Source organism: Nuphar pumila, chromosome 1, assembly GCF_984573655.1.
Source record: "Nuphar pumila chromosome 1, dmNupPumi1.hap1.1, whole genome shotgun sequence".
In the NCBI taxonomy this organism is placed as follows: domain Eukaryota; kingdom Viridiplantae; phylum Streptophyta; class Magnoliopsida; order Nymphaeales; family Nymphaeaceae; genus Nuphar; species Nuphar pumila.
This window is the reverse complement of record NC_143249.1, coordinates 38,997,521-39,285,878: the sequence shown is the minus strand read 5'-3', so window position 1 is coordinate 39,285,878 and position 288,358 is coordinate 38,997,521. Positions and strand designations below refer to the sequence as shown.

The window sequence follows — 288,358 nt, the reverse complement described above, 5'->3', positions numbered from 1 at the left end:
CTCCATATCTTCTTGATATGTCCTATGCTTATTTTGTTTCTGATCTTTTGTTACCTATTTTTCAGTTTTTATCGTATTCCTTTGTGAAAGATGCTTGCTTTAGATGATCATTGGTTCATCTGTTGTTTGTTTTCTTCCCTAGGACATTGGGATTGGGATGCGGGAGGGGGTTGGGTGAATGAATCCACTTACGCTAGAAAGTGGGATTATCTTGGATATTGTGATAATATGAATAGCAATTTTTGCCTTATCCAAATTAGTTTTGGCTAGGTAGTGGTCTGTATCAGTGTTGTGAGAGGCGTATGCCTCAGTACCTGAAGTGTACGCCTCAGAGGCGAAGCGCACGCTCAAGGTACTGAGGCGTTTGAGTCTTGAAGCGTACGCTTCACATGGGTGAAGCGCACACCTCTCATCGAGGCGCGCTTCGCCTCTAAGGCGTACACATGCAAAAAAAAACTGATTCACGCCCAGCCCGCCGATCCCGGCTACTTTCAGTGCGCCGGTTAGTGCCCCCCGAAGATCGCCTTCCTCTTCCTCGTCTGGCGACACCTTCCTCTCGATTTTCTCTGGCAGCATTTCTTCAAGGTATCCCATTGTTCTCCCCTTATGGATGGTTCTTTTGTTCGGGGCTCCGGTATGAAGGGTCTAGGGCACAGAGTGCGGCTGAGGAGAGGTTCTCCATTTACGTGCACTCGAGGCCCGGATTCGTCTTCGACCACACGACGACCATGTGCTCCTATTGCTACGGGCGCCATTTGAATCATAGCATTAAGGTTTGGGCTTCTTTTTTTTTCTCCCTTCCTTGATTGATCGGCGATAGATGAATTGGTTCTATTGTTGCTTTCGATGGTTTGAGTTTGTGATTATTTGGGTGGGGATGTAGGTAGCTTGGGGAGAGGCGAGCATGATCGATATGGAGCGTATGTTGCTCGCTGAAGCTCTTCAGGATCAAACGAATCAACGATTTGTTCTTGTTTCTGACAGGTTCTATCATGTCTTCCATGAGTTTCTTACCAATTGCATCCGTAATTTTATCATCTTAGCCAAAATTTCCCATGTTTTCCTTATTTATGTTGAATTATTGTATACAATATTTGGGCTTGTTGTCATTCGTTGTTTTTTGTTGATTGGTTTAATAGTTGGAAGTGTTCTATTGTGACGATTCAGGAAATGAGTGTTCATTTTCTTTGATAGCAAAAAAAAATCATGGAGTTTTTCTATTCGCACGATTTATAAATTGCCTTTTCTTGTTGGCGTCATTGCAGTTGTGTCTTTCTAGCTTCTGCATTGCAAATTTCGTACTAAACTTTCTAGGATCGACTGATTTTGTGCTGTGTGGTGATATCAATTATCGGGTTTAGAACTAATGATGGCAATCTTTAGTGCAGTTGTGTTCCTTTGTACAACTTCAGCTATGTGTATGACTATCTGATGTCTTCTCCAAGAAGTTTTGTGGACAGGTGGGTGGAGGGACTTAGTTCCAGATCTGATCTTATATGTGTGTGTGTGTGTGTGTGTGTGTGTTTCTTTTTCTCTTTTTGGTTCTTAGTTGCCTCTATTTGTATAAGGAATATAACAATATAACTTCTACATTAGGTGCTTCATACATCTTTTCATTTTGCAATTGGTCTTATGCTTCTTCTTTCGGAAGGAACTCGACCAGACGGAGGATTCCCGGGAATGTGCGGAAAAGGAGGAGGATCGCGTCCCATTTGATCTCAACAACACCGTCCTGCTTGTTGGGTTCACCTTCAGAATGTAAATGAGGCCGCCTGTGAGTTTTGTAGCATTCCCCCCTTCTTTCTTTTGTTCCGTGTAAACTGTAAAGCCCCTTTTTATTACTGGCCGTATTTCCACCAGTGATCAAAATATTTTATTTTATTATTTTGATCATGAAGCTTACGCTTCAACGCCTCGAGGCGTATGCCTCGCTTCATAATAGGCTCAATGCCTCGCTTTGCCTTATCGCATTTAACAACCTTGGTCTGTATGCTCGATAACTGCTCATGTACTTTTGAGTGTTTTGTTTGATGTTTTGTTTTTGCTATGTTTCCTGGATCAAAGCCAGAGTTACCGAAAGCTTCTTAGGTAGGTGGGAATTGTGCTTAGCGAAAACTAGTTTTCCAAGCGCGATACTAAAATTTCATGGAAATCTTGATTCTCCCACGCTTCTTCTATACTTCCCACACACATGGTATATGTTTCCTGTATGCTTTTCTCACATTTTTTTCATGTTTTTCATGTATTTTCTCACTCACTTTTCATGTACTTTATCTAATTTGGTAACCATCATTGTTAGATTTTAACAAAAAATTAACTCTTTTACTAAAAGATCATGAAATATAAGAATAATCAAGTTTATTTTAGGTTTTATTTGCTTCTTGTTTGATTCCTATTCAATTACCATATTGCTTTATTTTTTATTTATATTTTGCTTTCAAATTGATGGTTCTCTTTCCGCTTCTTATAAATTCAAAATGTCTCGCTTCTTGCTTCCACTGTATCATTTTCGGCTTCTTCTTCTTAGTTTGGCAACCTTGTTCAAACCTGTACATAAAGTTCAATAGTTGATTTTATGTTGTCAATGGTAGCAAAGTTGATCATCATGGCCAACAACTGCCAGCCCCTCAGGAAGTCTGAAATTGAGTATTATGCCATGCTTGCGAAGTCGGGGTTCACCATTTCAATGGGAGTAAGTTTATTATCATGCTTCACTAGTACATTGGTTAGTTTGGTGCTTCCATCCATCAATATTCACTTCAGTTTTTAGGTTACCCACTATATTTACCTTTGGTCATCTATTTATCTTGTTTGCATGGTGTCCGTTGTTGTCTAGATGTATCCATTTTTCTGGGTGCTCATTTATGTTTCAAACCTCTGCTTTAGCTTCGGTTGCACATGTATGATTATGTATGGCCGGTTTCTTTTTATCATGGAGGTTTAGAAATTAACATTATCATGTATGATTATGTATGGCTAGTTTTGAAGGAGTTTGTGGAAGCTATTTTTTGCTCATGGACTTCCATCTTTCTCTCTTTATGCATGAGTGTATACCAAGGTTGCCAAACTAGGAAGCGAAAGTGGAAAACGATACGGGAAGTGGAAGCGAGAAGCACTGCATTTTAAAATGTATAGGAAGCGGGAAGTGAGGGATAATTAAAAAAATAAATATAAGAATTGAATGTGAATCAAAATGAAACACAAATAAAAGTTATTAATATTAAATTTCATGATTTTTTTAGGTAAGAATTAAATTTTTAACAAAATCTAAAAGTTATGATTACCAATTTAGAGAAAGCACATGAAAGTGAGTGAGAAGAGTGAGAGAAAATACATAAAAAAACATGAATAGTTGAGTAAGAGAACATACAAGAAGAATATATGAAGCGTATGGAAAGTATAGAAGAAGTGTGGGAGAATCGAGGTTCTCATCAAGTTTTGAAAGCGAGGAGTATCCTGCTTCCGAAGCGAGTTTCCAGGAAGTGAGCTTTCCACCTATCTAAGAAGCTTCTGGTAACTCTGGTGTATAGCTCTTCATTTCTCTATTTTTCAGTTTCTAATTTATTATGGCAGGAGGTAGCAACTGGATTACTTGGTACCATTGTTAATTGGCAATTGCTAATAGAATCATTCCCAAAATGTTATGCATCATCTGGAGGTACTCCTCTTATGATTCTTAGATAGCATTACCTTAAGTTGATTTTTTGCATTTCATCCTTTAAAGAGAATAGTCTGGTTTAATGATATAATGTTCTTTTAAGTGACGACTCTAACTACTGAAGTCAGTGCATTATGTCAGCAGATGGAGAGATTCTTGAAAAAAATAATACAAAAAAGCAAAGATAAAAGTACCTTGCTTGATGATACTGATAATTTCATGTTTCAGGGTACTTTTTTTTAATAAGTGTGAACACATACTTCATGTATCATTTCACACCTACCCATTTCTCTCTTTCTCTCTCTCACTATATATATATATATATATATATATATATATATATATATATATATATATATATATATATATATAGTTTGCCCCAATAGCATATTGAACCTGACATATTTAGGTTATGATAAAGTAGTACTTAATTAGCTTTCTTAAGGATGACAGAACTTGACATTTCAATAAACAAATAAGAAGAAGAAATGAACAATTGAATAAATAAACTATGCAACCAATAACTTGCTCAAAAAAATTAAGAATAAATGAACAATTGGATAATCAAGCCATAAAACTAACAATGTGTGAATAAACAATATACAAAAAACAAAATCATATATACAAAATAATTAACAACAATAGACTTATAAGAAGAGAAAATAAACAATTAAATAAACAAACCATGCAACACAATGTAAATAAAAGGCAATTACATAATTTAAACACAAATAAAGCTTTAACAATATTAAATTTACATCAAAGGCATACTAAAATGTCATAAGTCATAACTAAACTACTAAGAATTTTTTTTTTATAATCAAGCTAGGGTTAGGCATAAGCCACAGACCCCTACCAATTCATTGAATTAAAAGTATACAAAATCACCCATTCATTACTGGGTGCCAATAAGAGGAATGGTTCTTCCAAGAATGGTTAATATCACGACTAGCTAATCTAGCAAGATCTCTAACCAAAAAATCAGATTTACATTGAGCAAAAATAACTATCACTCTATCAAGGGTATACATGTCCATAAGATGGGTGGTGATGCCCAAGTTGGACCCCCTCCCTCCTAGATCTTGACGTAGGCCGCCAGACAGGTAAGCCTACCCCATCTCTAACATCATGTTTCCAATTAAGTTGGAGATTTCTAAAATCTTTTCCCAAGGCCCCCATCCCCTGTCTTGCAAGTTCCCATGCTAGGTAAGGCATTCTGCTCTTACGAGGGCACCGAGTGGGTTGAGTATTCAAGGATTTGCAAAACCGACTCCCTCACTCCATATATAATGTCATTGACCATTTCTGGAAGGGATTTTGCCTTGGCCTCAGAGATTGATTCATTTCTCTCTTTCCATATCTTCTATACCACCACATGGAGTCATGGTATATCATCCATGCTTTTGTAGTATCATCATTCAAGATCATCTCTATGACATGAACGTGGAGACGACAATGAAAGATCTAAAATAAAATATAACAAATTAACTACCAAATAAAAATATAGGCATATAAATATTCGACAATAAGTTTATATACACATAACAAACTTAAGTCCTAGCAGTATGAACGCCGACAACCGTGACATTCGCTTACTGGACTAAATGTTGAGGAGTCATAGCAGTACAAATGTTGGGTTGCGCCCTAGGGGTAGTCATTGGCAGAAAAAAAAACTCCTAATAGAGCATTTAGCTTTGCCTTTTTCGAAGAACTCCCTCCTCCTCATCTTTTTTTTGTGCTCACGACGACACTACTACTAGCACCAACTATACCTTTTCCAGAAAAGAACTCAATAAGAAGCAAAGAATAGAGATTTGTTTACATTAACCCACTTTTTTGAGTGGTAAAAGGGTAGAAATGCACTCTTGAGAAAATCGCAAAAGCCCTCTCTCTTGCGCATGGATCGGCCCTCAAATTGCTCTCACAACTTCTAAGGTGTGTTCCCTCTAATGGCAAATAAGGGAGACATCCCTCAAGAGTACATCAGGCATGCATGTCTGATGTATGAAATATCAGTTATTTAATAAATTTTAAGTTTTATATGATATTCTATACTTTGTAATAGTATGTTTCGATAGCTATGGTCAAGGGATATTGTGACAGTAAACAAATGATTTAGAGGTAGCTCAAGGTTGATTAATAGATATAAGTAAACCATTTTTTTATCGCATATGTGTATTTTTTGGTAGAGACATTTGTACCTACAATCTAGTAGAAAATACTATTTCTTTCATATTTTTTATGCTTTTATTGCATATATGACTTTATATTTGTGATTTATATAGTTTCTTTATTAGAAAATGGGCTTTAATTCATGTTTTTGCAACATGTAAGTTTTTTTCAAGGGCTTTAAAATAAATTGCCCATGATGACCAAAATTTCATGACTGAAAAAAAATTATATTTTCACATCGAAAAAGATGATGTAAAGTGCAATTTTTAACAAACATATCATGCTGAAGACATTTATGAGGTTAGATTGAGGATACAACTTGCACCTATGATTTTCCAACTAGAAAGGACATACATTAAAGACCATATATATATATATATATATATATATATATATATGGTACTAATGAAGGTAAGGAACTAATGACCTAGAAATCATATGAGCAAGTAGTATCAACTCAATCTAACCACATAGATTGTTTGAGAAATTTCAAGCCTTGGAACTTGCATTTTTTATGTAAAAACATGATTTTTTAAGTTATGAAATTTTGGCACATTGTGGGATCATTGATTTTTTTAACTCCTTTAAAAACCTAATTATGTTGAGGAGTCATAGCAGTACGAATGTTGGGTTTCCTACTAAACAAACCATGTAGATCACATCTTTAACATTTGACTGATCTAGAAAAAATTTAAAAAATTTGAAGAAAAAAGTATTTTCTACTCATTACTTTTTTACCTTTATTAGTAGCCAATATATATATATATATGTGTGTGTGTGTGTGTGTGTGTGTGTGTGTGTGTGTGTGTGCCTTTAGATCTCCCATACATGGGTTGTTTTGGTCTAAGCCGACCTCATGGATGGATTTAGCATGTTGAAAATAGTGAGAACTGGTTGTTGAATCATGTTTTTTCGATAAAAAACACAATTTTATGACCTAGAAAAGTATCACACATTGTAAGTGATCAAATTGTGATGACTTGTAAAATCTTGCATATGGGTAGTAATCGGATGATTCAAGAACTGATTCCCACTTAGTGAAACATGTATATCACATTTGTAAGGTTAGTTTCATGAAAAACAACAAAAAAAAGGATGCATTTGTAGGTAATAGCTACAATAGCATCTAAAGGCCCCATATATATATTCAATTGATTAGAAAGATAAGTTCCCTACAGACAATAATCTATGCTACTTAAAATTAAAGGAGCAATGAGGGGCATTATGGAGCCCTAAATTACTTGTATCATAATATTTTAAAAATGACAAAGGGGAGTATTTTTAGGTGGAATGTTTACTAAATCATTTACTACTTTCTTTGTTTTTATAGGAAATACCTGCATCACACAACATATTGCAAAATGACAAAGCCAGTGTTGTGGTTTTTATTGTCATTTGCTAAAATAATTGTGGCTTGAATGTGATTTAGTAGCAAAAAATTAAGAAAGCAACTTACATGAATTCTATGAGAGAGTGAGATTGGGTTAACATGTGACTTGAAAGATACATTAAAAAAAAATCACATCAAACATCTTGTTGGTGCATATGAATGGATGTGCAAGAGTGAACGCACACGTACTCACATAGGGATTTAATGTTCATGACCATCCATGGAAGCTAACATGTTTATCACAAATTTATACTTTTAGATTTAAAGTAGCCTAGTTAAGATTATATACATGTATTGTTAGCAACTATTTGTATTTTAGTGCTCCAAAGGGGTTTGGCGTAGTGGGATGGGACCCATGCCGCTAGGCATGTAGTCTAGGTTCAAATCCCATAGGCATCACTTCTTGCGCAAGCCAAAGCGTGGTGACTTCCTTGGCACAAGGGGTAAGCCCACAGAGTTTTAAGTTGTCAAGCCAGTGAAAAAAAATTAGGTCTTGTCATAATTGTTTTTTAATTAGATTTATAAAATAGACTTAGACCCAACTCAATTTGATTCAATACTAGGTTTGGGTTTAAGTATGGCTAAAATTGAAAACCCATAGGGATAACAGGTTTGGATGAAATTTGGGTTGGGTCCAAATGATTTGGGTTGTTCAAGAAAAAAAGTGTACCTAAAAGACTTATCGTGTACATTTATTGTGTATGATAATCAAGGAAATGAATCGATAATCTGATCTTGTTACTTTCATCAAGGAAATGATATTGATAATATATTTGGTTACTATCATCAAGGAAATGATATCAATAATCAAGGAGATGATATTGATAATCAAGGAATGAGGTCAATTATCAAGGGCACAAGATCGGTCGGGCATATGGTTACTGGAATCAAGAACTAACATATTCATTTTATGTTAAGATACCCTTTGTAATATATATGTATTGTCTTCTTTTACTTTTTTTCTTATTAAGAGAAAATAAAGTTAATTTCTCATATTCTCGATCTAAGTCCTCTTTCATGGTATTAGAGCACTCAGGTGACATCTCAACATGATGGATAGAGGAATTGAAAGCGCATCAAACCAGAATTCTAAAGAAATAGAGCACTCATTTTTCCTTCATCACTCTAACAACCCTGGCATGGTGCTGGTATCGCAGCCATTAACCAACGACAACTATACCAAATGGTGTTGTGCTATGACTATGGCACTCTCTATAAAAAATAAGTTTGGATTCATAGATAGATCTATCAAGAAACTGACTTCTCCCATTAAAACTGTTGCTGCCTGGGAACGATGCAACAACATGATCCTGTCATGGCTCCTCAACTCATTGTATCCAGATTTATCCTCAAGTGCCATCTATGTTAAAATTGTTGTTAAAGTATGGGTCGAACTCTATGACCAATTCTCTCAATCGAATACCTCGTGCATATATCAGATCCAACAAGAGATCATAAATCTTAAGCAGATGCAAACCGCTGTGACAACTTATTATAAAAAAATAAAGGGCCTATGGGACGAATTGTCCATGTATATGACTAGTTCATCGTGTACATGCGAAGTAATGGGAAGACTAATGCAATTCCTTATAAGATTGAATGAAAGCTTTAGACTCATAAGGAGCCAACTACTCTTGATGACACCATTATCGAACATATCCAAAGCTTTTGCACTGCTAGTGTAGGAAGAAAGGAAGTGTGATCTTAGGGTCACGGCTAACCAAGAACTAGTGGCAGCAATCACAAATGGATCGAATACTCAAATCAACATGGACCCAAGCAAAAATTGACATAATCACATTTGTCCAAAATGTGATTTCTACGAAAAACTTGGTCATGTGAAGGCCAAATGTTTTTATCTTCACGGGTTTCTAAATCGATCTGATACACTCCTCCAATGGAATCAAGCTAGCGCTAACTCTATGTCTTTTGAAGGCAATAAGTCTTGTCCCATCCAAAAGCTCTCAACAACTTACCCAAAAATAACTTGACCAAGTAGTAGCTGCGATAAATTTAGGTAATTATAAACCAGCACCTGCGGTCAACCTAATAGGTAATCTTGATACTCATTTCCTTTGTTTCATATCATCCAAAAATTGGATCATAGACACGAGTGCGACATACCATATTATTAATTCTTTGTCAAACCTGATGCTTCTAATGCCCACCATTTTTCCTCCTATTGGATTACCAAATGGATCTTCTACATATGTGACTCACATGAATAGTGTCTGATTGGCGCCAAAATTTCTTCTTTCGAGTGTTCCTTTTGTTCCAAAATTAAGATTCAATCTTATTTCTGTGAGTAAATTAATTCAAGACATGAAATGTGATATTTTCTTTTATAATGATCATTATGCTTTTTATGACCATCTCTTGAAGAAGATTAGAGTGGGTAAGTGATATGGTGGACTCTATGTGTTTGAAATCAGTGATAACTTTTCTTTGAATAATTCATCCTTTGATTCTAATATCTGGCACTTGAGGCTTGGAGATCTTTCGAATTCTAGATTGCAAACTCTTATAAATGGTAATAAATTACGTGGTTATGTTTCACATAATCATTGTGAAATTTGTCATATGGCTAAAGCAAACTCGTCTTTCTTTTTCTAACAGGTTGATTTCTTTGTCAAAACTTTTTCAATTAATCCATTATAACATATGGGGCGGATATCAAACCACCCTGTTATCCAGAGCACAATATTCTTGACCATAGTGGACGACTATTCCAGAACTACATGGGTTCATCTTATGTGGCATAAATCAGAAACCATAGTTCAGATCAAAAAAAAAATTTTGCCGGTTGAAAATCAATTCAATAGCAAAATTATAAGTCTCAGATCTGAAATTAGAACTAGATTTTTTTCAAATGACATGCAAATTTTTTTAAAGGAAAAAGGGGTTGAACACAAACATAGCTACATTGCAACCCCCCAACAAAACAAAATGGTCGAATGCAAGCATAGAGATTTTTTCAATGTTGTGAGAGCCTTGAGATTTCAAACCTCTTTACCCATTAAGTTTTGGGGAGCATGCATTTTAACAGCTACATATATCATTAATTGTATTCCTTCAAAACCTTTAATGGGCAAGACACCCTACAAGTTACTTCATGAGAAGAACCTTGTTTATGATCATTTTCATGTTTTTGGATGTTTATGCTATGCTCATAACATACATCACTCTCATAAATTTAATAATCGAGCATGCAAAAAAGTGTTCAAAGGATATCCATATGGTCAAGTCGGTTATCGTGTGTATGATCTTTAAACAAAAAATATATCTTTGTTAGTTAGGATATAAAGTTTTATGAAAATGTGTTTTCTTTTCAAGATCATAACATTCCAGACAAAGGGGAAGGGTGCATCCTACCCATATCCATATTCGAGCCTCAACCTTATGAGATGCAAGAACCCAGTGATGTTCAAGACTATGAGATCTCTAATCCTGATCACCATGATCCAAATCCTAAATCTCTCAATCATGGAACCCTTGAACCCACTCAAGTTCATATCCGAAGATCCGAAAGAATCCATCAACTACTACCGCATCTCAAAGACTATAGTTGTTACACGGTTTATCATATACTTCAATTGACTGACACGAAAGAGAAGGCTCACGACACGGATCATGAGTTATCCTGAGTCATAGGTTATGGTCAATTTTCAAAAGGACATCATTTTTTTCTTAAGTGTCATTTTTCAACACTCAGAATCCAAAACCTTTTCCCATAACATGAAGTTTCAATATTGGCGTGATGCTATAACTTCAAAGATTAGGGTATTGGAAGCAAACCATACTTGGTTGAATGTGGATCTACCTATAGACAAACACCATGTTGGTTGCAAATGAGTGTACAAAATTAAGCATCACTCTGGTAGATCAATTGAGAGATATAAAGCTCGTCTTGTAGCCAAGGGTTATACTCAAATTGAAAGATTGGATTATAATGAGAAATTTTCTCTTTTTGCTAAGTTTGTAACAATGTGATGCTTGATAGCCGTTGCAGCAATAAAGAATTGACATCTATATTAAATAGATGTCAACAATGCCTTTCTTCACGGGGACCTTGATGAAGAGGTGTATATGGACTTACCACCAGGTTTTTTTGTTCAAGGGGAGTATAAAGTTTGCAAGTTGCACAAGTCATTATATGAACTCAAACAATCCTCTAGAAACTGGTTTGTCAAGCTATCACACTATCTACTTCAAGAAGGATTCTTACAATCTAAAGTTGATTATTTATTTTTTTCAAAAGCTACTAATGCAGCACATATTTTTGTTCTAGTTTATGTGGATGACATTATCATTGTAGAAGATGATGTTGCATACATCGAGCAACTTAAGTCTCACATCAATCAACAATTTTGATTGAAGGACCATGGATGATTCAATATTTCCTCGGCATTAAAGTTGCAAGATCCAAAAATTGTATTTTCTTATCCCAATGAAAATATATTCTCAATATTCTACTGGACATGGGTTTATCTTGGGGTAAAGCTAAGCCAATTTTCTATGAAACCGCATATCAAACTCAATAATAAAGATGTAGATTTATTGGAGGATCCAGGGTTGTATAGGTGCCTAGTGTGTCGATTGTTATATCTAACTATTACCCGACTAGATATTGTATTCGTGATCAATATTCTAAGTCAGTTCAGTAGCAATTTGTGATAGCCTCATATGGATGATGACATATGTGTCCTTCAATATATTAAGAGTTCCCTAGGACAAAGAATTTTGATGTCATCCACCAGCAAGATTCAAGTCGTTGGTTATTGTGATTCAGATTAAGCCTCTTGCTCAATGACTCAAATATCCACATCCGGCTATTGCATCATGATCAGTGAAAACTCTATTTTTTGAAAGACTAAAAAATAGTCTACGGTGTCACGATCATCAGCCAAAGTCGAATATTGATTCATAGCTCTAGCATGTTGTAAACTCACATGGATCAAATACATGCTATTGGACTTCAGAATTGATCATTCTCAACCCATGACACTATATTTTGACAACCAAGTAGCAATTCACATTGCCGCCAATCTAGTCTATCACAAGCACACCAAACATATCGAGATTGATTGTCACATCGTGCAAAAAAAAATAATTCAAAGCGGCCTAATTTAAATGTGATTCATTCTCACGCATTCCCAATATGCAGATCTTTTCACAAAGGCGCTTGGCACTGATCATTTCTCTTGTCTCAAAACCAAGTTGAGCGTACTCAATCCTCACGCTCCAACTTGAGGGGGAGTAAAAGACTTATCGTGTATATTTACCGTATACGATAATCAAGAAAATGAATCGATAATCTGATCTTGTTACTATCATCAAGGAAACGATACCGATAATATATTTGGTTATTATCATCAAGGAAACGATATCGATAATCAAAGAGATGATATTGATAATCAAGGAATGAGGTCGATAATCAAGGAGAAGATATCGATAATCAAGGAATGAGGTCGATTATCAAGGGCACAAGATCGGCTGGGCATACGGTTACTGTAATCAAGAACTAACATATTCATTTTATGTTAAGATAACCTTTGTAATCTATATATATTGTCTTCTTCTACTTCTTTTTTGGATTAAGAGAAAATAAAGCTAATTTCTCACATTCTCGATCCAAGTCCTCTTTCAGTACCAGTTCTAAATGGCTCAGGTCTTTATTTGATTCATATTTAGGTTCTAGATATTACAAAGATTATTGGCTTGTATTCTTTAAGTGATTTGGGTATTAGGTCCAGTATAAATGGCTTAGTTTGTTTTAATGCGAGTGATCAATAGGACTTTTAGCTTTTTTTATAGTTAGAAAACTTGTCCTAAAGTAGACATATTGGATTGATGATAAGTATCTTTAAATTTTTCAAAATTGATTGTATATATTAGGTTCGGGTAAGGATGAGTTTTGGATGTCAGGTTCAAGAAGGGTTTGGGTCCATATTTTATATAACCATTTTGGTCTTGTATGAAAATGTGTCGGGTGTGAATATTAATGCTTTTGTGCGTATATCAGTTTCCATGTATAAATTACACAGAACCATTAGGGTCAAGAATAAAAATCTGGGTCGGGTTTAATCAGCTTCAAGTCTATATTTTTCATATCCAAAGCCTACCCGTTTGTGAAATAGATCTAGATTTTAGAGTTGACCCAAGCCAATTCATTTTCTGCTTGGGTATAACCGACCTAGTTATTACCCCTTCTTTCTTTCTCTCTTTATACCTAAGAATGTATTTAATTATTTAAAAAATGTTAGCTAAACTATAGATACTTTTCAAGTTTTCCAAAATAAATGTTAGAAATTAGCATTGTTATTTGATACCAATCTTTATTGTGTATTTTTTTTTTATATTTGCACGGAATAACCACCCTCAGGATTAGAGACCTAACCGATTATGTCTACTTATGGTCGTTGTTCAGAAAACACCCCAGATCATAGGCCTAGCCACACTGGCTCTGTCTGCCTTTCTTACAGTCATTGCAGCCTAAAACACACTAGGCTTACGCTTTGCCCCCAAGGAGTTGTCACGCTTCAACTTGCACAAGGAGTGTTGCCTATGGGATTTGAACCTAGACCACCCCGCTAGCAGCCTATGCCTCATCCCACTATACCAAACCCCTTGCCACTTACTTCTTCACGAAGAACATAAATTTATTCAGTTGAGGTGGTGAGCAGTTACTTTTTGGAAAAAAAAAACTTCAAGCTTTTTTTAGGAAATTTTTTAAATACCCCACAAACGTTTCAGCCTCATTCATTCCCACACCAAATGTTTCAAACTTTACAAATGTTGGGTTAATCAAATGAACCCAAACATAAACTAACATTGTGTTGTTCTTGGGTTAACCTCAATTGAATGTATTTAGCAAAAAATTATTGCCTACAATGACAGTTGAGCCATAAACCTCCCTAAAATACACCATGAAGTTTGATATTAATAATTTTAGGAAAAAATTATATACTTAGATTCTGATAAGCCAATCAACTCAACAATTATTTGATGCACTAAAATTTCATCATTAAAATGTGATCTACATGCTTAATTTTATAGGAATAGACTCTTGAATCTTCTGATTATGATTGGTAGTTAGGTTTTAATAAGATTTAAAAATCAACCGTCTGCAACTTTCAAAAACAGTCAATGCATAAAAAATCAAATCTTTTTATCAAAAAGCATGATCCAAGTATCATTTTGTAGCAAATCAACTATATCGAACACATCTTCAAGTTCAGATTTGCAAAAAATAACCTAAAACCCCTATTTACTGGTGATAGGCTAGCGATAGACTCAAAAAATGTTAGGCACCTACCACTTTCCCCAAATCTTTATAGGCTCAAAATTATGTGGATTAAGTTGTCAGATCTAAATGAAAACCTCAAAACTCACATAGTTACTATCATAGCAATAGCTAATTGATCTTGATTCATGAATTAGTAAAACTTTTGTCAACTAAGATCGGTTTTTTGGTCAAATGAAAATGCATTTAGTTTGTGTTTAGATATTTATCAGATCAACTATTGAGGAACCAAACAGACCCAATTGCATTATAGTGGATCGAGTAATTGTTAGGTCAATTGGCTTATCACAATCTAAATATATAATTGTTTTTTAAAAAAATAATCAACAAGAAGCTTCATGGTATAGTGATTAGAGTTGTGGCTTACGTTAGAGAGGTCAATGATTGAAGTATTATTGTAGGTGACATTTTTTTTACTAAATACATTCAGTTGACAGCCCTACACAGTTTATTTTTCTATTTACAATGGTAAAATAGTAACTTCACAGCATGAGTTAGGTTAACCCAAAAATAACCCAACATTAGTTTATGATTGAAGTCATTTGATTAACCTAAGTAAAAACTTTTGTAAGCATTTGCAAAGTTTGAAACGCTTGTGTGTGAATGAGCTAGGCCTAAACGTTTAGGGGGTATTTGAGATTTTTCTTTTTTAAAAATAAAACAGCATATCCCTCTGCCCCTACAAGTAATTAACAAATTTAGAATTCCTACCTAACCATATTGGAACATTGATTTGTTTGATTTTTCACTTTCAAATAATTTGTTGTGTGACATTAACGGGATGGGACTTACCTCATTTCAGACTCAACAAGCCGTGTGTTTCTATGTGTCAATAACTTTCTCATGAAAATAAGGCAACTTCTATTTTTATATAAACAAATCTTATATGTAATGATAGTGTATAAGACAAAATAAATGGGCCCAAAATAATATATTGCAGGGCCCTTCCATATGGCCAGGCCTAAATAAATCATGTTTATATTATGTTTGATGAAAAATAAATAAAAAAAGTCATACAAATATGTAAATAATTAAAACATATTATAACTTTTTTTAAATTATATAAATAAATAACTAAAAATAAATATATTTTTATATTGCTTAATATATATTTAAATTAAAATATAACAGTCCATCTGTATGGGCAGGCCTAAACTACAAGTTTTTATGACAAATAAGACGAATAAATACATAGGAATGTGTTGAGGACGTTATGCATGAGGTTGGCCAACCGAGAGCAGATCAGGTGATTTGCCAAATCACTTAGGAAAGTGATTTGACATCCTCACCGTCCGCAATTTGAATAAAGACAGTGGAGTCCTCTGAGATGATGCAATAAACGGTTTAGATATCAAATCATCTTCTTAAAGTGATTAGACAGATCACCTGATCTGCTCTCTTGGCCTACCCATGCATGATTTTCTTTCTTTAATGACTCATAAGAAAGGAGAAATCAGTGATTTGTGGAAATATTTTATGAGAGATATATGAAGGATTTGGGAAGATACTTTAGGGAGAGAGGGAGAGGAATGATTTATGGAAATATTTTAGAGAAGGAGAGAGAGGAATTATGGAGATATTTTAGAGAGAGAGAAAAACATTTTTATAACGAGTGAATGATTTTATTATAGCAATTAAGAGAGAGAGAGAGAGAGTTTTATAAAAAATTACAAAATTGTCATGTAAGATTTTTTTTAACTATGTAAAGATTGAGCAAACAAATTTTTAATGATATTGTCAGAAAACATAACAAGGATGTCGATTTAGAAAAAAAGTTATGAAGCATTTGGAAACTGCTACCCTTTTCCGTTTATAATATTTATGATTTAGATTGGGGTTAGGATTAGGATTAAATATCTAGTTATAACTTTACCAATGGGAGATTTTAACTCTGCCTGTGTATAACTGCTTAGTTATACACTGCCGGTCCCAAGCCCGGATAAAGGAGGAGGGTTGCGGTAGGCTTGTGACAGCCAGCATAAAAACTTAGTCATACCCTATGAATATGAACCAATATGAGAATTTCGTTGGGGCGTTCTCTACTGAGCGACGCACTGTACTCTATAGGCTCAGAGGCAATGATAAATGGGCAAGGGTTGCTAGGTCGTCGCCCGGAAGCGACGCGTCACACCGGCGCCCGGGTGTGGTGTCAAATAGGCAAGGGTTCCCTCACTTTGTTGGACGAGTGGGGGTAAAGAAGTTAGTCCAAGACCATAAACTTAGGTTAGCCTCTTGGAACATAGGGTCTTTAACTGGTAAGTTGGTAGAGTTAGTAGATGTTATGTGTAGAAGAAAGATTGACATTTTATGTCTACAAGAGACCAAATGGGTAGGTGAGAAAGAAAAAGTGATAGAACCTTGGGGATATAAGATTTGGTATACAGAAATAAATAGAAATAAGAATGGAGTAGGGATTGTTATGAGTCATGAGTTTATAGATAATGTAGTTGAGGTCTGTAGGAAGGGTGATAGGATTTTACTTATTAAATTAGTATTAGGTACATATATTATTAATCTTATTAGTGTTTATGCTCCTCAAGTAGGTTTAGATGATTCCACTAAGCGTCAATTTTGGGAAGATTTAGGTGGAGTAGTACAAGGGATATCTTATGGAGAAAGGTTTTTTATCGGCGATGACCTTAATGGGCATGTAGGCATTAGTAAGGATGGTTTTGAGAGTATCCATGGAGGCTATGGTATAGGAGAAAGAAACGAAAGTGGAGAAAAGATTTTAGATTTTGGTTTGTCCTATGATATGATCTTAGCAAACACTTGGTTTAGGAAGAGGGAGTCTCACTTAGTAACATTTAAAAGTGGGGTTAATATGAGTCAGATAGATTTTTTCCTACTTAGAAAGAGAGATAGGGGTTGTTGCATCGATTGTAAGGTTATACCGAGAGAAAGTGTAGCTACACAACATAGAGTCTTAATTTTAGATCTTAGAATTAGACAATGCTGCAAAAGGGATAGACATAGGATAGATCCTAGAATTAAGTGGTGGGCACTGAAAGGAGCTAAACAAGGAATGTTTGTAGAGCAGGTAGTTAAGGAAGTTGATTGGTGTCTCGAGGAGGATTCAGAATCAATGTGGAATAAGATAGCGGGTGGCATGAGAAAGGTGGCTAAGGAGGTATTGGGTGAGTCTAAAGGCGGTGCACCGCTAGGTAAGGATACATCGTGGTGGAACGAGGATGTCAAATTAGCTATTAAGGTTAAAAGAGAGTGTTATAGAAATCTAAGTAAGAGTCGTGATAAGGAGAATTTGGAGAAGTATATGATAGCAAAGAAGGAAGCTAAAAAAGTAGTTCGGAACGCGAGGGATAAGGTATATAAGGAGGTTTATGACAAGTTGGATACCAAAGAAGTCGAGAAGGATATTTATAGGCTTGCAAAGATGAGAGATAGGAAATCGAGGGATCTGGGTATGGTTAGATATATCAAAGATGAAACACAAAGGGTTTTAGTCAAAGATGAGGAGATTAAGGAGAGATGGAAAAATTATTTTGATAAGCTATTTAATGAAAGTCATGCTCAGGATCTTGGAGACTTCTCTATTCCTTTTCATGAGATGAATCGTGACTTCATGTGCAAGATTCAAAAGAAAGAAATTGCAGAGGCTTTGAAGAAAATGAAATCAAGAAGGGCAGTTGGCCCAGATGGTATTCCTATCGAGGCTTGGAAATGCTTGGGAGAGAAAGGTTTAGAATGATTGACAAATCTTTTTAACAAGATTTGGCAGACAAATAAGATGCCTAATGAGTGGAGGAAGAGTACTTTAGTGCCTCTTTATAAAAATAAAGATGATATACAAGATTGCACAAACTATCGTGGTATAAAACTCATGAGTCATACTATGAAACTTTGGGAGAGGGTGATTGAGTCTAGGTTGAAGAAGGTTGTCATGATATCGGAGAATCAATTCGGTTTCATGCCTGGAAGATCAACTATGGAAGCTATACATCTTCTAAGACAACTTATCGAGAGAAATAGAGAGAGGAATAAAGATTTGCATATGGTTTTTTATGATTTAGAGAAGGCATACGATAGAGTACCTAGGGACGTTCTCTGGTGGACAATGATGAAGAAAGGTGTTTCTCTCAAGTACATTAAAATAATTAAAGATATGTATGAAGGAGTAGTAACCAATGTCCGCACTTGTGGAGGGGTGACAACCAATTTTCCTATAACGGTTGGGTTACATCAAGGATCTGCTTTAAGCCCTTTCCTATTTGCTATAGTGATGGATGAGCTTACGAGATCAATTCAAGAAAATGTGCCGTGGTGTATGTTGTTTGTTGATGATATTGTTTTGATTGATGAGTCTAGAGCTGGGGTTAATGCTAAGTTAGAATTATGGAGACACACATTGGAAGCAAGAGGTTTTAAGTTGAGTAAGAGTAAGACAGAATACATGGAATGTCGGTTTAGTAAGCAACAAAGTAATGATGAGAGTGTAGTGAAGCTTGGTGAGCAAGAAATATCGGTGGATGATTGTTTCAAATATTTGGGATCTATCATTTAAAAGTATGGAGAAATTGATGGAGATGTAAATCATAGGATAAAGGTTGGGTGGATGAAATGGAAAAGTGCAACTGGAGTGTTGTGCGATCGTAGAATGCCATTGCGGTTGAAAGGAAAGTTTTATAGGACGACTATTAGGCTTGCTTTACTATATGGTACGGAATGTTGGGCTGCCAAGAGACATCATATTCAAAAAATGAGTGTAGCTGAGATGGATGTGTGGAAATACAATAAAAGATAAGATTCAGAACGAGGAGATACGTAACAAGGTAGGCGTTACACCCATTGAAAATAAGATGAGAGAGAATCGTTACGGTGGTTTGGACATATTCGGCGAAGGCCTAATGATGCTCCAGTTAGAAGGATGGAGGAATGGGAAAATATATTAGTTAAAAGAGGTCGGGGTAGGCCTAGGAAGACATGGATGTCGGTGATAGGAAAGGATATGAATGCTTTGAACCTCACCAAGGACATGGCATTGGATAGAAATGATTGGAGGAGAAGGATTCATGTGGAAGACCCATAATGATTTTCTTTTTTGGTTCATATCGCCGACCCCAATTATTTTGGGATGAAGGCGTAGTAGTTGTTGTTGTTGTTGTTGTTTTGTGTTGGGATGTTGCAAGTTCAAAACCCAATGGTACCTTGTATAACTGGTGGGGGTCCGCCCAACCCCAGCTTGAAGGGTTCCGCCTATCTTCAACTTGCTTACCAAAAAAAAACTTTAGTAGTGAGGCACACATGCGCTTGCACGAAGACTCTTACACACACCAATTTCTTGTCACACCCATATGTTTGCATACAACATGAATTATCACTACAAGAAAAACTCTAATAAGCGACGGATATTTGTGACAGATTTTTTTTATCGCCCATTTGCGATGAATTAACGAGAGAAAAATATTTGTTGCTAACATTCAAATTATTTATGGAAGTAGCGACGAAAAATATGTCGTTGTGAATCCGTTGCGAGTTAGCGACGGCCAAATTCTGTCTCAAACTCTGTCGCAAATGCATGACGGCTCAACAGAAATTTTATGTCGCTACTCCGTCGCAAAGTTGCGACGAAGTATGCAACAGAATTTTGCCGTCACTAATCCGTCGCTAAATTTCCCATAAATTCCTAATGCGAGCCCCTTTTCCCTTTTTTTTTTGTTGTCACCCGCCCACCGTCGTCACCCAACACTCACCCGCCGCCTCGTGCCCTCCCGTCGACCTCTCGTCTGATAAGCGTAACAACCGTAGGTGACCCCCCACCCCTCTATCTTCTTCTTCTTCTTCTTTTTCTTTTTCTTCTTCTTCTTCTTCTTTTCATTTCTTTTCTTTTTCCTTCTGTCGACCCCTGCCGCATCTCTCGTCCCCCCTCTCTCTCTTTGTGTTTGCCGGAGGGCCAGCAACCCATGTCGTGTCCTCCCCTCTCTCTCTCTCTGTGGTTTTCGGGAGGCCGGTGCCCCCCTGCCGCATCTCCTGCCCCCCCCCCCCCCTCTCTCTCTTTGGTTGCCAGAGGGCCCATGAGCCTACCTCTCTCTCTGTGGTTGTCGGAGGACCCCATCTCAGAAGGGACTGAGCATTTCAACTAAAAGAACTAGGTTGGGCTTGGTTTAAACCAAGCTCGGCTCGGTAGGGTGACTCATGGAATAGGCACGACCCACGGCAAGTGGGTTGCGGCTTCAGTTGCCACACCAGGTCGGCAGGAGAAAAAGAGCAGAGTGGGTGGGGGGGGGGTGCTCGACACCCTCCCTCCTAGCAAATCCAGGCTGGTGGCCCCTTGCCCCCTCTCTCTTTGTGGTTGCCAGGAGGCCGACAGTAGAATGGCGAACAGGGGTCATACCCGTGTCACTTTTTGTTCTTTGGTATGGCTACAACCTTCTAAGTCTTCACATTTTTGCAGTTTTACGTAGCATTCGCCTTTTGACTCCATGGCCTGAGCCCCGTATCATTTACACTCGTAGACACTCGAGCACGTCGCAACCTAACAAGGTAGGGGAAACTGCACGAGGACTTTGAAAACTGCAAATCGGGTAATTACCCGTGGTGAGTAAGTGATGCAAGCGCATCACATGTTATTTAATTTATTGAATGCAACACTTTTCTGTTCACACACTCACTTAGTTGTGGATATCTAGGACTGCTTTGATGGAGTTCGGAGATCATGTTGAGCATGATTTTAATGTATAAGAATAGAAGTGTTCTTATTTTTGGAGTTCGAATTTCATGCTAGTCATGGTAGTAGTTAGCGGGATATTGGAGTGTGTTTGTTGCAGGTACATGTTTGACATTGTTTTGATATGAATGATTTGAATGTATTGTAATGTTTGATGTGATTGTATTCATGCTTGCATGAAGTTACTTTCAATTTGTTTATGACTTTCATGTAAAATTGTATCATAAAATCATGTTTCAAATAAATATATCGTGCTATGAATAGTTTGCACATGAAAATAATAAGTTATCAATGCATACATCATAGTTCTTGTGATTGTATGACATTATATATATATATATATATATATATATATATATATATATATATATATATATATATGTGTGTGTGTGTGTGTGTGTGTGTGTGATATATCAAATCATTACATCTACCACGAATGCATGATAAATTTGATATTTTCTTCATCATAGCATTCTGATGATTCTCTTTTAACTGGTTAGGATAATATTCGTAGCATCATACGATAAAATGACTGCAAACCATGAATGGATGTACCGTATGATAGTTGACAATAAGGTCTCGCTTGAATATATGGATGGTGTTGAAAGTTTTATTGAATTTGCAACGGCAAGTATAAGTACTGTGGATCCCACAGATTGGATTAGGTGTCCCTGCAAGATTTGTAAGAATAATCAATTTGTAGAACCTCATGACGTTAGACATCACCTATACAGGAAGGGTTTTGTGAGTGATTATCAGAATTGAATGTTTCATGGTGAAGAATTTATGAACAATTTTGATGCACGGGTGGATGTAGTGCACAATAATCCTTATATGAATTTGATATTTGATGTCGAAGGACCAAAACTGGTTCTGCTATGAGTCCTAGTGATGTAACAACTGGGGTAGAGGAAGAAGCACCAAACAATGCAGCTAGCAGATTTTATGATTTACTTAGAGATGCTGATGAGCCACTTTGGAATGGTTGTGAGAGTCACACTATCTTGTCTATAGTTCTTCAACTACTGAATTTGAAGTCTGAGTTTAATTTGAGTCAATCATGTTTTGATCGTTTGTGCTCTATTGTGAAGAGTATATTGCCCAAAGATGAGAAATTGTCATAAAATTTCTATCGTGCGAAGGTTATGGTCAACGCTCTAGGTATGGGGTATCAAAAGATTGATGCTTGTCCAAATCACTACATATTGTATTTTAAAGATCAGAAAAATAGCAGATCATGCCTGTCATGTGGGCATCCTCGGTTCAAGCCAAAGACAAGAGACAATGGTAGCACGAGGTAAAAAAAAGTGTCATACAAGTCGCTTTGCTACTTCCCTCTCACCCCTAGATTGCAACGATTGTATATGTCATTGAGGGCAGCTAAACACATGAGATGACATGCAAATAAAGTTCGACATGATGAAGACAAGATCACCCATTCTGTTGACGCAGAAGCTTCGAAGCACTTTGATCATACTCATCAGAACTTCGTAATGGAAGTGAGAAATGTTAGGCTCGGGTTATGTACAGATGGATTTAATCCATTTGCGGGTAGATCAACTCTATACTCGTGTTGGCCAGTATTTGTAACTCCATACAACCTTCCTCCAACCTTGTGTATGAAGCGTCAAAATCTTTTCTTGTCTTTATTGATTCCTGGTTCGACCTCTCCGAGCCAAAATCTTGATATATATTTAAGGTCATTGATTGATAAACTGAAAGTTTTGTGGGATGATGGTGTTCTCACGTACGATGCCGACAAAAAATAAAATTTCAATATGAAGGTTGTTGTTCTATGGACAATCAGTGACTTTCCTGCATATGGTATGTTATCTGTTTGGAGCACACATAGGAGGTTGCATGTTCGTACTGCATGGAGGATACAAAATCATTTAAATTGATGCATGAAAGAAAGTCGTGCTGGTTTGAGTGTCACTGTTGATTTCTACCCAGTGATTATCCATTCTGACGATAAAAGAATATGTTTCGAGCAGGCACAACTGAAATGAAAGATCCACCCACAAGATTGTCTAGCATAGAAATTTTAAGAAGATTGTAATACTTTTCATATGGACTGACAGATGCCCGTAGCTCGACGCTCTTCCTTGGATTTGGAAAGGATCACAATTGGACAAAGAAATCTATATTTTGGGAACTACTATATTGGTAGACCTTATTGATACGACATAATTTGGATGTGATGCATATAAAGAAAAATATGTTTGATAATGTGTTCAATAAAGTAATGAATGTTAAATAAAAAATGAAGGATAATCCGAAGGCTCGTATGAATTTAAAAGTAATATGTAAAAGATTAGAATTGGAACTCAAAGAGTACAATGGCAAAGTACTGAAACTAAAGGCAAGGTACGTGCTTAGACTAGATCAAATAAAAGAGGTATGTCAATGGTTGAGACAGTTGAGATTTTCAGATGGATACGTCTCTAACATTGCTCGGACTGTGAAGATAGATGAGGGATAATTATATGGGTTGAAAAGCCATGATTGTCATGTCTTTATACAATGATTGATACCCTTAGCATTCCATGATATGTTAGACAAACCTATATGGGGGGTATTATCTGAGTTGAGTAGATTTTTTAGAACATTGTGTGCATCGGAAGTCGTAGTATATGAGGTAGAGAATCTCAAGGATTCTATCGTCACTACTATTTGTCAGCTAGAGAAGATATTTTCTTCAGCATTTTTCGATGTTATGGAATATTTGATCATACATTTGCCATATGAACTAAGGGTTGGTGGTCCTGTGCAATATCGATGGATGTACCCATTTGAAAGGTATATGTTTTCTTATATTTGTCTTTTCAATGCTATTGAAAAAATTATTGTAATCTGAGATGTATATTTTTGACATATGCATGTTTGACCTCAAAAAAAATGTTTGGAATAAAGCAAGAGTAGAGGACTTTAATTGTGAGGTGTACACTTTAGAAGAGATTTTAAATTTCTCATCTATGTACTTTAAACCTCACATTCCAACACGTTACACATGCCCACCTCATAACGATGATAGATAACAATTTATTGTAGCTGACAAACTATCGATATTTCAACTACTTGGGCATGCCTTTGACAGTTGTCAGTCAAGACTCTTGAAAAATCGAGAGCAAGACGCAGCTTAAATCTATATCCTTTTTAATTGCTCAGTGATCGACCCATACATCGAGTAAGTATATGTAGACGCAACACAAATTTATATCCTTTTATATTCTATACGTGCATACATGGTTCGATAATATAAGTATTTGATAAGTGCAGACGATTTGATCTGGAGTTGCAAAGAGAACTTTCACATCTCACAGATACAGAAATACAAAAAGAACGTGACACTAAGTTTGTGGCATGGTTGAAAGAGTTGGTAAGGACGATGACATAAATTGTCTCTGTGTAAACAACAATAAATTACGTAATTGGTCATGATCACAATCATTGTTTATGTTTATAGGTCTGCTATGGTAATGTTAAAGATCAAAGAATATGTGATTTACAAAATGATTCGACCAAAGTTGTGCAATGTTATAACGGGTACATCATAAATGGTTATTGATTCCATACAAAAGACTACGGTGTAAACAAATTAATGATGAATAGTGGCGTGTGTGTCAAGGGTAGCAACTACGGTGAAAATGAATATGATTACTACGGTGTTATAAAAGAAATAACGGAGTTGACTTACTTAGGCATAAACAATAGAGTAACTTTATTCAAGTGTCATTGGTTTGATCTCACTACAACAAGAGTTGACCAAGCCTCAGGCATTGTAAAGGTGAATCATAAATCAAGGTTTGAAACATATGAACCATTCATATTAGCCTCGTAAGCTCAACAAGTTTACTATACTTGATATCCGAGTACAAAGAAGTCAGATAGAAATGAATGGTGGGCAATTTGCAAGGTGAAGTCCAAACTATACCCCAAGTATGATCAGTTACAGGAAGACAAGTTAACTGAAGAGAGTGACTACTATCAATCAGATGATATGCATGACTCCTCTTATGGTCACGATGTCACATATGGTATGCATGTCATATCTCCATTGGTCGATGGAACATTCATGCAAGAATGTGATTCAAATGATATACCAAGTGGATGGGCAGACAAAGAAGAAGAAGAAGAGGAGGAGGAAGAAGAAGAATATGAAAGTCAAACAAGTGATGAGGAAGAATTCTCGAGCTAGTGAAATAAATCTTGTAATACAAACCTCTATTTGATGTGAATGATTTGAATTATTTGAATATATTGAAATGTATTGCAATGATTTGAAGGTATTGCAATGTTTTAATGTATTGCATGATGTTTTTTATTTGTTAGAATGTATCTTTGATACGTATAGAGTTATTATTTAAATGTATTATAACGTGTTTAAATGATTTGAATATATTGTAATATTTGATGTGAATGATTTGAATTATTTGAATTATTTGAATGTATTGAAATGTATTGCAATGATTTGAAGGTATTGCAATGTTTGAATGTATTGCATGACATTTTTTATTTGTTAGAATATAGTTCATGGAGGTTACAGTGGTCGATCACTCAGTGGTAGTCAGTCTTAGCCTTCATCTTCACGGGTTGCTTCAATAGGTACATCATTTAACTAATTGTATACTTGATTAATTTAAATATGCGTTCTGTGAATTTTTAACTCATTTTTCTACATATAATGTTTCGCCTGCATATGACCCACCTACACCAGTTGTTCATACAAGTCACGAGACAACGCTGGATGCAGGGTCTTCTTAGTCTAACACAAGAAGACTCATTCAAATAGTGTATATTGATAATCGACTGTAAGTATTTTATTTTCACTTATCCTATACTTATCTTATAAATAATGTATATTGATAGTTAATGTGTACCAATTCATGTGTAGTGCGAGGTTCGAGCCACAAGAAGTAATACGAGCGATTAAAAATTCACTAGTTCAACATCTTCCAGGACCGGTCGTTCAATGAAAAAAGTACTCGAAGGAGGTGTTGGACAGATTGTGGTCTTCATTTATGGTATACAATCGTTTCTCATAGTTAATGTGTTTCATATTTAATTTTTTGTTATAGTCATGTCTACTACCTTTCTGAAAATATTTATAGGCTTCGAATCGCTTCACGACTACGATGGAGGAGCAGGATGCGAGGAAGGTGTGTCAGAAGGTGGTTGTCAATCGATTTGCAGACATGCTGCACAATATGAAGACTGCAACAAGAAAAACATCTGGCGGGATAGATGATCCACTGCAGTGGAAGGGCCATGGACCTCCTACTATCAGGTCAAATGTTTAGGATGTAATGTGCAACAAGTGGGCGGGGCATGAATTTCGAACCCGCTCAACGAAGGCTGCACAAAACCGAGCAAAAATGTCCGATGCTCATCTACACACAGGTGGTTCTAGGACTTTTGGGAGCCACCTGAAGAAAATGGTAACTCATGAATCTATATATTGTCAATTTTATAAGTGTTATTACAAACCTGTTAAATAAGTTTTTTATCATTAACTTCGCAAGAAGCAGAAAAAAGAGGCATTGTGTCATACAAAGATGTGTTTGTTGAAACACATAAACGTAAGACCACGGGAGAGTTCATATCAGAGAAGGCGAGAATGACAACTGTATTTATTTATTGTATTAATAAATATTGTAATATACAAGTTATCATAAACACTGTAATTCTTAATTATTAATTCGCACTATAATCATTACTTTGTAGGAGTCATATAAGCAACAGATGGTAGAATGATACGACGATGACTCCACTCAGCATCCACCTTTTGATCCTGCAGCATGGGTGACTGCAACAGGTGAACCCAAAAAGGGTTGTGTGTTCGGGTTTGGGAGTAATATGAACACTTCACTAGTCATTGCTTCCTTCAGTCACAGCTCACAGAGTTCTCCTGTCAGCATCAGCTCCAAGCATCCGACTGACCCGCCTTATTCTTGGGATGGTGTACGCCAGCTCCTTAAGGACATAATGCATGACCATTTACATGAAGCAATTTTTGACGTTGTCCGTAATGAGTTGTGCAATTTTTTTTTTTTAGACAGAGGATCTTCGTCTACAGGTGCCTCTTAGGTATGAAAGTTTTATGTGATGTATTTCATGTCATTAGATTTCATGTTACTTTGATTGCCTTAACTTAGGTGCATTGCATATAATTTATTTTATTATATTTTATTTATCAATACTAACATTTCTTTTCTCTTGTAGGTTGATGGAGATAATCAGCGTAGAGGAGCTGAAGGGGCAGATCAAGACAATGAAGAAGATGACGCACAGAATCTTGGCGATGATTAGACTCATATGTTGAATTTGTTGTACCTTCTTGTTGTTTCAAAAATATAAATGTTTACTTGTAAATAATTAGAACTTGGCAAAAATTATAGTGGATTGATAAATTGTTTCAGTTGCTTTTTATATGTACTTTATTTTTTATACACAGGAAATATAAATTGTATCACGAGAATTTTTTCTCGATATTTATGTTTTAAACAAAATTTTTTAATTTTTTTCTTGTTTGCGATGGATATTTGTCATCGCTATTTACTATCGGCATCCAATTTAGCGTCGAATTAGGGATGAATATTAATGCGTCGTAAATGTGAATCGGCCAATGTCTTTGTGATGAATTTTAATTTGTCGCTAAGTCTGTCGCTACAATAGCGACGAAATTAGTGACGGATTTTAATCCATAACAAAACCAAAATCTATGTATATTAACGACGACCTTGCAACGAATCATGGCATTCGCTAATTCATCACAAATTAGCAATGAAATTTACGACAGATAGTTTTCGTCGCTAATTAGCGAATATAATTTTGCGATGAAAGCTATCTGTCGCTAAACTATTTAGCGACGGATTGATGATGGATTAGCGATGGATTGAGGTCGTCGCTAATCCACAGATTTCTTGTAGTATATTGTAAGTCTTAAAAAGTAGCCAACTTGAAAGAATATTCAAAGGTTAAGATCAGAATGAGGAGGAGAATATACCTATAATAAATTTTATGATTATTGTCTAAGTCTTGGGACATCATATCAAACGACAAGGCTAAAAGATATAACCAAACTCTATTCAACATGGTGTGATCCATGTTGATTGGTGGTTCCTTTCCAAGGTTTTTTTGAGGAGAAGTTATATATACTGTTGTGTATATTTTAAACATGATTTCGTGTAAAGCAATTACATCAACTCCCTATGAAATATAAACTGGAAGACAACTTGATTTGCGCCTCCATAACTCATGTAAAGATAGTGGATCCATCAAAGGATAAATTGAATAACAGATATATTCAATATACATTTATCGGATATCCAAAATATTCAAAGTATATAGATTTTATCATCCTGGGATGAGCTTAATTGGAAGTAAGGATGTTGAATTTCTTAAGTAACAAAACATTGATGCAAATGTACCTAATGATAATGAAGCTGACCCTTATATCTGATTTATGATTCAGATAAACAAAATGAGCAGCTTGGCAAGGAACCATCTGCTGGCAAGAAAAACATTAGCATTCATCCTTAGCTATTTTTACACATCTAAGAACTTTTCATTTCAACTTTTAATTTATATTATTTGAATTTCTCAAGTGCCTTAGACTTGTGAGCTATTAAATATAAGTAAACATATCTTGAATAATCATCAATAATGTGATAAAATAGAGCATGCCTTTATATCAGTATGAATTATTTCAAGTCATTTAGTGGCTCTAGTCACTTCTTTTGAAAAGGATTTTTTGGTCATTTTGCCTATTATGCATGGTTCACATATTTTAAAAGATTTTTCATTAATTTTGGGCAATAGCCCTTAACTAGCCAGTTTTTTCATTTTGTTAGGACTAACAAATTATAGTCTTTAATGCCAAACATTCACATCCACAAAAAATACTCTATCAATATTAGTAGAAACAAAAAACTTATTCTTATTTAGGACATCCAGTTTGTATATCACAAGCTTTGAGTTAAAAGTTCCTTCAACAATGACAATTGTTCTTGCCGAGGACAAACCTTAAACCCTTTCCTAGTCACAGCAAGTATATTGACACCAAATTTTGTCTCATGGACATTACAATTAATACATTAGTAAGAAGTACATTGGTGGTATCCATCTCGAGTCGAAATAATCCTACCCCTATCACATCAAAGTATGTGTTATTGTCTTTGAAAACTTTATGCTCCTTGGGTTGAAACTCCTTCAATTCTACAACTCCAACTTTTCTCGTCTATGTGTTCGTAGCTCCCGAATCTCGTTGGACATTACAATTAATACATTAGTAAGAAGTAGATCTCGTTGGTTCAAGGAACTTGGCTTTGACAAAACTGTTGGAGATTTAGAGCTGGTGAGCCCTTCAGACTCCTATTATTGTAGGGTTGTGTAGGGTGCCCTAGATGAGATGGTATAGGATGATGTTGAGCTGAGAATCCCCTTGGGGACTTAGGAGGAACAATTTGCACCTCTGTAACTGAATATTGAACGTAGAAGCATGTTCAGGAGTTAGTAATTTATAGACCTACTCATGTATCCCTTATACAATGGTGAAACGACTCATTAGGATCACCCTCAACCACAAGTGGCTAGAGCTAATGATATTCTTAATCTGAATTTTGAAATATAGTTTTTGTTTTGATCCAGACGAGAGTTTTTTAGATTTTAGCAGAGTGAAATTTTGACAGAAAACATTTTTACCAAAAATAACTAGTAAACTTACAACTCCCAAAACAGTCAAAGAAGTGGTGCCTACTTCACTAACTCATTTGGATATGGTGAGACCAGCATGGCCAACCAATCCTAAAGGATTAGGATTAACAGAAACTAGGCTCTTGATCCTTTTTTTCTCAGTCGTGTGAGTGGTGACCAAAAATGGTTAGATGGTTCGGCAAATGTGTTTGGGATGAAAATTTATTAAACATGCAGGAAAAAGATTTATTATAATATTATTGTTGTTGCTGTTGATGTTATTGTTGTCAAGCAATACAGCAGCTGCCTTGATATATATATAAATATATATATAGAGAGAGAGAAATGGGTCTATGCTAAATGAAATGTGCTAAATGGTTTTTTTTTATTCTTGTGGTATTTTTTGCACTTTCGACCCCATAAATGTGTTGGGCATGGTCGATTTACGAGGAATCCACACCTGGACATCAAAAATTTACAAAGATTTTAGACTATAAAAATCCACCCGTGTTGGAATCGCACACTTCAAGATCTGATACCCATAAAATCAATTTCATAGATGACATCTGTATGGTCAGAATTTGAAAATGAAATGAAAAAACCTAAAAAACTCATTTAGCATGGACTCATATATATATATATATATATATATATATATATATATATATATATATATATATATATATATATATATATACACACACAAAGAGAGAGAAAGAGAGAGTAATGGGTAGGTGTATGACCACTTTTTGAGCCTGATCGAATGAACACACATTGGGCATCCATCGCATGCACTTTTAGCATCAAAAATGACCTTTAGCGGTGCCTTTGAAGAGCTGCTAAAGGTTTGGGCAAAAAAAAAACAACCTTCAGCGGCGCTTCAAAAGTGCGCTAAAACTCCTTTTAAACCCAAAAGTGTGTTGAGCATCTATCACGTACACATGTGCGATGAACGCTTAGCGTGCATCTGTTTTGGTCAGGCTCAATAGTGGTCAGGCACCTATATATATATATATATATATATATATATATATATATATATATATATATATATATATATATATATATATATATATATATATATATATATATATATATATATAGAGAGAGAGAGAGAGAGAGAGAGAGAGAGAGGTGGGGCAGGTGTAATGTCGTGTATTTTTACACTTATTTTCAATTTTTTTGAAAATTTGGCTAAGTCTGAGAGAAAATTTGTTTGGACTTCAATTTTTAACTGATGCTTTTGAGTCTGGGCTTGGCCCAGGTCTCATTAGCTAAGTCGAGACTAGCCAATCAAAATGTGAGAAAAAGTTTAACTTTAAACTTTCAAATTTAAGCAAAATTCATGTAATATGTTATTGGATGCATCTCGAAATGTCAAGTGCAACAGTATGTCACTTTTTTGAATTCGAGTTTCGGTTAGCCTGAAATCACATTTTTTTTAAAAATGAGCAGTTTGTTGGTTTGGATCGTATTGGATCCGATGGATTTGATCAAAATTAATATGGATCTGGACTCTATCCAAGACCCATATTAATCTGGATTTGGTCAAGTCCAAAATTAATTTGGATTTTTAAAAATAGATTTGGATCTTAGATTCGGATCCAGATCCAAATCCAAATACATGACCAACATTTTTCTAGCTTTAAATTCAATAACAAGCTTTAATTTGGGGTTAAATAAGGTTGAGAAGTCTTCCAACTTAATTTGGCTATTTTTGAAAGCTTTTAGTTAATTATTAATTATTTAATTTTTATTAATTCTAAAATTTTTATTATTAGGGTTGTTTAGGACATCATAATGAAGCCCTTATACATACCTAAAGAGTCTTAAGAGAGTCTAAGAATGGACTTCAAAAAAAATAAAAAACTTTGATAAATCAAAATATAGAGTTTTGGCAATTTTAAAAAAAGTGAGAGAGAGAATCCTCCAAGGAGGAAACTCTCCTTCTCCACCTCATTTAGAAAGGACTGGAGAAGGGGGAGGGCATCACCCCTCTTGGCCTATTTAAACATCAAAAAAAGGAAGGAAAGAGAAAGAGAAAGGAAGAAAGAGAGAAGGAAAGAAAAATAGAAGAATGAGAGGAGGAGGAGAGTTGCACCAGCCCTCCACCCATGTTTTTCAACCTTCACCCTTATTTTTCTTCACTTTTTTCATTCAAGGTATGGGTTTTCTCTCTTAAATCAAGTACAAAATTGATATAGGTTAGATTTCTATGCAATAATTTAATGAAAATCCACGAAAAAAGTGTTTATATCTGTGTTTTTACAAAAACACGTGGAGGATGATGCATGAATCTTCCTCCATAGTTGTACTCTTAATTATTTTCATTCTTTCATGCAATAAAAATTTTGTATACGCTAAAATAGAATTTTTATTGATAGTAAATGTGTTTATTTAGAGGTTTTTATTGATAGATATTGATCTCCATGAATGATATACATTATGGACTGTTATATGCATGTATTCATGTGATAGAATGATTTGTATGCATGCGTTCATATATAAAGAAAAAATATATATACAAACATGTCATGCGTCAATGTATGTTGATTTGTGGTCATGATACGAATGTGTATTTCATAATGGACTATTGTTCATGAAGGGTGTCATAAGCATAGTTATTTTTGTTGATTTCACATGAACATATCTATGCTTGTGCGTGCATATCTAAATCCTAAACCGTTGGTGCCATACATACTCTTCTACTCTGCAGTTTGCACTGAACATATCTATGCTTGATGATCTTGGATGGGTCCAGCCAAGCTTGAACCAATTACCAGACAATAGGAGCCAGGTTTCATGCAACCCTGAGATGATTTTTTTTCCAAAGTATAGACAATGACAATGACATAACTAGTTGTTGATTCAGTTACCTAAATAATGTATAGAGCAAGGACCAGGACCCACAATTCCTTCTTAAAACATTTCTAGGATCTTAAAGGCTAGCACATCATCATCAAATCGACAACCATGAACCAATGAGATTCCATACAAAAATGGTTCAGCTGCATAAATAAAACCTCAAATTATCAACCCCCATGCTGCATTGTTCAACGGTTACCCTATAATTAGCAATAGAGTGAAAGGTCTTCAAACTTTTTAGCGTTCATCAATCAGAAGCATTACAACAATAGTAATGATTTTCTAAATGCTTCCCCATGTTCTCTCGATAAAATTATATACAGCAAAACAATAACTATTGATATTAAAACTTATTTGTCTTGTTTTATTTACAAGTTTAGGTTATCTTAAGTGATGACAATGCTTACACGAGGGTGGATAAATCCAAATCATTAGTTGTCCCATACTTCCAATTTTAAGTATTCCTAAGGCTTGTCAGGCATCATTAGTGCCATGAATTAAGAATTGTGTTACAGTTGTATGATATTCATCATTGTATGGCCTGGAAAATTTATTTTGCTGAGAGTAATACGTTTTGTTTTGTAGCCTAAGTAAAATCTTTACTTGTAATAAAAGTCTGTTTACTGTGATATTAAACATGCATAATATCTCAAACCAACCAATGTACTAATGAATTATGAACTTTTTAGCCTAGCCAACTTGCCTAGTTGTATTTAGTGTTGGTACCTTCTAAATCTATTATTATATTACTTCATGTATCATGTATTTCTGTGAAACTTAATGTTTCAATGAATACCTGAACGATGGAACCTTATTAGGAATTTGTGAGGGAGGATCCGTTGCAAATTAAGTGGACTGGTATTGACAGTTTTAACTTAGGACTTGCATAGCATGGATAATATGATCTTGGCCTGTCATGAAATGGGAGACCAGCACAGGTGCAGCTTGTGTAGGGTAGCAGCTGGGTTTTTTGTTTCAAAAAAATATTTGAAAATAAAAGTTTTAAAAACAGAGCTTGTATGGCAGGTGGGTGGCCTGCTACCCCCAGTTGATTGGGTTTAGATGGGTGGGGTTTGAACCCCTAATCGACGGGGTCGGCAAGGCTATAGGCCTACTTCAAAAAAAAATTGATGAATGAATTATATTTTTTAAAACAAAGTTTTTATAAATAAAAAGAGACTTTGTTCTGGACAAGCAAGTGGCTTGTTTGGGATCAACCGGGTCGGGACTGAACCCTAGTCAACGGTGTCAGCTAGGCTTGATAAGCCAACTTTTATATTTATATATATATATATATATATATATATATATATATATATATATATATAAACACTTATGTTATTTAAGTCTGGAATCAGATATTTAATATGCATGTTAAAATTCCTGAATTTTGTTATATACATGTGGGTTGGTTTGAATACATGTTGTGAATGAAAACTTTCACATACTTAAGTATTATGCTATACGAAGTTCGTTTCAAGTGCATGTGTATATATGAATTAATGTGTGTTTTGCATGTACATAAATGCATTGATTATTCATTTGTCCAAATTGAGATGATTCATGAATGAAAGCATGTTTGTGGAATGGTTAAATAAAAGCACGTGCATATGAATAGTGAACACATGCATACGAATGTTGTAGCTCATGAACATTATTAAATTCACATGTATGAATGTATATTAGAAAGCATAATGATATCATTGCATATATGGCATGTTATTATGATTTTTGCATATGATGCGTCGATGACCAATGAATCATCGCGGGCCTGGTGAGCCCTAAGTCTGGTTTGCTCCTTTACTTGTTTTTATGCGTCACAAAAAATACATTTTTTGGCTTTTTTTTCTCTATATTTCACTATTCTGCATTTTTTTATGGGTTAGAGCCCCGTTGTGAGCCTCACATTTAGAAATGCAAATTTGTGATATTAATTTGGCATACTGAATTGCAAATTAAAAATAACTATTAATAATATGACAAAAAATAGTGTAATATATTTTTTGAGATGTTTCGTCGAGAGTATGAGACTCTTGGAGTCGTAGTTTTGGAGAAACCGAAAGGATACAAAAACTTTATGTGCATTGTTGTTGCTCCTGAACTCGATATTGAAGTTCTTTCTCCTAACCACGGTTTTAATGAGTTTCTGTCACTTTGCCTGGGGATAGTGTGTAGACACAACTGTTGTTTTAGTATACCAAGAAAAGTGACACTTGTGGATGGGTGGTCCTTGGTGTCCCGACATTAGATGGTTTGTCTAATGTTCCAAAGGTTGTTTTGGTCTAGGGCTAAGTTTGAAACCCAGTAATAAAATACTACTTGTGTGCTAAGTTATCCTGGGAACCTTACTTGACTCGAGAATTCTTACCCGTTTTGAGTATCTGTAGGCAATGGTAATAATAACAAGTGGAACTTAAATATGTGTGTACATCCTAATAGGGACATGCATATGAAAGATGACCTGATTAAAGATAATAAATTATTCATGTGTATTGAATTCATGCATTTTTCTGTTATGCATTAGATCATGCATATTTACTTACTTCTTTACTTGTCATGTATGATTAACTGCATGATATTATATATTGTTGCATGCTGAATATCTTTAATATTTATCTAAATTATGTTCTTATTGCAGTAGTATCTCTTTAAATTATTGCATGAATTTTCTTTTGTAATCTCTATGTTTATTTATTTAATTAGAGAGACTTGTACTCAGAATCTTGTTTGGTTTTGACACCCATATTTTTCTTATATTTTGCAGTCTCAGGTACCCAGTGAAAGGACATGATTCTGGAAGAGCTACGAGTGCATCACGACTACTGGACAGATCACTTAGAGACAACGTGGCTCTACTCTTTTACTAACCTTTTTTTGCTTACTCTGATTTTTTATTATTTTGCACTTGTCTCCGACTATTTAATTTGAATTAATAAAGTTGTTTCAGCTTGAGTATGGTTTGAAGATGGGGTATAAGATCCTTTGTGGTTGGTTGAGTTATCTATTTGAGAATGAAACTTTAAAGGCCCCAGGCTTCTAAGAAGACTTTCACAATTGATTACAAAAATTTCCATACTTTTTCATATGTACGAGTTGGGATCGTTACAGCAAGTCATCTAGTCTATTCAACACCTCAATATTTGTAGCCAAGACCAAGATGACATATTAACTGGTGTTGCACAAACTCACCATTACGAATGTAAAGAAAGATCTATAGTGGCATAAAGAACATGTTACTGGAGGACTAACTCACCCAGGTAATTGGCAAGCATAATACACATGCAATTACTGCAAGCTTCCAAGGAATTGATATTACCGTCACTAATGAGTCACATTCATGTTGCCATCTCTATGTGGTTTTCAAGAAAATTACAAAATCTTTTTGTGCCATCCTGCCTACAATGGGGACAAGGATTATCCAAAGAACTATGTGATCCAAATAAATAGGTGGGTCAAGATTGGGTCATGGAGATCAGGTCAAGTTCTGAACAGTCTCTAGTAGATGTTGATGTTCAGGCTGGAGCCAAACGGGTTCATCACAGATCCAGGTAAACCAAGGTTGGATTCAAAGTGAGGTTTTAATATATATACATCAGGGACAAAAGGCCTCACGAAGGCAAAGGCATTTTGGGCTAGACTGTGTATCTCCACTTGGGCCTAGAAACACATGCAGACCTTGACTGGACCTAGATGGGTATGGTTTCAATTATTGTTCAGCCTTTGCAAGCCAGGGATGGACCCAAGTAAAATCCATATTATAATAGGTTTGTACCCGAACAGATCATGCTGGATCTAGGTTGATCTATGTATGTTAGATCTTGACCAGATCCAGAATTCTGGGTTAATCCAGGTCTAGGTTGCCCTAGGATGCCAAAGGCAGTTTGGTAGATTCAAGCAAGAACAGGTGAGGGCCGGGAGTAGGTTGGACCAGGCGTATCATGCACTTGCATTGTTTGGGCCTGGTGGATCTAGTCTTGGATTCATGTCATGCAATGTATCGTCTCACACATTCCCAGCGCAGTTAAAAAATCAACAGGGGTAAATTTTGTCATGTAGAAAAAGTCAATAGTCACTCACCATTGGCATATATATATATATATATATATATATATATATATATATATATATATATATATATATATATATATATATATATATATATATATATATATATAGAAAGAGAGAGAGAGAGATGCTTAATGATACGTTGGTTTTTGTATTTTTTTTGTTTTTTTTTTAATTCTGACGGTACAGATGTGATCTATGTACTTGATTTTATAGAGATCAGCTCAAGTGTTTGATTCCAACACATGGGTGGATTTTTATAAGGTTCCAAAAAACACGGGTCCAAAATCTTTATAATTGTTTAGGCTCCAAATATCACTTGCTTCATGGAAAACACATGATCTAGGTATGAATTCCTCATAAATTGACCATGCCCAACACATTTATGCCCCCCCCCCTGCCGTGTCCGACCGGGGGTCGACCCCCTGCCGTGTCCGGCCGGGGGTCAACCCCTTGTCATGTCCGGCAGGGGGTCGACCCCGGCAGGCGCTCGACCCCGTCAGGGGGTCGACCCCGGCAAAGAAAAGCCCTTTCCCATTGCACCCTCTCCTTCGTTGCGCTCGAGTTCAACCCTCACACCTCTCCATCCGCAGCCTTCTGAGCCTCTCCCATGTCCGTCGGAGCCTCATCGGAGTCACCTACATGTGCCTCCAATCGCCAGAGCCACCTCAACTCATCTTCCACAAGAGCTGAGCCCCGTTGAATGCTCAGCGGGAACCCTCCACACCTCATTTTCCAAACGGCGTTGCCCATTAGGTCTGACAATAAAAATATAATTAAAAAAAGTAAAGTTCTAATGTTAAGTGCATTTTCAGCATCAAGAAAGTTTGATTTCACATTTAGAAAAACAAATTTTTCATTTTTGAGAAGTGTCATTATAAGGTTTTATAAGCATAAAAAAAGTTGTTTGAAACAAGCTTCTTACCTTCCTCGTGGCAATTTCTGCCATCCCTAGTATTCATCGGTTCTTTGTAAAGGTTTTTTTCTCCATTACAATGGGGAGGTCATCCGAATGACTTCTAACTGGTTCAAGTCATGAGCAGTGATGTGTTGTTAATGGATAAAACCTAGAAGTAACCAGCGTGGTGAAACTCGAGCAGTACTATAGTTAGGTGTGAGCACCAGAGGTGGATGAGATAGGAGATTTGGTTCCTATGCTAGGCTAAGTTGGCTTAGCTAGGCTAGAGGTATTAGGTCTAGTGCAGATAATTCAATAGTGTAGCTATGTCTAGATCTCATACTTCATATACTAGAATACTGGTGGGGTAGACCCCAATTTATAACTTTTCTAGCAAATTTAGTCACAATTCCTACAAATATGATATTCGTGGATCCATATCCGCCCAAGGATGAGTTGGCAGGATCCTATTGTCCTAAGTTTGAAAGAGTTTTTTTCATGGTAACTTCATTTTAAAACATCATTTTTTTTGTGCAGATTTCTCAACGAAACTCGCTTGTGCCCCGCCACCCGTGGTAAGTAAGTGACAAAAACAATGCAAATTGGGTAAATACCCGTGGTGAGTAAGTGATGCAAGTGCATCACATGTTATTTAATTTATTGAATGTAACACTTTATTGTTCACACACTCACTTAGTTGTTGATATCTAGGACTGCTTTGTTGGAGTTCGGAGATCATGCTGAACATGATTTTAATGTATGAATATGGAAGTGTTCTTATTTTTGGAGTACGGAGTCCATGCTAGGCATGGTAGTAATTAGTGGGATATTGAAGTGTGTTTGCTGCAGGTACATGTTTGAGATTTGTTTGATATGAATTATTTCGATGTATTGCAATGTTTGATGTAATTGTATTCATGCTTACATGTAGTTACTTTCAATTTGATTATGTCTTCCATGTGAAATTGTATACTGAAAGCATGCTTCAAATGAATGTATCGTGTCATGAATAGTTTGCACATGAAAATATTAAGTTATCAATGCATGCATCATAATTCTTGTGATTGCATGACATCATATATTGCATGATAAATTTGATATTTTCTTCATCATAGCATTCTGATGGTTCTCTTTTAACTGGTTAGGATACTATTCGTAACATCATACGACAAAATGACTGCAAACCGTGAATGAATGTACCGTAGGATAGTGGACAATGAGTTATCGCATGAATATATGGATGGTGTTGACAGTTTTATTGAATTTGCAACGACAAGTGTCAGTACAGTAGATCCCACAGGTCGGATTAGGTGTCCCTGCAAGATTTGTAAGAATAATCGATTGTAGAACCTCATGGCGTTAAACATCACCTATACAGGAAGAGTTTTGTGAGTGATTATCAGAACTGGACGTTTCATGGAGAAGAATTTAGAAACGATTTTGATGCAGGGGTGAATGTGGTGCACGATAATCCATATACGAATTTGATATTTGATGCCGCAAGAACAGAACTGGGTTCTGCTATGAGTTCTAGTGATATAAGAACTGCCGTAGATGAAGAATCACCAAATGATGCAGCTAGTAGATTTTATGATTTACTTAGAGATGCTGATGAGCCACTTTGGAACGGTTGTGAGAGTCACACTATCTTGTCTGCAGTTCTTCAACTAATGAATTTGAAGTCTGAGTATAATTTGAGTCAATCATGTTTTGACCGTTTGTGCATGATTGTGAAGAGTATGTTGCCCAAAGATGAGAAATTGCCACAAAATTTCTATCGTGCGAAAGTTATGGTCAACGCTCTAGGTATGGGTTACAAAAAGATTGATGTTTGTCCAAATCACTGCATGTTGTATTTCAAGGAGCAGGAAAACAACATATCATGCCCGTCATGTAGGCATCCTCAGTTCAAGCCAAAGACAAGAGGCAATGGTAGCACGAGATCAAAGGAAGTTTCATACAAGTCGCTCCGCTACTTTCCTATCACTCCTAGATTGCAGCGATTGTATATGTCTTCAAGGACAACTAAACACATGAGATGGCATGCAAATAAAGTTTGACACGATGAAAACAAGATCACTCCTCATATTCCAACACGTTATACATGCCCGCCCCGTAACGATGATGGAGAACAAGTAACTGTAGCTGACAAGCTGTCGATATTTCAACCACTTGGGCATGCATTTGGTAGTTGCTGATCAAGGCTATTGACAGATCGAGAGCAAGATGCAACACACATCTATATTCTTTTTAATTGCTCAGCGATCGACCCATACATCGAGTAAGTATATGTATATGCAACTCAATTATAAATCCTTTTATGTTCTATATGTGGATACATGACTCGGTAATATAAGTATTTTTGGTTTGCAGACGATTTGATCTGGAGTTGCAAAGCGAAGTTTCACATCTCACTGGTGCAGAAGTACAAAAAGAACGTGAAACTAAGTTTGTGGAGTGGTTGAAACAGTTGGTAAAGAAGCTAACATAAATTTTGTACTTATAAACAATACTAAGTTACTTAATTGATCGTGATCACAATCATTGTTTATGTCTGTGCGTAGGTTCGCCATAGTGATGTTAAAGATCAAGGAATATGTGATTTAGAAAATGGTCTGACCAAAGTTGTGCAATGCTACAACGGGTATATCGTAAATGATTATCGATTCTATACAAAAGACTACGATATAAACAAATCAATGATAAATAGTGGTGTGTGTGTCAAGGGTAGCAGCTACGGTGAAAATGAACATGATTACTACGATGTTATAGAGAAAATAATGGAGTTGACTTACTTAGGCATGAATAACAGAGTTACGATATTCAAGTGTCATTGGTTTGATCCAACTGCAACAAGACTCGACAAAGTTTCAGGCATTGTAGAGGTGAATCATAAATCTAGGTTTGGAATATATGAACCATTCATATTAGCCTCGCAAGCTCAACAAGTTTATTATACTTCATATCCGAGTATAAAAAAGTCAGATAGAAATGAATGGTGGGCAGTTTGCAAGGTGAATTCCAAACTATACCCCGAGTATGATCAGTTACAGGAAGATGAGTTAGCTGAAGACAGCGATTACTATCAATCAGATGATGTCTATGACTTCGCTTATGGTCACGATGTTGCGCATGATATGCATGTCATATCTCCATTGGCCGATAAAACATTCATAGAGGAATGTGATCCAAATGATGTACCAAGTGGATGGGCAAACAATGAAGAAGAAGAAGAAGAAAAAGAAAAAGAAAAAGAAGAAGAAGAAGAAGAAGAAGAAGAAAGTCAAACTAGTGACGAGGAAGAATTCTCAAGCTAGTGAGCAAAATCTTATACTACAAACCTCTATTTAAATGCATTGCAGTACTTGATGTGAGTTGTATTGCAATACTTGGTGTGAATGATTAAAATTTTTATTTGAATGTATTGTAATAATTGATACGAATGATTCGAATGCATTGTAATACTTGATGTGAATGATTTCAATTATTTGAATGTATTATAATTTATGCAACGAATGATTTGAATTATTGCAATACTTGATGTGAATGATTTGAATTATTTGAATGCATTGTAATACTTGATGCGAATGATTTGAATGCATTGCAATGCTTGATGTGAATGACTTGAATGCATTGTAATACTTGATGTGAATTATTTGAATGTATTGTATGACATATGTTATTTGTTAGAATATGGTTCGTGGAGGTTATAGTGGTCGCTCATCTAGTAGTAGCCATGCTCAACCTTCATCTTCACGGGCTCCTGTGATAGGTATATCATATAACTAATTGGATGCTTGATTATTTCAAATGCGTATTCTGAGAATTTCTAATGTATTTTTTTACAGATGATGTTGCGCATGTACACGACCCACTTACACCAGTTGATCACACAAGTCAACAGCCAACACAGGAAACAGGGTCTTCTCAGGCTGGCACAAGAAGACTCATTCAAATAGTGCATATCGATAATCGACCGTAAGTATTTTGTTTTCAATTATTGCATATCTTTTAAATATTTTATATTGATATTTACTGTGTAACAATTCATGTGCAACACGAGGTTTGAGCCACAAGAAGTAGTACGAAAGATTAGGAATTCACTCCTTCAACATCTACCAGGACCAGTTGCTCAATGGAAAGAGTACCCAAAGGAGGTGTTAGACAGATTGTGGTCCTCATTCATGGTATACAGTTGTTCCTCATAGTTAATGTGTTTCATATTTAATTTATTTAAGCAATGTCTACTAACTTTCTGAAAATATTTGTAGGCTTCGAATCGCTTCGCAACTACGGTAAAAGAAAATGATACAAGGAAGGTGTGACGGAAGGTGGCTGCCAATCGATTTGCAGACATGCTGCACACTATGAAGACTGCAGCAAAAAAAGGCATCTGACGTAGTAGATGATCCATTACTGTGGAAGGGCCATGGTCCTATTACTATCAGGAGAGATTACTGGGATGAAATGTGCGATAAGTGGGCGGAAGATGCATTTAGAAATCGCTCTGCGAAGGCTGCACAAAATCGATCGAAGATGCCCGAAGCCCATCTACACACAGGTGGATCTAGGACATTTGGGAGCCACCTGAAGAAAATGGCAACTCATTAATATATAATATTAATTTTATAAGTATCGTTGCAAACTTGTGTACTAAATCTTTTGTTATTTAACTTCGCAGGAAGCAGAAAAAGGAGGCAGTGTACCATATAAGGATGTGTTTGTTGAAACACATAAACGGAAGACCACGGGAGTCTTCGTATCAGAGAAGGCGAGAACGACAACGGTATGTATTAATTCTATTAATAATCATTGCAATATATATGCAAGTTATCATAATGTTATCATTAATTATTAATGAATACTTTAAATATTATTTTGTAGGAGGCATATGAGCAACAAATAGTAGAACGATATGGCGATGACGCTACTCAGCATCCATCATTTTATCCTACAGCATGGGTGACTGCAGCAGGTGAACCCCAAAAAGGTCGCGTGTTCGGGTTTGGGAGTAATATGAACCTTCACCAGTTATTGGTTCTTCCAGTTACGACTCACCGACTTCTTGCGCCGACATAAGCTCCAAGCAGCCGACTATTCTTTCTGGTGATGATGTACGCCAGATCGTTAATGAATCACTGAATAACTACTTCCAATACACCGTCGCCCCCTTTCTCCGAAATGAGATCAAGGCCGCTGTTCTGGAAAGGGGATCTTCGATTCCAGGTCCCTCTCAGGTATAATCACATATTCAGTTTTTTGTCTGCCTTAGAACACATATGAGCATAATCGAATCACATATATAACTTTTTGCCTGCCTAAGAACACATATGAGCATGTTATAATCATATATTCAGTTTTTTGATTGCCTTAGAGCACATATGAGCATGCTATAATAACATATAGAGTTTTTTTATTGCCTTAGAGCACATATGAGCATGCTATAATCACATATAAAGTTTTTTTGCCAACCTAACAACACATATGAGCATGATAGAATCACATATAGAGTTTTTTTGACTGCCTTAGAACACATATGAGCATAATCGAATCACATATATAACTTTTTGCCTGCCTAAGAACACATATGAGCATGTTATAATCACATATTCAGTTTTTTGATTGCCTTAGAGCACATATGAGCATGCTGTAATAACATATAGAGTTTTTTTATTGCCTTAGAGCACATATGAGCATGCTATAATCACATATAAAGTTTTTTTGCCTGCCTAAGAACACATATGAGCATGATAGAATCACATATAAAGTTTTTTTGAATGCATTAAAACACATATGAGCATGCTATAATCACATATTCAGTTTTTTGACTGCCTAAGAACACATATGAGCATATTATAATCACATATTCAGTTTTTTGATTGCCTTAGCACACATATGAGCATGCTATAATAACATATAGAGTTTTTTTATTGCCTTAGAGCACATATTAGCATGCTATAATAACATATAGAGTTTTTTTATTGCCTTAGAGCACATATGAGCATGCTATAATCACATATAAAGTTTTTTTGCCTGCCTTAGAACACATATGAGCATAATCGAATCACATATATAACATTTTGCCTGCCTTAGAGCACATATGAGCATGATAGAATCACATATAGAGTTTTTTGCCTGCCTTAGAGCACATATGAGCATGCTATAATAACATATAGAGTTTTTTTATTGCCTTAGACCACATATGAGCATGCTATAATCACATATAAATTTTTTTGCCGGCCTTAGAGCACATATGAGCATGTTATAATCACATATTCAGTTTTTTGACTGCCTAAGAACACATATGAGCATGATAGAATCACATATAAAGTTTTTTTTACTGCATTAGAACACATATGATCATGCTATAATCACATATTCAGTTTTTTGACTGCCTAAGAACACATATGAGCATGTTATAATCACATATTCAGTTTTTTGACTGCCTTAGCACATATATGAGCATGATAGAATCACATATAGAGTTTTTTGCCTGCCTTAGAGCGCATATGAGCATGCTATAATAACATATAAAGTTTTTTTATTGCCTTAGACCACATATGAGCATGCTATAATCATATATAAATTTTTTTGCCTGCCTTAGAGCACATATGAGCATGTTATAATCACATATTCAGTTTTTTGACTGCCTAAGAACACATATGAGCATGATAGAATCACATATAAAGTTTTTTTTACTGCATTAGAACACATATGAGCATGCTATAATCACATATTCAGTTTTTTGACTGCCTAAGAACACATATGAGCATGTTATAATCACATATTAAGTTTTTTTACTGCCTTAGCACACATATGAGCATGATAGAATCACATATAGAGTTTTTTTATTGCCTTAGAGCACATATGAGCATGCTATAATAACATATAGAGTTTTTTTATTGCCTTAGAGCACATATGAGCATGCTATAATCACATAAAAAGTTTTTTTGCCTGCCTTAGAGCACATATGAGCATGCTATAATCACATATTCAGTTTTTTGACTGCCTAAGAACACATATGAGCATGTTATAATCACATATTCAGTTTTTTGACTACCTTAAAACACATATGAGCATGCACAAATCACATATAGAGTTTTTTTACTGCCTTAGAACATATATCATTTATGCAAGAATCACATATAAATTTTTTTGCTTTGCCTGCCTTAGAGCACATATGAGCATGCTATAATCACATATTCAATTTTTTGACTGCCTTAGCACACATACGAGCATGATCGAATCACATATATAGTTTTTTGCCTGCCTTAAAGCACATCTGAGCATGGTAGAATCACATATAGAATTTTTCTAGCTGCCTTAGAACACATATGAACATGCTATAATCACATATTCAATTTTTTGACTGCCTTAGCACATATATGAGCATGATAGAATCACATATATATATATAACTTTTTGTCTGCCTTAGAGCACATATGAGCATGATAGAATCACATATAGAGTTTTTTTATTGCCTTAGATCACACATGAGCACATGATAGAATCACATATAGTGTATAATTTATTTCATTATATTTTGTTTATCAATACTGACTGTTCTTTTCTTGTGTAGGCTGCTAGCGATAATCAGCGTAGTGGAGCTGAAGGGACAGATAAAGACAATGAACAAGAAGACACACAAAATCTTGGCGATGATTAGAGAACTGTGTTGAAGAAGTTCTATTTTTTTATGTTTCCTAATTGTAATTGTTGAATTGTAAATAATTAAACTTGTTAATTTTAAGGTAGAACGATTAATTGTTGTAGATTCTTGTTATATGAAATTTTTTGTGTGGTTTGTTTTTTATTTACAGGAAATATAAATTGTACAGTTCTCGATATTTAATTTTCAAATATTTTTTTTAAATTTTTTTTCGTGTTTGCGACGGATTAGCGACGGAACCATCCGTCGCTATTCATATAAATCTAGCGACGGCATAGCGACGGAAGTAAATCCGTCGCCAAGCCGTGGTCGCCGTTTAGTACCGGCGGATTGGCGACGGAATATAGCGCTCGTTAGTCCATCGCAATTAGCGACGGACCTGGCGACGGAATAATTCCGTCGCTAGTTAGCATCGAAATATTCGCGACGTAAGCATACCGTCACCTCGTTGTCGCTAATTCGTCGCTAACATGTGTAGCGACGGAATGTGGTCGTCGCTAATCTACGACTTTGTTGTAGTGAAAGCACATGATATAATAAGTAACAACACTTTGTTTTATAATACATAATCATGAAAATACCCAACTTGGTGATTTGAATTGGAAAATGGTATATAGATTTTGTAATAAAATAAATTATAAAGCATTTCAATTAAAAGTTTGTGAACTACTACATGAGGAAGTGCATGTTTTGTTAGCTGCAATTGAGCCTTCAATAGGCAGGCATTCTTATGTTGATCAACAATTTGATTATGTGAAGAGTTATTGAGAGTGGTTGAAAAATTATGTTGAATAACCGTTATGTGTAAGAGAGAAATTGCCCGTGAAAGGTCCATGTGCATGGTACCAATTACTTTCAAATTTAGGTAAGAAACTATGAAAAGACCCACACTTGTATGAGTTTATATGGTAATATACAAGTGCATGTGCTAGCTACACCAACTAGTGTGAATTTGAGCCCACTAGCTTTAAGTGCTCTTCAGGCCGATACAGGGCAAATATCATATTTGATGCCCATAACAAAGAGTATTCCTAAGAGTAGGAAAGAGACCCTACTTGAGCAAATATACTCTCATAGAGGTCATTACGTGTGATATCAGAGGACCTTGAGGCAAAGAAGAGGAGGAGAGACAACAACAGGAGCGTATGTATGTTCCCCAATAGTCAGCATGGAGAGGCAGACATAGAAAGAACAATAAATTTTGGGGGTAGAGGTCCATCCACAAGAGAAGGATGCATCTATGACAGTATAATCAAGAAAGGAGAGGCATCCATAAGTCGAGGAGCAATATGTGGCTATTCATTTAAAGGTAGAAACCCAACCACAAGGGGGAGAAGGTGTTTGTGGCAGTGCATTCGGGAGGAGAGACAACCACAAGAGGAGGAGCAATGTGCGGTATTGCACTGAGGAGAGGGGTGGCAGCCGGAGGAGGAGGCACTAGTGGCATTGCATTCAAGGAAGGAGATGCAATCACATGAGATGGAGGAGTGCGTGACTTAACACAAAGAGAATGTTGTTCATAGCAGAACGACACCCTTCCATAGACCACCTAGGCTACACTACGTACATGGAGAGAAAAGAACTATAAGTTTATCACAATCTATTACTCATCATTGATTAGATACTTTTATAATTATCCAAATAAACAATTCAACCATTATTATCAACTAATATACTTTCTACAAGTGTGTTGGAGTTGACAACATGTTCATGAATAGTATAATGCCTTCAGTCAGTTTCAGAAAGAAAACTCGAAAGGATGCATTTCAGGGACTTTTTAAAGGTGAGGTCATAGACTTTGAGCTATACCAAAATATATGCATTGGCCAAGAAATAGAATGCAGACACCAACACCTTTGGTTTCTAAATATGATGATGACCATGATGTTGGAAGATGTAGTGCACATAACAGGTTTGAAGTGCTATAGTACTCTTTAATTTTGGTAATATGCTGTTGGACATTAGGAAGATGGCTAGGGAGTATTTGAGAGAAATAGCCAAGCAAATGAAAGGGAAAATAATCTCGCTGAAATGGTTGTGGGGGTACGTACTACCTTGGATGCACATCAGCTCAAGAACCAAGAGTCTATGCAAGCAGAAAGCTTTGAGCATTCTTGACGTATTTGTTCAACTCTTGCTTATTTGGAGATGTGACTGGGGTCTTTGTCAATGGAGCATATCAATGATGGCTTCATCAATAATTTCTTGTAGACTTGGAGGAGGTTGGCTAAATAGAAGTCTAAAGGATTTTTACATCATGATCGTGCATTTAGAGGTATGTTCATCAAATATTTGTTTGTTGGTTTGCTTAAAAAATGATATTTTTGAATGTTACTATATTGGTAGGTTTGGAGACGGGAGTACATTGACATCAATGTCAGTTGAAGGTGTTGCATTCTAGTAGTTTCCTTGTATAAGAATATGAAGTACCATATATCGAGGAAGAGAAATCTACGATGAAGTGCCACAAGAAAAGTTAGGAGGAACAACAGACATTAAAAGATGAGTGGTATGAAGCTGCTCGCCCACTAGATTGACTACGTGAGGATGATATAAATTGCACTTGTTATGTACTTGTATTTACTTTGTTTGTTAAAGTTGTATAGTGTACAATATATAATGTGTATAATAAGCCATCTAGAGACCCTACATTAACGATGAAGACACATATCATGAGGTGATTGTTGTGGCCATGGCATTGGCAAGGAGGGATGCATGGACACACAACTTGACAGAGGTCGGGTTCCAATATGCAAGTCAAGAGTGTGGCAACTTGGAATGTGTCAACCTATTCCATTAGCACCTGCATTATGGACAACTAGAAATCGTGTTTTTTAGCAATACAAAAGATGAACACAATTTTGACACCATATACACGACTAAACTTCTGAGTTGGGATGAAGAAGGTGATCTCATTGAGATCTTAGATTGAGAAGGATTTGAACTAGGGTACATAGTGTATAGGCCACTGTCTTTTGGAGTTAGATTCTCTAATGACCACCATGGTGTGAGGAATGTGATAACCTTCACTTTAAAGAAGCCAGCAAAGGGACCTAGCATTGTAAAGTTTTGATGTAATACTATAAAGTTTTTTAAGAATTATGTTTAAGTTTTAGAAAGAAACTAAACTACTGTGATCAAGCATTAAGGAGTTTGAAGCTCAATTGAGTGAGGGTGAAGTTACAAAGACCCCATGCAATCCTATTATGTCTCGGATGACAACTCGACAGGCAACACTCTCTCGTTCTTACAGAAAAACAATTGAGATTATGGTTCCATATGCACATCCTTACTATAGATAATATTTATATACCATCATATGTTTTTTACATCCATTCTTTAATATTCTATCCATATGTATACGGAAAAAGATATCCTTTGACATATGATATAGAGGGTCCATGTTGATCTAGTCACCCAATTGATGATTCTTGATGTCTAGCCCATAAGATAGTTTTTTCTAAGCTTAAAAATGCATTTGGTTGCGTCTCATGTGATTTGGAATCACGTGATACGGGCCTTAATAGAAATTATAATAGTCAATATTCTGGACCAAGCCATCAGATAGAATAGCGCAACATGGGTTCGGTTGAGGGAATGCATTAGTTTGAATCAGGCCAGCCGAGTTCAGTAGTGGAAGACCAGTCAACAATAAATAGCGTAGTGAGAGAAGCAGCTTAGTGTTCAGTCAGGTCAGGCAAAGGTATGCAGTTGGACAGCAGTAGCAAGGGAGGGCATTCGGTTTTAGCAGGCATAATAGAATTGACAGTCTTGGGATTTGATCCATGGGCCACCCGTTTGAGTTGGCGTCAACTGGTGGTCAATACTATAAGTAATTGTAAATCTGATTTTTTGAGCATTCTGTAATTTGAGATTTGTGAAATGAGATTCAGATTCATTTGGCTCCCGTCTGGAGAGATCGGCCTCTACTAGAGGAACGACTTTCTCAGTTCATTCTTGAACTAGAAAGAACATCTTCTCGTCTCATCTATTCTATTCCATCTTCATCCTCACCGACTGAAAGTCGATACTCTGATCAAGTATCTGAAACTGCAAGTGGCAGGTTAATTCATCGGATTGAAGCATACACTTGCCGATCAAATAAATAACCTACAGTTCGCATACAACATAGGTGTTCCTGTGCAGAGCTCCAGACGATTACCATTTATGAGTCGAACACACATATTCGTCTAATCCAGCCGCAAGCTAAGTGCAATAACAATTCTATCATATGAACTGTTGATTACATGCTCCTTAACAACTTCTGATTTACAAGATTGAGAATGATACAGATCTACCTTCCCTAAGATCAGAAACAAGAAGATCGTTGGCTGAATGAGAGGAAGACTTTATAAGCTTCAGTGAAAATGGGCAATTGCCCTTCCACTGCTCAAAAAGTCACAACTAAGTGCATATTCAACTGAAGATTAGTTTTATATTGTTTGATCCTCAGATTTGAAGTGTACGCAGGTTGATCAAGTGACGATTGACCATGGACGGTTCGAGAACAAGACCGCTGCTATGTCAGAATAAAGTGTCGCATCCATCAAGGGCGTTGGAGTGCATGTAATCAGGCTTGAGTGCGTGAACTCTTGGCACCGGTGTGCGTCGAGATTTCAATTAGTGCCTGTGTGCACCATTGGCAAACAACATCTAGAGAGTTACACAACTCTGCTTTTGTGAACGCAACACGCGTTAGCACCTGTTTGTGCATCAGCTTGTGCCACTGTTTAGCAGTCAGGCGGTGAAGATCCTTAGTGAAGGCCTTATCACATGAGATTTAGAAAGTGAATCTCATTTGAATAGTACCTTAAAATATATATATATATATATATATATATATATATATATATATATATATATATATATATATATATATATATATATATATATATATATATATATATATATATATATATATAACTTCTTTGGTATAGAACCTAAAAAACAAGTTTCATAAAAATTGAGTTGACACAAACCCTCAAAGTAAGTTTTTAAGAAGTGAATCCCATTTGTGTTAGATTGACTTTTCCACAAGGTCTTATGAGATTTGGAATCTTGTGAGATTTTGAAAGTGAATCGCTTTTGAAATAATATTTTTACTTTTCAAAAACACAACTAAAAACACCATAAAAGTAAGTTTTGGTTGCATCTCATGTGATTTGAAATCACATGAAATTTAAAAAATGAATCTCATTTGAATAGTACCTCAAAAGTAACAAAAAAATAAATTTTAGAAAGCAAACTTCATAAAAGTGAGTGGGCACAAAACCCCAAAAGTGATATTTATAAATTGAATTTCATTTGTGCGAGTTTCACTTTATCATAAAATCTCACAAGACCTTGAAAGTAAATTTCTTTTGAAGAATATTTTCATGTTTTAAAAACACAACCAAACTTACCCTAGGTGTTATGTTAAAAGGTTCCTATTTTTCAAAAAAAGAAAAGAAAAAAAAATAGCTAATTTAAAATTGGTTTCCTTTGAGATAACTATATACTTGTGGTAATGTGGTAGTCACCGTTTACTTGATTAGGTCATCACCCTATGGTCCACCAAGCCATACAGCATGGAGGTTGTGAGAATGCTGAGATGAAGGCACTAGATCAAACCATATTGGTGTTCCGTAGCTTTCAGAGATGGACCACGTAAGGCAGGGTGGTTGTGAGCCCCCCGCCCGGGATTTAAAGAAAAAGGTGGTAGCCAAATGGCCTCAGGCTACCCTTGAGTTTGAGTTTGTGGGTACCCCCCCCCTTCTGTAAGGTGAATCAGGACACTTTCTTGGGGTCAATGGGGGACCCCGATTTTACTCCACTGGAAAAACAACCCTAGTTATGACATATAAATTCCCAATGCCACTAAGTTTCTAATTCCATCGAAAAACCAAAACCTACAGATTCGGATTCACTTTCTCAATCTAACCGTATTCACCTCAGAATGAGAAAAACCATCTTAATGTCATTTGACCTTGTAGGAGCCAAAGAAAAAAGGGAACAATTAAAAGCCAATAAAAGTTTAGAATGAAAACAAAATTGATGTAAAATTTCTCATGTTCAATTCAATTCCTTATGGCAAGATGTTGGGAGCAATAGAAAAAAAAAAATATGACTTTAAAATATTGGTAAAAAGTACTAAAAATGCACATAGACAATGTTTCTCCAATTGTCTACTAACACAACGGCTTTTTATTTAAACAACAAATAGTTATTACATTTTAAAATATCGTGGTATTTGAATATTTTAAAAGTCAGACAAAACAAGGACATTTTATGATAATTTCGAAAACAGAGGTGATATTTTTTCTTTCAAGAAAAGAAAATACGGTGATATTTTTTCACTGTCCATCCGGATTCCGGACATAAGATTGATCAAATGACTTGGTCCAGGTTGGCCAGGTCAACTAGTAGTTATCCTCTGGCATTTTATAATATGATTGTCATGTCAAATAAATTCCTACATGTCGGGGTGTCAACGGGTCAGTAGGACCCAGGTAGAACCAGACTTGGGCAGGATTTTCGGATATGGTAGCGGGTTTGGACTCAGGTCTAATCAGGTCCACTATAAAAGAAACCATACCCAGACCCAATAAGAACTACATGAATCCGACTCAGACCATACCCAGCAAAATAATATTTTTTTTATCATTTTTACATTGAAAAATTGTGAATCTTAGTCGGAACTCGGGTTGGGCCCGGGTCTGGTATAAAATTTCACAATCTATACCCGGATCCATGTATTAATTGAACCCGGGTCTGAACCCCGGTCTTATTACAATACCCGGACCCTGTATGGTTTGGTCCGGGTCGGGTCTGGGTAAACCAGACCCATTGACATCTCTAATGACATGGCAGCACCGCGTGGACCTCCCTTGGAAGTGGGTTGCAGGTCCTTCGCTGGTCAGTCATCTCGTGGACTTGTTCAAAACTTGCACTTTACCTGCATGCATATAAGGCACCATAAGCAGGAGGCTAAACCAGGAAAGAAAGACACGAGATCGATCGATCAATCCCTTCCAACGCTCTTTCTTCCCTCCTCAACGCCATTGCAGCCACAACATAAAGGTAAGGGCCGCACTGTGCAATGAAATCACACTTGATCTTTTTACATTCCACGCCTGAAAAAACCCCCATCCCTTGTGACAAAGAACCACAACTTTTTTCTTTCCTCTTCGTTTTGTATGCTTCAACTTTTGTACAACTGATCTGGCAGGCATAAACTGCGATCTAAGGTTTTGCTTACGTTCTTAAAGAAATTACATGAGTACTGATCATACAAGAGCTAATCCGGTTTTACTAAGAATTTTACTAGTCCCCTTTTGCAGTTTTTTCAGGCCTACGTGATCAGAGAATGGGGTCAAGCATTTCATCTTCCTCTAAAGGCTCGGACGGCGAAGAATTTAATCTTGCAGGGCCGACGTATTTGGCTAACATCGATTGGTAAGCTCTCTCTCTCTCTCTCTCTCTCTCTCTCTCTCTCTCTCTCTCTCTCTCTCTCTCTCAGCTCCTCTGACGGTGGTTGTGGAGAAGCGGCCCCCAGACCGACTCCTTTCTTAGACTTTGAAGGCGAAGAAGAAGATTTGCCGATGCTGCTGCCCTTCCTCTGCTTGTAGTAACTCTTCATACCTCCCCCTCGAGACGCCATCTCTCTCTCTCTCTCTCTCTCTCTCTCTCTCTCTCTCTCTCTCTCTCTCTCTCTCTCTCTCTGGTTCCAACTCCCTGCTTCCAAACCTAAAATTACCAGAGGAATTTTCCGGCGATGGCAACATTGGAGACTCTAGGAAAGCCAGCAGTGAAGCGGAGGTTCTCTCTCTCTCTCTCAGCTCCTCTCTCCCTGAGGCAGTGTTCTCTATCTCCCTCTCTGAAACCCTCGCTCTCGCCCAAATGTTCGAACCTCCCTCATCCTCCGCCGTAACCATCACCTTCCGCCACTGAAACTCCCGCTACCCACCAACATCCTCTGCCACTCAAACCCTCGCTACCCACCGATAACCCCCACCCCTCCGCCACTGCAACCCTAGCCACCTTACCAATCCATTCCCTGTTTGTCCCTGAACCCCTAAACACCCCTCCTCCATTTGGTCTGTTGCTCATCGAATAGTCCTCTGCTGCGGCCTCCATCCTCTCTCTCTGCTGCTCCCCTAATAGTCCTCTGCCAGTTTTGTTCGTATCCTGCTCCCCTTTGCTGATTTTGATTCTGTCCAACGGGGGCTGATTTTGATTCTGTCCAACGGGCCCTGGAGGCTTCATCTCCCTCCCAGACGTAAGGACCGATTGCTTGATCTTCCTTCAGACAGACCTCCCCCTCGCCTCTCGTACCATCGGTCGAGGTTTTGGTCTTCCGAAGCCGTCGCCCACCAGGCCGCAGCCACTCGTGCAGTGCCATCGATCTGTGTCTCGCTGAGGTATCCCACCAGCCACAACCACAGAGACCCTCTATGTAAGATTTTTTTTACCTCTCGACCTCTCTCTTTCAATCTTTGCTACATTTCTATCTTTGTCCGCTCTCTCTCTCATCTCTTCTGGGATGAAGTTCGCGTGAACTTTCTGTGCCTGGCTCAATGCCATCCCCTTCCCCCTTCGTCTGGGGCTTATGCCCCTCACTCTCTCTGCGGTTCAACCAGCTAGCCCTGTCTTCAATCCTAGAGGCCTTGAACGAATGGGGGCTCGCTTTTGCCTTGCGTCGTCGAGGCGTCCTTGTTGCCCTCCCATTCCGCCTATCGTTCCGTTTGTTTATTTCGCTTTCGGAGGTGTTGGCGTCTTGTCTGGCCTCCGGGTCGTTGTTTCCTCGAGACGTTCGTCGCTTCATGCGGGCCGTCAGGGTTGAAGCACTAAGGGCTTGCTCCATTGGTGCTCGTCTTCGAGCTCCTTTTTTCTACCGTTGCTCTCCGTGTTCAGGCAGCTCCCACGGTTGGCAGGAGGTTTCGCCTTCTTGGCAACGGTCCTTCTCAAGAAGCATTTCTGGTTCACGTCTCCTTCAGGCTAAGCCGGGTGACTGGTGGTGTGCCGCTTGTTTGGCGCTAAATTTTCGTAAGCGTCACACATGCCTTCATTGTGCCTCGCCCTTTCGCTCCAGGCGTCACCCGGTATGCAGGCGCTCTAGTGCTATCAGCCAGCCTCCTCCTTGCGATCGGGTTCCGTCCAAGGTTAAGAGCTCACGGTGCAAGGCCTCTTTCTCGCTTTGGGTGAGAGTTGCCGAACTGCAGAACCCCTCATCTTTCGTCCTGGCCATCAAGATCGGGTCTTTTTGGGTGCCAACGCGTATGCCGCTGTCATGCCCGATGTCGTTCACGGGTAAGCGATTTATGCTTGGTTCGAGTCGGGTCCGGCAAGGTGATCATCTAGCACAATTCGCTCCCCCTGGATCATGCGATACTTTGCATGTCTTTGCGCCATCGTGTGACGCCGCCGGATGTTCGGGATCTCCTTTCTGTGTTTCTTGCAAGTTTGGGAGGTCGCCTAGGTGCTCAGTGGGATTTGAGGGTGTTATGAGCTCTCCTAGCAGGCGTCTTTTTTCCTTTGCTAACCCTTTCTCTGTTACCCGAGGCATCTTTGAGGCCAGGAGAATGGTGGGTTGCCCCTTCGCTTTCCCTCGCCCTCGTGCTAGGTGTTCTTGCAATGGGAGGGTGCGTGGGTTTAGCGTCGCTCGAGGGTCGTTGCTATCTTTGGCCTTGGTGGCGCCGTCTTCGGTCGTTGCTAGGCTCTCGTGCCAAGCTGAGATCTCTGAGGGGTCGCGGAACGCTATCCGCTCGTCATTCAAGGCTATATCGCCCGTGGGTCTTTTCCATGATGGTCCTCTGTTTCGTGTGCCGGCTTATATGTTGCAGCGTACTATCCAGCCTTTCTTGGGGCCTGCATGCAGTTTTTATCTGCCCCGTTCAGTTCCCATGCTGTTGTCAGATTTCGTCGCCTATCTTTTGAGGGACTCGAGAGCCGGTATGGATTGGTGCCTTTGGGGGCCGCCCCGAGGTGCTTGGGCAGCTGGGGCATGTCTGGGGGGGTGTTTGCGACTATCATCCTTTTGTTTCACTCCCTATTGATGAGTTGTCTCGAGGCAGTGGGCTCGTTTGCGGGGGGTATGGCGATGTTATCAGGTCTGTTAGGCTTTGATTGCCCCCCAACTGGTTTTTGAGGGATCCGAGACTGGTTGATTGGTGCGATGCATCCTTGCTTTTAGTGGCAACGAGAGCTCTGGGCCTTGGCGTCTCGGTGGCTTCTAGGGCTAGGGGATTTGGCGTCTCTCCTTCTATCGAGGTTTGCTCTGGTCGGGTGTGCTTGCCTCGGTCATCGACTCAGGTATCGACATGTGTAGTATCTGTGGGGATTTCCTATCGGCGTCTGCATGGTGATCTGGCCCCGCCTAGTATACGTTGCTTGCTCGTACAGGGGTCCTCGTTCGTGGTGTCGGCTATCGGTGATCGTTGCTGCCCCTATCCGTTATGTCGAATTCCATGCAGTTTCATCCCTACACCCCCTTCCTTCGCAGCAGTTGGACCACACTCATCTCCTATCGTGCTACATCCACTCAGGGAGTCAGGTTTCGGTGGGCAAGATGTTCCTTCCGTTCAGCAAGCGTCTTCAGTGGTCGATCAGTATTCTCAATGCAACCACCTATATTCTTTTTTGGGTTGTTCAGTGGACGTAGCAGCTCAGCGTTTTCATCTATCGCTCTCTCAGTTGCAATTACACAACATCTCTGTCATGATGGAGGAGTCGTTCGCTGCTATCTTCGAGGATTTGCCGTTGGTGGACATTGGTGCTTCTGATCCTCCTCCAGTCTCCGCGCTGTCCTCGTCGACGATTGGAGAGAGCTCTCGGTCGGGGCGAGAGGGCGCCTCACTTAGGGGTAGGCGACGGTCTTCGAAGGTCTCTGCATCTCAGGTTGGGGTATCTCCAAGGCGTTCGGCGCGGATCCGCTCTCCGCGGGGATTTCCTGATTTCTTGACATGAAGATTCTATGCTGGAATATCAGGGGCTTGAATTGCCCCCAAAAACGCATGTTCCTTGCTAGTTGGATCCGACAGGAAAACCCTGATATTGTCGCTATTTGTGAAACCAAGATGGCAGAGGTTTGTCGCTCAGTAGTATCTGAGATCTGGCGTGACGCAGTTTCTTTCTTCAAGCCATCGTTGCTATTTGCAGGTGGTATCCTTGTCCTTGGGAGGCCGTCCCTTGGAGTCTACCAGCTGGATGAAGGCACGTTTTCTCTATCCGTCGCCATTCCCCTTCTAGCTAAGCCGATGCCAGCAGTGGTCACCATGGTGTACGGTCCGCACCGCCCGAGCCGTCGAGAGGAGTTTTGGGAGGACCTGAATAGGATCCTTCTGTCTTTCGGGGACCAGCACCTCATCATGGGTGATTTCAACTGTCTGTTGTCCTCCTCCGACTCGAGTAATCCCATCTCCTGCTCAGCTTCTATGCTTGGGTTCCAAAGTTTCATTCAATCGAACCAACTGTATTCTGTTCCGCATCATGGTGAAGCTTTCTCTTGTTCCAATCGTCACGCTCGCCCATGCTACCGCTTGCTTGACCGTGTTCTCGTCTCTCCTGTTCTGCTGGCCTCGCTACATGACCTCTCTTGTTGTCTTCTCCCTCCATCTGTCTCTGACCATAGTCAGTTGGTCATCCGATGGGGGCATGGTTTTTCCCGCCACATCAAATTCAGATTTGAGCAATGGTGGATCACGGAGCCAGATTTTGAGTCTGTAGTCCGTCTATCTTGGTGTGGCTCGTGCACCGCAGCTAGGGCGGCTACTCGTTGTGTAGTTAAGTGTCGCCGCTTGGCTCGAGCAATTAAATCATGGCTTATCTCGAGGCATATCAGTAAATTTCAGCATATAGAGGATTGGGAGCGTGAGCTGTCGTCGATCCACCAGTCTCTCTCAGACTCAGCCTCCATGTCGAACTCAGGTATTGCCTGCCTGAATGCTAGATCTGCAGAGCTGACTCTGCTTTTACGGTTGTGGCGCATGAAAGAGGAGATCCGGTGGAGGCAGCGGTCTCGTGCTATTTGGCTTAAAGCGGGTGACAAAAATACTCGCTTTTTTCACTCTGTTGCCTCTCATAGGCATCGTAGGCATGCCATCCCTTCCATATGCATTGAAGGTGTTTACCACTATGGGGATCAGGTTCTACCAGCGGTGACTGATTTCTTCATCAAGCTTTATGCCAGAAACCCCTCGGCTGGTGGGTCGATGGGTACGGACTTCATTCGTTGCTTCGACCATGCGTTATCCAAGTCTTTGCAAGTGCCCTTTTCAGAAGAGGAAATATTTGCGGCAGTTACAGCTTTGTCCGGGTGGAAAGCCTCTGGTTTTGATGGTTATCCTGTGGACTTCTATCGCACCTTTTGGACGTGTGTTAAGGGTGATATTCTGAGTATGTTCGCTGAGTTCCACCGCAACAGTCGGTTACCATCTATCTATCATCTGGCCATTGTATCTCTTATTCCGAAAGATGCTACGTCGGTGGACATAGCGCGGTACCGTCCTATCTCGGTCTTAGGGGGAATCTATCGGATCATCGCCAAGGTATTGGCTACCAGGATGCGATCTGTCGCTAATCAGATCTTTTCAGATGCTCAATTTGCCTTCATTTCCCATAGACGGCTGCAACATTCATTTATTTTGGCCACAGAGGTGGTTCACTCTATGAAGTCCAGTGGGAGGCCGTTCTTTACTCTTAAACTTGACTTCCACAAAGCGTATGACTCGGTGCACTGGCCTTTTCTCTTTCACATGTTGGAGAACTTTGGATTTGGTCGGCGCTTCTCTAGCTGGGTGCGTGAGTTGGTCACTAATGCACAATCCCAAATTCAGATTAATGGAGCCTGTGGTAAGCAGTTCAAGGTTGGGCGTGGTATTCGGCAAGGATGCCCCTTGTCCCCTCTGCTTTTTAACGTCGTTTCTGAAGGCATTGTAGTCTTGCTCAAGAGGGCTGTGGGGTGTGGTTTTATTAAGCCACTAGGAGTTCAGGAGTTTCAGAGCAATATTCTTACTTACGCAGATGATATGATTGTGTTCGGCGTTGGATCCATCGAACAGATGTTAAGAGTCAGGCTCATCATCCTCTTCTTCCTATCGATGTCGGGCCTCTCGCTAAACAATGATAAGTGTTGCATGTCCATGATCAATGTTCCTCCGCATATGCAGGCCATTGGGCAGAAGATCTTTCAGTGTGCCACTTCGGATAATTTCTTCTCCTACCTTGGTCTGCCGCTTCAGCTCTCACGGATTCCATCAGTTGCTTGGAACGCCACTCTCCAAAAGGTTCAGACTAAAATTTCGACTTGGCAAGCCTCCTACCTCTCGATTGCCGGCAGACTTACTCTCATCAAGCATGTTTTAAATGCGATGCCAGAATTTATTATGTCTATGTTCCTTATGCCTGTGGGGATAAATAAGAAGCTCTCTAGAGTATTGACCAGGTTTCTGTGGTCTGGGCAAGGTAACAATAAAAAACGTCACGTTGTGGGTTGGGAAACGATAAGGCTACCGCAGAATAGAGGGGGTTTGGGGATTTCAGACCCTAGGTTAAGAAGTATTGTTCTGGTTGTTAAGCAAAGTTGGCTTGCACATCAATCGGGGTCCCCTTGTGCGAATTTCCTTCAGGCTAAATATGGATCAGTGGAGTCTTTGTTTGGGGGTCAGCACGCAATTAGGTCGCCCATTTCGCATCTGCGAAGATCGTGAATTCAAGCTTGGTCTGCTGTGTGGGGTGGTGAGGGCGATGACGTCGCTCAGAGCCAGTTCCTTTGTAGAGCGATCACCCCGAATGGCTCCGTCCGCACTAAAGATACCTACCTTTCTCTCCTTCCGGCAGGTGTGAATCGGTTTCATATGAGAATTATCTGGGGCAAAGGTCCTCCTCCGAGAACGCGCTTCCTTGCTTGGCTTATTTTGCATGATCGGGTGCAGACGGATAGCTTCCTCAAGTCTATAGGTTTCTGTATTGTGAGTAAATGTGTTCTCTGCGAGAGGGCCGAGGAATCTGCGTTGCACCTATTCTGGGAATGTCAGGTCTTTCAAGATATCTTTAAGGTTACCTGGAATAAACCAGTCGTGTCCGTGCGCCAGGAGTCTTTCGCTGTAGACCTCTTGTGGGACCCCAACCAGTTCGTAGATGTAAAAGTTGGCGGATCATTTGGAGAACTTGGTTGCTCTCTTCCTGGTGGGCCGTTTGGATGTCGCGCAACAATGCTATTTTCAGGCAGACCCCGGTTAATTTCAACAAGTTAGTAAATTATATTTTGGCGGATGTATACGCATCGTTACGCATATGCCTTCCGGATCTTCAACGCCACTTGCCGCTAAGGCCTCCCCCGGATCCAGACTGATCGCCTTGGTTTTTATCTGTATTTTATATCTATTTTTGGCTTATGTGTTCTTTGTCTTGTTTGTCTTGTTTGTCGGTTTCAACGGCTGTTGAACCGGTCGTAATGTTGATATCTTTGATTCGGCTCTCTCTCTCTCTCTCTCTCTCTCTCTCTCTCTCTTACTGTTTTACTGATCATAAGTTTCCTGCTTTAACTTGAATCAGCCATTTCTCTCCAGTGGGTGTAGTGTAATTTCTTCCCCATTACCCTAAAATCGTTTTCAATTCTATCGTGCATGGGTCACCACTTTTACTTTGTAGTTTGGAATAATAGTTCCAAAATAAGTAGATTCTCCATACAGACCCTAAAATCATTTTCGATTCTATCGTGCATATTTCAACACATCACCACCTCTACTTTGGAGTTTGGATCAATACTTCCAAAATAAGTAGATTCTCCCTACAGAAAATAGAAAACAACAGCATATATAGTTGCCTAATCACGGTGTTTTCTCCTCCTCCTGGTCAGGGGAAACATGGCTCACCGACGGGCGATCGCATCCAATCTAGTTTCTGTTGTTTACGTTGATCAAAACGATCGCAAGCATGAGCGTGAGGGCGATGATGCATTTGCCCCACAATGCATAAAAAATATATATGTATATATCACATTTATTATAATTGTCGCGGACCTATTTCCTTCAATGGGCCAGCGCGGTGCGACGGTCCTTCCTTACCGCCGCAAGCCTACTCGTCAGCTCGCTTGCAGGTCGCGGAAGCTTGTAATCAGAGTGCAAGAGAGCAAGAGAGAATAGAGGGAGAGAAATTGCAATCACAAGAAGCAATCACAACGAGGGTGAACAAAAGAAAGCTCAACGCATTTACTTCAATCACAATTTTGCCTGCAGGCTATTACAGTTCAAGTATACGGGCTGCCCCTTCGGGGTATTGATTCACCTGAACCGGGCAGCTTACATCAGACTCATCAAAAGCAAAACAGACTCTAAGCGCAATTGTACACTGTAAGTTGCAAGGGAACATGCTCCCCCCTTCAAATCATGCGCTGTCCTCGGCGCCATCTATTTCATGGTAAGCCCTGACTTCAGCCGGGTAGCGGCTGTTCATTCGAAATGCAGGCTCCTACGTTGGTTCCGTTATTTCCTCCCACTTCACCAAGTATTTCTTCGCTTGTCCTAAGTAGTTGACCTTGTGACGAAGGATCTGACTGATGTGCTTCTCGACCCGTTGTGCTGCCGGGGCCCTCTGCATGATGGGAGCGTGTTGCGGCACACTGCGTTCCGGGTCTCCATCATATGGGTGGAACTGCTTGAGGTTGCACACATGGAACACCGGGTGCACCTTGAAGTCTGGGGGAAACTCCAACTTGTATACCAGCTTGCCCACCTTCTTTGTGATGGTGAAGGGTCCCTCATACTTTCTGAGTAGTCCGCGGTGCCGCCCACGGAAGATGCATGTGCAACCAAGATAGAACTTCACTAACACTTGGTCCCCAACTTGGAACCCTGCGGGCCGACGGTGTTTGTCCGCCCACTTCTTCATTCTCTTTGTCGCTTTGTGTAAGAATGCCTTCGCTAACTCATTTTGCTCGTGCCAGTCACAAACAAACTGATAGGCGAATGATGGCCTTCCCTTTTCCTGCATGGCAAGAGTGTGCGGGGTCAGTGGATGCTGCCCCGTGGCTATCTCGAACGGACTGTGGCATGAAGCCTCGCTCTTCTGCAGATTATAACAAAACTGTGCCACATCCAGGAGCTTCACCCAATTTTTCTGATTGACACTAACAAAGTGCCTAAGGTACTGCTCCAGTATCCCGTTGATACGCTCTGTATGCGGATGGAAGCTAGTTGAAAACAACAACTCAGAGCCAAGTAGCCGAAATACTTCACGCCAGAACTTGCCCGTGAAGCGAGCATCACGATCACTCACAATGCTCTTTGGTATGCCCCAGTGCTTCACCACATGCTTTACGAACAACTCTGCAGTCTTCTCTGCAGGGCACTCCTTGGAAGCTGGGATAAAGGTGGCATACTTTGAGAAACGATCCACCACAACCAAAATAGAACTGAGGCCCTCTACCTTTGGCAAACTAACAATAAAGTCCATGGAGATGCTATCCCAAGGACGTTCTGGAATTGGTAGAGGCTCAAGGAGACCGACAACCTTCTAGTTTGTCCCCTTATCTTGCTGGCAGATGAGGCATGTCCGCACATACCCCTCAACATCGTCTCTCATCTGCGGCCAATAGTAGCCGCGCTCAAGGAGTGCTAAGGTCCGCTCCTGACCAGGATGGCCGGCCCATAGTGTATTATGGCACTCCTTGAGTAGCTTTCGGCGAAGGCTTCCCCACCGTGGTACAAAGATGTGTCCCCCTTTTGTTACGAGGAGGCCATCTTGTAGCCAAAATCGCCGAGTTTTTCCTGCCTGCATCAGAGAAACAAGGTGTTGTGCGGTCGGATCCTGCTGCGTACCCTCGCGGATGCGGCTCAGCAATGCACCCTCCAAATGTACTTCAGAAGACTCCGCACGCGCAGCTGCCAGTTCAGCCCTACGGCTCAGGGCATCCGCCACAACATTGGTCTTTCCAACCTTGTACTCCAAGGCAAAGTCGAACTCTGCCAAAAACATCTGCCATCGAGCTTGTTTAGGCGTCAACTTCTTTTGTGTCTGAAAATAGCTCGTGGCCACATTGTCCATCTTGACGACGAACTCGGCACCCCAAAAGATAGTGCCGCCAGGTCCTGAGGCAATACACAATGGCAGTCATCTCACGTTCGTGTACTGTGTAACGCATCTCTGCATCCTTCAGCTTGCGACTCTCATATGCGATTGGATGACCATCTTGCATAATAACTCCGCCAATGGCAAAGTCTGAGGCATCAGTGTGAATTTCAAAGGGTTTCAAATGATCAGGCAGTCGCAGCACTAGCTCCCTCACTAAGGCTTTCTTCAAGCCATCGAAGGCATCTTGGCACGCTCCTGTTCAGAGCCATACCTGATTCTTCTTTAACAAATCCGTGAGGGGCACAGCAATGAGGGAATAACCTTCGATGAAACACCGCTAATAGTTTGCCAAACCGAGGAATGACCGCAATTCTGGCACTTTGCTTGGCGGAACCCATTCCTGGATGGCCCTTATCTTCTGCCCATCCATACGCAGCACACCACACCCCACAACGTGACCAAGAAAGCTGATCTCCTCCTACTCGAAGAGACACTTCTCTCGTTTGACACAAAGGTCATTCTCCTTCAGCACCAGAAACACTGTTCGCAAGTGCCCGACATGTTGCTGTTGTAGACCACGATATCATCCAGGTAGACTACCACAAACTTGTCTAAGTAAGGGTAGAAGATCTGGTTCATTAAAGTCGTGAACGTGGCTAGAGCATTTGTCAACCCGAATGGCATTACTAGAAATTCGTAAGCACCATAGCGGGTGATGCAAGTTGTTTTCGGCTCATCACCTTCGGCAATCCTCACTTGCCAGTAACCCAATCGCAGATCTAGCTTGGAAAAGATACGTGCACTGCCTAGCTGATCGAACAAGTCCGCTATCAATGACAATGGGTACTTGTTCTTCACCGTGATCTTATTCAAGGCATGGTAATCCACACATAACCGTTTAGAGCCATCATGTTTTATCTGGAAAAGGACCGGGGCACCAAATGGGGCTTTTGATGGACGAACAATGCCTGCGTCCAACATCTCGTCTAACTGCCTGCGTAGTTCCTTCAGCTCAACTGGCCCCATACGGTATGGAACCATTGCAGGAGGCTTCGCTCCCGGGGTCAACTCAATCTTGTGGTCGACCTCGCGTCTTGGCGGAAGACGCTTTGGCAATTCCGGTGGCATCACCCCCCGAAACTCCTCTAATAGTGGGGCTAGGGTCGGTGGCACTGTTGCTTCCACCTTTTCTTCCTCTGCGCGCACTGCCACTAAGAATGTCTGCTCTCTATGCTTGACACCCTTCTTTAGTTGCATTGCTGACAACACTGAAGACTTGCCTTTCTGCGTAAGGCACTGCATTGTGTGGGACAGGTCTGACTCCATGATCGTCAGCGTGTTGAATTTTGGCAACATCATAACATTCTGGCTTCGCAGAAACTCCATACCCAAAATCATCTTGAAATCATCCAGGGGCACCACAGAGAAGTTGGCTTTACCGACCCAACTTCCCACTTGAATAGCCACATCCCTTGCTTCACCAAGGATGGGCTTGGCCTCAGAGTTTACCGTTTTAATGGTCCTCTGCTTTGGACCATGCTTCAAGCCCAACCGTTTTAATGGTCCTCTTGCAGGCTCGCCACCACATCATTCAATCCATTGAATGATTCACATGCGCGTGAAATCGCTTCATCATGCGAAGTCACATCTTCCACCAGCTTGTTAACAGTTGCAGCCAACTCTTCTGGGCCCCGAGGTGAACCCATCTCCTTAGGTTCGGCAACTGCCTTGCCTTTTGTGTTGCGCAAGTGTTGATAAGGCGCCACGATGTCTTACTCACAAATCGCAGTCTGTCGGCGTGTCTGTCGACACCGACTCCGGAGTCCCTTCCCCAGCACGAGAACGGGATCTGGTACCACTTGTCACGGGCCTATTTCCTTCAATGGGCCAGCACGACGCGACGATCCTTCCTTACCGCCGCAAGCCTACTTGTCAGCTCGCTTGCCGGTCATGGAAGCTTGTAATCAGAGTGCAAGAGAGCAAGAGAGAATAGAGGGAGAGAAATTGCAATCACAAGAAGCAATCACAACGAGGGTGAACAAAAGAAAGCTCAACGCATTTACTTCATTCACAATTTTGCCCGCAGGTTATTACAGTTCAAGTATACGGGCTGCCCCTTCGGGTTATTGATTCACCTGAACCGGACAACTTACATCAGACTCAACAAAAGCAAAACAGACTCTAAGCGCAACTGTACATTGTAAGTCGCAAGGGAACAATAATGATCATGCTTGCAAATAGAAATTATTCATAATTTTTTATTTTCTTAATAAATCTAAAATGCACGTGACCAAGTCTAGCATGTCATACTTCAGGTGAGTAAGGCAAGTAAACAAAAACATAGGCATATTTATTGACCACATTCAGTTGAATTTGGCATAAAAAAACAAAGCCTTTTCTAATAAACATACGGCTGTTTGAAGGGGATATTTTGACAAATAAACATAGGTTCAAAAATGTATAATTTTTAGCCAAATACTAACAGAAAATAGGTATCTCAAGGGTGGGGAAGACGAGCAGCAAGAAGATGAAGTAGAGAAAGGGATGCAGGCTGAGGGCACACCAACAGAGGGAGAGGAGGATGGAGGGTGAGGCAAAGAGAGAGATGAAAACCCTCTTGGTGGCAAGGTGAAGAGGGGGGAGAGACCACGCACCAGAAATCAGAGAATGGAAAGGTCCCTGCAGCCTGAGGAATTGAGGCCGTAAATTCATATCAGCAGCGGCTTCAGAAACATGTTAATTAGGGAAAAGAAAAGGCCAACGTGAAAAAATTTCATTTGATGATAATGGGCTTCCCATTAGGGTTTAAGCATGAGATCCCTCTATTAAGATAATCTGACTTTGGGGTTGCGTGAGGTGGTTAGGTTCAACTATCATAATTGAAGATCTCGGGTTCGAATTCCACAGGTTGTCTATGATATTATTAAAACAAAGAAAAGGGAAAAAGAGATAGCGTGACTATGTTATGATAAAGTCATGAGGCTTACAGAGACCAATATTAAACTAAAAAGGCATGGTCTTTTCAAAAGATTGCCTTTCCTGGGAACCTCAGGGTTTTAGCAACCGGAGGCCAGCCAATGTGTGGTCCGTGATAAGGGGTTTTCCCTTGAGTTATCCAAAAACAGAAACAGTGGCAATTTTGTCAAGATATTAACATGACAAAAACTGTTTGTGGTGTTTGTTATATTACTTTATTATGTTTTTATTTACACTTTAGATATCTTCTGTATACTTTTAAAATTTTATATATGGTGATATTTTGTTCTAATAAAAACACGAAGTTTTTAAAACATTGTGAGATTTGTTTGTGACATTGACTTTAATCCTGTTCCAAATGGCTTGAGCAGAGAAGAAGCTCGTTTGCGTGAAGAAGCTGAGCATAATCAGCAGTAGGCTTGTGAAGCAAGCTCATATAGAAGCTCAGCTGCATAATAACAAAAAACGAAAGCCCTACTCCAATGAGTCGAGCGTACTTTTTATTTCTTTTTTATTTAGTGAATTCAATGTAGGGAAAATGTTTATGCTCGAGGTCAAGCCGAGCTTGAAGCTTCTGTTTTCTTTAATGAGCTGAGCGGAAACAGGCCAGGCTCTGGTTGTGTGCTGGGTGAAGGAGGTGTTTTATTAACCTAAGAAACCACAGAAGCGAAATAGACACTGTCAAACTCAACAAGACAATTCCAGAGAACAGTAGCAACAAGCAATGGGACTTTGGCTACCAAGGGCACACAAGACCAAACCAATCACTATGCCAACCTCGCAGCATGATGGTGGACACCATGCCTGATGACTTTAAAAGACCAATAATGACTTGAAAACAGAAGCAAGAAACGCTAGCCCTAAGAAGGCTAAGACCCACAAGAGACGACCCACTAACAGGCCTTCTGCACACCGACTCACCATAGCAGATATACGACCGGGGAAACCCACCACTCGCTTGTTGTCCTCTACTTCGGGCAAGACTTGTTTCTTTCTTTTAATCGTCAAGTCAAGCACGCGAGCTTCCCCTCCCAAGGGACAGTGCGTGGCTCGTACACAAAGATCCTTTCTCCACCACTGATTGATCCCATGTGCCTCTCTGAACTCGACTTTTTCTTTATTCAAGGTTTCCACAAGAATCGCTGATGCAATCCGGTCGGGCAGTTTTCTTTCATTAGGTCGCTTGGGTTGCTTGAAGTAGTTGATGTAGTCTTTGCAAAGGTGGTCTGCTGGATTCACGTACACGTAGGGAGTCCATGAGCTCAAATGTTCAAACGCAGGGTTGTCTGATGCCACTACTTTTTTTACGAGGTCAGCGATAGCCTTCACGCTTCTATATGCGGCAATGATGGATCCTACCAAAACAAACCCACCTGGACCGGCCAACAATGCGCCAGCTACGAGACCCATCGAAGCCTTGCTCAGGTCCACTACAAACAAGTTCTTCGTTGTGGGATCCATAGCATATGGTGGATTGAACAGATGTGTCTCGAGGAAGACTCCCTTCTCAGCCATAATTTGCCCCGCGCCCGTGGCAATGGTCGCCCCGAGGGAATGGCCGCATAACCAGATCTTGCCCTCAGGTGTTCTATCAGGAGCAGCATAGCGTTCCAGGACTTGCATCAGGACTTTGAAACACTGTGTTGTATCAAGAAGGCTGAGCAAGGAATCAATGTTTACACCCCAATCTTTCGGCGTGCTCGTGCCACGGATCGCGATCACTATGTTGGGGGCAAAGGTGGACGATGGGCCTTCAGTCCTCCGAAAAATGGCGCCAAAGCATGAAGGGGAGGAAGAATTCTCGGAGTCAAGGAGTCGCTCGACGAGGTCAAAGCCAAAGAATCGCCACCATTCTGGGGCGAATGCCTCATCGCCCTCACGCTTGAGCTGGCGATCGATTTGATCAACGTAAACAGCAGAAACTAGATTGGATGCGACGGCCCACTGGTGAGCCTTGTTTTCCCTGACCAGGAGGAGGAGAAAACACCGTGATTAGGCAACTATATATGCTGATGTTTTCAATTTTCTGTAGGGAGAATCTACTTATTTTGGAAGTATTGATCCAAACTCCAAAGTAAAGGTGGTGATGTGTTGAAACATGCACGATAGAATCGAAAATGGTTTTAGGGTCTGTATGAAGAATCTACTTATTTTGGAACTATTATTCCAAACTACAAAGTAGAAGTGGTGATGTGTTGACCCATGCACGATAGAATAGAAAACGATCTTAGGGTAATGGGGAGAGAAATGACTGATTCAAGTTAAAGTAGGAAACTTCTGATCAGTAAAACAGAGAGAGAGAGAGAGAGAGAGCTTACCAATCGATGTTAGCCAAATACGTCGGCCCTGCAAGATTAAATACTTGGTCGTCCGAAAAGTTTATGGGACGGAAGCTTTTAGAGAAAGATGAGAAGGAAGATGAAAAGCTTGACATCATTCTCTGATCACGTAGGCCTGAAAAAACTGCAAAAGAGGACTAGTAAAATTCTTAGTAAAACCGGAATAGCTCTTGTATGATTAGTACTCATGTAATTTCTTTAAGAACGTAAGCAAAACCTTAGATCACAGTTTATGCTTGCCAGTTCAGTTGTACAAAAGTTGAAGCATACAAAACGAAGAGGAAAGAAAAAAGTTGTGGTTCTTTGTCACAAGGGATGGGGGTTTTCCCGCGTGGAATGAAAAAAGATCAAGTGTGGTTTCATTTCACAGTGTGGCCCTTACCTTTATCTCGAGGCTGCAATGGCGTTGAGGAGGGAAGGAAGAGCGTTGGAAGGGATTGATCGATCGATCGATCTCGTGTCTTTCTTTCCTGGTTTAGGCTCCTGCTTATGGTGCCTTATATGCATGCAGGTAAACTGCAAGTTTTGAACAAGTCCACGAGATGGCTGACCAGCGAAGAACCTGCTCCTTTCTCACGTCATAGGACCCACTTGCACCCACTTCCAAGGGAGGTCCACGCGGTGCTGCCATGCCATTAGGGGTGTCAATGGGTCTGGTTTATCCGGAACAAACCCTATAGGGTCCGGGTATGGTAATAAATAATAAGAGCCGGGTCCAGACCTGGGTTCTATTAATACATGGATCTGGGTATAGTTTGTGAAATTTTATATCAAACAGGGGCTCAACCCAAGTTTCAATTAAGACCCGCAATTTTTCAATGTAAAAATGATAAAAATATTACTTTACTAGGTATGGTTCATGTAGTTCTTATCAAGTCCGGGTAGGGTTTCTCTTATAGTAGACCCGATTAGACCTGAGTTCAGACCCGATACCATAACCGAAAATCAGGCCCAAGTCTGGTTCTGCCTGGGTCCAAACCAAACCTGACCGGTTGACACCCCTACATGTCATGGTTCACCAGGAATCTATTTGACATGAGAAGCTCTGACCGGATCATCTGACAACCATATTGTAAAATGCCAGAGGAAAACTACTAGTTGACCCTGCTAACCTGGACCAAGTCATCAGGTTGACCCGGCTAACCTGGACCAAGTCAGCAGGTAAATCTTATGTCCAGATGGACAGTGAAAAAATATCACCGTATTTTCTTTTCTTGAAAGAAAAAATATCACCTTTGTTTTCGAAATTATCATAAAATGTCACTGTTTTGTCTGACTTTTAAACGTTCAAATACCACGATATTTTAAAATGTAATAACAATTTGTTGTTTAAATAAAAAGTCGTTGTGTTAGTAGACAATTGGAGAAACATTGTCTATGTGCGTTTTTAGTACTTTTTACCAATATTTTAAAGTCATAATTTTTTTTTTCTATTTCGCCCAACATTTGAATTGAATTGAACATGAGAAATTTTACATCTATTTTGTTTTCATTCTAAACTTTTATTGGCTTTTAATTTTTCCCTTTTTTTCTTTGGCTCCTGCAAGGTCAAATGACATTCATACAACAAGTAACAGTGAGGTTTGATCTTCTCAGCATCCTCACAACCACCCAGCTTGCTGTCGTGGTTGTACTACTTAATACAACAATATAATTTTATAGCATTTCTATGTTTTCCAACCAAACATAGTGATCGCTTGGTGGTCCATATGGTGATGATCTATGAATAGATTGTGTTGAGGCACGGTTCTCTGTTCGGTGCCTTATTGTGTTGAGGCACGGTTCTCTGTTCGGTGCCTTATTGTCATTCGAAATGTAAGCCCTTACATGTTAATAATATCATCCAGTTTAAATGGATTGTAAGTTGATAATGTTCACCTAATCAAGTAAAAGGTGACTACCACATTACCACAAGTACATAGTTATCTCGGATAAGTTTGGTTGTGTTTTTTAAAAGTAAAAAAATATTTTTCAAAAGCGATTCACTTTCAAAATTTCATGAGAAAGTGAAAGTCACACAAATGAAATTCGATTTATAAGTATCACTTTTGGGGTTTTGTGCCAATTCACATTTTATGAAGCTTGCTTGTGGGGTTTTGTACAAAAAAAAATGTTTTATTTTTCATTACTTTTGAGGTATTATTCAAATGAGATTCACTTTTTAAATTTCATGTGATTTCAAACGCACATGAGATGCAACTAAACTTACCTTTATTATACTTTTAGTTGTGTTTTTGAAAAGTGAAAATATTGTTTCAAAAGAGATTCACTTTCAAAATCTCCAAATCTCATGAGACCTCATAAAAAAAGTGAATCTAACACAAATGAGATCTACTTCCTAAAACTTACTTTTAGGGTTTGTGTCAACTCAATTTTTATAAAACTTGCTTTTTGGGTTCTATACAAAAGAAAGTTTTATGTTTTGTTGTTTTTGAGGTACTATTCAAATAAGATTGACTTTCAAAATCTCATGTGATTCCAAATCACATGAGACGCAACCAAACGTAGCCTTAAGCTTAAAAAAACCAATCTTACGGGCTGAACACGTAGATAGGATCTTAGAAGGCCCCATAGATAAGATAGAGTTTATAAGCCTAACCCGTATACATGAGTACAAATCTCATTATTTGACATATAATGTGATCTGTCCTATATTCAATTCTAGTTGTCCAACCAATGCATAGGATTAGTTCACATTCTCACCTGGATGTGCATTGATCCTAGACATCAGGATGAGATGCATCAGTTGGATGACTAGATCAACATAGAACCCTCTATATCATATCTCAAGAGATATCTTTTTTCTTTATACATATGGATACAATATTTAGGAATGGATGTAAAAAATATATGATGGTATATAAATATTATCTATAGTAAGGATGTGCATATGGCACCACAATCTTAATTGTTTTTCTGTAAGAATGCGAGTGTTTACTATCGAGTTGTCATCCGAGACATAATAGGATTGCAGGGGGTCTTTGTAACTTCACCCTCACTCAATTGAGCTTCGAACTCTTTAATGCTTGATCACAATAATTTATTTTCTTTCCAAAGCTTAAACATAATTCTAAAAAACTTGATAGTATTACATCAAAACTTACAATGCTAGGTCCCTTGAGTGCCTTCTTTAAAGTGAAGATTATCACATTCCTCACACCATGGTGGTCATTAGGGAATCTAACTTCAAAGGACTGCTGCCTATACACTTCTATGTACCCTGGTTCAAATCCTTCTCAATCTAATATCACGATGAGATCACCTTCTTCATCCCAACTCAAAAGTCGATCATGTATATGGTGTCAAAATTGTATCCATCTTTTGTATTGCTAAATTCATGATTTCTAGTTGTCCATAATGCAAGTGCTAATGGAGTAGGCAGACACATTCCAAGTTGCCACACTCTTGACTTGCATATTGGAACCCGACCTCTGTCAAGTTATGTATCCATACGACCCTCCTTGCCAATGCCATGGCCTCAACAATCACCTCATGATCTGTATCTTCATCGTTAGTGTTGGGTCTCGATCCAGATGGCCTATTATACACTTTATATATTATGCACTATACGTAATATCCAAAAATTTCTAAGTTCTTTTTCTATAATATTGTGGAATTGTTGAAGTTTGTGCCAATATAGAATCTTAATTTCTTTAAAAATGAATGTTTGAGTATATTTGTAAGGCTTAAGGGGTTTGATTATGTTAAGATGTAGTAAATATAAACCCTACACATTTTGGATATTAGAGGAAATTTTAAGTAATGTCTAATTGAAAACGTTTCTCTTAAAAAGAAAATGTTGAATTTTCTTTAAGTAAATTTATTTAAATAATGTGAATTAACAAAAGTAGATTGTGAAGATATACATATTAATATGCTTAATAAGTTGGGATTAGTTGATACTTAATGTCTTTACATTTTTACATGATGTGTGGTTATATAAAACAAAAAAGATTTTTTGTATTGGAATTTTATGGTTATCTAATTATAGTTTAATAAAATAGATTTTTTGTTATAAATTAAACCCATTTTATTAATTTAGTAGGAGCCCATAGGTGGGCCATCCCATCTTATGTGGAATCTTACTTCAAATTTTATTTTGAAAATAAAGGTATGGTGTTTTTCAAGTTTATTTAAAGCTTGAATAGTCAAAGTGGAGATCAAGGGCTCCAAATGACTTTCATTATAGTGATCAAAGGCTGGAATTAATTCCAGCCCATAACCTAACTCATGAGGGGTTATAAAACCCTCTTATAGCCACACCCCCCTCATTTGGGCTGGAAAAAAATTATGGAGCTTCTCTCTCCCCCAAAAACTCTCTCATCTCTCTCCCTTCTCTTTTTCTCTTTTCTTTAGGGTTTCTTTTGATTATTGAGTGCAAGATCCAGACTTCAAGGGGTGTGGGGAGGTGATCTAAGGTCCCCACCTTGCTGGAAGAAGGAGTTGATCGGTGGGATCGAGCAAAAAAATCCGTTCATCCATCAAGAAACACATTTTTTCAACAAAATGTAGGGTTTCTATGCTTTTCTTGCAAGAACGAAGTTCTTGGCATGAATTTTGATGTTTTTTCATGAATATAGATCAAAATCAAACCCTCCTAACAGTGGGTTTGACTCAGATCTAATGATTTATGGCAAAAACACATTTTCTCCTAAAGAAAACCCCTTTTGAAATCGGGTTTTTCATAAAAATCGGTTTCTTGGAAAATAGATTTGTAAAAATAGCTAGTATTCGATTTAGGCCATGATTTTTATGCAAATATTGGTTTGGTTGATAGAATATGATTTGTTCCATCTACTGTGAATATTTTAAATTTTTATAAATTTTATTTCATGCATTTTGCCTATTTCTTTTGAATTTTCTTGGGATTCGGGTGACTCGGTTTTATTCACTCGAATGCAAATCTCGGAATTTTCAGGTTTTCAACTTGACCTTTGTTCAGTAAAACGGTTGTTTCTCCCTCGTCTGAAGAAGTTTTGACAAACGGATTGTTGCGTTGGAAAGCTAACACAATTTAACATCTATTGTAGAAATTTGGGCTCTGTCCATAGACCAAGCACGTCCCTGTAACAGTCGAAACAAAAAACTGATAGGTCTGTAGTAAAATATTCATAACTCCCTCATACGGAGGAGTTTTACGAACGGTTTGCGGCTATGGATAGATAACAACATTTCCTATATAGTGTAGAAATTTCACCTCTGTTCATGGAGCCAAAAATTTTCTGTGTACTCTTATCAGTCGGACAGAGTTAAGGATTCGATAAATTCAAGGTCGGTCATTAGCCCGAGGTTCAAGAGATGCATAGTTTATATGTTTTAATGCAAATTTCTTCATTTAATTAGCATGCATTATGTGAATGATTATGCAGGTATGATTTTACGCAAAGTTTATGGGATTATGACATGAAATGATAATAAAAGCATATACATTAAAGATTAAGGATCAAAAGGTCCAATGAATACAAGTTTATGTTTTAAATTCTAAAAATGTGTTGACTGCATATATGTTCATGATATCGTGATGATATGATTATTTCATTGATATGGATATTCATATATATTCTCTTTGTTGCATTGGCTATGTACATGCATATGCCTTATGATGTGTAAAAATGAATAAGATATTTATGCTACGCATGTGCTCAAGTGTAACAAGTTTAATTAAGTGATTTTGTCCAATGCTTTATAAGAATACATTCATGACCATAAAGTGGTTTAAGTTTGATGTTGCATAAAAAGTATGACTGTAATCAAGTAATCATGTGACATTAAAACTCAAGATACTTGCTGGGAGAGTAGCAGGTGATACAAAACTTCGTGAGGCAAGTCTGTTACGGGCACGGAAGGTTGTTCCTTCCCTCCCATGACTTTAGGGGAAAAACCTCTGCATTAGACTGCAACGTAGAGGCTATAGTACTCATGAGAAAAAACTGATGCATTGGGTTGAAAGGTGTTGGGAATCTCTCTCGTATTAACGTCCCTCACCCCGTCTTAGTGAATGAACCTGGCCAGGCTAAAGCCACCCCTGTATGTAAAACACGTCTTGTGTCATGGTCCTGATCTGAGAATGTCTGCCTGCGTCGTATCAGTAGGGCTAAGAAGTGATAACTTAAATGGTGTATGCATTAATTTAGCATCGCATGTCTGTTCATGTATTTTGTATTTTGAATATATGGATTAATGTTTTCTGTTAAATGTGAAAATTCTAAACATGCATGATTAGTTGTATGATTGTTTAAGTTAAATTAAATGTTAAACCATGAAATCTCTATTGAAATCTTTGTCTTGTAATTCTGTCTTACAAGTTTAACATATTTCACTTTATTGAGACATGTTTTGTCTGACCCTATATGATTTAATATTTTTCAGGTGAAGAGTAGGTACTTACGTGCAAAGGCGGAAGGTTGTGACGGGGACTGAGCCTATCTTTCCTCTGCTTCATGGATTCTGAACTCTGATTTTATTTTAATTCAATTCAAGGACAAATGTGATAAATTTTGGATATTGTGGAACTTTGATTTTATTTTATGCATGGTTAATTAGTTGTGAAATTCCACAATTATATGTTTGCAAGTGTTCATATGTAGTAGCATGCCAAGTTTTGTACCCAATGCATTTTTCCGCTGTTAACTGCTAAAAGATTTAAATGTATTTCAAAAAAAAAAATTCCACCATTTTTCGGGTTACAAAAATTGGGGGGTGTTACAAACATGGTATCAGAGCATAAGGAAAGTATGGCTCAAAGCTCGTCCAACCGACCACCATCGCTATAAGTATGCTTCCATTTTTATTTGTTTTGATGGTTTGTTGTGAAAATTGTATGTCTGTAATTATTTTTGTTAAAAAATACGGCAAGAATTAGAACATAGATCTGATAGGGCCACATGAATAAGGATTTTGATTTATGCCCAACTTATAAGTAATCTGAATCCATGTGTGTGTTTGTAGATGGCCGGAAGACAGTCCCCAGGTTGGACTGCTCAGAGAGACTTCATTTTTGAAGCCCACGCGAATCTAACGACCTATTGTCAGAACTATGCCGGTAACGGGGGTAATGGAAATGGTGCAGGCCATCAGCATGATGGTCACATAGCAGCACCAGTTGTCACAACCAATGGAGCGTCATACAAGCGCTTCATGGAGTTGATCCCTCCTGCTTTAACTGGTAAGGAGGATCCGGATGCGGCGGAGGAATAGGTCCACGCTATAGGCGAGATTTTCAAGATTCTTGAGGTTCCCGCTGAGAGGTAGGTTTCTTTTGCCACCTACTGGCTCCAGGGTGACGCCAAGAGCTGGTGGGAGACAACCCGCGAGGTACGCTATATGCCTGACGAGCGATGTGCCCTCACATGAGAGGAGTTTATAGTGGTGTTCCTGGACACCTACTTTCCCCAGTACGCACGTGATCGCAAGATGCAGGAATTTCTGGATCTTCAACAAGGGTCTATGAAGGTGGCGGAATACACTACACGCTTTCGACACTTAGAGAAGTACTGCCCGCATACTTATACCACTGATGAGGCGCGGGCTAAGAAGTATGTGCATGGGTTACGTGATGGCCTGAGGACGAGAGTGTTGACCAGTCATCCTCAAAACCTCAACCAAGCCATCGAGATGACTACAGTACTACAGGTGGGGAAAATTAGAACCTACTTTTTGGTTTTTCCAAAAACAATCTTGATAGATCGTAACGATGTCTTCGTGATGCAAGATGACTAGGAGTCTTCTAAGAAGACCCAGCCTAGTCGTTTCGACAAGTCAAAGGGCAGTGAGAATAAGGCCCCTCGACCAATTGCAGAGAGTCATAAGGCATCATCACCCACAAAGAAGGCCAAGGGACAATAGGGCGACACATAAGCGCCACAGTCTTATGCAGTATGTAAGCACTGCAACAAGAGGCATCTTGGAGTCTGCTACAGAGTCTCGGGTGCATGTCTCAGATGTGGGAAAAAGGGCCACTTCATCAAAGACTGCCCTATGAGGCCAGCTCAGGGGGGAGCTGCCCCTGTTCCTAAAGGACCACAGCAGCCTCAGCAGCAGCGAACTCAGCAATCCCAGGCGCAAGGACATAAAAAAGCTACTGGACGCGTGCATGCGACTTCTGCAGAGGAGTTGCAAGAAGATGCCAACGTCATTGAAGGTACAATCTCTATTGCAAAGTTTGATTCTAAAGTTCTTTTTGACACTGGTGCTACGCATTCCTTCGTATCTGTACGTTTTGCGAATTTGATTGGTGTCATACCGACTTCTTTGGGATATGTTCTGGAAGTTATCACACCTTCGAGTGGTAGTTCTATCGCTCATACCTATCTATCCAGAGTAGAGGTTATGATTGCAGAGCAGAACCTCCCTGCCAAATCTTATTCTTTTGGATATGGTCGATTATGATGTGATTCTGGGCATAGATTGGATGTATAAGCATTACACTTGTATGCTTTGTCGTGAGCGACACATTCAATTTACTCGCCCCGATCAGCCTGTACTTGAGTACAAGGCATCTAAAAAGGAGAGCAAATGATGACTTATCTCAGCACTAAAGGTACATCGTTGTGTAGAAAAGGAGTGTGAGGCCTTTTTGGCCAGTGTGTCTCTATTAAACCCCAACACTACACCACTGGAGGATTTGGACGTAGTTCGAGAGTTTTCAGACGTCTTCCCGGATGACTTTCCAGGCATACCTTCTACCAGAGAGGTGGATTTTGCGATAGAGTTGGTACCTGGAACGGCCCCGATATCCAAAGCACCCTACCGTATGACCCCAACAGAGTTAGAGGAGCTAAAGAAGCAGCTGCAAGAATTGATTGACAAAGGCTTAATTATTCGCCCCAGTGTTTTGCCTTGGGGTGCTCCAGTGTTATTCGTCAAAAAGAAGGATGGGTGAATGGGTATGTGCATTGACTACAGGATGTTGAATCATGTAACAATAAAAAATAAATATTCTCTTCCCAGGATCGATGATTTGTTTGATCAACTCCGAGAGGCCAAGGTCTTCTTCAAGATTGATCTTCGATCAAGGTACCATCAACTGAATATCAAAGAATCTGACATGCAGAAGACAACATTCACGACGCGGTACGACCATTATGAGTTTTTGGTGATGCCCTTCAGGTTAACCAATGCCCTGCGACATGAAATCTCTATTGAAATCTGTCTTGTAATTCTGTCTTACAAGTTTAGCATATTTCACTCTACTGAGACATGTTTTATCTGACCCTATATGGTTAAATATTTTTCAGGTGAAGAGTAGGTACTTACGTGCGAAGGCGGAAGGTTGCGACGGGGACTGAGCCTATCTTTCCTCTGATTCATGGATTCTGAACTCTGATTTTATTTTAATTCAATTCAAGGACAAATGTGATAAATTTTGGATATTGTGGAACTTTGATTTTATTTCATGCATGGTTAATTAGTTGTTAAATTCCACAATTATATGTTTGCAAGTGTTCATATGTAGTAGCATGCCAAGTTTTGTACCCAATGTATTTTTCCGCTGTTAACTGCTAAAAGATTTAAATGTATTTCAAAAAAAAAAAATCCACCATTTTTCGGGTTACAAAAATTGGGGGGTGTTACACTATACACCTTTAACAAACAAAGTAAATACAAGTAAATAACAAGCGCAGTTTATATCATCCTCAAGTAGTCAATCCAGTGGGCGAGCAACTTCATACCACTCATCTTTTAATGTTTGTTGTTCCTCCTGACTTTTCCTATAGCACTTTATTGTAGATTGCTCTCCCTCAATAGATAGTACTCCACATCCTTATACAAGGAAACTACTAGAATGCCAAACCTTCAACTCACATCGATGTCAATATACTCCCGTCTCCAAACCTACCAATATAGTAACATTCAAAATTGTCATTTTTCAAGCAAACCAAAAAACAAATATTTGGTGAGTACCTATCAATGCATGATCATAATGTAAAAATCCTTTATTCTGCTTGCATAGACTCTTGGTTCTTGAGCTAATGTGCATCCAAGGTGGTATGTACCCCCACAACCATTTTAGTGAGATTGTTTTTTCCTTTTATTTGCTTGACTATTTCTCTCAAATACTCTCTAGCCATCTTCCTAATGTCCAACATCATATTACAAAAAATAAGAGTACCATGTCACTTCAAACCTGTTATACATCTTCCTTCATCATGTTCATCTTCATCCCTGGAATGTTATATAGGGGTATTTTTACTTTTGAATTGGATTTTTTTTATTAGATCCTGGGTATCTTATTCGGATCTTCAATATTTAATCCTGAATATCTTATTTGGATCTTTGACACACTCTGTGATATATTCAATGAATTTTTTTTACTGATCTGCGAGTTTTGCTTTTGGGCATTTTCTTTAATATGTTCAATGAAAAAAATTTAGTGATCTGCGTGTTTTGCCTTTGATATTCTCTTTAATGAGTTCAATAAAAAAATATATATTGGTCTGCGAGTTTTGTTTCTAAAACTTTCTTTAATCTGTTCTAGCAACTTAAATAGTGGCTTGCGTGTTCTTACCTCTGGATTTTTATTTTGTTATTTCCATTATCGCCGGCTAGCATTTGGTGTGAAAATCGTGAAGACATGGGTTTAAAAGCCTATTTTTACAGCATTAGGAAGAATATCAGAAAGTTGTTCCTTTCTGATGTTGAGTTCTCTTTTGTTATTATCACTACAGAAAGAAAGTTATGTCGTAAATCAGTGATACTTTGGTTTAAAATTTTGTTTGAAACAGTCGGGCATAATTTATCAAAGGTATCTACTTAATTGAGTTTTGGTAGATGTGGTTGTTTCTTACTCATGTATTTTGAAACTGAATTTTCTGCTTTATCTTTGGTTCAGATTTAATATGTGAAACTTATTTGCTCCTGTATATGATTCAGCAAGATATTTGTCTGTATGCATGTGCTTGACAACCGACATTAGGTTAAAAATGGACCTAGCTAATCCACACTGATTTCGATGTAGCATTCAGTGTGATACTGGAAGATTTTTCACTTGAACTTTTTAACTTGTCTTTATAAAATTTAAAACTGCATAAGATGTTAGTATTATGCCCATTTGCCAATCCTGTGCACATGAAATACGTACTTTAGAGTTGTGTCCTGCAAGTTCTTGCTCATAAAAATTAAAACTGCATAAGACGTTAGTACTATGCCAATTGTCAATCCTATTCATATAAAATTTTAATACAGTATTGGTGACTTAGTGATAATAGAGTTATGTCACTTGCAAATTTTGCTTTTAGGAAGCTTTACAACTGCATTAATGTTGAGTGACTGTTGAATTTAAGCTACCTGTGATTCTCGCAAAATAGGCTCATATTTGGGCCAGTGGTTTAGGTGAACCATAGTGGTGCCATGTCCTTACGTGTAATTAGATATAATGTGTAGTAATTGTTTAATGACGGCACATGGGTTGCTGGACCAAGGATTTGCAAACTAAAGGATTTAAGGGTACTGCACATACACTTAAAACCTTATAGATTTAATATCCAGGCAAACATAACCCTAATAAATGCATGACTAGTTTAAAGATATTGGGGTACTTGTGCTAGCTCAGTTTGAAGGTTACTGGAGCATGATCATGCATAATTTCATATATTTTCATGCATGATTATGTGCGATAATTGCTTAAAAATGCTTGTTTGTGAAGTTTTTTATGGTTTTTATCAAAACTAGAATTTGAGCAAATTTGATCCTTGTTGGAGTAATTAGGGGTAAATAATTAAGTTTTTAGAAATTACTTTTTAAAAGAGAGAACTTTTGAAAATATTAAAAATTTATTGGACTCTTTTTGAAATAATTTCTCTAAACCTAATTACACACTATAAATAGAATCTTTAAGGACCAGAGAAAACGTTTTTTCTTTTTGTAGCCTATGGCCCCCTCTTTCTCTTCTCTGCCTCCCTTTCTTCATTTCTCCCCCTTATTTGATCGACTGGTTGCCTACTTTCATCTTCTTGCTTCTTATGCTTTTCACTCTTTCTTCTAAACCTCATCGTCGCTGGTTCTTCTCATCCCCTCTATCAGAGAGAGGGCAGAGTTCGTTCGGTTGTATAGGTAAAAACCAATTCCGTCTTCTTTCCCTTTTCCCATAGTTTAGTTTCATAGCATGCATTATAGTTAGATTTTCATTATTTTTATGCATATTGCATGATTTAATTTCAGCATATCATATATTCGTTGTTTATCATTTTGGAAAAGAAGAAAAAATAATAAAATAATCATTTTTCTTGGATTGTGTGTAAGTAGATAATCGTAGGTTTAGTTTAATTTCTTATTTTGATTCACATTATTTGTTGTTTCTTTTAGTTAATTAGTTTAATTTTAGGAATTAGTTTAATTAGAAATAACTTAGAATAATCACATTAACTGAATGACATTTTTTTTAGTCTCTGTATTTTCCTTATTATTTTAATCTTTTTCGGTTCAATAAAGCTAATATTTTTTTAAATTATTAACAAATTAATTAATTATTTACTTCTTAATTAGTGTGCTTTAATATGCTAATTTAGTTTAATTGATTGATTCTTGTGAATTTTCTAAATTATAGAATAGTTAGATGGCTTGTTAGATTGAGTAGATTGTTTAATTGTTTGTTTTTTTCAGCGAAATAGAGTAGAATTAATTCTTGTGTTCAACAAATAGTTTAGTTTATTTAAATTTCTATAATTTACATTTTTAGCATTTAGATCTTAAATTCATTATTATTTATTGATTACCATTTTTCTGGATAAAATTAGCTTAGCCGATTTAGGTAGTCTTAAATTCCTGTAATTAGTTATTTTTAATTCCATGTTAAATCTGTATTTTTTCAGCAATTCAATTAGTTTGTGTTTAATTTATGTCATTAGAATAGTTAAAAATTAATTAGTTAATTTAATTTATTTTAATTACATTAGCAGATTTTATATTCTTGCACTTAAATTATCAATTTTCGTAGATAGTTTTATTTATTGTTTGATTAATTAGTCAATTAAATTTTCTTTTTAAATTCGATTAGGATAGTATTTCATGTTAAATTAGTTTATTTTATTATGGTTCACATTTTCTTTTGATAATTAATTAATTAGCTTGTTTTTTTCTCGGTATTTTTTTTAGTTGATTCCATAATTTGTTTCTTGTTAAGTAGTTAATTAGCTATGTTAATTTGTCCTCTAGCTAGTTTGATTCATAGTTATTTCATGTTAGTTTTATGTTATTTATAGAATTAGTTATGTTATTTTGTCTTTCAGTGTAGTGTATTTCATAGTTGTTTAGTATTTTTATGATTTTTCTTAAAACTAACCTATGATTTTCTTGTATTTTTCTCTCATATTTTTGTGTTTCGTCTATTTATTTTTACAGAAGAATGTTCGGACGTGCGGTGAGCCCTAAAATGAGCCCCCGAAAAGCCCTTTGGGGTCCCCTCAAAAGGCCTTTCAGGACTTTGAGAGGCCCTCAGGGAGCCCTCAAAACACCAACAACAAGAAAAAAAGAAAACAAAGAAGGGACAAGAAGTTCAAGCATAGAAGGATGTTTTTCCTCTTTATTTTAGATTAGGATTTTTTTATTTTTTTTATTAATTTTGGTCTGTAATAAAATTGTTTATTATTCGTTTGTAAGCCGTCCGTAAAGGGCAACACTCTCTTTTATTTATTTTAATTAATTAATTAATTTTCTTTTCAAAACAATAAAGTAGTATTGTGTGGGGTACAAAAGTGATTTTCCCATTCCCTGAGTTCAACCTGGACTTCACCACTAGTGTGAACCGATTTTTATTATTTGATGCACGGTTTACACAAATATTTTTATTGAAAATATATTTTTAAAATGCTTTATTAAAAAAGTTACATCAATTTTTTTGCTCTGTTGTCAGGGAACGACGAATTGAGAACAGAGTACCCAAATTGTTGCCCGTTTCATGATATTTAGGGTTGTTACTTTCCTTTCTTGCAACTTATGTTTGTTAGTTTCTTTTTTTGTTAATTATTTAAGATTGTTAGTTTCTTTCAGTACTTAGGATCTAGAACCACGTGTTTGCAAACCCTAGATACCAGCTTACCTTTTTTGCATGACCCACCTATTAGGCTACCCCTAGGAGGTGACTGTGCATGATTGGTACCATGCTCTTAGTTTATTTTTGAAAGATATCTATTGGGTGCAAGTGCATGGTGTTGTGTTTACTGCTTTTTAGTTGTTGTTTTTTACTCGCTCTGTGGTTTACTATGGTTTGGTTGCTTTGCATGTTAGGTAGATAGAAAACATGTTTCATAAGACGGTTGTTGCACCGATCTACCCTCAGGTGCATGCAAGGGAGACACTCGCTTGGTCCCGAGCTTGATGAGTTAGTTGAGAACCCCAAGTCCCTGATTGGGAGAGCCCATCGATCCGGCCCTATGGCAAAGGATCAACAGTTGACCTGTCCCCTGAGAAAGTATTTCATTCCTAATGAATAAACTCCTGCCTACTGCATCACTAAACCCACTGTAGGAGCCCCTCATTTTGAGATCAAGGCAAGTATCATCCAAATGCTACCATCATTTTATGGCCTAAGCAACAAAGACCCCTATCGTCATCTCAATGAGTTCCTCGAGATCTGCTCCACTATTTGGATCAATCATTTTGGGGATGACACGTTGAGGTTTACGTTGTTCTCGTTCTCCCTCAAACAAAGCCAAGCACTAGTTAAAGGCCCTAGACATTATTCAGATTACCACTTGGGAACGCATGCAGTGCGAGTTTCTCAAGAAATATTTCTCAATTGGTAAGACAAACTAGTATTGAAAGGTGAAGCTTTTCTCAGATTGAGGGAGAACAATTCCATAAGACATGGGAAAGGATGAAAGATCTTCTCTGGAAGTTTCTCCACCACCAGGTGCCCCATTGGCAACTGGTGCAGTACATTTATGATGGCTTGACTGAGAAAGATAGGCAAATGGTTGATTCTTCATATGGAGGCACGTTCATGATCAAGAGTGAGGATGAGGCATGGGCCCTGTTCAAAACATTGAGTGAAAATGCTATGCACCATGCCCTGTCCTCGAGACTTGATAGGACCACATTTGTTCCTAGTGATCCTAAAAATGGAGGGATTTATGAAGTTGGGTCCGAACTTGAATTGCAAATCAAAGTGAATGAGTTGACCAGAAAAGTCGATCAATTACTAGCCAACCCAGCTTCAGTAAATCACGTAGGAAAAGTGTGTGAGCTATGCGCTAGCCCTGCACACTATGTTTTAGACTGTCTGGCAGCACTACTCTATCTTGAATTCGTTAAGGAACAAGTGAATGCTGCCCAAAGTTTTACCAAACTGGTGCACGATCCGTATGCACCCACCTATAACCCAGGATGACAAAATCACCTCAACTTTGTGTAGAGCAATCCACAATCCTCACCCCATCAGCCTTCCCAGACACATCACAGACCGAGTAACTTCTTACAAGGTTACCCATGTCCCACATTCCCTCAGGCCCCTCTCCAGCCTATCTTGCATTCTCTTTAAGATCCCTCAGCGAGTCTATCCTTCCAAGAGAAGCTTTTTGAAGCCTTCTCTGATATCAAGGCCAACCTCAGTTCTCATACACAAACGATAGACAAGCTAGAGACCCAGATGGGACAGTTGACTAAGGCCTTGAGCAGGCGAAGTGAGGGAAGCCTCTCACGTCAGTCTGTTGTCAACCCGAGAGGTAAGGAACCCATGCACCATGGCTTGCATCTTACAAAGTCTCATCAAGAGCAGACCAACTCTATTATGACCCTTCGAAGTTGGAAGGAACTCCACCCTATTCAGGAGAAGACTGGAAAGCCCAGTGTCAGACCTATTGACTTGTTGATCTCCCCTACAAGACCCAAGGAAAATAGGCAGGGCCCACAACCTATGCCTTCTCCTTCATATATTCCTAGAACTCTATTTCCTCATGCCTTAGTAAGACCGAATGATTTTGGCAAGCAGGAAGCTAGAATGCACGAAATGCTTGATATATTCAAGCATGTTCACATAAACCTCTCCCTGCTTGACGACATCCAACAAGTGCCTGCTTATGCAAAGTTCTGTCGGAGAGAGAGCCGAGTTCGTTCGGTTGCATAGGTAAAAACCAATTTCTTCTTCCCCTTTTTCCATAGTTTAGTTTCATAGCAGCATTGTAGTTAGATTTTTATTATTTTTATGGAATATTGCATGATTTAATTTCAGCATATCATGAAAAAAATAATAGAAAATAATAAAATAATCATGTTTCTTGGATTGCATATAAGTAGATAATCATAGGTTTAGTTTAATTTCTTATTTTGATTCACATTATTTGTTGTTTCTTTTAGTTAATTAGTTTAATTTTAGGAATTAGTTTAATTAGAAATAACTTAAAATAATCTCATTAACTTAATAACATTTTTTTTAGTCTCTGTGTTTTCCTTATTATTTTAATCTTTTTCGGTTCAATAAAGCTAACATTTTTCTTTACGTATTAACAAATTAATTAATTATTTACTTCTTAATTAGTGTGCTTTAATATGCTAATTTAGTTTAATTGATTGATTCTTGTGAATTTTCTGAATTGTAGAATAGTTAGATGGCTCATTAGATTGAGTAGATCATTTAATTATTTATTTTTTTAGCAAAATAGAGTAGAATTAATTCTTGTATTCAGCAAATAGTTTAGTTTATTTAAATTTCTATAATTTATATTTTCAGCATTTAAATCTTAAATTCATTGTTATTCATTGATTATCATTTTTCTGGATAGAATTAGCTCAGGCAATTAAGTAGTCTTAAATTCTTGCAATTAGTTATTTTTAATTCCATGTTAAATCTATATTTTTTTCAGCAATTTATTTAGTTTAAGTTCAGTTTATGTCATTAGAATAGTTAAAAAATAATTGGTAAATTTAATTTAGTTTAATTACATTAGCTGATTTTATATTCTTGCACTTAAATTATCGATTTTCATAGATATGTTTATTTATTGTTTGATTAATTAGTCAATTAAATTTTCTTTTTAAATTCGGTTAGAATAGTATTTCACATTAAATTAGTTTATTTCATTATGGTTCACATTTTCTTTTGATAATTAGTTAATTAGCTTAGTTTTTTTCTCAGTATTTGTTTTTAGTTGATTCCATAATTTGTTTCTTGTTAAGTAGTTAATTAGCTATGTTAATTTGTCCTCTAGCTAGTTTGATTCATAGTTATTGCATGTTAGTTATAGAATTAGTTATGTTATTTTGTCTTTTCGTGTAGTATATTTCATAGTTGTTTAGTGTTTTTGTAATTTTTCTTAAAATTAACATGTGATTTTCTTGTAGTTTTCTCTCATATTTTTTGTGTTTTGTCTATTTATTTTTATAGGAGAACGTTAAGACATGTAGTGAGCCCCTGAAGAGCCCTCTAAGGTCCTGAAAAGGTCTCTTCGAAAGGCCCCTCAAAGGCCCTCAAGGAGCCCTCAAAACACCAACAACAACAAAAAATGGAAAACAAAGAAAGGACAAGAAGCTCAAGCATAGAAGGACGTTTTTCTTCTTTATTTTAGATTAGGATTTTTATTATTTTTTTTATTAATTTTGGTCTGTAATAAAATTGTTTATTATTCTTTTATAAGCCCTCCTTATAAGGCATCACTTCCTTTTATTTATTTTAATTAATTTATTAATTTTCTTTTCAAAGCAACAAAGTAGTATTATGTGGGGTACAAAAGTGCTTTTCTCGTTCTCTGAGTTCGACCTGGACTTCACCACTAGTGTGAACCAGTTTTTATTATTTGATGCATGGTTTGCACAAATGTTTTTATTAAAAATATATTTTTAAAATGCTTTATTAAAAAAGTTGCATAAGAGCACTCTAAGTGGGATTGCATAAATAAATAGAAATTGGCAAACTACTTACCTAAGGTAGAATATTTGAGATCATGCCACTACGGTAGTATGAATCCTTGCCTATGTGAGTACCTGAAACATTGAGCTAATTTGATTCAACACATGTTGAGCTTCTATGAGATCGGGTAACAAAATCAATAAGATAAATAAATCATTCAGACTTGGGCTTACCTTAGATAGGGTAAGTGGTACAAAACTCCAAGGACATGTGGTTTTTTTTAGCTTCGAGCGACAATAGATTGTTGGTCCCCAGTCCTCGGAGTTAGGGGACCCAGACTACCAATTTGTCCTAGGAGATAGTTTTAAGTTCTTATGCACAAGTTAAGGGTGCATCGTGTTTGTTGAGCCTTTAGGAGTATATCTCGGTTATTATACCACTCTTTTTAGATTTCAGTTTTAGTTAGATACTCGGGTTAACAATACATATAGCATAACAAACCTCTGAGTGATCTCTTCTGTTACGGTTGCCTTGCCCTGCGAGTACCCATAGGATAAATAAAAGATAACACTTAATTAGTTTTTATTTTATGTTCTTTATTTTTGTGGAATTTATGTTACATTGCGCCTAAACATGCTTATAATGATTTGTGCTTAGTTATATATTATAAGTGAATTATAGTATTAATTGTTTCATGTGATATTTATTTAGTCATCTCATGATATGTTATAGTTTTATAATTTACTGATAATCCATTGAGTTGTGCATCCTTGTTACATTGTACATATGCATAATCATAATAATCCTACTATTCAGACTGGTTGTACTCTAATCCTACTATTTAATTATTTCAGGTGAAGAATAGACAAGGCAAAGCGATTGCAGGATGTTGTAGAAACCTTGACGCAGGAATTTTCAATGTTAATGGGGCAATATGAGATAGTCCGATTATTTACATTTCTACTCTTGTAATGGACTTATAGTTTTTTTTCAAATTAAACTTTCTTAGTATTTGCGGAATGTTATCATTGGTTTGAATGTTTTATGATGTACCTGAGATGTTTAACCCGAAGTGAATTGAGTAGTTCCACTGTGTTTTTAAAAATAAAAAATTGTCACAAAATTGGGTTATTTCGGGTCGTTATAGTTTTGGTATCAAAACCTGGGAACAAAAAATTCTTGAATCATGGTCGTATAACAACCCAACAAGCGCTTTATGAGTATAATTCACCTTAGTTGCTTATTTTACATTGGTGCTATTTAAATTATGAAAGAAAAAATTGTAAATGATTATAGGAATACTATAATTAAATAGATTCTAACAAGCCCGATAATGGAATGATACATATATATGTGAACTTTCTTTCAAATATGTGACTATTTTTTGTAAAACAATTTTTGCTTTCATACATGTATCTCTCTAATCATATGTCAAAACTTGAATTTTTATAGTCGTTTGAAAGCTTAGACAAAGGCCTATAAATTTCATGTTTTTAGTCTGAACAAAAAAACCCTATAGGGTTACCATTTATGAGTTTCAAAACTTGAATAAAAACATGCTCTGCACTCACTAGAGTTGCATATTTTATATCTATTATATGCTATTTTCTGATTACTTATACAAAAAATTAAAAAATAAAGACAGAACATGACGTTAGCTTTCCAATGCCATCGAGGTTATCTTGATCTTATGAACGGTTAAAGATAAATGTCATTTGATAGATAGACTATTTCTCCTAAAGATGCAAACAACGAATATAGGTGAGGATAAAGAAGTATACATAAAATATAGGCTGACTTGAGGAAGTCTGTGTAAAATATAGGTAAAGTTGAGGATGTATTTCTTCAGACTTCCTTAAGTCTGCATAAAATATATGCAAACATGAGGAAGTCTGCATAAAATATATGCAGACTTTCTCAAGTCCACATAAAATATATGTGAACTTCCTCATTTTATTCAAGTTTAATAAGAAGTTCACATATAGTTTTATGCAAATTTCATGCAGTGAGCAAAAAAAGTGTGGACCTCATTTTAAGTGGGCGTATGCGGCACACGAGGAGTTGAGTGATGATATATTAAGCAAACTTCATCATTTTTGTGTATGCGAAGGGTAAAATGGACATTTCAAAACAAACTATTTACGATTTTAGACATGAAGAGAATATCATAAATTATGAAGATTTTAGGAAAACATGTTATTTTTATCATACAATACGGTCATTTTTTGTTATATATATTATTTATTTTATATTATCAAGCTTAAAAATACTTAAAAATAAAAATTTAAAGAAAACAAGGTAGCTTGCAATCAATATTACTTTCTTGTTGTTTTATGTCGACCAATCCCTATTCTTTTCATCATAACTTAGCATCCTTATCTCAATCCATGTTTTTATAACCGTTGGAAAGCTAAGATAAAATCTTCATTTGTTCTTTTGGGTTGGAGCCAAAAGGCTTTATAGGGTCATTGTTTATGGGCTAAAAAATTCAGAAAGATTTTTAGACAATAGTTTGCATGCACCAAACAATATCTCTTTAGAGAGCCATATCTTTCCAAGCATATATCATCCTAATATGATCTTGGTACCCTTTGAAAACTGGTTCTTTTTCTTCCTGTTCTTTTGACTGTTTTTTTAGATTTTTAGTGTTGGTTTATGAAAAGTAGTTTGGATATCATGAGATAGATACCCTGATGCCTATTTTTTGTCTTGAATTATACACATTGTCGAGATTGTATATCAATGTCTGGTCATCAGTGATTCTAGTGTCATTAAAAAGTTGTCAGATTTATCTTTTTATGCTCTTTTGGGAGTTTTTTTGGATTCTGCTAATTTTTGGGGTAAAAAAGAATGCCAAAATATGGTACCAGTTTAAGACTGCAAATTTTTTTGGCAGCTCCCTATCTTTTTTACCAGATTTCTTTCCTCAGGTATCGAGATCAGGCAATTCTAGCACCCGTGAGTTAATGTTTGACCTGAGATTGTCTGTCATTTTGGTTACTTGTGTGCACCTTGATCAGAACATGCTCTTTGGTGAGGGCCTCTTTCAGATCCATTTTCCAAACTTGTGATCCACATTATCATGAATCATATCACATAAAAAAGTCTTTTTCTATAAAAAAATATATTTGAGATTTCAAAGTTTATTTTTAATATGTATATATAAACGTTTAATTGTCTTTTCTTGCTTTTCTTAAGTAAAGCCCATAGAATTACTTGTTTGTATGATATAACTAAAGAATTTAATTAGAAACATTTTACTTATTCAAAAAGTAAAAAATGATGAATACAAAGATTGGGTACGAAGTTTGGAGAATGATCTCTGTGACATGCATCATCATATATACGTTGGGTACAAATGTTATACACAATTCAAGATTTCATCTTGGAAGGAGGTAGAGTTCCATAAGTAGCTCTTCAAAAATTCATAAAGTACAGTGGAGTAGGAGATCCTGAGAACCATCTCACTTTGTTCCACAATGACTGTGTTGATTACCAAAACAATTATCAGACTCTCATCAAGTGGTTCCTCAAAAGCTTAGAGGGGGAACCTTTGGCTTGATTTTCTACTCTAAACGTTCAACAAATGAATAAGTTTGATATGGTGATTAACTTATTTATGAAAAGATTTAGATACAACATTGATGTAGTACCCATTATTAGCAAGTTATATGACCGGAAGTGGAAGAAGGATGAAAATGCCTAGGAGTTCATCAATAAGTGGAGGAGTGTGTATCACCGAATGAAAGATTCGATACATAAGTCATAATCACTCACTATCATTTTAGGAAATTCCAATCAGCCTCTCAAAGGTCGACTAGCTATTCAGAGGTGTGAAACCTTTGTTTATTTGATTAATGTTACCACCTGGATGGAGTCCAACAAAAAAATGTATATATGATGGGATCTTGGCTAACATTAAAGCCAAAAAGAGATGGATTTAAAAAGGAGTCGCCCAAGAGCCAAGTTAATGCAGCTACTTATTAAAGAACAAAGGGAAGCATGCATAAATTAAAAAAACAATGCATAATAAGACAACAAAGTATATAAGTTTTGAGTCAATAGATGATAGTTCCAATAAAGACCCATTCTTTACTGAAACGGGTGTACACAAAGAGAATATTATGAATATGAAAGGCATGTATATGCAATCTAGTACACATGAAGTGCATGGGTATTTAGCTGCATATGATAAAGACATGCATGAGGTATACAACTTAAATGATAGAATGAGAAAACACAAATCCCCAATGATGCATACTTAGTGACCTTGTACCAAGAAAGAAAAGTTGTGCATAGTAAGCCTTGATTTAAGTGATGCGAAGTTTGTTGACGAAGACCCATTCAATGTAGAAACCAATGTATATAAGGAGAACATTACACATGTTGAGGGTATGCAACGTAACACACATGAAATGCAACTGCATATGGTTGCACATGATGAAGGCATGTCTGAGGCGAGTAGCTTAATTGTGGATGACATCACATGTAAATTATAACTGCATAATGATCCACATATTCTGGGTATGACACACATTGAAGGTGTGAACGTGGATCATGTGACAAATCAAGCACATGTACATGTGACAAACATATGTACATGATGCAAGTCAATTAATGAGTGATTTTGAAGGCCTAACTTGTATAAGGACACCTCCAATAATTGGATTTTATTTAATACATTGGATTATCATTTGGATGCATGTTAAGTTCTCATTTATATGCAAAAGAAATCTATTGATGCAACGTGTTTGGCAAGTTGGATGAAGACATGCCAGAAACCTGAGTTTGACTGCCTGAACCTCACTCTCACCTAGCTTGAACCAAGGCTAAAGGGAAAAATATTAGTTTAGACTTATTTTTGAGATTCTAAAATTTATTTTGAATATTTTGATACTATTTTTGTTCGTAAATATGCCTTTTAGTATTTAAAGAGTATTCTTGATTTTCTATAATTTTTTTAATTTAAAATTTTACATTTTAGGTTTATCCAATTTTTATCCACAATTCGAATATTAGCTCAAGAGGCCCATTAGGATCTATTTGGTCTTTTGGAAGGTGTATATTTTTTATTTTTTATTATTGTTTTCAAATTATGCACATGCTCAACCTAGTTGGATCTCCCTTGGGTGGGTTTGAGTCCAACTAGGTCCATTTTGTAACCCCTAAATGTTGGGACCTTAAATCTTCCCCATTGGGAGTCTTGGGCAGTGACTTAAAGTCCCAAGGGGAGAGACATTGTCTCTTCTCCCCTTTTTGCTATTAAAAACTCTCAAAACATGTCAACGGGGTTGAATCTTGTTATTGCCATTTAAAATTCCTCGAGAAATTGAGTGAAGAAGAGGATAACCCTCTCTCCCTCACCGGTTTGCCTCGTGTATTGCAGACTTCTTCGTAAAAACTGTCATCTTGAAAAAATGGTAAGCTATCGAACTCGTGAGGTCCATCTGCATGTTATTGAAGCAAAGAATGAACACTTTCTTGTGTTGGCCAACGTCTTGTTGCTGAAGCTAATTCATATTTGGGTGTTTCTTCACCCTTTTCCCTTTAATGAATGTTGTTTTAGTTTTGTTTGATGTTTGTTTCTGGACATTCTTTGAATCAGATTCCTTAAAGTTTTGATTAAATGTGGTTTTCATTGAATGTTGTAAACATTTTATAATGAAAACTATCAATATATAAATCTTGATTTTGGTGTTAATTAGATCTGATTATTTTTTTATATGGGATTTTTTTGTTGATGTTAAACCTATAGTGCACAAGATTGTCATTTATTTATGTCAATAGCCTGGTTGAATGTTCTTGCAAATTGGGTTCTTTTTTTAGAATCTCTTGAGCATAGAGGCAGGGCATTGAATGCTCTATTATTATTGATTTTCTTATTATACAATGTTGAATATTTTGCTTGGCTCACTGCCTGAACCGAGTTAAAGCCTAGCCAACCAAGGTTGTTCTTTTGTTTAATAGACGATTTTTGAATATGTGTTTAATTTGAGTTAACAGTTGCTTCATGATCTGAACGTGGGAGGCAATGTCGATTCTATATTTGGGGCCCTTTGTTTGATTGAAATTTGTTTCTGTAACCAGTCATGGATGACCTATCACTCGAAACCATTTTTTTTGACATTAACATATTTACTCAAATCAAACTGCATTGAGTTTTCTGCGTTAACAAAATCTGGCTCTGATACTAAATTAACATAAATGAAGGGAGGTATGATGCTAAAGAAACAACCTATCAGTGTACCGGACCCTAAAATCCTATAAACTATAAAGATGAAACCTTAGCTTAGGAAAATGTAAGCAAATATATTTATATATATATATATTTCTTATCACAATCAACGCTCCAAAAGTATATATAGTTACTTTAATTAAACATGAATTTTTACTACATAGTAAAATTATTCTAAGAATATGTGTTCTTGTGTTGGATGTCATTTTTGGGATGTTTGGGTAACTAAATAGGTTTTCAAAACTCAACCCTAGCTGTGTGATGTTTTTAGTTTAGGCCCTATTAGTATATAGTTGTTTGTTTAGTTTTAGGCATAGTTTAGGGTGTATACGCTAGTTACGTACATTAGTGGTTAAAAACATGTTTGTGACATGTGTATCAATTAGGCGTTTCCATCAGTTTGGTTTAGAGTCATGTTTTGTCGCAAAAAACAAAACATAGTTTGATTTGAGTTAATACGTTGATAAAAAAAAACTCGTTTAGAGGGACAAACCATGCACAACTCGTTAGAGAAATAAATTTTAATCAAACCAAAGACCCCAAATACAGAATTGACATTGCCTCTCATGTTCAAATCATACAACAACAATTAACTCAAATTAAACGCAGATTCAGAAATTGTCTATATCAGACAGAAGAACAACCTTGCTTGTTAGGGATTCAACTCAGTTCAGGTAGAGACCCAAACAAAATATTCAATAATGCATCATAAGAAAACCAACATTAACACAATATTCAACACCAGCCTCTCTGCATAAGAGATTTAAAAAAAAAGCAGAATTTGCAAGAATATTGACACAAATAAATGTCAATCCTGTTCACTATAGGTTTAACACCAAAAGAAAATTTTCATAAAAAAATAATCAAACCTGATTAACATTGAAAACATGATTTATATATTGATAGTTTCCACTATAAAACATTCAAACACTCAACGAAAACCACATTCAATGAAAACTTTAAGGAATTTGATTCAAAGATGATGTATAGAAACAAACATGAAACAAAACTAGAATAACATTCATCAAAGGACAAAGAGGGAACAAACACCCAAATATGAATTTGCTTCAATGACAAGAGGTTGGCCAACATAGGAACTTCTTGGTTCTTTGCTTCATCAACACGTAGATGAACCTCACGAAGTCAATGTCTAGCCATTCTTCTAAGATTGCAGTTTCTACGAAGTAATCCAAAATATATGAGGCAAACCGGTGGGAGAGAGAGGGTTATCCTCTTCTTACTCATAATTACTCATGGGATTTCAAATGGCAGCAACAATATTCAATCCCATTGACATTTTTTAGGGGTATTTAATGCAAAAGGGGAGGAGAAACAATGTCTCTACCCTTGAGACTTTAAGTCACTACCCAAGACTCCCAATGGGGCAAGTATAAGGTCCCAACAACTAGGGACTTCAAAATAATCCTTGTTGAACCAAAACTCATCCAAGGGAGATCTAACTAGGCTGAGCATGGGCATAATTTAAAAACAATAATAAAAAATAAGGAAACTACTAAAAAATCATGCATTCATCAGCCACAAGCCCAAACAGATCCTAATGAGTCTCTAGAGCTAATATTTGAATTCGCAGACAAAAACCGAATAAACCTAGAATGTAAAATTTTAAGCTAAAATCAGATAAACCTAAAATGTCATTTTTGGGCCGTTTGGGTATTCAAATCATTTTTCCAAATTCAACCCTAGTTGTTTGATGTTTTCAGTTTAGGCATTGTTAGCATATATCTGTTTGTTTAATTTTAAACATAGTTTAGGGTGTGTACGCTAGTTGTATACATTAGTAGTTGGGAACACGTCCAAGACTCGTGTCCCTCTTAGGTATTTTCGTCATCTACCTGCCCAAAGTTTTAATGATATGTTGCACGATGATAAGCCTATTGCACATAAAGATGAAGAAGTTGATGATGAAGAAGATGAAGGAAATACGCAAGATGCAGATCAAGGAACCCAAAGCATGCGGTAGGGTTGTATGATATATTACAACATTTTGTTTTGTAATATATAATAATGAAAATGTCTAATTTGGTGATTTGTATAGAAATATGATATATGGATTTTGTGCTAAAACAAATTATAGGGCATTATTAGAAATCTATGAATTACTAGGAAAATGAATGATTATGACAAAGAAGGTGAGGAAGCACATGTTTTGTCAGCTACAATCAAGACTTCAATAGGTAGACATTTTTGTGTTGATTATTAGTTTAATAATGTGAAGAGTTGTTGAGAGTGGTTGAAAAATTATGTACTACAATAAAATTATAGCATCAGATTTACAAGGAGTTGCAATGCTTGAGTGAAAGTCATATGTATATGAGAAATAAACAATATGTGAAAGGTCTATTGTTCGAGGATTTGTGATACCAATCACTTTCAAGTAAGAACATATGAAAAGATCCATACCTGTATGAGTTTATATGGTAATGTGCAAGCAATGCATACACTAATTTTCATGGGGTTCATATGTACACATGGTGATATTTCTAGTCAATTAATGAGTGATTTTAAAGGCCTAACATGTATAAGCTATGTCTTCAATAATTGGCTTTTTATTGAATATATTAGTTTAGCATCTTAATACATGTTAAGTTCTAATTTACATATAAAATAAATCTATCCAACCAAAGTTTTGATGATGTGATGCACAATGATGAGCCTAATGCATATGAAGATGAAGAAGTTGATAAAGAAAATAATAAAAATATGTAAATGCAAACCAAGGAATCCAAAGCACGTGATATAATAAGTAACAACACTTTGTTTTATAATACATAATCATGAAAATACCCAAATTGGTGTTTTGAATGGGAATATGGTGTATAGATTTCATAATAAATCAAATTATAAAGCATTTTGATTAAAAGCTTGCGAACTACTACATGAGGAAGTGCATGTTTTGTTAGTTGCAATTGAGCCTTCAATAGGCGGGCATTCTTATGTTGATCAACAATTTGATTATGTGAAGAGTCATTGAGAGTGGTTTAAAAATTATGTGTTGCAACAAATTTATAAGGTGAAGTTTATGAGGAGTTACAACAATCGAATACCAGTTATGTGTAAGAGAGAAATTGCCCGTGAAAGGTCCATGTGCATGGTACCAATTACTTTCAAATTTAGGTAAGAAACTATGAAAAGACCCACACTTGTATGAGTTTATATGGTAATATACAAGTGCATGTGCTAGCTACACCAACTACTGTGAATTTGAGCCCACTAGCTTTAAGTACTCTTCAGGCCGATACAGGGCAAATATCATATTTGATGCCCAAAACAAAGAGTATTCCTAAGAGTAGGAAAGAGACCCTACTTGAGCAAATATACTCTCATAGAGGTCATTACGTGTGATATCAGAGGACCTTGAGGCAAAGAAGAGGAGGAGAGACAACAACAGGAGAGTATGTGTGTGCCCCAATAGTTGGCATAGAGAGGCAAACATAGAAAGAACAATAAATTTTTGGGGTAGAGGTCCATCCACAAGAGAAGGATACATCTATGACAGTATAATCAGGAAAGGAGAGGCAACCATAAGTCGAGGAGCAGTATGTGGCAATTCATTTAAAGGTAGAAACCCAACTACAAGGAGGAGGAGGTGTTTGTGATAGTGCATTCAGGAGGAGGAGATACAACCACAGGAGGAGGAGCAATGTGTGGTATTGCACTGAGGAGAGGGGTGGCAGCCAGAGGAGGAGGAGGCATTAGTGGCATTGCATTCAAGGGAGGATATGCAATCACATGAGATGAAAGAGTGTGTGACTCAACACAAAGGGAAAGTTATTCATAGTAGGACAACACCCTTCCATAGACTACCTAGGCTACACTACATACATGGAGAGAAAAGAACTATAAGTTGATCACAATCTATTACTCGTCATTGATTAGATACTTTTATAAATATCCAAATAAACAATTCAACCATTATTATGCAAAAAAAAAAAAAATAGAAAGAGCAAAAAAAAAAACATTAAGCATGTATCATTAAGCACTTAAGCTTTACACTATATATATATATATATATATATATATATATATATATATATATATATATATAAGTAACGCATTGTTTAGGCCCTCTTTTTCGTTAGGTCTCATTCAAAAATCGTAGTTTTAAGCATTTGTTTTTCTTAGATGTGATCTATAGGTTTTGTTTAGTGAGAACCAGCTTTTGAGCATGTTTTTTGGGTGATTCAAAATCAATGGCTATGCAGGTACTAGTTTTTTTTGGCCCAAAATTTTTTGTTTCTTTGTTGAAAAATCATGATTCAAGATTTGATTCTCACTAAATCAAGCATGCTAAACACATCTAATGATTCATATATATCATAAAACGCTTAAAACTATGGGGCAGAATGAGAAATGAGGCATAATATATTCAGTTTTCTCTATATATAGAGAGAGAGAGAGGAGGTGATGGATACCTGACCCAGATTATGTCAAGACAATACATCCCAAGTCTTACCCGCATAATTGAATGAGATTAAAAATAACTATTTTGAATAAAAAAAGCCACGTTTAGGGATGTAAATGGATTGGATTTGGTTTTAAGGCATGAATTGTTAAATCCTAGGTAATCACGTGGAGTTAGATTTGGATTTAAAAAATGTTAAAATTATACATATGCCACTAGCATATATCATTAAGCAATAGCCCTCTACACTATATATATATATATATATATATATATATATATATATATATATATATATATATATATATATATATATATATATATATATATGTATGTATGTCAGTGGCATTCCTTAGGCCCTTTTTTTTTGTTAGGTCTCATTAGGCCCCTTCAAAAATGGTAGTTTTAAGTATTTGTTTTTCTCATATGTGATCTATAGGTTTTGTTTAGTGGGAATTAGCTGTTGGATTGCAGAAATCTGACTTGTATCCAGGTTTTTTAGGTGATCCATAATCAATGGCTATGAAAAATAGCAGTTTTTTTTCCTCAAAAAATTGTTCTTTCTTTAAAAAAACATGAATCAAGAGTGCTTATCACTAAATCGAGGATACTAAACACATCTAATGGTTCATATATTTCATAAAACACTTAAACCTATAGGGCAGAACTAGAAATGAGGCATAATATATTCAGTTCTCTCTCTCTCTCTCTCTCTCTCTCTCTCTCTCTATATATATATATATATATATATATATAGAGAGAGAGAGAGAGAGGAGGTGATGGATACCTGAACCAGATTATGTCAAGACAATACATCCCAAGTCTGACCCGCATAATTGAATGGGATTAAAAATGCCTATTTTGAATAAAAAACATGTTTCGTGGGTTTAGGGATGTAAATAGATTGGATTTGGTTTTAAGGATGAATTACTAAATCATAAATCATAGGTAATCACATGGAGTTAGATTTGGATTAAAACGATTATTAAAATTATACTAAGATGCCACTAGCTTAAATGGCTAATCAGATATATGTGACCTAATTTAATTTAGATATCCATGAGATTGGATTTCATGTACATAAAGTGGATCCAGTTGAGTTTAGTTCAAATCCAAATCCTTTTCATCGATGATGCCACACTTGTACCAAACCATCATGAAAAGGTTTGGATCGGTCATCCTAGATCTAAGATCCAGTCAGATTTATAATTGAAAAAAGTGAAGAATATGCATTAGACTAAAAGTGGATTTGGATATGACAATTAACAAATCCAATTAAACTAAATATGAACTCTAGTTAATGCAAATTAGGTGTGGTATAAAGACAAAATGAATCTGAAAAAAACTACATAAACCCATGAATGATCGAAGAGTAAAAAAAACATTTTGCCCTTGATATGCTTGATTAGTAAATGAGGCATAACTTTTCACCACAATATCGAATTCACGTGATTTTTTGGATCATTAATTCTTCTCTTCGAGTAGAATTCAATAACAAAGGATATAATGATAAAATCTGAGAAAACAGAGTCAGAGTTTGGCATTAAGGTTTATGTGTATTTTTATATTTTTTTACAAAGATAAGACTTTAAATGATGATACAATTTTTTTTTCTATTTCAAATCAGAACTTGCGAAAAGACTAAGGTTATTCGTTAAATTTAAAATTTAAGTGTTTAGGATAAGAGAACATTTGCAAATTTTTTCTTAATTAAATAAAATAATACTGATTAGTTTAAGCACCTTATGATGTGATTTCAGATGTTATAAGTATGTTAGTTTTATCTTATTTTGAATAGAACAACTGTTTAGCATGTTTAGAAATCCATAACATTGATGTTCAGTATGATGCTTAAATATGATGATATATGCTACATATTTCTAGATTTATGATATGATTTAAATTATGAATGTATTTTGTGTAGAGATAATCATGACATTAATACATGTAAAATATTGTTAAAGTTTGAAGTATGATTTTGAAAAATGAGTGTAGAGTTTCAGAGTTGTAAGATAGGATTTGTCTTGAGAATATCATGCTTATGCCTTGAAAGGAGGATTGTAAGTATCGTGACTTAATAAATTGATTTTGTAGTATGATGGTATCTTTAGATATATAACATGTGTGTACATGTTAAAAGTAGTTAGTAGACATACATTGATGATTATATAATGTACTAACTATAATAAATAAAAGTTGAAAGAATAATATGCATAGGATAACAATACAAAGCATGGTAAAGAACTTTACTAGGTGAGGCATGGTTTAGGGCATTGTTTGGGGTGTATACCTCATTCGTACCTTGTGAATTTACGTAAAATTTTTTAGGTGACCCATGGGGGTTACAAACATTATTCATTAAACACATGTAAGATGTAGCATGAACCATAAAACCTTCAGAGCGGGTATAGCTCTTCAACATCTTGGGGGCAAGTATAGCTCCTTGAGTACTTTTGGGGCAGGTATAACCTCTCGAGCTCTACGACTAGCTACCAATGAATACTTTGTAGCTCTCGACTTGCAATCGGCGTGCAACTGCAACACTTGTAAGTTCATAGTTTGGGTCAATTTGGATTATGTTGTTGTGAGTAGTTTATATGTTTGGCTAACATTGTAGACTTTGAGTTATCTATATGGGTTGCTATGTCCAAGAAAATTATTTTCGAAATAGTCGATTAGAGTAAAATATGAATATCTACCAAGAAAATGATGATAGAGATACACTAAAGGGGGTAAAATCTATAAACAATATTTGTGCTTAGTTAGCAAATTAAACTAAGATTAGAATCTTAGATTTCACTAAAGTTGTAACGACAGTGTCTAATTTGTAAATAGGAACTTACTGAGTTGTAAACTCACTCTCTTCTCTTGGTTACAACTGTAGGTTCAAATACTGCTACAAACCGAAGAAATTGATTTTGAACTTTGACTAAGCTATCATCAGACTTCCCAGCATTTAACGTATTATTCATTCTAGATTTTTTGTTTATTATATTTATATAATTAGATATTTTTATTTTGATGCTAATAGTTGTTATTAGTGAATATATGAACATTTTATGAAAAAAAAAACATTTTGGCATAATTTTTTAGATTATTTTTGATAATTTTTTCTTTAAAAATTAACGTCCATGAACCCGAGCTCAAGTGACATTGGTTTGAGTCATTACAAGATCATATATATATATATATGTGTGTGTAATGAAATGGGATGATTGTTTTCTAAGTCGGGTCTTGGCTTAGTGGGATGGAGTCTAGGCTGCTAGGCAGGTGGTCTGGGTTCAAATCCTTTGAGCAAGCCGAAGTGTAGCGATTCTTTGGAGATAAGGATTAAGCTCATGGAGTTTTAGGCTGATAGGACAGTGCTCGTACGCATAACCAGCATGATAAAGTCTTTGAAAATGAACCGAGGTGGTTTTCCATGTGGTAAGCGGGGTTATTTGCCAAGCTGAGGGGTCCTGTGCCAAGCTGAAGTCCCGGATCGAATCCCTCTGCCACATGAGGCCAAAGAGATAACTGGTAGGGGTCTGACTAACCCTGGCTTGCCTTAAAAAAAAAAAAAAAAGCCCTGATCCTGGTTTCTCCGTGTAAATATAAAAAAGAAGTAGATACGCGGATGTGAAACCTAATGTCAGATCAACCCTAACCCAACCCATATCCGACCCATTTTTTACTGGAAACCCGATATTTTTTCATTATTATTTCCATAGTTCACGCTAAACAAGACGTCATCCATCCCCGATTTTTTGCGCAACAACCAACGCGGCGATACCGATTGACGGCGTAGACATCCTCTTAATCCATCGATCCAATATCAACCGTCCGATCTTTGTAGCTGCGACATAGACAATAAACCTAGCGGCCCTTCTGCTGCTGCTTCCGCTTCTCCCTCTTTGCAAAACCTTTAGGCCTCTCTCTCTCTCTCTCTCTCCTTGAGGGTTTGGTTTTCCTCTTCTTCTTCTTCTTCTTCTTCTTCTTCTTCTTCTTCTTCTTGGGGTTCTTTGTGGTGGAGGATGGCACACGGGGAGAGGGGGACGGGGATGGTGAAGTGGTTCAGCGCGCAGAAAGGGTTCGGGTTCATCACGCCTGACGACGGCAGCGAGGATCTCTTCGTGCACCATTCCTCCATCAGGGGGGAGGGCTTCCGCAACCTCTCCGAGGGCGATACCGTCGAGTTCGAGATCGAGACCGGGGATGACGGCCGGACCAAGGCCGTCGACGTCACCGGCCCAGACGGTTCCCCCTTGCCCGGCGGATCATCCGGTGGTGGTGGTGGTGGAAGTTCGTTCGGTGGTGCTTGGGGTCGAGGAGGAGGCGGTGGTGGGTTCGGTGGTGCTGGATGGGGTGGTAGGGGTGGAAGAGGCGGAGGACGTGGTGGTGGTGGTTATGGAGGAAGTGGTGGTGGTGGTTATGGAGGAAGTGGTGGTGGCAGTTATGGAGGAGGTGGTGGTGGCGCTTGTTACAATTGCGGACAGCCGGGCCATTTGGCGAGGGATTGTAGCCAAGGGAGCGGTGGGCGATATGGTGGTGGTGGTGGTGGTTATGGAGGTGGTGGCGGCGGCAACAGCGGTGGCTGCTTCAATTGTGGGGAGCCGGGGCACTTCGCCCGCGAATGCCCGTCCGCGCAAAGGTGAAGGAGCTCGGACCGTTCGCTATCCGACGATCCGGAGGGCGATAATGGCGGGATGCTGATTTTCCGGCCAATTGCATCCCGGAGACTTGGGGATCGAATGGGCTTCTAGGGTTTATGCTTTATGGATTGTTGCCGTTCTTTTACTTTCTCTCTGTTTTTCTGTTTAGTTTTTGCTCGGATTATCAGTTTTGCTTGAAGTCTGGTTGGTAGAAGTGGTTTTTACTGAAGGGTTGATGAATTACGATAGCGGCAGAGGAGAAGGAGAAGAGCTGGCGTTGGTTCTCTTCATTCTCTTTTTGCTTGCCATGTGAGTAGTTCTCTTCTTCCTTTCATTTTCTGGGGGGGGGGGGTAGCCTGTTTGCTATGTTCTTCTCGTGCTCCTTTTTGTTCTTCTCATCTCAAGTGGTATGGTTTAAGTTAAGATCGGATCCATGCTGTTGGTTCCATTATATATGGATTTGATAGATAGCTGATTTTATACATCTTCTTCTTCGCTTTCATATTCATATTTTTTCTTTGTTACTGAATGGTTCTTCTCTTCTGATCCGAGTTACTTTACCCTGCTTCTATGTTGTGATTTTTTCCTTTTTTCCATTGGGACTGTTGGTTGATGGCATTTTTTTTGTTGTCTAGGATTCCAGAGTTCTCCTCTTTGGCTGTCGAATGTGGATTTTCATTCATAGGTGGTGTTTGGATGCAACCACTTATCCAGATGAATGGGAGAAGGTGGGATGTTCTATTATACATCACAATGCAATTTCACAGCTTATCCCGTTTATCTGGGTAAGTGGGTGCACCCAAACACCCCTTTACTGAAAGTTCTGTTTGCATCATTCTATAGGAGAAAGAAAAGTTTCTGGTTGAAAGTATTTGTGAGGTTTGGTTTTTCCCTGGTTACATATTCCTCACCACGTTGTGGGAAAATCATTAGGTATGAATATGTTAAGTGCCTGTGACTCCAGCGTTGAAATAGGATTTATTTCCGAAAACCAATTTTCAATATTCATATATATCGTGAAACCATTTTCTAAGCTTTGTGCCAGGCAGAGGACTGTTCCTCTATCGGGTGTTGGTTGATTGTGTTTTATGGCACATTTGCAGCGCCCTCTGAAAGTGGGGTTTTTTTCTAGTTCTTGTGATTGTAAGTGACAATCGCAGAATCTTTCAACCTGGCAACATAAACATGTCAAAGTTGAACCTGTCATTGTGATCATCTCCTGTGATTTTGTGTGCACCTCTAACAAGTGATAGTTGATCCGGGTGTGAACCTATGACCATCTCTCACAGGCTGAGGAATCTATCCTGAGAATCGCAGTTGGGACTAAAACAAACGAGCCTTGGCGCTTAGGGTGCTCTCTTTTGCCAGCACAGTGTGGAGTCTGGTTCTTTGATCCATCCGTAGTAAAAACATTAGATCTGCCTGAATTAATACTACAATTGGAGAGCTTAGTTTTATTAGGGGTCATATGAAATGAAGCACCAGAATCTAGGATCCTAGAAATCTTACCGGTAGGTGAGGAAGAGGAAAAGGAGACTGCGGCACCGGTTAAGGAGGATGAGCCTTTGAGGGGGCTGATTGTTATCATGTATTGTTGATTTCAGCTTTATGCAACAATGCATTAGTGTTGAAAAAAGTAGGTGTAGGTTTTGTAGTATGATACTCTTGAGTGTATTGGAAATTCCTTAATATGAATTTGGGCCATACACTCATTTAGTTAAAGTTACATTTTGCTCGTGGACTTGGAACCAAATTCTATGGAGAATCATAAGGTGTGTGTTTTGATTGAGGATAAGCTCCCCATGGCCCCATATGACCTGAAGGTGATTTGTTTGGTATCATGCAATCTACGTCATAGGGATATACTATTTTTAATGGTATGCTTCAAAAGTTGTCATGTTCCCTGTCCTCTTTGTCATGTTCTTGTGACATAGCTTTTGGGCCGATAATGTGTCATCATCAACAAACATTATCTCAACTACATGGGGTCTGCTTTATGAGTCTTGTTTCTCGGTTCCTTCTTATCTAGAGGATTGGAAGTCAATGATCATCACTTATAGCAATTGAATGGCTCTTGGAGTTTCTACCTTTATCTTTGATTTCTTTCATACATGATGGTTTGCCAGGACTGACTGTATTGCTAAAGTACTCCCTTTGGGATTTTCTTCTCAAGGATCTATGTACTGGAATGCTGCACGGTTTCATAATATGTTCATTCGTTCCCCTTGCAGATGATTTATGAATTCGAACCGAATCAAATGTCCTCAAAATTCTTTCCTAAAATTTATAAAATGTTTTCCAATTTGACACCATTTCATGAATCCAAAGCATTCTAAAGGCCAAGTCGTTAGTGGTATCATAGTTTAGAGTTAACTAATTAAGGCAAATTATTCAAGAAAGTTCAGCATGGGATGCCACTTGATAGTGCTTTTGAAGAGCTCAAGAATGACCAGAAAATCTCTCTCTTTGTGTGTGTGTGTGTGTGTGTGTGAAACAGACCTGATTCCTCTCCCATTTACAGTTGGGGTATGTATTTGGTATGATCATTTGTACAGTAGTTGGAATCTGATTCTGCAAGTGTTTTGTTTTTACTCAGCTTGATGTTGTAGATGTGTTTTGCATGTTTGAATTACTAGGAATCAACCTTTGGACCGTCTTTTTCGGTGAAAAAACATGATTTTTGAGTCAAAAGTTGTAGCATTTACAGCTTTTGATTTTTCAGTTGTAAAAAAACCTGCAATTGTGTTGGAATTCAGCAATCCAAACACCAGTTTCCATTAAACCAAACATATCACATCTATTAGGTTAGATTGACCTAAAAAGAAGGGTTGGAAAGAGCTTGGGGAGGATTGTAGTTGACATTTACAAGGGTCCTCTCTCCCTTTCTAATTGTATTCCCGGCACATGAAGTGTACCCTTTGAGAGAGAGAGAGACCATGTTTTAAGGCTATGTTAAGGAGCCTTGCATTGAGATGAAAACACCGTTTCCATGTGTTGCCAAGATATGGTTTTGCCAAAAAGTGGGTGTTGAGGATGAAGTGCCAAAAACCATTTAGGCTCTGTTTGGGCGGTAGCTGGAGAGACAATTAAGAAATCCACAATTGTTGTGGATTTGGAATTTTCAGCTTGCTTGCTTGTTTGGTACATAAAGTTTTAGTCATAAATTTACCAAATCCGTCTTAAGCTGTTTGGGATTAGTTGTGGATTTGGCAGTTGTTGCCCCCAGCCACTAGTTCCCAAACAAACCTAGAAAATGTACAATAGCATTTGTGGATTTAGACCCTTGCTTTGACCATGTTTTGGACAAATTAAAGTCCAAACATTGTCTAAACATGAGATCGAGTACAACGGTGTTTTGAGAGAACAATTTCCACAAAATCTTGACCATATTTCCTCAAATTATAAAATGTCTAGTTGTGCATTAAAAATTGAACCTTTTTCTGCAAAATCTAACAATTTATTCATTGTTATGATATTCTAAAGCTTCTGGTGGTATTTCAAGCTCCCAACCACAATTATTTACAACGGGGACAACTCAAATAAACCTTGAGAACAGGATCCTTAAAAAAGAATTTTTTATTGTGCATTATTTAGAGGTACCAAACTGCAAATCTTTGTCAACTATGCTAGTGAGAAATAATCTCAGAACTGTTCTAGAATTTCCGACTACTGACATTCAATTGTCAAAAAAGGCAATAACGTATGGTTTAAACCTTAAATTCAAGTTACAGAGGATTCTAGCAAACCCTCCCTCTGTGAGCAGAAGCTAGTCACTGACATTGATAGTGCTCTACGATGGCCGGTTGGAGAGCTTAGAGATACAGCCAGCATGCTCATGAGTACTTATGCCTCCGTTACTCCCTCCCCTTTTCATTTTTTTCCAGGCAAGTGGATATGGTTGTTTCTGGCATGGCAATAGAGGGGTTTTTGGCGAAACCCCTCCACTAACCAATCTACACAGTAATTCCCCACATCAGACCTGACAAAGCACACCCAGCCTACACCATTTTTAGTCCACAGGAGCTCAGGTTTTCTCGATATTTACTTAGGTGGTAGATGTGTTGGGAAGCAAAGCACCATCTGAGGTGGTAGTCAGCATGGCAGTTAATTACCACCTCCCACGAAAGGTGGTCTATTTGAGGCATTGGAATCGGCAGCTCCCACTGTAGTGCCCTAAATTCTCATTTTCCACACTCCCAAATGCATTCAGACACGGGGGACAGGGGGATTCCACAAATCTGCTCCGGCGACCTCCAATGGTCAGCTCCCAAAAAGAGCCTGGCATTATCTTGTAAATGGTGTTGGCACGGCAACATGCAGTCACCATGATTCTCATTGACTCCATTCTCTCGGATCAAAGCAAATGAGAATCGTTTTCTCATTTGAATGTAACTCATAATCACGATTTTGAGCCATATGGTTCCAATTAGGGATGGCAGTGGACAGGGAGAAAATGGGGCCCTACCCTGCCTCGCTCCATTTGGACCGGGGATGGAGAACATGAAATGGGGATGAAGGCGAGGATGGAGGACATGAAATGGGGATGAAGGTTAAAATCAAAACCCGTGTGGGAATGGAGGCATGGATGGACTTACGCTTTTCCCCACCCTGTCCCTGATCCCCTTTAGTAAAATAACTAAAATGCCTTTAGAGATGACAGTGGACCGGGGAGAAACGGAGCCCCGCCCCAATTGGACCGGGGATGGAGGACATGAAAGGGGAATGGAGTTTACAATCAAAACCTGTGCAGGTATGGAGGGCGGAATTTTGAGACGGAGCATTGATGGAGACCTTGTGCCCCGCCCCCGCCCGGTCCACTGCCATCCCCAATTCCAATTCATATTTGATTGGGAAACACAGGGTGGGCAGCAAAAGCAAGCATACTCGTAGTGTTTGCTTATATGCGCATTATGAAGCATTCTGTGCTTTTGTGTCTTCATTTCATTGTATATGCACCAATTTCTCTCCCATCTTCCAAGGGTGATGCCCTGTCTGGCTGTGTGCTATCTGCCTGATCTATGTTGTGAGCCCTGCAAAATGTCAACCGGTGCTTGACATGTTTTGTGGTGTCATTTATTTTGTTCAATGTGATTGCACCTAATACCGAGTGCACATGCACACGCAGGATGTAGAGATCAACATACCATCTCATTTACGTGCAGGTTGCTATTCTATGCAGGCATATGCATCACACACAAGCTATGAATAGGTCAAAAAATACACAGCCAGCTGATGAAAGAGCCAAATGCACAAAACGCATGTCGAGTAGGTTTATGCTCCATTGTGAAGGGATGCTTCAAACAAACCCTGTTGACTTTTTCATTGTTCGAAAACCCAACACCTTTGTTTCACTAACGGCCACTCCATTAACAAAACAAGGATTTTGAGTCAAAACAAATCGCATAGCACTTGAAATTGGACCACAAACGTCTAACCTTAACCAAATAACTCAATTGCACCATGGTCAAGATGGTACACACATGGATATATGGTCATAAGAAATATACATTATTAGGTCAAGAGCAGGAGACAAATATCGGCGATATTTTGAAAATATCATGATACGACATTTTAAGTTTGCCATTTTAAACTATAAAATATCACGATATTTTCATTAAAATGTGTAGCTTCACCATCATGAAAGGAAAAAGGTAAACAAAAAAGGACAAAGGTAAAAAAAAAAGGAAAAGGGCTATATGCCAATGAGATATAGTTCTAATCCTTTATTTTCGTTCATAAATTAGAGATGGTCAGTTGTGTGGAAGCCAGATTTTCATTGGAAAGGAGCAACGGTCAATCAACAGTTGCTGAGAATGGATTTTCCTTTTGTTAAGGTTTCCCATTTTCCCTAACCGAAGAGAATTGACATAACATGACAAGCATGCAACAGAAAAATCATTTGCAATTGCAACAATCGGTCCAAAATTTCATGATAAAATTGATCAGCATAAAGTATAATTGCGTTTGAATGTCTACGATTTAGAAAATGACAAAAATTACATATTTATTTCAAGGAATACCCAAAAGGCTTTTTAGCTAATCCAGTATATGAAATAGAAATACTATCTGGTACTAATTGACACACTGCCAATATCACAGTGAGAACACCTAGAATATATGATCATACATGCATCCCTCCAACTCTATCTCGAGGAATGAGACGCAACTCAGATCCATGTTTGAGGAAGACATTGCCTGAAAAAGCCAGAAATGTCAAAACAAGCAGGACCAAGCATAGCAGTAATAATAATAGCAGAGCATCAGCGGCAATAGTAGTAGTAGCAAAACAAAAGTAAAGACCTAAATGCTGCACTAAATTACTGCAATCTAAATGACCGCGAAGACCCATATATGACAACATTTTTACCAACTACAATTAACTAGCTATTTAAGAAAAAACGAATGCTAGCAAGAACAGAAAAAAAATGTCTATTGAAAAGCAAAAGAGAAATACCTGCACTTTGTTGTGGGTTGATTCCTACACCATCTGTTCCAAGATTAAGAAAATATTAATTGGTAAGATCCAAGATAATAAAAAAAAACAAAGCATATTATTGAAACCTAGAGTGCGTCTAAGAAATGAAATTGTTAAATGGTTGCAACACCGATCTAAGATCATATTATTAAAAAGCTCCATAGAAATCTATATAAAGACTCGGTCCTTGATGCACACAAAACCTCAGCTCTTATCTTCACAAAGACAGAACTGTTTGCAAGTCTTTTAGAAGGCTAATCCAAATCTTCATGTTATTTGACTAAATTTTATCATAGTACAGAAATTAATTTGGTGATAGGAGGCAATTCTTCTAGCATCAATGCCACAGATTCATCATGTATTTTTCTAAAGAAAGTTGCTTCTTAGTCTTCAGTATTCAGTAACATTATTCACAGATGCTGCTGATATGTAGCACCGGTAAACGAGCTGAACAACCCGAACAGAAGGTGTTCAAGCTTGATTCATTTTTGTGGTGAGCCAAGCCGAGTTCAAGTTCATGGCAAGCCCAAGGTAAATGAGCTGAGTTCGAGCTGGCTCATTTACAAAAAAGTATTTTATCAAAATTGAAAATAATAAGGTTTGGCTTCTAAACCTACTGAGCCAAGCTCAAACTGGCTCATTTACAAAATAAATACAATAGTTCAATGCTCTAAGCAATCAGATTTCCACTCTAAACTTATTGCTTGCAAGCCAAACACTTCAACCATCTACACTCCATGATAATAAAATATATTTATTATTAATTAACGAGCTTATACGAGTCGAACCAAGCCAAGCCAAACACCCGTTGTATGTGCACAACTTGCCAAGACTGTCAGGAATCTGAATGAGCTCTTTACGATCTGACCACAAGCCAAACTATGAACGGCTCATCTTGTTTCCCAGCCCTACTGATAACGCTACAAAGCCTCCCAAAGCACATGGGAAGCAATACAACTCAAGGTGGTTGTTTAATAACAAAAAAATTGTTTTCCTTTTCATCTGAAAAATCTGTTGTTTATCTCAATTCATACAGCTCACCATGCAGTTAGCAACCACCAACTCCATATCATAGACCATCTCTTACTATTCTTGAAGATGACCGGTCCAAGCAGCAAGCCCCTTGCCCAAGATTCATGTCTCACATCTACCTTCAGTTTCAGCCGGCTCTACTGCAAGATTTTTTGATACATGGCACAAGACCAGAATAGGTGTACAATTGACTCATCCACCCTACAACACATACCGCAAAGACACCAGGCCTGTTACAAATCCACTTCACTTGGTCTCAAGACTAAAATTAGCTTCACTAAATCCAACCTTTCCTCGAACTTCTCGTCTTTGAAAACATTCTGTATTCCATTTCAAGGTTTACAATCTCTCATACCATCAAACTTACAAGATCCTAACACTTTCACACATTGATAATAAGACCCCAGCTCATTAATAAGTTGTGCACAAACAACATCAGGATTGCTCAACTAAATTCCTCCGGATGGATATATGAAAGAATGGAATTGCCCCTTCTGTCCCCTTACTACCTTGGGCATGAGAAAATAAGAATAAAGGGAAAAGGAACCATCTTAGTTTTTTTCCCATATGATGCAACAGCAACTTTTCATGCTATGTATCTGATGGAATGCATGAAAGGGAAAAGGATGGTTCTCTTCATCTGGTACAAGGATGAGACTTGCAACCATCCTTTTCTGTCATTGCCTATAATAACAAATGTAAACAAGAGCAGCATGGGAGGCAGTTTCACCCAAGAAAAATGAAAAGGGATACACTGATTGAGTTCATGATCGACCTATATCAGGCAAGGGTCAAGCATTGTACAGACACATGTCAAGTTAGAGACACTCTTATGCTGGTTAAGTGAAAACCTTAAAAGAACGATAAGCCCTACCGAATCATTATGAAGCTATGTGACCAGAAAGTTAGCACCACAATCGAAGTTATACACTGTAACAAACCTTATACACAAGCAATGGAGAACATACCAACCACTTTAGATTATTATTTTCGAGCACTAGAACGAAATCCATTCTCAACACAAGCTTCTAATAATATGGTCATGATCTACCATCACGTGCAGCTATCTTTATTATATAAAAAGAAGGAAAGAAAGATCAAATCCACTGGTATTAAAATCTCAAATTAGGATATCTCAGGAGAAACAAACAAGTCAGGGTATCCATCAGATTGCATATGACTCACATATCCACCATCCTGAGTTACAATTACCCATTCCCCTTTTGCTCTTTCTTCTTGGGGAGCACTAAATCAATCCGATCTTTCATAGGTTCATACGGTGGCCGCTGCGAGAATATAGCAAGATTACACAGATTGATTCGGTCAAGAAATTGAGGGAATTCGACGAATGGCTCATCCATAATCACAAGCTTATGCAACTTTCTACGTATGGATGAAAGAGGAGATGAATCTACAGAAAAAAGGGTGATGGGAATGGGTCTACCGTTGGTGATGATGGCGCTGGTCTGGGGAGGAACCTTGAATTCCTCGGCGGCGAACTTCAGGACCGCCGTGAACGGGGCTTCCTCTGGAACGCTGAATCTGGTGATAGAAAAGATGGGGAAAAACTTATATAACCAAATAAAAGGAGAAATAAACAAAAGAGTTTCAGTTTCATGCATCACCAACAACTTATAGAGAGAGAGATTATTACACTTTGAAGGGGAGCTTTGGATCAGAGGTGAGGGTAACTTTGAAGGAGACTTTCCCTCCACCAGCCATGAAAGTGGGTTTGGTTGATTCTGAGCTTGAGACTTTCTCAGATGATTTTCTCAGATGATGGTGACAAGGAGGGGAAAATGGAATCTTCAAAAAAAAAAAAAAATGGATCCTGGTCACTCCACCTCTTACCCGAATCCGTTCAGGCCCAAGTGGCCAACCAAATCTGGGTTTTGTCTCTTCCATTTTAGGTAAGGTAGGGTTTACTTGTTTTCCACGATTTTTTTTTTTTTAATTTCGTTGAGAATCGGCCGATTTGTATCGTATCTTCAGAAACTTGATAAAAAATGACCTGTTTCGGGTTTTTTCTCAAATAAATCTTAAATTACTATTAAATAGTTAAGTAACGGATCGGTGTTAAACCCATTTGATGTTAAACTGCATGCTAAATAAGCTTTTCGGGCTTTTTTAATTTTATTTTTAAATTCTTACCGTAAAGATGTGATCTATGTACTTGATTTTATAGGGATCAGCTCTAGAAGCATTTGATTCCAACACATGAGTAGGTTTTTAGAAAGATCAAAAAATAAAGGTCTATGGTGTATGTTATTTGCTGATGATATTGTTTTGATTGATGAGTCTAGAGTTGGGGTTAATGCTAAGTTAGAATTATGGAGACAGACATTGGAAGTAAGAGGTTTTAAGTTAAGTAAAAGTAAGACAAAAATATATGAAATGTCGGTTTAGTAAGCAACGAAGTAGTGATGGGAGTGTAGTGAAGCTTGGTGAGCAAGAAATATCGGTGGATGACTGTTTCAAATATTTGGGATCTATCATTCAAAAGTATAGAGAAATTGATGGAGATGTAAATCATAGGACAAAGGTTGGGTGGATGAAATAGAAAAGTGCAACTGGAGTGTTGTGCGATCGTAGAATGTCATTGCGATTGAAGGAAAAGTTTTATATGACGACTATTAGGCCCGCTTTACTATATGGTACGGAATGTTGGGCTGCCAAGAGACATCATATTCAAAAAATGAGTGTAGTTGAGATGCATATGCTGAGATGGATATGTGAAAATACAATAAAAGATAAGATTCGAAACGAGGATATACGTAAGAAGGTAGGCGTTGCACCCATTGAAAATAAGATGAGAGAGAATCGTTTATGGTGGTTTGGACATATTTGGCGAAAGCCTAATGATGCTCCAGTTAGAAGGATGGCGAAATGGAAAAATATATTAGTTAAAAGAGGTTGGGGTAGGCCTAAGAAGACATGGATGGAGGTGATAGGAAAGGATATGAATGCTTTGAACCTCACCGAGGACATGGCATTGGATAAAAATGATTGGAGGAGAAGGATTCATGTGGAAGACTGAGAATGATTTTCTTTTTTGGTTCATATCACTGACCCCAATTGTTTTGGGATGAAGGTGTAGTTGTTGTTGTTTGTTGTTGAAAAATAAAGGTCCAAAATCTTTGTAAAATTTTGAGGCTCTAAACATTGTTTTTTTTCATTGAAAAGTAATTATCCAAATGTAGATTCTTAGTAAATCATCCATTCCCAACACATTTATAAAGCCCGAACCGCATAAAAAACATCGAAAAAGCCAAAAAAAACTATTTAGCACTTGGTTTAGCACCAAATGGGTTTAGCACCGACCCATTACTCTTAAATAGTTTTAATTTTTTTAATTAATATTTTTTAGACACATGTCAAATGTTGGTTACAAGTTGGCTGATGAATTGACATAGTTTTAATTGCCCGATTCACCTGAATCGTTGGCCTATCGATTTGATGGCCGATACAGATTCCACAATATTGTATAAATGTGATTTGGTTTTTGTAAGGACTATCTTTTCGATCTTTTTATTATAACATTTGAACAATTTTTTTTAATAAGAAAATCAACAGTCTACAATTTTTGTGAATATTAAAGCATAAAAAATTAGACATTTCATTAAATAAAATAGGCAAATATCGAATCCTAACAAATGAACCATGTTGGATACATTGTCATTTTAGAGTGATGTTTTACAATTTACTATAATATTGAAAATGTGATACTTTTAATTATATATTTTTTTATATAGGCGTAAGTTAATATTTGACATTTTTTTTTGTCTTCCATATTTTTCCCTGATAACAAGATTTATGATATTGTCTGAAGGGTTCTTTTTATCTAGACACTGGATTCACTTGAAGGATCCAAGTATGTTTCCTTGGACTCAATTTACTGTGGCCATGTTCATCTGGCCGAATATTCGGTTTTTAATGTTGTGACGCCCACGTCTCCAACTTGGTTGTGTGGGGCCCACAACACTTAGGTGGTCTTGGTAAAAATCTTTCATCCCTATTCAAGTCAAAGGACACGTTTGGAAGCGCGAACAACTTTCATAGGAAAATTGGTTTTTGGGTATTCCAAACACCTGATAACTTATATTTTGAGCAAACCAAGTTTACCAAAAAACTGGTTTTGAACTATATCATCCAAACAAGGCCTCAGTGTTAATTGGAGAAGTTTCTTCTCCTTTTATTTCGTAGGGAAAGCAAACCAGTTGCCTGCATTCCAACCATTTCCTTTATACTTTCAAGGAGGTACCAGTTGCCTATCCCAAATTCAACCAAGCATCAATGTCAATTTAAACACTATTTTGGAGTACTACAAAAATCCATCAACTTGCTGAAAGGTTTTTTACAAATTTTCACCTATCAGCCCTAGATGGCCTCTTCAATGCAATTGCTCATCATATGCACTAGATAACACTAGTTTTGTTTGCTCAGACACATGTACTTCAAAATCAAATTTGATTTAGAGTCATATGAATCAGAATCACACGATGCTCCTTGTGATTCTGATTCTCATTTAAATGAGAAAACAACTGCCATTTATAAAGGCAAATGAAAGTCTATTTCTCAACACTCATTTTCAGGTGTTTGTTTAGCCGATGCCAATGAGATTCATTATCTCATTTATACGAGAGCCCAAATCTCAATGAGACTTAACCAAACATGCCATACTATAGTAAATTTGCTTACTTGCTGCAAAGTTGAGTATGCCAATCCTACTGTAACATGGTATGAGATTCATTCTCTAATTTTTATGAGAAAACAACTCTCATTTATAAAGGCAAATAAAAGTCTATTTCTCAACACTCATTTTTTGATGTTTGTTTAGCCAATGCCAATGAGATTCATTATCTCGTTTATATGAGAGCCCAAATATAAATGAGAATTGGAATGTCCCTTGCTACATGATTAAAGTCACACCACAAGGATGTGGATCAATAGCGGTGACTTTTTTTGCCGCTATTGCCCTATTTATCATCACTAAAGGTCTATAATGGCAACAAAAAATGGCCATCAATTTTTTACCTCAATTGAGTTATAATGGTCACATTTAAGATCATTGTTAATGTATGACCCAACACCAGTAAAGAATTTTGTCGGAACTGAGAACACTAATAGTGTGACATTTGTGTGTTGCCCTTATAGCCTGTAACAAGGTGAATTAAGTCGATGTTATAGTCGATAATGATGAAAAGTATAAACATACACTTCAAAAAACAAGCATGCATCATCTCCGCCCCCTCCCCTACATCCTCTCTAAACCTGCAACAAACACAATTCAAAAAATAAACATATATCATCTCTAAACCTGCAATAAACACACTTTAAAAAACAAACATACATCATCTCCAACCCTCGTTTCTATATCCTCTCCAAACCTACAACACACACACTTCTAAAAACAAGCATACATCCTATTCAACCCCTCCCTCACATCATCTTCAAACATGCAATAAATACACTTCAAAAAATAAACATACATCTAGCCCAACCCCCTCCCCTATATTCTCTTTAAACATGCAACAAACACACTTCAAGAATGAGTACAATCTAATAATTCAAAAGAAAAAAAAATGTATGACAATGTTAATGATGATGATAGAAGATGATAATTCAGTCTCATAACTTATAGATATTTTAATCACATTACGATTGAAGTCTCGATAATACTTTCTCATTTTTCTACACTTTTATTAGAATCTAAAAAAACATAAAGATAACATTAATAAAAATCTTTACACATTCAATAAGGTATCAACTTAAATTCAATATATATATATATATTAGTTTATATATATTTAAAATTAGTTTATATATATATAATCAGTTTCACACTAACTACAATATTTCATTATGGTAAAAATTAATACAGGTCAAACAGAAAAAGAAAATATAAACATATATGTTTCTTTAGAACGTAACATGACATAAAAAATCATGACATGTTCATCTAACAAATAGACACTTGACAGTTATATCTATGGGAAAATAAGAGAGATATGGGATGAGGGTTCTATCTAAGATAATCTATGAAGGTCTGCATATGCTCTTTGAGCTTCCTAATTTTTTCTCTCTCTCACTCCTCAACTTCTCTCTCTCACTCTAGTTGCTTATGGAGTTGCTCCCATTCTTTTCTCTCTCACTCCCGTTAAACTCGACCGTTGAGGCTTTAACTACATCGCCTCCAGCTGAGAAGATAACTCTAAAACACAGACTTTGCCTTTGGATGGAAAGACAAATACAACCATCTCTCTCACATGTCCAGACCGCTCTTCGAGGACTTTCTCTCTCACATGTCCAAAACGCTCTTCGAGGACTTTGGCAAAGACGCCTTGCTACGACATCGACTGGCCTCCTTTTGAAGAATATGTTTCATCACTTTCAATTTTCATAGAGTGAAGTTTGTTCTGCACGACGTTAATATTTGGTTATCAGTAACTAATGATAATGTACATAATAGAACGAATAAATATGGCTTCTGCTTCACTGTTATAAATTGTAAGTTACTTATAAAAGTATCTTTTGTTTCGCTAGAGAGGAATGTCATGCGATATGAATGAGTATGCGTCTCTTTATACAACACACTCATTGTCGGTTCATGCCCTTCCATTTCAGTATACAAATAATAAATTTAGAATATATTAAATAAAACATATTTAGCACTATACTACTATATAAAAATAAATGAACTTACCCTTGTATAAAGCCTCCAGATGTATAAAGATGATCTATTGGTATGTTGGACCATCTATTTTGCTCTATTTACAAAAAAATTCTCCGTCATTCGTTGCTAAACAAAGGAAGATACATTAATTTACGGAAATCTAAAAAAGTAAACAATTATTTACTTATGAATATATATCCAATATTTATTGTCTACTAGTATTCGGTAAAAAAGTTGCAAGTCCCTTTCCACACTTCAGAGTCGACTCCCTCTGAAGCATGTTTTGTTGCTTCATCATGGTTTTCAAACCTCTTATAATGCTTGTAAAAATATTCTCACACCCTTGAGTATGATAATTGAAGTTGTTTATCCATGGTAGCATGATGTTCAGCTATATCCTTGTCCAAATCAAACTCGGTTTGCACCAAATTATCAAAATACAGTTAGTAACATTTTTTTTATCAAAATATAGTTAGGCAATATACTTACATAAACTGTCTCACGCAATACCATCTTCTCATCCTTTGGGACCTTTATGCACGGCTTCTGAGTGATATTGACTTGCTCCCTAATAATGCACGAAAGCCTCATAGAGAATACGAAGGCGCCCTCTGCCACAATTCTTTGTGTCCTAGGCTTAATAGTTACCGAAGTCTTTCGATGCTTGATTTGCTTCTGGTGGGTTACATATTTATTCTTTCCATGTTTATATTGAGAATATTATGTAGTTGTTAATTTGTTGTAAGAAACAAATATTAATAGGGATGACAATAATAAAATTTTAATTATACTAAAAAAATATATAATTAATATTTACATGAGGCCACCATGGACGACTCTAGAGCTACAATGGACTCTTGTATGTGGGAGGTCTCCTCTTCTTTTCCGTATAAGTGTTCACCATGGCTGGCAGGTGGTGAACTGATCCATGGGGAGGGAAAATGCCCGCCTCCTCATCGTGAACGATATATTGACATATGTTAATTTTATACAAACAATATTAGCTCAGACTATATTATATAGAATTGAATCATACAAGAACAACATTAAATCAAATGAATGGCAACAACGAGATCATGGAGTTATGATAACACACAATTATAAAATATAAACATGAGTCATATATATTTTTAAACTCGTTTTAAAGAGGAAAAAATAACACAAAGACACTTACATTACACTTTCTTTGTGACCCTAGATACTTTGTCAACTATTTAATAGGTCGATATTCAATTGTATTTATATCAATTTATGGGTCTAGCCATGAGTCCAACCATTTAGGACTTTTTGACAACATTTGTATGGTAAAAATAAAAAACAACAACCATAAATAGATGATGATGATTAACATGCCATCAACTATATCTTTTATTGAACACATTCTACATATAACTTGGAAATCCCAAAAGCAAGAATGTGATGAATACCAATTTAATGACTTAAAGAAGAACCAAAAACTTGGAAAGTGTGAGACAATAAATTTTTGGGACCAAATATTTAGAAATCCCAGAGAAAATCACAAAATTCTAAGAATTTGGAGAAAATGGGAGAAGATCTAAAAGTTCCTAAAGCAATAAAAATTTATAAGACAAACATAGTGCAAATTCATGGAAGTTCCAAAGGGGACTTAAAAGATCTTGGATTATGTAACAAAAAACTGTAAAAAAACCTTAAAAAGATATAAAGTACTATAAAACAAGAATTTAGAAAATTAAAGTAATTAAGAAAAATTAAGAGAATTAATAAGAAAATAGAAGAAAAACAATGACAGAAACTCATTGTAGACTTAGAGAGCTTTAAATTGGTGTCAGTTTTGAGCACTCATTTTGAGTTTTTTTTAGCATCGAGATCTAAGCCAAATACGAACAATATTTTGCAAGATTTTAAGAGCATTTTGAGCATAAAAAGGTGCATGACATGAATAACAACTCTTGAGGCTAGGATCTGATTTTCTACATTTTCCCAGGCTTTAGACTTTTGGGGAACTTTTTTTAGGGTTTTCTATGAACTTTTGACAACTTTACTTTTTGGGGGGGAGGGGTTTGAGATTTTTTCAAAGTTTTTGAAAACTTTCTTGATGTTTTTATAAAGAATTTCTTAGGGCTTTGAAAACATTCTTCAGTTTTTTGTGATTCTCTCAGGAATTTACAAAGCTATCGTAGGCTTTTCTCAAGGATTGTTCAGAACTTTGGAACTTTTTAGGAGATTTTTTAGGCCTTGTAATTTTCTTGAGGTTCATTGGATATTTTTCATGACTTTTTAAACTTTTCTAGCAATTTTTCTAGGGCTTCGAAACTTTTTCAAGGACTTCTTATCGTCATGAAAAGTGATTTTTTTAAACAATTGCGAAAACAAAACCCAAGGATCTGGTGTCTCACAAATTTAAAAAATACCAAACCACATGAGATAGTGCATTGAAACAACGAAGGAATAATAACTTTATTACTCAATAGAATAAGTATCACAATAGCAAAAATAAATAAATAATTTATAACATAGAGCCACTTTGTCAAGAACTCATAACATATTACGCTAAAGTCGCAGGCTCCATGTAGCAAATCACCCTATCACTAAGCTCTCAGTCCTGAAAAATATTTTTGAAATGCATGATAAAAACTAGAGTTCTTTGTACGAATTCATCTAAAAATCCAACTAAAAAAGAAAGAGCACAAACCAAATCCATGTATAAATTCAAATAAGTATACCAACAATAATTTCATAATCAATTTATCATTCAAGCATCTAAAACAAGTATCATGCAATAACAATTTTCATACTGGACAACATAAGTATAAATGCATGTACTAATGCAGACCAGTAAAGATGCATGCTTCAATGTACATTTAAGTTATTATCAAAGTTTTCTCTTGTATGCATGTTCCTATTAAATACACATAATTTTAGTTTTCACTTTTTCTTAAACCCATGAATACTCAAAGTGGAAAAACAATTCTCAAAGGCCAATTTAGATTACCAGTTGTAGCTTAATACATAATTTGCATTTTAATACTAAGTCCCATATTTGTTCCTTGACCGATATCATGTATCAATATCATTTATAAAAATATCAGAAATCAACATCTAATGTCGGGACATTAGAAAAATCAAATCCATTGATATTATTTTCTTTGTATACCAATAATAAAAGTTGTGTCAACAACACCACCCCCAGACAAAGGGGCTGAAATCTCTCTAAAACCATGGCTGGAAGGCGAACCACCGCATCGGGTTCACGGATACAATCACATACAAAGTGTTTGTTTTTTCACGGTTTTTTCCAAATCGTTATCTAGGATTTCTACACTGTAGAAGAGATATTCAAGAATAATTAAATATATTGTTTGATTTCTTTTACCTTTTTAACAAATTACAAGTCCTTTACACAATAATTATTTTGCAAATCTATATGCAAAACCCAACTTCGACCCTGACCCGTCACATTTTTATAGTTCTATTAATTTGGAAGGACAATGATTCCATAAACAAATTTGTAATAAATAAAAATAATTTTGGAGCAATACATGCTCCTGACCCACATGGCTTGACTATTCACATCTGACCACAAAAGTATCTCAAAGTGATTTATGCATTTTCTTTACAAAATCCCGGTGAACAACAACATACTTCTTCAAACCATGTTCACACTGCACATCCAATCACACAACAAGAATGCACATAAACATCATTTTGCATACGCATGCGAACATATGCTTACAACACATATTAACATGATCTAATTCATGCATAAGCTCTCAAACATGCACATGATCATATTGCAAACATCAAAATAAATTTTAAAATTTTCAATGCTTATAACATGAACACTTGCAACATGATAATTGAACGTATAACGCGCATAATTAACATTCAACACATGTATATGTATTATGTCTCACTTGACACCCTGACATGCGATGAACTACCTGTCCTGTTATGATAAAAGCAAGCAACAAGATGCTACTTTGCTGCCAAAAGAGCCCAGAAATATGTTGTAAATAGCACATTGAGGCTGCACAAAAGGTGCAACTCAGCTGCCCCAGCAACTCACCAAATGCATAATAGCAAAATAACATGATCTGCGTAATCAACAAACAAATGTTTGTATGCAAAATGATTTGATGTACATAACTACAAAACAAGTTTTTGGTATACTTAACAGTAAAAGCAGTCCATAAATAATTCCCATAACTTATACATGACTAAAACGTGCGAGTTTGGATTAGAGCGTCGTCTAAAACTGTAATTTGACCCATCGGAAATTTTAGAGCGCGCGAGTTTATGTGGTGGGCAAACCAGCCAGCACATAGGAACAATGGATCTATCAAGCCACCAGCAAACTGAGAAAGGCCAAATGGTCGCCCCCACTGATACTGCATAGACAACTTCGGATCAGGCCCAGAAGAGAGAGATAGAAGAAGAAGAAGGAGAAGAAAAAGAAGAAGAAGAAGAAGAAGAAGAAGAAGAAAAAGATGGGAAGCATGTATCTCGATCTCAAACAGTTCATACTTCAGCCCGAGTCTTCCTCATCCCCAAGACCCCATCTCCCCAACATGCCCAAATGGTCCCATTCAAACCAACGCTGCAAAACCAGGAGGTATCGCCACAGTGTTGTGAAGCAATCGCTTGGAGATGAGTGGAAGAAGCTTGGTAACATCGACAGAGGTTATTTTTCATATCCTCTGATCTTCTTACTCTGTTCCACAGGCTTTCGCGATATTGATTTTGCAAGTTATTTGTTGCCTCTGGATGATCATGTTTTTAATGGCTCAGAAGGTTGTTATACACAGACTTAATCTCAATCGTATCTACCAATATGAATTTAATGGTAATCCTTCATGTGGTGGGGAAACAAACCCCAAGACAAGTATGTTTTTAAGTGCTTCAGTCTATAGGTTATACCCAGTGGCGTATGATGCATGCCAATATGAGTATGCTTCCGATTGAAGACAATCATAGATTTAGTTTTAGTTTCTTTTTGGGTAACACTCTACCAACCGTCTTTATTTTTGATGTCGGCATTTCTGTTTGCCACAATTTCTCGGCTTGAGAGCAAGATGATTGATAGCTTCGTGTGCCAGTGTTTTTTAACCTTCACCATAATGTTATCTCCCTTTCATGCATATGCCTCATGCCTCATGGTGGTCCTTTGCAGCCTCAGTTGTCTTCAAACAAAGGAGTTCCAGCGGAATGAAATGCATGCCATTGTATTAGATTGTTATGCACATACAAGATTGTTATAAACAGACAAACACATTTTTTTTCCGGAGAAACCGCACCTGGGATCAGAGATCTGGCCGTCCTGGTCTTAGCCCGCGGTACCTATGGTCACGGTCCCAGCAGCGTAAAACTCCATGAGCGCCCCTCTTGACTCCTAGGGATCCGGCTTCTTTGCCTTGCTGAAGGGGTGCCCACATGGGGACTTGAACTTGGGGTACGGGGAGTGCTCCCTATCCACGAGCTTGTCACCATGTGGACAACCCCTTCCACAACGAGGAGCAGGAGGCTCCTTGGGGTCGAGGGAGCCGCAAGGTCATAATCGTATCAATCATTATTCTTTAGCAATTGTCCATCTACCAGAAGCAGATTCTGTTAGGCATCTACAATGCTGTAATGTTGTTGTATATGCGTCTGATGATTAAATAGTGTTTCTTGAATTGTCATTTGATTGCTGAATATGTGGTGGTTATTCATAACAGATGCAATTCAACACAGACTGAACATGTGGTTGTTAAAGACTCAGGCGTTATGGACTGAAATGACTTCTGTGCCAAAGAGTGGAGAAAGGAGAAACCCTGTACAAAATATTAATATTTCTGAACTGGAAGAGGTTTTCATGGCGGAGCAGACAATTGATAGCAGAACACCAAATGGGAATCTTTCTTTGGCTGCTGTTATCTCAATTGAACAATTCAGCAGGTAATACATTTATATGTAGTGAATCTATTTGCTCACTCCTTTTGTTAGACCATTGTCCATTAGATGGAAATCCTGCCAAATGGAAGCTATGCAGCTGTATTTTTGTATAAGTTTCGGTTTATTTCAAGATATACCTTCTACCATTCCAAGCTATAGACCTAGAAGCCATATAGTATGACAGCATGGAGATAGTGAGCTGTTTAATTTGAGACCAAATAAAAATAGAAGAGTCGAGAGTAGTGGTTATCCATATTTCAGCTATGTTACCTGGACACTGACACAAGTATCAGAGTCAGGGATGAGTACGAAGCATCAGACATGTTGAAGTTTGGAAAATTAGTGTTGCAGACTCTTGATGTGGTACTGAACCGCCATAACTTGTGGTGGTAGTCGTACACTCTTGATGTACATAAATCTAATCTCCACATGGTTATAATCTCCAAAAGCAAAAGCCAACCTTTGGATCGTGTTGAACATGTATTGCTTGCCATTTTCATGTGTTAAAATTGACTCCAACATGATGCTTTGGGGTAATTTTAAAGTACTCTTTCTAAAAAAAAAACCATCATTGTCTTCATGAATTCAAAACTTTCTATTATTGACCATCTTAGAAATTGGATCTGATTAACACTATTAACATAGTGAACAAATCATGTTTAACACATCTGTATGGTTAGACCTAACATTTCGTGGCTAGATCCATGCAAACAAAAGTATGCCCCATTGTAATGTATTGTGGTGTAGAACCGCAATTCATTTCCTCATCTGTGTGCATATATATATATATATACAAAAATGTGTATCGTCGGACGTCCTTAGCGTCAAATGAGCAGCCAAACGCTGGACGTCAAAAAAATTTCAAAAAAGATTCTTTAGCGGCAGTTCTTGACCGTCACCAAAGACCTGGTTGACCACCGCTAAAAAATGTAAAACACAATTTTTTTGTGTCGCTAATCGCACACGAGATCAGCGGTGCAAAAACTGTCCGATTTGTGTCAGACAGTTTAACAGTTTGATGATACACGCTTCTATACATATATAGGGTAAATATTGGCTATTAATGAAGGTAAGGAACTAATGAGTAGAAATCACTCTTTTCTTAAAAAAATTCCAATTTTTTGTAGATCAAATGTTACTGATGTGATCTACATGGTTTGTTTAGTAGGAAACTTGTTTTGAATCATGTGATTATGACAAGTAATTAAGTTTTCAAAGGGTCCAAAAATGAATGGCCCACAATGTGCCAAAATTTCATAACTCAAAAGATCATATTTTTACATAAAAAAAGTATGATCCAAGGCTTGATCCTTAGCAAACAGACCATGCTGAACACATCTATGTGCTTAGATTGAGTCGTTACAACTTGCGCCTATGATTTCTAGTTCATTAGTTCCTTACCTTCATTATATATATATATATATATATATATATATATATATATATATATATATATATATATAGAGAGAGAGAGAGAGAGAGAGAGAGAGAGAGAGAGAGAGAGAGAGAGAGAGAGTCCACCCCTTATCCTCCCCTTCAAAATCTGTATGTTAGATATGTTTTTTGGCAAATTTGACCTTTTAGATGTGATCTCCATGGTTGAAAACATTTGATTAGACTCTTGGATCAAAGTTTTTTGATGTATAGATAAGATTTTATAGCATAGAAAATTTTACAAATTTCCGAACCGTTGTTTTTTGGTTCCTTATAAAAACCTGTGTACAAATAAAGAAAGTTTGATTCAAGAGTCTATTCATATGTTTTCAACCATGAAGATCACATCCATATGGTGAGATTGCCAAAAAACATATCTAATGTGTTCATTTCGAAGGAGAAGACAAAGGGTGAATCATTTAGTGGATGAACCATCCCCCTTCTCTTTCTCTCTCTCTCACACAGACGCACAAACACACACACACACACGCACAAACACACACACACATATATATATATATATACATATAGGGTTAAGAGTTGCTACAATCATTTGTGTGTGCAAACGACTTAGCAACTTCTAGCCTTTTTTTTTTCATATTTTTTGGTCCAAATGATCCCATGGATGTGATCTACATATTGTTTTTAGTGGGAAATGGCTTTTTAAATCACCGGAATCCGACATGTGTACAGGTTTTTCTGGCGATGCAGAAATCAATGGTTGTAAATGCACTGGTTTTTCCTGACCAATGTTGTAAGAATCGTCTCAGGCCATGAATTGTTTTCCAAATGATTCTGGTGAATCAGGCGATTTCAATTTGGAGCTGAATGAATCTGAATCGCCCAACTTTTAACCAGAGAAAGGCATGTGTCAAAAACACATTGAAATAATATTAAAAAAATACTAAAAACTATTTTTCACAATTTTTATTTTTTTTGAAAATTAGCCAGTTCAAGCAATTTTTGTCTCGATTTGCTATCGGTACGTTACATATCGAGTTATTTAGACCGATTCAGACCGACACTGTTCTGACAAAAAAATGCATTTTTTCATCGAAAAATATGATCCAAAGGTCGTTTCCCACTAGTTTGAGCATGTTAAACACATCTACGAGGTTAGATTGAATCAAAACAACTTGCATCGTGAGATTCCAACTAGATTGTAACTACAATCAGCTGTATTAAATATAAACCCATATATATATATATGTATATATATATTTGCTACTGTCTACAATATGTAAAATCTAGTTGAAAAATATAGCTACAAGTTGATCCACTTAATTTGACCTCATAGATGTAGTCAACATGTTTTGTTTGCTAGGAAACACACCTTGAATGATATTTTTTCGATGTAACAATATGATTTTTTGATTAATGGAGTTTTGGCAAATCGTGGGCCGTTGATTTTTGAAGCCCTTCAAAAACATGCTTACATGTTGCAAACACATGATCCAAAACCTATTTTTTACTAAACAACCCGTGTAGATCACATATGTAAGGATAGATCCACAAAAAAATGAGGATGGGTTGAAAAAAATTGTATTCTTTACTAGATTGCATAAACCACTTTAGCAAATATTTATCATATATATGTATATATTCATTAGCATATGAGAATTGGAAATATGAGAACTACTGTGTGAACCGCGTTTTCCATGTTTTTTTTGTTTTGTTCTCTTAAATCTAACCATACATATGTGATCTACATGCTTGGTTTTATAAGGACCAGCTCTTGAATCATCTGACTATGATGCATAAATAAGATTTTTTAAGGCTTTAAAATCAATGGCTCATAATCTTCATAAATATTCAAACATCTAAAATTGTAGTTTTTCATCTAAAGTACATGATCCAGTAGTTGATTCCTTGCAAATTCACCATGCTGAACACATCTACATGGTTGAATTTGCAAATAGGCTGTTGGAAATGCCCATTTCACATGATAGTTCTCTTATTCTAGTGACTATATCTATATATATATATGTATATAACACTAAACTAGTTATATTAATGTTAGCTGTGTTCAACTCATAGAAATGACTAAAACACCTTTAAAACAATGGTATTGTTGAAAATACGTGGTTACTTTTTGGGTTACAGTGAGTTTTTTTTTTATTATTTATTTTCTTTAAATTTTGGAGGAAAAAACAGTTTTTTTCAAAAAGTAAAAGAGTGTACTTTACAAATTTGAATTAAAAAATTAAAAGTGACTTTTTTGGCTCAAAAAAGTAACCATGTATTTAAAAAATACCATCGCTTTAAGGGTATTTTTGTATATATATAATTTGTTATTTTCATGTGATAAAGTTAACTCAAAAATGATGTTTTATGCCATTTTTAAACCAACCTTATTTTCATGAATTGTGACCCATTGGTTTTCACCATCTCAAAAATGAAATCTTATGGTGTATCAGACATGGTAAAGCCTTCTAATATACTAAATAGATCATGTTAAACACATCTATATGGCTAGATTTTCCATTTGGTAGCCAGATCCATGCCAACATGTGTGTGTACCACCGTATGGTATCATAGTACTGAACCACCATATCTTTTTCCATACGTACATGCATGTATGTATGTTGCAAAGATGCCTTTTATATTAATGATTAAAAGATCAAATACATGGAGTGGTAGTCAGCGAGGGTCTAAATGATTTTACCTCTTTATGGTTGGCTACTATCTCTTCACATCCACTGATTTTGCATTTTTTTAGAGGACTCTATTCTCTCCTTAGTCATGCCATAGCTGAATAGAAGCTCGCTCTTCTTATATAATATGACCATGATGTGGTTAACTATGTGTCCATATTCTAGAAGCAAGTGGTTCCTTTTGCTTTTTCGTGCAGATCTTTACTTCAATATTTCAGCTAGCAAAAATTGTTGCAAGAAAAGTTTCTGAAAGTCTTATGGAAACATATAGATAAGCCAAACATGCAATGATACCAGAAATGAAATCTAGGCTTGGTGGAAGAAGGTTCACAAAATTTTAGAATGCAAAGCCAATGTTGGACTGAATGAATTCCGCATACAGAATAACTGTCTGAAGAAAATATACCTATCATGTTGTCAGGACAATTTTGATCCAATAATTTGCGTCTGTTCATGAAATGCTAGCAGGCTATGTCATGTGGATATGGCTGTGGATACGGGGATACAGCCATTTTCATGAAGTTTTCAATATGATCAGTATGTAAGGGAACACTATATGGGGGCCAGTATCCATGTGACATAGCTAGCTGATTTCTTTGAATTTGACACTTGATTCCCAAGTCATTTTGTGTTCTGAGGAGAAAACAGATCTATGGGACCATGAGCTTCTTGTATCTCACAGAAATTGACACTTTAATCACTAGAGGAACCCAAAAAGTTCTCAACAAATCTGTAAAAAAAGCACAAACTGGGGTGACTATAACCATAGATGAGGGTGCAGAAGTCATTGAGAAATGTATGCAACTCAAGCATACAACCAGTGTTGTAAGTATCATTACTTTGGGGGAAAATGATATGATACACACCCTATCTTGATACGGGTGTGTATTGTACGATACACCCCCTGTATCGATACGGTACAATACATATCATTTTTTTTTGAATCGTATTTCATAAACTTGGTTATTTTGTTTTTGTTTATATAATATAAAAGTATGAGTCTTGTGGCATTGTGCTTGTGAGATATGCACGCAATATTATCTATGTTTCTATATTAGTTGATGTTTGATGATGTTTTATGTAGTTCATAGAGACATAAATGTGATTTTATGGTTGTATTTTGTGCAATTCATCATTGTTTCATGTGTTATAATTTTTTTAGATTTTTTTGTTAATTTTTTTCTGGTTTTTCTTGATTTTTTGGATTTTTTTTATTAAAAATTTATGATACGTTTACGATACGGTGTTGCTTTGGGCCCGATCGATACGGGTAACGATAAGATACTTACAACCTTGCATACAATCATGACTGAAGACCATATACATTCAACAATCCCTTTCACTGTATGGCATACAAAATTGGAAGTTCTTTTATAAAAGAGAAGTCACATATCCATTTTGATCCTTGTAAACAAAGATATAAATCATGTGGCGTACTCTCTTTTGATCTTCATTAAGGATACAATTTGTGCATGTTATTGTACTGCCATCCACTATTCTATGTTTTTTTGGGTCATAGTCATCAGATAACTTTGCCTCTTCTTATGCAGATTGAATGGCTTAAGCGGGAGAAAAATGCAGAAAATTTTTGAGGCACTTGCTCCTGAATCTATTTGTAATGATGCTCGTAATCTCATAGAGTATTGTTGCTTTAGATACTTGTCAAGGGACAACTCTGACTTTCATCCTTCTTTAAAGGTTTGTGAAGCTGAGTGGAATAGCTTTGAAACATGTATTTGAATCCTTCCATAAACATGAGTCTTAATATGATGAAGTGGCAGCCTAGTAGCAAGATATCATAAGGTCAATTGTCCTGTTTATGCAGTGCCTACTGTTTGATGGCATTATCACTAATCTGTTTATCCTCATCCTTATTACTAATGAGTAGTTATGCCACCTTCAAGGTAGATAGTATACCATTATTGAAGCATTATGTTTCCAAGGATAAGGTTATATCCTTAGGGATAGGAGTAAACAGACAAATATTGTGATATAGTTGAAAAGAAAAATGAATAACTGCCAACAAATAATTTTGTTGACAAAAAGAAATATTTTATAATACTCCAATTCATTGTTGCCAGCACTTGTTAGGGATGTCAATAGGTCAGATTTTATCAGATATCTTACCAAATACGACTTCGTTTAGTCAGATTTGGTAAGCTGAAACCATATCCGATTATAGTGGATGCGGATATGGTTTTGATTTTTACTACCAGATCCAATGGATGTCCAGATTTGATGGATATCTGGATCTGTTTACATGTCAAAAAATGGATTTTGCATGAGCTTTTCACCATCTGAGTCCGAGTTCAAATTTAAATTCGTGTAGGCAGCATTCGATTAGTCGGATCTGGTACTTGTCACATCTGACCTGAATCCGAACCGTTTACATCCCTAGCACTTGTACTAATTTTCTCAAACCATTTTAAGTGTTGGGATTTTAGGATAAAGCATGAAAATATTTTGAGTACTCAAAAATTGCCAAAATATGATTGTTTTCACAAAAAGAAATAGTTCATAATACTGACAACACATGATTGCATTTACAAAAATCAAGAGTTTGTAACAGCACTAGATAAGCCTTTTAAGCTTTTGGATGTGTCAGATAAGAGTCACATGTTTCTTGGGAAGTGTTTGAACTGCCAATCCATCATTGCACAAAGTTCTTAAGCTTCGAACATATTTTGATGAAGATTAATCTATTTCTTATGAACATTTAAATTGGACTGATGCTTCATGACTTCATGAAAATATTTGCAGTGATTCATAAGATGGAAAAAGTATATGAAGGCATCAGCATAGTTTCCAACTTTCCATTATGAAAAATTACATTTCTGTCTGTTGTGCTTATTCCACTCAGTGAAACACAATAACATTGGTCATATAACTGATTTTTTGCTGCTGCAACATGCATGAGAAAATTGTTCATGTCAAAAGTAATTTACGAAACCAAACTACAACTGTAAAAATCTTTCATATGCTACACACTGCTTTATCTGAGTGCTGGAATGCATCCGATGCTTGTTTATACATGACTTGCTTATGAACCTAAAGAAACTTTTGGTGAACTGTTCTATATGTTGCTTTCTTTTAAGATAGGGGCATGTGGAGATACTTAGGAAAAGGTTCAGAGAAGATAAAACTGGATGGCAATAATTGTTCCAAACAACTACATGGGTCGAATGGATGTCAATTATGAACTAGCTGTTTTAGTACAGTATTTCTAATAATGTATCAGCCCACAGATCTGCAAGGAAACATTTGGAGCCCAACCAAGAGCCCATGGATTGTGGGCTATTAAAGCAGCTCAAGAACCAGGGGTTGAAACTCTATTTTCTGCTGCTCCATACGAACTCTACTTCTTCATGATCATAAAGAATAGAATTTGAGCTTTGTGTAATAACTTTTTTTTGAAAGGCGAGCTTAGTGTAATAACTGTGAGCATGAAAGTGCATTCTAGTGGTACCTTGGTTCTACTATCAATGTGCCCAAAGAAGTATCAATTTTTTGAAGAATAAATAAATTTTTTATCAGTAAAGAATGATGAGATATCACCAAGTACGTAAAAGTAGTCAGAGATAACAGCATATAAAAGTCTATAACCCAGCCTAGCCAAACCAATCCATGAAATGTTGCATTCCAGTCTTCTAGAGGGTGCACATGCATGAATTTCTTTTTCGATAGCATGGTGAGAAATTGGTAATGTAGAAGTCCTTCCATTGAACTGCCTGTCATTCCTCTCAAGCCATGTGAACCACCAAGTCATCATCAACCACCATTTTCAAACTAATCTCCACTCCTTTTGTGCCCAAAGAAGTACCAGTACCATGTCTTTAATGTCACGAACAATCTTCTATAAAATGTAGTTGGATAATATTCACCTTATAAAAAGGTGTATTTGGAGAAGATGTAGAATCCATGAAGTAATAAGTGACCAAACAAACAAGGAAAGGAATAAAGAAATTAGACTTGAAATGTAAGATTAATCGAAAAAACTAGGAAACAGTAATAATAAAAGTAGGGTGATGTCAGTTCTATACAAGTAAATCCTTTCTTCTTTTTGGGTAAATGATATGAATCCTAGGCGCAAAGAACATAATTTTGATGCTGAGATCAATATATGAATTACAGATTCTTTTAGAATGATGTCAAAATAAAAGAAAATGGACTGTGAACGCTTTCTCTAAATATTAGATACTTACACATGATTAATATTTAGATAAATAATACACAAACATATAGATAGAAAATGAAGGATATGATGTAAACAAGAGAAGGAAGAATATACTGGAGAAATTTTTGGCTTTAAGGATATTGGCCATTTTATTTTTGAGCTATCATACTGATGCAATAATCCTTTTCTGACATTTTTGAATTAGACTTTTTAAATTATCTTGAAGTTTGATGTTGGTATTAATTATTTCTTTTAACAGGAACCTGCATTTCAGAGACTTGTTTTCATAACTATGCTTGCATGGGAGCATCCGTATGAGAAAAAGACTGATACTTCTGCTATCCCAAAGCACAGTTCTCTTCAGGTAATTGTTTGCACTGACATTGTAGTTCAATTTATATGAAGGGAGCTAGTTTAGACAGTTCAACTACCTTTAAAATTGAAAAGAATATCTCAGATGTGTATCTTTTATGCAACATTTAAATACTTTCACTTGTATAGGGAGCAAAGCTTCAGTGATCTCATGATCATTTTTTCCTTTCTTTTGATTAGTTGTAGAGATTGGTGAAAATTATTTAATTGCTGTTGAAACTTTGTGGTTTATTATTGTTAGGTACACACATGACAAAAGACACTGTGGATTAATGTTCTTATTGGTAGAGTAGATTTATTGGTGTATGAGTAGTGCTTGTTTTTGCTGGTTTACTTTTAAGCTGCTGTGGTCATCAGCTACTTGTTTGACAAATGCAAGTGTGTAGGAGTTAGCTTTTTGGTTATATTGAGAAGCAATTCAAAAGTAGGGGTTTTTCCAACACAACATAATCTGTTAAAAATTAAACACGTGTAAGTGTTAATTATATATAAATTTCAGCATTTATATGCAATACATGCATGTGTGAATTTTACAGTATTTCACAAAGACCAGGATTTGCTGCAGTAGAATCTGCTTGATGCAAAGTTAACCATCTTTGTGAAACACCATCACATGGTTTACATGAGTTAAACCATGACTTTTATGGGCACAGTGGAATTGCTCTCAAAAAACCATTTTTTGATGGAAGATGTTTCTGGGAATCAACACTTCCTTTTCTATGGTGTTGGAAATAGATTATAGGGTTGATTTGCTTCATCCCTTGGATTGGGAATCTTATTTTCTTCTATTTCAACTTGATTATTCTTTTTCTGCTGTTTTTTCTCCCATATAATTCACACTTTCTGCACAATGTTTTGTATCTCTTCCAATTGGTTTTGGTGTTGGATACGGATTTCTTTAGATGATTCTGTAGATGAAACCTGTTTTATTAGATCATCTTCTTGTAATTGGATTTCCAGCTCCTGTATTTTCTAAGGGTGCATTTTGTCTTAAGTTTTTTCAATGATAATCTGCCATCAACTAACTCCAATCCAAGTACGCCATTGTTGGCACAATACTCAATGCAAGGAAATGGTGCTTTTACAGTATTTTAGAAATGTTAACTTCCAGGGCCATGCGCAGATGTTATCAAGTTTACTGCACTTTTGTTGTCAGTAACAAATTTTAAAATGCCCTGGTGGTTTCGTACATTAATTCTCATAATTGAGGGCATTTGAGTGATTTTACAAAGAATAAAAGGCACTTTCATTATTTGTACTTTGTAAAGAGAATATCTTTTACTGTGCTCCCTCTGTAAGTTTGCCGTTGATGATGATAATGCATAGAACCACAAGGGTATTCTTATCTGTATGGGAAAAGGAAAAATGTAGTGTATTTGCTAATGCCTAGGTGAAATTATAGGCATTAAAAACACCACTACATGTGTTTGTGTGTGCATGCATGCATGTTTCCTGTATGCATGTGTGTGTATGTGCACCCGTGTGCTTGTCATATATTTGAGTTCCTTCACTTTATTTGGTAAATCTTTAGCTTATTGAGTGAGATTTTAGGTTTTCTGTTGATTAATATACAGAGAACATATTATCTGAAATGAGTCCATCTACCTTAATTTCCAATTAAGGGAAAGCTTGTTGGAGAAGAAGGCTTCATTCGTATAGCTGCTGCCATTCCTGGGGTAGCAGACAGATCAACCGCTCATCATCTTTACAGGACTCTTGCTGGAAATAACCAAGGCATTTCATTAAATTTGTGGACATCATATCTATCAGAACTGCTAAGGTTTGCCATTCAATCATATTAAACTTATTACTGCATTAGTTTCATAGGCTCTATATCTTGGTAACCAGATTGCAGTGTTTCTGTCTATTGAGGTTGTGATTCTTAAGAAAGAAACTTTTTAATTGATAACTTGCAAAGTGTATACATGTACACTTATGTTACCGAGATACTCCAACATATCACCATTAATGAAAAAATACACAAAAGTCGCATGTCTCGTGTCCTTTGAGCGGTATCATTATGACATAGGTGTACTAAAATTCTCTATTGCCTGATTAAGTGTTTTAGTAATTAATTAAATTATTATATGTTGTTGACTTGGTTCACAGGTTCATATGTTAATGCAGTTTGTAAAGTAGAATTACATATATGCAGTACCATTTCTGTTTTTTCATAAATTTGCATGTCATATTCTTGTGCACTGTGCCCCTCTCATAAGCCTGTAGTCCACTATTTCTTACCAGTTGATTAGTAGTAGATTCAGATCTGATTGGCAAGACCTTGGTTTGACCAAGTCAGGTAAAATGTTGATCCTTTTTTTTTTCTTTTGGATAAAACTGAAGCTTTGCTAAGAAATATAAGAAAATATTTGATGACTTGTCAGAAAATAAGTATATAGAGGGAAGATATTTAGCCAATCTGTGAGGGATAGCTACAAGCAATATTAGGTTTTGGCCATTTTAACCTAGCATAGGATGCCATGTCAAATTGCACCTAGACTTGAAATCAGTTCAGGTTTGCTAAAACTGTCGTTGAACATGTGTTTGTTTCTTTCTAGCCAGACCAACCACAAGGCTACTTCAATACCATTCGCCATCTAGTACCTTTGCAAAATCCGGTTGGACCTAGTAGTAGGTCTCTAATGTAACGCCCCGAAATCTTAACCTAAATTTTGAGATTTTTTTTTTCTTTTTGAAACAGCGGAAACAAGTAATACTATAAGGTTAAGTATTCCAGAACATTACAGTGGGGAGCAGGACCAAAACATTTATTTCATTTCATTATCAATGAATAATAACATCAGAGTTTCTCAAACTATCCCTTGAACAATAAATCCAAAATCTCGATCCGATGCCTCATCCCGCAGCCACTCATAAGCTCTACTCTTCACCTGAAAAATGATATATTTATATGAATTAGACTACAACTGTCTAAGTAGGAATTACTGTAGTTTTTCTTACAGGTATATCATGTGTCAAGTATGTGAGGTGGGTGTCGTGTATGATATTCAACATATATAGAAACAAGTAAAGGAAACTACACTACGACAGTAACCTATATAAAACTTAGTCAACAATTTATAGCATTTAAGGAATTTCCCATGCAACAGTTGTAAGCGCTAGGCATGCAGAAACATTAAATCAGAAGCAAGTAACAAACCTTTAACAGACATTAGGAAGTAAACCTCATACACTCATCATCATGTAATGAGTGAGAAAACAATTGGAATATACATGATCTAATGCATAGCAGGAAAATGCATGACTTATGTGTAATGCATGAATCCTCTTATTATCTTTCATTAAGTTCCCTTTTTCATATGCATGCCCTATTAAATGCACACAACTTTAAGTTCCTCTTTTTAATTACCATTGCCCGCGGATACACCAAACGGGTACAATCCTCGAGGTTAAGTTAGGTTCCAAGGGTAGCTTAGTACACATGTTGTAATTTATTTACTGGGTTCCAAACTTAGCCCTCGACCGATATCAGGAAACAACACCATCCATCAGAACATTAGACCTTCACATCTAATGTCGGGGACACCAGAGATACCTCACGCCCACAAGTGCCACTTTCTTGGTATACCAAAACAACAACTGTGTCGAACACACCACCCCCAGACAAAGTGACAGACTTTTCCTAAAACCGTGGTTAAGAGAAAGAACCTCAATATCGGGTTTAGGGGACAAAAATAAAGCCCACAGAGTTTTTGTATCCTCACAGTCTCCCCAAGACCGGAACTCTAAGATCCCCATTCTCCAGATGGGAGATCCCAAAACGTATATTACACAGTTCTTTACTTTCTTTCTTTTTCTTATTATTAATTCATCTCTTTTACATTTGCAAATCAACATGCAAAATTAATAACATATGCTTGCAAATCAACATGCAACCATAAGCTCGCAATTCAGCATCCGCAGCTCTTCACGGTCTACCACCCGTGGCAAGAAAAGAACAATGCAATAAGACAATAATATCAATTTTATAAGTTTGCAAATCAACATGCAAACATAAGCTTGCAAAACAACATGCCAAGCCCTTCACGGGACCACAACTCGTGGCAACACATAGAACGGTGCAATATAGTGCAATAAAAATAAATGTGATTTTGAGATGCATTTAAACAATTAAAGAAAGAGCAAACCAAGGCTCTCCAGGCCTGTGATGATTCATTTAGACTATCGATGCATCATACGCAAAAATCATAACAATATGTAATTTATGCAATGATACCAACCTGATTCCAAATGCACATTCATTCATACCAATTGAACAATGTGCATGAGCTACCATGGTCATATGCATGTGTTCATCGTCCATGTGAAATTGCTTTCGTGAAATCACTTAACACACATGCATTCATTCATGATTCATAAGTACATGTGAACATTTATGCAAGATTGTACATGCCAATACACATCGATTCCATGTATTTACATGCACTTGAAACCAAATCATAAATGCCTGATAATTAAACATGTCCTATAAATGTAGGCACATGAAACTTTTTATTCATAACATGTGTTAACATCCACACACATGAACATAACCCAGATTTAGAAATTGAAATTTCAGGGTTGCACACATTCATATCATGTATGCACCTGTACCAAACAAACTTTGCAATAACATATTAACAGAAATCAAATATCTCACATGTTACAAACTATAAAGCATGCTAACACGTGCCATTAAATATTCAAACTCAACTTTATGTATATAATAACAGAGAGAGTCATAAACTTAAATTTTGTTAACATTGAATTAACTTATGTATGTCCTGTAGATACTTGGACATTCCATACCCCAAACATGGCATATCTTAAGCATTCATATATCAAGATTCAGGACATTTTAACAGACTGTACTTAAGCTGCAAGACAAATAATGCTACTCATCTCTATGCATAATAGATTCGTATTGTCGGCATTCACATGCGGACAAATCCAATGCCTATCAAATCTGTAGAGTAAGACTGTGTTGTTGGCATTCATAAGTGTAACAACTGCATAACAAAACAACAGGATAAATGTATGATGTAGGTGCCAAAAATTTCCTGGGTGCCCTACCAATACACACCGGCTAGACAACTTCACAAACAAATTTTGTCTTTCTGTCTCAGCGAGACAGAACATGCTGACACACAATTCTGATTAGGTACATATGTTGTTTTTCATATATCAATTGACGATTTCACAAGGTCTTTTTATTTCCAAACCAAAACACATATTCTCAAAAACCTACGAATCATGATTTTCAATAGGGAATAAACAATGACAGTTTAATGATTGAGTAAAGCAAAATTTTCATAACCTAAAAGAAAGAATCGAAAATCATGTAGCACTATCCACCTAATAATGTCACCTAATGATGTAGCGAAACTAACACTTTCAACCACACACACACATATGTGTATATATATATATATTTTAAAGGATGATACATAATTGGCCATATGTCTTGATAAAATCGAACCATCATCTTTCTACTATTTACAATACAATAGCTATTAAAAGAAAAACAAAAGACACTCACTAGCATACAAGTAATTATTGAGTTACGTAAACAATCATACCTCAGTCACAGAATGAGTTCGGTCCTGGGCTCAACCAGAAGAAACTCTTGTATTCTTGAGTACTCAATAGAAATTGAATACATTCAATGTTTTTAACACCGAAACTTCTCAGTTTATAATTGAGCTTAATCTATATTCACTTCTGCTAATAACTATATTGTAGCACCGTAGATTTTAACATGTACACAAAATACCAAAACAAGTCTCAAGTATATTTATATTGATATCCGCCAGCTTATCTAGGCATATCAGAAGTGATTATACGACACAACTCAGGATTGTGTCCAAGGACTAATGCATTCAGCCAGATTGTAACTTGATAATGTATAATTGATGGCTATGTTCTGGATCTAGACATATACCACCAATCTGTCTTTATCGCACCAACAAAAACATTTCATAAAGAAATTCAAAACAAGCATGTCAGTTCCATTAATGTATATTAGTCTCTGGATTGGACTCTAAACCATAAATTTGCAGTTCATCATATACCATCACGATTTCGGTTCACATGATTCTAAAACAGACAGATATGCTCACACAGATTTTACTCGATAAAGGATATATAATAACAAAAGAATCCATTATGCTAAACTGTAAAACTTTAGACTTACGCAGGCCAGAGAGTTCTCATTTAAAGTCCCACGTGAAAACACACTTAGCAAACAACCTGTGTACTGTAATACACGCTGACAGTCTTTTTTTTTACACTGTTTTCTTCTCTTATTACCTACAGAGATTAAAGGCAGTGAAATCTGAACTGAGCAAGGGCTTAGCAAGGGTATTGGTATTACCCACACCCCCTTTACAATAACAATCCGAAACCCCCAAATCGTAGATTTGGAGTTTTCGGTTTAGGGTTGACGGAAACCCCCAATTTGGGGATTTTCCTTTTGGTTGCCCATGCACACACTCGCGCACATTCAATAACCCCAAAAAAGTCACAACATCCTACCTTAACCGGCGAGAGGAGGAGGTTGACGTTGCTGGGAGGTCACCGACAAGGCTACCGAAGAGGGGAACGTCGACCGACAGTGGTGCTTGGCCGCGGGTCGCCGATGGGGACTGTCGTCGGCGTCGGCAGCTGTCGTGGAAGGTTCGCGCAGGGGCTCGTTGGAGATGCAACAAAGAGGGTAGGAGAAGACAAAGAGAGATGAGAGAAGGTGTCTGTCGCAGGTGGGAGGTCGCCGGCACCGAAGGTCCCGCTGTTGTGCGTGAAACTGAGGGGGAGACGAGAGGATATTCTCGGGGTCGCCGGCGGAGACAGGAGCGAGAGGAGAAGAGAGTAGAGTGGGAGAAAGAAGAGAGCGGAGGTGAGGAGGAAGAGGGGCGAGACCCCCATTTGAAGAGGCTGATCCCCGAAGAGGCAGGGGCACACTGCCCTCCCGACGGCGCGGTCCAGCCCCCTTCCCCCTTTGCGATATCCCTTTGCTGGGGTTAGGGTTCATTTTATCGGGCCTTCGTGTGCCCCTTAACATACCCCCGCCCCCCCCTTTTTTTTTATAAGCATGCGGGCTGGGTCCGAGACCCGGGTCCAGTCGCGGTTTTGGATCCGCACCACCCACGCGATATGGATCCACGAGTTGGATCCCTTGATGTACGTATATATATATACATTTTTCATTTATTTATTTATTTTATAAGTATATATATATATATATATATATATATATATATATATATATATATATATATATATATATATATATAAGGTATTGTACCTATATATATAGAGAGATCATATATGGATCCTGGATCCATAACTTGGATCCATGCCCGAATCACACGAATTACGCCTTATTTAAATAAAAATATTCAAATAGTTAACGGAAAAATACAGTTATTACATCTAATGTAGGACTACTCTTTGAGATTCATGTGAATTCAGGTCATGATAGGGGAAAAAAGTGTAGAAAGAACGTGCATTGTCAGAAAAGGTTAGAGTATGTCTCTTCCATTCAATGCATAGTGCAACAGTGTGAGGTGAAAACCTTTCCTCTTAATTTTATTTGCATGCTAGTCTTATCTAAAGAGACTGGCCGTGTGAATAACCTTGCTCTTGCTGAAGGTTCTGAGCTCAAAATCAAATGTTTGGGAACCAAGACATCGGTTGGCTCTATCATAGAACGTTAGATGGCGAGCTAACTTTTGTTGCAACACATCCCTATGATCTGATCCTTGTCAAATTTTCCCACCTGTCCAGTATATTTAGGAGATTCAGTCAATTCGGAAGTCAATTCTCTAAAGGCCTAATCTTCATTTGAGAGCCAACATTTCTCAACCCAATACCCTGGCTTCCTAGCTAAATTGAATAATAAGGCAAATTTGCTGGTAACGTGGACTGATTACACCAAAAATCAATCCAAAATCTCCATGAAACACTGTTCCATAACTTTGCATCAATGAGAGCTATAAATGCGTCCAACACCAGAGCTTCTACTCTTGACAGTCCACTGTAATGAAGTATGCGGAAATGTATAAAAAGAATGCTTAATGCATTCACAAGGTCCAATAATGGACAAGCACTAACCCACAAGAGGGAATATAGAAATAGTCCACTAAGGGACAATACAAGAGGCCTTCAAAAGGCTATACATAAAAAAAATATAAGAGTTTTATTGAATGGGAGCTTAAAAGCTTAAGGAATACAAGGGGGAGTGACCCCTATTTATACACAAGAGGAGGACTCAAAAGGAGCACCATTGGGGGCTCCCCATAGAGTAGTTGGGAGCCCCCAACGGCTCTATGTGGGGTCCCTTTTGTGTGAAATAAAAAGCAAAATAAAATAAAATAAAATAAAATAAAATAAACTAACCTAGATAAATAAATAGTTGTTCTAAAAACAACTATGTAAAAAGACAAAAATACCCCTACCGAATATATATATATATATATATATATATATATATATATATATATATATATATATATATATATATATATATTAACATCTACCTCCGTGACCAATCTTCTAAATAGTATTTAGCTTTTATAAGCCACACCTATGTCACAGGGATTCGGCTAGCAGGGTGCCTGCCGCACCCGCGTCGACGCGACTCGACGCGGGTGCGAGTGCGGGTGCGGTACCGGGTGCGGTCAAATGATCCTGGGTGCGTTGACCGCACCCAGGATCATTTAAGTCCATTTTTTTTTTCGGATTTTTTTTTTTTAAAAAATTTGCCCTATCACCTATGCTGCAATTTTTTTTTTTAAAAAGAAACTGTTGACAGCAGCTGTCAGCTGCTATTCTTTTTTTTAAAAAGCAGCTCTCTCAGCTGGCTGACAGCAACTGGATTCTTTTTTTTAAAAAGCAACTCTGTCAGCTGGCTGACAGCAGCTGGCTGACAGCAGCTGTCTGTCAGCAGCAGCTGACAGCTGCTCTATTTTTTTTAAAAAAAAGCAGCAGACAGCTGCTTTTTAAAAAAAAAAATCGATTCGTAAGGGAGGGGAACCCCGACCCCCTATATATATATTGACATTTTTGCCCCTGCCGCACCCCCGCACCCGGGTTTTTTGGAAGTGCCGAATCCCCGCACCCGCACCCGCACCCGCACCCGCGCCCGCACCCGCGCCCGCACCCGCACCCATGTGACATAGAGCCACACTGAAGTCCTGTCCTTCACGTAAATGGCCCACCACCATTTGCCTAAAAAGTGCACTGTTCAGTAGATTAGTTCTCCTTATACCTAGACTGCCCCTGCCAATGGGGGAAGTGACCAGGCTCTATTACACCAGATCACCCTCTGTACACTTTGGAGATTCTTTACATAGAAAAGTGTGCATCATTTTGGTGATCCTTCTCTCTATCTTCTAAGGGGCCTTAAAAGTTCACCATGAAGAAGGCATACTGGCAATAACATGCTTGTTGATAATTATCATTTTGGGCAATGAAACACGTTTGGCGGTCCATCCTCGAGTTTCTTGTACATCTGGTCTTGAACCACAACCCAATGGGTCTACCTAGGACAATCCTGAAACAGGGACATACCTAAATATTTGATTGACAGATCTTTGTGTCCGCATTCAAATATGCATTGCACTACCTTTTCCATATTGGAGATGGAGTTGAAGTCCATGACAATGCATTTCCTCTCATTAGTCTCGAATCCTGATGCCACAATAAATGCATTCAACAAAAGCCAAATTTGACTTATTTGCACGAGTGATGCTGTACTGAAAGTCTGAAAATAAGCAAGTCATCTGCAAATTGCAGGATGAACAATAAGTTCCTCAATTAAACCCACATCCTTTACTTTCTTTAATAGTGTATATTAAATAATAAGAGTGAAAGCAGGCATCCTTGATGAAGTCCTGTCTATATGTGAAACACTTCTCCTTCCTCACCATTTATTATGGATTGATAGTGCAGCGTCTCTGATAAGGTTGCCAATCCAAGCCTTCCACTTTTTCCCAAAGCCCAAGTTGGACATATTATTAAATGCAAAATATATGTCTAAAGGGGTTCAAGGTGGAGATAGCATTGATAATTGAACCAGGTTAGGTTCTGACTATGCTGGTAAGTGTACAGTCTTCTTGGACTCATGTGGAGCATTGGCATGATCTGCTCATTTTATCACCTAATTAATCTGCACAATAACTTTGTGTAATCATGAATTTTGAGCCAGTCGAATTATACTTCAGAATTTTTCTTTGAGATTGCATTAGGATGTCATAACCTGCAACAATTTTCTCTCCTTATTCATGACAGGGTTCACCAGGGAAGGGAATTATACCAGAACAGAGAGGGTGCTAGTCTTATGCTTTCAGGTGAATGTGTTTTATGTGTTGGATCTAGCAAAAAGAAACCCGTGTTAAAGTGGGAAAAAAACTTTGGTTGGCCAGGAAAATTGATTTTGACTGACTATGCTCTATATTTTGAGGTATGCAGCACAATTGCTACATTTGAAATCTTTCTAATACATTCTCTAACACTGTTATTCTGTGCTTTATGATGGGAAAGACTTGCTCTTTTGTTATGCGATGAATGTCCTTTGAAAACTGATAGCACATATATGATAGTAAACTTAGGTCAACTATTGTTGTACATTTGTGTTTATCTAGCTTCTAAAGGATGAGGGCAGTAAATCACTAAGAACAATTGCAATAATACTAAGCCAATATATTCAGGTGCCTACTTATATTCATTCTGTGATTAAGTTTATCTGCATTCAGGAAGATGCACTTGAAAGTGCAGATGAATGATATCAATTAAGCGGTTGCCCAGTGGGCATAAACCAAAATCTACTTTATGCAATGGCTTTCTTTTTCTTGCTGTTGGTTAATTATTACCAATATTTCCTCAAGGAATACTCCCCCCTATCTCATCACTGCATGATGTAGCCGTTATAGGGAAAAGAGCCTCGTCTATACGGCTTCCACCTTGTCAGGGTTTTTTGTTCACACTTCACAAAAATCGCCTCAGCCTGCCTTCTCTTTTTTCAGCCAAATGACCTCCTTGTGGAGTTATTTTGTATTTTTTTCCTGTAGACCTAATTAAGAACTGCTTGGTTTTATCTGGATTAATGTATATGATTGACTGTTTATCAGCTTCTACTCAATATACTGATACTAGTTTTACTGAGTTTTGCCCTTTATCTATGTTGTGCAGGTAGCATGCACTAGTAAAACATTAATGCTTCATCCTGTTTTTTCTCTTCAAGTAGTAGGAAATTATTTATCAAATTTTCTTTTCCATTTAAATGTTTGTCATATGAAATCATACTCTGGGTGCTTTATTTGTAGATTTTCTAGAAGCATTAATCTTTTAAAGTCTCTTGTGCTCTGATGGATATTCTTTTTAACTATCTCCACCTTTTCCTGTCTGGCTGTCATGCTGCAGCTCATGACCATAATTTTATTTGTTGTTTGCAGGAACTTCACTTGATTGGTCAAAAGCGGACTTTGAGGTTGGACCTTGCAAGCTATGATACAAAACTGCAGAAGACGAGAGTAGGACCAATGGGTTCCGCAATATTTGACTCTGCAGTCTCTGTTTCGGCTGGTCCAAAGTGAGTAAAACATGTTTTGACAATAAAGCCTGTAATTTGGTGTGCTGTTGATTCCATTCATTTGTTTTACATAGGCTGGATTTTTGTTGTTTCTTTAATTTCTATTCTTCTATCATGTATCTTTTTTCAAGATATGTGCTAGTGCAATGTTTACTTTTAACTTTGTCAACAATGGAAGCTTAAAAGAATTGCTACTCAGAAAATCAATCAATCTATATTGTAGCTATGAATATAGCTGAAATATGCATAGACCAGGGAATAAGAGATTGACTTGCCACTATATACATATGTGTACTCTTCAGATCATTGGCATATAAGTGATTGAAGACTTGTTTAGATCACTTTTTTGAATGATTAGACTACTTTGGTCTGCCTCAATGTGCAGATTCCTTCAAATTGACATGAAAAACCATTGTTATAAGGCTTACCTGATTTCCCAAAATAACATAATTGTTCACACAGTGATGTATTTAACTCCTGCATTAAGAGTAGAACATGGATCTTTAAGATCTTGTACTCTGGACGTAAGCAACATGTAAGCATTTATATGTATGACAGACCTCAATGTGTTCAACTGATCCAGGTTGACTCATTTAAGTATAATTTATTTTCTGAGATATAAGCAAGCTTGATTGGTTTCAGATTTACATGTGCAATACAATCAGTAGTAGTAGGAGTTTTATTTATGCAAGTGGTTGCAGTTCATTATTCCTTCTGGAAGGCAGTGGTACCAAGAGAGTGAGAGATAAGTTAGAAAAGGTGTGGGAGTTGTTGCAATGTTCTGAGCAGCACTCTTTAGCAGTTGAATCCTGTTGTGTCTTCTTTCTTCCCTTTTAACTTATTCTTTGTATTGTTGGCATAGTTTGGCCAACTGGATGGATGCAGATAGACATATATAATGCATGGAGGTGAACAAAGAAAAGGGCAAAGACTTTACTGTGTGATGTCAAAAGTTCATGATGTTGAAAATAGAGTTAAAAAACATGCAAGAAATTCTAGACAAGTGACAGGACAAAGAATTCTGAAATAAAGGGTATTTCTTTAACCTCACATTAGGTGTAATCCAAACACATGTAAGTTCAAGTGGGATAGGAAAGACAAAAGTTGGAGGCAAAATTTAAAATTACAGTAAAACCATATATGCATTCTAAGAGTCATTAACGTGGGGAATTTTGTATGTTTCATATGTAGTTTGGAGAACAGTTAAGTCTTTCCTTATTCATGTAGACATCCTAAGATATACTTATGGAGAATAGTTTTTTATTTGCTTCACTTCCTTCTCATTCTCCCATTCTATATAAATGTGACCTTGGCTGATGATAATTATGAGCTGGTTTTGCAATTATTTGAACAGGTCTGAAACTTGGGTGCTAGAATTTGTTGATCTTGGTGGTGAAATGAGGCGAGATGTTTGGCATGCTTTTATCAATGAAGTGGTTTCTGTACACAAATTCATCCATGAACATGGTCCATCCGATGATGATCCATCCTTGCGCCACGTATATGGGTCTCATAGAGGAAAGATGAAGGCCATCAAAAGTGCAGCAAATAATATTGCTAGGCTACAGTCTCTTCAATTTCTCCGTAGGTTATCTGAAGAACCCGCGAAACTCATGCCGTTCTCATATTTACGGAATGCTCCTGGTGGTGATATTGTTTTGCAGACACTAGCTGTGAACATTTGGGGTGGACCATTAACAACAAAATTTATAGTTATAGACCATCAATCAACAGTGGGGCTGGGCCATTATGAGGACCAGGAGAATAGTGGTCTTCATGTGTTTGACATAGATGGAAGTGTGTATCTGCGGAAGTGGATGAAGTCTCCATCATGGTTTTCTACCACCTCTATTGGTTTTTGGAGAAATGTCTCTGTAAGACAAGGTGTAGTTTTAGGAAAAAATCTTGTAGTGGGAGACAAGAGTCTTATAGAAAGGGCTGCTTCGACTTGTAGAGAAAGGAGCCAAATAATTGAAAAGACCCAGGCAACCATTGATGCGGCAGTACTTGAAGGGATCCCCAGCAATATTGATCTCTTGCAGGTATGTATTTCATCTGAGTACAGTAGCAAAAAGACACAAATACCCTTACTTTTAAAATGTTTTACACAAAACGAAAAAGGGTATGCATAGAAAAATGTTACTCTCTATGCCCTTAAAGTTTTTAACGTAGCACATGCTAAATTGTCTATTTAAGTTTTAGGAACTAGAATTCCTATACATGAGGAATTGAAATTCCTCAACTTGGGATTTGGAATTCCGATATTCAATAACTAAAATTCCTTGTATTGGAATTCCTTTTCATGAGAATGGAAACTCAGTCATAGGAATCCTGATTCCTATGGCTAGGAATCGTGATTCCCATGGATGGAAATTGCGATTCCTATCACATGGGAATCAAGATTCCTGTATATGGGAATCGTGATTTCCATGTGATGGGAATCATGAACCCCTTTGTTGGGGAATCACGATCTCCATGTATAGGAAGCGTGATTCCAGACTGCTTTAGGTTCCTACTTCCTATGTATCGTGATTCCATCAAGTAGTGCTTCCGGTAACTATGGTCCTTTCTTTCGGATCTACATTGCGTCATCCTCCACAACCTTAGGTTTCAAAGTCAATATCAATGACACAGGATTATCCAACAAATTTAGGTACTTTTCCGAAGCTATAAAGCTGAGTACATAGTTGCCAGAATCCCAATTCCCAATCATGGGAATCCTGGTTTTTAGTTATGGGAATTCGGATTCCAAGTTATGACACTATTTGGATGTGAAGGTTTTTTATGAAATTATAGTGACATAAGTATGACACTAACTGAATGTAAGATTTCTTTTGCAAGTTTGAGATAATATGACTATATGTTGCTAGTGCTTCATAAGTTTGCCTTTTAGATGAAAAAATCAATGATTTTCCTAGATTTACATTATATGTGATAAAATATGCATAAATTGCTACCCAAACTCTTTATTGTTTAAATGTATAGCGTCTAAAGTAAGCTTGTTAAAATGTTGCTGTTTGAATATTTTGTACTTTTGTTGAATGCATTTTTGTGCGTTATTCTCTCAAGTCTTAACTAAATGATCTAGAGATTTCCTAATAAAATGACATAGTCCCTGATGGTGATCTTCCTTTTTTCAAAGTTTTCTTCTTTTCTCCATCAATTTATTAGTATTTCATATGATTTCTCATATAGCTTTGTAAATGATTCCTCGTACCACTTCCTGCTTCCCTAATGCTCTAAAAATTTGAAATGACTGCTTTCCGATTATGATTCCCATACTGCTTCATGTTTTCGATTCTGGCAACTATGTCTATGAACATGTAAGATGAATTCCAAAGGGAGCATTAATTTAGATAGTTTTTAATAAGTTTACACACTAATTTTTATTATTATATATATTTGTAATAATTTTTTATAACTGATATTTTCCCAAAGATTTTCCCCCAATTTTTTTTTTCAAAATCTCCCGAGAAATTTCATCGCCAAGAAATTGCTGAGAATGGCATTTGTGACTATGCTAGTTAGAACTCATATGGGGAGGCTGTTTTGACCAGATCTGACCTCATGGATGCGTTCAACTTGGTCAAAGTAGTAGGAATTGACCCTTGGACCATAGTTTTTCAACGTAAAACTATGTTTTTTTGAGACTTGAAAATTTGGTGCATTGTAGGCCATTGATTTTTCAATCTTGATAAAATGTAACGACCCCAACTCATACCCTTTGAAAATGCAAAATATTTATTTATTTTTTTAAACAGTGCGGAAAACTTCCAAAGACCCGAGGTCCTCACAGTTCCAATTCCAATTGGATAGCTCAACACCATAAACGAACTTACAACCGTCACCCGTAAGAACCAAAACAAATTCTTTATTTAAGAATTAATAGTAAATTTCAGAGATAATGTTTTATTCGACTGAAAGTAAAACAACAACTGAAAAAACAAGAAGAACTGAAACAAAAGAAAGAGCCACTCTGTCTCATGCTGAAGCCGTCAAGCCCAAGTATGACTCTCATCCATTCTCAGAAGCCAGTTCAACCTCACTGCTCACCATTTCCTGTGAAAAACCAATAAAGTAAGGTGTTAGAACCGAAATTCTAAGCACAACTACTTCTAAAGAAACCAGGTGAGACAAAGAACATGGATAAGATTTCATGTAATAATTTGAGTGAGTGCAAATATAACAATTTGCAGAATTTAAGTAACCATACATGCAACCCGTTACATATGCTAAGCAAGAAGAAGCAGTAAGGCATGAGCATATACAAGAACTAAGTAACAAAGTCTTTTAATCATGCATTTAGGAAGTAAATAACATACACCCACCATCATTTTATGATTTAGAGAACAATCCAAATATGTATGATTATGTGCAATGCATGATTCCTTTTGTTATCTTTCATTTAAGTTCTCTTTTTCTATATGCATGCCCTATTAAATGCACACAACTTTAAGTTGCCCTTTTTAATTACCGTTGCCCGCGGATACACCAAACGAGTACAATCCCCGAGGTTAAGTAGGTTTTTAGGGTAGCTTAACACACAATTTGTATTTTATTACTGGGTTCCAACTTAGCCCTCGACCGTATCACCTTCGGAATATTAGACCTCAACATCTAATGTCAGAGACACAAGGGACACCCCACGCCCACAAGTGCCATTTCCTTGGTACCATAAACAACAACCGTGTCATACGCACCACCCCTATGTAAATTGACAGACTCTTCTTAAAACCGTGACCAGGAAAATGAACCTCAATATCGGGTTCAGGGGACCAATTTTTCAGTACACGGAGTTTTTATATCCTCACAGTCTCCCCAAGACCGGATCTCTAAGATCTCCATTCTCCAGATGGAAGACCTCAGAACATATATTACACTGTTTTTATTTATTATATTTTTATTAAAGTCAATTCCTTAAGTTTGCAACACCATATGCAAAAGTAAAGTGAAAATCCGCATCCTCCCTTGCGGGGACCCTTATGAGACTCCAGCCCGTGAGGACCACAAGAACAATGTAGTAGTGTGCCATACCAACTTATGTGGTTTAAGTGATGCAGTCAAAAACATATGTGAAAAGAAACCAAACTCACGACTCTCTAGGCCGATGATGGTCAATTTAGGCTATCGATGCATCACATAACAAAACCCAAGTAGTGTTTTATCCATAACACTAGGTCAAAGTGCCAAATGCATGTGCACTTATGCAAAAATAAACCCAATCATAAGCATGTCATTTTTCAATCGTATGCATCCTCACTATGTGTGTTACCTCTATCACATACGTGTATCCACCCATGCATATCTCCTTTGAGTGTGTGCATGTGTATATAAATTAAACATTTTCATCACGTGTACATGCTTACGTAAACTGCCAAATATCAATAACCTGACAGTTATATGACAACACATGCTCACGTTAATGACTACATAACCAAGACAATTAACTACTGCTTAACAAAGTCAATCACATATACATATCACTGGCAGAACTTATGACCACATATATTAACTTATCATGGAATAAACCGTATTATGAGCAACATTAACCCTGACGAACATAGGTATGCTATTGAGCGTGTTCCAACATGCATTGTGCTGCTGCTATGCCTGTTACAACATCGGTACAGCCAACACACCCCCATAGTTTCATAACAGAAAGTTTATTTTCTGTTTGACACCGAAACAACCTGCACATCTGAAGTTTCATGACAGGAATATCATTTTCTGTTCAATACTGAAACAACCCACACATATGCAGTGTCATGACGGGAATATCATTTTCTGTTCAATACTGAAACAACCCACACATATGCAGTTTCATGACAGGAATATCATTTTCTGTTCAATACTGAAACCGATTTCTTTTTTCCTTTCTAAATTCTAGGCAGAGAAGTCGGTTTTGTTATGAAAACCGTGATACATAACTGACCGTAGGGTCGCTTCTGAATGTGCTCCTCAAGCTTATCATAATCATAAATGATGTGTAAAACCACCTTATTAGGATCAGATTTATGCATTTAGACTTCTCTTAACAGGCAAAAATATCATTCAAACGATCATCAAAAGGAAGAACCAAAAACATAGGCATAAACAGTTGTCTAATAATCATGCAAAACTCATTTAGGCCATTCAGACATGTACTAGAATCAACAACAACTACGCCTTCATCCCAAAACAATTGGGGTCGGCGATATGAACCAACAAAGAAAATCATTCTGGGACTTCCACATGAATCCTTCTCCTCCAATCATTTCTATCCAATGCCATGTCCTCTGATGACATGTACTAGAGTGCAGGGAAAAATTCTGCATGTATTAGAATGTAAGCACAAGGGAACACAGAAGTAAGCACATTCTGGCATATATTAGAATGCAGGGAAAACTCATTTATTTCTCTTTTTTTTTTCAATGTGGATTCATATCCATATATTTTAGGCTCGACAGACTATGTTGCCATCCACCTCCAATTGCCTGCATCATTCACCCATTCCAACATAAATTTATCAATTTCATAAAGTAAGCATTTTGATTCTTAATCCTGACACCTGTTGTTATAAACCTATATATATATATATATTACACTCAACAGAGATCACTGATATCCCTGTAGGACTGATCAAAAATAGATTTTCAGAACCCTTTGATGAAACAACAAACTCGATTATCACAGATCCTCTCTTGTAGTCCAACAAAAGTGTAGCTATCATGAATATTTTATAGCAATCAGTAATAAAAAAAATTGACATTTTCAGGGCCATGCTTTTACATGTATACACTTGAATCAAAGTTCAAGTTCCTACTGTGGACTAATTACACAGGAACAAGACATCATTTACCAGAGATTAACATTCTGAGCAAGAAGCTTAGCTTAGGTATTGAGATTACCCAAGACCCCTAATTTAATAACCCTTGACTGAAAATCGACCCCAAATTTTATTTTATTTTATTTTATTTTTTATCATGACAGTCGGGACCCCCAATTCGGTTGATTTGGGGTTTCTGTCAACCCTCATATCCTCCTCCCATTCCCTTATTCATGACAACCGAAACCCCCAAATCAAAGATTTGGGGTTTCCGATGTGGGATTTACCATAATCCCCAACTATCACAACCCAAGCACATTCAATAAACCCCCCCCCCCCCCCAAAAAAAAAAAAAAAAAAACACAGCATCCTACCAACCACACGGAGCCCCCTGGGTTTCTCAACTCGAATCCATACACGGAATTGCACCCATCTTCGATTCCTCACCCAGACTCCAAAGAAGAACCGTACCTTTTTCTTGTTGGTTTTCTGGCGATCGTTGACAACCGTTGCGAGAGAAGGGTCGGCTGAGGTCGATCTCCCCACTGTCGAACTCAGGTTGAGGGGAAACAACGAGGAGGAGGAAGAAGAAGCTCTGCTTGACAAGGGTGGCGTGTATGCCTGCCACGGGTGGGAAGCTGCCGGCGATGGAGGCTCTAACGATGTGCACGAAAACGAGAGGGAGAGATGAGAGAGAGATGGGGGAGGAGAGAACAAGGGTACCGACCTTTTATGAAGGAGGAGGCCCTCCGAAAGTGGCGGAGGTCGTTACCACATCTCCGGTGGCTGCGACCCATCCACCCCCCTCTCTTCCTTGCGATCGGTGAACCCTAACGCCTGTTAAAAGAATCGGGCAACCCTTATCGGGTTGCCTTATTAAACCTCCCTCCTAAAAATACTAGTATAATATATATATATATATATATAAAATCATTTATATGTATATATATATATGGTATTTTACCTATATCCATAAGGATCCTATCTGGGTCTTGGATCTGAAATGTGATCCCAAGCCCATTTATGCATTATATACATAGTTATCACTTGAATAATTTGATTAATTAAAAATTTTGCACTTATATATATACATATAAGTTTATACGAGATAAATATATACGTAAAGATCCCTTTATGGGTCCCGGATCCGAGACTTGGATCCCATGCCCAAATCAAAATGTTATAAAGTTTGTATTATAATATATCAAAATAAATGCTTAGAAAATTGCAGTTATTACATCCCTACCCCCTTAAAAGAATTTCGTCCGCGAAATTAAAACGTACCAAATAAGTGTGGGTAGTACCAAAATTAAATATCACACGAGCCAAATGATTGACAACTATGAAGATACCTTAGACTAGATCAGTCTGATCATCCTGTGTAGCATAAACCCTCCCGTTAGTCCTCCGCTGACCCTGTTGCGGCTGAGATATCTGTTGCTGCTGCTGAGGTGACTGTTGTCCTCCCTGAACCGCTGGCTTGTTCGGACAAAAAAAGGGCAATGTGCCATGACTGCCGGCACTGATTGCAAATCCCCTTAAACAATGGGCAAAAACCTAGTGGATGGTTCTTGCCATACTTGCGACATGTTGGCGGGGCCTTCCGCTGTTGTTGCCCCTCATGGGTCTGCTGCTTCTTGCCACCCTGCATCTTTCCGCCTGTATGTGGATCCTTCCTCTTTCCGTCCGAAGCATCCCCTGCATTGATGTGTCCCTTTTGCGATACATTTCTAGACCTCTCCCAGTCCTTGGTCAGAACGGTAGCCGACTCGATTACATCGGCCAAAGTAGTAGGCTGACTCGTTAGGACGCGAGTCCGTAACCCATCCTTCAACCCATGCATATACTTCGCCGCCCTTGCCTTCTCACTCTTGAAGAGGTTCAGACAATACCTCTCGAGACTCCGGAATCTAGTAGTGTAGTCCACCAGACTCATCGTCCTCTGAGTCAAATCGAGAAACTCTCGTTGCATCTGTTTCTCGGCGTAAGAGGGAAAATATGCATCCAAAAACTGCTCTCTAAACACCCCTAGGAAATCTTGTCACAAACGGTGAACTTCACCCTTCGTAGGGTGTCCCACCACTTCTTGGCATCGCCCTTCAGATGGTACGTGCCAAAATGTGTCTTTCTGTTCTTGGGGACAGGTAGGACGTCGAACTCCCGCTCCATCTCCTCGAGCAAGCTCTCTGCAGCCTCTGGGTCTGCCTTTCCTGAAAAAGTTGGCGAATCCAACTTCAGGAACCTTTCGAAGGAAACGCCTCCCACATTCGAACCAACGTCGACCGGAGGCTCACGCGCGGCTGCCTGAGCCGCCTGTGCTGCTTGAGCCGCCTGCATAGCCTGTGCAGCCTACAGAGCCTGAGCAGTTTGAGTTACCTGAGCCGTCATAGTCTCGGTCAGGGTGTGAATGACCTCCATCATAAAGTCCCTCTCCTCCTGCCAGTTAGCGGGAGCAGCAGTAGAGGACGAAGCACCTCTGCGTGAATATGACATCTACATCGCACATAAGTCTCACAAAATTAGACCCTCTCCGATCCTACCCCCTTGGGGTTGATCACGAACAATAATCGTTCAAATAATCACACCAAGACTTTTAAATCCATACAAATAAAATATTGAACTATAATTGCAATCAATCATACAAAGTTCACATACTTTAAATAAAAGTATTAAATAGCCTTACCAGTGAAGATGACTGCTCCGGAGGACGAGTCAAAACTTGTTGACGCTTCAGGACAGGGTTCACATACCAAAAATAGAGATTTTTAATACTCAAAAGATGATAAAATTGCAAGTTTTTGTGGTGGGCTCTGATACCAAACCTGTAACGACCCCAACTCATACCCTTTTAAAATGCAAAATAATTTTTTATTTTTTTTAAACAGTGCGTAAAACTTTCCATAGACCCGGGGTCTTCACAGTTCTAATTCCAATTGGATAGCCCAATACCACAAACGAACTTACAACTATCACCCGTAAGAACCAAAACAAATTCTTTATTTTAGAATTAAGAGTAAATTTCAGAGATAATGTTTTATTCGACTGAAAGTAAAACAACAACTGAAAAAGCAAGAAGAATTGAAACAAAAGAAAGAGCTACTCTGTCACATGCTGAAGCCGTCAAGCCCAAGTATGACTCATTCATTCTCAGAAGCTAGGTCAACCTCACTGCTCAACATTTCTTGTGAAAAACCAACAAAGTAAGGTGTCAGAACCGAAATTCTGAACACAACTACTTCTAAAGAAACCAGGTGAGACAAAGAACATGGATAAGATTTCATGTAATAATTTGAGTGAGTGCAGATATAACAATTTGTAGAATTTAAGTAACCATACATGCAATCCGTTATATATGCTAAGCAGCTATGTCACACAGACTCGGCTAAGGAGGTGCCGCACCCGAGTCAACACGCCTCGACACGGGTGCAGACTCGGGTGCGGCTTCAGACTCGGCCCGGACTCGGTCAACGTCGAGTCGGACTCGGTCAACGAGTCCAGGCCGAGTCCGTCGACATTTTGGACTCGGTCAACTTTGACCGAGTCCAAAAATGTCTCTAAAAAACCAATTTTTTATATTTTTTATTTAAAAATATATATATAAAAAGAGGCACAGTGCTGTGACAGTGCTACAGTCACAGACTGTGACTGTGCTGCAGTCACAGACTGTGCATAGTCTGTGACTGTGTGACTATGCACAGTCACAGTGTTGTGGACTGTGCACAGTCACAGTCTGTGACTGTGCACAGTCACACAGACTGTGCTGTGGCATTTTAAAAATAAAATTAAATTATATATATATATATATATATATATATATATATATATATATATATATATATATATATATATATATATATATATATATTTTGCCGAGTCCCCGTGTCCAAAAATTTTAAAATTGTGCCGCACCCGTGTCGCACCCGCACCCGCACCCGCACCCATGTGACATAGCTAAGCACGAAGAAGCAGTAAGGCATGAGCATATACAAGAACTAAGTAACAATCTTTTAATCATGGATTTAGGAAGTAAATAACATACACCCACCATCATTTTATGATTTAGAGAACAACCCAAATATGCATGATTTAGTGTATAGCAGGAAAATGCATGATTACGTGCAAATGCATGATTCCTTTTGTTATCTTTCATTTAAGTTCTCTTTTTCCATATGCATGCCTTATTAAATGCACACAACTTTAAATTCGTCTTTTTAATTACCGTTGCCGGTGGATACACCAAACGGGTATAATCCCCGAGGTCAAGTAGGTTCACAGGGTAGTTTAACACAAATTTGTATTTTATTACTAGGTTCCAACTTAGCTCTCGACCGAATCACCTTCGGAATATTAGACCTCTACATCTAATGTCGGGGATACAAGAGACACCCAACGCCCACAAGTGCCATTTCCTTGGTACCATAAACAACAACTGTGTCATACACACCACTCCCAAGTAAAGTGACAGACTCTTCTTAAAACCGTGATCAGGAAAAGGAACCTCAATATCAGGTTCAGGGGACCAATTTTCAGCACACGGAGTTTTTGTATCCTCACAGTCTCCCCAAAACCGGATTTCTAAGATCTCCATTCTCCAGATGAAAGATCTCAGAACATATATTACACTGTTCTTATTTATTATATTTTTATTAAAGTCAATTTCTTAAGTTTGCAACAACATATGCAAAAGTAAAGTGAAAACCCGCATCCTTCCTTGCGGGGACCCTTATGGGACTTCAGCCCGTGAGGACCACAAGAACAATGTAGTAGTGTGCCATACCAACTTATGTGGTTTAAGTGATGCAGTAAAAAACATATGTGAAAAGAAACCAAACTCACGACTCTCCAGGCCGATGATGGTCAATTTAGGCTATCGATGCATCATATAACAAAACCTAAGTAGTGTTTTATCCATAACACTATGCCAAAGTGCCAAATGCATGTGCACTTATGCAAAAATAAACCCAATCATAAGCATGTCATTTTTCAATCGTATGCATCCTCACTATGTGTGTTACCTCCATCACATACGTGTATCCACCCATGCATATCTCCTTTGAGTGTGTGCATGTGTACATAAATTAAACATTTTCATCAAGTGTACATACTTACGTAAACTGCCAAATATCAATAACCTGACAGTTATATGACAACACATGCTCACGTTAATGACTACATAACCAGGACAATTAACTACTGCTTAACAAGGTCAATCACATATACATATCACTGGCAGAACTTATGACCACATATATTAACTTATCATGGAATAAACCGTATTATGAGCAACATTAACCCTGACGAACATAGGTATGCTATTGAGCGTGTTCCAACATGCATTGTGCTGCTGCTATGCCTGTTACAACATCGGTACAGCCAACACACCCCCATAGTTTCATAACAGAAAGTTTATTTTCTGTTTGACACCGAAACAACCTGCACATCTGAAGTTTCATGACAGGAATATCATTTTCTGTTCAATACTGAAACAACCCACACATATGCAGTTTCATGACGGGAATATCATTTTCTGTTCAATACTGAAACCAATTTCTTTTTTCCTTTCTAAATTCTAGGCAGAGAAGTCGGTTTTGTTAAGAAAACCGTGATACAGAACTGACCGTAGGGTCGCTTCTGAATGTGCACCTCAAGCTTATCATAAATTCATAATCATAAATGATGTTTAAAACCGCCTTATTAGGATCGGATTTATGCATTTAGACTTCTCTTAACAGGCAAAGATATCATTCAAACGATCATCAAAAGGAAGAACCAAAAACATAGGCATAAACAAATGTCTAATAATCATGCAAAACTCATTTAGGCCATTCAGACATGTACTAGAGTGTAGGGAAAAATTCTGCATGTATTAGAATGTAAGCACAAGGGAACACAGAAGTAAGCACATTCTGGCATATATTAGAATGCAGGGAAAACTCATTTATTTCTCTTTTTTTTTTCAATGTGGATTCATATCCATATATTTTAGGCTCGACAGACTATGTTGCCATCCACCTCCAATTGCCTGCATCATTCACCCATTCCAACATAAATTTATCAATTTCATAAAGTAAGCATTTTGATTCTTAATCCTGACACCTGTTGTTGTAAACCTATATATATATATATATTATACTCAACAAAGATCACTGATATCCCTGTAGGACTGATCAAAAATAGATTTTCAGAACCCTTTGATGAAACAACAAACTCGATTATCACAGATCCTCTCTTGTAGTCCAACAAAAGTGTAGCTATCATAAATATTTTATAGCAATCAGTAAGAAAAAAAATTGACATTTGTAGTTTATTTTGAATTTATGTGATATATATATATATATATATATATATATATATATATATATATATATATATATATATATATATATAGCCGTGTCCCCGTACCCACATTTTTTGGAATTTTCGTGTTGTACCCATACCCGTACCCAGTGAAAAAGTTATCATATACCCAACTCGGGTCCATATGGGTTCTAGTGTACATTGTATTCTGGGTCTGGTTATTATACCAGACCCGAATCCATTATGTATACCAAAACATATAAATATATGTCTTTAGGTCACGAATGAAATCGTGACAGTCGCAGCCCCTCTTCTTCTATTCTTCTCTCTTTCTCTCAATACAGGTTCTACAGAGGATTCTAACATGGTAGGAAAGCCGAGATCCATCTAGGGGTTGAAGAGGCTTCCAAAAGGTGCTTCCGACCAGAGGTTTGGGGATTCCTTCATCTCTTGTCTTCTTCAGTTTTGTTCCTTCTTAATCTCTCGTTTCTTCATTTCTTCTCTAGTTCTTTCCTGGTGGATTCACGTCTCACGTGAATCCCTAAATTCACTTGTGAGGAGTTCACGCGAATCCTTTGTTCACGTAAATCCCGTATGTCAAAAAAAAAAGGGGGAAAACTCGTTTCACGTGAATCTTCTGTTTCACGTGAATCGCTAAAGTCGACCCACCTTCTTCTTCGTCTGGTATATTCAGATCTGGTGCACCAGATCCGTACCCTCTGCGCATTCCCCTTTGCACACCTCTTCTTCTTTCTCAATGGACTGGAATATTCAGATCTGACTGTGAAGTTGGGTCAGATCTGAAGTATTAAGTTTTTTTTTTGCTGTCCAGATTTGCTGTGTGACAACAATTTTTCAATCTGATTCTTATTTCTTCAAGTGTCTCCCCTTGCAGTCTATTTCTTCTCGCTGTCACAGTTGGTATTCACATTGCGTTTTATCTGAAAATACAATTAGTTTCAAATTCTGTTCAACGTGTGAGGAGTTCAATTGCATTAATCTCAAATCTTATAAAAAAAAGGTGGAAGGGAAAACTTAGATCTGGAGATCTGGCCCCCTTTTGAATTTGATAGTCTCTGATCGCCAGTTTTTGAAGGTTACTCAGCTTAAAAAAAAAAGGCGATCAACAAACTTCTCTGACAGTAGACTGAGCTCTTCGTGAATACCCTTGTTAAATTTCCTTTCTTCATGGATTCTCATTCTTCTCAATCGAGTCTTTCTTCGAGTTTTCTCAATCAACTTGTTTCCGAAAAGTTAACCACTTCAAACTTCTTGATTTGGAAGAGACCAATCATTCCTTTTATAAGGAGCCAAAGTCTTTTAGGATACCTGGATGGACCCACTCCAGTCCCGTTAGAATTTGTTACAAGAGAAGAAAAAGATGATAAATGTGCAAGTTCAATTGTGTATGTCAAAAATGCAGAATACCTCAACTGGGAAATGAAAGATCAATCAATAGTTACATACACCACTTATACCTTGTCTCAAGAGGTTCTTGTTGCAATCCCCGACAATTGTACAACCCTGCAACTTTGAGAGAGATTGGTTCAGACGTATTCACAAGTTTCACAGGCGAGGATGGTTTTTCTCAAGAGGGAATTTCAGCTACTGAGAAAAGATTCCATGACCATCATTGAATATCTAAACAAGATGAAGACTATCACAGACCAACTTGCAGTTATAGGATGTGCAGTGAGTGACAATGATATGGTGCAACAAACTCTGAGTGGATTGGGATCCGACTATAATATGATCGTCACTTCACTATTGTGTCTACCTGCCCTTCCTACTTTTGATGAGTTGCGAGCTAAATTAATTCAGTATGAAATGACTTTGAAGGGATTTTCTGAAGAAACTCATGCTCGTACAAATTCTCAAGAAGTTTTTGCCATAGGGGTGACTTATTGTCGAGGATGAGGGCAAAGGGGACAAGGGCGAAATGGACACGGAGGACGTGGATTGCTTCCCACCCCAAATATGTTGACTCATGCTTAGGGACAAAGATCTATTCCCACTTGCTTACTTTGTAACAAAAGAGGGCATATTAAGGCAAATTGTTGGCACAATCCAGGGCATATCAAGGCAAATTGTTGGCACAATCCTGAAAATAAAGGAAATACTCCACATACAGAACAAAAAAGAAAGTCTAACAATATTAAAGACAATGGAGAGATTAGAGATTTGTTGATATCCGCCTTGTCAGAATTGAAATTAAAGCAGAATGATCAAGGCACCTGGTTCGTTGACTCAGGGGCAGCTACTCACGTGACTGACGATGCAGGTAAACTTTCTAAACCTATTCCTTATTTTGGCAAAAGTAAAATTGTCACTGGAGATGGATCCTACCATCCTGTTTTTCATGTTGGAAAATCTGTCATTCCCATGTCACGTTCTACTCTTAAACTTTCTGATGTTCTTCATGCTCCCAATATCAAGAAAAATATTGTCTCTGTTTCTAAACTTGTTGATGATAATCATGCTTCAATCAAATTCACTCCCTTTTCTGTGCAGGTCAAGGACCTTCACACGAGGGAAACATTCACTGAAGGAAAGAGACGAGGCAATATGTATGTCTTTGAAGAAGCTCCATTTCATCCCGTCCGCCCTACTCATCTGGATTCGAAGTCTTCATTAGAGTCTTGTTCCTTCTCTTCAGCAAATGTTTTTAGTATTTCTGAATGTAATAAGCCTTTTTTATGACACAGTCGATTAAGACATTGTGGGAGTCATTTTATTGAGAAACTTGTTTCTAATAATCTCATTCCAAAAGAAAGTCTCAACGTGGATGAGAAAAGTCAGAAGTGTTCCAGTTGTCTTTTATGTAAAAGTCATGTATTGCCTTTTCACTCTATTAATAAGAGAGCTTCAAAGTCTTTTGAGGTAATATGTTCTGATGTATGGGGACCTACCCCAGTTGTCTCTGGATGTGGAAGCAGATACTACCTAATCTTTGTTGATAGCTACTCTTGATACACCTGGATATATTTCATAAAAAATAAGTCGGAAGTTTTTCTTTTGTTTCAAAATTTTCTTTCCTTAGTAAAAAATCAATTCTCTGAGTCCATTCAATTCTTCCAATATGATGGAGGTAGGAAGTTCTCATTTAGTGAATTTATTTCTTTTCTTCAAAATAATGGATAGGAAGAAGGGTGTCCTGTCCACACACCCCTCAACAAAATGGGATTGCTGAGCGAAAACACATGCATATCATTGAAAGTGCCAGCAATCTTCCCATCAATCTGTGGACAGAAGCTTTTCATTCTGCCGTATATGTGATAAATAGATTGCCTATGGTTGTTCTAGAAAATAAGTCTCCTTATTACTGTCTTTTTGGAGCTCATCCTAGTTATCATGATTTGCGTGCCTTCAGATGTGTTTGTTATGTGCACATTGATCGGTCTCTGAGAAACAAGTTTCAGGACAAGGCTCAGAAGTGTAGATTTAATGAGATATGCAGATGACTACAAAGTATATAGGTGTTATGATCCTGTCAACAGACGTATCAGAATCTCAAGAAATGTTATCTTTGATGAACAAAATTTTGATCACAAAATTAGAACAACGGATATGTCCCCTACCACCACCGAAGTTTATTATCCTTGGTTGAATTCAGAATTTTTTGCTAGTTTCAATGAAGTCTGTTCTCTAGGTTGTGGGCGACAGGAAGAAGAAATGCCCGAGACTATTAGCACATCGGGATCACAGAATGGGAAAAAATACCATATGTACCGGGCATATACAAGGGCATTTGCTATACTAGACAAAGAACGACAACACCAGACCTTTCAAATCACACCTCAGCAGCTGCACCTACTTCCTCTCATACTCTTGAGGTCAGAAGATCCAATCACATGCAACATCCTATTGATAGGTGGGTCATCTATAACAATTTCTCTTTGGATTTTCAGCTCTTTTTAACTGCCCTGAATAAGGAAGATGAACCTATTATGTACTATCAGGCAACCACTTCTACTAAATGGGTAGAAGCCATGAATGATGAAATGCAAGCCTTACATGAATGTGGAACCTGGGAAATTGTTCCCAGACCACCTGACAAAAATATTGTCGGATGCAAATGGGTCTACAAAATAAAGTATAAACCAGATGGAACCATTGAATGATACAAGGCAAGACTGGTGGCAAAAGGGTTCACTCAGGAAGCAGGGCAAGACTATAATGAGACCTTCAGTCCTGTGGTGCGAATGAGAACGATTTAAATTATTCTTTCCTTGGTTGTTGAACATGGATGAAAGTTGAGTCAACTTGATGTAAAAAATGCATTCTTGCATGGGGATTTGAATGAGGAAGTCTACATGAAACAACCCCCTGGATATCAAGAGAAAAATTGTAAAACACGTGTGCAGGCTAAAAAGAGCTATCTATGGCCTAAAACAAGCCTCTCGTTCTTGGTTTGACAGCTTCTCCCTTGAGATTCAAAAGCATGGATTTTCATGCTCTCTATTGGATCACTCATTATTCATTTTTAAAAGTCAGAATGTGATCACTCTATTATTAATTTATGTTGATGATATTGTTATCACAGGAAACTCTGAAGATCACATCAAAGAAGTGAAAAACCTATTAGGTCAGAGGTTCAAAATGAAAGATCTCGGAGCCTTGCGCTATTTTCTTGTTATAGAAGTCGATAACCAGACTCATGGCTTGACTCTCACTCAACACAAGTATACAATCGATGTTCTCAGCAAGGCAGGTATGAAAGACTGCAAACCTTTAGCAACTCCAAGTGTGCTCCACAAAAAATTAAGTACTCATGATGGAGACCTGTGTGAGGACCGCACCAGGTACCGCAGTTTAATAGGGATGTTGCAGTATCTCACTTTTACTCGACCTGATATTGTTTATTCAGTCAATCAAGTGTCTTAATTTATGCATGCACCACGTACTACTCTTTCCACAAAGGTGTACTTTATTTTCATTTATCTTTTCTCCCTCTTAACTTTGGAGCTAGATCCCCATACTTGGGTTTTCCATGAGGGTTTATGCATATTGGTGCGGTTTTCTTCCATGAGCACTAATCTCACTCTAAATCCCCAAGAAGTCTTCCTCTTTTTTTTTTGTTCCTGTCACTATAGAGAGCTCATATATGGTCACTGCTTGTGGTATTCACTTTGAATGCTTGTACCTTAGCTAAGTCTTATCCAGGGTCATACATCATAAGTCCATTAAGCTTGATGAATCCTTGTTTTTATCATGATTGCAGATTCCATAATTCTCATTGTTGGCATCAATGCACCTTGTCTATGATTAATGTATATGTTTATGCTATGTACTACTTACTAGGTGATGCAGCGAGGGGATCGACTTCGATGCACTTGGTTGCGGAAGACGATGACACGACTCTCATGGTCGTGCGATGTGCAGAAGATAAGAAGAATGTCCACCGAAAACGATGACACTTGCTGTTATTTCAATATGAATCTCAATAGAACAATAGGATGAACATAAACGAAATAAGACAAACAATCGAAAAGGAATAAAAGAAAACCAAAAGAAAAACTGCTGACAAAAAGAAGAAGAAGAAGGCTGCTGCAATATTCCAGATTCTCTGCCTCACGCAACCCTAAAAGAGGGTTTTTAAAGCTTGCTAGTGGATCTGGGTCTCAGGTCCGATCCTGGACCTGAGACGTCTTCACTCTTCACATGGATCTGGGACGATCCGGGCCTTCCCTCGTCTGGAGTAGGTGCGCAGGGTCACGTCCCTGCATCGGGTCACCTTACCTACGATCAGATCTAGATCATGGATCCGATTGTCCATCTCCTGTGGGTCGAGTTCCCTGGCCGTGCCTGGGTCACGTGGTACATGCCCAATTTGGTCCTGCTCTGCATTATTCTCTCCTGGTTGGGAAGAAGTCGACTCTAACGACTTGTTGTCTCCACAATAAGCATATAGATCAGACACATTGAAGATAGGCGAGATGTGCCAATGTTCAGGCAGTTCAAGGAGGTAGGCATTCTGACCTAATCGCCAGAGGATCTTGAAGGGGCCATATTTCTTAGGACTCAATTTACCATAAGTACCCATTGGGAAACGCTCTGGACGCAGGTAAACCCATACTAACTGACCAACTTGAAATTGAACATCATGACGACCCTGGTCTACAAAAGCTTTGTAGGCTTCGTAGCTTTCAACAAGTTTGGTGCGGACCTGTCTGTGAATATCACACATGTACTCAACGACATCAAATGCGTCTGGGGTTGGGTCCGGAAGACTAGACACAAGTGCTAGATCTACGACATGGGTTGGTGACCGCCTATAAACTACTTGAAAAGGAGACTTACCCGTGGACTGGTTGATGGAACTGTTATATGTGAACTCGGCTTGCGGCAAGACTAGGTCCCATGTTTTGACATTCTCCCAAACTAGACTTCTTAGCAAGTTCCCTAGGGTGCGGTTCAGGACTTTAGTTTGACCATCGGTTTGTGGGTGGTAAGCACTGCTTAATTGGAGCTTGGTTTTCAATAAGGCCCATAATGATTTCCAAAAATGGCTCATAAAGCGCGTGTCACGATCTGAGGTGATCGTGTGGGGCAACCCATGAAAGCGGGCCACGTCCTTGAAGTAGTACGAGGCTACTAACGAGGCTACTAATGAGGCGTTCGTGGTTCGCTTACACGGGACAAAAATAACCATCTTGGAAAACCGGTCAACCACAAATAGGATGGAATCAAAACGACGCAAAGTTCTGAGAAGACTCACAATAAAATCCATGGAAACATGTTCCCAAGGCCGCTCAGGGATGGAAAATGGAGTATACATACCACTATTCTGATGTCGACCCTTGGACACTTGACACACTCGACAACTTTGGACAAACTTGACAACATCTTTGCGCATTTTGGGCCAAAAGTAGCGTTCATCTAACAGAGCGAACTTCTTGTCATATCCAAAATACCCAGCTAGTCCCCCTTCATGTAACTCGGAAATCAACTGGAGTCTAAGAGAGAATGCAGGCACACATAACTTATTACCCCGAAAAAGGTAACCGTTATGTATACTAAACCATGGGTCGACTGTGTTATTAGTGGAGCGACACCCTTCCCAGACCTGTTGGAAATCAGGGTCCGCTCGAACCCAATGACCTGCACTGACATAGTCATCAAAAGACTATTCTTCCGGCTAAGTGCGTCAGCTACCTTGTTCAGAGTACCTGATTGATGGCGAATAGTGAAAGTGTACTCTTGCAATAAACTAACCCACTTGGAATGACGTGCACTCAATTTCTTTTGACTATTCAAATACTTTAACGCCTCATGATCCATCTACAAGACAAACTCCTTATAAATAAGATAATGCCTCCAATAACGAAGGGCTTGTACCACGACATAAAACTCAACATCATAAGTGGAGTACTGACACTTGGCTTGAGTCAACTTTTCACTAAAGAAAGCAATGGGTCTGCGGTTCTGACTCAGGACTGCACCAATTCTCACATTAGAGGCATCACACTCAACCTCAAAGACTGCGTGAAAATCAGGAAGGGCTAAGATGGGGGCACTAGCCATTTTCTCTTTGATGAGCGTGAAGGCCTTTCCCGCGGCAGACGCCCAATGGAAATTAGTACCCTTTAGACACTTTGTGATAGGGGCCATGAGGGTGCTGAAGTTTCTCACAAAACGACAGTAGAAAGTGGCTAACCCGGTCTTTGGGGTAGGTCATTTTACAATCGCACGGACTTTGGCGGGATCTGCCTTAACTCCGTCAGACGACACAATAAAACCCAAAAACACAACACTTGACGTCATAAACTCACACTTTTTGGCATTGACATACAACTTTTTCCTCCTTAAAATCTCTAAGACCTGACGCAAATGACTCAAATGATCAGACAATGACGAGCTATAAATCAAAATGTCATCAAAATAGACAACAAACTTCCCTATACAAGGACGCAATACTTGGGTCATCATGTTCATAAAAGTACTCGGGGCATTTGATAACCCAAATGGCATGACTAACCACTCATACAATCCATCACGTGTCTTGAATGCCGTTTTTCACTCATCCCGCTCCCGGATACGGATTTGGTGATACCCACTTTTTAAATCAATTTTGGAGAAAATAGGGGCACCAACCAACATATCAAACATATCGTCCAATCGATGGATGAGAAAACAGTATTTGACAGTGATGCGATTGATCGCTCTACTGTCGACACACATGCGCATGGACGCATCTTTCTTAGGAGTGAGCAGGACAGGCACTGCGCAGGGGCTCACACTCATGAATAAAGCCTTTTGCAATAAATCTTGAACCTGGTTCAACAACTCAGCATGCTCGAATGGGTGCATGCGATACACGCAGAGGTTAGGTAAACTCGATCCCGGGACAAGATCAATGGCATGCTGTACCACCTTCATCGAAGGTAGACCATCAAGAAGGTCGTCTGACATAATATCACGAAACTCCTCAATAAGGGGCGCGATGTCCGCGGGAACGGGCAACGACGTACTCATAGATGGCTTAGCCACCAGGGCATAACAATAACCATCCTCCTTACAATGGCTCAAGAAAGTTCGGTATAATAGGCCCGCGAGCCGAGGAACTCGCTCAGGCTTATCCACAATGGGAAAACCGATCTCCTTGATAGCGAGAAGGATTATTTTATGACCCTTAAAAATAAAGGAGTACGTGTTCCTATGACCATCATGAATGGTCTTGCAATCAGGCTGCCAGGGACGTGCCAAAAGAATGTGACACACACTCCTAGGGGCTACATCATACCACACCTCATCGTGGTAATGCTCCCCTATAGAGAAGACAACGCTGAGTGATGGGAACCTCGTTTCCTCTCTTGAACCATGCCATCTTGTATGGTTGAGACAATTTCTTCGTTTTCAGGTTCAAGGTAGACACGACACTCTCGGACACCATATTCTCACACGCCCCAGTATCAATTATAACATCACATGCATGCCCCTCACAGTTGCACCGGGTTCTAAAAATGTTATTCCGAAACCATTTTGCAGGGGCCGACTCTCGGAGTGCGGTCAAAACATGACGGATAGACAATAAATTTTTGACATTGCCGTCGAACTCTACGACTTCCCTCTCGTCATCTCCTTCAACCAATGACTCACCCTTACTCTCATTATCATACACTGACTCAACAATACCCTCGACGAAATGGGTGTTCTTGCTCACAGTGGGGCACTTGGATGCAACATGACCTAACTCCTGACACCTAAAACAACGAATGGTAGACTTACTAGGCTTGGCCTTGGATCTAGTATGGTACGCGGGTCTGGACTGGTCGGGTTTGCTAGGATCTACTCTAGGGGTGGACTTTGAATCTTCCTTCCTAGGGGAGCTCGCTCCCTTGGTTGGGAAACTCGACTTGGGTTGACTGGACTAGTCACTACGGGAGGTCCTATATTCCTGCCTCCTTTTCATTTTTTCCTCCATATTGATGGCATAACTGCTTGCTTGATCCAATGACTCGACTGTGATACAACTGAAATCATCAGAAATAACAGGGCGAAGACCAGAAATATACCTCGTGACCTGCTGGCGGACGGTCTCCTCGATCTGCACTCGTAGGGATAGACGATGGAACTCAGCAGTGTACTCCACCACAGTACGGGTGCCTTGATGCATGGCCAGGTACTCCTTGTAGGCTCTCTTAGCATGATCTGACGGCACGAACTTGGATTGCATCAACCTCTACATCTCCTCCCATGTCTGTATGCGCTCTAGTTCGTGTTGCTCTCTCGACCTCTGCAACTCAACCCACCATGTCTACGTTAGGCCTCTCAGTCGAGTGGACATTAGAGAGACACGACAGTGCTCAGCAATAGTGTGGTAGTCGAAGAAGAACTGTACGACATAGGACCAATCGAAGAACTGCTCCGCATCGAATCATCCTGCGAACTTTGAAAGATCTAACTTCACCCCGTATGTGGAGGGGTGCTATGGTGTTCTCTACTGATGGGTCTCCACCATTCCTGCGGGGTACTCGTTCTAGAAAGCGTCATCATCCATCACGATCTCATCTCCTTCTCCACGGTACTGCTCGTCTGATAACTGATGCTGATGAACTCCCACGATGTGTGGTCGACGCTCAGATCGCGCCGGTCTCTGTTGAATCTGCATAGTTGCTGCTGGAATCGGCCTCAGTTTGGCCCCCCCCGTGAGTGGGAACCATCTATGGCCAGCGTTGAGGCACCGGTACGACAGGAGGTCCAACTAAAGGTGGAAGGGCTGGTCGGGTCTCGAGCTCTAGGTGGGTAGGAACAAGATAATATGGGTTTGGAGTATGGGTTGGGTTTGGGTGGAGGTAGTGGGTCATGTATAGTGCGGGGTTCTGGATCGGGGATAGGTTAACGGGTTGGGTCTGGTACGGGTATTGGGTTTGGTTGGTGTAGTATTGGGATGACTCACCCGATTGGATCTGGACCGGGTCATGTCCTAAACTATTCGTCGGACCCAGAATGGGGTAGGTGGGATCATGGATCGAGTTGTGGTGTGAGAAGGCCTGGTTTGAACTCGATCCTTGATCCACAACAAGATGGGTCTGGTTTTGACCCAGCTCAAATTCAAACTGGAGCTCCGTCCGGGTTCGATATGGGTTTGGGTCGACATTGGATCCATTTTGGGGATCAAAAGTAGTGGGTTGGGTCTGATTCGGGGCGAACCGAACCCAACTGGGTAGGTCGGGTATGGGGTTTCGAGCCTCAGACCCGCTCCCAAGGACCCACAGGATGGTCCCTAGGATCCGGGCCCGGGCCCTACTAGTCTCGGCTTCTGGTCGGACCCTGTTGGGTTCAGTCCGATCCACAGGGGATCACCCCCCTTTGCTCGCTGGTGGGCTGCGACCGAGCCCCCACGCATGGGCATTGGGAGGGTCGATAGGCCAGCCCCGGCCCGGGCTGACGCTGGCGCGCCTGCAGCCAGGCCATGCGTCACGCTCGGTCCCTGCAGGACATGTCTGGCCTGCAGCCCCAGGGCCGTGGGTCGGTGCCAAGCCTGCGCACCTAGGCCGACATTGGGAGGTCCTTCAATGGGCCTCTTGGTCGGCCGGAGGGCTCCGACCACCCGAGTGGCATTCGTGTCAGGGTTCAGAAACGACACCCCTTGCTGGAGTGTCTCGCGGTTGGCATTCCTGCGCAGATCCTCCCCGATGCCCTTCGGTTGCACGACAGGCTGACGGTTCAATTGGGCTGGGTCAATCACTGCAGTATTGACGAGACCGACAACACCGTCGCCCACTCTCGTACCCATTTTTTGTGTTGACGTCGTGTGGCTCCGCTGGCGACTCTAGGGCGACGAGCCGACCTTCAATCCCATCCCGTCGTTTTGATATCTCTGCTACTTCTTTGTTCATGCGCAACATATTTTCTTGCATTTTATTCATCATATCCATCATACGCATCGTTGGATCTTCGTTACCGGTTTCCTCCCGCACTTTTCCACTTGCAGGATCGTTCCTCGCCTCTTGAGCCATGCCGTTGACAAAGGAGGAAGGCTGGTGCTCTGATACCACTTTGATGCAACGAGGGGATCGGCTTCGATGCACTTGGTTGCGGAAGACGATGACACGACTCTCACGGTTGTGCGATGTGCAGAAGATAAGAAGAATGTCCACCGAAAACGATGGCACTTGCTGTTATTTCAATATGATTCTCAATAGAACAATAGGATGAACATAAACGAAATAAGACAAATAATAGAAAAGGAATAAAAGAAAACCAAAAGAAAAACTGCTGACAAAAAAAAAATAGAAGAAGGCTGCTGCAATATTCCAGATTCTCTGCCTCACGCAACCCTAGAAGAGGGCTTTTAAAGCCTGCTAGTGGACCTGGGTCTCGAGTCCGATCCTGGACCCGAGACGTCTTCACTCTGCAGATGGATCTGGGATGATCCGGGCCTTCACTCGTCTGGAGTAGGTGCGCATGGTCACGTCCCTGCATCGGGTCACCTTACCTGCGATCAGATCCAGCTCCTGGGCCCGATCGTCCATCCCCTATGGGTCGGGTTCCCTGGCCGTGCCTAGGTCACGCGGTACAGGCTCGATCTGTAAAGCCCGTTTAAAAAAAAAATCCGTGTCGGACACGTGTCAGACACGTGCCCTGCACGCATCAGACACGTGTCAAGGTTGGTCCGTCCTGTCGGACCCGGATCCGAGCTGGACCCGGACCCGAGCCCGAACTCGGACCCAGCTTCTCGAATGATCGAGAAGCCTGTGACTTTAAAAAAGTCACAGGCGTCTCGGGCGAGGGGTAGAACCCCTCGCCCCTTCTCTCTCCTCTCCCGATCTTCTCTCGTCCCTCCCTACGGCCACCGACGTTGGCGATTTGCCGCCGGCCACCGCTTTCGTCCCGGCTGCTGCAGACATCGACGACAGCCGTCGACGACCTCCGACAGCCGACGATCGACGCCGACGGTAGCCTCCAAGCTCCGGTGACCCCCTCCACACCTTTGCCGACCCCCTTTCGTTCCCTGTGTCGCGGGACACCGACAACAACATTCGAGCTTCGGCAATGCATCTACTTCCTCCCCTTCCTCTGCAACCACCGACGGTCGTGTCGACGATCGCCTGACACCTGCGACCATCGATCGTCGGTGACCTCCTGTCAGCGACCTCTGCTCTGCCTCCCGTCGTCGGCCATCTCCCCCTCCGAGCTGGCGTCAGCGACTCATCGACGACCTCTGAGCTCTGACGACCCACTGTCTCCTCTCGTTTCCCCTGCGACATCATCGACGACCTTCGATTTTCGGTGACGCCCTGTTCTCGGCTCCCCTTCGTTGGAGGTTGACACTGGTGACTTCGAGGGCGTCCTCTCCTTCTTGTCGTTCTTCCCCGTTGTCGCGATCTTCTGAGGTAAAACCCTCCCCTCTCCTTCTCCTGTGTGTAGGGTTGATTGACAGGGGGGCTGAGCCCCTGTCGTCACCTCTTGTCGGCAGGGGGTTAATCCCCCTGTCTTCCTTTTGTTGTCGGTCGACAGGGGGGCTGAGCCCCCCTATCGTCGCCTCTCTTCGGCAGGGGGTTCCACCCCCTGTCACTTTTTGTTGTTTTTCTGTAGGGGGTTCTGCCCCCTGCCTACTGTGGTCCTTCGGCAGGGGGCTCTACCCCCTGTCCCCATCCTGTTTCTGGCAGGGGGCTATGCCCCCCTGTGTGATCATCGCAAAATTTTTCCTCTCGTTCCTCTTTTCCTTTCTCTTCGCCTTTCTAACTTCTATTTCCCTTTTGAAGGAGAAATAAAAAGATAGAAAAGAAGAGAGAATGAAAAAAAAAGGAAGAAGGGAGAGAAACTCTTTTGCAAGGTCTCACTTGACCTTAATTTTGAAAATATTTAGGAAGTTACTCGCCTCCGTTTTGAAATATTTGCGGGAAAATCGGGAGACGGGATTCGCTCGTCGGTACGAGGTTCGACCGTTCCTGGCGCCTTTACCAGGGGTAATCAAATCAATGATCGAATTTATGCCTCTTTGCTTTGCTAAAAGATTATCTAAGAATTTATCCTAAATCTAAATGCACAAAGAATCATGCTTGTGCAATGCAAGGATGTATGCTCTTTTTGAAAAATGATTTGGAAATCCCCAAGTGTTTCTGAGATGAATTTGATAATAGAGTGAAGAAATAGTTTCTAACTTAGAACTTGAGATAGATCTTGGAAAAGATATTTTGAAGTTCTAAGTCTTTGGAAAATTTAGAGTTTGGGAGAATAAATCCTTGATTTTTGAAAAGAATGATTTAAAGTTGAGATAAAAGGATAAGAAAGGAAGTTTAAAAGTCAGAAATGGACTTTAAAGTTTGAATTTTGAACCTGGATTTTAGGAGAGGAAATGAAATTTTGAGGTGGAATTGAATTTTGGATTCGAAATGAGAAATCCAAATTGAGTTTGAAAACTAGAATTGGGTTTAAGAGATCCAGATGGGACATGAGAAATAGAATTGGTTTTTGGAATTTTGGGAATCAAGATAAACTTGGATTTTGAAATCTGGAATCGAATTTGGATCTGAGGTCTGAGATCCTAAATGGAATTGGATCCAAAATCTGAGATCCAAAATGAAGTTGAATTCTGGAATCCTAAATGGAATTGGATCCGAAGTCTGAGTTCTAAAATGAAGTTGAGTTCTGAAATCTGGACTCCTAAATGGAGTTGGACCTGAAGTCTGAGATCCAAAATGAAGAGTAGATTTGGAAATCTGGATCCAAAAGTGGAATTGGATTCTAATCAGAAAGCCCCGAAAATGGGACTTTTGAAGATGCGTCTGGGTTTTGAAAACCCAGATTGAATTTAAGACTTTGGAGAATAATCGAATTTGAGATTCAGAATCAATCTCAAAACTTTGTTTTTGAATTTGAGAATCAAGACTCGATGAGAAATAAATGATGAACTTGATTTAAAGCTCGAGTTTTGAAATCAGAAAATGTGAATCAGAAATTTCAAAGTTAAATCGAACTCTGAAATTGAATTTGAGATATTGATTTGAATTCGGATCTTGAAAGATGAATTTGGAATTTCAAAGTTGATTTGAATTTGGAAATTTGACTTGAATTGGAAATAGAAGTTTGAATACAAAACGAATTTTGAAATTTCAAAGTCAATTTGGACTTTTGAAATCGAATTCTGAGTCTTGAAAATGAGATAGAATTGGATTTGAATCTGTAAATAAGGATTGAAGGAGATACTCAAAATCACTTGGATTTTTGAAAAAGATTTGAAACTATGATGCAATTCTATCCTATATGATGAATGAATTGAAGAATTTTTGAAATTGGATTTGAAAAAGCATATTTCATTCTTTAAATGAATTGAAATAAGATTGAAAATATAATACATCCTTGACTATGGTCATTGAATGTATTATATAATAATCATATTTGAATTAAGGTGAAGAATAAAACATATTTTGGTGTTTTTATAGAGTTTAAAAGGAAATTAACTCTCAATATATCCTGACTATGACCATTGATATATATTTTGAGTTAATTTTAATTTAAACCCTGATAAAAAAAGAAAATATTTAAAAATATGGTGATTTTTAGAAAAGAGATCCAGTGTGGATCCAATGTTATTCCATAAAAGATGAAAATCCTAAGTTTTGTTCACATCCTGACTATGGCCATTGATGTAAATCATCAACTTAGGATTTAATCACCTCCTATTAGAATGGTGCACGTGCTATTCGTGATCCCATTCGTGAATTTTTGAGAAATAATAAAAAGAACGATATGAAAACAAGTAATTCCATGAAAATGCATGCTCATACATTCTAATTTAAGACTGAAAATGTAAATTTCTCATTTATAATCTAGTTATTACAATGAAAATTAACATGATAGAATCCTAATCTAAGAGGGAAATCAACATTTTCCAGAGATTCCTGCAAAATACTTAGTATGAAAGCATAAGAGAATAGACACTTGTATACCTACCTTGTGCTTAATGCCCAATGAAACAACATGGATGATCTAAGGCATGGAAGGATAGCCATTTAATATATATATATATATATATATATATATATATATATATAACATGGATGTAGAGTAGGTGAGTGGCGGATGTGTATAGTGATAATGCAGGTGATGGAAGATGATGGAATGATATGCTGTAAGAGACTTGGTGACATGCTGTGACGATGAATAAAGACGCGAAAATGCAGTGAAGGATGTTAAACATGGATGGTGCTGCTATGAGCTGTACAGCAGGGGCAAGGCAAACAGTGAATGCTAGGCTGCTGCTGTGAAGAAGTGCAGGGGAGATTGCTAATGATGGAGGCCCAAACAGATGGAAATGATTGTGTGATGAAGGTGTTGCAACAGAAACATACACAGTGCAAGGTGGATGTAGCAGGAAAAGGGGTAAGTTCATGGGAATATGATAGGTTGCGAAGGACTGCTGAAGAAGATATCAGAAAGTTGTCGGATTGATGCTTCTAAGGGTATCAAAGTGGAGCTACAGCAGTGCTTAAGCACTGCTGTAGCCGCAGGAAAGGCTGCAGCTATAAATAATGGTGTTGGAAATGAGATCCCAGCACGGTGAAGTGTGTATATTGTGGTAAGTACAGCAGCAGTGAGGGTGATTGGTGCTGAAAAAGCTGTGGAGGTACTAGTGGCTGTAAAGACATTGGCAAGCTATATTAAGAAGTAAAATTGCAGATTCAATCAAAGGATATACTTTCACCCATCATTGCAGCTGCAGCTACGACGTAGTGAACAAGGTATGTTGTGGAAAACGTGCAGGTGACAGGAAATGATGCAGGTGAGTAATGCATGATGAATAGTTGCTTTTGCATCAAATGTGCATTTATGAGGTGGGTGCTGATGAGATGTAGTGCATCAAAATGAATGTATATGCAGAGTCTAATAGAACATCACCATTCCTTTCTTCTCCATTAGCATTGGACAACTTCATTTCAGAAACAGATATAGTGGGAACTTGGGGCTTTTGCCTTACCGAGACTCGAATATTCCTGCTTCTGTATATATATACATATATATATACATATATATATATATATCTTATACAATCACAAAGAGAAAGATACATGCTTAGAGATATACACTTATTACAATTTCAAACCAAATGGCACATTTGTCTATAATAACACAAACCTCAAACTCTTCCTTTTCATTACTATTTTATACAAGCTGCAAAATTTCACCCTAAAAGTATAAGACAGATCCATACCAAGTCGCGATCACCTGTCATTGTCCATATCTTCTTAGAAATACCGATTAATAAATAAATTGACACTGGGAGGGACCATGTGTGTGGTATATTGTAGTATGTACAAGTGGATAGTTGGATGAGAGAGAGAGAGAGAATCGTTGCAATCCATTAGGTCTAATCTCCATTAAATAGAGAGATTAGGAAAAAGATAAACATGTAAAAAAATACCCTTAGCTATAATGAGGAAATACGATATACCCAAATTATTAAATAATTATGAGACTACCCCGTACAGTTTCTCAACACTCCCCCTCAAGCTGGAGCATATATATCAATGATGTTCAGCTTGTTACAACACTTTGAAAAACTTGAGCTGGCTAAGGGTTTTGTGAAAATATCAGCAATTTGGTTTTCTGAAGATACGTGCTTGGTACAGATGATCCCAGTTTGTATCAAGTCACGTACAATGTGACAATCCACTTCAATGTGCTTTGTCCTCTCATGAAACACTGGGTTATTAGCAATATAAGTAGCAACTCTATTATCACAGATCATCTCCATAGGTAATGAGACTTTTACATGGAGATCAGTCAACACAAATTTAACCCACATCATCTCTGCAGCAGTCTGAGCCATAGCCCGATACTCTGACTCAGCACTTGACCTAGCAACAACAATTTGTTTCTTACTTTTCCAAGTAACCAGATTCCCTCCAACAAACACACAGAATCCTGTTGTTGATTTTCTGTCAACAACCGACCCTGCATAATCCACATCAGAGTAGACAATAACATCTAGAGATGGATTTTGCCTAAACCATAGACCTTTGCCAGGGGATAACTTTAGATATTTAAGGATCATCATTGCAGCCTCTCAGTGAGCCTTAGTAGGTTTGTCCATAAACTGACTTATCTTGCTCACGGCTAAAGATATATCTGGTCTAGTTACAATCACATATAATAGCTTGCCAACTAAGGAACGATAACTGCTATTTTCCACATACTTTGATTTTTCATCAAACAGGTGAGCCTTAGGATCCATAGGGATCCTTGTAGGTTTGGTACCTAACATTCCTATCTCCTTTAGTAAGTCCAATACATATTTCCGTTGTGACAAAACCAATCCTTCTTTACTCCTTGCAACCTCTATGCCCAAAAAGTATCTGAGTTGTGCCAGATCCTTAGTTACAAAGTGTTTCTGCAAGTGGGACTTGGTTTCAGAGATGTCTTTTTTGCTGCTACCTGTGATTATAATATCATCAACATATACTACCATAACCAGAATCTTTGTAACAGTCTTTTTAATAAAAAGAGAATGATCTGAGGTAGATCGAACAAACCCAAATGCTGTCATGACCTCAGCCAACTTGGAGAACCACGCACAAGGACTCTGCTTGAGACCATAGATTGCCTTGTTCAACTTGCAAACCTTCTGACACTCCCCCTGAATCTCGAACCCTAAAGGTTGCTGCATGTAAACTGTCTCTTCCAAGTCGCCATATAGAAAGGCATTTTTCACATCAAGCTGACAGAGAGACCAACCATGGTGCACGACGACAGACAAAACAAGACGAATAGTCCCAAGACGAGCAACGGGAGAAAAAGTTTCAAAGAAGTCCACCCCATAAGTCTGAGTATAGCCTTTTGCAACCAATCGGGTTTTAAACCTTTCAATCAATCCATCTGAGTTATACTTAATAGTATAGACCCATTTACAACCAACAATATCGGCCTCATGCGGAGGATCAACTAAGTCCCATGTTCTTTGAGAACGCAGAGCATCCATTTCATCCTGCATGGCCTTCACCCATTTGGGATCCAGAAGAGCTTGATGATGATTGAGAGGAATTGAAGTAACAGATAAGGCTAATACAAAATTCTTCATAGTTGCATCGAGTCTGGCTTCAGAAATAAACTGAGAAATAGGATGAAGAGTACACTGCCTTTTTCCTTTTCGAAGAGCAATAGGTAAATCATCATCAACAATAGGCTCGTCAGTAGAGTCAGGAACACTTACCTCTGGAGAAGTAGACGGCAAAGGCACAGAGTTGGGTGGAGCTCGATGTATGTATACCACAGGAGGATTTTTGTAAAGTGATGGAACTGGGCTTGGAACAAGAGGCTTAAGACCGACGGATTCCAGCGGAACTGGAGGGACGGGAATGTGAGTTTTCTCCAGAACCTGCGAACGAGAAGTTAAGAGAGGGAAAAGGTGGAGGCTGCAATGAGTCACGATTTCTCAACAACAGAAATCATGACCTATTTCATTAATAAATAGGCAAAAGCCCTAATACATAGCCTTTACAATAACCCTGATAAGCTGGGGTTATTTACAAGTATACCATTATGCTATATAAAAGTAGTTTGGATCCGGATCCGGATCCAAACTGTAAATACAAAACTGTCTAATAGTCTCCCTCAAGTTGTGCATGATTTTGAATCATGGACAACTTGCTCTTTAGAAACCAAAAACGGCACTTTGTGAGTCCTTTAGTGAACAAATCAACCACTTGGTCTTCTGTTTTAATATAATGGGGCTCAATCTCTTTTTCTTCAATCTTCTGCCTGATAAAATGCTGATCAATCTCAATGTGCTTGGTCTTGCTGTGATGAATGAGATTAAGAGATATTTGAATAGCACTTTGGTTATCACAAAAGAGAGAGCAACTAGCAATCGACTCTTTGAGCTCTGTTAATAAATGTCTAGTCCATGTTACTTCTGCCGTAGCAGCAGCCATCGCCCTGTATTCTGCTTCTGTGCTAGATCTAGCCACTGCCTTCTGTTTTCTACTACTCCAGGAAACAAGATTGGCACCAATGAAAACCCCATACCCTGAAACTGACTTTCGATCATCAGGATCTCCTGCCCAGTTTGCATCTGAATAAGCAATTATGTCATGAGCAGTATTCATGGATCTGCTTTTGGTGTACAAAAGTCCATCTCCAACAGTACTCTTCAAGTACCTCAGTATCCTCTTTACTGCATCCATGTGTCCCGTCCTTGGCTCATGCATGAATTGAGAAACTTGATTGACTGAATATGTAATATCGGGCCTGGTAAAAGTAAGATATTGAAGCATTCCCACTAGACTCCGATATTTGGTGGGATCATGATACAAGTCTCCGTTTTGCACACTTAATTTCTGGTTAAGCACACTAGGAGTAGCAAGAGGCTTGGAATCTTTCATTCCACCCTTTTCTAACAGATCCAGGGTGTATTTATGTTGGGTCAAAGTAAGTTTATTTCCTTGACTATCCACTTCTACTCCAAGAAAGTACCGAAGGTTTCCAAGGTCCTTCATTTTGAACCTTTGACTCAGAAGGTCTTTAGTTTCTTGAACATGATTCTCACTACTTCCTGTAATAATTATATCATCAACATATATTAACAAGAAGGTAGTAAACTCCTTACCTCGAAGAATAAAGAGGGAGTGATCCAATTGCGATCGATAGAAACCATGTTTTTGAATTTCTAGAGAGAAACTATCAAACCAAGATCGAGATGCTTGTTTCAGTAGAGAGCTCGATTTAATTTGCATACATATTCCTTTGAATCTACTTGTGTATAGCCTGACGGTTGTTCCATGTATACTTCTTCCTTCAAATCGCCATGAAGAAAGGCATTCTTCACATCTAGCTGACTTATTTTCCAACCATAATCGACAGCTAATGAAAGAACAATGCGAATCGTACCCATTTTCACAACTGGACTAAATGTTTCATCATAGTCTTGTCCAAACTCTTGAGTGAATCCCTTGGCTACGAGACGAGCTTTGTATCGTTCAACACTTCCATTCGGTTTGTATTTGATCTTGTAGACCCATCGTGAGCCAACAACATTTCTATCTGGAGGTCGAGGAACGACAGTCCATGTTTGACACTGGTACAAAGCTTCAATCTCTTCATTCATGGCTTGAATCCATTTTTTGGAATTAATGGCTTGATGAAAATGTCTAGGCTCAGTCTCTTTCTCAATCTGTGACAAAAATAACTGAAAATCCATGGTGAAATTCTCATAACTGACCCACCTTTCAATAGGATGCCGAGCTCTTTCAGATCGTCTGATCGGAATAGCTACTGTATTAGAAATAGAAGAAGTAATGTCGTTGGATGGATCAAGCATAGGATCTTCTTGTTCAATATCGTCCGCAGTCAAGAGTGAGTCCCTTTCTCTTCTCCTATAAACTTGCCCAGCAAACTTGTTAATCTCTGGAGGATGTTCTATTTGAAGTTCCTGTATGCCATTGTATCCATCTTGAGAGGATGTTCTTTGAGCACAGGAGGAAGGACACTCATCATTGGTTGCAGGAAAGAGCTCTGCACTGAGCCATGGATCATAAAATAGAGTATTCATATTGGTTTGGGCAGAAGCATATTCTCCATCTCCAAAATCATTCTCATCAAAAACTACATTCCTAGATATCTTAATTCGTCTATTGTCAGGATCATAACACCTGTACCCTTTGTGGTGATCTGCATATCCGACAAATCTACACTTGGATGCCTTAACCTGAAACTTGTTTCGCAGAGAAGAGTCAATATGAACATAACACGTGCAGCCAAAAATTTTTAGTTCATCATAATCAGGATGCTTCCCAAATAGGACAAAAAAGGGTGATTTATCTTCTAAAAGCTTCATGGGCAGACGATTAATAATGTAAACAGCAGAGTGAAAAGCCTCTGTCCAGAGTCCTATGGGAGTATGACTTTCGTGCATCATGCTCATAGCGCTTTCCACAATGTGACGGTGTTTCCGTTCTGCAATTCCATTCTGTTGGGGTGTATGCGGGCAAGATACTCTACGATTTATCCCATTATCTTGGAGATAATTGATAAAATCCCTGGATGAGTATTCCCCCCCACCATCACATTGGAAATGTAGAATATTAAAAGAAAACTGAGTTTTGACAAATGTATGAAAACAACGAAAAATAGAGAAAACTTCCGATTTATTCTTCATGAAATATATTCAAGTGAAGCGAGAGAAATTATCAATAAAAGTAACATAATATTTGCTGCCAGAATTAGAAGGATTAGGAGCCGGTCCCCATACATCGGAACATACGATTTCAAAAGGCCTCATTTATTGAATGAAAAGGAAGAACATGACTTACACATTTGACAACTTGAACACATTTTATTATCTGGTCTAGGAATCAGGCCAGACTCAGGAATAAGACCATCAGATACGAGTCGCTCAACGAAGACTCGACCACAATGACCAAGACGCAAATGCCAAAAATCAGGCTTATTACATTTATTTGAAGATTGCAAATTGAACACATGAATATGCTTGGACGACATGGACTGAGGAGATGACTTCAAGGTAGGTCGAACACAAGTAGAAGGGTCCTCCTGGAAGATATACATATTTCCCCGGCGTTCCCCTCTAGCGAATGTCTTCTTCGTTTGTAGATCCTTGACATAAACAAAAGACGGAGTAAATTCAACAGAAGAATTGGTATGATCAACAAGCTTAGAAACAGAAACAATATTTTTTGTAATATTTGGGGCATGAAGAACATTGGAAAGATGAAGTGGAGATTTAGGCAAGGGGATAGAAACATTTCCAATGTGGGTGATGGGGTGGTGTGACCCGTCTCCAGTGACAATGTTACTTTTTCCAAAATAAGGAGTTAAAGTAGAGAATTTACCCGCATTACCTGTGACATGAGTAGCTGCCCCTGAATCAATGTACCAGACGCCTTTATCATCGCGTTTCAGATCAAGTTCAGACAATGCAGCCAAAAGAAGCTCTTTCACATCGCCACCAAACTTTGAAGGGTTCTCCTTTCGTCCTGACGAGCTCTCACCCTTTTGGAATTTTCCTTTGTTCTGTGGATTGTGCCAACAGTTGGCTTTGACGTGACCTCGCTTGTTACAGAGGTAACAGGTGGGTACGTTTTTCAGATTATAAGGAGTGACATTCGGAGTGGGTAGTAACCCACGCCCCCCTAGGGTACCTCGTCCTCGTCCTCTGCCTGCACCAAAATGACTATCACCGCGTCCCTGGCCAAAGGAAACACTAATAGCAAGAACCTGGCCACCAGTGTCATGTGACATCCCCTTTAAGGTCATCTCATATTGAAGGAGTTTCGCTTGCAACTCTTCAAACGATGGTAAGATGGGTAGACATAACAATGAGGTCGAAAGAACATGGAATTTCGATCCTAATCCATTCAAGGCTTGCCTGACTTTATCTTTGTCTGTCACTTCATATCCGACAACAGCCAGTTGATCGCTTATGTTCTTGACCTTGTTCAAGTATTCCATGACAGACATGGAACCCTTAGTGAGGAGTTGAAATTCACGCTGAAGAAAGGAAATTCTACCCTCTGAAATCTGAGAATATGTCTTCACTAGCCGGTCCCATAATTCTTTTGCTGAGCACTCATCTGGAATTCCCACCAATACTTCTTGAGAGATAGTGGAGATAAGGAAAGCAACTGCAGCTTGATCACGCTTCATCCAATTTTCATATTGGGGATTTGGTATTCGTTGTATAGGATCAGCCTCGTTTCCATCCTTAGTTTCTTGTATGACAAATTCTGGAGGGGCTGAAATTGATCCATTTAAATGTCCAGAAAGACCTTGACTTTTAATGAATGGAAGAATTTGTCTTTTCCAGATCAAAAAATTGGAATTGGTAAGTTTTTCAGAAATGAGTTGGCCAAGAAAGTTGGATGAGAGAAAAGTTTGAGAAGAAGAAGAATCCATGACTTAGAACAAGAAAAAGAATATTATTGGCGTGTGCAATCAGTATATAAATGCAACAACCTTTTTTTTTTTTTTTTAGAGCTGAGAATTCAGCGTGAATCTGATTATCAGAACTGATATCCGAATTATCAGGTCTAATCTGATTTGATAAAGGAAGCTAAGACTTTTTCTTTAAAAAATTGCACACAACAATAATAAAGCAGAAATAAAAGGAATATTGTTGATGTACAGATGTATAAGCAGCCGATAAAACTCAAATAGATATCGTGAAATCAAAGAAATTGGCTGATTTGGTACAAATCCAAAGAATCAAATCCAAATCGAGAGATCTACTGATTCGATGAACAAAGATATCGTGAAAATGGATTTTGGCCCAAACCCAAAACAGTTTCAGCAATCAAACTGGATGTAAAGAGATGTGAAGATGGAGGAATAGATTGAAAGAAGAAACCCAAAACAGTTTCAGCAATCAAACTGGATGTGAAGATGGAGGAACTGATTGAAGGAAGAAACCCAAAACAGTTTCAGCAATCAAACTGGATGTAAAGAGATGTGAAGATGGAGGAATAGATAGAAGGGAGAAGTACGAACAGAAAAAGTACCTGGGGCTGAGTCTCGTAGTCCAGTAGAGAAGAAGAACGAACAGATTGGAGGAAGGAGATCTGAAGATGGCAGTTGGGGCTGAGGTTCGTATTCCAGTAGAGGAGGGAAGATCTTGTATGGACGTACCTGTGTAGAAGAATTCCAGCCCTTGGATCAAACGTGCTCTGATACCATGTGAGTTTTCTCCAGAACCTGCGAACGAGAAGTTAAGAGAGGGAAAAGGTGGAGGCTGCAATGAGTCACGATTTCTCAACAACAGAAATCGTGACCTATTTCATTAATAAATAGGCAAAAGCCCTAATACATAGCCTTTACAATAACTCTGATAAGCTGGGGTTATTTACAAGTATACCATTATGCTATATACAAGTAGTTTGGATCCGGATCCGGATCCAAACTGTAAATACAAAACTGTCTAATAGGGAAGAGGAAAGGAGTCACCTTGGCTAGCATGTAATTTTGGAGAGGTACTAGAAAAATATGAGATAGACTCAAAAAATGAAACGTCCGCACTGACATACTCTCTCTGTGAAATGGGATCATAACAACGATATCCTTTTTGATGTTTGGGGTACCCAATAAAAACACATTTTATAGATTTGGGTGACAATTTATCTTGATTGGTTTCAAGTTTATGAACGAAGCACACACAGCCAAACACCTTTGGAGAGATAGGGAACAATGGAGCTTCAGGACTAAGAATTTGAATGGGAATACGATCCCCCACAGAGGTTGAAGGCATACGATTTATTAGGTATCCCGTAGTTAGAACTGTATCTCCCCAGTAAGACGCGAGCATATCAGACTGAATCATGAGGCAACGGGCAACATTTAAAATGTGCCGATGCCTGCGCTCCACTACTCCATTCTGTTGCGAGGTATGAGGACAAGAAGTCTGAGGTTGGATCCCAAGATTTTTGTAAAATTGTAATAAGTCAGAGGATTTGAATTCAAGAGCATTGTCAGTGCGAACAACTTTGACGCAAGAATTAAACTGAGTTTTTATTTCAATAATCAAGGATTTAAGAATAATGGGGGCTTCAACCCTATCTTTTTACAAGAATAACCAAGATAATCTGAAAAAATCATCTACAATGACTAAATAATAACGACACTTAGAATGACTAAGAATTCTACTTGGACCCCAAACATCCACATGAAGAAGATCAAATAAATTTTGACTTGAAGGACTCTGACTAGACAGAAATGAACTCCTATGATGCTTCCCAAGCTGACATGCTTCACACATTAGAGTAGAGGACGGCAAGATACGAAGAATAACTCTACACAATTTGAGTAACGGAAGATGACCAAGACGATGATGTCAAAGCAGCGGACTAGAGGATGACTCAACTGCCGAATGAACCGAGCCAACAGGTTGGTGTAGATAATAGACTCCACCTTCCTTATGGCCTCCATCAATCGTCTTCCCCGTCAGCAAGTCCTCAAAAGTGCAACACGTAGGATCAAATATTACTCTACAATTCAATTCTTTTGCAACGCGCAGTGTTGTGAAAAGCGTTGAGGCGTAGCGAGGCGCTCCACCAAAATCTAAGGCGAGGCGTAAAGCGTAAGCCTCAAATTTTTTTTTATTAAAACTTAAAAAAACTATAAAAATTATCTAAAATTATAAATAAATAAGAAATGCTTTATTGATGAAGCAACAACCAACAAAAAATAAAAAATCTCAAATAAATATGAAAAAATATGATCTATGTAAGTATCTAAGAAATAAAATATGAGCATTCATTCAATAAAAAATTAACATGAACAACAAAATGCATATTAGCAATAACAACATGTGTGGCTCGAAGCAGAAGAAGTAGAGGGTGGAGCCAAGGCTGATCCAATTGAATACCTAGGTACCTTTTATGCTCACAATTACAATATCCTAGGAAATAATGAGATCATATATGGGTCAGGAGACTGGGGACAAGGCTGATCCACATCCAAAATAAATTTTAAATGGTAATTTTAAATCCAAATCCGAACTAGATCTGCTGTAAGAAACTTTTAGTCAGAATTAAATTTTATAAGGCAATACTTGATTTGGTGAAAGAACAGGTTGAAACATGTCTACGTGTAAAACTCACAAACTAATTAAAATTGATCCGCATTTGAATACAGATCATATAGAATTTGTGTTTTATCAGGAAAGATTATGTTTTATATTGCAACAGATAGGATTGCGTTGGATGGACTAGCAACGAGCTGATATGATTTCCAGCTAGGGATGCAAATGGATCTATTAAATTGGATTATTTTTTTATCCAGATAAATATTGTAAGATGGATCAAAATCCAATCCATTTGCATTTTCTACATGCAAATAACATGCTTTTCACTTTATTTTTTTATGGGATCCAGTATTACCACATATAGTTTCGATTCAGATCCAACTTAACCGCATTAAATCTGATTCGGGTCTAAATGATCAGAACTGAATCCCAGTCAGACCTGATAAATCATTTTTGCATTCATTTCTAAAAGCAATAAAATTAGACCCAATGGAATAGAAATCCATCATAATCCTACTTTTAACAGCATCTATGTATTACAAAAATATATGAATGAACATGGAAAAATTGGTTGCATCATGCTGTCCCCATTAATTTATGCACAAAGCTACCTTGAGGAAGACGTGTAAATGGGCTGAGAATGAGAAGAGATAAGAAGAAGAAGAGGAGAACGAGAGAGAGAAAAAACTAGAAACGAGAGAGAGAGAACCTGTTTTGGGGCTTCACCACAAGAGAGCGAGAGAATGCTGTGAGAGCCGAGAGAGACTACTGTGAGAGATTCTGTGAGAGACTGCTGTGAAAAAAAAGGAGGGGCTTAAACATAAAGGCCCCTGACCCCTTTATGTTTAAGCCCTAAATTTTGGTCAAATGAGGGTTTTGACCCTCATTTGACCAAAATTATTGAGGCATATGCGCCTCATCCTGAGGCGCGCCTCGCCTCGAGGCGTGCGGCTCAAGGCGTATGAGGCGCACGCCTCAGGCCTTTTACGCTTTACCTATACGCCTCAAGGCATAAAGCCCCTCGCCTTGAGGCGAGGCGCGCTTTTTGCGCCTTGAGGCGCGTTTTTAATAACACTGGCAACGCGACTAACAGATAACAAATTTTGAGGGAATGAAGGGGCATGAAGAACATTTGATAACTGAAGAGTAGGAGAAATGGAGATATTCCCCTGGCCCACAATGGAAGAAGAACTTCCATCGGCCAAAACTACCTTTTTATGGTTAGCAACACTATTCAAAGATGAAAAATCACATTCATTTCCACACAAATGCCTAGATGCCCCTGAATCAATAATCCACCGACTATCTTGGGAATTTAATCCATCACCTGTAGAACATGCAACATCCGCAACAGAGGAACGATGTGCCATCAAATCATCATACTCAGCACGAGTAAGAGTAACTGAATCACTAGGAGGAACAACAGAAGACTCGGGTTTAGCAACTTGAGCCATAGGAACAACTTTAGCTGAAGGTGCAGGAGGTCTTCCATTCTTGTCAAAGCATCTATCTTCTAGATGCCCAAATCTCCCGCAGTAGGTACACTAGAGCTTGCTTCGTCCTCCTATGCCTCGACCACGCCCACGACCTCGAGTATTAGGAATAAAACCTCGACCTCGACCATAGGAAACAAACAATGCAAAAGATTGTGATTCCGATTGGGAAGAAGGAAGGGACATGGCAAGCCTACTTAATCGATTATATGCCTCAGCAAGAGTGGGAACATCTGAGCCTGTCAATATCTGAACTTTAGCAACTGAGAATTCAGATGACAATCCTGTAAGAAACTGTGCAACCATGGTGTGCTCCTGATGTAGTTTCTGTTTGTCACAACACAATGGTCTATGTGCGTTTAGCCTCTCAAAGGCTGACTTCACAGAGGCATAGTACTGGGCTAGAGTTTGCTCTCCTTGTTGCAATTTATAAATCTCTTGCTCTACTTGAAGAATCTGACTAACATTAGTTTCTAGAGAGTAAGTATCTTGCAAATTATCCCACATTTGTTTTGCAGAGGTGTAATAAATAAGCCCATCGACTATATGAGGTTGCACACTATTCATAATCCATGACATGACAATATCATTGTCCTCTTCCCATGTAGCATACTTTCCAGTTTTATCTTTGGGCTCATTTTCCAACAAAATATGTTTTCTACGATGCCCTGATACAGACATCATGAATGTACGAGACCATCTAGCATAGTTGGTCTCATCCAATTTTACCGATGATCCATACGAAAAAAGGGTTTGCAAAGGCTTTATACTCAGCCACTGTTTCAGACTTCATATCTGACTTCTGTGTTTCAGCCATGGGATACTGAATTTGACTTGATTCAAAACGCAGGAACAATCACACCTGAACACAGCCTGCTGAAAGTCCGGATCTGATACACAACAACAACCAACTATGAAACCAACTATATCAAGTTTTGATTTCACCGATGAAATTTGAGATACACAACAACCGACTCAATAAAGGACTGCGATATGCTGCATACCACGACCACGACAGGCTATGTAAAACCCACGTTTTTTCAAAAAAAAAAAAAAAATTTATCGGACACGGGTCGGGTCCGGACCCGACCCGGGCCCGCCTGCGATAGGGTTTCATAACCCGACGCAGGAGAGGTTTTGTTTAAAACAAAACCCCCCTGTGCGCCGCATCCCCCCCACCGCGCCTTCGGCCCGATTGGGAAACCCATCGGGGTTTCCCCTTTTGTCGCCCCTCCCCGAGCTCTTTAAGAGCATTGCGAGAGGGGAGGAACGATACCCCGCCCCCCTTCTCGTTCCCTGCAGGCGACAACCTCGCCGACAACCCCGACCGACGCCTCCTCCTTCCCTGCGCACGCCGCCGACCGCCAGCCACCTCGCCTCCTCTCCTTCCAGGTATGCAGCCTCCACCTTCTCCTCCTCCCCCTCCCATCTCTCTCTGTCACCTCGCCAGGACGCCGGCAGGCGGCGCACGGCCTCTGCCGCGCCCTCCCACCTCCCTCTTTGCCCATTGGAAACCCGACAGGGGGCCTACAGGGCCCCTGTCGTCCCCTTCTCTCTTGTGGGGGTTCGCTGGAGTGCCGGCAGGGGGGCCAATGGCCCCTGCGGCACCTCCTCACCCCTGTGGGTGATAGGGAAACCGACGGGAGGTCGGTTGCCCCCTGTCACCCCCGTCTCGAGCTCTCTCTCTGGCAGGGGTTAGCCCCTTGCCTCCTCTCAATCTCCGGTGAGCAGGGGCAATGCCCCTGCCGTTTCCTGTTTTTCCGGCTGGCAGGGGCGATGCCCCTGTCGCCCTTTGTTTTGCTGGGCTGGCAGGGGCTCGCCCCTGCCGCCTCTTGGCTTCTGGGAGGGCAGGGGTTACCCCCCCTGCTGCCTCTTGTTTCTCGGCACGCAGGGGGCTTGTCACTCCTACGGCTCCGTGGTTTTGTCAGGCAGGGGTCGAGGCCCCTGCCATTTGTTTGGTTCTGCAGGCAGGGGCCCTTGCTGTCCCTTGATTCGTCAGGCAGGGGCTGGGGCCCCTGCCATTCCCTATTTTTGTCAGGCAGGGGCCAAGGCCCCTGCCATATCATGTTCTTCAGGCAAGGGGGCCGAGGCCCCTGCCGTTCTCTGTTCTGCGGGGTAGGGGTCGACACCCCTGCCCTTCATTATTCTGTCTGGCAGGGGCCGAAACCCCTGCCATTCTGAGCTGGCACGCAGGGACCAGTGTCCCTGCCACTTGTTACCTTCGTGAGGCAGGGGTCGAGGCCCCTGTCAGCTGTTTTGTCAGGTAGGGGCCGATGCCCCTGCCATGCGTGACCTTGTTTGGCAGGGGCAGAGGCCCCTGCCCTTCGCTTCCTCGTCAGGCAGGGGCCGAAGCCCCTGCTATTTTATTGTTCTGTCGGAAGGAGCCGAGGGCCCCTGCCGCCTTGCTGTTTTCGGCAGTGGCTCGTCCCTGTCGCCTAAACCTACCCATGTCCTCATCGCACCATTAATTAGATTAGCTTAATTAAATGTTTCACACTCTTGCAGATTTACGCAACAGGTCTCGATCGTGCTCTGCGGATCAACCCTCATATTATCCTCACGCGTAGGCGTACGCAGTTGCACGACATCCCAAGGTAGGGTAAAGTCGCACAAAAGGGCAATTGATGAACGTATTTAAGTTGAAACAATTAAGATACCCATGCTAGATATGCTTAGATTTATATTGCTTCTGCGTTGCATATTTTCTTGACTGCAGATTTATGAGTCGATGTATGATTTTACTCTTTGAGTATTAATTTGCATATTTGCTTATGTGGTTGAAGGTGGTTTCGTACTTTTTGCAATACTTATGCCCTAAATTGCTTGCATGTATACTTGCCTGTACCTTTCTATGGGTGGATGTACAATTTCATTATTCAATTATTATTTTGCGTAGTGTTTATGAATTTGAGGTGTGGTTTCGTATTTCTTGAAATACATATGCCCTTGTTTGCTTGCATCCATTTTTGCCTGCACGTTTCCTTTGAGTGAGGTACGACCTTGTGTCTCGAGTATTACTTATGACCTTATGTGTTTGCCTGTCTAAGTGGTCAATGTATGGTTTTGGTACCTCGTGTATTACTTATGTGCTTTTCCCTCGATGTGCGGCATCGCAAGCCGAGAGCTGTTTGTCGTCATGTTATAACCTGCATATATTGACACTTATGGTAAATATGTACCTACATAAATGTAGTCTTGTGCCCATCCTGATTTCACTTGTTTTCAAAACACTAGAAGTTGTGCTTGTGCATTTCAGTTCTCTAAAAACGAGTTTCCTTCTGCGAACCTGGTGCTCTTCAAAATGCATAACTTTTGCAAAGTATGTTTAAGTCTCGCAGGGTGGCGAAGTCACGTTTGGCCCTCCCAAGTCCACACACTTGGGAGAAATGTTTTATAACCTTGACTCAAGTTGCGGCTCATTTTGAATAACCCAGATCAGGGGCATGAGCATATGAATGAGTGGGGTTCTGTTGAAGGACCCATTCTTTATGTATCAATCTAGTGTAACATGTCGATACTAAGATAAATTTTGGATGTAAGATTGATAGTGTTGTGTCTTGTGTGAATGACTTAATGTGGCATTATGGCTTTTAAGGATGAATCGTGCCAAATGAGCACTCCTATATTCTTTGAATTGTTATGAAGTTGTGTGTTGGGTATTCCGTTTGAGAAACCACAGACCTCCCTTGTTCAATATAGCGTACTTTTAGACATGCACAACATGTTAAGTACTTTGTTGATCAGACGAGAGATCCGAGATGACCTTGCATCATGAAATATGAAAAATGTTGTTGAAGTGAATTTAAAAACTTATCTTGCCAGGCTGTGTTGTATTAATTCTTTTGCAGATAATATCTGTTGGGGTTTCTTTTGTGGAACCATATCCCTTTCATCGTAGTCGTACTTATGACATGTACGACCGTACTTTTTGACAAGTATGTCTTCTTACGTTGCGATGATTGGGTGAGTAGGTTGTGGCAACCTCGATGAGTGCAAATAACAAAATGTTATGATCACCTAAATAAGTGATGTTTTCGCCTTCACCGGCAAGATACTCGAGTGGGTCGAAAGACTAGAGTATGTAGAATGGGTCTTCAGTTAACTACCCCTGATGTACTCATTCGAATCGCTGACTCCTGTCAGGAGAGAGGACAGAAAGGTACAAAACTTCGATGGACAGGCCATTAATGGCAGTTACGAGCAAAAGACTCGGCTTCCCCAGTCACTGGAGTTATGGGAATGGGACTACTATAATTATCCTAGGTGGTAGCTCTCCATGTTTGGGATGCATCAATTGTTTATGCTGCTTTGGGGATTTCTCTCTTGGTCACCGACCGTCCCCTTAGGTGCGGACTCAGTCAGCTATCCGGGTTATCATAAAATACATAGTATAATAAACCTCCGGATCAGTCTAGGCTGTTTCTAGAGTCGTGCCTTGTGCGTACCCGCTTGGCCAGTTAATATCGAAACATAATTTAAATCCGATTACACAATGTGTTCAGTTATGCACATATGAAAGTTATAGGGTACAACATGTTCAATACTTATGGAATTGTGTGTGTGGTTGATGAAGCATTGTGTTTTGCTAGTTAACTTTCTTGTGCAGTGCTTTGCTTGTAATAGTTAGCCTACTTATGCCAGTAAAATGCTGGTAATAATTTTTGCATTGTGCTCATGATAGTTGCTCTGTGAATCTGTTGAAATTAAATTGCTATATAATTGCCTGTCTACTTGACATTAAATTATTCTGCTTAATTATGTTCAATATTGTCCTGTCTGTGCACCTACCAGTTTTTAGTGAAACTAACCCATTTTATGGGCAGGTAATGGATAAGTAATACTGTCGCGATGGCATGATGGCGTGATTAGATCAAGATAGAGCTCTTTCCCTGACGTTTCGCTCCTGAGGACATGTTGGTAAATTTGGTATAAAGTGTGTTTCAAAATTTCTCTTTTATTTAACCGTGAGTTAATAAAACTGTTTTAGTAAGCTTCTTCTTGGTTTCAACAAATGAATTCTCAATTATTGAAAATCTGTTTCTAAACCATTTGATTTCAATGGTTGTGCGGGATTTGACAAAAGGAAAGTTTACGCTGTAACGCGCTAAAGGTCCATTGACTTGTGATTTTAAAAATATCATTTTCCGCTGAAGTATTATTTAAACTCTGATAATTGTATGATTTCAAAGCTTTCTAAACTATTCTAAAAAGTTACAAGTCCTGGATTTTTGGGGCGTTACAGGCTATATACCACGACTACAATAGGCTGCATACCACGACTATACATCCACCACGATAGAGATGCATACCACGACTACGGTAGGCAGCATACCACGACTACACATCCACCACGACTATGCCTCTGATTCATGCTCGAAACTGGAGACTTATTCAACATCCACTCTACCCCCATTGACTCACTTGAAATCACATCCAACACAGTTGGATCACCATATGAAGAACCCGATCCAGACTGCAGTTTAGATCGATAGTTTTGCCTGCTCCTTCCACGCACAACTAACTCGACTTCCACAAGTTGTAGACGTTGTCAACGATCATCATCTAATCTGCGTTTCTGTTGAAGGGAGACGTCAGATCAGATCCTGTAGATGCTGTGTTCAGATCTGTGTTTCTGCTGAACACACGAGACCCCAAAAAGAAGACGACAAATTAGGTCAGATGCTGCACACGCTGGAGCCGAACAGATTAGGTCAGATACTGCGCACGCAGGACCCGATCCACAGGTGGGTTGATATAGTCAGATGCTCAGAACCGCGTCCCGCTCTGATACCATGTTGTGGACCACAAGGGTTTTACGCAAATCAGAAAAGGGAGAGAGAGAGAGAGTCATTGCAATCCATTGGGTCTAATCTCCATTAAATAGAGAGATTAGGAAAAAGACAAACATATACAAAAATACCCTTAGCTATAATGAGGAAATACGATATACCCAAATTATTAAATAATTACGAGACTACCCCGTACAGTTTCTCAACAGAGGCAGCATGCTAAAATCAAGGATTAAGGAAGAAAGGTAAATCTAAAAGGAAATTTTAGGCTACAGATCTGATTCTAGCCAGTTATTGGATTTGATGCACAGATCTGGGAAAACAAAACCCGATCCAACAGACAAACCCGATATGCAAGAATAACGTGAAAGGAATCAAACAAAACAACACAAAAAAATGACGAGAAACTGATTTGGTGCAAGAACAAATCGGTTTCAGGAAATAGGGTTGTCGTGAAATGGATTTGACGCAAACCCAGAGAAGTTTCAGTAGGCAAAAGTATCGTGAAACTAGTTTAGCACAAACCCAACTCAGTTACAGATCTGAAGAACATAATCGTAATCGAGAGAAAACTGGAGAAGAATAGAATGGGGAGTAAATATTAAAGACACAAAACAACAATTAAATAGAAGAGATAAGGAGGGTGAGGTCTCTTAGGAACGTACCTGATGGAAAAACCTTCAGCCCTTGGATCAGAGCTGCTCTGATACCATGTGAGAATAGTCCAGAGTTGATGAACAAGAAGCCGCAAAGAAGAAAGTGAATGGGGCTGCAACTAATCACGTTTTTCCATTATCGAAAAATCGTGATCTTTTCAATACTTACATGACCTAATACATGGCTATATGACACAAATAGCCCTAATAAGTTACAGCATTTACAAGTTTGTCCAATATCAATTAGACATGTTACACAAGGGATGTTTGGATCCGGACCCGGATCCAAACCTTAAGTACAAACACAAGTGTACCCAGTTTAATACATATGAATATTTAGATGCTTACGCACATGCCAAATACAAATCAATATCACGTGTAAACATGCTCTTAAGTGCAGGTTGTAATGGCGCATAACTTAAGCATGTCACACCACGTCAAAGTATGCGAAAAACTCCACCCTTAGCACGTATAAAAATCATAATGCATACACATATTGCAAATCTAGAATGTTTTATACATATAGAATTTCGACTTTCAGATTAGGCACACAAAAATATAAAACTACAAATATATATATTTTTTAAGGGTTGACACCCAACCGACCTAGTCGGCTGGGTCTGGTCTGAACAGACCCTGGCCGGGCCTGGCAGTGGACTGCCAGGCCTGTCCCAGTCCTGCCCAAGGGCTGGACTGGGCCTAGGAGGTCCCTGCCAGCCCTGGGCTAGCCGAGCCTGTCGACTGGGCTTGACAGCCCATGCACAGGCCCAAACCGGGCCTGTGTGTGTGCTGTCAGGGCCTGACTGACAACCCTTAAAACCCCCTTTTTTTGTTTTAAAAATCCTTTTTTTTGTTTTAAAAATCCCCTCTTTGTTTTTTTCTTTCTTCTTGGACCTGAGCCCTGTGGCTCAGCAGGCCTTGCCAGGCCGTCTGGACACAGTCCAGCCGGACTTGGCAGGCCTGTCAAGGCACTGCCAGGCGTGAGACCTTAAAAAAAAGGGTCCACTATTGTTACCAGATTTTTTTTCTTTAAAACTATGCATGGACTATGCGGAGTTACATGAATGAAACATGTTGTAAACATTTTCAGGTTTGTACAGACATGCATTTACAAGATTCATAGCCTAAGTATGCATGTTTAAACATGATCACGTTCACATATGCTTGCAAAGCAAATCAAAACATATGCATGTTCAGAAATATAACATGAACATTAAGCTTACTTGTGAATGCTTATTTAAGAATGCATGCATATTCAATTTTCTCAATAACCCCACCATGATACACACTTTTACTGAAAAATACATGCATACAACATTGTTTCAACATATATTTACATGCATCTACCCAATCCATAGCATGATCCATCCATGAAAATCGATATTCATCAAAGAGAGCTCTAAAAGAAACACTCTTACCACCAATAAAAAATCTGTTTTAGCATGTACAGAATTTTGTTTCATTGGAAAGATGAAAGAAATCAAGAATACAATCATGGAGGAAGATCCATCAATCATCCTCCATGTGTTTTTGAGAAAACATCCATATAAAGACTTTTCCCATGGATTTTCATCAAAATATTGCATGAAAATCAAACCGGCATTTGATTTCTCACTTGATTCAAGAGAGGAGACCCCTACCTTAGATGTAGATCACCCAAAAACAGTGGTGAAAGATAAAAAACGTGGATGGATGGAGAAAAATTGATCTCCTCCTCCTCTTCTTCCTCTCTTTCTCTTTTTCTTTCTTATTTTTTTTTTTTGATGTTTAAATAGGCCAAGAGGGGTTGATGCCCTCCCCCTTCTCAAGCCCTTTCTAGATGGGCTGGAGATGGGGAGTTTCCTCTTTTGAGGATTCTCTCACCTTCCCTTTCCAAAATTTTCTAAACTCTCAAATTTGACTTTTTCCTAAAGTTTTCAATTTTCTTTAAAAGCCTTTCCAAAACTTTCTTTAGCCTTCTAAGGCATGTACAAGGACTCCTTTAAGAAGTTTAAATCATCTATATAATTATAAATTCGGAATTAATAAAATTAATTAATTAATTAGTATTAAATGATTAATAATTATTTAAAAGTTTTCAAAAATAGCCAAATTAACTAGGGAGGCTTTTTAACCTTAATTAACTCCAATTTAAAGGTTTCTAATGAATTTAAAGTTGGAAAAACTGTTGGGCATGGATTTGGATTCAGATCCAAGATCCAAATCCATCTCAAAAATACAAATGGGTCTTGAGCTGGATTCAATCCAGATTAACATGGGTCTTGGATAGAGTCCAAATCCATATTAATTTAGATCAAATCCATCAGATCCAGTCTGATCCAAATCTGGATCCAAACCGACAAACTGCTCAAATTTATAAAAAATACAATTTTTGGGCCAACCGTAGCCCGAATCAAAGAAAATAAAATATCGTTACGTTTAGAATTTTGAGACGCATCCAACGATATATAACTCGAATTTCGCTCGAAAATAACCAGAATTTTGCTCGAATTTCGCTTGAATTTAAAGGTCGAAAATAAAACTTTTTCTCATATTTTAAGTGGCTCGTTTAGGCCTTGACAATGAGACCTGGGCCAAGCCCAGACTCCAAAGCATCGGCCTAAAATCGAGAACCTACCAATTTTTCTTCTATACTTAGCCAAATTTTCGAAAATCTCAAATTTAACTAAGTGTGAAAATACACGATATTACAAAAATGCCCTTCTAAATAGGAAGTAAATGCTAAATTGTACACAAGGGGTTTAGGACAAAAATACCCCTACTCATAATAGGAAATCTATAAGTATGGCTTGATATAGTTCCAACAGGTTCATTACCTACAAGCCATATACTCCTTACAAAGCCATCTGTGGTCATCAAGTCACAAACCAGCATTCTTGAGCACATGGGATCCTCTTAAGCTCCCATGTCTAAAGAAATCCATTTTTAATTTTTTCAAAGAATAGTAAACAATTATTCTCCTACCTCAGCCTATGCCACATGGATACAGCTTCTGATAAGGTGCTACAACCATTTGTATGGAGTTTCCAATATGTCTAGCATATAAGGGGGCACATGACAAGAGTCAAAATAGAGTATCCGTGTGACATAGGCCTCAGTCTACCAGGACTTTTGGCCTTGGGGATCCATGGCCCAGGTGACTGCTTCTGACACTTGCTTCAACGTCCCAAAACTCTTCTTGAAGTCTCATGATGCACGTGTGCATCCAATTGAAGGTGCATTAGTTGTATTTATCTACATTCTTGTGAATTCTTCTTTTTTGTTCTCATGTTTCATACACTTGGGGCCTTTGTAATTCAGTTGCAAATTAATCATACTAATCTATTTTATCCCATATTCATATTGCTTAACTTATTGATCTTGATAATTTTGGTAGCATTTCTGGTCAGCTTTTAGTATTGATTGAAGGAATTGATGTATCTGTTTTGACATAAAGAGTTGGGTTCTTTCTTTCTTTATTACCTCTTTGATTCTACAATGCTATCCAACTAGAATTAGCTCTCCATGGAGCTGTGTTAAATCTTTCTTTTTACTTTAGTGTTCCATATCTAAGAGATTTTCACTTCAAATAAGCCCACAACACAAAAGAGACTGCTATGCATTATCCCTGAAATTCATATCATCTAATCCTTCTTCCACCCCTCATCAATTGCAACAATAAATTCACTTGATTTTTTAATTTGTCTAGTAGGAAACAAAATAACAATTAATGGGAATTTATTAAAGTGAAGTTACCATTATGAGGTAAGTTTAATGGTTGAGATTTCAGTGCACCTAGAACCTTCAAAAGTTTGGTTCCATGTCCATATTTCACTAATAAAGAAAGGTCCAGTTTCAAAGTATTCCTAGATTCCATCTTGGATGGCAATAGAATGGAGATGTGGCATGGACTGGATAGGTCTTTTTTTGTTGGATGTCACACATTAAAAGGATGATAATGGAGGATTATATTATTCTGAAAACCATCTACTTGCTTGCATTTTCAACATCTACTACATGGTAGTGTCCATGGGTAACAGAATCCCAATGAGACGCAAGAGTTGCGTAATCTTGTTTGGGAGAGTTAATATATTTTTGGATATGATGATGGAGAGAATACATTGTTCTGATGAACTTGATTGTGTATTCAACATTTACTGGATGTTAATCTTCCATAGATACTGGATCCCCCTAAGAGAGTTTAATGGATTACAAACTTAGGAACCATAATTTTTCATTCATTTATTTTTAATTGTTATATTTTATCATGGATAACCAAAATAACCTTCACAGAACTAGTGGTTCAATGGGGATGATTCAAAATGGTATAAATTGTTTGTTGCTAGTAGACACTGACTTTATGGTTACTTTCTTCTGATACAAATATTCTTTTTTTTTTTTGTATTTCCCAAAGTTACCTTATGTGGAGATGCCCATCTTTCAGATATTGTTCTGCGATCCTTGGCTTGTTTTATGTCATGTTGCACGAAATTCTCATTTCATTATTGTCTGTTTGCTTTCCTTTACTAATAGCTGGCTTCTTGGACCATGATTAGGAATCTATTTGATGCATGGATCAATGTAGTTCCAATCATGAATATTTTAAGGGATTGTGTCATCACCTATGTAACATAGACACACCTAAAAGGGTGCCGTACCCGTGTCGACACGGGTACCGCCACCGAGCGCAGTGCGGGTACGCAGGGTCCCGCTCTGCATTGGGTCGGGTCCAATGAAGACCTGACCCGTTCAGGTCCTTTTTTACCTGGCCCGATGAAAACCCTCTCTCTCTCTCTCAGGTCTCTTCCCATGCCCTAACTGTAACGACCCCAATCCATACCATTTAAAAATGCGTTTTTTTTTTCAATGCGGAAACCTTCCCAGAGATCCGGGGTCTTCACAGTTCCAATTTCCATTGGATAGCCCAACCACCACAAACGAAGTTGCAACCATCATCCATAAGAAACAACTAAAACTCTTTTATTAATGAACCACTAAAAGTCTCATACACAACTCAAAAGTGAAGTAACAACTGCAAAAATTAAAAAGAACTAAAAGAAGAAACCACTCTGTCCCCTGCTGAAGCTGACAAGCTCAAGTATGATTCTCATCCATTCCCAGTAGACAGTCCAGCCTCACTGTTCACCATGTTCTGTGAAAAACCAACAAAGTAGGGTGTCAGAATCGAAATTCTGAGCACAACTACTTCTAAAGAAACCAGGTGAGACAAAGAACATGGATAAGATTTCATGCAATGATTTAAGTGAGTGCAAATATAAAATTTGCAGCATTCAAATATTCATACCTACCAACAATTACATATGCTCACCAGTCAAGTTCAGTAAAGCAATACCATATATCAAGAACTAAATAACCAAACCTTGCAACATGATTTCAAGAAGTAAATCATATGCTACCACCAAATCATGTCATGATATAGAGAATGATTCAAACATGCATGATCTAATGCATAACAGGAAAATGCATGATTATGTGCAATGCATGATTTCTTCTGTTATCTTTCATTTAAGTTTCATCTTTTCATATGCATGCCCTACTATGTCACATGGGTGCGGGTGCGACACGGGTGCGGCGCAATTTTAAAAATTTTGGACACAGGGACTCGGCTATATATATATATATTTAAAAAAAAAATATATATATATATATATCCAGTGTGTGCATATGTCTATATAAATTTTGGACTCGGCTCGTGACTCTTCCAAGTTGTCTCAGATCCTGAACTAACTGAGTTAAAATAGTAGTATAACTGGGTTAGAACCAAACTAGGCTGAGTTTATCATTGACTCAGCCGAGTCTTAGCTACCATGGGAATAAAACATCATCAAGGTATTAATTAAAAGCATTAACTAAAAGCATGTTCTGGTAAATGCATTAAATATCTTTTGCTAAAATTCATAACATTAATTAAAAGCATTAAAAGCTTTTAATTTTTCAAAGCTAGATTTGAAAGAGAGAGAGAGAGAGAGAGAGAGAGAGAGATCTCGGTGGATGAGAAAGTGTTGCTACTCGTGGATGAGAATTTATTAGCTTTTATAAGAGAGAGAACTTGGTGGATGAAAAGTGTTGGTACTCGTGGATGAGAATTTATTAGCTTTTAAGATTGAGAGAGAGAATTAAATGATAATATTTAAGAATAATTTTTTTTTCTGGGCCTAATGTTTAAGACTTATGCTATATATATATATATTTTTAAAAAATATATAAAAAGATCTTTTTTTTTTTATTTTTTGTACTAAAAATGGACATTTTTGGACTCGGTCAACGTTGACCGAGTCCAAAATTAAGACGGACTCGGCCTGGACTCGTTGATCGAGTCCGACTCGGCGTTGACCGAGTCCAGGCCGTGTCCGAGGCCGCACCCGTGTCCGCACCCGTGTCGGGGCGTGTCGACTCGGGTGCGGCACCTCCCTAGCCGAGTCCGTGTGACATAGATGCCCTATTAAATGAACGCAACTTTAAGTTCCTCTTTTTAATTACCGTTGCCCGCGGATACACTAAACGGGTACAATCCCCGAGGTCAAGTAGGTTCCCAGGGTAGCTTAACACACAATTTGTATTTTATTACTGGGTTCCAACTTAGCCCTCGATCGAATTACCTTCGGAACATTAGACCTTCATATCTAATGTCGGAGACACAAGGGATACCCCACACCCACAAGTGCCACTTCCTTGGTACCATAAACCACAACTGTGTCAAATACACCACTTCCGGGTAAAGTGATGGAATCTCCTTAAAACCGTGGCCAGGAGAAAGAACCTCAATATCGGGTTCAGGGGGCAAAATTACAGCACACAGAGTTTTTGTATTCTCACAGTCTCCCCAAGACCGGATCTCTAGGATTCTCATACTCCAGATGAGATATCCCAGAATGTATATTACATTATTCTTATTCATTATATTTTTATTTAAGTCAATTCTTTAAGTTTGCAACACCATATGCAAAAGTAAAATGAAAACCAGCATCCTCCCTTGCGGAACTCCAGCCCGTATAAACAACTAGAACAATGTAGTAATGTGCCAAACCATCTTATGTGGTTTAAGTGATGCAGTTAAAAACATAAGTAAAAGAAAACCAAACCCACGACTCTCCAGGCCGATGATGGTCCATTTAGGCCATCGATGCATCACATAATAAAACCGAGTAGTGTTTTATTCATAACACTAGGCCAAAGTGCCAAAAGCATGTGCACTCATGCAATCATAAACCCAAACATATGCATGTCATTACTCATTCATATGCATTTTCACTATGTGTGTGTTACCTACATCACATACGGGTATTAACCAATCCATGGTTTCTTTAAGTGTGTGAGTGTACATGTACCATTTCACATATTAATCAAGCATACATGTTCAAGAAGAATTACTAATAATTGAATCATGCTCACACTCATGAGTACCATAATCATAACAATAACAGTTATATAACTTTCTTAGAAATAACATTTCAACATGTTCTTGACACCTATATATAGGTGTGTATATGTTCCATGATTTACCTTTATTCATATCAAAACTTACACAGTATTTATTAAGTTCTAGAACATATTTTCATTAAACCTAATTCATAACAATCAAGTGAAAGCATAGACCTCCATGGCAAGTGTTTCCATACAATCCAATACACAAGCTTTTAAATAACACATGGACTCTAGACAAAAGTATAATGTTCAGCTAGAGACGACAAAGCAAGATACATTACATATAAAATTTCAGTTTTATGTGTCCATCCTCCCTAAACAGTGTAAAATGAACACTATTATACACAACTGAAAATTTTCAGGTTATGTTTCAATGATCCCACGCTGCATCTTACAAATTTTGAGCTTAAACCACATTCAAGCACCAACTTATGCCAATAGACAACCTACAACAAAACATTAGGTAATGCATGCAAGATCCTGTCAGACCTTAATAATTCATGAACCTAACAGCAGTGTATCACACTATTCATGCTTTAATGGTTTAGGATTGTGTATATCCATTTATGAAAATAGGAAATCAGTCCTGACAATAGTAACCAGGACATGTGTATATATATATATATATATATATATATATATATATATATATAGTATCAGAGCATAGAACACTTGGCAGAGATGCCCATCTTTCAGATATTGTTCTGCGATCCTTGGCTTGTTTTATGTCATGTTGCACGAAATTCTCATTTCATTTTTGTTTGTTTGCTTTCCTTTACTAATAGCTGGCTTCTTGGACCATGATTAGGAATCTATTTGATGCATGGATCAATGTAGTTCCAATCATGAATATTTTAAGGGATTGTGTCATCACCTATGTAACATAGACACACCTAAAAGGGTGCCGTACCCATGTCGACACGGCTACCGCCACCGAGCGCAGTGCGGGTACGCAGGGTCCCGCTCTGCATTGGGTCAGGTCCAATGAAGACCCGACCCGTTCAGGTCCTTTTTTACCTGGCCCGATGAAAACCCTCTCTCTCTCTCGGGTCTCTCCCCATGCCCTAACCCCCTCTCGTGTACCCCCTTTCTCTCTCTCTCTCTACCTCGTCTTCCCCAATCTCGTTTTCCCCTTTGTCTCTCTCTATCTCGTCGAGAGAGAGAAGAAGAAAAGGAAAGAGAAAGAAAGAAGGAAGAAGGTGGGAGAGAGAGAAGAAGAAGAGGAGGAGGAAAGAGAAAGAAAGAAGAAAGAAGAAAGAAAAAAGGTGAGAGAGATGTGTACCTCTTCCGCATTTTTCTTTTTCTCTTCTTCGGACTCCATTCTCCCTTCTTCTTCTTCGGTTTTAGACCCACACAGGGAGAGAGAGAGAGAGGCGGTCTGACAAATGCCCCTCTCTCCCTCTTTTTTTATACCCACATTTCATTTTAATTTTTTAATATTATACCTTTTTTACTTTTTTTTATTAAAAATATCAGTTAACCATTTTCTTTATCAAAAATATCAGTCTGCTCCTCACATTTATTAAAAACATCAATAAAATTATTTTTTTACTAAAAACTGTTTTTTTACTAAAAGCTGCATTGGATCTATAAACTATTATATGGATCTTACACTGGACCCACACTATATATAATTATATATATATAGCCGTGTCCCCGTACCCACATTTTTTGAAATTGCCGTGTCAACTCCCATACCCGTACCCGTAACCATGTGACATCATCACTAATTATTAATGTCAATCACGCATTCTAACTTTTTCTTATATTGTCAGTGAGGGAGTTCATTTTTATTTTGTTGCAATGCAGGAAATACTGCTTCCTTTCATTATCGTTGGTCAATGTTTTAACAAGCTTAGGCATTGGGAGAAGCCACATCTAACTATTTCGTTTCTTGCATTTGCATATACTCTGATTTTCAGGTAAATATTTCTAGTTTATTGCAAATCATTTTGTGGTTGCAAACTTTTCCATAAAGCGCTGTGCAATTGTTTGCATGAATCTCTCTCTCTCTATTGTAGTTGCAGTATATGGTTTGTGATAGTTCTTTTTGATAATTTCCTGCCCTGAAAAGTTCAACCTCATGAATTTGAGATGTCTTTGAATTAAGGTACGAAACACAACCGACCACACATTCTCCTTGTGTTGCTGATAGGCTTAAACTTATATGCTGGTTATGTCCATATTAACAAGGATTTACAAAATTTATTCCCAAGAAGATTGAAATCAGAAGCAAATGCTGCCCATGCTTATAACATTTACATAGAATGTACACTTTGTCACAAAAGAACTTCTATTGATCGTTGAACTCTCTTTCCTAAAATTCATAGTTAATGATCACTCACACAATTACAAATTGATAGTTGATATTTGACATACAAAGTAAAGCTTTTGTCTTAATCTCATCATTTGATAAGTTTCTTAATATAATGACTACTGAGTTTATCTTAAGGAGAGTCTAATGTAGGCTGTCATTTATTTGGAGGAAAATTAATAACACAAATATGAGTAATGCCTGGATTCTTGTTAAAGAGTTATGCTAGCTCTACAATTTGAATCACAAATATGTAGGTAGCTTTTTTGAAGATAACTAAGAGGAACAACTTATGCTGACTAGATGTATATAAATGGAATATGAATTTTTTTTGTGGAGAAATCATTATTGGCACTCCAGTTTCAAGAAGTAAAGCTACTTGCCTTTTCTGCACGGGTTTCTTTTTGAATCTAACCTTAGCATGTGCAACAGTAATGTCTACTTTGCTTTTAAGTTTACATCAATATTGGGTGGATATATGTGAATTTCTGTTTGAGGTTAATCCATGCCAACATAGTAAAAATGCGATAAGGAAGTGGTTGATGATGATGCTTTACCTATATACATGTGTTGTAAATGTTCCATTGCATTTTGGACTAGTTAGATGCAACAATATTATATGGTTTTCACAATCGATCAAATGGTAATTTTAGATGGTGTTTCAGTTAATAATTCTGTTGTAAGCTGTGTTTGTGAAGCATTTGCTGCTAGAAGCATTTCTGAAAAGAATTTACAGTTTTCTCTTTTTTCCTTTTGCAAAAGTCTACTTATTGATGTTTAGTTATCTCATTTTATTCAGGAACTTGCTTGCACATGTATTTCCTTCGATTTTAATGTTTATAGCAATTACCATGCTAGTCCTTACGGCGCTCAAAGAGCAGGGTCGTTTAGGACGATCCTTTGGAAAAATTACTATACGAGATCAACCACCTTCAAGCACAATTGAGAAATTCATAGCCATTAAAGAAGCGTTGAATGATCTAGAAAGATATATCCAAAAGTTAAATGTCACACTTTTGAAGGTTCGTGGAATTGTTCTTTCAAGTCAACCACAGGTATGTTTTTTCAGATATATGTAGGCCTAATTATTCAAACATGAAAAATCATTCTAAAGGCTATAATTGTTCGATTAAGCATAGATCTATGATATCAATCTTTCTTATATGGCTCATTCTTTACATACAGTGATATTGATAAGCAAGGTGGATGTTTGTTATACTGCAAAATTTTATGGTAAATTATCTGTTAAAATTCCTTTTTTTGTAAATTGTCCTAATTCCAAAGATTCATATATTCATTTAGGAAGCTTATTATCTGTGTCACACGGGCACTTCACTTAGCATGTGTATCCCATGTCGACATGACACAACACTCTGACACTCTAGGACACTTCATGGGCACAATAAAACTAGTTTTGCACAAAGTCAACATTGTGTCATTAACATTATCTATTTCCTTTTATGATCTTATTTACATATTTTGTATTCACTTCCATTCTTTTTCTTTTAAAATTTGTCAACAAATTCATTACATTTCAATTTCAGCTTAGTTTCAATTATTTGGTTTTTTATACATGCACTCACATATACATTTGTGTCTACAACCGTGTCCTCATGTCCTACTTTTGAGAATTATCTTATCGTACCAAGAGTACCCGCATCATGTCCCATTCCTGCATCCATATCCATGTGACGTACCTTGTTACACTTTATGTATCCAAATTATTGTAGGACTCTTGATTATTTTATACTCTTCCTGCTTTTGCAACTCATATTGGCCCACCGTATCCATAACTGTATGATATTTAGGTTATTTATACACATTTATAAAGGATGGACATGGGTATGGGTACGAGATGTAGGGTATGACACGACAATTTAAAAAATTGCGGGTACGAGGACACGACTAGCTATATATATATGATTTGTTTCGACTTTGGATCGTGTTGGACACAATCCATCTTCTATATATATTATATATTTTTGGGGAGATTCGGGGTGAGGATGATATTTTGGGGAGATTGGGGGTGTGGATGATTTTTTTTAAAGAAAGGATGGGTAGTTTGATATTTTTTTTTCTAAAATAAAATGCGTTGTTCCTTTTCTTTCTCTCTCTCTAACATCGACAAAAGAAGAAGCCAGGTACGCCTCCCCCCTCCTTTTTCTCTCTCCGCCACTTTCTTCTTCTTCCTCTCTCTCTCGTCCTCCTTCGTTTCTTCTTCTTCTCGCTCTCTCCGTGTCTCCTCCTCCTCTCTCTCTCGGGGGGGGGGGGTAGAGACAAGGGGGAAAACCAGAGAGAGAGGAAGACGAGAGGGGGGATCAAGAGAGAGAGGGGAGGGGGGGGGAACGAGACTGGAGAGAGAGAGACCAAAAATGGCTGCGCCCTTTCAAAAACCTTAAAAAACATAAGTTTGGATCGGTTCTGGGTTGGACCTAACCTGGATCAGTACTAGACCTGACTCGGGATGTACCCACACTGAGTCCGATACCAGTACCCGTGTCTTGCCGTGTCGACACTCTTACGACACCCCAAATGGCGTGTCTATGTTACATAGATTCCAAATTATAGTTTATGGTATTTTCAAATGATTATTTTTTTCTAATTATTTAACATTTTATGATGTTTCTTCTAAAAGGGTTATTTGTCATTATTTTTTTTTAATAATACCAATAAGCAAGATGTGGGATAACTGTAATGACTCGAAATTTAACCTGAATTTTGAGGATTTTTTTTAACAACGAAACTATTCGATCCATTCCAGGTTAAGCATTTTGTCTACGTAATAGGGAAATCAAAGCAACACTATTCATTTCATTACCAATGAAATTTGATAGTAAACCAAATGTTCAGAATATTACAAAAGCAAAAATGAAAATATCTAAGCTAATTCAAGCTGCTCCGGGAACATCAAAAATTCGTGCATCATGGTCTGTACATCATTCCGCAATCACTCTGTGTCGTCTATTCTTCACCTGAGAATGATAAAATAATAGGATCAGACTACAACCAGTCTGAGTAGTATAATTACTATGATTATGCATGTATACAATGTAACATGGATGTGCAATGTTATTGGATATTCAATGAATTGTAAAGCTATAGCATAACATGGAATAATTAAATGAATATCCCAGGAACATTTAACAACATAACTCATTTATGATATATGAATAAACACAATAAATGATAACAAGTTGAGGCAGAGAATCTTATAGATTTCACATGAATAAAGAACATAAAATACTTAATTTAAGTTTCTCTTTAATTATTCCGTGGGTACTCGCAGGCCAAGGCAATTGTATCAGAAGAGAATATTCGGGGGTTTGTTATGTTGAGTTTTTTATTAACTTGAATGTTTAACTGAAACTGAAATCTTAAAGGAGCGATTTAATAACCGAGAGAACCTCCTGAAGGCTAAACAAACAGGATGCATCCTTAACTTCTGCATAAGAACTTGGATCTACCACCTAGGACAATTTGGTAGTCCGGGTCCCCTAACTCCGAGGACTGGGGACCAACCAGCCATTGTCGCTCGAAGCTAATTAACACGTCCCTGAAGTTGTGTACTACCTACCCTCTCTAAGGTAAGCCCGAGTCTGACTGGGTTACTTATCTTATAATTTATTTATTTTTTACCAGACCTCTCAGGGGTTCTACATGATTTGAACTCAGAAGCTTGATGTTACAGGTACTCATTTAAGTAACAAATCATACCACAATAGTAATATGTTTCCAAAATATCCCCACCTTAGGTAGGCAGGTTGTCAAATATCAATTTATTCGTACAATCCCACTCAATGTGCTCCGATACCTTTAAACCGTCGAGCAGGAGTGCTTCGGTACCTTTCAACCAGTCAGGCAAAAACTCAGAGTTATGAGTTCACGTGAATTAGATTTATAAGGCTTTTTAAGAGTATGTGTCATACCCTTAGATCTATTAGTTGCAAGTCCCAGATTCGGCATCCCATGCGCCTTCATTAATCCATTACTAGTACTACACATGACATCTATTTACATATAACGGCATAACCCGTGTTCACATGGCACAACTATGTTTCACCCGAACTACCGGCTCGATCATAAGCTCATTTTGCAAGAATTGCAGGTAGCTTAAAGCCAATAGTCACTAAGCATCAATGCAATAATAAAGTTCATAAAAGCAAAAATTGCAAATGTCATAACTCTACTATTGCTAAGTCATCAATACTATATTAAAATTCTCATATGAACAGTTTACAAAAAGTTTTTGAGGCAAAACACGCATTTTATAGTTTTGTCATAAAAGAACATTTTTAAGAACTATCTAAGGTAAAATACGGTGACTGCTAGAAAAACATCCAGTGTAAACATGATGCAGAAAAACATCCAGTGTAAACATGCAGACACTGATTTTTGTCATGGAACTTAACATCGAAAATAATCAATGTAAATACACAAATCTTGGTTTCTGTCATTGAACTTAATGCCGCCATTTATCTTGCTGATTCATATATAAAAAGAAGTAAGTTTCTCATATCGAATTGGAAACAAGGATAATGCAGAAATTCAGTTTCAGAATACTGGAATCAAAAGCAACTACATTTACCAGGACTCAACTGAACATTTTCATTTGATAAATTTTCCTTCACTGTCTCAATACAGAATTTTAAACTAAGGTATCCTATCTATGCAGAAGTTGTAACAGACACAACTGTAGGTGCATAAAATTTTACACAAACATGCATATATGTGCAGACGTTTTAACACACAGATGAGTGCAAAACATTCCTTTAATACCTTGTTTGAACCATATTGTGCAAAAGTTTTAACCCAGGCACATATATGTGCAAATGTGTTAACAACTTAACACACACATACGGGTGTGCAGAAATTTTTTTAACACCCACATATGTGTGTAGAATCTTTTTCTTTAACAAGGAAGGCCCTGTTTGAACAATACTCACGTATGTGTGCAAAAAATATTTCACGTACACACAGATGGGTATGCAACATTTTTAAACACAGGTATGTGTGCAAAAGTATCAACCCACACACATATGGGTGTGCAGAAATTTGAGCACACACATATGTGTACATAACCTTTTTCTTTTAACAGCAGTTATCAAACCTTATTAACAGAATAAAGCGAGGTGAGCGATACAGGGTAAAATATATATACAACGGTAAGGACAAATTTAAATGGTATATCAAACAGCGATTTACCATTCAGGCCCAAGTTCAACAAATAACTCAATGCTGTCATACAAATTTTCATCCGTTATTGCTTACAGGGATGGTTATTGTCTAGGCTGAAATTAATCTAAGAACAACCAATTTAGAGTTCACACTAAACTGTGTACTACCATGACTAAACAACACCGTCTAACAGAAATTTTTTTACTGATTAATCAGCCATACTCCTGTGTAGAATCAGTCATACTAGAAATTTTCTCATTGAGTCTATTAGCTAAACACGTAGATTTAGAAATTCCCTTTATTGACATAATACCGAATACAACAGTTTGTATAAAAATGCCTGGACTTACAAAAGCATATCCAATATGGTTAAATTAAAGATGAAGAAAAGGACTCATTGGAACACCGAATTAAATTCTTAAGGCAGAACCATGTATATAGATCAATTCACTAAATAGGTCAGGTTTTACCTTATCACAGCAAGAAACCCCAAATACAACCATGGCATCCATTAATATAACACCAAGGTAATATGACGTCATCCATGAGGTTTTCAGAGACATCCATGTATGGTCACAACAAGCAAGACAATAATCAAATTAAAGATCAAATTCCTTGTTTGTTTTTTGTTTTGGGTTTGTATTGCAACTCACGACAAGCTTGGGACAAAGTACATCGTAAATCACAGAAAACCCTACCTTTACGTTGAATCGAGAATCCAACCTCTTGGCTGCTTCCTACTCGCTGCCGTAGTTGCGTGAAGACTCCCTTCTCTGGGCCGCGTAAGAGAAAGCGAAAGAGAAAGAGAAAGAGAAAGAGAAAGAGAAAGAGAAAGAGAAAGAGATGAAAGACAATTTGCATTTGCTGGGAGGTTTTTTAAGAAAAAATCTCGTGAAAGGGGGAAGGAGAGTTCATGGGTGAGAGGCGGGGGTCAGTTTCCCCCTTTTTCCTCTCCACTCTATGTGAATAGGGGGTTTCACGGCCCCTTCCTTTCCCTTTCACGTTTTAGCCTGTTTTGCTTTCCCTTTTTTTTTTTATGTTTCACGATTTTTTTCATTTGCTAGGGTTCAGCATGGACCCCACCATTTGCGTTACACCTCCTTTAGGGTCTAAACACGCCACAACCTAGCTTGTGATGGCGTGGGTTAAAAAAAATTCGCGATTAGAAAAAATATTTGATTGGGTTTTTCACATGAGGACCCACAATCCAACACGGATCGGATCCCTCTTGGGACTTTTCGGTTCCAATCCAAGGTTCTACTCTTTTAGTGTAAAATTAAAATATTTAAACTTCTGATATGGATCCAAATAAATTACTATGGATCCAATATCAGAAATTTTAATTGGACCATTACCATTTCGATATAAAATCTATACTAAGATATCGGAAATTCGATGTTAAAGATCCAACCAACACATTTTAGATCTAGTATCGGATATCCAGCCAAGGTTTCTAAAATCTGATATCGAAGATCCGAAAAATATCTAGGATCCAATATCGAAGATCCAAACAGGATATCCGAGATCCAATATCGAAGATACGAATAGGATATCCGGGACCCAAATAAGAATAAAAATAAAAGCAATGAAAATATCCTCGTACCAAATTTTGTGCTTGAAATTCAAGTCGCATTAGGCAATAAAATTTTACAAGTGTTACATCCTATCCTCGTAAAAAGAATTCTGTCCTCAAAATTCTCATTCAAAGACTACTAAAAAAGATTGGGGTACTTTTCTCTCATATTGGCCTCAGGTTCCCATGTGCTTTCTTCGATGCCATGATTTTGCCATCTAATCTTGACGAGAAGAATAGTCTTGGATCTAACACTCGTTCACTTCACTCTAAAATTTTCATCGGCTTTTCTTCAACAGTCAGGTCTTCCCGTATATCCACATCTTCGTACTGAATCACATGGGACGGATCGTGGACATACTTTCTCAGCATAGACACATGATATACATTATGGATCTGTGCGTACTGAGAGGGTAGAGCTACTCGATAAGCTTTTTCATCAACTCGCTCTAAAATCTCGAATTTACCCATATATCTGGGGCTCAATTTTCCTTTCTTGTCAAATCAAAAAACACTTTTGGTTGATGACACCTTTACAAAGACCTGATCTCCCACTTCGAATGTGAGTTCTCTGCGTCTTTGGTCCGCATAGCCCTTCGTCGGCACTGAGCTGTCCACAATCTATCTCTTATCATCTGGACCTGTTGAGTATAGTGTTGTAGTATGATTGATGATTCAATGGATCATTCACCCACTTCATCCCAATACACAGGTGATCTGCAATGTCGTCCGTACAGAGCCTCGAAAGGAGCCATACCTATGCTCGCATGGTAACTCTTATTATAAGCGAACTAGGCCAAAACCACATGTTTGTCCCACTCACTTTTCCAATCCAGCATACAAGCTCGCAATATATCTTCCAGAGTCTGTATGGTCCTCTCCGATTGCCCATCGATTTGGGAATGAAAAGCAGTACCCAGTTTTAGCTTCGTACCCAGGGCTTGTTATAATTGCCCTCAAAACCGTGAAGTAAACCGTGGATCCTGATCGGATATGATCAAGACTAGCACTCCGTGCAAACAAATTGTTTCTCTAATATATAAATCTGCTAAGCTCTTTAGAGATTGATTGATCCGTATGGGCAAAAAGTGAGCCGATTTGGTAAGTTTGTCCACTATTACCCATATGGTGTCATGTTGTCTTCGGGTTTTGGGTAAACCCACCACGAAATCCATGGTGATTTCTTCTTATTTTCATTGCGGGATTTTCATCTGCTGCAGCATTCCACCAGGTTTCTGATGTTCGATGTTGACTTGCTGGCAAGTCAAGCACTTCGAGACATAACTGGCAAATTCAAGCCAATAAATAGAGTTATATCGAGCCATGATAGAAATGGACTCACAAAAATAAGCAGTTAAAACCTAATTTTACTTGTCTTGCGATTTCACGTTTCATTCCGTTCCACCAATACCCCTGTTGTAAGTCTTTAAACATTTTTGTACTTCCTGGGTGTACGGTATACTTGGACTTATGTGCTTCACCCAATAATTATTCTTTTAATTTAGGGTCGCTAGGGACCCAAAGTCGCTTTTGCATTCAGACACTGTCATCATCCTTGAGTGTGAACGAGGAATCTTCTTGTTGAGCAAGCGACTTAAGTTTCTCATATTGGTGATCCTCCTTCTGACTCGCAATAATTCTTGTAAAGATTTCAGGGCTAGCAGATAAACTTGATAGCTTGATGGTTCAATGTTTGTCTTTGCACGACTTCTAGTTCATAAATTCTTCCACCAATTTCCATCTCTTTGTCACCAAACTGGCCAAAGTGCCGCCCGCCTTGTGACTGAGAGAATCTGCTACGGCGTTTGCTTTTTTCGGGTGATAGGAAATAGTAAATTTGTAGTCCTTTATGAATTCTAACCAACGCCGTTGTCACATATTCAACTCCTTATGCGAGAACAGGTATTTAAGGCTTTTATGATTTGTAAATACCTCAAATTGTTTCCCGTACAGGTAATGTCGCTATATTTTTAGAGCGAACACTATGGCTGCCAATTCCAGATCATGAGTCAGATAGTTTCGCTCGTGGATCTTCAGTTGACGGGATTCATATGTTATAACGTTACCATTTTGCATTAAAGCGCATCCCAACCCTGAACCTGAAGCATCTGAATACACCACAAAACCACCTGACCAGATGACAGGGTCAAAACAGGAGCGGTTGTAAGTCTCTTTTTCAGGGTTTGGAAGCTTTCCTCACACTTATCAGTCCATTCAAATTTGACTCCTTTCTAAGGAGTTTGGTCATATGTAGAGCGATCCGTGAAAAGTCCTGGATGAACCTTCGGTAATAACCTGCCATGTCGAGGAAACTCCTGGTATCTTTGATATTTTTCGTTTGTTCCCAGTTCAACACAACCTCCACATATACATTCAACACCAATTATCACAGTTCCTTTATCATTTATTATAAGGATTATATATTATTTCTTGGCATAATTATGGAAAAGTAGTTACCTTAGCTAGGTCTACCCATACTCCATCCTTCGAGATCACATGGCCTAAGAACACGACCTTCTCAAGCCATAACTCACATTTGAAGAATTTAGCGAACAACTGATGTTCCCTCAAAGTCTCCAAAACAATCCTCAAATGACTCCGATGTTGCTTCATGTTCTCTGAATATATCAGAATATCGTCAATAAAGACAATTACAAATGTATCCAGGTATGGTCTAAATATCCGATTCATCATATCCATAAATACGGCAGAAACATTCGTGAGTCAGAACAACATTACTACAAACTCGTAATGTCCGTACCTTGTTCGGAAGGCCGTCTTTAGAATATCATCGTCATTTATTCTGAGTTGGTGATACCCAGATCTAAGGTCGATTTTAGAGAATACCTTAGCCTTTTGCAACTGATCGAACAAGTCTTCAATACGGGGTAGTTGATACTTGTTTTTAATAGTTGCTTGATTTAACATCCGATAGTCTATGCATAACCTCGTATATCCATCATTCTTCTTCACAAAGAGGATTTATGCTCTCCATGGCGATACACTTGGTCGGATAAAATCTCGTTCCATTAATTCCTGTAATTGTTTTTGTAACTCCTCGAGTTTCACTGGTGCCATGCGATAAGGTGCCTTGGAGATTGGCGTCGTCCCGAGCACCAACTCGATACGAAAGTCTACCTCACGTTGTGGAGGAAGCCTAGGCAGTTCTTCCGAAAACACCTCTGAAAATTCACGAACTACCTCGAGTTCATTTATTGGTGTGACTTGATTCTATCAAGAATACATTAACTAGAAAAGCCTTGCATCCTTGTCGCAAATATTTCTGAGCCTTCAATGCCGTTGTCACCCAGTCCTTCATAACAGGTCTTGAGAGTCTGAACTCTATTTTTGGCATTCCTGATCGGAATAGTATCACTTTCTCTTGACGGCATAGAACGTTGGCGTGATGTTCATATAACCAATCTATACCCAATATAGCATCATACTCGGTAATATTGAGTAGGATAAGGTCAGTAGGTAAATTCTGCCCGCCCAAAGTTATTTCTATGTCTGGTATATAATTTACATTGATGGAGTTATATCCGACAGGGTTATACACATCTAATACATGTTTCAGTGGTTCAATGCTCACACCCAATTGTTTAGCAAAGTCTATATATATAAAAGAACGTGTGACACTACAATAAAAAAGAACAAGTGCAGCATGACCATCAACTAACACTGTACCTTGCACCAGGTTACCTTTCTCCAGATTCTCAGCAGTGGTGGCATAAACGCGTCCTGACACCCTCTTCTGGACGTTCTGTTGTTGCTGGTGTTATTGCTGTTGAGGTGGTTGTTGTTGTGGCTGCCTTTCACCAACGTTTCACTTTTTGCATGGCCGCTGTCTTTTTGTGACACTGACGGGCATAATGACCCATCTTTTCATAGTAAAGACATGCACCCGTATCTCTAAGGCAGGGCTGCCCATTGTGGAACCGATTGCATTTCTGGTATACTCGATTCTGATTCTCGTTCCGTTGTGGGCGATCTCCCCCGTGCTGCTTTTGCTTCTTTGGTGGTAGTTGATGGTTCTTACCACCTTGATACTGCTGCTTGCTGACTCCACTCTTACCAGAAGACCAGTTTTGATCCTTTCTAGACCTTTCCCACTCTTCATTTAATGTAGTGGTAGCTTCAATGGCGTCGTGGAAGGTCGCTGGTCGACTGGTCATTACTCGATATCTCAGACCGTCTTTGAGTCCACGTAAATACTTGGTCGCTCTCGCCTTGTCGTTGGCGAACAAGTTCAGGCAATACCTCTCTAGGTTCAGAAACTTGGTGGTATAGTCTGTTAAAATGTAAAACTGTACATATATGTATATATAATAATATTATATTATTATATATATATATAAATACATTTTTAATTTCTTTCTTTTCTGTATTTTTTTCCTTTATTTTTATTTTTTGTTTTTATGTCATCTAGTTCAGTTTGAACTAGAATGACTGTTGCTAGTCAAGTCCTGTCCAGACTTGACTAGCAATAGAGCTGTTGGACTGACACATTCCAACAGCTCTAAATAGAGCTGTTGGACTGTGCCCAACAGCTCTATTGAGTCCTCTTTCAGCTGTGTATATAAAGGGGTGCAGCCCCTCTTGTATTTTACTCCAATGCTTCTTAAGCAATTGGTTTTTCATATCAATAAAGAATACATTTTTTATTTTTATTTTGTTTCCAGTTATACCCTTTTTAAGGGTTATGCTTTAGTGTCATTCTTGACACTTGCTCTTGTTAATCAAAGCTCGTGTTTCGAAGATCCCCATTTCATTTCATGGTATCAGAGCCGCGGAAGTACTAAATCTTGAGGAAAAGCTGCCTCGGTTTCCGTGTCCGTTTGCAAAAGTGTTCGCCACTTGAAGAGAAGTGTTTTATCACTTCATTGGAGAAGATTTCACATCTTGTTGTATTATTTTTTTTTTTTTTTCTTTCTCATTTTTTCTTGTTTCTCTTCTATCCCTATTCTTTCTCTCCTTGTAATCGATGGATGACAATGATAAAGTCACCATCATGCCTATGAAACTAAGCGATACGAACTATGTAACATGGGCTTCAATCATGAAGCACCATATATGGGGAAAAGGCTTATGGGGGATTGTGGATGGTTCCGATTCGGAACCTAAGCTGTCTCTTACTAAAAAGGAGGGAGATAAAGAGGTCCCTCTATCGGAAGAAGAGAAAATCAAGGCTATTGCCTCATACGAGAAGAAATGGAAAGAATGGAGAATATCTCATGCGAAGATAATGTCATGGCTTATCAATAGCGTTGACATTAAAAAATGCTCAAGTCTTGCCAAATTTGATCATGCCGATAAGGCATGGGAATACCTTAAGAATATGTATTCCCTTAAAGATATTGCACACGTGTGCAACCTCCAAGAAAAAGTTCGAATGATGACACAAGGAGACAAAACTATTCGTGAATATTACAATGGGTTGTCCGAACTTTGGGAAGAACTTTCCCTTTTAGAACCAAAGTGGCATTGTGCCGAAGACATCGAGCTTCGTCAGAAACAACTCGATGCTGAACATTTTTACCAGTTTATCACTGGATTAAGGCCGGAATTTGAAACCACTAAATCGGCCCTACTTCACAGGGGAAAAATTCCTTCTATTGTTGAAACTATTGAAGAGTTAACAATGGAAGAAAATCGTCTCCGGAAAGGTTCTTTAAAAATTGAAGATGATTCCGTTTTAGCCGTGTCTAGACCAGGGAATCATGTTCGATCATATAGGCCTCCTCACTTTAACCGACAAAATGGTGACTATGATAAGAAGAAAGTTATTTGTCATCACTGTCATGAACCGGGACACTACAGGCCACAATGTCCCAAACTTAAGGAACTGAGAGAAAAAAGAGCTGCAATTGCTGGATCGGAGCCTAAAGATCAGGATGCACCAGTTTCCCTGGCCCAACTAATGGAGATTCTTCAGCCTCTCATCAAAGGTGCCTCTTCCTCATCTGAAGCTTCAACCGGCGCAGCAGCCTCATCTTTTTCTGATTTAGGTAAAATTTCTTGGCTTCTTGACTCTGGTGCATCTTTTCATATGACCCCAAATAATCAAAGTCTATCCAAATGTGTTAAAAATAAAACAAGTGTGTCAAAGGTCTTTACTGCTGATGGGACTTCTCTTGAAATAGAAGGAATAGGAAATTTTGAAAAAATTTATAAAACAAAAAAATTTTTTATTCCAGAAATTAGACATGTTCCCAAATTAAATTTAAATCTTTTATCTGTATCTCAAATTTCTGATTATGGGTGTAATATTTCTTTTTCTTCTCATGGTTGTTGGGTACAGGATCGCCAGTCAGGCAAGCTGATTGGGGAAGGCCATAGAGAAGGAGGGCTCTATTACATGGATTTTTTGGAAATGCCGAAGAAAGCTTTTTGTTATAATATTCAAAAAATAGAGTTGGAACTGTGGCATAAGAGACTTGGTCACCCACATATAGCCAAAATCCAACATTTTCCAAATCTAGGGAAATTTTGTAACTCTGAATCATTTGATTGTAAAGATTGTATTCTCGGCAAAATGAAAAAATTACCATTTCAGAACAGAACCTTTTTCTCTTCAAGACCACTTGAATTAATACACTCGGATGTTTGGGGTCCTGCACCAGTAATTTCTAAAGGAGGATTTGTTTACTATGTTATTTTTGTCGATGATTTCTCCCGACATACGTGGATGTACTTTCTCAAACATAAGTCTGAAGTATTTTCATACTTTCAAACTTTTCATAATATGGTTAAAAACAAGTTTCAAAATGATATTACTATTTTTCGCACAGATTCAGGGGGAGAGTTTTTATCCACAGATTTTCAAAATTATCTTAAATTGCATGGCATCACACATCAAAGACCTTGTCCTTATACACCTCAACAAAATGGACTGGCAGAACGAAAACATCGCCATATTATAGAAACCACTAGAACTTTATTAATAGCAAATCAAGTCCCTAAAGACTTTTGGGCAGAAGCTGCCTTAACTGCCACCTATCTCATTAATAGGATGCCATCTTCTTCGTTACAAAATATCACTCCCATTGAAAAACTTATGAACATTTCTCCAGACTACTCTAGATTAAGAATATTTGGGTGCAAATGTTTCATATTTACTGACAAAAATGATAAACTTTCCCCTCGTGCGATTCCCTGTGCCTTTTTAGGATATGCTGAAAACCAGAAAGGTTATAGATGTTTTGACTTCAAAAATAATAAACTATATGTGTCTAGAAATGTTTCCTTTCTTGAAAAGGAGAGCTTCTTTGATTTTAGAAAATTAAAAGACGTCACTGAGTACTCCTTTTTGCTAGATCTAACATCAACATCTGATGAATATGACCTTGATTGTAACTTTGATGATGATCACAGAATTATTGATCTTAATGTTGAAAATGAAGAAGTTCATAGAGATACTAGTATTCAATATTCCAGGCGACAAGAGTCTAATACTCCATGTGCACTTGAGAAATATTCTAACATTCCAACTAGACAATCATCCCGAATCTCGAGGCCTCCAGAAAAGTTTGTATCATACGAGTCTTTCTCACCCACATATAGGGCAGTTATTGCATTAATTCACTCATATGAAGAACCATCCACATATTTTCAAGCAAAAAATGATATCAAATGGATAGAAGCCATGAAAGCTGAATTAGATGCACTTGAAAAGGCTTCTACATGGAATATTCAAGATCTTCCTCCAGGGAAGAAAACTATAGGATGTCGATGGGTTTATAAAATTAAAACCAAGAGTGATGGTACTCTTGAAAGATATAAAGCCCGTTTAGTAGCCAAAGGTTATGCCCAAGAATATGGGATTAATTATGAAGAAACCTTTGCTCCGGTGGCTCGTATGACTACTGTCCGAACCTTAATTGCCTTAGCTTCTATCAAAAAATGGTCTATTTTTCAAATGGATGTCAAAAATGCTTTTTTAAATGGAAAGCTAGTTGAAGAAGTATATATGGAACCCCCTCCTGGTCTAAGTATTCCTAAGGGTAAAGTCCTTCGCTTAGAAAAAGCTCTTTATGGACTTAAACAAGCACCAAAAGCTTGGTATGATAGGTTTAGTCGTGTTATGATTGATATTGGTTTTCAATTATGTTTAACTGACACTGCTTTGTTTATTAAGAATTCTGATGCAGGGATCATTGTGCTTCTTCTCTATGTGGATGATATGATCATCACCGGAAGCGATAAACAGGGAGTTGCAACAATCAAAACACTTCTTAAATCTCATTTTGAAATGACTGATTTGGGCTTGTTGAGATATTTTTTAGGCATTGAAGTTGCTTATTCTCCTAGAGGATATTTATTATCTCAGACTAAATTTGCTTTTGATATTGTTTTCAGGTCTGGTATTACTGATGATAAGAAAGTTGACACTCCAGAAGTTGTTAATGTTAAAATGAAGATTGATGATGGAGAACTTCTTGCAGACCCTACTCCTTACAGACAGCTTGTCGGGGCACTTTCCTATCTATCCATTACCAGACCAGATATAGCACATGCTGTTCATACAGCAAGTCAATTTCAACATGCTCCTACTTCTGTTCATATGGGAGCAGTCATGCGTATTATCAGATACATCAAGTCCTCTCTTTTACGAGGACTTTTCTTATCTTCCTCCTCTTCTCTTGATTTAATTGCATATACTGATGCTGATTGGGGAGGTGATCCCAATAACAGACACTCAACCACTGGCTTTTGTGTCTTTTTAGGGGAATCATTAATCTCGTGGAGGTGTAAAAAGCAGCAGAAGGTATCTCTCTCATCCACCGAAGCTGAATACAGAGCCATGGCAACCACGACCATGGAAGTAGTTTGGCTCCGACGACTGCTTGCTGACATGGGAGTTGAAGCAACAAAGGCTTCACAAATGTGTTGTGACAACAAAAGTGCGATCTACATTGCCAGTAACAGAACATTCCACGAACGCACCAAACACATCGAAATGGATTGTCACTACGTCAGAGAGGAATATCTACACGGGATAATTGATCTGCCATATGTCACTTCAGAATATCAGTTAGCAGACTTCTTTACAAAGCCTCTCGCTGCTCCCCGATTTCACTTTCTCTTAGACAAACTTTCGCTCATTGTACCGTAAGTTTGAGGGGGAGTGTTAAAATGTAAAACTGTACATATATGTATATATAATAATATTATATTATTATATATATATATATAAATACATTTTTAATTTCTTTCTTTTCTGTATTTTTTTCCTTTATTTTTATTTTTTGTTTTTATGTCATCTAGTTCAGTTTGAACTAGAATGACTGTTGCTAGTCAAGTCCTGTCCAGACTTGACTAGCAATAGAGCTGTTGGACTGACACAGTCCAACAACTCTTAATAGAGCTGTTGGACTGACACATTCCAACAGCTCTAAATAGAGCTGTTGGACTGTGCCCAACAGCTCTATTGAGTCCTCTTTCAGCTGTGTATATAAAGGGGTGCAGCCCCTCTTGTATTTTACTCCAATGCTTCTTAAGCAATTGGTTTTTCATATCAATAAAGAATACATTTTTTATTTTTATTTTGTTTCCAGTTATACCCTTTTTAAGGGTTATGCTTTAGTGTCATTCTTGACACTTGCTCTTGTTAATCAAAGCTCGTGTTTCGAAGATCCCCATTTCATTTCATAGTCCACCCGGTTCATGCTCCCTTGTGTTAGCTCTAGGAATTCTTGTTGTTTATGGTCACGAGCATGTTGAGAAAAATATGTCTCCAGGAGTGCCTCCGAAAGATTTCCTAGGGAATAGAATCCATCCTGGCAAAATTGACTATTCGAAGGGTATCCCACCATTTCCTTGCATCGCCCTTCAATCGATAAGTGCTTAAGTCCACCTGCCTATCCTCAAGTACAGGCAGAACACGAAATGCCCGTTTAGTTTCCTCAATCCAACTTTTAGCCATTTCTGGGTCAGCCTTTTCGAAAAAGGTTGGTGGGTCAAGCTTAAGAAATTTCTTATAGGTAACTGAGCCAGAGTTATGATCCACGCTGGCAACCATTGCTTGCTCATTTTGGTTATGCAGTTGTGTATTCATCGCTTGAGCTAAGTCAATGAGGACTTCCATGACGAAACCCCTCTATTCCTGCCATTCGTTGGCTGTGCTCATACTGGTATTGGCTCGACGATACATCTAGGAATCATTTCATTAAAATACACACTTCACAATCTGCGAGTCTATTTGATTGTAATATTCCTATAATTATTACCAAGTATATATTCATATATATATATATATTTAATATAGTACTAATATAACATAAATAACTGAGATGAATTATACTTACAGAGCGCCTGTCGGGTTGCTGTATGACCATGATTCATGAATTTTTGTTCCCAGGCTCTGATACCAAAACTGTAACGACCCAAAATTTAACCTGAATTTCGAGATTTTTTTTAACAACGGAACTATTCGATCAATTCCAGGTTAAGCATTTCGGGTACGTAATAGGGAAATCAAAACAAAACTATTCATTCCATTACCAATGAAATTTGATAGTAAACCAAATGTTCAGAACATTACAAAAGTACAAATGAAAATATCTAAGCTAATTTAAGCTGCCTCGAGAACATAAAAAATTTGTGCATCATGGTCTCTACATCATTCTGCAATCACTCTATGTCATCTATTCTTCACTTGAAAATGATAAAATAATAGGATCAAACTACAACCAGTCTGAGTAGTATAATTACTATGATTATGCATGTGTACAATGTAACAAGAATGTGCAATGCTATTAGATATTCAATGAATTGTAAAGATATGGCATAACATCGAATAATTAAATGAATATTACAAGAACATTTAACATTATAACTCATTTCTGATATATGAATAAGCACAATAAATGATAACAAGTTCAGACACAAAATCTTATAGATTTCACATGAATAAAGAACATAAAATACTTAATTTAAGTTTCTCTTTAATTATCCCGTGGATACTTGCAGGCTAAGACAACTGTAACAGAAGAGAACATTCGGAGGTTTGTTATGTTGGGTGTTTTATTAACCCGAATGTCTAACTAAAACTGAAATCTTAAAGGAATGGTTTAATAACCTAGAGAACCTCCCGAAGGCCAAACAAATAGGATGCATTCTTAACTTCTGCAGAAGAACTTGGACCTACTACCTAGGATAATTTGGTAGTCCGGGTCCCCTAACTCCGAGGACTGGGGATCAACGAGCCATTACCACTCGAAGCTAATTAACACATATCCTCGGAGTTGTGTACCACCTACCCTCTCTAAGGTAAGTCCGAGTTTGAGTGGGTTACTTATCTTATAATTTATTTATTTTTTACTTGACCTCTCAGGGGTTCTACATGATTTGAACTCAGAAACTTAATGTTACAGGTACTAGTTTAAGTAACAAATCATACCACAATAGTAGTATGTTTCCAAAATATCCCCATCTTAGGTAGGCAGGTTGCCAAATATCAATTTATTCGTACAATCCCACTCAATGTGCTCCGGTGCCTTTAACCCGTCGAGCATGAGTGCTTCGGTACCTTTAAACCAGTCAGGCAAAAACTCAAAGCTATGAGTTCACGTGAATTAGATTTATAAGGCTTTTTAAGAGTATGTGTCATACCCTTATATCTATTAGTTGCAAGTCCTAGATTCGGCAACCCATGTGCCTTCATTAATCCATTACTATACATGACATCTATTTACATATAAAGGCAAAACCCGTGTTCACACCACTATGGTTCACCCGAACTGCAGGCTCGATCATAAGCTCATTTTGCAAGAATCGCGGGTAGCTTAAAACCAATAGTCACTACGACACTAAGCATCAATGCAATTGTAAAGTTTATAAAAGCAAAAATTGCAAATGTCATAACTCTACTATTGCTAAGTCATCAATACTGTATTAAAATTCTCATATTAACAGTTTACAAATTTTTTTTTGACAAAACACTCCGATTATAGTTTTGTCATAAAAGAACATTTTTAAGAACTATCTAAGGTAAAATACGCTGACTGCTAGATTGGTGTCTTTGAACATGATGCAGAAAAACATCCAGTGTAAACACGCCGACACTGATTTTTGTCGTGGAACTTAACATCGAAGATAATCAATGTAAATACACAAATCTTGGTTTGTATCATTGAACTTAACATCACCATTTATCTTGCTGATTCATATATAAAAAGAAGTTTCTCATATCGAATCGGAAACAAGGATAACGCAGAAATTCAGTTTCAGAATTCCGGAATCAAAAGCAACTGCATTTACCATGACTGAACTGAACATTTTCATTTGATAAATTTTCCTTGACTGTCTCAAAAATAATTTTAAACTAAGGTATTCTATGTATGCAGAAGTTGTAACAGACAACTATAGGTGCAGAAAATTTTACACAAACATGCATATATGTGCAGACGTTTTAACACACATATGAGTGCAAAACATTCCTTTAATACCCTGTTTGAACCATATTGTGCAAAAGTTTTAACCCAGGCACATATGTGTGCAAATGTGTTAACACACACATACGGGTGTGCAATTTTTTTTTAACACCCACATGTGTGCAAAATCTTTTCCTTTAACAAGACCCTGTTTGTACAATACTCGCGTATGTGTGCAAAAAATATTACACGTACACACAGATGGGTATGCAGCATTTTTAAACACAGGTATGTGTGCAAAAGTATCAACCCACACACATATGGGTGTGTAGAAATTTGAGCACACACGTGTACATAACCCTTTTCTTTTTACAGCAGTTATCAAACCTTATTAACAGAATAAAGAGAGGTGAACGATACAGAGTAAAATATATATACAACGGTAAGGACAAATTTAAATGGCATGTCAAACAACGATTTATCATTCAGGCCCAAGTTCAACAAATAACTCAATGCTGTCATACAATTTTTCATCCGTTATTGCTTACAGAGATGGGTATTGTCTAGGCTGAAATTAATTTAAGAACAACCGATTTAGAGTTCACACTAAACTGTGTAATACCATGACTAAACAACACCGTCTAACAGAAATTTTTTTACTGATTGATCAGCCATACTCCTGTGTAGAATCAATCATACCAGAAATTTTCTCATTGAGTCTATTTGCTAAACACGCAGATTTAGAAATTCCCTTCATTGACATAATACCAAATACAGCAGTTTGTATAAAAATTCCTGGACTTTTAAAAGCATATCCAATATGGTTAAATTAAAGATGAAGAAAATGACTAATTGGAACACTGAATTAAATTCTAAAGGCAGAACCATGTATATAGACCAATTCACTAAATAGGTCAGGTTTTATCTTTATCACAACAAGAAACCCCAAATACAACCATGACATCCATTAATATAACACCTGGGTAATATAACGTCATCCATGCGGTTTTCAGAGACATCGATGTATGGTCACAACAAGCAAGACAATAATCAAATTAAAGATCAAATTCCTTGTTTTTTTTTTGTTTTGGGTTTGTATTGCAACTCACGACAAGCTTGAGACAAAGTACACCGTAAACCACATAAAACCCTACCTTTACGTTGAATCGAGAATCCAACCTCTTGGCTGCTTCCTACTCGCTGTCGTAGTTGCGTGAAAACTCCCTTCTCTGGGCCGTGTACGAGAAAGAGAAAGAGATGAATGACTGTTTGCATTTGCTGGGAGGGTTTTAAAAAAAAAACTCGTGAAAGGGAGAAGGAGAGTTCGTGGGTGAGAGGTGGGGGTCGGTTTCTCCCTTTTTCCTCTCCACTCTGCGTGAATAGGGGGTTTCACCCCCCCCCCCCTTGTTAAAATGTAACATATAAATATATAAAACAATAATAATATTATATTTATTATTATATATATTTGTTTTTTTATTTTTTACTTTTCTTTTATTTATATTTTTTGTATCTAGTTCAATAGGAACTAGATACCCTTTTTCAGTCAAGCTCCAGTTGGAACTTAACTAAGATATAGCTGTTGGACTCTAGTCCAACAGCTATAGTAAGAACTGTTGGACTAGAGTCCAATGTCTCTTTCTTGGGAGAGCTCCAAATGAGCTCTCCCCACTTGGTCTTCTTTGTATAAATAGGGGTGAACCCCTTCCATGTAAATCATCCAAAATGCTTCTTAAGCATTATTGTTATTAATAAAGATTTTTATTATTGTATTTTCCTTTTATACCCTTTTATGGGTTTTACTTGAAGTGTCTTTTTAGACATTCTTGTGGTGGATTCAAGTGCTTGTGTGGAAGGCCACCATTTCATTACATGTTATCTGTAATAACCTATTTTTTTCCGTTAATTTTAACTCGTAAATTGCTTGATTTGGGCCTGGGATCCAAGTTCGGATCCAGGACCCATAAAGGGGAGTCAATATAGGAAAATTTATATCTTATCAAAAAGAGAGAGTTTAATATAGGGATCCACAGTTGGATCCAACCTGTGGATCCACATTGCCAGTGAGGCACAGATCCAACACTCGGTTGGATCCCGGGTCTCGGACCCGGGCCGCGCCCCGTGTAACGAAACAGTTAAAAAAAAAGTCTTTTTCGGACCCGGGCCGAACTCGGACCCGACCCAGACTCGATAACCCCTGACGCAAGGGGGGCGAGGGTTTTTAAAACCCTCTTCCTCCCCTGCGCCGCTCTCCCCTTCCCCGCTCGACTGAAGAAGGAAACCCCTTTGGGTTTTCCTGGATCGCGCCTTTAAAAGCACGCAAGGGTGAGGGAGGATCCCTCACCCGTGCGCTCTTCCTCCTCCACTCTCTCTCTGTCTCCCTCTCCCCCGTATTTTCTCGGCTGGCTGCCAACGACCTTCCAACCGTCGGCGACCTTCCAGCCGCCGGCGACCTTCCATCCGCTGGTGACCTCGCCTGACACCTCGTCTCCTCTTGCGGCGCCCTTTTTCCACGGCCTCGCTTCCTGGTGACCACCGATCGTCGACGACCTCGGAGCGCCGACGACACCTCCCTCAAAACCTCTTGTTAGCAGCCGGTGTTTTCCGTACACTCCCGATCGCCCTTTTCACGACAGAGGATTGGTCGCCGGCAACATCCCCTTCTCGCAACGACAGCAACCTCCAAGCGTCGATTTTGAGGTACGGGTTTCCTCTTTTGAAAATAGATGCGAAATCGAACACCGGTTCGATTTTATGCTTTTTTTTGGATGGAATCCATGGAACATCGGTTCTACGGTCTAGAGGTCAGATTTGAAGATTTTGACTCTGTAAAAGCTTATCGATATGCTTTGATGTTTGGGTTTGGCATATCTGGTGTCGTTTTTGTTTAAGAGGCATGCTGGTATAGTTTTCTTGGGGTTGTCATTAATTTTGGTGAAGTTTTATCAAGAATCGTGATAGGTGGTAAGGGGTGGTAACCTTATTTCTTCTGGTCCTTGACCTCTAGTATCCTGTTGAGTTGTTTGTGGGTATTTGACTGTTGCATCTGTGTTACAACATAGCAATAGTGCTGTTATGCTCTTTTGGGTATGTGGAGTATTGATTCAAGGCCCTTATTTTGAACCTTCTGTGCTGATTGCTTGTATTGGCTGGGTGGGTTTGGTTGTATGCCAGACCCAGCCTACTGGGTCACGTTTCTATTAAAAAAAAAGGGATTTGTAATGAGTTTTGTTGTGGCTGTTCAGCCCTGACAGCACACACAGGCCCGGATTGGGCCTGTGCATGTGCTGTTAGGCCCAATCAACAGCAGTCCAGCCTGTTTGGGTGTAAGCTGTAAAAAAAAAATAGGTATATATATATATATTAAAATAAATATTTTTTTTGTGTTAGGTGCAGGGCCTGCAAGGTCTGGCCAAGCTGGTCAGACCTGCCCCAGCGTGTACCAGTCTTGCCCGGCTTGGTCTGCCTGGCCTGGCTGAAGTTTTGGACCCAGCTGAGTGGTGCTCGGCTGGGCAACAGTGTATAAAAAAAATGAATGTGTATATATACCTGGATGTGCTGGACCATCTTATAAACTTCCAGACTTGTGTTATTGGATGTGTTTTGAGTCTAATACATGCTCAGAATTGGTTTTTTTATGTCTTCCACATGTTTTGACTTGACATGATAAGCTTTAGCAAGGGGTTATCTCAGGCTGTTTCAACTGCAAGTGTCCACATAAAATGAATGTGTTTAATGTTGTGATCTGGTTTCCAGATTTGTCATTTTTGCATAAGACTTGTTTATGATTATAACATTGGTCTTATGTGTGAAGTTTTTCCATGTTCGATATGAGTATGCTAGGCATGATTCAAGGTGTAATTACATGAGTTGCATATACATAATGACATGCAAGCTCACATGTTTAATGGGAATGGTTCATGAATGAAAGGATGCCTGTGACATGAAAAAAAAATTCTGTCAAGTGGGTGTAAACCTTCCTTAATATATATATATATATATATATATATATATATATATATATATATATATATATATATATATATATATATATATATAAACCCTGAATGTGGCTTAAACCTTTAATGCGAATTGTCCAGGCATGCAATTTTTCAAATTATGTTAGGATGAGGCACTTTGATGTTAATCCATGTCATGAATGTAATTTTTCACAAGCCTTGTTGGGATATGATTTGCTCAAATAGTATGCTAAGCATAAAGCTGGTTTATAACACCTGTGTATGTATAAAATTTTCATGTGGGTTACCCGCATGCAGTTGCAGGAATATTCCCATGTGTGAATCATGAATGAGCGAATGCGTTTGACATAAATGTATGCACTAAATGAGAGCATGCAGCTGACTCAATTATGTGCATTAAATGAAAGCATGCACTTGATACTATCATATGAATGAAATAAAAACATGCTTATAAATATCTCGGTCATGCTCATAGTGAAAATTTACATGATATGAATGTGTGCAGCCATGTAATTAAATTTTCAGATTTGGGTTATGTACATGTATGTTAATGTTAATACATGTTATGAATGAAAAGTTTCATATGCTTAAACTGATGTGACATGCTTAATTATTATGCTTTATAAAGTTTTTTTCAAGTGCATGTGCATACATGAAATTAAGGTGTGTTGCGCATTGTACCCAAATGCATGAGTACTCACTTGTCCAAATTGAGGTGATTCGGGAATGAAATCATGTTTAGAGAATGGTTCTATAAAAGCACATGTACTTAAATGGTGAACGCATGCATATGAATGTTATATTTCATGCATATTGTTAATTTGTTAAATTGATAGATATATGAATGTGCATTTGGAGGTATGTTGACATCATTTCATATATTGCCTGTGTTATGGTTTTTGCATATGGTGCATCGATGATCGAAATGAATCATCATGGGCCTGGAGGGTCTCGAGCGTTGTTTTGCTTTTTATGTATTTTAAATGCATCGCAAAAATCACATTTATTTTGATTGCTCTATATTGCATTGTTCTATGTGTTTTCACGGGCGAGAGTCTCGTGATGGTTCTCACAGGGGTAGATGCGGGCTTTTGTTTTTGCTTTTGCATGCTGAATTGCAAAACTCAATAATTAGCTTTTAATAAAAAAATAATGAATAAGAACAATTTAATATACGTTCTGGGATGTCCCATCGGAAGAATGAGGATCTTAGAGATTTGGTTTTGGGGGACCATGAGGATACAAAAACTCTGTGTGTTTTACTTTGACCCCTGAACCCGATATTGAGGTTTTTTCTCCTGACCACGGTTTTAGAGAGAGTCCGCCACTTTACCTGGGGGGTGGTGTGTTCGACACAACTGTTGTTTTAGTATACCAAGAAAGTGACACTTGTGGGCGTGAAGTATCCCCGACATTAGATGTGGATGTCTAATGTTCCGAAGGTAATTCGGTCGAGGGCTAAGTTTGAAACCCAGTAATAAAATACAAATTGTGTGTTAAACTACTCTGAGAACCTAACTTGACCTCGGGAAAATTGTACCCGCGGGCAACAGTAATTAAAAAGAGGAACTTAAATTGTATGCATTTAATACGACATGCATATGGAAAACCTTAAGGAAAGATAATAAAGTGATCATGCATTACACATAAATCACGCATAATCCTGCTATGCATTAGAACATGCACGTTTACTTATTTTTTTAATTGTTACATGTTGGTAGATACATGATGTTTAATTTTTAATGCATGATTAAATGTCTTGCTTACTTAAATTGTGATTCATGTTATTGATTAATGTTCTTTTATGCCTAATAGATGCTCCCTGTTGCATGAATGCTTACCTGAATTATGTAATTGTCATAATTGTATTTTTCTGAATTATTGCATGAATTTGTATCTGTGTTCTTTATGCTCATTTATTTTTATTAGAGGGATCTCTACGCTGAATTCTTCAAATTTCTGACCCTCTCTATTTGTGGTTTTTCACAGTCGCAGATGATCAGTGAAACGACTGGCTTCTGGGGAAGTCACGGGTGTCACACACTTGCTAGACAGATCACAGATGAACAACGTGACTCAATCTACTTTTATTTCCTTTTTTGTTTCATTCAGTAATTATTGCACTCTAAATATTTCATTTATGTAATTGTCTCTAGATTTATTACTCATTATTTCAATAAAGGTTTGGTTTGGTATGGATGATAATTGTAAGCTCTATTGTGGTTGATTGTTTTATTCAATTGAGAGTGAAACTGTAAAGGCCCCGGGTTTCTGGGGATGTTTCCGTAATGGTTTTAAAAAAAAAATCGCATTTTCAAGGTGTATGAATTGGGGTCGTTACAGTATCAGAGCCGTGGAGATCTTAGATCATAAAAAACTTCTACCTCGTTTTCTGTGCCTCACTTGCAAAATGTTCTTGACTCAAGAATGTTCGTTTTAAGAAAGAGGCTATTGAAGTAACGCTTGCTACAAAAGTTTGTATTATTCATCACTCTCTTTGTCTCTTATCTCTTCTTCTCTCTTTCTATTATTTCACTCTTGTAAAAGATGGATGATAATGATAAAATTACCATCATACCCATGAAGCTAAATGCTATAAATTATGTAATGTGGGCTTCGATTATGAAGCACCACATTTGGGGAAAAGGGTTATGGGGGTATAGTGGATGGTTTTGATTCGGAACCTAAACTATCTCTCACTAAAAAAGAGGGTGATAAAGAAGTTCCTCTAACGGAAGGGGAGAAGCGCAAGGCTTTAAAAATTTATGAAAAGAAATGGAAAGAGTGGATGATAGGGCATGCAAAAATTATGTCATGGCTAATTAATAATGTAGACATTAAGAAATGCTCTAGTCTTGCTAAGTTCGAGCATGCCAATAAGGCTTGGGAATATCTTAAAAATATTTATTCTCTTAAAGATATTGCACATGTGTGCAATTTATAAGACAAAGTTCGGACAATGACTCAAAAAGATAAAACCATTCAAGAATATTACAATGAGTTGTCCGAACTTTAAGAAGAATTGACTCTTTTAGAGTCAAAATAGCATTGTCCTAAAGACATTGAGCTCCGTAAAAAACAACTTGATATGGAGCATTTTTATCAATTTATAAACGGTTTGAGACCGGAATTCGAGTCGACTAAATCAACTCTTCTTCATCGAGGAAAAGTTTCTTCTATTATTGATACTATAGAGGAAAACGGAATTAGAAAAAATACTTCAAAAACCCAAGATGATTCTGTTCTAGCTGTGTCTGACCGGGTAATCATGTACGCTCTTACAGGCTTCCTCATTTCAACAAACAGAATGATGATTATGACAGAAAAAAAGTCATTTGCCACCATTGTCATTGACCAGGGCACTATAGGCCTCAGTGTCCTAAACTAAAAAAGCTCAGAGAAAAGAGAGATGCGACTGCTGGATCGGAACTCAAAGATCAAGATGCACCAGTGTCTATGGCTCAATTAATGGAGATTCTCCAACCTCTTATCAAAAGAGCTTCCTCCTCATCAAAAGCCTCAACTGGAGCAGCAGTTTCATCCTTCTCCGATCCAGGTAACTTTCCTTGGCTTTTTGATTCTGGTGCTTCTTTTCATATGACTCCTAATGACAATAGTCTATCAGAATATTTTAAAAATAAATCAAGTGCGTCAAAAGTTTTTACAACTGCTGGAACTTCTCTTGAAATAAAATGAATAGGAAATTTTGAAAGAGTCCATAAAACTAATAAATTTTTTATTCCAGAAGTCAGATTTATTCCTAAGCTAAATTTAAATCTTTTATCTGTTTCTCAAATATCTGATTATGGATGTAATGTCTCATTTTCTTCTCATGGTTGTTGGATACAAGATCGTTAGTTAGGCAAGCTGATTGGGGAAGGCCACAGAGGAGGACTCTATTATATGGATTTTTTGGAATTGCCTAAGAATGCTTTTTGTTATAATATTCAGAAAATTGAGTTGGATTTATGGCATAAAAGACTTGGTCATCCTCGTATAGCCAAGATCCAAGATTTTCCAAGTCTAGGAAAATTTTATAATTCTGAGAATTTCATTTGTAAAGATTGTATTCTTGGCAAAATGAAAAAGTTACCATTTCATGATAGAACCTTTATTTCTTGTAGACCACTTGAACTTGTACATTCAGATGTTGGGGTCCTGCACCAATTATTTCAAAAGGAGGATTTGCATACTATGTCATCTTTGTTGACGATTTTTCTAGACATACTTGGATTTATTTTCTTAAACATAAATCTGAAGTCTTTTCATACTTTCAAACATTTCATAATATGGTTAAAACCAAGTTTCAAAATGATATTTCCATTTTTTGCACGGATTCAGGGGGAGAATTTATGTCCAAAGAATTCAAGGATTATCTCAATTTAAATGGCATTACACACCAAAGGTCGTGTCCATATACACCACAACAAAATGGACTAGCTGAACGTAAACATCGACACATTATGGAAACAACCAGAACATTATTAATAGCAAATCAAGTTCCAAAGGTTGTCCTCACTGCTACCTATCTAATTAATCGAGTGCCATCTTCCTCTTTGAAAAATATAACTCCTATTGAAAAACTTGTGAATATTTCTCCAGACTACTCTAGATTGAGAGTATTTGGATGCAAGTGCTTTGTTTTCATTGACAAAAATGATAAACTCTCTTCCCATGCGATTCTCTGTGCCTTTTTAGTATATGCTGATAATAAAAAAGGTTATAGGTGTTTTGACTTTCAAAATGACAAATTATATGTATCAAGAAATGTCTCTTCTAGAAAAGGAAAATTTCTTTGATTTTGAAAAACCTAAGGAAGTCACTGAATACTCTTTTCTGATAGATCTAACTTCAAAACCTAATCTTGAATATGACTTTGACAGTGATCAAAGTACTATTGATGTTGAACACAATGATGACAATGAAGAGCAAATCTATAGGGATGTTAGATTACAATATTAAAGACGAAGTGAGTCAAATCTTCCATGTGCACTTGAAAAATATTTTGAAGTAACAACCAAAAGGTCGTCTCGAGTCTCAAGACCTCCTGAAAAATTTGTGTCATACGAATCTTTTTCACCCACCTATAGGACAATTATTGCATTAATATACTCATATGAGGAACCATCATCATACTCTCAAGCCAAAAATCATGTAGAATGGATAGAAGCCATGAAAACTGAGTTAGATGCACTTGAAAATGCTTCTACTTGGACTATAAGATCTTTCTCTAGGTAAGAAACTTATCGGGTGTCGATGGGTTTACAAAGTTAAAACCAAAAGTGATGGAACTCTTGAAAGATATAAAGCCCGATTAGTGGCCAAAGGCTATGCCCAAGAATACTGCATTGATTATGAAGAAACCTTTGCCCCAGTTGCTCGTATGACCACTGTTAGAACATTAATTGCCTTAACTTCTATTAGAAAATGACCCATATATCAGATGGATGTCAAAAATGCTTTTTTAAATGGTAAATTAGTTGAAGAAGTGTATATAGAAGCTTCACCTGGTATTAGTATTCTCAATGGTAAAGTTCTTCTTTTAGAAAAGGCTCTTTATGCTCTTAAACAAACACCAAAAGCTTGGTATGACAGGTTTAGTCAAGTTATGCTTAATATTGGTTTTCAATCCTGTTTGACTGATACTGCTTTGTTTATTAAGAGTTCTGATGCAGAGATTATAGTACTTCTTCTCTACGTGGATGACATGATCATCACCGAAGGCGATAAATGGGGAGTTGAAAATATCAAAAAACTTCTTAAAACTCATTTTGAAATGACTGATCTAGGTTTATTAAGACATTTTTTAGAAATTGAAGTTGCTTATTCCCCTCGAGGGTATTTAATGTCTCAATCTAAGTTTGCTTTTGATATTGTTTCTAGATCTAGAATTACAGATGATAAGAAAGTGGACACTCTAGAAGTTGTCAATGTTAAGATGAAAATTGATGATGGAGAACCTCTCGAAAATCCTACTCCTTACAGACAGCTTATTGGAGCACTTTCCTATCTTTCTATTACTAGACCAGATATAGCACATGCTGTACACACAACTAGTCAGTTTCAACATGCTCTTACCATAGTCCACATGAGAACCGTTCTGCGTATTGTTAGATATATTAAGTCATCTCCTTCACGAGGACTTTTCTTGTCTTCTACCTCATTAGATCTAATTGCATATACTGATGTTGATTGGGGATGTGATCCTAATAACATACACTCAACAATTGGTTTTTGTGTTTTTCTAGGTGAATCATTAATTTCGTGGAGATGCAAAAAACAACAGAAGGTTTCTCTCATCTACAAAAGCTGAATACCGAGCCATGACAACCACAACCATGAAAGTAGTTTGGCTCATACGTCTGCTCGCCGACATGGGAGTTGAAGCAACACAAGCTTCGCGTATGTGTTGTGACAACAAGAGTGCAATCTATATTGCAAGCAACCGAACATTTCATGAATGCACCAAACATATTAAAATGGACTGTCACTACGTTAGAGAGAAATATCTATATGGAACCATTGATCTACCATATGTTACATTAAAATATCAATTAACAAATTTCTTTACCAAGCCTCTCGCTGCTCCCAGATTTCACTTTCTCTTAGACAAACTTTCGCTCATTGTACCATAAGTTTGAGGGGGAGTGTTAAAATATAACATATAAATATATAAAATAATAACAATATTCTATTTATTATTATATATATTTGTTTTTTTATTTTTTACTTTTTCTTTTATTTATATTTTTGTATCTAGTTCAATAAGAACTAGATACCCTTTTTCAGTCAAGTTTCAGTTGGAACTTAACTGAGATATAGGTGTTGGACTCTAGTCCAACAACTATAATAAGAGCCATTGGAAGTCCAACATCTCTTTCTTGGGAGAGCTCCAAATGAGCTCTCCCCACTTGGTCTTCTTTGTATAAATAAGGGTGAACCCCTTCCATGTAAATCATCCAAAATGCTTCTTAAGCATTATTGTTATTAATAAAGATATTTTTATTATTGTATTTTCCTTTTATACCCTTTTATGGGTTTTACTTGAAGTGTCTTTTTAGACATTCTTGTGGTGGATTCAAGTGCTTGTGTGGAAGGCCACCATTTCATTACACCCCTTTCCCTTTCACGTTTTAGCTTGTTTTTCTTTCCCTTTTTTTTATGTTTCAGGATTTTTTTTCATTTGCTAGGGTTCAGCATGGACCCCACCATTTGCGTTACACCTCCTTTAGGGTCTAAACACACCATAACCCAGCATGTGATGGCGTGTGTTAAAAAAAATTACGTGATTAAAAAAAAATATTTGATTAGGTCTTTCAGATGCGGACCCACAATCCAACACGGATCAGATCCCTCCTTTGACTTTCCGGTTCCAATCCAAGGTTCAACTCTTTTAGTGTAAAATTAAAAGATTCAAACTTCTGATATGGATCCAAATAAATTACTGTGGATCCAATTACAAAATTTTTAATTGGACCATTACCATTTCGATGTAAAATCTATACTAAGATATCAGAAATCTGATGTCAAAGATCCAAACAACGCATTTTGGATCTTGTATAAGATATCCAACCAAGGTTTCTAAAATCTAATATCGAAGATTTGAAAAATATCTAGAATCCAATATCGAAGATCTGAATAGGATATTAGGGATCCGATATCGAAGATCCAAATAGGATATCTGAGATCCAATATCGAAGATACAAATAGGATATCCGGGGCCCAAATAAGAATAAAAATAAAAGCAATGAGAGTATCCTCATACCAAATTTTGACCATGAAATTCAAGTCTCATTAGGCGATAAAATTTTACAAGTGTTACAATAACCCCTGCAGAATTCGAACTCTGAGATCCCTTGGTTATGATAGTTTGACCTAATCACCTAACCATCCATCTATTTCATTTGATCCTAGGGTGATTAGCTTTATTGCAGTTGATGATTTTTGTTGTTTTTACAAATTTTTCTGTAGTCATGTTAATAGTGCTTGGGCTCTCTCTCTCTCTCTGATGACTTCCAAATGTGGGCAATTGTTTTGCATTATCGAAGTATTTGATGACTTGAAGACTGATGTCCTTAAAGGCATTCCTTTGATGCCTGATGGTTTATACCCTTGTGCTCCAAGATCAAGAAAAGCCTTTGGGCTCATGCCTCATATTGCAATAGAGAGGCATATGCACACTTACATAATATCATTGGATCATGTAAACATTGTTCCTTATGTTTTGAATCTAATACATTGCTGCTATTCATGTAAATATATGCTTTTTTATGTTATTATACTGTAATGGCTCCTCAGGACGTTGGTGTAAATTCATTCTTTTGTACATGTTGATACCTATCACCATTATGGAATCGACACCGTATTAATTGATTCTACTAGTGCCAACCTTAGCTAATTTGAAAGGCTAGGGGTTAGATAGTCTCTCTTCTTTCCAACTTTGTACCTTTAAACCACAGATGTAATCACCAACTTTATATCAAATGCAGTTATGCATCTTATTATTTATTCATGGTAAAAGAGTAGTTCAAACAAATTGATTGATGAAGTTGACTTCTTTCTTTATGGACTTCAAAAGAGTTAAAATACATGTATATCAAAACTGATAAAAATGGTGACCACATCAAACATTTGGAATAAAATGGCGTGCATAATTTAATCATGACAGGCTAATCAGTAATCACATATGACCTTAACTTTTGCCAGACATTCTCAAACAGTCTTTTTTCTTGTAGTCAATATGGGCTTGCCGATGATGCACCATACTTGATTGAGATTATTGTGCTATATGAGTTCTTCAATTCTTGCCACACATTGTCAGCTGTTTCAAATCCATGATTTGGGCAAGAATATCTTTACTAAAAGTAAACTAACTTAGCCAGCCATTCACCATATGCTGGACTGGGTTCCAAGTTTTGCCTTCAATTTCTTTAATGAATTCGTTTGGTGGAGGGATCTTCCTTTCAATGTGATCTAGAAGTCTCAAGTATCGGATGTATATCCGGACAACTACCAAGTTTCAAACAATGTAGTTAAATTTAAGTTGAAGTTGAAATAACAAGTTGATGATACGTGAAACCATTGATCAGGACAAAGAAGCCGTTATCATAAAGAAAGAGGTAAGAAGGAAACATAATAAAAAAAATGAGAATACTGGTAAAACATGATAATATAGGGGTTAAATGCAAAATAAAGGAGTAGACTGGATCACTTTGACAACCCAAATGTTCATGTCTGTAGTTTGATCCAATTTCATTTATTCCTTTTTTTTAAAACCAAGATTAAGTTAATGGATGTGCATAAATCCTACTTCTAACAAAAACCGTCCTAAAAGTTGAGTTACGTTGCATCTTCCTCCCTTAACTGAGTAGATCCAACCTCGTGCATGACTTGCTTCCCACGCGATTTATAGTTGGACTAAGACGAGAAAATTTCCAACTTGAGGGCATTGAAAATGGGTAGAGAACATTGAGACGGACCCTATTTCTGCACAGAAATTGAAAAAAATGTCGGAGCACAGGGTGCAGAAAAGAATCTTGGTTAATGCGATTCTAGCTCTAGCGTGAGTGGGATAACCAACCTGACCGTCCAAGAATAAGATGAGAGGAACTGCGAATATACACAAAAAAAAACTAGAAAGCTACTGTGTTCCTTTGCAAACAAATCAGCAGTACAACAAGTTTGTTTATAGTATTAGGGTGCTTCAAGTGAAACAAATTTGCAGTGAGGAGATGATTAAAAGTTACCAGAAAACACTCTTCCAAAAGTCACTGATTGGTACAATAAAAGCTGTCACATAGGTGCGGGTGCGGATGCGACGATGTGGCACTTTAAAAAACTTGGGTGCGGGGGTGCGGGGGTGCGGGGAGAGTATATATGTATATATATAAATTTTAACAGTTTTAAGTTAACACTAATGAAATAAAAACAATTATCATATCATCAATTCATGCAATAAATCAAATTAATAATCTACAGTTGTTATTCCTCATCAATAAAAAATAACACCACAGTGGTGCGGAGTTGCATCTCTCTCTCTCTCTCTCTCTCTCTCTCTCTCTCTATATATATATATATATATATATATATATATATATATATATATATATATATATATATATGGATGTATGTATACATGTATGTGTGTGCATTTATGTATTTATATATATATAATATAAATAAAACTGGAATTCGTTAGGGTTAACTGAATCTACTTTTGGATAGAAATGGACCTCAGTGTGGTTGACTTCACCTGACACAAAAGAAGCCGTGTCCAAGTGTCGCACCCGCATGGGTGCGGGTGCGACGTGGGTGCGGTGCCCTGTTAGAAGAGTCCGTGTTACTTAGAATAAAGGTTGTATTGTACAAAGCATAGAGCATGTTATCATATGATATGGTATGGTACAACTTGCTACATCCATTTTCTGTTATAGTGCCAGTTTTTTTTCGTTTTTTTACCATATGTTATTTACAACATTGGCTTGTGGAATGCATGAAATTAGAAGCTATTGTTAGAAGATCTTTATTTGCAAGTTTCACAAATTAATCTGGATCTCCTATGAGTTTGTTTATATTGTTTTGGTTTATAAACATAATATATGCATATTGTTTATCAATTATTGTTTATACATATCAGTTGTTTATGTTCCAGTTATAATGGATGAAGTAAATGATTTCTAGAATTTTTTTCTTCTTGATTGATTTCGTTGATTCTGATATCAACTCATTCACTAAATCTATATTTAAGTGTATACTTTATGCTAAAGGGGCTGCCATTGGAAATTAAATTGTGATTTATATCATCTTTCTTCTTTTAATCCTGTAGAACCCGTCAATGGTGTTTAAAATGTAAGCTCTTCCTCATTTGTAATGTGTAAGCTTTCATGTTCATGGACTTTTAGCCTAAAGATTGTTTCTTCTTTATGATATTCCAGGTGACAACTGAGGTTTCTCTGGTCCTGCTCTGTTCTGCCACACTTCTTTATACAGTCCCATTCAAATACATTCTTGCCTTTCTACTCCTTGACACCTTCACAAGGGAACTTGAATTTCGCAAGGAAATTGTGAGGAGGTTTATGAACCTTTTGAAGGAGAGGTGGGCCACTGTACCTGTTACTCCTGTAGTTGTGTTACCATATGAGAGTGACCAGTCTAAGAATGCTGATCCAACCAAAAAATCCAACGAAGACAGACGACTTACCTCTACTAATGAGAAAAGCAGTGAGTCCAGATAGCATTACCAGGTGTTTGTATATTATGTATATGAGATATACCCAGTTATCTAGTAAGACATTTCATTCTTATATTAATTTTTTTCATTTGCTGTATGGTTCTTTGTTCATAGTGTTATTGTTCATTTTTGGCTTGCGCTCATCTTTTTAAGAGCATTAACCTGCAAGCTAACTAATAGTTAAACCTTACAAGATGCTTGAATTCATGGCTTGGAAGTCGCTTACTTATCAAGTTGCTGGACACTGTGCACCTCTGTAACTGGATATTAGTGTTGTATGAAAAACTTGTAGTTTTAAGATAGATGTTATCAACCACCTTGGATTAGTGAAACAGCATCCTGTTGTTTTCTCTCGACTTTTTCTTTGTCAGTTGCATGGGGTTAGCAAATCATAACATCCCTAATTTAAACAGAAACCATGAGAAGTTTGGAAATCAGCTAGACGTATTGCACATAAGTAACCAATTAGGCTAGGATCACGACCCCATCTTAGTGCTGCTGTCCTGCTACTGCTACAATGGCTGCATCATTGCATCCTCTAATCTTTTCATTGCCGAGCTTCTCCTTTTCTGGTGAACCGAGTTTGTTTCATTTTCTATCCTTCACATGCACCTCTTAAAGCGTGCCCTTGAACAACATTCTGCTCATCATTGTCATCCATGGGGTATTCTCTATTGCGTGTCTTCATATCTTCGTTTGCCGCTTATAACTAGTGTTTCGAAGACTTGGCATTCTTCCATGAGCATTTGTGCTTTTCATTCGCACTATGCATGTGTCTTCTGCTGTTGCTGCGTCCTTGTGAATTACTATTTGGGTGTAGAGTGTAGCGCCTCCAGCTTCTCTATCTGGCAGCTAAGCCCACCTGTGACAGAAAAGGATGCCTTGAAGTCTCTCTCTCTCTCTCAAACGTCCACGTTATTCAGCAACCCTGCTGGCTGGTCGCATTACTTGCTTGGTTGGGTTTTGTTATGTTGCCCATGTCAGAAATAGCATGGCAAAAGGTAAATATGGTGATCAACAACAAAAAGAGAAGCCAAACCTGGATTTAGACGTTGGCACTTTGTACACCATAGAGTGTTCTAAGGCCCAACTAGTGGATGTAAAAGTTACTATATGCCAAAGGCAAGAAATGAATGGGAAAGTGTACCGTGGTGTTAAAATTCAAAAACCTTGCTGCGTTGCTTAGTTACTGGAGTAAGAAGCAGGTGCAAGAAGCAATATGTCAAGCGAGAAGTGAGAAGCAGTGTTGAATTTTATCTCCACAATAGCATCTCAAAAGCGTTTTTTTTCTTCCAAAAGTCAAGCTTGGATTTGGCAGACCTCTACCAGTGTATTACTGATCAGCAGCCATGTACATAAAAAATCATCAATTGTGGCGGAGCAATGGATGAAACTTATGTGATTGATTGCCCTCTCCACCCAAATTCGGGTCTTGATAATCCTATATGGAACCACACCTCAAATGGGTCCTTCTTAATTGACTTGTGTTATGGAATGCTTGACCTCTACCTTGTTCAATGACTGCTTGATAAGGCTCTTTGTAACCAAGCCTTTCCAATTCGAGGGTCCATCACGACTTGGTTGATCCTCCACGATAAGCTACTCACTGATGATATTCTCAAAATAAGAGGTTTCAGCTTGCTTAGCCAATGTTCGTTTTACCGAATGCATGAAGAATCGTCTTTCCATATTTTTTTGTCATGTTCGCTTATAAAGTAAAAAGTAAAAAAAAAGAGGTTGCATCACTGGTGTTTGAATCCCATGGGGGTTATCCTCCTGCTTGCCAGGAAAAAGGAAAAGTAAAAAGTTCAAACCCTAACTTCCTAATCAAGCAAACTGCTGTTTAGGTTAACTTGGATCCTGAGCAATGCAAGATCCCAAGAGAATTCATAAATCCAAAAAATAAATCAGAGATTGAGTCTTATAAACGTAGTAGAGCCTGCCTAAACTAAACATTGGTGCCTTTCATGTTTGGGACTTACAACCTAAAATGCATGAACAGCCAAGTTTGGGGTGCTTTCCTCTAGTCTCTTAGGTGTCCTTTGTTGTAAAGATGGACTCCATCCCTTCTTGCATACCATCTAGTGAGAGGCACCACTAATTAGAAATCCCTGTGTTTGACCAAACTATGTTCAAAACGCATTTTCTAATAAAAGTTTGAAAAACAAATGAAACTTTATGGTTTTTTTAAAAAATGAAAAAAAAACTTGTTTTTTTTTAGAGAAACATTTAGAACATAAAAATCATATTGAGAATAAATACTCTTAAAAAAGCTCAACTTTGGATGTAAATTTATCAAATCTCAAGTTTGGATCACATTGAGTCTTGAATTTGAATCCCCAAGTTTTTTACTCCCTAACTTGGTTCTTAAATACCCCACATATGTCTGCTGTTTGCACCTCCTTGTATAAAATATCAAGAAAATAAAATTAAAACCAAATTAGACCCTTCTATACTATTTGCCTATCTTTTCTAACTCATTTTTTATGTTTTTTTTTTGTTATCTGCCTTATGCAAAACATTTTTAATCTTGTATGTATGAGAAAAGAGAGTTCAAATGCTAAAAGCACAGCAAATGAGCAGACGCCTGCTCGCCAATGAATGCACAAAAATGGGCTTTCACAGTAGTCAGTGACCGCAGCTAAAGGCTGCTTTTCCCACCATTTAGTACGTGGCGTTGATAGCATGCGTGATCAATGGCACACTTGCCCGTTGTAACCATAGTGACAAACGTTAAAAATGGCAAAATCTCATTTTTCAAAAACTCGTGAGAAATTGAAAAAAAATTCACAAATCTCGCATTTTTGGCAAAATCTAGGCAATAAAAAATAAATTTAAAAATATAAAAAGTAATTTTTTATAAGAAAATATTAATAAAAATTATTTAAAAATAAAAATACACGATTTTTTTCACAATAATTAGCCATTTAAAATGTAAATACCACGTTTAAATCACGGTATTTATGTTTTTTCATAAATCTCGCGATATTTTGAAAATCTTGTGAGAAATTGCCGTTTTAAACTTTCAGGCAATTTATCGTGATATTATCAGGAGATTTTCATAAATCTTGCTATATTTGTCACTGTGGTTGTAACGTCCACTGAAAATGGTGTCCCAAGATACACCCTTCTTTGTACATTACTTAACTGTCTTGTTGTTTCACATATTGCTAACTGTGGGGATGCAAGTGAGTTGGATCTGGGTCAGGCCCAACTAGATTCAGACGTAGGCCTGACTTTGACGTACCAAATCTAATTAAAATCTAAGAACCAGACGGTGCTAATTGGGTGACCTCCATTTTATAGATCATAATAAAATTGTTGGATCATAATGAAATTAGATCTTGGTCGGATAAAAGTCTGATTTACAAACAACTAAACCAACTGGATCACTTACTACTTGGACCATGGGGTCCTACCCATTTAACATATCTGATATCACGAGTTTGGATCACATTGAGCCTTGAATTTGAATCCTAATGTTCCTATGTCTTACATTGATTTTCATGGAAAAATCTATGTATAGAGCCCAATCAATTTTTTGGGCCAGCTGTGTTCTCTTATCCATCAGCTGGAAACACCAATAAGGACTCTTTTGTTTGAGCTTGCACGGGCCCTGCATCAATCACACCTCTACCAGAAAGCTAACCTGGTGAGGCATTAGACCATCCAGGTCTAGAGCTGCACATACCCAAAGCTCAAGCTGAAGCTCTGCCTGCCCTACTTATGGTCGCTGTTCTGGCAGCATAAAACTTTGCGGGCTTAGCTCTTGCCTCCAGAGAGTCGCCACACTTCGATTTGTGCAAGGGGTGACACTCATGAAACCTAGACCACCTGCCTAGCGGCCTAGGTCCCATCCCACTACACCCAAGCCTTTAAATTAAAGGCACCCACACACCCGGTGGAAGCAGAACCTCAGATGAAGGGGTCAGCACCTTCTCGATCAAGCCATTTCAAAGATGTTTACAGAAAAAATGTGTGGAGAAGAGTGATGGAGGGCCTGTGTCTCATTTTGGGGGCCAAGTACCTTGCAAAGTACTCAGTCCTTTCTGGATCTTGTCCCCTTGCTTATGGGTATGAAAGTAAGTGTGTTTTTTTTTCCACAGAGAAAGCTGGGGTTAGGTAGACCTCTACCAGTTATACAACTGTACTGCTTACCAAAATTGATAAGGTAAGTAAGAGGATAAGGATACACAACATTTAGGAAAAATAACATAAAGCTAATCTTAAGGAATTCGTATGTCAATCTGCCCCAACTTGCCGATGATAGCAAGTTGTCTTTCTTTTCCCAAGGCTTTAGTGAACACGTCGGCAAGCTGATCTTGACTTCTGACATGAAGAGTTTTAATGACTTGAGTCTGATTTTTTTCATGAACAAAATGATAGTCGAATCCAATGTGCTTTGTCCTTTAATAAAAAACTGGATTAGCTCCAATATGGATGGTTGCTTGATTGTGGCACCTTAATTTCATGGGCTCATTACTTTTAATTCCCATGTCTGATAGCAGAGATTTGATCTAAATGAGTTCACAGGTTTCAAGTGCCATAGATCAGTATTCAACTTGTGCACTTGATCAAGTATCAACATTTTGTTTCTTACTATGCCAAGTTACCAGATTGCCTCCGACGAACACACAGTATCCGGATGTGGATCTTCTATCATTTGGGTCTCTAACCTAATCTGCATAAGTATATCCAATGATATTTAAATTATTATTTCTCTTCATCAAGATCCCTTTTTCTGTCATCCCCTTTAGGTATTTGAGAATTCTATAAGCTGCCTCAAGGTGCGGTTCTTTGGGTTCATGCATGAATTGACTAATCAAGTTAACTACATATGTTATATTTAGTTGGGTGACAGTGAGGTAAATAAGTTGACCAACTAGTCTTTGAAACTCGCCAACATCAGTCACAACTTTTTCCTCATCTTTCCTTAGTTTGCAGCTAGAGTCCACAGGAGTGTCAATTGGCTTGGCTCCAAGCATACCCGTATCTTTGAGGAGGTCCAGAATATATTTCGTCTGGCAGACAAAAATTCTTTTGCCTGAGTGGGTGACCTATCTTTTATCTCAAATTTGTGATGAAGTCTCTTTTTCACTTGCTCGATCAAGGCCTCATTATTTTCAGTCATGATTATGTCATCGGCATATACAAGAATAATAGTAGTTTGAGATCCCTGAATAGAAACAAATATAGAATGATCCACAGAACTTCTCTTAAAACCCATATCAAGGAGAGCAATGCTCAACTTCGCGAACCAAGCTCGAGGAAACTGCTTTAGACCATAAATAGCCTTGTTCATGGTTTTGTACTTGGTAACCTGGAGGTAATTCCATATATATTTCTTCCTCAAGATCTTCATAAAGAAAAACATTTTTAACACCGGATTGGAACATTTTCCAATGCTTATTCGCAGCAAAAGATAAAAGAATTCTTATGGAGTTCATTTTTGCTACAGACGCAAAGGTTTCATTGTAATCAATTCTCTCAATTTGAGTGTAGCCTTTAGTGACCAGCCTTGCTTTATACCTTTCAATGGAGCCATCACTGTTATACTTGATCTTGTAAATCCAACGACATCCTACAAGTTTTTTTCCTTCAGGTTGACATACGATTTTCCAAGTACCATTTTTCTCTAGTGCCTGGATTTCCTCTGCAATAGCTCTTCGCCACTAGGGGTCAAGACTCGCTTCTTAGAATGTGTTGGGTTCATGGTGAACATAAACACTTAGGGCATAAGATATGTACGATGGTGAAAAGCCTTCAAGAGAAAAATAGTTCTGGATAGGGTAAGAAGTGGAAGAAGTGGATGCAGACGATGCCAAATAGGTGTAGAAGTCATTAAGACGCTCAAGTAACCTGGAAATGCGATTGGACCTTCTAGTGAGGACAACAGTAGGCACAAGACTGATTTCATTGGGGTTTGGTTCATCAACAATGTTTAGATTGGACTCGATTTGAGAATTAGGAGTTGGGTTAGGCAAGCCTTGTGATTCTGCTGGGAAAATGCTATCACAGTTTTGGACATTTGGAAGAACCAAATTTGTTCCCATTCCAATCTCCCCCTGCGGATGAGCCTCATAAAAAAAGGTAACAGGTTCATGAAAAAAACATTCATGTTCGAAAAAATGAACGTCTCTAGAGATATAGAATTTGCTCTGAAGAGGTTCAAAACAATGATATCCTTTCTTCACTGTAGAATAACCCCAAAAAACACATTTAACTGATCTGGATTCGAGTTTATCTCAATTTTTGACTTGGAGATGGACAAAGACCTTGCATCCAAAAGCTCGTAAGTGAAAAATAGAAAAGGGTTTGTTATACACAACTTCCAACGGTACACGCCCTTCAATAGAGGAACTGGGCAATCAGTTTGAAATATAGAAGGCAATTCCAATAGTCTCAGACCAATATTCTTTAGGAATGTTTTTTTCAAACATAATGGCTCTGACAACATTGAGTAAATGTCAATTTTTCTGCTCTGCGACTCCATTTTGTTATGGGGTCTCTGCACAAGAGTTTTAAAGTAAGGTTCCATGATTAGTAAGGAATTCTCTCATGGTGGCATTAACAAATTCACCTCCATTATCAGACCGTAAGACCTTGATTTTTTTATCAAACAGAGTGAAGACAAGTTGATAAAATTCTGAAAAAACTCTTGAGACCTCATTTTTGTTTTTGAGAAAATAAATCCAAGTTGCTCGTGAGTGGTCATCAATAAAAGTAACAAAATAATTATACCCCAAATACGATGTTACAGGGACAGGTCCCCAGACATCTGAATGAATCAATTGAAAAACAATCTCAGATCTATTATTTGAAATAGAAAAAGGTAAATGAGTGACTTTGTCATATTCACAAGCACTTGAAACAAAAGGTAAATGCGATAATAGCTGGTTTTGGACTCTTTGTGAGGGATGACCTAATCTTGTGTGCCATAACTTACTTAATTCTTTGGAGTTGTAGGCGACAAGAGCTTTAGCATTATCATCCAAAAAATACAGGCCATTGCGCTGGTGCCCCTTACCAATCACTGTCCATGTCCTTTGATCCTGAAAAATGTCAATAGAAAATATTGCCAAACATCCATGGCTCTGAGTGATGCGACTAACAGATAATAGGCTGGCAGGAAAACTTAGAATGTAAAGAACTCTTGAAGCAGCCTGTTTATAAAAAAATTGAGTTTTACCGATTCCTTTTATCTATACTTTGCTTTCATCGACAATGCATACAGATTTTTCTGTAGAGTACCGAATATCATGAAGTTGTGACAGCTTCCCTGTCATATGATCGGATGCTTCAGTGTCTACTATCCAATTATCAGGTAAGGTTTGAGAGGTAAGGCAACAAGAAGCACCTGCCGAGTCTTCATGGATTTGGTTGGTGGGATCACGAGCTGCGAGATGAGCCTTACTAAGTTGTTGTAACGTATTCGCAAGATCTGTGATGGACACTAAATTTTCTGCATACGAACCTTTTTTATTAGAGAAGCCAATCGATGCGATTTTAGGAGGTTTACTATGAAGCTCCCAACATCGATCCTTTGTATGACCGACCTTCTTGCAGTAGCTGCAGTGGAATTTAGGACATTTTGAAGAGTCTTTCTGATCACCGATAGCAGCAGTGGTGGGGAAAGCTTTGAATGCCATTTTCTCAGTGATGGGTTCAGTAACTTGAGAAGAGGGATTCATAATTTTTTGTCTGGTCTCCTCACGTTGAATAATGAAACAAACGATGCTAAAGGTAGGTAAGGGTGTGGTTATAAGAATCTGATTTCTTAAAGATTCATACTCAGGCTTAAGACCCGCCAATAGCTTGAAGGTTTTATCCTCATCAATACACCTTTTAATAGTTTCAAGATCAGCAGTGACCGGGCGGTACTGGGCGAGTTCATCCCATAGGCCCCTGAGAGTTCTCAAATACGTATGAAAGGGTTTTTCTTGCTGAGTGTGGTGAGAAGTCTCTTGCTAAATTTGATAAATTAGAGCAAGATTATTTTGCTCACCATACACGTCTCGAATGCATTCTCACATTTCTTGGGCAATTTCAAGGAAAAGAAAACCCTCGGCTATGCTTGGATTCATGAAATTAAGGAGCCATGACATTACTAAATGATTGGCAGACTCCCATTCATCAAAGATAACGTCATTTTGTTCGGGATGCAGGATTTTTCCCGTAACATAGCCCAACTTCCCTTTATCACTCAGAAACAAGCTGGTTGCCTTAGACTGGCTGAGATAATTTGTTCCATTTAATGGAATGGTGGTAATCTTAAGGCTTGGATTATGTTCGTGAACCACCATTTTCGTATTTGCAGTGTTTTGCGAAGGAACATCCATACTAACACACCATATTAGAGAGATACCTTGAAAGCGAGAAGCAACCACGAAAGAAGAAGAAACAACAGCCCACCGAAAGGATCAAATGCAAAAGCTAAAACTGGATCGAGAAGTGGCGCTCTAATACCATGTTAAAACACAATGCACATAATCAGAAATACTCAGAAGCAGCGATATACGTAGTTTGGCCTTAGCCTACATCCACGGAATGAACTGGTTTTCTTCTCTCATATTCTGTTATGTGTTGGTTACAATTTCTCAAGGTAAATATAGAGAACTCGACATTCCAGGATAGCATCCAATACTGGAAAGATCTAGAAAACAAATTACTTACCAAAATTGATAAGTACGGGGATAAGGATACACAGCATTTAGCAAAAATAACATAAAGCTAATCTTAAGGAACTTGTATCCTATCTAGAATCGTCAACATGTATCATAGGGATTCGAACTTGCAATGTCCCAACACAAGGTGACGTGCACTAATTGCTCCTGCCAGATAAGGGGAGCGCCCATTGGCAGGTACTAAAGTAAGTTGAATGACCTCAAATGGGCAAAAACAATAGAAAGAGTTTTTGAAAGGAGGGAGCTTAGGAAATAACCACAAAAAAGTGTGGTGGGAGAAGGGAAATAAAAAGTTCTCCCACGCCAAGTTTGCTCTGAATCAAGCTGAGTATTGATACTCACGGGTGGTCCCTGAATACGTTGGATTCCATGAAAACAACTCACAGCAAGGCACAAAGCATCAACAAAAAACAAACAAATCCCGCCCCCACAAATCTTATATTCAATAAATAGCAAAAAAAAGGGCTTACCCAACCGGAGTTCCATGAAGTTAGTTGTTTGGAAGCCTCACATTAGGATGGAAACACCATTTTCATGTGTTGCAGAAATATGGTTTTTGTCAAAATGTTGTTTTGAGAATGGAGTTGTCAAAAACAACTGAGAGCATGAGAGCACTAAGAGAAACTCTGCAATTCACCTCCAATTCAAGGATCCCAAACAACGGAGAGCACTGAGAGAAACTGCAATTCACCTCCAATTTAAAGTTCTCAAACAGAGCTCTAAACAACAAACTGTTAGCAGTTCGTCTCCCTCTCACCCATATTACAAAGATGTGTGTGGGAATCAATATTGTTAAAAGAGCGCCCTCTGCCCCCAGCCTAAGGTATGAAAATAATAATAATAATAAAATGATGATAATAAAAATAATAATATGAAGTATTTTTTTATTTATTTGTAATTTTAAATATTTTTTATAGTTTTTTTTTTAAGTTTTCAAAACAAAATTTGAGGTTTACACCTCAAGGCGTAACCTTGCCTCAGTTTTTGGTGCTCACTTTGCCTCAACGCCTTTCACAACGGGAATCAATTATGAAATTATAAGACAACTAATATTCTAATAAATAATTTCATGACATGCCAAAGCATTTTCCTGTGTAACGGGCAATAAGACAATGCTTGGCCACTGGCAATTACCTTACCTGCCAACAGTACGACGCCCCCAAGTATTCAGTAATTTACCCAAAGCCCCTTTCTATATCAGCTATTTACAAAAGACCTCCCAACTTTTAAGTGATTGCATTTAACTGCCTGCTGCTTTATATGAATGATTTTAAATACAGGTTGCAGGTATAAATGTGCATTTTTTAAAATTTTTACTAAGCAATTCATTTTTTTTTTATGTTTGACAAGAGAAAAATGTGGTTCAGTTGGTGGGGCCCAAAATAGGGGGGGGGGGGGGGGGGGGGGGGGGCTCTGGTAGGAGCAGCTAGTGCACATCACCTTGTGTTGGGGAGTTGCAAGTTCGAATCTCAATGGTATGTATCGTTGGTCTGTCTAATGTCTAACCCCAGACTGCCTTTCAAAAAAAATCTCTCAACCTATTTTTTATTTATAAGTCTGATATTTCGGTCTTCACTCAAGTGTGAAACTCTTGACATCTTCATCTTTAAGACTTTAAGCTGATCTACCTAGCTAAGTGTGCAGGCTGAACCCTTTGTTGTCTTTTGATCTTTTGCTAAACAAATCAACAATCAGTGCATTTTAGTCATGTTTTATTGAAATAACAAAAGCCAGCTGATTGATTTTAACACTGAGCTTGTTTTTTTAAACAGGTGGTTAACTGCAATAACCAAAAGAACCAAACACTGATTTTTTTTTAAATAACTCATAACTTAGACCCTTTTCCTAAATTACTCAAAATAGTTGACGGATGGAAGATTTGTTAGGGGCTTGAATAACATGCATTTCCAATTTTCCAAGGTACCAACGAGGTCAGATCATGTGACAATGCCAAAACACAAAATTGAAATCACCACTTTTTGCACAAAATTTGTCTTTTGATCTCTCTCTTGAGGAGCGCCCCAAAGAGGTTTGGCATAGTGGGACAAAGGCTTAAGCCGCTAGGCAGGCGATCTAGGTTCAAATCTCATGAGCATCTCTTGCTTAAGTCCAAGTGTGGCGACTCCTTTAAGAGTAAGAGGTAAGCTCATAAAGTTTTATGCTGTCAAAACAGTGATCAAGGGGTAAGCTCAGAGAGTTTTATGCTGTCAAGACAGTTATGGTAAGAGCGGGCTAGGTCTCTAATGTGTGAAGAGATAAGGTGCAATATGATTGCACAAATATTTGTGCATTAAGCACCTGATCACCCTCCATCTTGAAGACAGGGGCCTGTCGGTTGTGGGGCTAAACCATGGAGGGGCAATCAGGTGCTTAATGCACATATTTTGTACCATGTGATTGCATCCGATCCGGATTCGGCGTAAATAAAAAAAAATATAATCTTTCTTGATACGCCGAATACTCTTATTGCCCACTTTACACACAGAACCAACTCATTAGCATAAAGAATAGGGGCCCGGAAAGGAAGACGCTTCCACACTCTTCTTCCTTGACAGATCAGAGAGAGAGAGAGAGAGCAGAAGCAACCCCCCTGCTGAGCTGAAGTGTGAAGATGCACGCTAAATCCGATTCGGAGGTGACGAGCCTCGCCCCATCGTCGCCTCGACGGCCGGTGTACTACGTGCAGAGCCCCTCCCGCGACTCCCACGATGGCGAGAAGACGTCGCTGCACTCGACGCCGGTGCTCAGCCCGATGGGATCCCCTCCCCACTCCCACTCCTCCGTCGGTCGCCACTCCCGTGAGTCCTCCGCCAGCAGGGTCTCCGGCTCCCTCAAGTCGGGCTCCACCAAGATCGACCACAGCGGCAGGGCCGGCAAGAGGAGCAAGCCCTGGCGGGGAATCCCCGCCATCGAAGAGGAAGGATTGCTCGAGGAAGATGAAGAATCTAAGGGAATCCCGCGCCGCTGCTACTTCCCCATCTTCGTCCTCAGCTTCGCCCTTCTTTTCTCTTTTTTTTCTCTGATTCTTTGGGGAGCCGCCCGCCCCCAGAAGCCGACCATCACCATGAAGGTTTTCTTTCTTTTCATTCCTTTTTACTATCCTTTTCTGATCTGAAAATTGAAGTAATTGGGGAGGGTGGCATCGATCTCCGGCTAATTAGATAAGCTATCTTCGCATTTCTTCATCGATACAACTCTTATTCCGCACTGCAATTGTATTCTGCTACCAACTATTTGTATCCTATGTGGATGATCTGATCTGTAAGGACCATGGTCGGCATTTGTTTGATTCTGTGTTTCTTAGAAATCTTGATCAAACCCATCGTTGCAAATGTGGTAAAAATCATTAAGATCTCGCCTTTCTGTAACTCTATCGCCATTTATGGTCTTTATCATAAGCAGGATCTTAAATTGGGCAGGTCGATCTAGACAAAATGACTGTGAATGACACATTTTGATTGGAATTCGGCATCTTTCTTTGGCAGAGTATCAGCTTGGAGAGCTTCTCGTTGCAGGCCGGATCCGATGCTTCCGGTGTGCAGACAATCATGCTTTCCATGAATTCGACTGTGAAACTTGTTTTTCGGAACACGGCAACGTTTTTCGGAGTCCATGTCTACACTTCACCACTGGATCTGTACTACTCACAGTTGAATGTAGCTACTGGATATGTAAGCGTGTCATCCCTTCCACAAAAACATGAATTTTGGGCTTCACTAATTTGGTTGTGTGGTTGTGGCAGATCAATAATTTCTACCAAAGGAGGAAGAGCCAGAGGACTTTGAGTGTGTCATTGCAAGGAAACAGGATTCCATTGTATGGTGCTGGATCTAGTTTGGCAACAACTGGAACTCCTACTAACAATGTCCCTATGAATCTCACCTTTGTTGTGAGATCAAGAGCTTTTGTTTTAGGCAAACTTGTGAAGCCCAAGTTCTCTATTGAGGTTCAGTGCTCTGCAGTGTTGGATCAAACCAAGCTTGGCAACTCCGTTCCTCTGCACAACTTATGCCAATTTGATGATTAAGAAGGAGACCATGCTTGTGAAGAAATGAGAAGGTGGTAAGGTTTCTTCTTCCTCATTTTTCCTTGATTTTGGTGTGCCTGCGGATGATTTGTTTGGTGTCAGGCTCTCTGAAAGCACATAGCAGGGAGCATTGTGGTAGCCAAAAAGCCTGGCATAAATGGTGGATTCTTTCTCAGGAGGCCTCTTTTTGTATGGGAGTATTGTCTATAAGTGAACTCTCTCTCTCAATAAAAACACTACTTAATATATGTATGTTTCTATTCATTAAGTAGGCCTTTTTGGCCTTTGAATGCCTATCGCTTGATATTTAGGATTTCTTGGGAAATGCTGATTATAGATTTTGTATTATAGTACTAGAGAAATAATCTGCCATTTATCAATCAAATTGATTATTTTTCATTTTCTTGTGCCTCAGTGAGATATATTTCTACTTGCATCTAGTTGTTTGAACTTCAAGCTGCAATTTATTTGATAGCGGGAACTACTTATTTGCATCACAAAGCATTAATAATAGGGTTTAAATGCCCAGGCCTAAACATGTCTTGGATTGAGTTGATGAGATTCAGTGACCAGTGACCTGTGTTTTAAAATTGTGGTTTCTTCTCTTATTTTTCGTGTGTTAATGGGGTTATTGGTTATTGCTTCCACTCTGTGTTCGCACCATGTTCATTTTTTAATAAAAGTTAATCGAGCTTTTGGCGTTTAGACCATTGGTGAGCTTAATGATTTGGAAGAATCTTGGTAAGTCCTAAGCCAGCTTAAATCTGATCCAATGGGTTTGTGAACTAAAAGTTGATGCCCTTAGGCTGGCTGTGAGCCTGTGTCAGCTGGGTTATGTGTGGGGAAGAGTTAAGAGGACATATCTGTAGTTGTTGATACAAGCCAATTTATCATTCTCTTCTTTTACTTTCTTTTTCTTGAATCAATCAATTAAGCAGATTGGAATCAGCTAACCATGTCCTTATGAGGACTATGATTAAAGGAAATGATTGGAAGGTTTTTTGATGAGGCAAGTCGTGTTCCACGATTCACATGTTTTCCTACCTTTTAGAGTTGGATATCCCATTTTTAGCGAAGAAATTTACATTAAGGCTCTGTTTAGGAGCCAGTGTTGGGAGCTGTGAATAACATCCTGAAATCTGCTCATTTATAACGCCATCTCCCCTCCCAACACCACTCTGTTATCCTTCTCCACTCTCGAAAATGAGATTTCAATCGATGGAGATGACTGGGATTCTGTGAATCCCCATTGCTGCCGCACCCAACTATGGCTCCCAAACAAAGCCTAAATGGTTAATGTGATGTACAAACAAGAGAAAATTGTTAACAGGTAAACAAACGCTGGAGAAGTTTATTTATTTTTAATGTAAATCATTAGTACAGCTCACATGGTGGTATTTTGCACTACTCAACATCAACAACAATTATCTTATAGAGTGATAGGACAGGATTTGTCATAAAATTGAGATTATGCCGTTTCTTTCTTTATCAGAGAGAGGGCCGGGGCTTCTTGAAAAGGGGGAGTGAGGGTGGTTATGAAAGGAGAAGGTTCGGAAAGCGCCGAGTTATTAAAATAAGTCATGTTTTCCCATGTTACAACTTCCATACCAATTCGATTGACCTGGAATGGTTCGGTTAAACATTGTAATAGGGATCTCGGTCTTGACTCTTCTGTGTGGTATTCACTCTTGATCGGCTCTTGGAATGAAAAATAGCAGTGGAGCAGCACCGCCTAGAGAAAAGGCACCGATGCCTGGTACCCATATAAGAATCCGGTATCTCGTAAACAGGGTTTCTACTTTGTACCCACTTAAGATTCGATGATCTATCGTGCAACCGATTCATTCTCCATCCAGCACTCGCTTGAAAGCTTTTAGTTATGACTGAAATAATAAGCACTCGAATGGGCCTTTGAGGGCTTGGAGGTGATCGGCGTATGAATGAGGTACCTTTTTAGCAGTATTCAGTCTTTCTTGCACTTGTCGGTCCATTCGAACTTCGCATTCTTTTTTATAAGCTGGTTCATGGATGCGAAACTTTTATGCTTGTTAATTATTTTTGAAGTATGCAATAAAGGTTGGAAACTGAAATACGACTTAACTAAAAGAAATTTTCTTCAAAAAAGTAATATGATTTTACTAAAACTGGACAAATAAAATGCACAACCATATACCTAACCGCACTGCCATTGGCAGAGTTCTGACCCTACTAATGTCAGTCCCAAGCCTGGATAAAGGAGGGTTGGCATCAATAGCAAATGACCATGAAACCCTAGCTACATCCGACGAATATGAGTCCTAAGCCAACTCCATGTAGTTGTGATAAGGCTTGACGATGATGATGATACCATAGTGACAAATATTGTGAGATTTTTGAAAATCGCGTGATAATATTGTGAGAAATTGCCTGAAAGATTAAAATGACAATTTCTCGCAAGATTTTCTAAATATCGTGAGATTTATGAAAAAAAAACATAACTACCGTGATTTAAACGTGATATTTACGTTTTAAATGGCTATTTATTGTAAAAAACTACATATTTTTATTTTTTAAATAAATTTTATTAATATTTTCTTATTTTTTGCCGAGAATTTGCCAAAAAAATGTGAGATTTATGAAAAAATTTCAATTTCTCATGAGTTTTTGAAAAATGAGATTTTGCTGATAAAAATGTTTTGTCACTATGGATGATACCTAGCCGCACTGTCATCTTATGACCACAATCATCTTGCTAAATTTCGAAATGTATTGATTAAGAACAAGGCTGTGCTTATCTGGTAGTGGGAATTCCTGAATGTCACCAAATTGATGGGATGTGATGAGTTTGAAACCCATGGAGAGAATCCCTTGCAGCAAGGTTGAAGCTGGGTAAACTCCACATAGTTTTACGGGTCGGAGGCCTGCCAATGCACAATCCGTGCCTCCGGCCCTCTAAAGAAAACAAAAACAAAAAGAACTATGTAACATATACAATAACCACATATCTCTGTCATGATTTCTCTAGAGAAGACGGCCACCTTTAACTCCAAATAACAAGTAGATTTTAAAGCTGACTATAATTAAGGAAAAAAAATCTAAGTGGCAAAAAAAAAAAAAAACTATTTGACATGTACAAGAACTACATATTTAACCCATGATTTTTTTTTCTGAAAGTTAAGCTGGGGTTAGGGTTTGAATTTGCAAAATCATACAACATACCAATGGGGTTTGAACTTGCAACGTCCCAACACATGGTGATGTGCACTAACAGCTCCTACCAAACAAGCAGAGCCCCCGTTTTGAACTTGCAACGTTCCAATTAAGCTATGTCACATGGGTGCGGGTGCGGGTGCGGGTGCGGGTGCGACACGGGTGCGACGCAATTCCAAAAAATTTGGACACGGGGACTCGGCTATATATATATATATATTAAAAAATATATATTATAAATATATATATTTTAAATATTATAATTATATATATATAACAATAAATTAACACATAAAGATTGTAAATTTTAAAGCAAAAAAAAAGCAATTCTTAACAACACAAACTTACCAAAATATAACACATAAAGAAGCTTGTGAGTGTGATAAACAACAAAACTTATCATAAATCTGCCTCATCGTCTGAATTAGAAGGAAGAACAGGATCGATGTAGTCCATGTTGAGAGTATGTAAATTATGTTCTCCCTCCAAGTCAAAATCTTCTGGATTTACATCCCAATTCTTGGATGGTCCACAACTGCATCAAAAAATCACTATATTAGTATCTAACTTAAAACTTTGAATACAAATATGAAATATTTAAATATAAACTTTGAATACAAAGAAAAAAAAATACCTATACTCTTCTTTGGTGCGGCGAGAAATTAATCGTAGATTTGAGTGAACATATACCAAATCCTCTGCTCTTTTACTAGTGAGTTTGTTTCTTTTAATGTTGTGAATTTGAGCATATGTACTCCAATTTCTTTCACAACAAGATGATGTAGCAGGTTGAGATAACAACTTCATTGCAAGACGTTGCAGATTTGGTGTCTCTGATCCATATGTTGCCCACCAATTAAGGGGATCTTCCTCGTCCCTTGCCACAAGTGCTGCTAAAGAATAAAATCTTCCAGTAGAAAACTTGCCAAACTCACTATTTACAACCTTAAACATGTGAGGATCATTAAAAACTCTTCCCAAATATATCATTCTATTTCTTGATATCTCAGGATCTTCATTTGGAGAAACACGACCAACACCTGCTGTCAACCATTTTTTTGCATAGTATTTTGGATTGAGAGAGTGTGCCATGCAATGCAAAGGTGTATTGCTTTTATCCCATCTTCTCACTAAAACTGAATGTACATGATTGTAAAATTCCGAATCATAAAGTGCAATATCTTTCTTCTCATGTTTAAAAATGATACTTTGAACTTTTTCAATCATATTGTCCCACATTTCATAAATTCTATGAAGCATGGGTACATCTCTGTCAACTTCTCTCAGCATTTCCCAAATAGGCTCTGTAAATTCAACAAAATATGTAATTTTATCCCACCAAAAATCATCACAGATGCATTTTTTGATAGCTTGAGCCTTGACATCATCTTCAGTACGATAAAAATCCCAATCTTGATCAGCCACCATCATCATCAATGCATTCTTGAGTTGCTTAATTCTTTTTATCATAACAATTAGAGAAGCAAAACGAGTTTCAGCAACTTTCAGTAACTTGAGATCAGAATGCCTATTAAATATAGAAAGGGCATGATGATGGTTTACAACAAAATTTCTAATATTTCGAACATCATGCTCTATTTCCTCAATCCATAAGCACATTTCATGTGCATGTGCATCATCTTTTGATGGATTGCATATACTCTTAAGTGCCAAATTTAAACTGTGTGCTGCACAAGGAGTCCAAAAAATATGTGAATATGTATCTTCACTTGCCAAATTCATTCCTGCACGACTGCAAACTGAAGCATTGTCAGTAATGATTTGCACCACACTTTCTTCACCCACTTCTTTTATCACTTCAACAAATAATCTCTTTAAATATTCAGCATCTTTATACTCTCCAGATGCATCAACAGTCTTCAAAAAGATTGGCCCATTTAGTGAGTAAGCAATGAAGTTTATCAGTGGTCGCCTTTGTATATCAGTCCACCCATCAGAAACAATCGACACTCCATGTCGTTTCCATGCAAATTTTTGTGTCTCTAGCAAGTCTTCAATTCTATTTTTTTCCTCTGCAAGAATGACTGTTCTTAGTTTTTCTGAACTAGGAGGCACATAACCACTCAAATTGCAATTAGCCAAAGATGTAATCATATCTTTCCAGTATGGACTTCTAGCTACATTAAAAGGAATTGAGCTTGAGTAAAAGAATCGACCAATCTTTTTATCAATTTCTGCTCTTGCCATGTTTTTGAATGACGCTTGTATTGTTTTATTGCTTTCCATCTTTCTTTTCTTTAAAAGCTCTTCTTGTGTATCACTAGCAGTAGGAAAAGACAAATTAATCGAATCGCTTTTCATCTCTGCAATTTTCTTCTTTTCAGCTTCCTCTTGTTCTTTTTTTAATTGCTTTAACATGTCTTTGTCAACCCCAGAACATGCCCTAATTCCTTGACCACGAATATGCAAAAGATGTGCTTTCACACGCGTATAAGAACCTGTGAAAACAGTCTTACATAGATTACAATGAAACTGCACATTCCCACCACCACCACTACTAGCTTTTATCCCTTTTGTCACAAGCCTCCAAAGTGGTTGAGAAACATCTAATTCAGGGTTAGAACTTGAACCAAATGTATTGACACTACCGCTAGAACTCGCCATTATATCTGAAAAGTGAAAACTGAAAAGAAAATAATTAAATAAGTAAATAAAATAAAGTTAATAAAACAAGGAATATTGGAGGGGCCGAGCCCCTCTTCTGCGAGCAGAGGGTGCAGGGAGGGGGGCCGAGCCCCTCCTCTGTGAGCAGAGGGTGCAGGGAGGGGCCGAACCCCTCCCCTGCGAGCAGAGGGTGCAGGGAGGGGGGCCGAGCCCCTCTTCTGCGTGCAAAGGGTGCAGGGAGGGGGGCCGAGCCCCTCCTCTGCGAGCAGAGGGTGCAGGGAGAGGCCGAGCCCCTCCCATGCGAGCAGAGGGTGCAGGGAGGGGGGCCGAGCCCCTCCTCTGCGAGCAGAGGGTGCAAGGAGGGGCCGAGCCCCTCCTCTGCGAGCAGAGGGTGCAGGGAGGGGGGCCGAGCCCCTCCTCTGCCAGCAGAGGGTGCAGGGAGGGGGGCCGAGCCCCTCCCCTGCGAGCAGAGGGTGCAGGGAGGGGGGCCAAGCCCCTCCTCTGCGAGCAGAGGGTGCAGGGAGGGGGCCCGAGCCCCTCCCCTGCGAACTGAGGGTGCAAGGAGGGGGGCCGAGCCCCTCCTCTGCGAGCAGAGGGTGCAGGGAGGGGCCGAGCCCCTCCCCTGCGAGCAGAGGGTGCAGGAAGGGGGGTCGAGCCCCTCTTCTGCGTGCAAAGGGTGCAGGGAGGAGGGCCGAGCCCCTCTTCTGCGTGCAAAGGGTGCAGGGAGGGGGGCCGAGCCCCTCCTCTGCCAGCAGAGGGTGCAGGGAGGGGCCGAGCCCCTCCCCTGCGAGCAGAGGGTGCAGGAAGGGGGGCCGTGCCCCTCTTCTGCGTGCAAAGGGTGCAGGGAGGGGGCCCGAGCCCCTCCTCTGCCAGCAGAGGGTGCAGGGAGGGGCCAAGCCCCTCCTCTGCCAGCAGAGGGTGCAGGGAGGGGCCAAGCCCCTCCCCTGCGAGCAGAGGGTGCAGGGAGGGGGGCCGATCCCCTCCTCTGCGAGCAGAGGGTGCAGGGAGGGAGGCTACGAGCAGGGTCGACATACCTGACGGAGGGGGAGGCGGTGGCTGCCTGTCGCCGGAGTTCGGATCGCCGGCGTGGTTGCAGGAGAAAGCTGCAGGGGCTGAGGGGGAGAGGCAAAATCGAGAGGGTAAGCCCCTCTCCCTGTCGATAAACCCCTTTTAGGGTTCGGCTGCCAAAAAAAATTTGGATCTGGGTCGGGTTTGGACCCGACCCGACCCGGATCCAAAACAAAATTTTAAACTCGAATTGGACAATTTTGGACTCGGTCAAAGTTGACCGAGTCCAAAATGTGGTCGGACTCGGCCCAGACTCGTTGACCGAGTCCGACTCGGAGTTGACCGAGTCCGGGCCGAGTCCAAAGCCGCACCCGAGTCCGCACCCGAGTCCGTGCGTGTCGACGCGGGTGCGGCAACCCTTTAGCCGAGTCCGTGTGACATAGCAATTAAGTCATGATTTTTTTTTTAAAGGCAAGCTGGGTTAAGAAGACCCCTACCAGATATCTCTTAAGCCCCATGTGGCAGAGGGATTCGAACCTGGGCCTTCAGCTTAGCACAGGAACCTGGGCCTTCAGCTTAGCACAGGACCCCGCTTACCACATGGGATATCACCTCAGTCCCAATTAACTCACGATTGCCCTACCAAAGGTGGTACAAGTTGTTTTTTAAAGCTCTCTAACTTTGGAAAAAACATTCAACCATATATAGTGATAATATTTGCTAAGTACAAAGGCTTTTGGATCACATTGGGTCATGTTGTTTGATCCAATTAGACCACATTGATGGATTCAGCACGTTCAAAACAGTAAGAATTGGCTTTTGAGTCATTAAAACACAATTTACGACCCGCTAATGTATCACATTATAAAATCCTTCTTAATGATGTACTTGAACGATCTAAGAGCCGAATTCCCACTAAGAAAAACATGTAAATCACTCCGGTAAGGTAAGTTTGATAAAAAAGAAAAAGAAAAAAAAAACAAGGCATTTGTAAAGCACGTTATAGCCTATATATAAGTGGGAGTATAAATATTAACTTCTCTAATTGCCTACACTTTATTTCCTAATACAGATTCTTTCCAGACCAGGATTTACTTGTTCAGATTATTTTCAGACTTGAATAGGATTTGAGTCAATGTTTCTATTCAAATCTATGTTCAGATTTGGATCTAATCTGATCCATTTGTAGTTATTTGCATGTGAAGACCTACATTTGGGTCTTATTTTATTTTATCCATCCAGTATTACTACAAAGATCTGATCCAGATTTAATGTGCATCATTGGATCTTATTCAAATCTGGAATCAAATGTGGATTTAGTGCACAATGTTTAGATTTGATTTTGGATCAAACATCATCAGACCTATATTTGATTCACTTGCACCCTATAGCCAAGTGATTTCTTTTTTGATATTTACACGGAGAAACTGCCTTCAGGATCAAAGACCTAGCCGCGGTGTCTCTGCCTGCCGTACTTACGGTCACTGTCTTGATAGCGTAAAACTCCATGGGCTTACTCCTTACCCTCAGAGAGCAAACACATTTCGGCCTGCGTAAGGGATGACACCCATGGGATTTGAACCTAGGCCACCCGCCTAGAGGCCTAGGCCCCATCCCACTACGCCAAACCCCTTTGGGGCACAACCAAGTAATTTCTTGTGAAGCCATTCCAGCAGATTTATATTATGACTTGGTAGTTGATAGAGAACAGTTTCTGAGAAGGGATACAAGGATGGCCACACAGACCAATCACATGCTCTGGGGCCCATGGAATATGTGATTGGCGTGTGTCATATAGGCAAGCACTTAAGCGATCCCTGGATCTCTCTCAACAGTGAGACGGTTGTCTCTTGTTGCACTAAAATATTGTTATAGTTTCATGATTGGTAGGGGTGTCAAGGGGTCCGAACTCTGCCAAAATAGTTGGTCCATACCCGGATCCATTTAGGAGGCATCAGTATTGGATCCGGATTCAAATCTAATCTGATCCTTCATAAGAAAAACCATACCTGATCCGATAAAGATTACATAAATCAAACACGGTCCAAACCTGGTAAAAATATGTTTTTAAGTTTGTTACATTGAAAATTTGCAGAACTTAATAGGAACTCGGGCCGGATCTGGGTTTGGTATAAAATTTCATAAACAGTACTCGGAACATTTAATGATCGAACTTCATGGGTCCGACTTGAATAGTTAATCAGACCCCTTCCTTTGTTACCAAACCCTGACCGCGATACAGGTCGGTTTGGGGTCATACCCGACCCATTGACACCCCTAATGATTGGTATATTATCCAATAATAGATCATGAAGTATTTTAATCCCAAACAAAGTCAGCATCACAATAACCTCTCCATTCATGACTGTCCTTTTCTTTTTATAAAAAAGAAAAACCATAACGCTTTGGATATAATGAAAAATAAGTAAAAAAAAATATTTAAGAATCTAGCTAATTCACCATGAACAACAACCTAATAAATAATTTATGTGCCAAAATTCAAGTAAATTCATAAGTGAAATTGCTTGTAGTTCCATGCTAAAAATGACAATATGAGAAAGTTGTTATATGTTCTTTTATAATTGAGTATGCAATCATATTCATCCTTGTGAAGTATGCGGTTCATGTCTTATTATTTAATTAATAAGCAGCCTTTTAGTTTTGCATTTTTTTTTAATAAATACGCCATTTATCACTATTTGTTTGCGATCAATACGTTATTATTAATTATAATATGGTTAATAATTGATTACATTGTAAAACCATAATATATATCATAAATCTCGTGTCCGTTGAGCTCAGGTGGAACAGTCATAAATCTCGTTCTTGGGATATTCTCGGCAAAGAAAAATCTCAGGAGATTTTCAATTAATGAGTTTTTTCTCGAGAAAGTTTCAGAAAAATCTGGGAAATATTTTTTAATTTAAGCGATATATTGAAAATATCATGTTAATTTTGTTTATTTTTCAACTATTATATTTATTGAGTTCCTTTTTTTTATAATAAATTGAAAATATCACCGAGATTTGTTACTTATTATGGTTGGAACCAGCAGTAAAAATCTGGTGCACATTCCTACACTGTTCAGAGAAAGTGTCGGTAAGGGATGGCGGGACATCCACTAAAAGCATGCTTAATTAGTCGATTCTTATGCCTAAATAACAAAAAATAAAATTACAAATTACCCCTGACTTTCAAACTATTTATAAAACTAGCCTGAACTATGAGATTTTACAAAAACCTGCTTGGATCAGCAAAATTATTCTCAAATGCCTGCTCTCAAATCAAATCACGATAACTTCAAGCGGGTTGAGGAGCTATAATATATTATATGAAAAAATAAACTTAGAGAATAAGAAACTTACATTCATAGTGAGAAAGTACTACCGCCATCCTCTCAACCGGTACCAACTAGGTGAATTCGCCAATTATAAATTACCCTTCAACACTCTCGTTGCTGGTGAGAGGCTATCCAGTGACTGAAGAATACCGCCGTCCTCCCAACCACTGCCAACTAGATGGACATCTCTAAAGCAGCATGAGAGAGTAGGGTTTAAAAAAGGGGTAATTCGGTAAAAAAATATTTAAAAAATGATGTTTAGACTATGGTAAACCTAGTTTAGTTGAGAAAGGAAGGCAGATGCTTGAGAATAACTTGACTAACCCAGGCAGGTCTTTGTAAAAAGCTTAAAGTTTAGGCTGTTTTTGTAGGTTAAAATTCAGGTGGGTATTTGTAAAATTTTCTAACAGCAAGCTGAAATCTACCGTTTGGAAGTTGGCACTGAGTAGTTACCATCTCAACAGAAGGTATTATATTCCCATATGGTTCGTTTCGTTTTGGATTCAGACTAGTATTTTATTTTTTATGATAAAGCTGGGGTAAGGTAGACCCCTACCAGTTCATTGATTGATTTTCTAAATCTAAACACTAACCAAGCATCTAAAGAATAAATGAGTATGGTCTTCAGACACAAGGGGGTTGGCGTACTGTTAGGCAGGCAGTCTAGGTTCAAATCCCATGGGCGTCACCTCCTGCGTAAGTCGAAGCTTGGCGACTCCCTGGGCTCAAGGGGTAAACCCTTGAAGTTTTACACTGACATAAACAGAAACAGTAGTACGGCAGGCTGAGTCCGCACGGCTAGGTCTCTTCGCCTGGGTCTGTTTCTCCGACTTAAAAAAACATATGAGTATGGTCTTCGTTATCTCTCTTACAAAGACGACACATATTAAGTTATTAACCACATGCAGCCCATCAAGGCTAGGCGATCTTGAGTGAGCGAACACTCCTTAACTGCAAATCTAAGAACTAGGGCAGATCTCGGCAGTTGGCACATGGTTTGGGAACCATATAATGAATTTATGATATCTCACCTTCACTCCTCTTGAGATTTTATGGATATTTCTTTAATACATTTCCACAAAAAGTTATGGTTCCAATCTGTTACTTACAGGGGCAGGAGCTGTCACTATAAGTTATAGTGACGGCTCTGACACTATAAGTTTCTGTCACAAATACTTGGAGCTGTAATCTCTTGTTTGACCGTCATTATAAGTCGACACTGGTGATGTCTTCATGAGTATTGGTGATAGTCACAAATACATGTTAATGGTGACGGCTTGAGCAGTCACTATTCACATCTCTGATACTTTATTAGTCACTTATAGTGACAAGCAGAACCATCACAATGTCCGATCTGAGCATGTTCATATAAGCTATGGTGACGACTTGAACTGTCACTAATACCTGGTCCTAAATGCATCCAACATTTTGATAGTAGAAATCCTTAATCAATAACTTTGAAAAGAACATAATGATAACAATAATATCGTTTTGACAATATTGAAGCATGACATAACCATAAAATTTTTTTTAGTAATTTTTATATAAAACATCATAAAAAGGCAACATCATTATGAAAGCAAACATTGTTATGTCCACCATTACCATCAAATCCTCCATTCATTACTTAAAAACAATACCACTACACCATGCCAATGTGTCTTATTTTGCCACCATCATAGTCACACTATACCATTGCCATTACTATCAACTTCATCGTTATTTTAAAAAAATAAAGATATGCATTTAATACTTAGGTGATACTTGTTTAAAGGATGAATCAATGTCAACAAGGAAAATAAAATAAAAAGCATAACAGCTACTTAATGCTTATACAATTACACCAAAGGAGTTGAAATGAACATCACCGTACATGAAAACTAAAATGATCTAATATATCAACAAGTACTATGTCACTGTCACAATCAACATCCATGATATACCTTATACCTTAAAAAACACCAATACCACCATCGCCATCTACCCACTATTCATAATCGCATAGTTATCATAATCTTAACTTTCATCAATAACATCATTACCATCACCATAAAAAAAATACACTACAAGAAACAAAATCAAGACTCATAAAAAAAGTCACCACTATTGACTTAGCAATAACGGCAACTTTAGATATCCCCATGAATGCCTTGGCCACAAACGAATATTGTTGTTAAAGACATGTCTATAATGACACCTTTATATATCACTGTTATAGGTATATTTATAACGATGACATTATATGGCCATTAAATATGTTGTTGTTACGAACATACCTATAACAATGGTTTTAGATGTCGCCATTAATGGTATGTTTATAACGGTGTCATTATATGAATGTTAATTATTGCCGTTAAAAAACTTTTATGGTAATTTAACAGGCATATAATATCGATGCTATTGATATATAATGGCAAGATAAAAATGCTCTCTATAACGATGACATGTTTGTCACCTTTATAGCTTTTCTCTTTCTTTATAATGGTGACATTTCTGTTGCTATTATAGCCTAGTATTTTAAAAGTGCCTGATAGACCCTTTTTCTTTTTCCCTCTCATTCTCTCTCTCTCTTTCTCTCTCTCTCTCTCTCTCTCATCTCTGTGCACTCTCGTCAGACCACTGTCAGCTACCACCAAAGTGCCTGCTCTTTCCACCATACTCTTGTGATACCACCACTGTCGGCCCTCCTCTCTCTCTGCGATCTCCTACCGTCGAACAACCCTGTAATATCGTGTATTTTTCTACTATGTTAAATTCTGAGATTTTAAAAAAATTGGCTAAGTGTTGTAGTAAAATTGATAAATCATCGATTTCAGTTGGCGTCAGTTGAGTCTGGGTTTAGCCCAGGTCTCATTGACAAGACCTAAACGAGCCAATTAAGATGTGACAAAACTTTTTATTTGTAACCTTTAAAATCAAGCAAAATTCAAGCAAAATTCAAGAAAAATGTGACTAATATATCATTAGGTGCATCTCAAAATTCTGAAAACATTGATATTTTGTTTTTTTGAATTTGAGCTACGGACGACCCGAAAATTGCATTTTTTCAAAAATGATCCTCCTCGATGTGACTGCTTCTGGATTGGATCAGATCCGATATGATCTGTTTGACCCAAGTTAATATGGATAAATAATTTATTAAATTTTTAAAATAATAAATAAATAATTTCTAAAAATTTATTATTTAATAAATAATAAATAAATAATTTATTAAATTTTAAAAATTAATTAATTCCAAAATTTTATTTTTGGTATGGAAGAGTTCTACATTTATGAAACTCTACCTAACATGTAGGGATTCTAGAAGAGCCCACATGTAGTAAAAAGTAAAAACAATAAAATAATAAATTTGTTAAAAAGTGGAAAAGTGGTTAGAGATAGAGTTCTACATTGGTAGAACTCTATCTCCAAGCCAAATGGGTGAGAAACTCGAGAAGGGATTTCACCCTCTCTCTAGAAGACCTTTTTTTTTTAAATAATTAAAAAAAATTTATAAAAGGGTCTAACTCGCCCCTCTCTCAGATTTTGTTTTCTAGAGAGAGAGAGAGGGAGATAGAGAAGGAAGAAGGGAAAAGAAAGAAAAAAAAGGAAGAGTGAAAAAATGAAAGGAAAGAAGGAAGAAGAAGGGGAGGATCTCCTTTGTTCAGAATGTTCGACGTATAATTTCAGATCTTTTCTATCTCCAATCGAAGGTGCATATTCCTCTATCGATTTGAATGGAGAGAAATAACTTAAGTTAAATTTATGTAATATTTTTTTTTTGAAAAAAAAGGAGAAAAGGAAAAAAAATCCTATTTAGAATAGAAGAATATGTATATATACATAATGTTACATTGATTATATATATATATATGTGTGTGTGTGTGTGTGTGTGTGTGTGTGTGTGTGTGTGTGTGTGTGTGTGATGATTTCCTTTCTTTTTCAGCCGATATATATAAGGTTAAGTCAGTTAATTAATTTTATTTTGGCATGTACATGTTGTTTGAAACTCCGCCTGTGTATAACTGTTTAGTTATACACTGCCGGTCCCAAGCCTGAATAAAGGAGGAGGGTTGCGGTAGGCCTGTGACAGCCAACATAAAAACTTAGTCATACCATATGAATATGAACCAATATGAGAAATTCGTTGGGGCGTTCCCTACTGAGCGACGCGCTGTACTCTATAGGCCCGGAGGTAGTGATAAATGGGCAAGGGTTGCTAGGTCGTCGCCCGGAAGCGACGCGTCACACCGGCGCCCGGGTGTGGTGTCAAATAGGCAAGGGTTCCCTCACTTTGTTGGATGGGTGGGGGTAAAGAAGGTAGTCCAAGACCATAAACTTAGGTTAGCCTCTTGGAACATAGGGTCTTTAACTGGTAAGTTGGTAGAGTTAGTAGATGTTATGTGTAGGATAAAGATTGATATTTTATGTCTACAAGAGACCAAATGGGTAGGTGAGAAAGCAAAAGTGATAGAACCTTGGGGATATAAGATTTGGTATACAGGAATAAATAGGAATAAGAATGGAGTAGGGATTGTTATGAGTCATGAGTTTATAGATAATGTAGTTAAGGTCCGTAGGAAGGGTGATAGGATTTTACTTATTAAATTAGTATTAGGTACAGATATTATTAATATTATTAGTGTTTATGCACCTCAAGTAGATTTAGATGATTCCATTAAGCGTCAATTTTGGGAAGATTTAGATGGAGTAGTACAAGGGATATCTTATGGAGAAAGGCTTTTTATCGGCAGTGACCTTAATGGGCATGTAGGCATTAGTAGGGATGGTTTTGAGAGTATCCATGGAGGCTATGGTATAGGAGAAAGAAACAAAAGTGGAGAAAGGATTTTAGATTTTGGTTTGTCCTATGATATGATCTTAGCAAACACTTGGTTTAGGAAGAAGGAGTCTCACTTAGTAACATTTAAAAGTGGGGTTAATACGAGTCAGATAGATTTTTTCTTACTTAGAAAGAAAGATAGGGGTTGTTGCATCGATTGTAAGGTTATACCAGGAGAAAATGTAGCTACACAACATAGAGTCTTAATTTTAGATCTTAGAATTAGACAATGCCGCAAAAGGGATAGACATAGGATAGATCCTAGAATTAAGTGGTGGGCACTGAAAGGAGCTAAACAAGGAATGTTTGTAGAGCAGGTAGTTAAGGAAGTTGATTGATGTCTCGAGGAGGATTCAGAATCAATGTAGAATAAGATAGCGGGTGGCATGAGAAAGGTGGCTAAGGAGGTATTGGGTGAGTCTAAAGGCGGTGCACCGCTAGGTAAGGATACATCGTGGTGGAACGAGGAAGTCAAATTAGCTATTAAGGTTAAAAGAGAGTGTTATAGAAATCTAAGTAAGAGTTGTGATAAGGAGAATTTGGAGAAGTATATGATAGCAAAGAAGGAAGCTAAAAAAGTAGTTCGAAACGCGAGGGATAAGGTATATAAGGAGGTTTATGACAAGTTGGATACCAAAGAAGGCGAGAAGGATATTTATAGGCTTGCAAAGATGAGAGATAGAAAATCGAGGGATCTGGGTATGGTTAGATGTATCAAAGATGAAACACAAAGGGTTTTAGTCAAAGATGAGGAGATTAAGGAGAGATGAAAAATTTATTTTGATAAGCTATTTAATGAAAGTCATGCTCAGGATCTTGGAGACTTCTCTATTCTTTTTCATGAGATGAATCATGACTTCATGCGCAAGATTCAAAAGAAAGAAATTGCAGAGGCTTTGAAGAAAATGAAATCAAGAAGGGCAGTTGGCCCATATGGTATTCCTATCGAGGCATGGAAATGCTTGGGAGAGAAAGGTTTAAAATGGTTGATAAATCTTTTTAAGAAGATTTGGCGGACAAATAAGATGCCTAATGAGTGGAGGAAGAGTACTTTGGTGCCTCTATATAAAAATAAAGGTGATATACAAGATTTCACAAACTATCATGGTATAAAACTCATGAGTCATACTATGAAACTTTGGGAGAGGGTGATTGAGTCTAGGTTGAGGAAGGTTGTCATGATATCGGAGAATCAATTTGGTTTTATGCCTGAAAGATCAACTATGGAAGCTATACATCTTCTTAGACAACTTATCGAGAGGAATAAAGATTTGCATATGGTTTTTATTGATTTAGAGAAGGCATACGATAGAGTACCTAGGGACGTTCTTTGGTGGATAATGATGAAGAAAGGTGTTTCTCTCAAGTACATTAAAATAATTAAAGATATGTATGAAGGAGTAGCAACCAATGTCCGCACTTGTAGAGGGGTGACAACCAATTTTCCTATAATGGTTGGGTTACATCAAGGATCTGCTTTAAGCCCTTTCCTATTTGCTATAGTGATGGATGAGCTTACGAGATCAATTCAAGAAAATGTGTTGTGGTGTATGTTGTGTGCTGATGATATTGTTTTGATTGATGAGTCTAGAGCTGGGGTTAATGCTAAGTTAGAATTATGGAGACAGACATTGGAAGCAAGAGGTTTTAAGTTGAGTAAGAGTAAGACATAATACATGGAATTTCGGTTTAGCAAGCAACAAAGTAATGATGAGAGTGTAGTGAAGCTTGGTGAGCAAGAAATACCGGTGGATGATTGTTTCAAATATTTGGGATCTATCATTCAAAAGTATGGAGAAATTGATGGAGATGTAAATAATAGGATAAAGGTTGGGTGGATGAAATGGAAAAGTGCAACTGGAGTGTTGTGCGATCGTAGAATGCCATTGCGGTTGAAGGAAAAGTTTTATAGGATGACTATTAGGCATGCTTTACTATATGGTACGGAATGTTGGGTTGCTAAGATACATCATTTTAAAAAAATGAGTGTAGCTGAGATGCGTATGCTGAGATGGATGTGTGGAAATACAATAAAAGATAAGATTTGGAACGAAGAGATACATAAGAAGGTAGACGTTGCACCCATTGAAAATAAGATGAGAGAGAATCGTTTACGGTGGTTTGGACATATTCGGCGAAGGCCTAATGATGCTCCAGTTAGAAGGATGGAGAAATGAGAAAATATATTAGTTAAAAGAGGTCGGGGTAGGCCTAGGAAGACATGAATGGAGGTGATTGGAAAGAATATGAATGCTTTGAACCTCACCAAGGACATGGCATTGGATAAAAATGATTGAAGGAGAAGGATTCGTGTGGAAGACCCATAATGATTTTCTTTTTTGGTTCATATCGCCGACCCCAATTAGTTTGGGATGAAGGCGTAGTTGTTGTTGTTGTATGTACATGTTGTTTGATTGATGTGCATATAGTTGAATCTGCCACACTATTCACAAGGATAGATCGGTCCCACTGTGCGTGTGGACAGATCTGCCGGCTGCAATTGTTGACAGATCTACTGATCACCATAGATGTGCATATATGGTCCAAATCTACTAAATTAAATTACCATAAGACTATGCTGAAAATTGTCCTCAAAATAGTAATTTTTTCCATGCTCATAGCTATAAAATTTTTTATGACATCAATGGCCCAATTAATGTGCATATACATATGTATGTAAATACATATATATGTATATGTATAGAAGAGTCAGGTACCTAGATCGTAGCCATGGTTTGGGGTCAGATTTAACTCAAGCCATGTCTGTCGCAGGGTTATATATATATATATATATATATATATATATATATATATATATATATATATATATATATATATATATATATATATAATTGAGACCCAGATATTGACATCCTTTTTTGCATTCATGCATTGATCTTTCTTTTCAATTAACTCTACATATATATTGGATTTGGCAAGTGGTAGTTATCGCATGATTACCTGCTCATTCGGCTAAGCATTCTCATATTTAAATGCATGAGCAGTCTTGTATTCTTTTTCCATGTATAATTGTTGTTGAGGAGGCATGCTCAAAATCTCAATTTGTTTTGTGTATTGATATTTTTATTTGACAATGTATGAGCAGTGTAGACTGTTTGATACATATATCGAGGTTGGGCTGATATAAAAAAAATTAACCTAGCTGACTGTTGTTAGCTGGGCAGTTTCTCAAAAAAGATTTAACCTAGTCGACTGCTGTTAGTTGGCCAGTTTCTCAAAAGGATTTAACCCAGCCGACAGATGTCAACTGGTCAGTTTCTAAAAAAAAAAGGTAAAAGTAATAGCTCAGCCGACTGTTGCCAGTTGGGCAGTTCTGAAAAAGAAAATTTGCCTAGCCGACTGTTGTCAGCTGGGGGCAGTTAAGCAAGTTTCTTTTAATCCAACCAACTACGATTAGCTGAGGCTGTTCAAAAATACTTTAAGCCCAGCTAACTATCATAAGCTTGGGGCTGATAGCAATGATTGTTAGCTGGTGTAAGTTTTATGAAAATGATTTTTAAAACAATATTTTTAATGAAAACAAGTATGAAAGCCAGACACCAAATAATAAAAACTGGCTTGCACGAGTGGTGGATGAAATTCCACTAGAGGGGGGGTGAATAGTGAAATATGAAATAGATCGATAAATTAAAAAATAAATGCAATAAAGCACAACACATAAAACACAGGATTTATACTGGTTCAGTCGAGTCACTGACCTACATCCAGTCCCCAAGCAAAACACTTGAGTTTTCCACTATAACATCCGAGTTACCAGATAAATAGTACAACACCCTCTTCCTCAGAGGTCTTCTTCTCTCAACAGAGAAGGGGAACACCCTCTTCCTCAGAGGTCTTCTTCTCTCAACAGAGAAGGGCAACATCCTCTTCCACAGAGGTCTTCTTCTTTCAACAAAGAAGAAATACAGTGAATAACATAAAGTTACAATACTTCCTATAGAACCTTCAAAATGATATGAATGCACGAATGAAGGATTCTCAAAATGTTCTGTTCTTTTCACTCAGACAATACTCTTTGTCAAAGAGTTATTCTTGACTTTTTCTTTTTTTTTTCTAGGCTCTCTTTTTCAAATATCAAATAAGAATTTTTCTCGTTGTAAGCTCATATGTCCTTGTCTTAAGAACTATTTTGTTTGTATTTATATAGCCTTCAAAAAAATAGTCGTTGCCCTTTTTGAATGATTGTCTTTTTGGGATGTGAAATGTCAAGTCATTTTCAAAAATAACTTTATATATTTTTCGTAAAAGTCTTCTTTCTATAAGTGTAGTATTTGGGGTACACTATTCGTTGTAGTATTTTAGGTATGATATATTTTATGTAAAAAGTCTATTTTCATAATAAATGATGTGTAGTACATTGAACGTTGGATTTTAAACCATCATGTAGTTTTGTCTTTATTCAAATTAATGATTTGTAGTACTTTAGTATTTTATTTAGAAATCGTCACTTCTTTACTTAAATGGGTGTAAGTACAATAAATGCATTGAGTCCTTTATTTTGTAAATAGTCATATCTAAAGATACTTTATGATGTGCTACTTAATGTCTACAGAGAGAATGAAGACTTTAAGCAAGTCGACATTCTTGAGTAGGGTTAAGATAGACATTTCTAAAAAAGTTTTTGAGGTGGTAATTAATGTTTTACAGAAAGAATGATGACTTTAAGTAAGTCGACATTCTTGAGTTGCATAAAGTAACTAAGGTCTTTTCTAAACATATTATATTATTAGTTTTCTTTGTTTAGTTCAACTAGCCAATTTTTATGTTTGTCTTTTTCCTTACATACTTGAAATCATTACTTTTTATTTCTTTTAAAGTTGTTTTATACATGATAGAAGGTACAATTAATGCTTTTGAAATTATGAGCTATTATATCTTGTCAAAATACCTTTTTCATAAAAATTTGTAAGAAGGTACAATGATTAGATTTCAAAAAAGTGCTTTTTGAAAATGTCGTATACTTTTATGAAACATAGCTTTTTGTGAATGAGTGGCTTGTATGATAAAAGCATGTAATATGTAATATGCATGCTTCTGAAGGTTTTGTTACATATGACTCTAAAGAAGAAAAAAATCTTCATCTTGAAGTAACCGATCTCTTTTGATGATATTTAAGAATGAATGACCCATCAAGCTTTTTCTTCAGGGAGTATGATTGCACCAAGGTTGTACTTGAGCAGGAGGTCTTCATCCTTTTTGGGTGAATTGACCTTGCATCAAATACTCGTTAAATACATGAAAAATCATATTCAGTCATAATATAACATTATTCATGAAGGCATATTATCATATCATATATGACAGTGTATCATATTGTGTGTCATCAAAATATAGTTTCTCAACATTCTCCCCCTTTTTGATGATGACAAAATATGCTCCCTCTGTCAAAAAGCCATTATGCACAGTAATAATAATATCATAAAAAATAGAAAATGTCAGAGTATTTTTCTCCAATATTGGAGACAGGTTTTTCTCCCCCTTTGTCATGGACAAAAAGGAGAGGATCAGAGTATAAAAGTTATTATAAACCAATAAATAAAACAGTTCATTCTGAGCCGGATGAGGGGTGAAACTTCCGAAGCAATGCATCTTGGCCGATTTTTAGAGATTTGAAGGCTTGATGCAGAGATGCTTGACTCTTCAGAAGGAGATCTTGGGTGTTCTGTACATCGACAATTGCTGAGAAGATGTCGAGTTCAGACGTTGCTGTTGGATCTGCTTCTTGAGGGCCTTCGTCGTCAGAGTTGAGTTGAGGGGACTCTTCCTCAGGGAGGGAGGAGTCATCAAACGTGCAGTTGGAGTGGTAGACGACATCAATTTCAAGAGGTATTTCGAAGTATTCAAGGATAAGGGTGATGAGGTATCCGAAAGGAAGAGAGCGAAAAGATCGAAAATTAATCATGTTATTAAAGATAACACTGAACCAGTTTATTGGAAAGGCACAGAAAATTGCATAGAGAAGGAGTGAGATTTCATTGGCAATAAATCCCTTAGAGGGCGACTTAGGGACTACGTTGGAAGAAAGGATTTGTGACAACAACAAAGCATGATGCTTTAAGTTGCTTATATGCCACGGAAAATGGGTTGAGCGAGTGGAGAGGAGGATTTTCTTAAACACAGTTCGGTCGATAGGAACTATGTTAGAGAGCTCAATGCCGTAGGAAGAGATATTTAGAATGCAGCCTAACTGAAAAGTGTTGAAAGAGATGACTTTTCCATGGACCATGGAAGTGATAGTGGAGTTGTCGTGGTCGACTGAAAGATTCATGTAGAAAACTTTGATGAGATGTGGATAAATGGTCATTAATTGGGGAGAGGCTAGGACATGAATAAATTCAGAAAGTGAAGTTTGTAGATCAAATTATGGAAAAGCTTCAAGATGAACTAGCTTGCCAGTTTGGATGGGCATGGAACTAATGGAATGATATGCGTGAATAAGATCTGGAAATCTTAGATCCGAAGCTTCAATCTTGTTGATGTCGGATGTTCTTGAAGAGGAGGCCATTTTCATAGGGTTTGAGAGAATGAAAGCTTTTGAAAGAAAATAATGACTTGCAGAGGGTGATAACTTGTATGAAGATAGAAAAATTAGAGTGAGTTGGTGAGGGATGAATCAATCTATTAAATAGAAGGAAGAAAATAATTTTGATGAGAAGTGAGTGACATTTGAGATGAATGAATTTTAGATTTTAGTTGAAAGGAGAAATTCGTGAGTTGTAACTTAAGGTGCTTGTGAATGATAGATCAAATCAATTTTTGGAAGATAGTGTATTATATTAGAAAGAGTGCCAAGAAGAACATAGTTTCACAAATAATTTTTCTATATAGGGAAATATTACTATGAGAGAGTTTATCGAATTGTGAGATGTGTCATACTTTGAGTATGAAGTGCCCATTAGAAATGATGTGTAAAAAAAAATAAGGAGGTGTATTCCACGATTAGAATCCATAGACTTTGAAGATATCCATGTGAGATGAATAATGACCTAATAAAACAAACAACTTTTAAAAAGAAATTTTACTTTATGAGGATTTATTCCAAATTCGTGAAGGATGAAATTTAGAAGACAAAAGAAATACATGAGTGAGGAGTAATGAAGTATTTTTATAGATATGCGTGAGAGGAGTGAGAATAGACATAAAGAATTTAGAGTGAGATAAGAGTGGACATAAAGGACAAAAAAAACTTGATGTTAGATATGAGATGAATGACATAAAGTAAAGTCATGATTGTCATGAATTGATGTTTACTTAAAAGACATGAATCTCGATTGGAAGGAGTTCATAGTTTTTGAAAAAGATTAATTAATTCAAAATATGTAAAGGAGTCAAGGTCACGAATGGAGGCTTAATTCAGATGAGATAGAGAGAGAGAAAAGATGGTACTAATAGTAATCATGAGAAGAACATATAATAGTAAAAAAAATGAAGGACAAGTTGTCGAGAATGAGTTCTTATAAATTAATTCTTCATAAAAAGTGTGATAAGATGATATGACAAAAAGTGGATTGTACTTGAGATAGGATATAAAAGATGACATAAAGCATAAAACTGTACGTGAAATATGAAAGACTTAAACTTTGAAAAAGGTGGTGAGTGGAATGATGACAAAATAAAAAATAGTAAGAAAAGCAAACACTCGATTTTGACACAAATTTGTAAACCAAGATTTCACATAAAGTGGTTTTATCGTTATTACTTGTTATTCTTTGGTTAAGATAATCTTTTGTAAGGGTGAACTTGAGTAGACTAATCTTTCTAAATTTTAATTTGTCATATTGATTTTATAAATCACTTAATTTACATATCCCTAACTCTCTCCTAATTCTCATAAAGTCTTTATTTTTTAAAGGTTTAGTGAAAATGTCTGCTAATTGTTTATTAGTGGGTATAAATTCCAGTTTGATTATATTATTTAGGACTTGTTCTCTTAGAAAGTGGTGTCTGATTTGAATGTGTTTAGTTCGAGAGTGTAAAATAGGATTTTTTGATAAATTTATAGCCCATGTGTTATCACATAAAATAGTTGTATTTTCGAATTTCAAACCAAAATCTTTCAAAGTTTGTTTCATCCAGATGACCTGTGTATATGCCAGGCTAGCATCTATGTATTCAACTTCAGTAGTTGATAATGATACAAAGTTTTGTTTCTTACTGAACCATGAAACTAGAGAGTGCCCTAGCATATGACATGTTCCACTTGTGCTTTTTCTGTCAGATTTACTTCCAGCAAAGTCATCATCACTGTATGAGATTAAATCAAATGAAGATAATTTTGAATAAAATAACCCAAAATCAATTATCTCTTTCAGGTATCTCATTATTCTTTTTACAGCTTTAAGATATGATTATTTTGGATTTGACTGAAATCTCGCACACAAGCAGACACTGAACATGATATCTGGACGGCTAGCAGTTAAATAAAGTAGTGATCCTATCATACCTCTGTATAACTTTGTATCCACAGCCTTACCATCTTCATCTTTGTCCAATACAGTAGTTGTGCTCATAGGAGTAGTTTTTGAAGCAGTTGAGTTCATGTTGAATCTCTTCAGAAGTTCATGAGCATATTTAGATTGGTTGATGAAGACTCCATCCTTGGTTTGCTTAATATGTAGTCCAAGAAAGTAGGTGAGTTCTCCCATCATACTCATTTTGAATTCTTTCTGCTTGGACTTAAAAAAATCTTCACAGAGAGTGTTGTTAGTAGATCCAAAGATGATATCATTCACATAAATTTGAACGATTAGGGTATGATTATTCACTATTTTCACAAAAAGAGTAGAATCCGCTTTGCCTACAGAAAAACCAGTTTTTAATAAAAAGGTTTTAAGTCTGTCATACCAAGCATGAGCTGCTTGTTTTAATCCATATAAGGCACGTTTTAGTTTGAAAACATGACCTGGAAATTGTTCATTTTCAAAGCCTGGAGGTTGTTTTACATATACTTCTTCATTTATAAAACCATTTAGAAATGCACTTTTAATATCCATTTGATACAGTTTGAAATCCATATAGCTTGCATATGCTAAAAACATTCTAATAGATTCAAGTCTAGCAACATGAGCAAATGTTTCATCAAAATCAATACCTTCCTCCTGGTTGTATCCTTGAGCTACTAGTCTTGCCTTGTTTCTTATAACATTAACTATTTCATCTAGCTTGTTTCTGAAGATCCATCTTGTCCCAATGATCTGATGATCTTTTGGTCTAGGTACAAGATCCCAAACATTGTTTCTTTGAAATTGATTTAGTTCTTCAGTCATGGCTAGCATCCAGAACTCATCGATGATGGCTTCATCAATCTTCTTTGGTTCAAGTTGAGAAATGAATGCCATGTTTGCAATCCGTTCCAGTTGAGCTCTAGTTTGAACCCCCTTGGTTAGGTCTCCCAAAATTTGCTTTTGAGGATGATCTCTGATTTCGGCAAATGTTCTTTGAAGATCATCTTCATTGGGTTAGCTATGTTGTCTAAGAATAAATCTGTACTTTCAACATCATCATCGTTAGTCTGCTTCAGAACAGATTGATCAATAGATTCACAAAAACTGACATGCATAGATTCTTCAATAGTATATTAACTCTTATTAAATACTCTGTATGCTTTACTATGATTTGAATATCCTAAGAATATGCCTTCAACAGATTTAGCATCAAATTTATCAAGGCTATGTATTTGTGGTCATATGTGAACCACTGTAGGCCATGTGGGCCATGAGCAGGTGTTGCTCTAAAATTTTGTGTATATGCTTTGCAAAATCCATTTTGAAATTATTGTCTTTCTAAATTAACCGTACTATTGAATATTGTAATGGGCCAAGGTCCCGTGTTATGTTTTTGCATGTTGATTTACAAAATGATTCTTTTGTAAAGAATTTGATTTTTGTTGAAGAGATAAACAATGTAATTAATATTCTTCTTCTTAGATGTTTCTTTCATAGTGTGAAAATCTTGTATGGCAATTTTGGAAAAACTGTGAAAATACTAAAACTTCGTGTACGATTGTACCCCTGAACCCGATATGGTGGTTCGCCTCCCGACCACGATTTTAGAGAGTTTTCCGCCACTTTGCTTGGAGGTGGTATTGTAGACACAACTATTGTTATTGGTATATCAAGAAAGTGACATCAATGGATGCTAATTTTCCCGTTGTCTTGATATTAGATGTTGATTTCTAATATTTCGATAGATGGTGTTGATTCCTGATATCGGTCAAGGAACAAGTGTGAAACCCAATATAAAGTACAACTTGTGTGTTAAGCTATAATTGAGAACTTATCTTGAACTTTGGGAATTGTTGTGCATGTTTTGAGTATCTACGAGTTTTAATGAAAAGCAAAACTAAACTTATGTGCATTTAATAGGAACATGCATGCAAAAGAGAACTCTGATAATGACTTAATAAATTGTTCATGCATGTGCATTGAAATCTTGCATATTTATTGTTCTGCATTAGTTCATACATTCTTACTTGCTTTATTTCTTGTGAGATATTGTTAATGTATGATAATTGATTTTAAATGCTTGAATGATAATTGATTCATGAGATTGTTGTTATAATTTTTTCTCTTAAAACTTGCATGAATTTGATTTATGCCTTTTTTTACCTATTTGGGTTTTTAAAGGAATTCGTACGTGGGATCTTTGATTCTTATCCCATGCTATTTATGTTTTTTTTTAGAGGATTTGATCCCCAGTGACAAGGATGTTTACCATATGGAGCCTACTAGACTGCGTAATCACTTCTAATATTTTTAGGATGTTGTGGCTCTATAATTTTAGACATTAATTTAATCTTGTTTTGATTATTGATTAATAAAGTTAGTTATTTGATTATTGGTTCAATGTAAGATCCCTTATGGTTTAGAATGTGTTGAGTCTGTGAGGCCCCAGATCTCTGGGATGGGTTTTTCCAATTTTTGAAAAAAAAATCCATTTTATAACGAGAATGAGTTGGGGTCTTTATAGGTTTGGTATCAGAGCCAAACCACTAAATCTTCATTTGAAATATTTTTGTATACCAACCTTATCTTTTGGTACTTGAGCCCTGTCAAAATCTGTCAGAAAGTCATGACTCGTACTCCGGAGCAGTCTCCATCACTGGTAAGAGCTACTTGGTATTTTAATCCTTACTATTGTGAAATTGATTAATTTCTATGTTGTTGACTGTAGGGATAACTTAATTTAATTATCTACGTGCAAATTAAGAATTTTGATGTGATTATATGATTATGGTTTCGTGGGGATCATTCCTAAGGGGGTAGGTTTGATCATGGTACAAAATTTCTAATAAATATTTCTCATTTGATGTTCAATTCGGGTGCTACCCATTCTTTTATTTCATCTTCTTTTGCGAGTTTGCTCGATCTTGTTTCGTCTAGCCTAGAGAAGGCGCTTGATGTGATGTCTTCAATGAGTATGTTCACTTGTTATGGAAAGTATCTTTCTGCAGTTTGAGTGGTCATCGAGGGGCATGAGTTATCTGTCGACCTTATTATACTAGACATGACCTTCTATGATGTCATTATGGGTATTGATTGTTTATCCAGACACAATGCTACCCTTTAGTATCGAAGAAAAAAGGTGTTGTTGGAACGCTCCGACTTGTCTATGCTGGTGTTCTAGTCGACTAGGCTGGTGAGTGAAGTGAAGATTATCTTGACATTGAAGATCTCGAAGTACCATAAGTAGGGTTGTATGGTGTTCTTGGTCAGTGTCTCCGCGATAGACAATCAGGCAACACCTTTGGAGCAGTTGAATGTTGTTCATGAGTTTTCGAACATTTGTCCCAAAGATTTGTTGGGTTTGCCACCAAACAGAGAGATCAAGTTCTCAATCGAGTTAGTGCCTGACATGGCACCAGTCTTGCGAGAGTCGTATCGCATGACACTGTTATCATCGTAAAAAATTTTTCCTGCCTTGCGAGAGAGAAACGAATTTCGCGAGTCAAACTCGACCAAAGTTTTGAAAATGGTTTTTGAAAATTAACTCGCCTCCATTTTGAAAATTTGCGGGAAAATTCCATGGAATGGGATCCGCCTGTCGGTACGAGGTTCAATCATTCCTAGCGCCTTTACCAGAGGTAATTGAACCAAGGACCAATTATGTGCTTTAACTCGACTCAAATAGCTAAATTATGCTCTCTTTTTCCTAGAATGCACAAGGAATCATGCTTGTGCTATGAAATTTTGAAAATAATGCAAGTTTGAGAAAATATGATGTTTGCTTTGGAAAATTGAAATATGCTTGAAAATTGATTGGAAAAGTACTTGAAAATTGAATTCTTGAGAAAATCATTGAATTTCATTGGAAATCAGAAATTTGCATTGGAAAGTGATTTCTCGAGAAAATTTGAACTTTAGAAAATTGATTTTGAAATTTGGAATTGCTTTTCTGAGGAAATGGATTTGAAAATTCTGAGAAAATCAGGAAGTTCATTGGAAAAGGGATTTCTGAAAGGTAAAATGAATTCTCAGGAAAACGGGAATTCTGAGAAAATGGATTTCTGAAAACTTGGGATTTTGAAATTTGAGAATGTTAAAACATAGGAAAATCTTGATTTGAACTTGGGAAATACTTTGAAATCTCATTTGAAAATTTAGAATTCTGGGAAAATCCAATCCTGAGAAAGACTTGGTAAATCCTTGAGAAAATTGATTTTTCTGAAATTGAAATTGGAAAATGAATTTGAAAATAATGCAATTTGAATGATATGAATGAATGAATATAAATTTGAAAAGTGAATTTCATTGAGGAATTGAGAAATTCTTTTAAAACTTGGATAAATGCAGTGCATTTTTTGAAGTTAGCCTAAGAGTGTAGGTTGAATGTGGCTAATATGAAGATCATAAATCTTGGTTTTCTTCGTATTCTGACTATGGTCATAAATACGGATCCCACCGAGTTTATAAACTCCATAAAAGCTTGTGCATGTGCCATTCGTGTAAACCATAGTGGATTTGAAATAAATACATATGGATCATACATCAGATATTGGAATTTTGCAGAAATTAAAGTATATGCAATGCAGCCCTATTCTAAGCAGAAAAGTAACTCTTATTCCTAATATTACATTGATTTTTATGTTGAATTGAAATAAAAGAAATAAAATCTAAATCTTCTTCTTGAATATTCCTGCAAAACTAGAAAACAAGGTTAGCACAAAAATGTAGGTTTTTCTGAATTTATCCGAAAATATGGGAAATTATCAGATATTATTCAGATATAAACCCAAAATCATACCCCCTTTGATATAAACATGATAAATAATGAATAAATTTCGAAAATAAACTTGAAAATTCGAAATTGGGGTCAAAATGACCAAAATATCCCTGATGACCTTGAAATCAAGGTTTTCTGAAAGAATTTTTGTAAATTTTGGAATTTTGGAATTTTGAATGAAACAAATCAAACATAATATGATAAAATATGATGATATGCATGAAATTTCGGAGAATTAGAAATTGAAATTTTGAAATTTAGGTCAAAATGACCAAAATACCCCTGATTACAAGACTATGGCCTTGAAACCATGGTTTTCTGAAATAAATTTTGCAAAAATGAAAAACGTGAAATGCAAATGACATTAAAATTAACCCTAATATAATTCTATATGCTCATGTACATGATAAAAACCTTAAAATGACGAAAATATCATAAAATATCAAATTTAACCTTATTTTCGCCTGATTTCCGCTTCTGAACTTAAAGATAAACTAACACATGGAGCAAATGAACTTGTAATTAAGCCAAATTTGGCATGGACACCTAAATTATCCCTAAAAATAGCATGGGTCTCGAAAATCTATTTTTTTTATTTTTAAATATGGAAATTCAAGTAAAAACCCTAAATTTTGTGATTTTTGCCTAAAATGTTGATTCTAAAGGGGATTTAGGATATCAAACTTCCATAAAAATTTTCCAAATTTTTTGGGGTGACAGAGGACAGTACGACAAGGATTTTTTCCTTTTACACTTTCTGGTTTTGGCCTATGGTCGGAGCTTTGACACTCCGGCAAGTCGGATCGGAATCCGGCGACTCCAGTAAATGAAGGAAACAGACATGTTTCGGTAGAAAATGTGGGAAAAATAGTAAACGGATGGGAAAAAAGTCTGAAATTGTGGGAAAATGTCCCTGACAAACAGATGAAAATTTTGTCTTTTTACAGAACTGGTATTCGGGTTACATTTTGGAAAAGGGCACGCTGTTATCAGAGACCTAAATCTCTGTAATTTCGGGATATTGAAATCTGTCAGACAGAAAATAAAATTTCGGGAAAAATACTGAAACAGTTCCAAAAATTCCCAAATTTTGGAAAATGACAGGAAAACATGTTAGGAACAACGTTCATGTTGAAAGTTTTTTCGGAAAGGCTATGCATTGTTTGGACTCAGTGCATTAGGGTCTGTCTATACCCTGATGAAGGAAAATGGAGATTTTCCCAGAGAGCTGAGAAATCCGATTTTTTACAGAGGTCAAAACTAACTGGAAAAACCTCAAAATTTTCAGATCATTATTAGATTTGATTATGAATCCACTGTGATTTTTGAAGGACAGACCAGATCTCCCACAAGGGTGGTGCCGGAGGTCTTAGTCTGCTAAAGAAGAAACTGGAAGTTCCAGAAATACAAAATCTCAGTTTGGGATTTGATTTTTAAAATGAAGTTTTAGAACCCAAATCAATCTGGGTTTTTCGAAGGGGATTACAAACAAATAAACCTAACTACCATAAAATTTTCGAGATTTTTAGAAGAGAATTCATACATGAAATAACTATGGGTCTGGACATTCAGAATAAAATCTATAAAATGTCGAGATTCTAGTGAAACTCACCTAAATATGTGAAACAAATACGAATTGATGCCATAAATCTTAAATATGATGCTTGAAAAGTAAAATCTATATGAAATCTACAAATAAAATAACAAAAATCAGGAAGGTAAACTTTCACTTTAATGTGGCTGTTGAAAAGAAGGGATCTGGTTCATGAATCAGACGAATCTTCTTCTTTTATATAGCATTCCATGAGATATATAGATATAAATTAAAAAGAAGAGAGAAAGGTAAGATTTAATGAAACTTTTTTTTAAAAAAATGAAGTAAGGAGATCTTACCTTGGGGGGGAAGGCTGTCCTTGATCCGGATGCAAAGGCGTAGCTTGGAGAACGCCGGTGGGAGTTCTTGGAGAGGAGGCTGATCTAGAGGTAACCTGTTGCCTTGTTGGAGAGGAGCTGCTGCAGTTTGGAAGTGTTGGAGAGGTAGCAGTGGCTGCAACAGTTGAAGTGGTTGATGGCTTTGAGATGATGGTTGAAGGTTGGCTGTTGTCCAAGTGAAGGAAGCTGGAGGTGCTCCTTGGTGGCTGTGTTGCTGCAATGAGAGAGAGAGAGAGAGAGAGAGAGAGAGAGAGAGAGAGAGAGAGAGAGAGAGAGAGAGAAAGAGAGATTAGGAGGCAACCATATGGCTTCCTTCTTCTTTTGTGGCTGAACTTAGGGCTTAATTCTTTCAATACTTAGGTCTTCCTAGGTTTAATGAAAAGAAAGCCAAAAGCAGTTTACGTGAATGGCTGGGCAAGAGGGAAAGGAAGGAAGAAAGAAAGAGAAGAAGGAAAGAAAGAGAAGAAAAGAAAAGAAAGAAAGAAGAAAAAGAAAAGGAAAGAAAGGAAGAAGAAAGGGAAAGAGAAAGGGAAAAAGAAAAAGTAAAGGAAGGAAAGGAGGGGGGGCTGGAGGTTCGGGTGACCACCTTGTGGGTCCCACCTTAGGAAGAATAAAATAATAAAAAAATAAAATAAAATAAAATAAAACAAACAACAAAAAATAAAGAAAAAGATAATTTTTTTTCTTTTCTTATAAATTAAAACAAGAGAATGCAAATGGATGGGCCATCTCAGAGCGGGTCCAAATTTTAATTTTGAAATTCATTTTGACGATTAGAGGGGTAAAATAGTCTTTTCAGAAAGTTTCTAGACGAAACGAGCTATTTTTGGCAGTTTTTAAAACGAGCTTGGATTTTGAAGTTCAATACCTCGTTGCGAAGCAAATCCAATGTAGAATTGAAAATTTTAATTTTAAAAGAAATCTAGATTATTTTTTTCGAGAAAATACTTCCAAATTTATTTTAAGACGAAATGAGATATTTTTGGCAGTTTTTGAAACGAGCTCGGATTTTGAAGTTCAATACCCCGTTGCGAGGCAAATCCAGTGTAGAATTCGAAAATTTGAGTTTGAAATAAATTCAGATTATTTTTCTTGAGAAAATATTTCCAAATTTAGAATCTCGGGGGTAAAAATGTCAATTTTGGAAACCCGGGGTTTGAAATTGATTTCTGAAAACTTTTAAAACTCAATATGGATTGAAATTTATAAAACTGGAGTTCTGGACTTCGAAAATGAAATGAAATGTGATGAAATGTTATGAAATGCTGAGAAATGATTTGAAATGATGAGAAATGACATGCAAAATGCTAACCTTGAATGAAGAATTTTAGATTTTAAACCCCGATTGACAGTTGTACCAGTTCAAAAGGTGTTAAAATTGATAAAATTTGCAAAATGGTTGAAGAAATGGTTTTCTGGCCCTACCGAGCTAGAGTGACACTGGAAATTAGTATTTGAGCTGAAATGAGTTGGATTGAGCTGGTTTTTAGAGTTTCAGAACTTCAATGAACTGACAATGGTAGTGACTCAACTGGACTCTCCGACTAAATTTTCAAGAAATATTGTCATTTTTAGAGAAATGGTACGGAATGGCCATTGGAGTGAAGTGAATTAGGGATCTGAGCTGGCTTTGAGCTAGAACAGAGGTCAATAATTCTGACATGAACCAAAATCGAGGCTCAAACACTAGCTCAGCCGACTGAACTATGCTCAATTTCAGCTGAAAGAGCTGAAATGGACTAAAATGAGCTCTTGGACACCTAGAAATGGTTTTGAACTGAAACGGGAGCACTCGAACTTCTGGTGAGCTCAAGTTAGACTCTAGAGAGTATGACTAACTATGAATGACTGATTCAGAGACAATTGGCTTGGATTTGAGCAAGAAATGAGCTCATTTCTGAAGAAATGATCCCATTTTGGCAGAAATTGTCAGAAATGAAAATGGTTTGTTCATTATGAGCTCAGATGAGCTTGAGATGACTGATATTCTAACTGTTTTGAACTGACCCATAAGCTTGGTTGACTCCGTCTGATTGGGGTCTGGGATGACCTAGGGGTAAAATGGTAATTTTTCTAATGAAAATGGGTAAAATGATGATTTTTTAAAACTGTCTCGGGGTTTGACTCCTACACTGACCTAACAGGGTTGACACTGCACGAGGAGGGTTATTTGAGAATGGATGTGGAAAATTTGGGGTGTTTACAGACACCTACAGAGTTGGTTGAGCTGAAGAAGCAATTGCAGGAACTTCTTGACAAGGGCTTCATCAGGCCGAGTGTGTCCCCTTGGGGCACACCTATTCTCTTTGTCAAGAAGAAGGATGGGCCTATGTGACTCTGCATAGACTACCGCATGCTGAATCAAGTGATGATGAAGAACAAATACCCTTTGCCTAGGATTGATTATTTGTTCGACCAGTTGAGGAGGGCAAATGTGTTCTCCAAGATCAATCTTCGTTCTGGGTACCATAAGTTGCGGATCAGGGCAGAAGATGTTCCAAAGACTGCGTTCAGGTCTATATATGAGCACTATGAGTTCTTTGTGATGTCTTTTGAACTCACTAATGCTCCTGCAACAATTATGGATCTGATGAATCAAGTCTTCAATTTATAGCTGGATTTCTTTGTCATTGTGTTTATCGATGATATTCTGATATATTCTGAGAGCGTGGAGGAGCACCGAGAGAATCTGTGGATCATATCGTAGACACTGAGAGAACATAAGTTGTATGCTAAGTTCTCAAACTGTGAGTTTTGACTTGACTGAGTGATGTTTTTCGACCACGTGATCTCAAAGAAGGGCATGGGGGTTGATGCAACCACGGTGGAGGCAGTGTTGTCTTGGGAGCAAATGAAGACAATTACAGAGATTAGGAGTTTCTTGGGATTGGTGAGCTACTACCATCGATTTATACATGACTTATCACGTACAGTTGTTTCGATGACTCAGCTTTTGCAGAAGGGGGTGAAGTTTGTTTGGTCACCTCAGTGCGAGGAGAGCTCCATGAGCTAAAGAGGAGGTTGACCTCAGCCCTAGTGTTATCTTTGCCTTCTGGGATGGGCGGGTTCGTAGTGTACAATGATGCTTCAGAGATCAGACTCGGTTGTGACTTGATGCAGCACGAAAAGGTCATCACATGCGCTTCTCGACAATTGAAAGTGCACAAGAAGAATTACCCCATGAATGACTTGGAGTTAGCGACAGTCGTCTTCACATTGAGGATCTGACATCACTATCTATATAGAGAACAATTCGAGGTCCTTTCTAATCACAAGAGCCTCAAGTACATTTTCACGTAGTGTGATCTGAATTTGAGACAACGTAGGTGGTTGGAGTTTCTGAAGGACTATGAGTTCTCCATCGCCTACCATCTTGGTAAGGCGAATGTAGTGACAGATGCGCTTAGTAGGAAGACTTCTATCATGGTAGCCAGTTTGATCGAACACTGTTGGGACTTGATCGAACACTATTGGGATTTGATCGAGGAGTTTGTCTGATGCAGCCATTTACAAATTATTTTGGACGCATCCTTTATGTTGAGATGCAGGCACAACCTAAGATTATAGACCATATCGAGGAGTTTTAATCAACCGATCTGGAGTTCGAGAGGTTGTGCGTGAGTGCCCAGAAGCCTGATGCGCAGTTTTGCCTTTAGGATGATGGGACCATCATGTTTGGAGACATATGGTAAGTTATGAAGGCATTGCGAGAGAAGCTGATGAGTGGGGCCCACAGGTCAAGGTATTCTATTCACCCTAGTTCTACCAAGATGTTCAAGGATCTCCAATGGACTTATTGGTAGAACAGGATGAAGTGAAATATTGCAGAGTTTGTTTCTCTTTGCCTCATCTACCTGCAGGTGAAGATCCAGCATCAGAGGCCTGGTGGACTTCTTCAACCGCTAAACATTCTAGAGTGGAAGTAGGATGACATTTCGATGGACTGCATCATAGGGTTGTCTAGGACTCGTCGTCAACACGATGCCATCTAGGTGATAGTGGACATATTGACACAGAGTGCCTATTTTTTGTCAATCAGGATCAGTCAGAGCTTGAAGAGTCTAGCAGATCTTTATGTGGATGAGATTGTTCGACTTCACGGGGTGCCACATTCGATCATGTTAAACCAAGACCCTTGCTTTATGTCTCATTTTTTGGGCCAGTTGTAGAGGGCCTTTGGCACCATATTGAAGTTCAACACGACTTTTTACTCACAAACTAATGGCCAAACAGAGTGCATGATATAAACACTTGAGGATATGCTTAGAGCATGCACGCTGAACTAGGCAAGAGAGTGTGATAGGCATGTGAAGCTTGCAGAGTTCTCGTACAATAACAATTATCATGCCAGTATTGATTTGGCCCCGTACGAAGCTCCGTATGGCAGGCTATGCAGATCTCCGATGTGCTGAGATGAAGTTGGAGTAAGAGCAATGAAGTCTCCAGAGGCCATCTAGTACTACTCGGACCAAGTGCCATTGTTCTGGCAGAGGTTGGTTACAACACAAAGCAGACAAAAGCGCTACGCTGCTTAACAATGTAAAGAGCTTAGTTTTGACGTAGTCGATTACATGTTTGTTCGAATCTTGCCTACGAAGAGTGCATTTTGGTTCGAAAAGAAGGAGAAGTTGAGTCCTCAGTATGTTGGACCATTCAAGATTCTTGAGTGTGTTGGTGAGTAAGCGTATCGGGTGACACTTCCTTCTCACTTTTCTCAGATTCACGTCTTTCACGTCTCGATGTTGAGAAAATATGTGCCTGACCGCTCACATGTGATTCACTATGAGGCAGTCGAGGTACAACGTGACTTGCTGATAAAGGAGAGGCCAATGAAGATCGTGGATCACCAGGAGAGGACACTGTGTAGTAAGATGATCCCGTTCATGAAGGTGCATTGGCAATATCATGGATTGGACGAGTGTACCTAGGAGCCCGAAGCTGATATGCGTGACCACTACCCACATTTATTCGGCACATTCTAATTTTACGGATGAAATTCTTTTAAAGGGGGTAGGGATATAATATTATATGTTTTTCTACTATGTTAAATTTTGAGATTTTAGAAAATTTGGCTGTGTTGTAGTAAAATCGATAATTTTTTAATTTGAAGTGGTGTCAGTTGAGTCTGGGTTGGGCCCACATCTCATTGACAAGACCTAAACGAGCCAATTAAGATGTGGTAAAACTGTTTAATTTTGACCTTTAAAATCAAGCAAAATTCAGGTTAAATTCAGGCAAAATTCGAATAATATATCATTAAATACATCTTAAAATAATGAAAACAATGATATTTTGTTTTTCTGAATTTGGGTTATAGTTGGCCCGAAAATCATATTTTTTCAAAAATGACCTGCCTCGATGTGACCAGTTTTGGATTGGATCGGATCAGATCGAATTTGATACGTTTGACCCAAGTTAATATGAATCTGGACTCTGTTCAAGACTTATATTAATTAGGATTTGGTTCAGGTTGGGATCCATATAGATATTGGATATAGATTTGGATCTTAGACTGGATCCAAATCTAAAATCCAAGTTCAATGAATTTAAAGTTTTAAATTCAATATAAAGGTTTAATTGAGAAATTTTTTAAGTAAAAAAGACTCTTAGAGGGGTGAGATACCGTCTGAAACTTTTTGAAATTTTATTATTTAATGAATAATAAATAATTAAATATTAAATATTAAATATTAATTAATTCTATTTTTTTTGTATAGCAGAGTTCTATATTTGTGAAACTCTACCTAATATGTAAGGATTCTAAAAAAGTCCACATGTAGTAAAAAATAAAAATAATAAATTTGTTAAAATATAAAAAGGATGTTAAAGATAGAGTTATGTAATGGTATAACTTTGTCTCCAAGCCAAAGCCAAATAGGTGAGAAACTCTAGATGAACATCTCTTAAGCAGCATGAGAGAGACAGGGGGGTTTAAAAAATGGGTAAATAGGTTAAAAATTATTAAAAAACAATCGTTAGACTACGGTAAACCTAGTTTTGTTGAGAAAGGAAGACATATGCTTGAGAATAACTTTACTAAAGTCTTTGTAAAAGCTCAAAGTTTAGGCTGTTTTTGTAAATAAGTTAAAAATTAGGTGGTTATTCGCAAATTTTTCTAACAGCAAGCTGAAATACACCGTTTGGAAGTTGGCACTTTCTCCAAGGAAGGTATATCTTTTAATGTGGTTGATTCTTTATGGATGCAGACTAGTATTTTATTTTTATTTTTTATGATAAAGCTGAGGTTATGTAGACCCGTACCAGTTCATTGATTGATTTTCCAAATCTGAGCAGTAACCAAGAAGTATCTAAAGAATAAATGAGTATGGTCTTCCTACCCAAGGGGGTTTGGCGTACCTGTTAGACAGGGAGTCAAAGGTTCAAATCCCATGGCTGTCACCCCCTGCGTAAGTCCAAGCTTGGCGACTTCTTGGGGTTGAGGGGTAAGCCCTTGAAGTTTTACACATGGGGCAGAACGGCTGGCTGAGCAGAACGGCTAGGTCTCTGCACATGGGGCAGTTTCTCCGGGTAAACAAAAAATATGAACATGGTCTTCGTTATCTCTCTTACAAAGAAGACACATATTAACCACATGCAACCCCGTCAAGCCGAACACTCCTTAACTGCAATTCTAACAACTAGGGCAGATCTCGGCAGTTTGCATGTGGTTTGGGAACCATATAACGAATTTATTTCTTACATACCTTTCCACAAAAAGTTATGGTTCCAATCCGTTACTTACAGGGCAGGAGCTCTAACACTATGAGTTTCTGTCACTATTACTTATAGTGACTACTCGGAGCCGTAGTCTCTTGTTTGACCGTCATTATAAGTCTACACAAGTGTTGTCTTCATGCATATTGGTGATAACTTCGTGGTCACAAATACATGTTAATGGTGACGGCTTGATAAGTCACTATTCACATCTCTAATACTTTATTAGGCACTTTTAGTGACAAGCAAAACCATTACTATTTCCTATCTGAGCATGTTCATATAAGCAATGGTGACGACTTGAACTGTCACTAATACCTGGTCCTATCGTTTTGACAATATTGAATCATGACATAACTGTAAATTCCTTTTGGTAATTTTTTTATAAAACATCATAAAAATGCAACATCATTATGAACGCAAACATTGCTATGTCCACCATTACCATCATATCCACCGTTCATTACTTGAAAACAATACCACTACAGCATGCCAATGTGTCTTATTCTGCCACCATCATAGCCACACTATACCATTGCCATTACTATGAACTTCATCATTATTTAAAAAAAATAAAGATATGCATTTAGTACTTAAGTGATACTTGTTTAAATCATTGTCAACAAGGAAAATAAAATAAAAAGCATAACATCTATTTAATGCTTATACAATGAGACCAAACACCATATATGAAAACTAAAATGATCTACTATATCAACAATAATTTATCAACATGTACATCAATCAATTATGTCACTATCACAATCAACATCCATGATATACCTTATACATTAGAAAACACCAATACCACCATCACCATCTATGCATTATTCATAATCGCATATATTATCATAATCATAACTTTCATCAATAACATAATTACCATCACCATAAAAAAAAATACACTACAAGAAACAAAGTCAATAACAACCATAATAAAAGTCGCCACTATTGACTTAGCAATAACTGTGACTTTTAGATATCCCCATGAATGCCTTGACCGTGAACAAATATTGTTGTTAAAGATATGTCTAGAATGACACCTTTATATATCATCGTTATAGGTATATTTATAACGGCAACATTATATGTTCGTTAAATATGTCACCGTTATAAACACACCTATAACTGCGACTTTAGATATCGCCGTTATAGATATGTTTATAATGGCGTCATTATATGGCTGTTAATTACTGTCGTTAAAAAACTTTTACAATAATATTTAATGGGTATATAATATTGATGCTATTGATATATAACGACAAGATAAAAATGCTCTCTATAACGACATGTATGTCACTTTTATAGCATTTCTCTTTCTTTATAATGGTGACATTTTTTTGTCGTTATAGCTTAGTATTTTAAAAGGGCTCGACAAACCCCTTTCTTTTTTCCCCTCTTTCTCTTTAATCGTTCTGCACTCTCGTCGGACTACAACCGACTGCCATCGGAGTGCCTGCTCTTTCCTCCCTGCTCGGGCGATACAGTTGTTGCCGGCCCTCCTCTCTCTTTGTCGTCGGACAACCCTCCTCTCTTTCTCTGGCTCTAAATGCAAGGTATATATATCTCTCTCCTTCTTCCTCCTATTCTCTTTCTTCTTCTTCTTCCTTCTTGTCCTTCCTCCTCCTCCCCTCGTTGCAGCAGGTGTGGAACCCAATCTTGCTGGGTTGAGTTCAACTCTGTATCAGACAAAGCAAAAAAGAGCATAGGGAGGAAGTGGCGATGAAAGAGGAGGAGAAGGGTCATATTTATACTATACTTGTCCACAAGGGAATGCAGTAGAGAAGGGGCGGGAACTAACGGGGGCGTAGCTTTGAAGCTTTTAACTTTTCAACATTTAAGCTCGCATAGAAGCTACCACAACCGAAGATGATATGTCCTCGTTCGTCATCAATCGATGATCCAAAAATCTTTTTGATTGATTACTCTTTAGATTCTAACACCCTTAGTTTTTTTTACACACGTGTCTCATTTCTATGATATGGAGTCCCCATACATGTCCATGTTCAATGTGGTGTCGTTTAGTTGAGCAGACACGCAAAACTGGCAAGCTCATGGTTAGCATAATTCCGTATAAGATTTGTTTTTTAATAAAAAATTTATACCTTTTACATGTCCATGCTCTGTGTGTCCACTGCGTCCGTTATTTGATGGCTCCCCATTCCCAACAGTCGCATCGTCTGAAAACAGGCGTGGGGCAAGTGATCAAACAACCCCTAATACTGACTCCCTCGTTCTCCATGCTTTTAAGATCTGTGTTGAGATAGAGTTGGACGTAAATCAGTGACAACTACTAGTCATTATTGGCTAGCTCTGATCGAAGTGCCTATGACTTGTATCCCAATAGTTGGCTGCTTCATCCTCATAGTGACTACTACGAGTAGCCTCATTACTCTAGTGCTCCAGTGATCATTATGTACACAAAGCATACAATGAGGTTTTCTATCAGGATTTTGTCACTGAATCCATCCCGGAATCGGCCCATAATGCTCAACACACAGCCATCCCAGCCAACAATAGGTAAAAACACGACCTTCCCAGTGACAGTCCAGAAAACATAAAATATGTTATCCTAAGATAACATAACCTTTACATGAACATATATATAAAATTGACCTTTACTTATAGCAGGACACATCCCCCACTAGATTGATTCCAAATATGGATGATACCTTAATAGGTAATAATAATAATAATAATAAAGTTTGTAACACTACATCAAACAAGTGGATTAGGGATGACCTAAATTCGTCGCTAATCTGCAGCTAATCCATCGCTAACCAGATTAGCGACGGCTTAGCATCGGAGTAGCAACAAATATCTTCCATCGTGAATTTTTCGATGCTAATAAGCGACGACATATATCCGTCGTTACGTAGCGATATATTGTATCTGTCGCCTGTTCCGTCGCTAAGTTCCAACAGAAAAACGAATGGCAACTTTCGTCGCAAGGCCGTCGTTACTAAACGACGACTTCGGTTTGGTGACGGATTTACTGCCACCGCTACTCCGTCGCTAACTTTAACGGATAGCGACGGATATATTCGTCACTAATCCATCGCAAACAAGGAAAAAAATTAAAAAAAATATATTTGAAAATTAAATATCGAGAAAAAAATTCTTGTGCTACAATTTATATTTCCTGTGAATAAAAAACAAAGTACACATAAAAATACATATAAAAGGAAACTAAAACAATTAATCGTTCCACTTTAAAATTCGCAAGTTTTAATTATTTACAATTCAACATTTACATTTTCAAAACAAAAAGAAAGTAGAACAAATTCAATACATTAATCTAATCATCGCCAAGATTTTGTGCGGCTTTATGTTCATTGCCTTGATCTGTCCTTTCAGCTCCACTACGCTGATTATCGCCAACAACCTACACAAGAAAAGAAAGGTAAGTATTGATAAACAAAATATATTGAAATAAATTATACACTATACGTGATTTTATCATGAATGATATGTGTTCAATGGCAGGCAAAAAACTCTATATGTGATTATATCATGCTCATATGTGTTCTAAGGCAGTCAGAAAAACTCTATATGTGATTCTACCATGCTCATATGTGCTCTAAGGCAGGTAAAAAGCTGTATATGTGATTCTATCATGCTCATATGTGTTCTAAGGTAGTCAAAAAACTGAATATGTGATTATAACATGCTCATATGTGTTCTAAGGCAGTCAAAATTTTTTATATGTGATTCTGTCATTCTCATATGTATTCTAAGGGAGGCAAAAAACTGTATATGTGATTATATCATGCTCATATGTGTTCTAAAGCAGATAAAAAAACTCTATATGTGATTCTACCATGCTCATATGTGCTCTAAGGCAGGTAAAAAGTTGTATATGTGATTCTATCATACTCATATGTTTTCTAAGACAGTAAAAAAATTGAATATGTGATTATAGCATGCTCATATGTGTTCTAAGGCAATCAAAAAAACTTTATATGTGATTCTATCATGCTCATATGTGCTCTAAGGCAGGCAAAAAACTTTATATGTGATTCTATCATGCTCATATGTGTTCTAAGGCAGTAAAAGAACTCTAAATGTGATTATATCATGTTCATATGTGTTCTAAGGCAGTCAGAAAAATTCTATATGTGATTCTACCATGCTCATATGTGCTCTAAGGCAGGAAAAAGCTGTATATGTGATTCTGTCATGCTCATATGTGTTCTAAGGCAGTCAAAAAACTGAATATGTGATTATATCATGCTCATATGTGTTCTAAGACAGTTAAAAAAACTGTATATGTGATTCTATCATGCTCATATGTGCTCTAAGGCAGGCAAAAACTTTATATGTGATTTTATCATGCTTCTATGTGTTCTAAGGCAGACAAAAAACTGTATATGTGATTATATCATGCTCATATGTGTTCTAAAGTAGTAAAAAAACTCTATATGTGATTCTACCATGCTCATATGTGCTCTAAGACAGTAAAAAGTTGTATATGTGATTCTACTATGCTCGTGATGTATATGTGTTCAAAGGCAGTAAAAATATTATACTGAAATAAATTATATTCAATGCACCTAAGTTAAGGCAATCAAAGTTATATGAAATCTAACGATATACAATATATCGCATGAAACTTTCATACCTGAGAGGCACCTGCAATCGAAGTTCCCCTATTCTGCAAAAAACTGTTGAACTCAGCTCGAAAAACGCCGACGATGGTTTCATGGAAGTAGTCACGCATTGTGTCCTTAATGACCTGGCGTACATCATCACAGGAAAAAATAGGATGCTTGGAGCTTATATCGACGGAAGAAGTCTGTGAGCCGTGACTGAAGGAAGCAACGATATGTGAGGTGTTCATATTACTCCCAAACCCGAACACACGACCCTTTTTGGGTTTACCTGCTGCAGTCACCCATGCTGCAGAATCGAATGATGGATGCTGAGTAGAGTCATCGTCATATCGCTCTACCATCTATTGCTCATATGCCTCCTACAAAATAATGTTTATAGTATGCATTAATAATTAAGAATTACATTGTTTATGATAACTTGTATATTACAATGATTATTAATAGAATAAATACATACCGTTGTCATTCTCGCCTTCTCTGATACGAAGTCTCCCGTAGTCTTCCGTTTATATGTTTCAACAAACCCATCCTTATATGGTACAATGCTTTCTTTTTTTGCTTCCTGCGAAGTTAAATGATAAAAGATTTAGTTAACAGGTTTGCAACAATACTTATAAAATTGATAATATATATTGATGAGTTACCATTTTCTTCAAGTGGCTCCCAAAAGTCTTAGATACATCTGTGTGTAGATGGGCTTCGGGCATTTTCGCTCGATTTTGTGCAGCCTTCGCAGAGCGATTTCGAAATGCATCTCTCGCCTACTTATCGCACATTCCCTCCCAATAATCTCTCCTGATAGTAATAGGGCCATGACCCTTCTACTATAGTGGATCATATATTCCGCTAGATGCTTTCTTTGCTGCAGTCTTCATATTGTGCAGCATGTCTGCAAATCGATTGACAGCCACCCTAAGTCACGCCTTCCTTGCATCATGTTCCTCCACCGTAGTCGCGAAGCGATTCGAAGCCTATATATATTTTCAGAAAGTTAGTTAACAGGTTTGCAACAATACTTATAAAATTGATAATATATATTGATGAGTTACCATTTTCTTCAAGTGGCTCCCAAAAGTCTTAGAAACATCTGTGTGTAGATAGGCTTTGGGCATTTTTGTTAGATTTTGTGCAGCCTTCGCAGAGCGATTTCAAAATGCATCCTCTGCCCACTTATCGCACATTCCCTCCCAATAATCTCTCCTGATAGTAATAGGGTCATGACCCTTTTACTATAGTGGATCATCTATTCCGCTAGATGCTTTCTTTGCTGCAGTCTTCATATTGTGCAGCATGTCTGCAAATTGATTGACAGCCACCCTCAGTCACGCCTTCCTTGCATCATGTTCCTCCACCATAGTCGTGAAGCGATTCGAAGCCTATATATATTTTCAGAAAGTTAGTAGACATGACTATAAAAATTTTTTTAAATATGAAACACATTAACTATGACAAACAACTGTATACCGTGAATGAGGACCACAATCTGTCTATCACCTCTTTTGGATACTCTTTCTATTGAGCGACCGGTCCTGGTAGATGTTGAAGAAGTGAATTTCTAATCTCACATACTACTTCTTGTGGCTCAAACCTCGTGCTGCACATGAATTGGTACACAATAAATATCAATATAAATTATTTATAAGATATGCAATAAGTGAAAACAAAATACTTATGGTTGATTATCGATATACACTATTCGAATGAGTCTTCTTGTGCTAGACTGAGAAGACTCTGCATCCTGTGTTGACTCCTGACTTGTATGATCAACTGGTGTTGGTGGGTCATGTACAGGTGAAACATCATCTGTAATAAAATACGTTAGAAATTCCCAGAATATGCATTTCAACTAATCAAGCATCCAATTAGTTAAATGATATACCTATCACAGGAGCCCGTGAAGATGAAGGTTGGGTCTGACTACTACTAGA

General features: G+C 37.8%; 3 protein-coding genes and 1 pseudogene across 10 annotated transcripts; 3 read left to right on the top strand and 1 right to left on the bottom strand.

Moving 5' to 3' along the window:
• The first annotated feature begins 100,101 nt into the window (after window positions 1–100,101).
• On the top strand, window positions 100,102–101,766 carry LOC149848752 (cold shock domain-containing protein 4 pseudogene; annotated as a pseudogene). 2 transcript variants are annotated; one of them, XR_016433085.1, is made up of 2 exons: window positions 100,102–101,140; window positions 101,467–101,766. The product of XR_016433085.1 is annotated as a cold shock domain-containing protein 4 pseudogene, transcript variant X2 (transcript). The 2 variants fall into 2 exon arrangements; XR_016433083.1 differs by lacking the exon at window positions 101,467–101,766 and having other exon boundaries at window positions 100,102–101,333.
• Window positions 101,767–106,747: 4,981 nt separating this feature from the next.
• On the bottom strand, window positions 106,748–110,109 carry LOC149848751 (ubiquitin-fold modifier 1). Its single transcript, XM_090012355.1, has 4 exons — window positions 109,993–110,109; window positions 109,783–109,880; window positions 107,286–107,318; window positions 106,748–107,026 (listed from the first exon to the last, which is right to left on the bottom strand). The coding sequence occupies exons 1-4, from the start codon at window positions 110,058–110,060 to the stop codon at window positions 106,953–106,955; spliced, it is 273 nt and encodes a 90-aa protein (XP_089868481.1). The 5' UTR covers window positions 110,061–110,109; the 3' UTR covers window positions 106,748–106,952.
• Window positions 110,110–119,323: 9,214 nt separating this feature from the next.
• Window positions 119,324–232,331, top strand: LOC149848750 (chromosome-partitioning protein, putative (DUF639)). 5 transcript variants are annotated; one of them, XM_089997217.1, is made up of 12 exons: window positions 119,351–119,673; window positions 120,708–120,927; window positions 126,563–126,710; window positions 129,446–129,550; window positions 131,181–131,338; window positions 139,846–140,017; window positions 141,009–141,145; window positions 142,500–143,187; window positions 197,398–197,510; window positions 198,702–198,957; window positions 199,088–199,135; window positions 231,939–232,074. In XM_089997217.1, the coding sequence occupies exons 1-11, from the start codon at window positions 119,481–119,483 to the stop codon at window positions 199,088–199,090; spliced, it is 2,193 nt and encodes a 730-aa protein (XP_089853343.1). In that variant the 5' UTR covers window positions 119,351–119,480; the 3' UTR covers window positions 199,091–199,135; window positions 231,939–232,074. The 5 variants fall into 5 exon arrangements, 4 of the variants coding, with proteins under 4 accessions (XP_089853343.1, XP_089853328.1, XP_089853355.1 ...); XM_089997202.1 differs by lacking the exon at window positions 199,088–199,135 and having other exon boundaries at window positions 231,939–232,331; XM_089997209.1 differs by lacking the exon at window positions 199,088–199,135 and having other exon boundaries at window positions 119,587–119,673; window positions 120,724–120,927; window positions 231,939–232,331.
• Window positions 232,332–243,403: 11,072 nt separating this feature from the next.
• LOC149848749 (uncharacterized) lies at window positions 243,404–245,344 on the top strand. Of its 2 annotated transcripts, XM_089997193.1 has the most exons (4): window positions 243,441–243,988; window positions 244,404–244,589; window positions 244,661–244,980; window positions 245,060–245,344. In XM_089997193.1, exons 1-3 carry the CDS (start codon window positions 243,530–243,532, stop codon window positions 244,943–244,945), a joined length of 930 nt encoding a protein of 309 aa, XP_089853319.1. In that variant the 5' UTR covers window positions 243,441–243,529; the 3' UTR covers window positions 244,946–244,980; window positions 245,060–245,344. The 2 variants fall into 2 exon arrangements, with proteins under 2 accessions (XP_089853312.1, XP_089853319.1); XM_089997186.1 differs by having other exon boundaries at window positions 243,404–243,988; window positions 244,661–245,344.
• Window positions 245,345–288,358: the final 43,014 nt, after the last annotated feature.

Coding starts and splice junctions, on each gene's coding strand:
- LOC149848749 (XM_089997186.1), top strand. CDS start 243,530: ATGCACGCTAAATCCGATTCGGAGGTGACGAGCCTCGCCCCATCGTCG. Junction 243,989..244,403: donor AGCCGACCATCACCATGAAG/GTTTTCTTTCTT, acceptor TTTCTTTGGCAG/AGTATCAGCTTGGAGAGCTT. Junction 244,590..244,660: donor TGAATGTAGCTACTGGATAT/GTAAGCGTGTCA, acceptor TGGTTGTGGCAG/ATCAATAATTTCTACCAAAG.
- LOC149848751 (XM_090012355.1), bottom strand. CDS start 110,060: ATGGCTGGTGGAGGGAAAGTCTCCTTCAAAGTTACCCTCACCTCTGAT. Junction 109,881..109,992: donor CCAAAGCTCCCCTTCAAAGT/GTAATAATCTCT, acceptor TTCTATCACCAG/ATTCAGCGTTCCAGAGGAAG. Junction 107,319..109,782: donor CAGCGCCATCATCACCAACG/GTAGACCCATTC, acceptor ATCTTGGAACAG/ATGGTGTAGGAATCAACCCA.
- LOC149848750 (XM_089997202.1), top strand. CDS start 119,481: ATGGGAAGCATGTATCTCGATCTCAAACAGTTCATACTTCAGCCCGAG. Junction 119,674..120,707: donor GCTTGGTAACATCGACAGAG/GTTATTTTTCAT, acceptor TATTCATAACAG/ATGCAATTCAACACAGACTG. Junction 126,711..129,445: donor ACTTTCATCCTTCTTTAAAG/GTTTGTGAAGCT, acceptor TTCTTTTAACAG/GAACCTGCATTTCAGAGACT.